This window comes from Ambystoma mexicanum, chromosome 13 (assembly GCF_040938575.1).
Source record: "Ambystoma mexicanum isolate Mex_15411 chromosome 13, UKY_AmexF1_1, whole genome shotgun sequence".
Taxonomy (NCBI): domain Eukaryota; kingdom Metazoa; phylum Chordata; class Amphibia; order Caudata; family Ambystomatidae; genus Ambystoma; species Ambystoma mexicanum.
This window is the reverse complement of record NC_090938.1, coordinates 236207814-236496171: the sequence shown is the minus strand read 5'-3', so window position 1 is coordinate 236496171 and position 288358 is coordinate 236207814. Positions and strand designations below refer to the sequence as shown.

General features: G+C 46.4%; 1 protein-coding gene across 1 annotated transcript; it reads left to right on the top strand.

Annotated features, from left to right (window-relative positions):
* Nucleotides 1–141313: 141313 nt before the first annotated feature.
* On the top strand, nucleotides 141314–282662 carry LOC138521129 (fish-egg lectin-like). The gene is made up of 4 exons (XM_069633698.1): nucleotides 141314–141417; nucleotides 167525–167761; nucleotides 217390–217729; nucleotides 282034–282662. Exons 1-4 carry the CDS (start codon nucleotides 141366–141368, stop codon nucleotides 282176–282178), a joined length of 774 nt encoding a protein of 257 aa, XP_069489799.1. The 5' UTR covers nucleotides 141314–141365; the 3' UTR covers nucleotides 282179–282662.
* Nucleotides 282663–288358: the final 5696 nt, after the last annotated feature.

Genomic DNA, 288358 nt, shown 5'->3' with positions numbered 1-288358 from the left:
ATGATGAATGAGATGGATCCATGGATTAAGTTAACAACACAAATCAGTGATACAGTGATTAACCTCGTAGACGTGGAGTTCTACCATATAAGCGACTGCCTATGCGCGAGAATTTTCACCAAACCCACTGATAGGAACAGTCTGTTTGTTGGCCATAAGCTTCCCTTCGCAGCGCACCATTCATAGCGTTCCCCTGAGCCAATTCCTGAGGTATAGACAGAACATCTCAGACACAGAGGGATAGAGGAGACAAGCAGTGACATTGGAAACTAAGTTTCTCGAGGGGGGGTACAACCCCTCTTCCATTATCAGCATAGCTAAAAAGGTAGGCACCATCAATCAGGACACCCTGTTGACACCGAAATCACTGAAGCAAGGTGAACCGCTGGTGTACGTGACAACATATTCAACACAGAGTGGCAGGCTCATGAAAATCCTCAAACGGAATTGGTCCATGCTCCAAATGGCTCCTCAGCTACAGAACTTGTGCCCACAACTACATACGTTTGCATATAGGAACAGCAGAGCACAATGCAATAGCCTTGTGAAAGCTGAGCTCCCTATCAATCCAACACGCAGAGTAGCCCACAAAGGTACACAACCATGTCATAGCATCCAACATTGCAGTAACATCATTGCAGTCAGAAGTATTACACACCCTCACTCTGGAAAGGCTACTGATCTTAACCACTCCTGTACATGTGACTCATCAAATGTGCTGTACATACTCAAGTGTCCATGTGGCTTATAGTATGTGGGCATGACAATGCGTAAATCCGAAATTAGGTGGACGGAACACAGGTCCAATATCTGCACAAGAAATCTCAAATCCCCTGTTGCCATCCACCTCCTAGAAGCTTGGCATACAGTAGCCCAATTGAAATGTTTTATTCTTGAATAGGTAATAGAGGGGGGAACCTGCACAAAAGACTTTTACTTGAGGAGAACCATCTCCGGTTCCGGAAGCACCTCATAACCTTCCTCTTTGCTTCTGCTTTCTCTGTCCCTCTCCCCTGCTAAATTCTACACTGAAATTCCACTGAATCTGCAACTGGGCCACTCTCACCGCCCTCGGTCCTGGGCCCAGCCACTCTCCAATTGCACTGCCTCCCTGGCATCCCCTGCACTGCGGGACTGTCTCTGTATCCCTACAGCCCCCCCCCCCTTCCCAGCACTTGTCTGCACTTACCTTGCACTTGGCACCAGCTGGCCCTATTTATTTATTTATTTTTATTCTACTTACTTGTACTGCACTTCCCCCTCCCCTTCCCCTTGCACTTTTCCCTTCCCCTACCCCTGCACTTGCGCGATCTGAATGATACCTGGCCTAGTAGGATTGTTGTCTGTCTTCCCCTTGTTCCCCCCTCCCTGCCTCGTCGCGCCTTGAAACACTTGTGTATAGGCGCGTTACAAATGCCATATCATATCATATCAGAGGGAAATGGTGTGGATTGACATGTTTGACTCATTGAGTCCACAGGGAATGAACTGTGAATTCAATTTGATGTGCTTTATCTAGGATATCGATGGTGTCAACTACGGCTCTCCGAGTGAGGGCTGACTCTAGAATGTGAGTGGTGTTCGTAAATCCGAGAGAGATGGTTACTAATGCCTTTATGTTCTTTGTATAGGGGTGGAAGAGTGACACATGGTTTTAAACTTGGGCATTGCATTGTTACTAATGTGTCATAGATATGGAGTTTTGTTAAATTGTGAGCTTGTGCCAATGGCCAGACAGCCGTCTCAACATAGGCTCATACCCTTACCAAAGATTGTTCGTTGGTGTTCACGCCAAATAGGGAGGTCATACTTTGCAGACTTTTTTGGTTCCTAAACTACAGAAAGAAAAAACCTTAGGGCTCTCAACTAATGCTCTGGTTTAGTTACCAGAGCGCGCTACAAATAAGCGGGTAGGGCACCAGGCACGATTGCTTCGGCCAGATGCCCTGCGTCCCACTCCCCCTATCCCACATCCTTAAAATACGGGCCATCTTCCAACTGATCTATGCTTTGATGATGGGGCACGCTGACCCCTTGGATCAGGCACTTTGATTTCTTTTATATCACAGATCGACTCAGTGATTCACTTAAAGTATGGAATAGATCCACCTGCTATGAGTTCGTTGTTATTAGTATTTGCAGTTCTTTGCATATATATATATATACATAAAGTAAAAAAAACTTTGTTAAAGGGACGTTATGGATAAGTTGCGCTACTAAAACCATATGAAATTCAGTGAAAAAAACATTGTTAAAGTAACATTATGGTTCCACGTAAAACCGGAAAACCCCTGAAATTCGCCAGTTATGGTAAGCTAAAAAACCATAACTCGTGCCACCACTGTGCACTTCTGAGACTAACACCCAGGATATCAAAGATGACATCACAAATGCCATTGAAGTCTGTTCAAGGGATTCTTAATGTAATGTTAATAAAAAAAAGTGCCAAGGATCATTGGAATAAATATCATGAGGTACGTAGTGCATTAAGCAATGCATTAATCCAAATAACATTCTATTATGAAGTGTGCAGCAGACATGATGGAGGTGCAATATTAATAATCTTACCCTGTTAAATACTAAATACTAAAATTATAAATGCTTTTTTATTCCAGTTCTGCATACTGCTTTTTTATTCCAGTTCTGCATACTGTAAACATTTAATAAGTATCTAATAAAACCCACTTACTACATAATTAAATTTTTGCAAACAAAACACAAACAGATAACAACACATACAAATATGAGCATATACACGGAAAAATGAAGTAAACAAAAAAACAGCAGTATTACCAGACAATCTTCAAAACCTAACTGATTATCTTCATGCACAGAAATGATTGCTTTGCTTCAAAGCTATTACTTCCCTATGCATAACTATTACATAATGTGACTGGACCCTAAGGAAAGTAGTGCGAGTACAATGTATACAAATATGAGTATATCCAGGGAAACTACAAAAATAAAAAACAGCAGAACTATATAAGAAAGTTTTGATAACCTTACTGATCATCTTCATACATAGAAAGGTATTGCTGTCTTCCAAGTCTGTGTTTTCCCCTATGTATATGTTTCATATGCTGTGAGTGAACCCCAAGTGAATTACTGTAAAAACATATTTGAAGTATAAGTCTACAAATATAGTAGTTTTGAATGTTTCGTTCCTGACTGTTACTGGCCTAGATACGTCAGTAAAGGAAAAAAGAGGGAGCCAGACCTGTGATGTCATTAGTGATGTCATCAATGACATTTGTGATGTCATCTTTGATGTCCTGGGTGTTAGTCTTAGCAGTGCACAGTGGTGGCACGAGTTATGGTTGCTTAGCTTACCATCACTGACGAATTTCAGGGGGTTTTCGGTTTTTACGTGAAACCATAATGTCCCTTTAAAATTGTTTTTTTCACTGAATTTCATAGGTTTTTAGTAGCGCAACTTAACCATAATGTCCCTTTAACAAAGTTTTTTCGCTGAATATAGATATAGATAATATAAATTGGATAAATGCTTACTAGGATTCCCTTAGTTTATATACATATAACATAGAGCATACTGAACCTCCTACCTGTGCTAGTGGTTCTGATGTCCGCGGAACATGCGCATGTTCGCGGATGGACTGGGTCAACATCAACACTATCCAAAAACTCAGGGGTATCTTACATTGTTGTATTATGCAATAAAAACACTCAACATGGTCAAAAAGCAGCACATAAATACATTACATTCAATAATAAATAAGAAGTGGAAACTGTATATGCAAGACACCAACAGTCCAATTACATAGCATATGCAATATAATGGAATATACCAAAACAAAATAAATATGCCTCCAACACAATTACCTCAAAGAAACTGCACAGCAAAAATCAACAGCACACCTACGCAGCAGTAACAGCAAAACGTAGCAAGAAACTAGTGAGTACACTACATTTATTTTATACATTTATAAACTTTCTGTAGTAGGTACACTAAAAGTTTTATTTTTTTGTTGCCAGAAATTTCTAGTACTTTGGAATGGCTGGAAGAAAATTTTCCTCGGGATGAAATGAGTAAAAACAGTGATACTAATGGTAGACTCTACACTTCTCTATATAAATCAATTAATAACCATTACTTTAGGTGTACTTAATACATTTTATTTTTTAACAGACCATACAAACATTAAAAATAAGACAGAAACTGAGACCTTAGAAAATCATCTGCAGCGAAGGGAGCAAAAAATGGATCAATTAAAGGAATAGTGCGCTCAGAAATATTATTGTGCTGAGGGTTCGGGCATGTGTTTTTAAACTCATCGATCGTACAAACATTTCCTATGCACCTTACCGTAGTTTTCCTCTTTTTTTACACATGCAAAATCAGGCAGCAGGGCGCAGCCATCTTGTGATAATCTTATCCGTTGCCACATCGCACAAGGTGGACTGCCCTGGCGGCTCTAATTCATATGCCCCACCCCTGAGGCTGACATCACCAAACCTAGTGATATTCTCCACCTATCTCCAGGACGTTACTGGGCAGCATAGCCAAATGCACCCAGTCATCACCTACGTATTAACGTTAGTTGATGCAGAACCCGGAATATCAACACACATCATCTCACAACACAGTGCGTCCCAATTTTGAATATAGTTTTATATTGGCTGTGAAAGCTGTGAAAGGAAATAGCAAAAGTGTACAATTTGTAAAGTACTTTTATTTCACAATAAATGCTCCGGGAACATCCAGCAATTGCCATATTCAAGCAAATGGGTAATTATTTTCTTTGTTCTCGATCCACAAATGTTTATGGTGAGTCATGCGGTGTTCCTTTTGGGTATAAGAAGCGCATTGGATGCACCGTGAATCGCAAGGCTTTGGCATCAGCTTAGCGCTAGGCCACCGTAAAAGATGTCAGGTTGTTCCTTATCGTTGTTACCGCGTAAGGGTATACCGGCCCGTGGCGATCGCCCCAAAAAAGCGTCATTTCGATTCAGCCATTCAAGTGTATCTGCAGCTGCCGGTTAAAAAACCTGTCAGTTGGTATCTGGAATCGATGACAATCGCAGAAAGGCAGGATGTAGCTGTTTGAAAACCATAACAGAAATGTGTCTCAGTAGCCAATCTTTATTACAATGTATTATTTTACCCATAAATTCAGGCCCGTGTTAAAACTAATGATGAACACAGACGTGAAACAATGGGAACACAGAGAAAACAACGTGAAAGTAGTCTACAATTTGCTTGAGAGGTTAGCGCTATGAAGTATGTTCAGCTCGAAATGGGATGCGGAGGCTAACGCTACAATCAGGGAGCAAGCTAAGTGCAAGAAGAAAAAATGGACAGAATTTTTATTAAATATTAGTGTTGAATTAGGCATTTGTGGAATCTGGGGGAGCCCAGTGGTGCACTACATGCATCTCAATATACCAAAACAAAATAAATATGCCTCCAACACAATTACCTCAAAGAAACTGCACAGCAAAAATCAACAGCACACCTACGCAGCAGTAACAGCAAAACGTAGCAAGAAACTAGTGAGTACACTACATTTATTTTATATATTTATAAACTTTCTGTAGTAGGTACACTAAAAGTTTTATTTTTTTGTTGCCGGAAATGTCTAGTACTTTGGAATGGCTGGAAGAAAATTTTCATCAGGATGAAATGAGTGAAAACAGTGATACTAATGGTAGACACTACACTTCTCTATATAAATCAATTAATAACCATTACTTTAGGTGTACTTAACACATTGGGCCTCATTCCGAGCATGGCGGTAAGGGATAGCGGCCACCGCTAACGAGAGCGGTAATCCCTTACCGCCATACTCCGAGTTCCCTTTGCGCCATGGTGGTTTTAACACCTGCTTTTAGCAGGTGTTAAAAACCATGGCGCTAAGGGACCTTGATGTTAATTACGCCACCGTAATTTACGGTGGCGTAATTGACGCCTTCCCCACTCCCATTATGCCCTATGGGGCAAGAATGGGAATGGGGAAGGGTAAATGGGGATTGGGGAATTACCGCCCCGCCAACCTTGGAATGGGGCGGTAATTCCGCCATCCACCAAGGCGCTGCCGGTCCGGGTACGGCGTCAACCAAGGCGTTAATAGCGCCATTGGTTAGCGCCGTACTCGGAATGAGGCCCATTTTATTTTTTAACAGACCATACAAACATTAAAAATAAGACAGAAACAGAGACCTTAGAAAATCATCTGCAGCGAAGGGAGCAAAAAATGGATCTATTAAAGGTATAGTGCGCTCAGAAATATTATTGTGCCGAGGGTTCGGGCATGTGTTTTTAAACTCATCGATCGTACAAACATTTCCTATGCACCTTACCATAGTTTTCCTCTTTTTTACACATGCAAAATCAGGCAGCAGGGCGCAGCCATCTTGTGATAATCTTATCCGTTGCCACATCGCACAAGATGGACTGCCCTGGCGGCTCTAATTCATATGCCCCACCCCTGAGGCTGACATCACCAAACCTAGTGATATTCTCCGCCTATCTCCAGGACGTTACTGGGCAGCATAGCCAAACGCACCCAGTCATCACCTATGTGTTAACGTTAATTGATGCAGAACCCGGAATATCAACACACATCATCTCACAACACAGTGCGTCCCAATTTTGAATATAGTTTTATATTGGCTGTGAAATACTTTGAAAGGAAATAGCAAAAGTGTACAATTTGTAAAGTACTTTTATTTCACAATAAATGCTCCGGGAACATCCAGCAATTGCCATATTCAAGCAAATGGGTAATTATTTTCTTTGTTCTCGATCCACAAATGTTTATGGTGAGTCATGCGGTGTTCCTTTTGGGTATAAGAAGCGCATTGGATGCACCATGAATCGCAAGGCTTTGGCATCAGTTTGGCGCTAGGCCACCGTAAACGATGTCAGGTTGTTCCTTAGCGCTGTAACCGCGTAAGGGTATACCAGCCCGTGGCGATCGTCCCAAAAAAGCATCATTGTGATCCAGCCATTCAAGTGTATCTGCAGCTGCCGGCTAAAAAACCTGTCAGTTGGTATCTGGAATCGATGACAATCGCAGAAAGGCAGGATGTAGCTGTTTGAAACCCATAACAGAAATGAGTCTCAGTAGCCAATCTTTATTACAATGTATTATTTTACCCATAAATTCAGGCCCGTGTTAAAACTAATGATGAACACAGACGTGAAACAATGGGAACACAGAGAAAACAACGTGAAAGTAGTCTACAATTTGCTTGAGAGGTTAGCGCTATGAAGTATGTTCAGCTCGAAATGGGATGCGGAGGCTAACGCTACAATCAGGGAGCAAGCTAAGTGCAAGAAAAAAAAATGGACATAATTTTTATTAAATATTAGTGTTTAATTAGGCATTTGTGGAATCTGGGGGAGCCCAGTGGTGGACTACATGCATCTGAATGCTGGACTGCCCATGTGCCGGGGACAAAGACAAGTACACACACAGGTTGCAATATGTGCAATATGCCACAAACAACAACCGAGTACAATGTAAGCCAGCAATAACGGTCGGCGAATGATAAGTTGACTCGTTGATCTATATAATTGTTGAAAGTAAAACTTACATAATATTGGGCATTTCCATTCTCTCTCGGCGTAATGCAGAGACTCCGTTCACTTCAACAAATTTTCATAAAATGAAATTACATGTTGCTTTGTCCAGTTTTGGAATGGTGAACCTTATCCTATTTGACAGTATTACACCCCTCCCTTCATTCATTCCTTTCAGAATCCTCCCTCCACACCACCTGTCAGCTCAGCCCATCTCCTATTCACAAATTGTACACTTTTGCTATTTCCTTTCAAAGTATTTCACAGCCAATATAAAACTATATTCAAAATTGGGACGCACTGTGTTGTGAGATGATGTGTGTTGATATTCCGGGTTCTGCATCAACTAACGTTAACACATAGTCTGACAAATCACATAAACATTTTCGCAAGGGGCAAGTCTCGAGCCTGACAAAATGTGCTTGTACGAGAATCTCCAAGCAAGCCCTGCTGCAACCCCTCCTGCGAGGCCGCAGTCCCCTGAACCCATGACCGCAGTTATATATTAGAGGCCTATTCGTTGCACACGTGTGTTTGTACTATCCCACTTTGGATCACTAGCGAGGTGAAGGGTGTGGGGGTCTTGCCACCTTACAAATACAGACACATAGTAAATATGTGATAGTAATGCTTTTACGTTATAATGCAGATGGTACCAAAAACAACTGCAAACTAACTGGATTCACACATGGTCAAGTATCACTTGGTAAGAAAATATTCAAAACAATAGGTATAATCTACCACACAGGAACCACAACCAATGCCGGTCACTACACTGTTAATATAAAAAAGAATTGTGGATGGTTTGAATGTAATGATACTAACATTACTCTAATGCAGAGATTACCAGCAAATCTTGTAAACGCTTACTTAATATCCTTAAAACCAAAATTTTATAACTAATCTCTGCATGAACATAAACAAAACTTGAACTTCAAAACTATGACAAGTTAGAATATGCCAAAAGGTATCTAACTGCAACAAGCAAACAGATAAATGAATACTATTAAAAGGAAACAAGAAATAAACAGTTACAATACACCAACAGGTATCTAACTGCCCCAAAAATCTGCAACAAGCCAACAGATAGATGAATACCACTAAAATGGAAAAAGAAATAAACAAATACAATACACAAACTGCTATCTAATTGCAACAGTACCACCACCACTTGCAAATCAAAAACCATACATATATTCAATTCCTCCTACTGAACTCAATGAAAGAAATATATTGTACCACAACGTAGAAAGTTTTTTTTAATCCAGCATGGACAAACACAGGAACTGATCAAATTGCACAGTACACTGGGTTGAACTATAGTACTTCTAAAGTACTGACTATTAGGGTCGACAAAATACAGAAATGTCTACTATGCAATGCAATACTCATTATAAACTACCTACACTAACATGTGATTTTTTCTTTTTTCACAGTGATTGAAAAAATGTCCAACTACCCATGTCATGAAAAAACTGCATACAACCACAAAAAGTCAAACAGTAAGTATATAATGATTGGACTCACAAATACCACCGCATAACACACCCATTCAACCAAACACCTGACCATAAACTGACCATAAACCGCAATCCAAAATGTCTGCTTCAATGGGTATCTTCTGCTGCAGCGCTTGTTGCCAAACACTACAATCTTGACTGCATGGTCTGGCCAAAACTCTTCATACAGCCTCACCAAAAGAAACAGTAAGTGTATAATAATTAAACTCCCAAACACTGCAACATAACACAGCCATGCAAACGAACACCTTGCCAATAAATACAACATAAAATACCTAGAGTCTTCAATACCAACATTCTGAACACAATCCAACAAACAAACTAACACACATCATCTCACTATCCTATAAACACTATTACACTATTACCAATCAGTACACACATTTTTGAAAACATATCCCCTACGCAGCCCACATACCACAGTCAAAATGTTTGGTAACATGAGTGTGTTTGCTGTGGTGGTTGTGGCCAGGGCCTAGAGTCTTGGGTGCATGGCCGAAGGCTCTAGGCCCTGGACACAACCACCGCAGCATAACACAACCATAGAAACAAACACCTACCAAATGACCACAACCTAAAAACATAATACATCCACCTCAAAACCTATCCACTTCAATTAACATTCTAAAAAATAATTACAACCAACGTACAAACTCTTCAAAACATACCCTCTTCACCCAATGCTCTTCTAACCACCCAAAACCAACATCATACTAAACTAACATAGCCAGTAGTGCGCCCAGTGTTTAGTATGTCCGCAGACACTGCAAACACATCACAGCCTTCTCCCAACTAAACAAATACAGCATTTGACCCATTTCTTACTCTCCCACCCTCTCCAAGTACTCATACACACCAACACACTCCCCAAAATTGGATTTATGCTCACTTCCATGCCGCGCTGTCCACGGATGTCCGGGGATCCAATATGGCGGGCGCATCGAAACAATGTGACGCACCTCACGCCTCATCCCAGCCAATCAGAGAACAAGTTGCGTGTCCGCAGACATGACGCAAGCCAATTTTCCAATCAGGGTCCTGTCAGCAGAGCGAACAGAGAAGTGTGTCCGCGAGCGGACATAGATATCACTAATTTTTTTAGACCTACTTTTTGGTCATTTTAAAAAAAAATACTCTACAGATTTTCACCAAATTTACAAAAGCACGCTTTCGAGATCAAGCCGCCGCTCCTGCTGCAAATTTGGTGAAAATCCATCCAGCGGTTCAGTCTATGGGAAAAAAAAGAAATTTTGCGACCACCCCCTATAACTTTTCCCCCCATGGACCAAACCTTACCAAACTTTGAGAGTGGGCCATATACTTTTTTTTTGCAAAGTTTGGTGAGGGAGCGAAGTTATAAGCCTCCCAAAAAGTGCTCTTCCCATGGGATTAGCAACTTAACCATAACTACATGGCCGCTACCACAGGCCATGTAATAGATCGATCACTCACGACATGGTTGATGCTGAAGCCGGTGAACTGGGACGCATGCGCCATGTGTCATTGCAACCACTCAAACACATAGATTACGGACCGCACACTCTACATTTCCTAATGCTGCAGCTCGGCTTTGAGAGCGGTGGCATTTGCCCCCTGCTGAACCCGATACACTACTCAGGTTGACCAACACAAAACCCTCTCTGATTAATAAGTACTGCTCTTGACACAAGGGTAGGTCCCACACCAATATGGCAGACTCTGGGCCTGGACACCGGCATGTACGGATTTGGGTGTCATAGCAACCACATAAACACATTGAACCCAGGCCGCGCGTTGTACTGACGGTCAGCTTCGGACCTGTACACACATGGAATAGGTAAGGACAGATAGAGAGCTCCCGTTAATGAATTGAATATGCGGGTAACGGATCCAGGGGGTGGGGAGTCTCTCTGCTTCCCTTAAACATAAATGCGGGTGAATGAATTTCAGCATCCCGCTCCATTAATGCAACGTTCTGTGCCGGAATGGCGGCACACCATGGGAGGCCAGGTTTTCTATTGTGGTAATAGTGTATCCCTTAGACCACATAGTGATGCAGACCCATAAGTAATTCCCTGCTTTGATTTGCTGTTGTTTCGAGACGAACGTTTGTATCTGTCCTTGTTACTTTACCCACACAGGCTCAACACCCAAGAGTGATCCACTGCTTCTTTTTTCTGCAGTGGTGCATCCAAGTGTACCAAGTTATAGCGTCGTTGGCACTCTGATGGTTGCCCCTGCTTGGCCGGATTGACATGCTGATCCGGGTGAGTAGGGAAAATGATTGTGATCTGTAACAGAAATGACACATCCAGAACGAACTGTGATTACTTCCCTTATGTCATCATTGTACAGGGTGGACACCTTACTGAATAATACAGCAAGAGATTGCAGGTCATTGTACTTTTAGTACTCAGTACTAAGCATACTGTATGTTTATGGCTAATTACCACACTAATCCAGTGTACCTGTTGCTTTTTTAGGAGTACAGCAGGCTTTATGTTTGTTCTGACAATAAAAAGATTGGAACATTAAGCTCAAAAGCCCTGAGTATGGATTTGTAATCCGAAACGCGTTGGCAATTGTTCTTTTATATTGGAGCTTTTTGGTTAATTGGCCTTATGTGAATTTGTCTTTTGTAAATTTGGCCTGTGCTGAAGCACAGTATGTATGATTTGTTATATGCAAGCTGACTTTATTAATACAACACATAATACTTTTGTGGTGATTATACAGTGAGGTGATTTGATTGATATCACCTTTGGATTTGTTTCAACCTTTGTTGTGAATGTGAGTTATTGCTATAAACTATGTTGTCCTAATTATATCTCTAATTTTAACTTCATCTTGTAATGTTTATGGATGGTGTGCGTTACACCTAGACAACATTACATTTTGAAACTCTAACATGAGAGAATTAGTTTAACTATATTACTGTTTTCTCAGTTACGTGTACAAATTTAACGGTGTGGTGAGGGAAGCTCATGCACATGGCACTACCCACCTGCACCGAGAAACTACATTTGGACTTTGGTCCTTTCAGAATGCACACAGGGTTACCTGTTGGCAACAACAGGCTTTGTTTGATTGTAGGCCTAAGAAGCGGCCCTCTACTCCCACCTCAGACTCACCTAATTCCACTCCTCCTCCCCCACCACCAGCCCTCACTGCCACACATGCCACAAAATCCTGAACACCCCCTTGATCAGGGCACCATCACAAACACCCACGAACATCCCCCTGTACAGCACCACACACATGCACCCAATAAATGTATATACTGCACTCAACAAAGCACTTGTTTACAACCAACTTGTCTGTCGTGACTTGCATGACATAGAGACGATGTGGGCTGGACATGTGTGGAGGGAAGTCAGGACTGTGTGAGTGGAGACCAGGACAGAAAGACACTGTGCACACGTTCACACATCCACGCATGTCCACTGCAAATATGACATCACCACATAGGCAAATGACCCCTGAGTGTCACCAGCAGTTTGGATGTGTCCATCCAACACATCCTCGCAATCGTCCAATGATATTGTAAGCTGAGCGGCATTGCAGTCACATCCAACATTTGCCACACATACCTGTACCAGGACCATGACGCGTGTGCCGACATAGGGATGCGGGTCATGCCCTGTATGATACATAAACATGCAAAATACATAGCAGTAAAATTCACACATGTATGTGTCATGCATGCACAGACAGAGCCAGAAGCTGTGTAGATTGGCCACTCAGATATCCAGCAGGCCAGGCCTCAGCAAACCGCTGGCACCCAGTGGAGGTGTGAGCTACATCTGGCAGACAGGCATGCCAACGTGTGGCTGTGTGCCCTTGTGCATGTGTGTGTATCCATGAAACATCCTTGTGTTGGTGAATCGAGGCTCCCTGCATGCACCACTCCCAGTACAACAGTGAAGGGCGCTAATGCACAAAGTCAGAAGCTGATTTCCAGCCAACACATGTCACATCCGGCTCCACCTGGCACCATGGCAGCAGTGAGCATGCCTAGCAACCATGGCCCTACCGTGTCACATAAGGGGTGACTGTGTCAGTACATGTTGGCGACACCTGCCATGGAAGGGAGCAGGAAATGCAGTGGAGGCAGGGATACAACAGACCCACTGGAGGGATACTTCGGTCTGTACGGGAGAGTCATGAGGAGCAGGGGCCGGCAGCCCAATGTAGTGGACAGAGGCGTCTCAACCAGCAAAGGTGCCGAGAATGTGGCGCACCATGGGCCAGCAGCACACAGCCAGGCCCACCGGTGCACCCTGCCGAACACAGCATCCACACTGCCCCTATCGGAGACATCATGGTTACTCCCACACATGACCACCCACAAGTCCTGAAGAGGGGGAGATGGGGACATTCTTCCATATGGGACCTGTGGAGGATCGCAGTGAGCAGTGGGCCCCTGTCGCACCACCAGCCATGACTGCTGCCACCAGGCTGTCAACGCCACTTGCCCCAACCTCCACCACCCTGCAGGATGACTCCTCACCATCCAGGGATGATACCTCTTATCCAGCTTCTTTGCATCGAAACCGAAACTTCAGCCAACAGGAGGTGGAGTTCTGGTGGCAGAGGTGCTCAGTGGGTATAGGCACCTCATCAGTCTCAGCTCACTGCACACCAAGGTGGCAGCACGGACTAAGTCCTGGACAAAGATTGCAAAGAGCTGAATTACTTGCATTCTAAGGGGAATTGAGGGCAATCAAGGATGCTGTCCGTGTCATCCAACATCATCCCTCACAGACAAAGACATCCCCTTCGCCTCACAGGTCCCATACACTCTCGACCACCATGACTCCAGTGGCCAGCGGTGGCCAGCGGGTACACACAGCAAGCCCCTCTTTATCATTTTCCTCCATCTCGCCAGGCCAGTGGCCCTGCATGGTGAGGTGAAGGAAGAGTAGGTGGAGATGTTAGTCATGGGGGACAGTGATTCAGTGGGGTCATAGTGAGCCCTATGAGGGTATTTGACGGCCTAATGTGTGCCTTGTATATTGGTTGTTTTACTCCACATTTCTGTTGAGCACTTGTTTCACTGAGTCCCTCCATGTACTACACCTTCACTGTCATTGTTCCAGTTACCTGCACTCCTCTTTCATCAATTCCTCCACGGCCCATGTATGTGCGCACCTTACCCCCCATTGTTTTGCACACCATGCTGTTGCTCCCAATACACATAGATCTTTGCGCAATCCATAACTCATGTCCAGTTTGTAATGTGTGTGTGTGTGTGCCATGTGGCCATATAGGTTGTAGTGTGTGGCACATTGTAGTGCCTGACCCTGCACATGGTAATGGCAGGTGTGCCCATTGGCATGGTGTCACTAATCATTTACATGGGTGGCATGTGTGTTCATTTCCCGACAAGTACAACTTCGATTGGATCGTCTGTGCGACTGCGTCATGGTGCACATGTGAATCCACGTGTATCAGGTGAGCCGTCATGTGCCGGAGGTAGTGTGTTCACTCCATCGATGTGCACGTTAGGACATGCAGTTGCTTGGAGTGTGATTTGTATTCATGGAGGTGTTCTATCCATGAATGGGTCTATACGTAAGGTCCACATCATCTTGCATCGCGTGAACATCATGCGTTTCCACATGGATCTGTTTGATCACTGTGAAATAAGAATGCTGAATACGAAAATGTCGAATTTATTTTTTCTTTCACAGCAAGTATATGCAGCGGGAGATCCCCCTAACCCTCCATATTCCCCATACCTTATGTATTACCCTAACCCGCCCACCCACATATACTAGCAGAGAAATGCACAGCAAAAGATTCAACATTTTCATATTCAGTATTTTTGGGTTCGCAGTAAACAGATGATACCGTTCCGCATCAGGATACATTCGGAATACAAGTGGGTACGTTGTGAGTACCTGTGTGTCCCACGGTGATGAGCTCTGTGCATTGTGAGCCCTTGCATGTGCATATGGCGGTATGTGTTAAAGGGCCTGCAGTGGACACATGCAGAGGGAGGGATGTCACAAGTCCATCATCGGGACCTCTGCATCTGATGTAAGCACGCTCCTTTACTGGCACAGCTTCATGCATGTGTGTTGATATTGGCTGTGAGAGGGATGGGATCTGACATCCCATGTAGGGTTCTAACTATGCCTCCCCCTCATTATCCTCAGATACGCCTGTCACCATTGCACAATATTTGCCCCCCTAGATGGATTTTTCAGGGAAGTGACGGCCTGCCATTTGTCAGATTCCTGTTGATCGTGTACAGTGACATTAACAGGTTGATTTGCCTGCATGTTGTGCTATGCATGGTGACCAACACACTTGGCCTACCCCTGTGATGCAATTTGCGTGATTTGCAATAAAGTGTTTGGTTGCCCTTGGTGCAATGGAGTTGTCTGCGTGTGGTACATGGGGTTTGTTACTCATGCCTCTGCTCTTGTGCACACATGGCTACTTGCTGCTTCACTTATGTGCATGCCGGGTGGCTATTCAGGGGTGGTGGGTGCATGCAGGTGTGTGGGGAGAAGTGTCATTCCATGGGATCCCTTCAGTACTCCTGTAGCTATCTAGTGGTTGATGTGTCATGGAGCGTTACAACAGATCATCTGGGCCGGTGTCCTACGACTGTTCAGTTGGGTGCACTGATGTTCACACTTCTGATATTTTTGTCATGGGCTGGCAAGTTGGGTGGAGCGATGTTGAAGGTGCACTCTTATGGAGAAGTGTCAGTTGCAGTGGGTGTGTGGGTGGCTGATGTGCGGTACAATCGCATGTGGGTGAGGTGGAGTCGTTGCCATGGGATGGCTGGACCTTCTGTTGTGTCAAGGTTGTTGCAGGTGGCCCTCCCTCCCCATGGTCTCTTATGCCGGGCAGTACAGGTATGCGCTCTACATCAGCATTTGCAGTTCTCTGCCATACCTCTTTGATAGTGCCCTCGAGGGCAGCACTGTGGTGTAATCATGAGTTGTGTGTACTCTGTGTTTTTATGAGTTGATACTTACTGTCATTCAGCTTCTTGTGGCCTGCAGTAACCGGGCCTCATGTCATCTGTGCATCCCATGGTTGCTCCTTGGTGAACCGCTTCTGGGTTCCAGACTTATCTCACCCATGAGCTCCCTCCCCCAACACCCTTTTGGGACTGATGTGTCTGCCTCCCGACTCTGTACTTGGTGGGGCTAGTGCATCTCTTTGTGTGCTCGGTCTCACCTCACCCAGCCGTGTTGCATCACGTCTGCATCCCAAGGTGGAGGCACATAGTGTTCCAGCATCCGTTGTGCACTTTTGGATGGCGAATCAGGTCAGCCAATGTGTTCATGTTGGTCCTCCAGTGCGACATATTGGTTTTGGCACTGGGGAGTGTTTTAATTCTGTGCAACTGTACTGTAGTTGTGGCACACTGTGTAATGAGCAATTGTCCATTGTTGTTGGTGTGGCATGCAGGTGACTTGTGTCATGCGCAATTAGCCATTGTTGTGGGTGTGGCATGCAGGCGACTGGTCATGTGTGTCATGTCCTGTTGGGCATAGTGGTGTGGGTGCATGCATGGACGCTGATGCAACATCTGGTGCAACATCTGGTGATGCTGAGGGGCACATTGTGGTTTCAGTGCAGCTATTTGCAATTGAGTTGTTGTTGATCCCTGCTTGCTCGATGTTCCTCCCTTGTGGGATTTTGAGGATGTGCGGTATAGGCATGGCGGATTGGATGTATGTATCTGCCCTTTGCTTTTTCATGCAGTGTGGGGCTATGTGTGTGGAGGCGTGCATGTTTCCTGTGTGTTGGTATGGCTGATGTCTGTTTCTTTGGGTGTCTCAGGCAGGTGAGTGTGTGCCGGTCGTTGCTGTCACTTGTCATCCTTTCATCATGGACACCGTCTCATGTATGGTCAGTGTTCCTTTCTGGCAGCATTCATGCTCATGTGAAAAAGCTCTTGACCAGCTGCCCCCTCACCCGTGTTGCTACTGCACTGGCCTCCCCCGGGCCTGAATTGTGGCTCTGGCCTTAAGTCAGATACTAGGTCTGCATGTACACCTTTGCGCACTGCAATGTTATACAGGATGCAACCGGCATGTATGATGTCGCACATGACATGTGGCTTGTAAAGGAGAACACCCCCTCAAGGAGTCCAGGCATCTGAATTGTGACTTCAGGAGACCTATGGACTGCTCGTTGATGCCCCTGGCAGCTCTGTGTGGTGTATTGTACCTTTCCTATTGTGTGGTGGCAGCTCGCCTATGTGGTGTCAGGAGGTAGGGCTGCAATGGGTAACTGGCATCACCTACGTGAGGAAGGGCATGAATTGTCTTAGTGCGCATTGGGTGTTCCTTTGTGTGTGGTGTTCGATACATGCTAGTGTGCTTTGTGTGGACCCAGTGATGGCATGCACGCAAAGCAATGGTCATGTGTGTGTGTGTGTGTGTGTGTGTGTGTGTGTGTGTGTGCGTGTGCGTGTGCGTGTGCGTGTGCGTGTGTGTGTGTGTGTGTGTGTGTGTGTGTGCGCGCGCGCGCTAGCCTGAGGATGGGCATTGGGCAGGACATTTTTTTGACCTGGACATGGCCTGTTTTACAGGCATTTTTGCGCAAAGCCAATTTAAGTTGGCTTGTTGTGTTATGTGAAAGAGGATTTGGGGTGGGGGAGGGTACTACAATATGATTGGCTGGGTACTACTGTGGCATGGAATTTTTGTACTCGCATTAAGGGAAAAGTCAACATGATGAGTGTTCTTACATGGGGAGGAGATGGCATATTTCCTTACAGTGGCATGGCATTGTTTTACTGGTGTTAAGGTCAAAGGCAATGTGATAAGTGTTTTTAAATGGGGTGCATTGGTGCAGCCTGCAAGGCAATGTTTTCTTACTGTAGCATGACGTTTGTTTTACTGGCGTTGGGGCAAATACAACATGACTGTTCATGACTGTTCATATATGGCGAGGGAGAGATTTGTTTAGCCGGCAAGGGCATGTTTTTTTACTATGGCATAGCTTTATTTTTTTAAGGCAAAGCCAACAGGAGTATGTTCTTACGTGACGAGTGACAATACTGACATATATTGGAAGAGCCAGCATGAACATGTTTTTTTTAGTATCATTACTGACATTATGACAAAGCAAACATGAGTATTGTCTTATGTGGGAAAAAGGTTTCTCAGGGGTTAACCACCGAACTCCCATTGATTGGTTTGCGCTCCCTCACTACACTCTGTCGATCCTGCACATTCGCCCAGGGGCAGAACAAGCCCCCTTCCCTCTGCAGGCTCCCCTTATTGTGGGCCTTACTATAATAGCTCCAGGCCCCAGTTGTTAAACAATCCTGGCTACGCCTCTGAAGCCACACCTGCTTACATTGCCTTCTTGTGTTTTGCAAGACATCCTCCCATCTCTCGATAGAGTACAGATAATGCAGGAGTATGGAGAAAGGAGGACAGGGCATACAAGTACTTACACTTAATTTGGAAAAAGCTCTCAGTAATGCAGCATTATTCAAATATTCAACCGCTTTACTTATTATTTGAAATACCCCCAAATAGCTAACACTCGCTAGTGACATAACATATCAGCATACTAAAATAACACAAATGCATGTGCCCACAAGTCTCACAAATGTACTAAGTCCTTTGTTCCCTAATCTGTCACACAATGTTCTATTAGGCTCTTTTAATGTATGGCACAATATTCTGGTTTCCTAGTTACGTACAGTAAAGACCTGTTAGGTAGCCCATTCATTCCTACCTGCAAGTACTTTGTAAACCCAGACAACACCATACTGAGGATCTGGTTTTTGCCACACTTTTCACAATACATACACATCCTACGTACACACACCTAAAACTTCAATGCAGCCTCCTTAATAGGTAGCTTGTCATTTTATGATACTGAAATCCCGAATAGGATACTGTCCAGTCATTTGGTCGACAGACAATTGGTCGACAGACAAATGGTCGACACAATTTGGTCGAAAGACAAATGGTCGAATTTTTTTTTTATTTATATATATATTTTTCAGGTTTTCGTTTAGGAAAAAAAAGGTTTTTAAGCAAAAAAAGGGGGTTGGGGGTGGACCCCCCCCCCAAAACAAAAAAAACAAAAATGTGAAAATACAACAAAAAAAAATTCGACCATTTGTCTTTCGACCAAATTGTGTCGACCATTTGTCCTGTCGACCTTTTTTTTTGACCAAATGACCTGTAACGAAAGTGATCAACATAGTAATTAACATGTTATAATGTTCTTGCTCTATGTATCTCTCACAGTCACATATATCAATACATTGGTATATATTCTTTTCACATGTATTCTCCCTCTCATTCTTAAATCGTCAATATATTAAACTGAATTTTGAAGCTGCACTTGAAGCAGAAACACTTTACTTAATATTGCTCTTGAGTAATTCTACTTTTACATGTTAATTATATTTCGTAATGGCTCTTAATTCTGTATTATGCTCATTTTGTCTCGGCATAGACTGCTATCTTGCAGGTTAAAGACTAGCTCAAAAAGGGACCATGCTACTGAGCGAAACCATAATAACGGAAGGGACATGTGCAGCTGAAGTACTGTTTATGTGATTCTTTACTTGCCATCACTCTTCGTTAATTGCAAATGTTCTCTGTATTCATTTCAACCTTCTTAACTTGTACTAATAACTTGAATACCTGACTGATTTGTTAAAGTCTCTGCTATCTCCCTTCGATAGCCATTGATAACTTCGGTGCTATTCGGGAAAAGAACTGCTTTCTCTGTTAAAAATAGTAAACCCCAAAGAGTTATTTTTGAAAGTGCACCATATTTTTTTTAATGTAGCACAAATTAGCTTTTCATATATGGTCTCTGCTTACTAAAATTATCATGACTATAACAATCTATTTAATGCACATACAGTGATCTGTCCAGGATTTGTAAATGTTCCGGGTATATAAAGGAGATAATCTAATTTTGCAGAGAGATTGACAGATTCCGGAAAATGGGCTGATAATTGGCAGGCTTCTCTGTGCCTTAATACGGTTCCTACATAGATCACTGCAGAAATGTATTGAGTACGTTCAACGTTCAAGAACAAGGCATAGGCACAGCAAATTAGAAACTATTGCTGCTCCCCCCAGATCATAAAACTCAGTGTTCTTTCAAGGGATAATGAGTATACACCCAAGATTCTGAGTAAGGACAACCTGCACTTTTCAGGGCTTGCAGAAGGGGGTTATTTCTTTGTTGCAGGTTGGTAATTTACACACAAGCTGGGAAGGAAGGACCTCCAAGACTCCTAAATCTCAAGGTCAGGCATCACTGGATCTGCCTGGGTGATTACACACTGCCCCCCATTAAAGAAATGCGTGAAGTGAAATCAATCTGCTTCACATCTCTGCTTGATCTAGTAAGCTGAAATGTAATGGCAGCAAGCAGAGAGATGCTTATTTAATATGTACAGGAAGGATGTCATACCATCTACCCCGGATCCCATTCAATATTACTCTCCCTAGAGGTCTAATTAAACTTAGACAAAGTGGACTGTTCATGTGTATGTTAATGCACACCTTAATGGTGTTTAACTAAACGTACTATTTGGCGAATACAAAATCTTGCATGATGCATTGCAAAATCGTGCATTTTACTTAATGAAAAAAGATTTACCTTGCGAACAAAAACACCACGTGATATGTTGTTATGTGGGATGATTAACAGTGGAACAAGCCCACCTAGATATAGGTACATCTTTCTCTCTCAAGAAGGCAATTAAAAAAATAAATTACAAAGGCAAGACACAATGGGGGTAATTCATAGAATTCAGCGCACAAGTGGCGCACACGGCTGGCGCACAGTGTGCGCGTGCAAATCCCTGCGCCAGCCGCGTGCGCTAAAATACATTTCCGCGCACAGCGTATTCATGGATTCCAGCCACCAAAACCAGCCGTGGCGCACAGTGGCGCAGCGACCCTGCAGCAGCGCCAGTTACGCCCACAAGAACGCCCGTTGCGCAGGGAAAAGCCATCAAAATCCCCAATCCAGCGCAAAGGGCTGCGCTAACCCTGTACCAGCACGGCAAGCGGGGTACGTGTATCACTGGGGTGCGCGGGAAGTTTCACACGCGATTTCAGCTGCGTACGTGTATTACTGGGGTGCGCGGGAAGTTTCACACGCGATTGTCCCTGTGCGAGCGGGGTACGTGTATTACTGGGGAGCGCAGGAAGTTTCACACGTAATTGGCCCTGTGCGAGTGGGGTACGTGCATTACTGGGGTGCGCGGGAAGTTTCACACGCGATTTCAGCTGGGTACGTGTATTACTGGGGTGCGCGGGAAGTTTCACACGCGATTTCAGCTGGGTACGTGTATTACTGGGGTGCGTGGGAAGTTTCACACGCGATTTCAGCTGGGTACCTGTATTACTGGGGTGCGCGGGAAGTTTCACACGCGATTTCAGCTGGGTACGTGTATTACTGGGGTGCGTGGGAAGTTTCACACGCGATTTCAGCTGGGTACGTGTATTACTGGGGTGCGCGGGAAGTTTCACAAGCGATTTCAGCTGGGTACGTGTATGACTGGGGTGCGCGGGAAGTTTCACACGCAATTTCAGCTGGGTACGTGTATTACTGGGGTGTGCGGGAAGTTTCACACGCGATTGGCCCTGTGCGAGCGCGGTACGTGTATTACTGGGGTGCGTGTGAAGTTCCACACGCGATTGGCCCTGCGCGAGCGGGGTACGTGTATTACTGGGGTGCGTGAGAAGTTTCACACGCGATTTCAGCTGGGTACGTGTATTACTGGGGTGCGCGGGAAGTTTCACACGCGATTTCAGCTGGGTACGTGTATTACTGGGGTGCGCGGGAAGTTTCACACGTGATTTCAGCTGGGTACCTGTATTACTGGGGTGCGCGGGAAGTTTCACACGCGATTTCAGCTGGGTACGTGTATTACTGGGGTGCGTGGGAAGTTTCACACGCGATTTCAGCTGGGACGTGTATTACTGGGGTGCGCGGGAAGTTTCACACGCAATTTCAGCTGGGTACGTGTATGACTGGGGTGCGCGGGAAGTTTCACACGCGATTGGCCCTGTGCGAGCGGGGTACGTGTATTACTGGGATGCGCGGGAATTTATCTCACGTGCGAGTGGGGTACGTGTATTACTGGGGTGCGCGTGAAGTTCCACACGCGATTGGCCCTGTGCGAGCATGGTACGTGTATTACTGGGATGCGCGGGAAGTTTCACACGCGATTGGCCCTGTGCGAGCGGGGTACGTGTATTACTGGGGTGCGCGGGAAGTTTCACACGCGATTTCAGCTGGGTACGTGTATTACTGGGGTGCGCAGGAAGTTTCACAGGCGATTTCAGCTGGGTACCTGTATTACTGGGGTGCGCGGGAAGTTTCACACGCGATTTCAGCTGGGTACGTGTATTACTGGGGTGCGCGGGAAGTTTCACATGCAATTTCAGCCGGGTACGTGTATTACTGGGGTGCGCGGGAAGTTTCACACGCGATTTCAGCTGGGTACGTGTATTACTGGGGTGCGCAGGAAGTTTCACAGGCGATTTCAGCTGGGTACCTGTATTACTGGGGTGCGCGGGAAGTTTCACACGCGATTTCAGCTGGGTACGTGTATTACTGGGGTGCGCGGGAAGTTTCACATGCAATTTCAGCTGGGTACGTGTATTACTGGGGTGCGCGGGAAGTTTCACACGCGATTTCAGCTGGGTACGTGTATTACTGGGGTGCGCAGGAAGTTTCACACGCGATTGGCCCTGTGCGAGTGGGGTACGTGTATTACTGGGGGGCGCGTGAAGTTCCACACGCGATTGGCCCTGTGCCAGCAGGGTACGTCTATTACTGGGGTGCGCAGGAAGTTTCACACGCGATTTCAGCTGGGTACGTGTATTACTGGGGTGCGCGGGAAGTTTCACACGCGATTTCAGCTGGGTACGTGTATTACTGGGGTGCCGGGGAGTCCCACACGCGATTGGCCCTGTGCGAGAGGGGTACATGTATTACTGGGGTGCGCGGGAAGTTCCACACGCGATTGGCCCTGTGCGAGCGGGGTACGTGTATTACTGGGGTGCGCGGGAAGTTTCACACGCGATTTCAGCTGGGTACGTGTATTACTGGGGTGCACGGGAAGTTTCACACGCGATTTCAGCTGGGTACGTGTATTACTGGGGTGCCGGGGAGTCCCACACGTGATTTGACAGTGTGGGTCCTCCCAGGTGTTCCCTGTACACCCTCCACGGCCACTGCAGGCAGCCCACACCACAGGGGACTACCCTGCATCCCTGGTCATGTCCCGCAGGCAGCCCACCCAACACGGCCATGCCCCCCAGCAAAGGCACAGGTCTGCTTGCACTACTGAACACCAACTCATGTCCCCTTGCACCCCCACCCCCCAGCATTGCGAGGCACCTGCCAGCAGGCCCCCACTCATGTCCCAATGATGTCCCCCTGCACCCCCACCCCCCAGCATTGCGAGGCACCTGCCAGCAGGCCCCCACTCATTTCCCACTCATGTCCCCCTGCACCCCCACCCCCCAGCATTGCGAGGCACCTGCCAGCAGGCCCCCACTCATGTCCCACTCATGTCCCCCTGCACCCCCACCCCCCAGCATTGCGAGGCACCTGCCAGCAGGCCCCCACTCATATCCCACTCATGTCCCCCTGCACCCCCACCCCCCAGCATTGCGAGGCACCTGCCAGCAGGCCCCCACTCATGTCCCACTCATGTCCCCCTGCACCCCCACCCCCCAGCATTGCGAGGCACCTGCCAGCAGGCCCTGACACATGCCCCCCAGCAAACACGTCATCACAATCTAGATCCCTGGCCCTTATGGGCAGCCTCCACATGCCAAACACCCACCCAAGTATTGCATCCACCCACTCAGAATTGACAATTACATGATACAACCCCAATGGCAAGTATGTAAATGAACACATGTCCCTCACATACACACAATGGGTGTAAGGGAATGTCAAAACCCATATCATGACATGCATGAAACCAATGATATGATACTACACATTGAAGTTTAATAGTTTGATTAAAAAAAAAACGACAATGGGAATTAAAAACAAAAAAGCAGCATGTCCGTAAAATAATGAAAAACCACAAATCATAATCCAAAGGAAAGGTGTCCAAAGTTACAGTTCAAAAAAGTACATCCAAGGGAAAAACAAAACCAAAATCCATTGCTCCATGGGTAAATCAAAAAAGAAAAACATAATCCAGCAGTCAACTATATACAGATAAACAATCCAGGGTCCATGAACCCAACTGAAGAAATGAAACCTATCTAGAAATACTACGTAATAAAAAAACTATATACAAAAATGTTGGCCATTGTCCAAAAGGTCCAAAATCAAGATAAAAGCAAAGGAAACCTAACACTAACCACATAACTATTTACAAGGGCAGCAGGCTAGTCCAACGGCTCACTGGATGTTGTCATGGGCCAGGGCATCATCAAACTCCTGTTCAATGGCTTGGAGGCGGGCATGTTCCCTGGCCCTGAGGTCTCGCAGGGATAAAGCAGTGTCCAGCTCCAACTCCCTGCGAAGACCCTCGAGGCACTCAGCCCGCCTCAGCGCCCTCCGCATGGAGTTCTCTGCCCTGACCATTGTGAGCCGTTCCTCCTCTGCCCGCTGCCGCTCCACACCTATCTGCTGGCCCAGCCGCTCCCACACAGAAGCCACTCCCATTCCAGGGTTCTCCTGCCCTCCGGCCGATGCCTGCACCCCTGATGTTGATGGCCCTGAGCCATGATGCCTCCCACGTCGAGCCTGCCGCTGCCTCCGACGCAACTGCCTGTGCCAGCACGACGGCATCCAGGCTGATGGAATCCACCGACGCCGTCGTGCACATGCCCTGCCCGATGATGCCGTCACATCCTCCATCTGCTGGGGTCCAGTTGCTGGTGTGTCCACCCCTGCTGGACCTCTGACTCCCGACTGTGGCTGCATTGGTCGGGGCAGGTCCACAGGGGGCCCTGGTGGCATCTGGGCCGGAAGACGGTATGGAGAACGACTGGCGCATAGCCTCCACAGAGGAGGAGAGGGTCGCCAAAGTGCCCGACACATGTACGAGACCCCCGACCACGACCGCTCCCAACTGGGCCACGTTGGCACGGTGCTCTTCGCGATGACGTGCGTGCTCCCCCCGGGAAGCACGCACCTCATCACGAATGACACCCGTGCGCAACGCGACACCAATCAGGACCTTCTCCATACGGCCAGGGTCCCCTCGTCCGCAGGTGGAGGGGAGTCAGATGACATGGATATCCCCCCTACCTGCGGACAAGCCTGGGATGGGGCATCCCTGCTGGTGCATGGTGGTGCAGTCACAGTGTCAGGGACAGTGACATGCACAGGCACCTCCACGGCAACCTGTGCTGCCTCCTGCCCCTGCCCCTGGACTGCACCACTTGCACCAGCAGGGATGCCCCCACCAGGCCCCATGTGCGGCTCAGTAGCGGCCTCGTCCTCCTCTGTGGAAACCACCAACCTGGATGGCTCCACATCGTCTTCTGCCATTGCAAGCCCCTGTGGGGGCTCACCCACCCCTTCCGCTGCAGCCGTGGGGGCATCCCCGCCACTTTGCTCCACAACGCCGTCTCCGCCCTCTTCTTCACTTTGCGCTGTGTAGAGGGAGACATAGAACACAAGCATCAGGGTACTGTACAATGGTCCCCTAGACAGGAAGCAATAGCAGATGAGTGGCACTGTCAAGGATCACTTCTATCATGTCCCTCCACAACACATGGGTCAGTGCAGGCAAAACACATGCAGTAACAGGCATGGCGCATGCTATGGACATAAACAAACATGTCGAAGGGACTCTTGAAACATACAATGTTGTTTTTGAACTCACATGCATCATGGGTCATGCCTATCACATTCACACATTTCACCGTACTTTCATCCATCTGGACTCGTACACCCCAGACACAGTGGATGCAAGGATAGCTAGGCTGCATCAGTGGATCTGAACATTGACACAGACATGTGTCATGCATCCATGGCATTCACAAGTCACAGACACGCAGGTCAGACACACAGACATGGAAACCATACATGTACATGGCATCATCACCCATCCCTCACCCCCACCCATGTCCAGGAACAGAGACTGGCATGCTCTCATGTGTCCATTCCACATAGGGCTCCCCATGTAGCATTTAAACACATACACCAACCGTGTGCTTCACACATTACTGGTCTCACATGCATGACCATGATGTCCCTGCACACACACACGCGAACATGGCCTATGTCACACATACAGGCAAGTATCAGACAACCAGCACACTGCAACATGCCCTGTCTCACACAGCAATGCCTGGCCACTTACCGCTCAACTCCAGACGGGTCTGCCTCTCAAGGACCTGGACGTGGAGCACTGGGGATATGCGTTCCAGGACCCTCATCTGATCTTCCGACAAGTGGCCCCGGCGCCCCTTAGCATCCGCTGCCTTCAAGAGGCGCCTGGCCTTGTTGAGGGTCCTGGACCTGAAGTCCTCCCAGCGCTTCTTGACATGATGTAATAGTCGGACTGCCACCCCCTCCGCGTTGATGGCAGTCACGATGTCCGTCCAGATCCTGTACCGTCCATCCTTGTTGGCGCATGATGATCCGAAGAGGGCATCATAATGCCCCAGGACATGCTCCACCAGGACACCAACTTCCTTCTGACTGAAGCTGGTGGCCCTCTGCCCCTCTGGCTGGGGGTCGCCAGTGGTCTCGGATGGTGTTTGCCCCGATATGGCGACCCCCGAGGCAGGCGTGGGTGGGCAACTGGGTCCTGGGGCTGGGCTGTGGAGCGATGGTATCCCAGTCGGGAGTCTTCTGTTCCAGCAGGGGTGGACACAGCAACTGGACCCCTGCAGATGGCTGATGTGCAGGCACCAAATGGCAGGGCACGGTGGCAGCAGGCAGGCAGGCAGTAGCAGATGGCACGTGGGAGGCTGCTCGGGGCTCTGGGGGGCAGTAATTCGGTCTTTTGGGCAGGAGCGTGGTCTTCCGTGTGCTTACGCGTGGCCAGCTTGATACGGAGTGATTTGGCACGTGAAAATTCTGCACGTCAGCGTGTAATTCGAGGAAAGGCCCTTAGCGCGTAAGCGCGTCTGCACGCATACGCGATTTCATTGGACAGAAGGCCCTTCAAGCGCAAGCGCCTCTGTGACGTGCCGCACGCAGGCGTGCATGGGCGTTTCAGGGCATGTGAAAAACTGCACGTCCGCATGGGAATGCGTGTAATCCGAGGAAAGGGCCCATAAGTAAGTGATGTGACGCGCGCGGGCGTTTCCCTCAGCACGGGTTAAAGGTGAGCGGGGGCAGCAGTTCACTGTACGTGCCTTTCGTGGAGACCGACGTGTGTTGCTGCTTCCTGTTGTTTCGCGCGCCATCACAATTTCACAGCTATCAAGGACGTATCTCTTCTTTTGGCGGGGGTATTCGCTACGCGTGTTTTTCTGCATCGCGCTAGTCAGACGGTGAGTCGCACACGCTATTTTTCCCACTGCGGGTGCCCCTGTGTATCGCATCCATTTTCGAGGTCATAGTACCCTGCGTGTCCCACGCGTACGCGTTATTCATGTTACTGGGTGCCACCGCGTACTGCGGGAGGTTGATTCCACGCACGTAGGCTGCAGGGTTGCGTGCACGGTTTTACTGCAGTTTTGGGGTGCCTGAGCGTTGCGTGACCCGTCACTACATCACCGGGGTCACATACAGCCTTGCAGGTGCAGGGGGGCTGTTAACATCTTGCTTCCCACCCCCTTCACCCCAATTGCCCAGGTCAATTGTGTACACCTCCCATTGGCACTACTCCATCATTGCTGGCACTACTACATCTGTGCCATGGTTGGGAGGACACCAAAGGTGAGAGGCGCCTCAGCTGGGCGTACTCCTCGTGGCGGGCGTGGTCGGGGACGTGGCCGTGGTGACCAGGGAGTAGGGGGACTCCAGGGTATCCAGGGCGGCCACAGAGGGGGAAGAGGCAGGGGTGCGCCACTTGAGCACAATGTTGTGCCATGTGTCGGTGCAGTCATGCCACCACCCCCTGTGGTTCCGGGGGATTCAACTTCTGCATCTGGCACTGCCGCCCGTGTGACCCGGCAGTCCATTCCATCGACTGCCACGGGCCCAAGGGTAGTGGTAGCTGCAGGTGCAGCTGTGGTCACCGCCACCCAGGCTCAGGGTCTGCCAGCGCAGGCTGCGTTGGCACTTGAGGAGCCCTTGGTAGATTTCCAACAGGCCAGCAGGGAAACCATAGGGGCAGGCAGGGCTGCTCAGACCAAGACACGGGTCCCTGGGGCAGTTATGTCATCTGCTGCCCCGAACAGCCGGGTGTTGGCAAGTGCAGGGGCATATGCACCCAACAACACCCCGGTTGTGAGTCTGCCAACCAGGACCGTTGCGGTCAATGACCCAGCCACAGCGGATGTTGCTGCGCAGGGTCCATTAGAGGGCACCCAGATGCCACTGACACAAGTCAGGCCTTTGGTCGTCCCTCCACCTGCCACTCCCTTGGCTCAATCCACCGAACCCACTGGCCATACTGGTCAGGGCGCATTAGCCAGCCAGGGTCTGCGCCACAGTCCAAGAGGAGGAAGGTTGCACCTGCAGCACAGGCTGGGACCCCACACACAGCCACGACCTCCTGCACATCGAGGAAGAAGCCTTTCTGCAAGCAGGAACTGGACTTCCTCGTGGACTACGTGTGGGGCCACAGCCGTGACATGCTAGTGGGTGCCAATAGTCAGACTACGGCTGCCCACTGTGACACCCACTGGAAGCATGTTGCGGAACATATCAGTTCATTCAGCCATGAGGTGCGCACGGCGCAAGAGTGCAAAAAGCGTTGGAATGACCTCAAACGCAGCACTAAGGCTAAGCGTGCCTCTAAATACAACTTGACTCTGGTGACTGGCGGTGGGCCTGCACCAGAGGAGGAAGAGCTCACTCCGCATGAGGCACTCGTTGCGGAGTTCATACCACCTGAATTGGTCGAAGGAGTGGGAGAGATGCTGGACTTTGATGCCCAGTCCAGTGAGTGTTGATGCGTGTTTGTTGAGGATGTGTGTGTTTCACTTGTGGGATGTGTTGTGCATGATTGCCACTACATTTGACGTGTACATGGTTCTGATGTGTAAGTAATGCAATGCTTCCGTGATGCATGTCTGCTCTGCTGGATGGTGGACATGTGGAGCAGACGGGGACTGTCCGCATCACCACTATTGCACCCTACTGACATGCTGGTTACAAGTATGCCCCTCCGGTCCATGTTCCAGCTCACTGGCCCTTCTGCATGTGGCATGGGGTGACCTTCCTCTCAGCCCAGGCACAATGTCATTGCATGACTGACGTGCATGTCTCATCTGCCTGCATGCGGGGACTCCATGTAGGCATGCTCCCTTGCCCCTCCTCCGCCACTCTGCACCCCAGTTCCACCTTTGCACTGGTCTGCTTCAATCTTGCCAATGTGTACTTTCCTGTTCATGCGTCCTGTGTAGATGCTAACTTCCAGCGTACAATCTGCCAGACATATGCCGTGTGGTACAGCCTTAGTACTTGATCCAGGATATCTCACTTGTACTGTGCATAGGTCAGATGTCCCGCAGGGACATGAGTGCCCATTCATGCTCCATGTGCATTGCACGCATGCCCCTATGTGTCCTTGACTGGATGATCACTGTAATACAAGTCCTGGGTGACATACAGGCTTGCCAGGAGGTGCAGCGGTTGTCCAGCCAGGCCTTGCAGGAGGAACTCTGTGTTACACTTGCTACCTTGCAAGAGGAAGCACGTGTATCACGTGAGGTTCTGCATGCAGACCTACGTCACATCGCCACACAGAACCAGGCTCACCCGTCCGGCAGATTTGCTGCTGACGAGGGGCACGCTGCGGCTAGGCATGGCCAGGCTACTGTGCCACGTCCTCCTTTCCAGGATGAGCCAGACTCGGACGACCATCTATCTCCCACATAGGTCGGGCTGTGCAGGCGTTGAGCCCATGGAGGTTTTTTTTTGGCTCAGCATCATCGCATATGGGTGTTGAGCAGCACCCTGTACCTCCCCCCTCCTGGGTGCCTCCCCTCCCCCCTGGGTCGTATGTGGCCATTTTTGACTTTTCTTTTAGTTTAGTTAGTTAAGTTTCTGTTTGATAGTTAGTTTAATTATGTAATGTAGGTTTTCCATAGTTAGTGTAATTAGTTAATATAGTTTAAAATTGCTTGTCTATTGTGCTTTCATGTGACAGTGCGGTGCTTTGTGGCTTTTGAAGGCATCCACTGTCTGTTCCAGCTGGGCCCTTCAGGCTTGTCTTGTGTATGTGTTTGCTGCTTGGGGTCCTTGACTCACAAATGCCACTCCTGCCTCCCTTATCCATGGGCTCGCAAGGATGGTTCGGTGTGGCAGCCTATTACACAAGGGCTTTGGACTGTCATATCTGTGGCATGTCTGGTGCTGTGTAACTTGTGTTGACACCCCTAGTGGGGATGATTGCAGTGTTATTGTCCACTGTTCAGCTTTTGCTAGATGGGGTGTTTCATGATTAATGTGTACATTCATTGCTAAGCATTGTGTAGTATGTTTCTTATCTTTACTGTACACGTGCTTGTTGCAATTCATGCCGTAGATAGTGTGTTCCACACTTTGGATGTGAAAGACGGACTGATGGTGTGATTTCTGATGTAAGTCTCTGACATTGTCCAGTAATGAGATGCCTGAAGAGACACACACAGATGACTTTAAAGCATTAATCATGTGTTTCATGCCCTTTCTGCAGGGGGATGAGCCTCCAGACCACCTTTGCCAGCAGACATGGCCCATTGGACGTCTGAATTCTGGACACGTTTGTTGGTGCCCACATGCACATGTGTGCACAAGCAGAGGCACAGGGATTGCAGACCTACATCCTAGAACTGCTGACGTGTTCCAAGGAACTCCAGGCAAGGTGAGCAGCACAGGGGGGCCACAACACAGCAAAGCTTGCACCAGGCGAGTTGCACATGCAGGCATAGTAACAGCACTGAGGGTGAGCTTGGACGAATATTGGTGTTGAAGCACACAATACAGCTCAGATGTGTTGGTGGACTGATGGCTGTTGATTGTAAGGTTGTCTGGGGCACCTGCAGGGGCAGTGGCACATACCCTCCGGTACACCAAGGTCCATTGAGGCACTTGTATCAACCATGTAGCCTTCCCAGACATGGAAAGGGGCAGCTCACAGGGACATACAGCAAGGGACATACTTGGGTGCAGTGCATTTCATTTCCATGTACATTTTGAAACATGCACTGCCTACTTTGTTTTGGTCATGGTGGAACACGACTTGTTCTGAAGTCATGCCTTGCTATATGGGTCTGTCTGCTTACCCAGGGAACATTGCATGTTGTGTGAATTGTGACACATTGGTGTTCCATTTGCCACGCACCCACCGGTGGCTGACTTACTGCACTGACTGTGTATGACCCATCACAGGGGTAATGTTACATATGGGTACGAAGCATCTACACCAGATTGTATGTTTGTAGAGTAGTTTGTTGCTATGGGGCATATTTGGTGGTGTGTTTTTGTGTTATGGGCACGGACAGATTATTAACTGTGGCTCTCTTTGCAGCATTGAAGTGCTCCTGTAACCGGACCTGAGAGTGCGCAGGCAGGAGGCCAGCACTCAAAACCAGAGCTAAGTGTCTTGTTGTTTTTCTTTCAAACTGCTCTGCATAGGCTTGCTGGGGGGTGCACTAATGCATGGAGGAATGTGTAATTCAATTTGGTATGTTTGTTTTCCCCTAATCACCCGGAGTCCTATCCAATTTTAAACCCTGTACCCTCTACCCGGTGTTCCTGCTTCCCGTACCTATCCAAGCAACGTTCCCTAACCCTCTTTCTCCGCTGGGGTTGCGGATGCCTGTGTAAGCCCCAAACTTGCAGGCACCAAAACCCTAGAGGGGGTGGTTGGTTTGTGCCACTCCTAAGCCTGGACTACAGAAGGCCATGACAATGATGTCCAAGTTTGTTCGGATTGTGTATGTGTTCATGCAGGTAGTACATTTTCGTGCATTCCCTACTTTCATGTGTCATTCCTCCTCCCCTCTCCTGCCACTCATTCCAGTTATCCAGTGTGCCAACACCTGTCCCAACTGCATATCCCTGACCCTCCTTCCCCACCAGGGTCTCAGAGGCCTGTGTGAGTTTGACCTTGCAGGCACCCGGGCCATGGTGGGGGTGGTTGTTTCGTGCCACTCCTGCGCCTGTACACGGGACCTGTGACAGTACAAATCCGTTCATGGTGCATCATTCTATGTTATGTACCACACATGGTTCACATCCTGTTATGACATTGTTTTACTGTGCTACCTTGGTTGTTACATCATTGTGGTAGTACTTGGCCTTTGTGAGGTACTGCTATGTCAAGTCATCTACTGGAGGGTGTTCTGGTTCGTTTTTCTGGCTTGGATTTTGTGATTTTGCAAATGAGGGTGGACTCTGAGGGTGCAGGCACCTTTTTACACACAAGGTGGGAGATGGTGACGAAGGGGAAGGGTGATCCTGTGGCCCGGTGAAATTGAGGGTTGAAGGCTCCATGACCCAGGTGCAGTTGTTCAGTGGGGGGGGGAGTTTTGTTGTTGATAGTTGCCTTGCCCTGCAGTGTGATGAGAACCCTGACATTGTAATTGTGGTATCCTATGTACATGTTGTGTTCTGCTGATCAATGCCTGTTCATGTGTTGTGTTTACCTTTCAGGTGTGAGGGGATAGTTGTGGTTTGACATGCTGGGGTGCACACATGGTGAATGTTCACATGTGATGTGTAGAGGACACTGATGGTCACTTGATTGCACATGCATATGTTGAGTGCATGTCCTTACTGACACACACACTTGCACTATGATGCACTACTTGTACAACCACCCTTGGATATCCACGTGTACACTCTGTTTGCCTTCTGGTGCCCACTGTGTCCCTGCAGCACATGTTCTGTGACCAATTATGGATCCTGTACATGCCTAATGTACTTTTTGATGTGGTTTGTCGCTTAGATGTGATGCTCAGGGTGTGCATCACACACAATAGCTGTTCACTGTGCTGTGCGCTGAGCAGTGTGTTGCAGGAGTTGGACACAGCACACAGAAGCTGCGGTGTTGATTTTGCAATGCACAATGTGCATGTAGACAGGCATTCATTGTTGTTACGTCTACAACTTTTGTAATGCATTTGGGAATTACTTATTTTGGGTGGGAGGTTGTTGGTCAGTCATTTCATCTGATTCCATGTCAGGCATCATTGTCTGATGCCACTGTACATTTTTGACATGGCAATGTGTACCTTACTGGTACTGTGTTGGTGTATGGCTATTGCTTGCCATGTCATGTTGTGGTTTGGGAGGGTTTGAGTGACACAACAGTGATGGTCATGGCCTGTTTTGCAGGTGTGTGTGATTCACACCTTGCATGTCAGGGTCATCCGCTTCTCAAAGCAACTAGCTGGGGGTAGATCTCTCTCCGTGGCAGGGGCCTCCCTCTGGAACAGCCTTCCTGCCTCACTGGAACTTGAGGAGAACCATCTCCGGTTCCGGAAGCACCTCAAGACCTTCCTCTTTGCTTCTGCTTTCTCTCTCCCTTGCTAAATTCTTCACTGGAACTGCACTGGATCTGCAACTGGGCCACTCTCACCGACCTCGGTCCCTGGCCCAGCCACTCTCCATTTGCACTGCCTCCCTGGCAACCCCTGCACTGCGGGACTGTCTCTCTATCCCTACAGCCCCCCCTTCCCAGCACTTGTCTGCACTTACCTTTGCAGTTGCCACCAGCTGGCCTATTTATTTGTTTTTTATTCTACTTACCCTGTACTGCACTCCCCCCCTCCCCTTCCCCTTGCACTTTTCCCTTCCCCCTACCCCTGCACTTGCGCAATCTAAATGACACCTGGCCTAGTAGTATCGTTGTCTGTCTTCCCTTGTTCCCCCCTCCCTGCCTCGTCGCACCTTGAAACACTTGTGTATAGGCACGTTACAAATGCCATATCATGTCATGTCATATGTGTGCCTTTTGGTCACACAGGATAGCTTGTGTTTAAGTAGCTTGGGATGCAGACAATGTGGCACTTCCATGGCAACTATCTCAGGGTGGTAGGGTTGTGACAGTTGACTGTCTCTTTGTCATCATCGATTGTCACCTGGTATGTACCAGGCCTGTGTGCACTCCGCAGGGGTGGGACTTTAGGTAAAAAATGTGGCCACAAGCTGGGTCCGGGCTTCCTCGCCACATGCCCTGTCCCCTCCCATGGGCAGCGCCTGTGCCTGTGGTTGGGGATGTGGGGGCACCACCATGTCCACCGGTACGCCCTGCCATGTTTCAACATTGTGCAGGACACATGCTGCCACAATGATCCTGCACACTACTGGGGGTGCATAGAGTAGCTGCCCGCCAGAGCGGTCAAAGGAGCGGAAACGTGACTTGAGCACTCCGAATGTGCGCTCCACTATGGCCCCGGTTGCAATATGGGCAGCGTTGTATCTTACCTGTGGTGGTGTGGTGGGGTTCTGCATTGGCGTCATCATGTGGTTGCTCAGAGGGTAGGCACTGTCCCCTGGGGAGATGTAAATGGTTGTGATTATTGGGGTTTGTGTATTTGTGTGTGTGTGTGTGTGTGTGTGTGTGTGCGTGTGACATGCATGCATGTGCAAGGGCATTTGTACTCACCTAATAGCCAGGTGTCGCCATGCTGCCCAGCTTCCAGGGCCCGGCTCAGGGCGGACATTCTGTATATGAAACTGTCATGGGTGGATCCAGGGTAGTTTGCATAGACAGAGGTGATGATTCCCTTTGCATCGCATACCACCTGTATATTGATGGAATGCCAGTGCTTGCGGTTTCGGTAGATGTGCTCAGTGGCCCTAGGTGGACGTAGGGCCACATGGGTGCAATCTATGGCACCGAGCACTTTGGGGAAGTGTGCCACCCTGTAAAAATCCAGAACAACGGCCTGCCTTTCTGCGGGTGTTCTGGGCATGTATATGTGCCTGCGGACTGAGGGGCGCGCTGTCATGATTGCCAGTACCTGGTGTAGGCAGCGTGACTGCGTGGCCTGTGAGACCCCCCCCACTATGACAGTAGTCCGCTGAAATGACCCAGTGGCCAAGAAATGCAGGACATTGAGCACCTTCTTCAAGGGGCTCAATGCTTGGGAGCAAAGGGTGGGGGATGTAAGGTCATCTTCCCACTCCCTGACCAGGTCTAGGATGATATGGGGTGGAAACCTATACCTGGTGGTCAGGCATCCCAAAAAGGCTTGTCCGTGGTGCGAAATAGCGTGCCCTGGCTATTCTCCTCCTCCTGCGGTGTCCCACGATCAGTGCTGCGACAAATGGGGCATTCATCGTAGCTGTATATACGTGTTTGTTGTTTGCGCGCACTTTTATACTGTGCGCGGGGACGCTTCCGCCTGCCTTCGTGTGGCGGACGCGTTGACGCCTGTGTGTGTCTTTTGCCGTGCGCGGGTTTCCCGTATTAGAATCCATGAATACGGGTTGTTCGCGTGCGTGTGGGCATTCCGTGTAGTTCCCTGCAGTACTTCCCTAGTTACGCCTTCTTTTTCACGCGTTATTCTCCATTCTGCGTGTTACGCCCACTGTTCCACCCACTTTGGTTGTGTGCGGCGCGCTATGTGCGCTTTTGCTGTGCGCGTAGCGCACGCCGTGTGTGCCCCCGTGCACCATGGCAGGTTTTGGCGCACGGACAGCGGGAAACACGCGCAGCGTCTTCCTTGAATCGCACGCGTGCGCGTGCCCTGGGTTTCTCATGCTTGCGCCACCTTGCGCCTGCTTGCGCTGGGATTTTCGGCGCAAGTTTGCTCCATGAATCGACCCCAATAACTATTATTTGAAGTGGAATCAGACTTTGCAATTTCCCTCATTTTGGAAGACAGGCTAGCTCATTCCTATCCTTGCCACTTTCAACACTTCCGTTTAAATATTTCATGTTAATAATTTGAATTATATCTGAGAGTTAAATAATGTACAGCATTCACCATCAGAGTTCACTCAACACACCCAAAGCCATGATTCTGCATCAACTGATCATACAGAAGGATACATGATAATTATGTACTGATAGCATTAGTGTGTAGTGCAGTGTTCGAGACCGGTGGCGTAACTTCCCTCTTGGAAAAATGGTCCTCATTCTCAGTTTGGGATCGTAACCTCTAGCAAGCATTTACACTGTCATTTTGCAGCCCCTCCAGCAACTAATATTTAGTTGGATCCCACCAAAACTGTTACATAACTTCATTTAAACGATGTGAATTCATCAAAGTTTGCCTTAGCACCCATACACTGCACCCCAACCACCCTCACTGCACTTGAGAAATAATCCAAGAGAGTTGCTCTCTTTGGACATACCCAGTCTCGACCGACCGGGTGCACCTTTACCTACCCCCTCCTTGTGACTGTCTGTGCACTTGCATGATCCGAATACACTGTGCCTGAAGCTCGTCTATCTGTTCTCCCTTGTCCTCACCCCCTAATTGCACTGGTAAAAGTACAGAATCGCTGTTAGACCCATTTGCTGTGTCTCGACTGTTAAATATATTATACGCACTTACTCTGCCTGTGCAGACTATAATCATCTCCGAATTTCGAGAGCTCTGAGCGACTGTTGTTTTTTCCCCCATGTTTGTGTATGAACAAAGGTTGTTTCCCTCAGGGCATGCGTACAAAAATTCAATGTCAAACTTAGAGCAATACCCATGATTGATATTTTGTTATAGGAAAATATTAACTCCCTCAATTTAAAATATATATACATCAGATGGCTAAGGACCAAGCAATCATTGGGATACGGAGACTGCATTTACCAACCCTGAGTGAGGTATAGAATGGTGAATTTACTTTCTCACTCTAAACCACCATATTCTCTCTAAAATGAACATATTGAGTAGGTTTTGCAAAAATCATAGGAGGTTACCGTCTAAATGCATTACAGTTGAAGTCTATAAAGAGATCAATATATATTTGCATACATAAAATGGTCCTTATTTGCCACTCAAAGCTATTTTTAGTGGTTGTAAGTTTCTTGTTAAAGCCAACATACTGAAAGATCATGGATGTGCGGATAAAATATATCAATGTGTTACTGTGACCAGGTAACCATAACATTTGTAATTAGACTATTAGCTGTTATAATTGTGCAGTGCATAACATCAGGCCCTAATATGTCCAAGTGACAAATGCTTGCTTACCAATAATGTCCGGTGAGCATGCTCATTGACTGCACCCAGTAACACACAATACCTTTAAAGGATCAACTTTAAGGCAAAGTGACGTAAATCACGAATTTGATGAAACGTTTATGAATAAAAATGTAGTTAATCGTTTAAAAATGTTAGTTAAATTATTATCCCAAATGGAGAGGTTGCAAAGACAGAGCACTTGAAAATTACAATATGTCAATATGGTTTTCAGAAACAATGGCCTTGTATTGAGCCCGGTTTGCACAAATCCACTTCAGGGTCCATATGGAGGGAAGCATCAGACAGCATGTAAGGGCACAAGGTAAGCAAGAAACTAAGCAATGGAGAAGGATTTGAAAAGGCTTGAAATAGGTCTCAGGTTTCCACCTACAGGGCTTACAAAGACAAATATTAGATGTAATAAAAAGTCAAACACTGGGATGAACGAGAATGATTAAACTGATATACAACTCTTTAGATAGCTTCCAATCAAACATTAAGCATGTTTTTGGGTTGTTTTGTGAGTCAATAAACAGAGAACACATTGGTAGACATGCCAGTTTATGTACTGCCACAATGTTTCCTGCCTGGTCCCATGGGCATATGTGGGGTGACTCAGGAGCTGTACCCTACCACCCTCTACATTCTGTGGGGCATGAGAGAGTTATAGGGGATGATGCCCTCATCCCCACCCCACAAGTCTAGTCGGAAGGCATAGGCTTATTATGTGGTGCTAAGGTCAAAATGCTTTAGGTCAAAAGTAGTGGCTCCACTAACCCAGGCAACGGAACAATTGTTCACGGAAAGCCACTGGGAGCTGTGACAATAGGTGAGGCCTTACCCGTGGGTAGGACAAATAGCCAGAGCCCACCATTGGGGGGAAGTGTAGGTGTAGAGAGAGAAGCAGCTGTGGGAAGAGTTGGAGGTGCAGGAGGTGGTATAGAGAGCTGTAGGGGAAGGAGAGAGTGAAAGGGAGAAGGGAGTAGAGAATCAGCTAGAGGACATTGAAGAGAGAAAGTACAGAAGTGGTTGGAGAAGAACATCATGGAGAAGGAGGGATTGCTGAAGTGGCCGTAGGAGGAGTACACCAAGGATGAGGGTAGCCTATAGAAGAAGCTAGAGGAGCAGAAAGAGGAAGAAAGAGTGCAGAATAGGTTGAAAGAGGAGAACATGAAGGAGGAGGGGAGGGGACAGACTAAGATGAAGAGTTGGCAAAGGGGAATGGTTATTGTTGGTGAGAAAAAAAGAGTTAGAAGTAAGGTCAGTGGAAAGAGGCAGGTCCTCAGCAGCAGAGGGTTAGCAGCAGTCTGAGTTGGACAGCGGAGTCCAGGGAGACATTGGAGGAGGAAAATCCTTAAGTAAAGAGCAGTGAAGAGGTCAGTTGGCAGATGACAGAGTCTTAGAGACAGACCCCTGAATCACAAGTGAGCATTCATGCAGAGAGAAGGAAAATAAGATTATATTTAATAGGAGCAGGTGCCTGAGACTGGAATGCACCGTGCGGCCTGAAAAGGTGCTTGGCCTACCTCACCTATGGCAGATGTTATAGACCTTATTACAGGAAAGCTCAGAATTATAACAGGAGTACTTGTTGGACCTTAAAGACGCTACACAACCCTTGTACACAGCGAGAAAACCACTGCAGACATATACATCACCCCATTATTGAAATTTTCCCTAAAGATACTGAGAGACACCGCAGAGAGAGATGACCAGACTTTTCTGAAAACCTTTCAGAATTAATTTCACTTCTTTGGTTTACCTTTCTGACCCCTATGTTTATGTTATCCAACCTGAGGACCCGATGCTGAATGAAATCCTTTGAATTTCAACCACGAGTTGCTTTCTCTGTGAAGTCCACTATATCTTCTTGAGAACAACTAACAAAGGTTTTGAGTTGGCTTGATTGGGGATTTGCCATTGAACCTTTCACAAATTAAATCAAATGTTTAACCTTTGTCATGGATGGTGGAAGCACTTTCCAAATTGTGTGCACGGCAAAGCTGTCAATCAGGCAGGCTTTATGGGCTGATCTGGTTTTGCGTTTTGTGACTTGGGAGAACAGGTAAGCGTTAATCACCTGCAAGAGTAATGTTAGATTATGTGCCAAATAACCACGTGCATCACAATGAGTTGTCCATACAATTTTCTTTAAAATTCTAAAACAATAAAATTATAGACTGTATACTAAAAGTCTATTAGCACGGTAGTCACTTATTTATTTGCCACTTCAGCCATCTACCATGGATTCCTATCCTGATCACATCATCTTAATTTATAAATGCTCCATTGCTGTAAAAAAGCAAACCCACATACAGGATAAAACCTGCAAAACAAAACTTTTGTTCTTTAAAAGTAATGTTTCAAAGAAACCTACATAAAAAGAGTTTTAGGTAACACTAAGGACTTTTTTTTAAATAAGTCAAATGTAAAATATTTAATACTGAATGGAGTAACTTAAGATGTTTAGGACAACTAGCTCTGTTGCTCTGAAGGCTTAGTGTTGCTATATATTAGACAGTTGTAAATATAAAATGCTTTCTTGGCTGACTTTCCAGCTCCTGGCCAGGTTTGAGACATTGAAGGTCTGTGTCCCAAATTCTGTATGCTCCAATTTTCAAAAACAATGTGTCCCGTTAAATCAGACCATTCATCATTGATGCCTGTGAACTGATTAACATTATTTCAGTTAATACCTAGTTGTTTTCCCAATACAAATAACATTATTACAAAAACTTACATTAATTTGGAAATGTGTCTGTTGGTTTTAAAATGTAAAGTTCCACTGACTTTGTGGGTGTCCCTTTAGATCATTCTGACTGTGGTTTACTGCTTGAGACCTGTGTTACACTCTGTTGCTCTCTGCAAGTTCTGCTGAGACTCTTGTCACTGAGTTGGATGGGTAGGTGTCACTATAGGTTTGGTTCCGGCTGGCATGAGCTTGAAATGGCACAATGACAGTACTTGATGACACATTTGGTTTGTCATCACAGGCTTTAGAATGTGGTACATTTTCTCCCTTCATTTTTTGATTTTTGTATATGTGCTCTGTTAATTATTTACATTTCAGTTAGTGATCTAAATTCACTTTCTTGAATTTCTTTTCCATTTTCATCTTGCAGATCAACTGACTTTCCAGTTACTTTAAGTACTGTAAATGGGCTAAGAAGACTTGGGTTTAACTTTCCCCCTTTCCTTTGTTCTGAACGTACATTTCACCTCAAAACTTTATCCCCAATCATAATTGGTGACAAGTATTTTCGGATTGGTGGTTTCTTTTTTTGCCTTTATTATTTCTACTCTTTTTTATGTTGTCCCTACCGAGATCAAATACTTTGTCATGGGATTCTAGGCACTTTGCAATAGCTTCATCAGCTAGTAGGTTTTCTACATGCACTTGGGTTACCCTTGAATTGGAACTGGAATGTGAACAGGCATTATTACCTTTGATAGCAAAGGTGAATATTTGTAAACCAATAGTTGCATTAGAAAACACTATCATAAAACCGAATTAAAAGTAGAAAAAAAATATGAACTATTCCATAAAATAAATTTTAAAGCTTTTTTAAAACATTTGCTTACAGACAAAGGAGCAGGTTATTAAAGATGCACGCACAAGCACACCAATGGACCACCATTCGTATTGTAGAATTTCCCATTTTTTATTATAAAAATTCTCAAGGATTATGCCCATTTTCAAAAAATGCTACAATACTGTAAGAAGTGGAAAGAGATAACGGTGAAGGAAGAAGACACAAATGTGGTAACTACAAAACCGTCCTCTAAAAAACAATGTTCCAATCAGAGCCGGTCAGGCTTGCTAGGCCTGTGGCTCAATGGACTAATCCTTCCACTATAAGAGGCTGTGGTTGACCTCACTGTCAAAGGTTTGAATCGCGCCTGCTCCACTCAGGCCTTCATAATTCTGAGTAAGATAAAAAATGGGTACCATTGAGCACTTGCAGAGGTGAACGTGCTCTCCACACAAACCACTTTTATGTTATGAAAGTCACACTTCTTCACAAAATCTGGGCAGTTACTGAGCAAGAACAACCACAGAACAAGGCTACACGCAATATACCTAAGCCCAATCCTTCCCCAACACTCTCCAGAAAAGAAGAGGCAGCTTGAACATCTGTGAAAACATAATTCTTTCCTTTGCAAGCAACTTTAAACCCTTCCAGGTATGTCACTATGGCGCCCTCCACCTTCTTTTTAACATCGCCATCTTCATTCTTTTGACCCCTGAGAAAGATCAGGAAAAACTGGGAGCATCTTTTCATTAAGATAGAGTTACTCCCTTTTAGCCACCAATCAGAGTAGTGTCTTCCTCATCTTTGAATCTTAGTGAATCAACATTATTATGCAATCCGAGTGCTGGCCACCACTGGAATCCACCTGGGTTAGTCTGTAACCTTGGTCAATCACCACTGTATGAGGAACAGGGTCGCATAGGATGTTGTTGCATAGAACATCAATTATGAAAACTCAGAGCTTTCCCATTCTGTCCTAAGGCAACTACACCAGCACAGCGTTGTTTGCTTCTCATTGCCCAGTTTTCCTATGGAAACAAATTGAAGATTGGCCTCCACAACATTTTTGACAGTGCAATACTGACATTTGTGAGGTGCACTCTCGAAGTTCCTTCATCTCCAACGAGGTTCCACTACACTTTGAATCATCACCCTAACTTTCGCTAGGGAGATTTCTGTTCACATCATTGACTTGGCAAGGTTGTTAAGGCTTGTTCCCATCGTGGAGAGTTAAGCCTCTCACCAATCCACTTTTTTGTGCAGCTTAGTGATGGATCCAATAATTGGGCTCTCCCCTGCGAACATTCCACATCCTTCACAGGATAGTCTGGTCACTGTCTGGGAAAACTATGACCTATTGAGATTGTGTGGGATTGAAGATGTCCATTCCAGAGCCAGTGGGCCCTTTTTTGCAGTTTCTACTGTAGCTTGGCACAGACCCCCTACTAGGATTATCCCTGGGACTCAGAGGACTCCACTCCCCTGTAGTTCTGCGCTTGACTGTCTGGTCTCTGGGATCACAAAGAGTGTGTGTGGAAGGCGCATGCCCCCCAAAACAGCCAGCCCTCCTCTAACAACCTAGTCAGACATCACCGGCTGGAACTGCAGTGCAAGACCTATTGTTCCTACCTAGCCTCAGCATTGTTTCCCTAATGCACTCAGAAATGTTCTCCTAATGCGCCAAATGATGCCACACTGTCTGCGCCTCCAGATTGTTACACGGGTCCCAAGTTCACCCCACAACCTCCAGAATTCTGCATGCTGGGTCACTGCATGCCACCATAATGGACTCTCTAGTATGGTACAGGAAGGATAGAGGTTGCCTGTTATTATTTTACTAAAATCTCCCACCATGTCTCCATCCAGTGGATGGCACAATGACCAAAGAAATATGACAGTTATAATAACCATACTGTTTGTGGAATGTACTAACTTTAATTACGTTTACGCTGGTGTGTATTGTTGAAACTAACCTTTATTCCCCTTAATAGGCTTCATTGAAGGTTTGAGACTGCCAATTTGGGCAAATTTGAGTTATCCCAAAGTAATATCTTTTTGAATGTTAAAGACTTCATGAATAACACAAAGCATCTGGCGAATGATGCATTTCAGCATCATTATAACATTTGTAAGGGAGGAAGAGTCTCCCAGGCCCATCTTCATTCCTAACAATGCACCTGATATTCTCATTCCGCGGTCGACAGCACACCTCTGGCCAAGGTGTGAGGTTACCATTGAATGACCCATAACTGTGCATGGCATATGAGCCAAGAGACTCCATTTTGTGTTAGCTACCAACTCCATTTTCTAGTAGACCGCATGTAAACGCTGAATGCAGGCCTGCACCTCTCCCCTTTATTCTCCGCGCACAGCCAGCATGCCAACCCCCCACGTCTTCCCCTCTGCCGTCTCTGCAGCTGTCCTGTTCTCATGGAAGCTTGGGCCTGAAGTGTAACTAGCTAAACACTGTATCTCTCTTCTTCCTTTTACATCATTGCCCTGTGTGTGACTGGGCCGAAGCCTGATCCTGGAAAAAACCATTAATCTCCACAAATCTGCCTCTGCACACTTAGACCCCTACTGAAGAAATATAGACCACAAGCCCCCTAACTTCACACCCCTTTGATGTAACAGTTGCATGCCCCTCGCCCCGTGTGCCACTCCAGCTCACCCCCTATCACTAATCCCATGTGACCATATATTCTTCTCGTACCAACAAACAGTAAAACACCTGCAATAGATCCAAAGAGATACTTGATCAATGTGTTTCTGAAATACTGTGTTAGATGAGACACCTGGACCCATGTAAACTTACTTTATTATTGTTCAGGTCAAAAGTCTAATGATATATATATTGCATGTTGTGATTTATGAATAATGCAAAGATATGTGTGGCCAAAAGGGCAAATGTTATCTAGAATGAATTACAGTGAAATGGACATCGCCTGACCCGCACTCCTCCCAGATGAGCCCAGCTGACCCGGTTGCTCCACGAAGTTACAATCTAAAGCCAACCAATCCTGAAGCATCATCCCTATACGAAACATACTGACCAGTCCCCTTGGTCCAATGAACGTACTAATTGTACCCCCTATGGCACACATCATAGATGACGTATTTTTGTAATATAGTGTGTATTTCTCGTTGTTTGGGTAGAGCGCTCTCGGAGTAGCAGAGTCCTCTGCATGCCACATTTTAACTTTATATAAAGTCTTATCTTTTACCTCACTTGCACGTGGTCCTGGTCTCATTCCATACTGGGGTGTGTCCATTAGTGTTTCTTATTTGGTTATTTCACTGTAATTGTGGGGAATGCCAGCTTTCATTTGGTGACCCCCACGCAATAGCGTTCTTTCGTTCCTTTTGGTACGAGACGTCCCCCGGCCACAGCGGCGAGATCAGGGGCACCCCTATCAAGGCTGCCCACCTATGGCAACTGGTACCCTTAGAAGTGTGCACATTAGGACAGAAGGTTCCACGGGTCCCGGCTTTGCAAATAGCCAGCTCTACCGCTCGCCGGAGCCGGGTATGGCCGTTGAGTGTGGGGCGGCACCTTGACAGACCGGGTTCAGAGGCTCTCCGATCAAAACGGACATGAGAGTATCAAGTGTGAGAGACCATAAAAGAAGGTGGGGGGGAACGGGAATGGAGTCAGATAGAGGTGTGTTGAGAATATATGGTGGGGATAGAAACAGTGTACTTCTCTTTGAAGCAGGGAACTTTTCTTTACTGCCCTTTTACTTTTGCATATGGCCATTAGGAGTTTATAAGAAGTTAAGAGGTGAACAGAGGTACGGGAACCTAGCTCCACGAGGGGGTAGAAGGTGGCGCCACATAGTACTATCTTGACTAGTACATGGATTAAATGGTGACAAAGTGAACAAAGTTGGAGTCTTGTGTAAAGAGAAGACTCAGAGTCGTTTTAAGAAACGCTTTTATTTTTCCTTCTTCCTTTCGTGGTTCTCAGAGGGTGGTGCCGGAAAGGGGTGAGATCCTGGGTGTATTAAGGGTAAGGGGGAAATGGGGGACAGCAGGCAGTCAGGGTCCATGTTTTAATGTTCATCTATCACGGTCTGTTCAATGCTGCATGATCTATGTTGTGTATGTCAAACTGTGCGTTACATGTCAAGTGGCCAATGCCCTGTTCAATTTCTGAAATGTATCAAGTGTGGTATTTGAAGGTCTAAGAAAAAGTATTTAGTGAAGAGTATTGCCATATATTTGTTGAAAAGCTTTTGGGTTTTAAAAGATTGAGTGAAATTGGTCTTAGCTTGTCGATACTCACACACACACTCTGAAGGTTATAATTAAGGTATGATGGGGGCAGAAACGCCACTTATGCATATATGTCAGAGTTTACATGGGTATAGTGAAGAAATTAAAAAATACCACGAACAATGGCGTACAGAAATGAAAGGGGAAGGTATGCCCCACGTATGGCCTGAAGGTGGATCATTTGAAAAATCAATACTATACATGGTAGCAACATACTTGACCATTAAGTATAAGGGCAAACAGCTCCAGAACAGAAGAGAAGTGTTGTATTTGTGGAGACTATTCGAAGAGATACCCCCAAGTAAGAATAAGGGCCAAGGCACTTCACCCCAGGCCATGAACAGCAGTGAGGGAGGAGAGGAGAGCAAGGAAAAGATAACAGAGCCTACAAGAATATACCCAATGCTAGCAAAACCTGCAGAGGGATATAGTGACCCCGTGTAAGTACCAAAGCCAAGCACACCCCCGTGTCACCAGCAACAGCCCACCCCTGTACGATCCAAAAGGGTAATTCGGACAGATGTGCACCCCTCCGTTAAACATAGAACAGCCAACACAGGACCTAAAAACATGTTTAACAATGACACAAGCTGAACTAACACGGCTCAGAGGGATATGTGAGCAAAGTACACCCTTACAGAGAGGCGAGCAGACGCTGTCGCCCCAGATGCCCGGGACCCCAGTTAACATAGTGGGAGATGACTGGAAAAAGGGGGAGATTCTATTTTGCATTAACGACACCCCCACCAGAATAATACAATTAGTCAAGGGAGAGGAGCAGGTGAGTACGGGGCAAGAAAGTGTGTAATCAGAAAGGGAAGAAGAATACTGGAGCGATCTAGAGGAAGACGGGGAGGGGAACGGAATAGGTGAAGCGTCAGATGGGGTGTCCCTTCTTATAGGATCAGTGCCCGGCGAACAGGGGGAAGAGGAAGGGTGAGGGTGACACCAAGGGAGACTAAGAAATAGAACAGGAAGAGTGGCGGTAGCACAAAAAAAGAGCAAAGGTAAGTGCGGGAAAAGGAAAGAGCAAGTTACAGATGCCATTGATACATAAGGGAACAGGGAGGCTACATTATGTCCCGTGGGCACAGATGGACAAAGCAAACCTATCGAAAACATTACCTCCACTTTCAGGGGGAGCGAGTAAATGGACATACGCATTTGAGAAAAACACAGCCAGGGTTCCCCTAGCAATTGGTGATGTTAAACGTTTGTTGGTTTCTGCAGTGGGCGGTCAGGCCAACAGGGCTCGGGCAAAGGTGGGGCCCCCCTGGGTAACATTGGACTGTGACCACCATGATGGAGCATCATTTAACACTGTGAGGGCGGGGTATGGGATGAACTGAGGAGCACATTCCTAGACACTCCTGATTTGCAGTCAGTAATGCAGTTCACCATTGGGGAGGACGAAGATGCTGCGACTTACATTCTTTGGGTGCAGAATATGTGAAGGGCAGAGTCAGGCACGGCTTGGGATCAGTCCACCTCCCTTTTTTACTTCATATTTAAGAGGGGCCTCCCAAAGTAAGTACAGAAGGCACTAGATATAATTGCAGGGATAGACGCCAAAGGCTGGCCAGAAATACAGAGGATCATAGTACACCACTGTAGGAGGATCAAAGAGAGGGAAAAGGAGATGCTGAAAAGGTTGTCAGATGAGGCAAAGGGCCAATAGCAATACAGGCATGAATGGCAGCAAACTAGGCGGCAAATGGACAAGAACAATGGGCTGGTGAGGAGCAGTATGGAGGGCCACAATGACAAGGAAGAGCTGGAAGAGGAGGACGAGGTGGGTACAGAGGATCAAGGGGAGGGGGTATGGAAGTCAGGGGCCCAGAGGAGGAGGGCAAGGAGTGTGTTGGAACTGTGGTAGATGGGGCAATTTTTTCAAGAGAATGCTGCAGCCGTCCCATGACACCTTACCAAAATGAACAACAGTATGACCACACCCACCCAGGTAGCCCCTATGGCTTGCCTATGGGCAAAAATACACACGAACAACAAGCAGATCCCCGGAATGCACATGAACACAGAGCACCCTGGCAAGGCACACAGCAATACCCACAATCCCAGAGTCACATGACACCTACACGCGGCAACCCATTCACCACAACAGCAAATGGCGCACCAGCACCATTCAGAAGGACAGCAGTGGTGGGAGACAATGTTTTCCACAATCATGAAACAACAAGACACCCAGCATAGGACTGCCCACAGAAAGCACTTGTGTGTCCAGTACCATCGACGACTCTCCGCTCAGACGAGGAACCACCGGTGGGGCCGGAGATAGGAAATAAACAATTCATCTTTATCGTGGACTCGGGAGCGGAAAAATCGTCTCCAAAAGAAGGCCAGTTTCCGCTTTCGAATTGAAAGCTGGAGACGCAGGGATTTTCTGGGGCCGTGGTCGAGGTTCCATACACTGAAGATTTGGATGTAACAGTGAGGGAAAAACAATGCGGGCGCCTCTGTTGTGTTATTAAGATTCGGCCATAAATTTGTTGGGAAGGGACCTCCTCAGCAAGCTTAATATGACCTCTTTTACAGAGAGAGGAATAATGTGTTCACCACCAGGAATATGTGCCATGGAAGCCATGTTGTTAATACACACACAAGCCAATGAACTAACAGTATACGGAATACCAATTGACCCAGACATGTTTGTGCAAGGGATACGGGTGTTGGTGAGAATAGTGTCGGAGATAATGCGCCAAGAGTGGTGACTACTATTGGCATTGGTGTTCCGCCCCGTGGCATCCCCACAAGTGGTGCTTGGGTCGATAGTGTCCATAGATCTGCATGCAGTGCAAGTATCTGCGCAACGAGTTGCGGTAATTGGAATGGACATACATGGGTGTGAGTGGCAGACAGTGCTGTGCATAGACCCCAATGTAGCACTTCATGACCTATCAGATGAGGAGCTGTTGCCTGACAATGACACTGTTGGAGAAATAATAATGGTGATCTCCATTCCATGCGAGATAATGATCCAACACAGACAAGTGATGACACCCCTCATGCCCATTGTCAGTGCACCGCTGGCATTTTTTGTTGATGAAGACATGCAATAAGTACCTTGCATACTGTGGACCACAGGGCCCCATGATATGGGACTCCTGCAGGAAGTAACCCCGTTAGAATCAAGCTCAAATCAGGTGCAATACTACCCCATGTGAAATAATACCCACTATCACGAGATGCAGAAGAGAGGATAAAAGAAATGATACATGCCCTATTAGAGCAAGGGATAATCGTGCCATCAAATTCACCCTGTAACACTTGCATTTATCCGATTTAAAAAAGCAAAGGGCGTGGCTTGGAGGATGATACAGGACTTAAGGCCTCTTAATGACATCATACAAAAGGAATTTCCACTTGTCCCAAACCCTGAATCCATTCTGTGCAGCATCCCAAAGTCAGCGCCATGTTTTACAGTGGTAGACTTGAAAAAGGCGTTTTTCTCGGTACTACTGGACCCAGAGTCACAATACCTAATGGCATTTACATTGGGGGAAAATGATATGAGCATTGCCGGTTGCCCCAGGGATACTGCGAAAGTCCAAGTATATATAACAGAATACTACATGAAGATCTCGGAAACATTGACACACAAAGCACTATTATTCAATACGTCAATGACCTGCTAATTTTCTGAGAGACTAAAGAGCAGTGTAGGAATGATTCAATAATATTTCTCACCTTGCTAGCCCACAAAGGGTACAAGGTAGATAAACAAAAATTGCAATACAGTCTAAATAAAGTATTGTACTTGAGTCAACTCATATCAAAAGATGGCAAGAGAATAACACCAGACACAGTGGCAGCAGTGCGCGCAGTGAGCAAACCAAGCACAGTAAAGGAAATGCAAACATTTCTGTGCATGTGCAATTACTGCCTAGCCTGGATACTGGACTATGCAGCATACACGAAACCCCTATTGCATGCACTAAAAGAAGCACAAAAAGAAAACACAACACTCACATGGACCCCAGAAATGAGCACAGCCTTTGACACACTCAAAGATTTGATTTCAACAGCACCCCTTCTAGCAACCCCTGATTATGACCGTGAGTTCTACCTGTTCTCACACTGTGATGGAATGCTGATGACAGCAGTACTGATACAAAAAACGTCACTAGGGCACAAACCTCTAGCATACTACAGCGGAACACTCAATGCAGTAATGCAGGGACACTTCGCATGCGAACAGGCTCTTGCAGCTGCCGCCTTTGCAATTGAGAAAAGCACCACAATTGTAATGGGATGTTCAGTAACATTGTTCGTTGAACATTCATTGTTTGCCATCCTTGGAAGATCAAAATCCACACTGACAACACAGAGAGCCACAGCACATGAGATTATCCTTTCCAGTCCAAACATACACATATTGTGGTGCAAAACAGTAAACCCAGCCACGTTCCTCATAGAGGCATGAACCATAGAAAATATGCAAAACCATGACTGTGCCACATACAAGGGGGAAGATGATGACATGCCTAAAGCAAACAAGAATGCCCTGGAGGAAGGAGAAGTGTATTTTGTAGACGGATCAACGTCAAAACATTCAGAGACTGTAGAAAAACACATTGGGGCAGCAGTAATGAGACTGGAAGAAGGGGAGCATGAGATAATAGTGCAGAAGCGGTTGCCAGCACACTTTTCAGCACAAGCAGCAGAATTGGTAGCGCTGATTGAAACCTTACACACAGCAAAAGGGTGTGCAGTAACTATTTAGACAGATTCAGATTACATGACCACAACAGTACACGGGGGATCATCACAATGGGGGAGAAGAGGCTTTAGGAGGGCAGATGGGTCTGAGGTACAATATGCCAAGCTTCTAAAAGAGCAGATAGAAGCCTTAACAGAACCAACGATGGTGGCCCTGGTTAAATTCCAGGCCCACACAAACAATAATGACGTCATCTCCTTGGGAAACGTGGCAGCGGACGCTGCCGCCAAAGAGGCAGCATATTTAGAAAGAGAGGTACAAGGCGAATTCATAATAAAAGTTAGTGTGGAAGGAGAGTAAGATGACAGTTATAACTCAATGCCAATTTCACAAATAATCGAGTTCCAAAAATGGGCCCCACCTGAAGAACAGGAACTCTGGAACCCAGTCATCCACCAACCTCCTCTGGCGGCAAAATTGTACAGGAAAAGTAGCAATGCCTGTGGAGTTATTAGAAACAGCATTCCAGCAACTGTACTTCCCCGCACACACTGAAAAACAACACATAGCAGCAGACATCCAGGAAAATTGGTTCATGCCAGGATTACAGGAACACGTGGCAAAACTGGCAATAGAATGTACAACTTGTCAGACATACAACTAAGGAATGACTTTGAGAACATTGAGAGGAACACTGCCCGCCCCATCGGACCATTCCGTGAACTGCATATTGATTATGCAGACATGAGAGAAAGGTGTAATGGAGCACGATATCTGATTGTGGTGGTCTGCCCCTTCTCACTGGGGGGAAGCAGGGCCCTGCGCCCCCCCAGATGTGAAATGCGCTGCAAAATTCTTATTGAGGGAAGTGTTTCCCCGATGGGGGATCTGTGACGTCATACGATCCTCAATGGAACGCATTTCGTCAATGACTTATTCAAAGCAGTGACTACACTGCTGGGGATCAAACACAAATTGTGTTCAATTTATCACCTGCAAGCTAACGGAATGTGGAAAAAATCAACGGCCTCCTCAAAAGCAGATTGTCAAAACTATGCCACACCCTAAAGAAAAACTGGGTGTACTGCTTGCCATTGGCTCTATTTGAGTTGAGAAACCAGCCTAGCAAGAACCACCACTTGTCACCCAATGGGATAGTGACAGGGTGGTGCATGCACACTCCAATATCACCCCTAAGGAGAATATCAGATGCACATAAAACAGCCACGTACCTGGTGAAGAATTCGAGGTTGACTAGAGCAGCAAGGATGATAGCAAAGCAAATAGCCCCGCCCTTTACTCTGGAAAGTGAAAGTGACACAGTAACCCCGGCAGGAGATAGCCCAAATTTACAACTAATGCCTGGGGAGACGGTATATGTCTGTAGCTTTGTACGACGATGGAATGCTCCAAGATGTCATGGCCCTTATGAAGTAGTATACTGTACGCACACTGCGGTGAAGGTAAAAGGGCTGAAATACTGGATCCATCTATCAGACGTGTGAAAAGCACATGCTAGCGTTGTAGTGGAAGGAGAAGGGGATGTTGAGGAAAGAACAAAGCAAACGTAGCTTAATGATGATGCAGAGAAATTATACAGAGCCAAATGAAAAGGAGAATTATAATAAAAATTGAACTGCCATAAATGGAAGAAAAAGGTGTACATAGAACAAAGAAACAGATGTATATAAAATTGAGTGGTACTCGCGAAATCTAAAAATGCATGTGTCTGCAATTACAGGAATTAAATACTTTCCTGTTTCTCTCTCTCTCTTTTTCTTCCTTTCTCCCTCCACTCTCTCAGTTTCTTTCTCTCTTTCTCTCTAATAATATGGTAAACATGAGTGCAATAAAATGAAGGTGATTACGTAAAAAGTATTTCTATGAAAATAAATGCAACGTGAAGTTAAAATGTGCAGTGTGTGCTTAAGGGGGGGTATGGGAATCTCTCTACCAGCACGTTATTGGGTGAATAACCCCTGGGAGAGACTCTACCAAGTCTTTAGCTCACTGTCCCTTTCACAGAGAAGAAATTTCCCCGCATGTCAGCCTTTGTCCTGCCCTGGGGCAGTCCAGCGCCAAAATGCTAGGCACTTCTCCTATGAACAAGAGTACCAACAGCAACCCCATACACGTGTTTCAGCCGTGTTGGGCATCATCAGTGAGGTGAAGCTGTACCTCTCTAAGAACAGTGAGCAAGGGGTCCACATCTGGATCGCCCTGGTAACACAGGGTGAGACCCAAAGTTAATTTATGCAAAACAAAGGGGAGTCTGGGAATCTGTCTACCAGCAAGAACACAGCCCAATGACCTGTTCTCGGGTGAGTAACCCCTGGAAGAGACTCTACCAAGTCTTTAGTTCACTGTCCCTTTCACAGAGAAGACATTTCCCCGTATATCAGTCTTTGTACTGCCCAGGGGCAGTCCAGCACCGAAATTCTAGGCAATTCTCCTCTGAACAAGAGTACCAACAGCAACCCCATACACGTGTTTCAGCCGTGTTGGGCATCATCAGTGAGCTGAAGCTGTGCCTCTCTAAGAACAGTGAACAAGGGGTCCACGTCTAGATCGCCCTGGTAACTTAGGGTGAGACCCAAAGTTAATATATGCAAAACAAAGTGGGGTCTGGGAATCTCTCTACCAGCACGAACACAGCCCAATGACCTGTTCTTGGATGAATAACCCCTGGGAGAGACTCTACCAAGCCTTTAGCTCACTGTCCCTTTCAAAGAGAAGAAGTTTTAGAGGAGAATTGCCTAGTATTTCGGTGCTGGACTGCCCCTGGGCAGGACAAAGACTGATATGCAGGGGAATTTCTTCTCTGTGAAAGGGACAGTGAGCTAAAGACTTGGTAGAGTCTCTCCTGGGGGTTATTCACCCAAGAACAGGTCATTTGGCTGTGTTGGTGCAGGTAGTAATGCAAGGGGAACAAAGGTAATACCTGGAATATTCCCAATCCGCTACCAGAAAGTAGTAAAACTCCAAAGGGGTCCAGGGGGAGAGCAGGAGGCTGAAAAGGGGGCGGGCGGAAAAGGTATGATGAATATCATGGTCTTGGTTTAGTTACAGTAGAAGACCCACGACACCCAGATCAGTCCATCAAATGGTATGCAGACATGAGCACAATTGCGAAGCAAGCTACCAATGAAAGCTGCTATGTGTGCTCCTTTATTCTCCATGCCTCGGGAACCCCTAAAGTTTTGTTACCACAGGAGGCGCCTATTGCGGAGGCTCAGTGTCTAATCCACCTTGCACTGTATGAAATTAAAAGCATCTATCAAGCACAAACCGTTTCACTACAAATGCTGCAGAACGAAAAAACCTGCTACAGCAAGCCACAAGGAGGGACCTGCATTAAGGAACCTTTTGTCGTGATCCAAGGGACAATGTTTTTTGCCAACAAGTGGCAGGAAGAACAAGAAACATGTAAGGCAGAGGCTTGGCGAGGACTGTCGGATGAGAAGCTACAATGGATTAGAAGCACATGCACTCCAATCTGGTCTCAGCACATCGCCAAACTAACGTGGGCAACAGCTCTCGAGAAACCAATCAAGGTACAACTTGAAATATCATATGAACTGTGTTTCCACTGAGAAGGGAAAGTGCCCTTAGGAACAAACGAGAACTGTACCAAGACTCTCATCATTCCAGACATGAAAAAAGGAACAGCAGCTTTAGTGGACACTTACTGGGGATGCAGCAAACAGGCATATTTGCACCTTCCGCAGTCATGGCGGGGCACCTGCGCTCTGGCAATGCTGCACTCAGCCCTGATAGTGATACCAGAAAGCCACATCCGAGGGGAGAGGATGCCATCAAAGACGTCCCAGTCACTCTCATCAATGACCAAAGAACTCACTGCATATGACGTCTTATCCGAAGAGCAGCTACAAAGCACAGTATCCAGAAAACGGAGATCATCAAACTATATCTCCGCAGAATCCTCTGAACTTTTGGCGCAAATCCCTGACAAGTTCAAGTTATTTACTTCAGCATAAAAAAAATGTTGCGTCCCTCATTCCAAGCATCCAAGCTCGAGCAAATGCGAAATTGATCCAGGTAACACGCTTGGAACTCATCCAGCTGGTCAACGACACAGAAGAAGGATTCAATGTCATCAAGGTGGAATTGAGAGCTCTGCGGCTGATGACCATGCAGAACCGCTACGTCCGGGACCTTCTAACTGCAATGGACTGTGGTGTTTGCCAAAAATTTGGGAGTTCATGTTGTACGTTCGTACCCTCTGCCGATGCGGATAATGGAACACTATCACATGTCATAGCAGCAGTGCATAACCTCAGCGAAAGGATGAAGGAAGAAGGAGTGCAGTCCAGCACATGGTTCAACAACCTGTTTGAGTGGGTCCCGTCGTGGATTGGAATGGCTGTGAAGCTACTGATACCCATCATCGTCTTTTTCTTGCTCATTTTTTGTGTGTGCCAGTTGGGACTCCGGTGCTGTGCTAAGTCTATTCCTAACAGTGCAATGATGATGGTGACAATGGGCAATGCAGCAGGAGTAGTACAGGTAACACATGAAGCCCAGGTCCAAACTGGAGAAGATTCAGAATCAAAATATAGAATGACTGCTAAATATAACACTTGGTACATTGTAGATCCGTTCTGGCACACCACAATTAAGGAGCCCCGGGAATTAGAATGGTATGATGAAGTATGGGTAGACCTGGAGGGGGACGGGGGCTGTATCTACATGACTTGTACCACAGATGAATATGCATGGGCAGGGGTGAGCCTTAGGGCGGTATGTCAGGCCTGGATGCCAAGAAAGGGAACCCCTGCTTGGGACGAAGCAGTGGCTGAGGAAGCCAAACGGAAATATTTGGGAGAATTGCAGTATTTGTTACTTAAGTAACGAAAGGGGGAAATGTAAGGGAGGAAGGGTCTCCCAGGCCCCCCTTCATTCCTAACAATGCACCTGATATGCTCATTCCCCGGTTGACAGCACACCTCTGGCCAAGGTGTGAGGTTACCATTGAATGACGCATAACTGTGCATGGCATGTGAGCCGCGAGACTCCATTTTGTGTTAGCTACCAACTCCTTTTTCTAGTAGGCTGCATGTAAATGCTGAATGCAGGCCTGCACCTCTCCCCTTCATTCTCTGCGCACAGCCAGCATGCCAACCCCCTAATTCCTCCCGTCTGCCGTCTCAGTGGCTGTCCTGTTCTCACGGAAGCTTGGCCGCGAAGTGTCACAAGCTTAACACTGTATCTCTCTTCTTCCTTTTACATCATTGCCCTGTGTGTGACCGGGCCAAAGCCTGGTCCTGGAAAAAAACTATTCATCTCCACAAATCTGCCTCTGCACTAACAGACCCCTACTGAAGAAATATAGACCACAAGCCCCCTAACCTCACACCCCTTTGATGTAACAGTTGAATGCCCATCACTCTGTGTGCCACTCCAGCTCACCCTCTATCACTAATCCCATGTGGCCATATATTCTTCTCGTACTAACAAACAGTAAAACACCCGCAATAGATCCAAAGAAATACTTGATCAATGTGTTTCTGGAGCGGGCGTGGCCAACTGCCGAACGATGAGCACGTAGATCCTCTGAGCTCCTGTGCCACTCTGTGAATCCTGATAAAATCCTGCACGATAACCCCCATGGGTCACGGTAATTTGGATCGCAATTGAAGCTGAAGTGCCTGGGATCCGAATGGTTCATCCTGGGAAGAAAATGTGACAGGGAAGCAGCTTTAAGCTCTACCGAAAAGTTTTGGCGGACCGCGGGAAGAAGCATGCCCAAGATGGCCCCCGTAACGTACTGACACTCAGGCAGGCGGACTGTTTAACGCTCGGACGAGGGGAGGCAGTATAGTATGCTGATGATGTGAGAGAGAGAGGGGGACCCCCTGGTCTGGTGCCGGTATGGTGGTGGAGCCTAGGAGCACTGGAGCTGGTGCGGCGATAAGGAGAGCAGAAGCGCCCTGCCCGGCGGGATATTGCGCATCCAGGCTGGAGGAGAGGGGCTGTGGTGAGGAGCGGCTGCCGGGAGTGGAGAGGCAGACCAGGGTCCCCGAGAGACGGGGGAGCGCTGCAGGTGAGCCGGAGACAGAGCGGGGAGTGGAGCCGGGCAGCGTGGCGTGCACTACACAGCCTCCGTGTGGAGATGGGATAAAGGCGCTCCTGGAGGGCGGCGCACGCGGGAGGCGCTGCTGTGGAGACCTGGAGACGAGTGTACATTGAAGTGGACGGATAGGGGTGTTGTCCCTGAGTACCCCCCACGGAGATATTAGGCTGCAGTCCAGGGCCTGGTGATTGGCAGGTGGAGCTGCTCCTGTGGTGGCCAGATAACAAGGAGTCCCGGTGTGAGGAGGTGGGGAGAGTGGATGTCGGGCCCGGACACTGAGCGGAGATACCGACTGAGGGCCGGGGGGAGACGCTCCCCCCTGAGTGCACAGGAGGCGAGTAGGGGCAAACAATGAAGAGGCAGGGGGTCTGGTGCTGCTGACGCCCTAGAGACTGCAGTGGCTTGGAAGGTAGGAGAGGAAGAAAGGAGGTCGGGAGGTGCCTCCAGTGTGGTTGCGGGAGCCTGTTGAGCCGTATTGAGGAATGGCCCGGTGGCCGGTGGCCCGGCACCGAGGGATGGGCAGAATCCTCTGCGGGGACCTTAAGCAGCGCCCCTGGCTCCTGGGGGGGTGTTACGCTCACCTGACTCCCACGGAGGCGCAGGTCTGGTTTGGAGTGTTGTTGCTTCTTCTATGGTGAAGCGCAGGACCCGGAAGATGGACTGGACCGGACCTTCGAATCTGGCTTGTCTGGCTCGCAGGAATATCTTTCTTAGGGTTTGAAAGGTTGAGCTCTCCATCCTGCTTCTCATGCAGGGGCGCGTTGTATCCAGTTACTTCACTGGGATTTTGATTGTAGAGGGTTCAAGTTTTGTTTTCCCGGTATAGTACCGTAAGGATTCTGTTAATGAGTATGATTCCGCAATAATAATTGTTCGTTGTCTCTTTTTCAGGTGCGGAAACTATTCCGAGAAGAGCTGTGGAACCGAAGAATGAGACTCTGGTGAGCTTGATGAGAGTTCTCTCAGTGTCCTTGTATCAATACGCTCACTAACGCTGATGTCTTTTTTCCCCTTAGGGGCCGGAGTCTGGAAATGCCAGGATGCGGCACCGACCCGAAATGAAGTTGGAATAACCCAACAGGTACGCTTTGTAATGGAAATTAAGGTTTCCTTGTTTTCTTTCCCCTCTCACCTTTATTCTTGTCTTTTTCTCCCTAGGCGCGGTGATGTGGCTGCGAGTCCAGATGTCGCCGTAGAACGTGGTGGTACCTTGTACAGGTGAGTGAGATGCGGCGCTGCAGCGATCGATGCGATGTGCTTTTAAATGGATGTCTTCCTTTTCAGGACCGTCGGCGAGATGTCTCCGGAATGCGGATTTAGCAGGTAAGGACTCTTCTTTACCCTTTTCTCTTCTCTTCTTTCTTTGCAGGTGTTCCAGGATGCTGGCAGGAGTGGCAGAAGACAGAATGCAGGAGCAAACACGGTGAGCGTCCAGCTGCTAGATGCAGAACAACGCGAAGCGTGAGTTGCTGCTTGGCCGTGGCTTAAATAGCCTTCAAAGTAGTTCCAGGTATGTATCCTTCCTCTCAGGTATGTATTCCTCCCCTGACCACACCTGTGTGGTTAAGTAGTTCCAAAGATAAAGTAGTCCCATTCAGGCCTCAGAAGGCCTGGATGTTGCAGCATGGTCTGCATCAGGTAAGTTAACACTAAGCACCTTTAACACAAAGTCCCCTTTTATGAGTCTGGCGCCTATGGCACCAGGACTGTGGCCCGATATGAGCCTGGCGCCAAAGGCGCCAGGACTGAGTCCAAAGAGCCCCTACTTGAGGCTGTTGTGACTTCCCTTGAAGACATGATGTCTGCCTCTGGGGTAGCTGGGTCTTGTCTGGCACCTTGGAGGTAGGCATCATGACAGTACCCCCTCCCAAGGCCCCTCCCAAGGTCGTCCTTTCTGGGGGTTTCGGCTTCCTTGGGAATTTTCGGTGGAATCTTTGCACTAATCGCGGGGCGTGTACATGGTCACTTGTTTCCCAAGATCTTTCCTGAGGTCCGTACCCCTTCCAATCAACTAGATAGAAGAGTTTTGATTTTAACATTTTGGAATCCAATATGTCCTTAACTTCAAATTCTAATTCCCCATCGATTTGAATTGGTTCAGGTGGTTTGCTTAGCCTGGTTCCAGGCTGCACCGGTTTTAACAGTGATGCATGAAAAACGGGATGAATTCGCATGTTGGCTGGTAGATCGAGTTTAAAGGCCACGGGGTTAATTAGATCTTTGATGGGATAGGGTCCAATGTATCTGGGATTAAAAGTCTGCAGTCCTTTGAGAGGCAAATGCTTGGTTGCCAGCCACACCTGGTCTCCAATCTGGTACGAAGGTGCTTCACTCCGATGTAGATCAGCATTTTCTTTGTATTTTTTCTTGGCTTGTTGCAAATGAGTTGTAGCTTCCTTGAAGGCTCGGGTTATAGTAGAATGCAAATGATCAACTGCAGGCATTTCCAGGTTTTGAGGAGGGTCTAGGTCTGAGGTTCTAGGATGATGACCATACAAGGTGTAAAAAGGGGTTTGTCCTGTTCCAGAATGTACAGAATTGTTATATGCATACTCTGCGATCCATAGAATATCTTTCCAGCTGTTTTCAGATTGATGCAACATGCACCGAAGATATTGTTCAAGGGTTTGGTTAATCTTCTCGGTTTGACCATCGGTCTGGGGGTGGTGATTAGTGGATAAGCGTACATCAATTTATGCCAGTTGGCAACATTTCCTCCAAAAATGGGAAATAAATTGGCTGTCATGATCTCTGCTTCCAAAAGGTCAGGGTTTTCCAACTCCCTTGGAAGCAGATCCATAACCCAGGTTCCGAGTGCCAACCAGTCCCAATTGGGACCTTTTGGACCCAGTCCTGGTGCCCGTGGCACCAGGCTCATAAATATGCCCAGTCCCAGCGCTGGAAGCGCCGGGCTCATAATGCTTGGGTGGACTTACCTGCAGCAGACCATGCTGCTTACTTGCCTGCCAGTTGAGCCTCTGATCCTCTTCCGTTTGGAACTACTTTTCCTGTTGGGTGGGGCAGGAGCCACTCCCTAGATTCAGAACACTGGAACTCTTCTGGAAAGCAGGAACTCTTTTCTTACCTAGGCGTGGCTGTGGAAGGAGACACCTAAGCACTACAGGAGGCTATTTAAACCACACCCGATGGATGAATCTTGCTTTGCGTTATTCTGCATCCTCTGCAGCAGAACGCTCATCGTGTCTTCTGCATCTGATCCTGGGCTTAAGGAAAAAGGCTTACCATCCGGAATCCAGTCTTCAGCAACACCTATAAAGACAAGAAAGAACAGGTTAGCATTCAGTGACAGCTCTTCACTTACCTGGTCCATCGGCTGTCACCAACGCCTCGCGCTGCATTCCGGCATCTGAAAGACAAAGGCTTACCTACTCTTCGTGCGCTCCGGAGGTCTTCACACTGCATTCCGGCATCTGAAAGACAAAAGCCTACCAACTCTTCGCACGCTCCGGAGGCCTTCGGCGCTGCATCCCGCATCTGAAAGACAAAACAAGGTGCGTTTAAAGACATTGGGGAACTTTAATACTCACGTGCCATTACTCCTTTCCACATCTAACCCAGTGGGTATTCCGGCACCCTGCAGCCGCTCCGAACTTGTACCTGCAAAATAAAAAGACAGTTAGAGCGCATCGTGAAGCAGGCAACAAGCACTTACTTACGTGCTTCCAGGCGCTTCTATTCATCACACGGGCTCCATCTTCAACTCACTTCAGCCCGTCATCCGCCATCGCCGGAACCCTGCAAAACGAGAAACATCATTACTAAAGACTTTAAAGACATTAGAATTACTCGAAACTTACCGTTCGTGCAGTAAACGACGGACAGCAGTCCTCTGAAGTCAAGAGGCCTGCTCCCCTTATCCAGTGAAGAAACTGGTTACAGCACCCTGCCCCGAGGCAGATGGAGAGCACGGCGTTCACTTACCTAAGACATCTTACCCTTCGAGTCAGACATACAGTGCACAGAGGTCCAGCCCAAAGAGTCAGCCGAGTGTTACACATCACCTTTGAAGATACGGTATACGCCCAGTCAAGACCGGCGCCTCTACGGGAATCAGGTGAGCGTTACAGAACGCAAAGCCTACCACAAAACTCCCGTCCAGGCGCTATGGAAACCTCGGATACCGACCAGCTAGCCCAGTTACTTGGGGAACTAAGGGCAGAAGTGCATGCAGCCCGTCAGAAAACGAACGCTCTAAGAAGGGAACTGATTATTTCCAAGGAGCGAACAGATGATCTCGCTAGACAATTGCTACAAGCCGGACAGACCCCGTTACCCGCATCTGGGGGAAATCTTCCTTCTACATCCTCTATGAATCCAGTGCAGATCAACCTACCTGGGAATGTACCTCTGGCTCCGCCCGAACGATTTTCTGGTGACCCAAAGAGGTTTGCAGTATTTATTAATCAGTGCCGGTTGCATTTCTTATGCCGGCCAGCAGCCTTTCCAACTGATCAAGCTAAAGTAGCTTTCGTGCTTTCGTACCTTAGTGGCAACGCGGCAGACTGGTCGATCCCTCTAGTAAATCAAGATGATCCGGTCCTCCATGATTTTCAAGCTTTTCAGCTCAGTATGGAAAAACTGTTCGCAAGACATTCACAGGGGCATGCCTTGGACAATGAGCTTCTTTCGTTGCGACAAGGTAATCAAGACCTTTTGGCTTATATTGCGTCTTTCAACAGACTGATAGTGGAAACTCAATGGCCTGAGGACAAAAGGATTACGCTGTTTTATAGAGGTCTACGTAGAGAGCTCAAAGATGTGTTAGCCCAAGTAGTGAATCCCCCACAAGATTGTTCGGACTATATAGACTTAGTCGTTCAAATAGATCACAGACTGCAGAACAGGAAGGCCGATCGTTCCAAGTTTGATGCTCGAGTATTTTCCAAACCGCCAACTCCTTCCAAAGGAGTAGACTCCGGGGAACCCATGCAATTAGGGGGTCTGAAAGGTCCTCTAACACAAAAGGAGCGGGAAAGGAGAAAACAGTTGCAATTATGCCTCTATTGCGGAAACTCAGGGCACTTTCTTCGAGACTGTCCGGTGAAACCTGCCAAGAAGGCAGTAGGAGCTGCAGTTACCAAAGTTACAAACTCTGAGCAGGGAAACGACCTCGCCCGACAAGAATAGAGGTCCTCTTGCCGAGCGTGAAAACCAGTTCCGTGACCTCGCATTTCGTGATACCTATGGTCCTCATTAGCCCTGATAATCCGGATCGATTACATGCAATTGAAGCTTACGTCGACAGCGGTGCCATCGGCAATTATGTGGATCATGAAATGGTTTTGAGGATGAATCTAACTCTTTGTCCCAAGGCTGTAAAGGACGTCATTACTACGGTGGATGGTACGGAGATAGCCTCCGGGCCAGTAACGCATACCACTCAAGAGGTGACGCTAGTAAGTCAAGATGGACACCATGAGAAGATCGTGTTCGATGTGATCAAGGCCCCTCAGTTTCAGATTATTCTAGGAATACCTTGGTTAGAGAAACACAATCCTCTGATCGATTGGCGAGCAAGAACGGTCCAGTTTCCAGAATGTATCTCTACTTGTCACCCTCCACCTGGTGTTGCACTGGCAGCAATTTCTTCAGAGACTCCCCAGTTACCTCCCGAATACCTAGAATACCAAGATGTTTTCCGGAAGGATCAGGCTAACTCTCTACCTCCTCATAGGTCTTATGACTGCCAGATAGACCTGATACCTGGATCTACTCCTCCTTGTAGTAGAATTTATGCCCTCACCGAGCCTGAGAACCTTCACCTTCGACAATACCTGGATCAATACCTGGCAAATGGGTTTATTCGTCCTTCCAAGTCCCCTGCTTCTTCAGCTTTGTTCTTCGTTCCAAAAAAGGAAGGAGACCTTAGAACTTGTATAGATTATCGCTCCCTGAACCAGATCACCGTTAAGAATAGATATCCGTTACCTTTGATCCCTGAACTCCTGGACCAAGTCAGAAAAGCATGCATATATACAAAGCTGGATCTTAGAGGAGCTTACCACTTGGTACGAGTAAAAGAGGGCGATGAATGGAAGACGGCCTTCCGCACCAAGTATTGGCTATTTGAATATCAGGTCATGCCCTTCGGACTTTGCAATGCCCCGGCCGCCTTTAATATTTTATGAACGATGTCCTCAGAGAGCTCATAGATGTGTGTGTTGTTGTTTACATTGACGACATCCTCGTTTATTCTTCATCGGAATCTGAACATCGGAAACACGTGAAAATGGTCCTCGAAAGATTGCGTCAACACAAACTTTTCGCTAAGTTGGAAAAATGTGTTTTCAACGTGACTGAAGTTGAATTCTTGGGATTCATATTATCACCTGGCGGAGTGCGTATGGATTCAAAGAAGGTCGATGCAGTTCTCAAATGGCTATCACCATCCTCCGTAAAAGGTGTGCAAAGCATGTTAGGCTTCGCTAACTTTTACCGCAGGTTTATCCCCGAATTCTCTCGAATAGTCCAGCCCATCACTGCCTTGTTAAAGAAAAACAAACGTTTTGAATGGTCTACCGAGGCGGAACAAGCTTTCCAGGATTTGAAGACTAAATTTATCTCTGCACCAATCTTAAAACACCCTCGCCCCGAACTCCCCTACATCGTGGAAACTGATGCTTCAAGCCTTGCCATGGGGGCAGTTCTATCACAAAAGGACCCGGTAACCAATCAGTTGCATCCCGTGGCATTTTGGTCCCGCAAATTCTCGCCTCCTGAAATCAATTACACGATTACTGACAAGGAACTTCTGGCTATCAAGTCTGCCTTTAAGGCTTGGCGGCATTATCTGCTGGGGGCCCGACACACCGTTACTGTGATTACGGATCACCGAAACCTGCAATATTTGAAAACCGCAAAAGCCCAATCCTCTAGACAACTCCGTTGGGCATTATTCTTTGCCGAGTTTGACTTCATAATTACCTATCGACCTGGTACAAAGAACGGTAAAGCTGATGCCCTTTCTCAGATGGGAGTGGAAGAACACTTGATCAACCCTAAACCTGTACCAATCATTCCCGAACAAAGAATTCTGGGTGTAATCGCCACAGAATCCATAGAGGAAGTTAAGGATAAAGCCAGGCAACTTGTAACTCCAGCAGACATACAGAATTGGCATCTGCAGGGAAAGGACTTTGCAGTAAAGGACAACTTATTGTATTTCCAAGAACGATTATACCTACCCAGCACAGATTTACAGAAAAAAGTAATCTCTTGTTATCACGATTCTTTAATGGAAGGACATCCCGGTATGGCCAAGACCTCAGAAAAGATCAAGCGCTACTTCTGGTGGCCGTCTTGGAAAAAAGATATCAGAGACTTTATAATGTCCTGTGGAGTATGCGCCCAAAACAAGAGTCAAAAGGAAAGACCAGCAGGCCTCTTACGCCCTATTGACATCCCACCTCGCCCTTGGCATACGCTTTCTATGGACTTCATCACCGATCTACCTCCATGCTCCGGATACAATACGATTCTAGTAATCGTGGACTTATTCTCCAAGATGGCGCATTTCATTCCGCTCAAAGGCTTGCCAACAGCAGCAACTCTGGCCCGAGAATTTCTCGAAAACATCGTCCGACTGCACGGTTTTCCTTCGGTTCTAATTTCGGATCGAGGTAGTCAATTTATTTCTCATTTTTGGCGAAGTTGCTGTCGGTCGGCTCAAATTGATGTGAAACTATCGACCAGTCACCACCCTCAGACCGACGGACAAACCGAGAGGACCAATCAAACTCTGGAACAGTATTTACGCTGCACTCTGCAACAAACTGAAAAAACTTGGAAAGACATCCTTTGGATAGCCGAATATGCCTACAATAACTCTGTCCATTCGGGAACTGGGAAAACCCCGTTTTTTCTTTTGTACGGCAGTCACCCTCGAACCTCGGAGTTGGATCCCCTCCAAGATCTTGAAACACCAGCAGTAGACTACCTGCATTCTACAATCACCCAAGCCTTTAAGGAAGCTGTTTCTCACCTTCAAAGGGCTAAAGAACAATACAAGAAAGGAGCAGATCAACATCGGAAGGAAGCCCCTCAATATCAAGTAGGGGATCAAGTCTGGTTATCCACCAAATATCTACCTCTAAAAGGGCCACGCACATTCAACCCAAGATACCTTGGTCCCTATTCCATCACTACTATAGTAAACCCAGTAGCGGTCAAGTTGGACTTGCCCCCGCACATGAAGATACATCCGGTCTTCCACGTCTCTCTATTAAAACCCGTGCAACCTCAAACCCGACTAACTAAATCTCCAAAACCTATCCTAGTTGATGGAGAACTCGAGTTTGAAGTCAAAAGCATTCTGGACTCCAAGATCTCCAAATCTAAACTATTTTACCTAATTGACTGGAAAGGCTACGGCCCCCAAGAGAGATCCTGGGAACCTGCTGAATATGTCCACGCTCCTCGCCTAATCAAAAGATTTCACCGAACATTTCCTGACAAGCCAAAACCCCCGGAGAAGCCCGGTTTGGGAGGGGCCTTGAGGGGGGGTACTGTCATGATCTCTGCTTCCAAAAGGTCAGGGTTTTCCCAACTCCCTTGGAAGCAGATCCATAACCCAGGTTCCGAGTGCCAACCAGTCCAAATTGGGACCTTTTGGACCCAGTCCTGGCGCCAGTGGCACCAGGCTCATAAATATGCCCGGTCCCAGCGCTGGAAGCGCCGGGCTCATAATGCTTGGGTGGACTTACCTGCAGCAGACCATGCTGCTTACTTGCCTGCCAGTTGAGCCTCTGATCCTCTTCTGTGTGGAACTACTTTTCCTGTTGGGTGGGGCAGGAGCCACTCCCTAGATTCAGAACACTGGAACTCTTCTGGAAAGCAGGAACTCTTTTCTTACCTAGGCGTGGCTGGGGAAGGAGACACCTAAGCACTACAGGAGGCTATTTAAACCACACCCGATGGATGAATCTTGCTTTGCGTTATTCTGCATCCTCTGCAGCAGAACGCTCATCGTGTCTTCTGCATCTGATCCTGGGCTTAAGGAAAAAGGCTTACCATCCGGAATCCAGTCTTCAGCAACACCTATAAAGACAAGAAAGAACAGGTTAGCATTACGGTCTTCAGTGACAGCTCTTCACTTACCTGGTCCATCGGCTGTCACCAACGCCTCGCGCTGCATTCCGGCATCTGAAAGACAAAGGCTTACCTACTCTTCGTGCGCTCCGGAGGTCTTCACACTGCATTCCGGCATCTGAAAGACAAAAGCTTACCAATTCTTCGCACGCTCCGGAGGCCTTCGGCGCTGCATCCCGCATCTGAAAGACAAAACAAGGTGCGTTTAAAGACATTGGGGAACTTTAATACTCACGTGCCATTACTCCTTTCCACATCTAACCCAGTGGGTATTCCGGCACCCTGCAGCCGCTCCGAACTTGTACCTGCAAAATAAAAAGACAGTTAGAGCGCATCGTGAAGCAGGCAACAAGCGCTTACTTACGTGCTTCCAGGCGCTTCTATTCATCACACGGGCTCCATCTTCAACTCACTTCAGCCCGTCATCCGCCATCGCCGGAACCCTGCAAAACAAGAAACATCATTACTAAAGACTTTAAAGACATTAGAATTACTCGAAACTTACCGTTCGTGCAGTAAACGACGGACAGCAGTCCTCTGAAGTCAAGAGGCCTGCTCCCCTTATCCAGTGAAGAAACTGGTTACAGCACCCTGCCCCGAGGCAGATGGAGAGCACAGCGTTCACTTACCTAAGACATCTTACCCTTCGAGTCAGACATACAGTGCACAGAGGTCCAGCCCAAAGAGCCAGCCGAGTGTTACACATCACCTTTGAAGATACGGTATACGCCCAGTCAAGACCGGCGCCTCTACGGGAATCAGGTGAGCGTTACATTGGCTTCCTCGGTCTGAGATTAATATGGATGGAAAACCATGCATACGAACTATGTTTTCCAGAAATTCCTTGGCCAAGATGGAGGCTGAAGGTACCCCTTTTAAAGGGATAAAGTGGGCCATCTTGGAGAACAGATCCAAGATTACCAAGATAGTGTTATATCCATAGCAAGGAGGAAGGTCGGTAATAAAGTCCATTGACAAGGTGTGCCATGGGGCCGGTGGAATATCCAAGGGTTGTAGGAGACCGGCTGGTCTCTTCTTTTGACCTTTATTTTGGGCGCAAACTCCGCAAGACATCACAAAAGATTTTATATCTTTTCTCCAGGATGGCCACCAGAATTGTCGTTTGATCTTTTCCTCAGTTTTTGCGATACCAGGATGTCCTTCCATTAATGTATCATGATAGTGAGCAATGACCAATTCTTGCAGTTCTTTGTTGGGCAGAAATAACCGCCCCTGGAAGTACGGTAAATCGTTATTAACAGAAAAGTGTGACCCCTTTTGAGTCCATTCTTGCAAGGCTGTGGAATTTAAAAGTTGTTTAACTCGAGTTTGAACGTCCTCTATAGTTTGTAAAGAGGTCAAGCCTAAAATTCTTTGTTCGGGTATAATTGGTACAGGTTCTAAGTTTGAATTTGTTTCATCCATTCCAATCCGGGATAAAGCGTCTGCTTTGCCATTCTTGCAACCAGGGCGGTAGGTGATTATGAAATCAAATTCTTCAAAGAATAAAGCCCATCTGAGTTGGCGGGATGATTGGGCTTTGGCCGTTTTTAGATATTGCAAATTCCTGTGATCTGTAATCACCGTAATGGTGTGTCTTGCGCCGAGGAGGTAATGACGCCAAGCCTTGAAGGCGGACTTAATAGCTAGTAAATCTTTGTCGGTGATTGCGTAATTGATTTCAGGAGCCGTGAATTTCCTGGACCAAAAGGCTACTGGGTGCATCTGGTTCGTTTCTGGATCCCTTTGAGACAACAAAGCACCCATGGCCAAACTGGAAGCGTCGGTTTCAACAATGTAAGGGAGATCTGGGCGCGGATGCTTCAATACAGGGGCGGAGGTGAATTTGGTCTTTAGGTCTTGAAAGGCCTGTTCTGCATCAGGGGTCCATTCGAAACGTTTATTCTTCCGTAAGAGGGCTGTTATGGGTTGAACCACTCGAGAAAATTCCGGGATGAATCTTCGATAGAAATTGGCAAAGCCAAGCATACTCTGAACCCCCTTAACAGAGTCAGGAGATGGCCATTTGAGGATGGCGTCCACCTTTCGCGAGTCCATTCGGACTCCTTTAGGTGTCAGGATGAATCCGAGAAACTCGACCTCTGTGGTATGAAAAACGCATTTTTCGAGTTTCGCAAACAGGTTGTGCTGGCGCAATTTCTCAAGAACTGCCCTGACATGTTTTCTGTGTTCGGATTCCGAGGAGGTGTATACCAGGATGTCATCGATATATACGATGACACAAACATCGATAAGTTCCCGAAGAACATCATTCATAAAGTATAGAAAGGCGGCAGGTGCGTTGCATAATCCGAAGGGCATCACCTGATATTCAAAGAGCCCATATTTGGTGCGGAATGCAGTCTTCCATTCGTCGCCTTCTTTTATACGTACCAGGTGATAAGGTCCTCGGAGATCTAACTTGGTGTATATACAAGCATCTTTTACCTGGTCAAGAAGTTCAGGCATCAGAGGCAGAGGATAACGATTCTTAATCGTTATTTGATTTAGGGCGCGGTAGTCAATACATGTTCTAAGGTCGCCTTCTTTTTTCGGCACGAAGAACAGAGCTGAGGAAACAGGAGACTTTGACGGGCGAATAAAACCGTTGGCAAGATACTGATACAAATACTGACGCAAATGAACGTTCTCAGGTTCAGTAAGAGCATACATCCTACTACAGGGCAGTTGAGCATTGGGTACCAGGTCGATTTGACAATCGTACGACCGGTGGGGAGGTAACGTGTTCGCCTGTTCTTTTTGAAAAACGTCTTGGAACTCTTGGTATTCAGCCGGTAGTTGTATCGTGGTGGAAGTTACTGTGGCCAGACCCATATCTGGATTTCTTGGATAACAAGTCAGTTCACAATCAGGAAAGGTTATTCTCTTTGCTTGCCAGTCAATTCGAGGATTATGTGTTTCTAACCAAGGGATTCCTAGAATTACTTGAAATTGTGGGGCCTTGATTACATCGAACACAATTGCTTCCCGATGTCCATCCTGTCCCACTAGTGTCATTTCTGTAGTGGAATGTGTTACCGGCCCTGAGGCTATTTCGGTTCCATCTACTGTAGTAATGACATCCTTGTTAACTTTCGGACGGAGAGGAAGATTAATCCTGAAGGCCAATTCACGATCTATGTAGTTTCCAATAGCTCCACTGTCGATGTATGCTTTTATAGCATGCAACCGCTGAGGCTGCTTTGGGTCCACGAGCACCATTGGTATGACAAAATGCGAGGTCAAAGAGTCTGTTTTCAAGCTCGCCAAGCGGACCTCTACGCTTGTCGGGCTTGACCGTTTCCCGAATCAGGTTCTATTAAATTGTTGTCCGTGGCTCCAACCACCTTCTTAGGTGGCTTTACCGGGCAGTCTCGTAGAAAGTGACCAGAAGCCCCGCAATAGAGACATAGTTGCTTTTGCCGTCTTCTCTCTCGTTCCTTCTGCGTCAATGATCCTTTAACACCCCCGATCTTTATAGGTTCTGAAACGTCGGTACTCTTAGGGTTAGCGTGAGTTTTGATCAGCACTCGAGTTTCGAACTTGGACCGATCTGCTTTTCTAGTTTGCAGTCTGTGGTCAAGTTGGACCACTAAGTCTATTTATTCTGCGCAGGCTTGAGGTGGATTTACTATTTGAGCTAGAACATCCTTAAGTTCTCCGCGCAGGCCTCGATGAAATAGTGTGATCCTTTTATTTTCGGGCCACCCCATTTCTACAACCAGCCTATTAAAGGTGGCAATATAAGATAAGAGATCTTGGTTACCTTGTCGTAAGGATAGTAGTTCGTTGTCAAGGGCCTGTCCCTAAGAGTGTCGAGCGAATAATCTTTCCATGCTCGCCTGGAAGCTTTGAAAATCCTGGAGAATTGGGTCATCCTGACTTACCAACGGAACAGACCAATCGGCAGCACAGCCACTGAGATAAGATAATACAAAGGCTACCTTGGTTTGATCATTAGGGAAGGCCCCAGGTCTGCATAGAAAGTGTAGGCGACATTGGTTCATAAAAACGGCATATTTCTTGGGGTCCCCCGCAAAACGTTCAGGCGGGGCCAAAGGCATGTTTCCAGGTAGATTGATTTGTACCGGGTTATTCGAAACCATTGACAAAGCATTACCCCCAGAACTAGGTAAAGGAGTTTGTCCTGCTTGACCCTGCAACAATCATTTGGCCAGGTCATCAGTTCTTTCCTTGGATAAGATTAATTCTCTTTTGAGAGCATTAGTTTCCTGGCGGGCGAAGTGTACTTCTGCCCTTAATTCCCCCAAAAGCTGAGCCAGCTGGTCTGTCGCAGAAGTTTCCATAGCGCCCGGGTGGGAAATTGTAGGTAGGCTTTGCGTTCTGTTACGCTCACCTGACTCCCACGGAGGCACAGGTCTGGTTTGGAGTGTTGTTGCTTCTTCTATGGTGAAGCGCAGGACCCGAAAGATGGACTTGACCGGACCTTCGAATCTGGCTTGTCTGGCTCGCAGGAATATCTTTCTTAGGGTTTGAAAGGTTGAGCTCTCCATCCTGCTTCTCATGCAGGGGCGCGTTGTATCCAGTTACTTCACTGGGATTTTGATTGTAGAGGGTTCAAGTTTTGTTTTCCCGGTATAGTACCGTAAGGATTCTGTTAATGAGTATGATTCCGCAATAATAATTGTTCGTTGTCCCTTTTTCAGGTGCGGAAACTATTCTGAGAAGAGCTGTGGAACCGAAGAATGAGACTCTGGTGAGCTTGATGAGAGTTCTCTCAGTGTCCTTGTATCAATGCGCTCACTTACGCTGATGTCTTTTTTCCCCATAGGGGCCGGGGTCCGGAAATGCCTGGATGCGGCACTGACCCGAAACGAAGATCAATCCAGAAGAAATCAGGTAAGTCTTTAATGGGCTTTGGGTAATGTCTTTTCATGCGCCCACTAACGCTGATGTCTTTTTTCCCCATAGGGGCCGGGGTCCGGAAATGCCTGGATGCGGCACCGACCCGAAACAAAGATCAATCCAGAAGAAATCAGGTAAGTCTTTAATGGGCGTTGGGTAACATCTTTTCATGCGCCCACTAACGCTGATGTCTCTTTTTCCCCTTAGGGGCCGGGGTCCGGAAATGCCAGGATGCGGCACCGACCCGAAATGAAGTTGGAATAACCCAACAGGTAAGCTTTGTAATGGAAATTAAGGTTTCCTTGTTTTCTTTCCCCTCTCACCTTTATTCTTGTCTTTTTCTCCCTAGGCGCGGTGATGTGGCTGCGAGTCCAGATGTCGCCGTAGGACGTGGTGGTACCTTGTACAGGTGAGTGAGATGCGGCGCTGCAGCGATCGATGCAATGTGCTTTTAAATGGATGTCTTCCTTTTCAGGACCGTCGGCGAGATGTCTCCGGAATGCGGATTTAGCAGGTAAGGACTCTTCTTTACCCTTTTCTCTTCTCTTCTCTCTTTGCAGGTGTTCCAGGATGCTGGCAGGAGTGGCAGAAGACAGAATGCAGGAGCAAACACGGTGAAGGTCCAGCTGCTAGATGCAGAACAACGCGAAGCGTGAGTTGCTGCTTGGGCGTGGCTGAAATAGCCTTCAAAGTAGTTCCAGGTATGTATCCTTCCTCTCAGGTATGTATTACTCCTCTGACCACACCCGTGTGGTTAAGTAGTTCCAAAGATAAAGTAGTCCCATTCAGGCCTCTGAAGGCCTGGATGTTGCAGCATGGTCTGCATCAGGTAAGTTAACACTAAGCACCTTTAACACAAAGTCCCCTTTTATGAGCCTGGCGCCAAAGGCGCCAGGACTGAGCCCAAAGAGCCCCTACTTGAGGCTGTTGTGACTTCCCTTGTAGACATGATGTCTGCCTCTGGGGTAGCTGGGTCTTGTCTGGCACCTTGGAGGTAGGCATCATGACAGGGGTTGGGGCCCCCCTCTAGAACTAGTGGACCTGTAGTGGAATACAAGCAGGAAATGGCCAGCCTCGGGGTAGCCGCTTGCTAGTGGACACAGGGCGAGGCAGGCAGCGTGCGAGATTGGACTTGGGGAAGCTAATTGCATGAACACTTGGAGCACAGGGAATTGGGGAACTTGAACCCGGGGTGTAGATCCTACAAGCCCTGTCCAACATGGGCAAAAGTCAGCAGCGGATGGACAAGTACACTGAAGCGAAGAATAGGGTGCAATGACAGGGTGGTATGGACCGGCAGGCGGGGGAGAGACCCTCGGGTTGAGAAGAGAGCACAGTGACTTTGTGACTTTGGACTCACTTATGGAGGCGATACAAGCATCTAGAACCTCCCTCCAGGAATGCATCAAGGTGGTGGAGGTTGATGTCTCCCTGTTGAGGGCTGACCTCCACAAAGTGTGTGAGAGGGTTACGGAAGTGGAGCAAAGGGTCAGTATTGTGGAAGATGACATCCAGAAGCTTAAAAATCAAGTGGCGGGCCTGGTGGGGGCGGCCCGAGTGTTGGAAACCATGGCAGAGGATGCAGAGGGCTGCTCCAGACTCTGTAACATACATGTGGTCGGAATATCGGAGAGAGAGGAGGGCCCTAGCGCAGAGCTATTTGTGGAGAACCTGATCCTAAAGGTATTTGGGATCAAAGGATTGTCCAACCTTTTCACGGTGGAGAGGGCACATAGGGCCCCCGGATGGCCAGGGGCCCCACCGAGTGTGATGATGGCCAGAATTATGAATTTCCGGGATCGGGATGCCATCTTACAGGACGCCCGCAGAGTGGGGCTCTACGAGATTGGATGCGCGAAGTTGCGGATTTTCCCAGACTTTACGCTGGAGGTGCAACGTCAAAGGAGGTTGTTTGATGCAGTGAGGAGCCGTCTGCGGGAACTCAACTTTAAATATATGATGTTCTTCCCGGCAAAGCTGAAGGTGCTGTCCGGAGGGAAGGCATGGTTGTTTACATCCCCAAGGGAGGTATGGGACTGGTTGGACACGAGGTCGCAAAAGACAGATCCCCAGCTTGAGGGGTCCAAGGAGGCGGTGCGCCCAGACACTGTGGAACGTGGATACGGTGAAATGGGGGATGACCATAAGCTGGTATTACAGAAGCGATCTATCTGGGAGTGAAGGGGGTGTGGAAAGGGGGGCATGGTACTGATGGGGTGGCATGGGAAAGGTGGTCGAACCCCCCGCTTAAACAACGCTATTGGCTACTAACCCCGGGGGAGGGGAACATGAGGGGTTTGGTAAGCCAATGTGTCTACAGCTAAGGAGAGGGAAGGAGCGGAGGATTGGAGTCCAGGAGGGTTGGTTTATTTACGGTAGTTGGGGGAATTGGGGGAGGGAGGGGAGAGTTGGGGGGCCATTGGATGGGGAAGGAGGTGGAGTAGGGGAGGTATGGGGGTGGGGGGAGGAGGGATTGGGGGAATTGGGGGTTGGGCACCAGGGTGGGGACAGGCACGAGAGGGGGGCATGAGGAGGGGAAGGAAGGTATGGCACAGCAGCAATACGGTATGGAGTAAGGATGGGGACAGAATTGGGTATAGGTATTAGAGGTGCTGGAAGAGAGGAAGGGATAACTTGAGTGAAGACATCAATGTCCTGGATGGGTAGGCTGGGAAGTTTGAAAATTGGGACGTGGAATGTCCGGGGCTGGGGAGCTACCAGAAGAGGCAGAGAGTGGGTGAGTTCCTGAAGAGGCAGAGGATACAAGTGGCGCTGATACAGGAGACGCATGCGGGCGCAGAAGTGCTGGGGAAGCTGGGGAAAATGTGGGGAGGGCAAGTAATTGGTACGACATATTCAACCCAAGCCAGGGGTGTGCTCATTTGGGTGGCGAAGGGGACACCATTGAGGGTGGAGGCGGTATTAAAGGATGAGGTTGGCAGAATGGTACTAGTGCAGGGCTTATGGGAAGGAAGGATAATTTGTTTGGTCAATTCATACGTGCCAAATGTGGATGATAAGGAATACTTTACCTCAGTGCTTCGCATGATGGGAGCGTATAGGGGGGAAATGATAATATGGGGCGGAGATTTTAATTGTCATCTGGATGAACGGTTGGATGGGTCCGGGGTAGAGGGGTGCCTAAGAAGCATATGACGGGGTCACTTCATAGGATAATGCAGGAGTTGGATCTGGTGGAGGTGTGGAGGGAGAAGCATGGAGAGGAAAGGGGTTATTCCTATTATTCGGGTGTACATGGCTCATATTTGCGCCTGGACTACATTGTAACGGCAAGGGACTATTGCCAGCATTTTGGGTAGGTGATGTACCTGGTCCGCACCCTGTCAGATCACTCTCCCTTGGTGGCTACGTTATTTGGGACTAATGAGAAGCCTCTACGGTGGTTGTGGCATCTACACAGGGAGGCACTGCGGGATGGGGAATTTGTTTGCGAGCTTAGAGAAGGGATTAGAGCGTACTTCGAATTGAACGAAGGCTCAGTGGAATCCAGGGGAGTGCTTTGGGAGGCCTTTAAGGCGACTATGCGAGGGAAATGCTTATCCATGACAGTGAGGATTCGTAAGCGGCTCCTAAATATGCTGCAATGAATGGAGGCCCAGGTGGCTGAACTGGACAGGGAGGCGGCAGGGGGTACGGAGGTGGGGGAAGCATTGGCGTGGAAGTTGGAGCTCTATCAGGGAACCCTGGCCGAGTGGTCGCGCTTTGATAGTAGTAGGCGGGATGTTAGACTGCACCAGGAAGGGGATAAGGCGGGTAAGCTGTTGGCTTGGTTGATCGGTAGGGAACACCCGAATCGGGTCATAACTCAGTTTAAGACGAGTACGGGGGAGGTAGTTGGAACCCAGAAAGAGATTAATTAAACTTTTGTGACATTCTACAAGGAGCGAACACGAGCGAGGGGGGGGGGAGGGGTACGTAGAGGTTGATGTAGAGGACCTCATGGAATCGTTGAGGCTTCCAAAACTGGGGGAGGACCTGCGGGAGGAATTGGAGGTTCCAATTGAGGAGGGGGACATTAGATGGGCGATTCGTACAATGAAGAGAGGCACAGCGCCAGGTAGTGACGGGTTCCCGGTAGAGTTTCATTCAGTGTTTGCTGACCTCCTGGTGCCACAACTCCAGAAGGTGTATGAGGAGGCATTCCAGAATGGTTGTCTTCCGGAATCGATGAGGGAAGCAGTCATCATAGTGATCTTGAAAGAGGGAAAGGACCCGAGGGATTGTACAGCGTATCGTCCCATTTCCCTGCTAAATGTTGATGGGAAAATCTTGGGGAAGATCCTAGCTGCTAGACTGGCAGGGGTGGTGCAGAGCTTGGTCCATCCGGACCAGTGTGGGTTCATCGGGGGAAGGAATACATCCGGTAATATCTCTCATTTACACCACATTATGGACCTAGTGGAATCAGAGAGGCGCGACATGGCAATAGCCTCGTTTGATGCTATGAAGGCCTTCGACTCCTTGGAGTGGAGATGGCTGTTTCGGTGTTGCGGTAGTTCGGGTTTGGGGAGAACATCTGTAGGTGGTTGCCGTTCCTATATAAGAAACCGCTGGCGATGGTGAGGACAAATGACTGGGTGTCTGTAACATGGGAGCTGGGGAGGAGGATGTGGTAAGCGTGTGCAGCTCCCCAATATTATTTGCCCTGGCCCTAGAGCCCCTGGCTGCGTTTCTGCGGCAGGAAATGACAGAGGCCGTAATTGAAGTGGAAGGTCAAAGCACGTAAGGCCTCATTATGACTTTGGAGGTAGCCATGCCCATTATAAGGGCATGGCTGCCTCCAAAACCGTGTCCGGGTTCCCTGAATGGGGAATTACCCGGCCATTCTGAGTTTGGAGGGCCCGGTAATTTCTCCCTCAGGGAACCCGGGCCCGGACCTTCCTCATTCCCATTTGAGCCCCCATAGGGCTTAATGGGAATGGGTGCGGGAGCTAACAACGTAACAACGTAAAACCAGACGTCCACATCGGGTCCCGCAAGGGAACCTCGTAATATTGCTGAATGAGTTTAACGGGTCCGCCACCATTAGCGGCACCCGTTAACTCATCCCGCAATTCTTATAATGAGGCCCATAGTGTCCCTTTATGCGGACAACTTGTTGTTATATGTGGTAGATCCCAAGGTGTACCTTCTAGAGCTGTTAGAGGTATTGCAAAACGTCTGATTCATGTTGGGCTTCTGTATTAATCCAGAAAAATTGGTGCTGTTTCCGTTAGGGGGGGTTACAGGACCGCCCTCTGGGGGAGCTACCGGAATTGGGGATAAAGTGGGAGTCAGAGTCATTTCACTATCTGGGGATATGGGTACACAATATAGGGAGGGCATTGTCTAAGATAGGAGACTGTCCAGTTTTGGAAGGTTTTACCCCTTTTTGTTATGGGCACGGTGGCACTATGCAAAATGGTGATTCTACCACGGTTGTTCTATTTTTTTACTAATATACCATATGTGTCCAAAAGAGTTTTCTTTAAAATGCTGGGCGTTAAGATTAGGGAGCTACTGTGGGATACGGGGAGGCAGTGGGTGTCCTTAGAGATTTTGCGGAGCACTAGAGAGGCAGGAGGGCTGGGCCTCCTGAACTATGAAAAATACTTTGTGGCGGCACAATTGCAGTTGGTGCAGGTATGGGACCAACTGGGGGGGGGAGACCCTCAAGGGATTGATAGGTGATCTGCCACCGAATTGCAGGCCGGTTGAACTACTTTTGCACCCACTACGTGATAAGGGATAAGTAGTGTTTGAGGCGGTGAGGGAGACGTGGAAGAAATATGTTGGTGGAAGGGGGATTGGAGGGCGATATAATGGTGGTCTTCCATGGGGTGTTGATCAGAAGCTTCGTCAGGCCATTGGGAGAGTTGGAATACAGAAGGTCCGGGAGAAGGGATGTGAAACGGTGGGGGACTTCTTTGAAGATGGGAAGCTGCTCACCTGTAAGGAATGGTGCCAGAAGTTTGGAAACCACAGGGACTTTTCCTAGCGTATGGGGCAGTGGTTCACAGGTTAGCGGAAATATGGGCGGGAATTCCAGAAGAGCCAGATTTGTGTCCAGTGCTTCGAGTATTGTTAGGCCGGGAGGGGGATAAGGCGCGTATTTCACGGATCTATAAGGTCCTGCGGGTGGGAAATTCAGGGGGGGGGTTTAAGGTTAAGGAGAAATGGGAGATGGACATGGGACGCCAAATACCGGGGGAAGAATGGGCACAGGTCTGGGAATTGGTCCGGAAGACATCGAGGAATGCTCGTTTTCAGCTGGTCCAATTTAATATTTTACATAGGTTGTATGTGACTCCGGTGGTACTCCGACCAATGAACAAGGTGCTATCGGATGAATGTCCTAGGTGTGGCACGGCGCAGGCAGGGTTTTGGCATATTAGGATACGAAGAGGCAGCCCAAGATCAGGGAGGACTGGAGGGCTCTGAAGACTGTGACTAGGGGGTTGTCCTTCCCTCTATGCCTCCAAAGTCATGTCCGAGTCTGGGTTCTTTGAATGGGGACTTACCGGGTCATTCCAACCTTGGAGGACCCGCTAAGTCCCCATTCAAAATACCCTTCCCGATTCCCATTCGAGCCTCCATAGGGCTCAATGGGAATGGGGAGGGAGCTAATAATGGGCCCGTAAATAACGGGCCCGTTATTAGCTCCCTGGTCCCTTAGGGGCTCCTGCTAAGGACGGCTGGTTTTACCAGCCAGCCTTAGTGGGACCCGCTAAGGGACCTCGGAATGCGGCAGTAAGGGGTTAACGGCACCAGCATCCTTACCGGCACCGTTAACCCCTTACCGCCGTACTCGTAATGACCCCCAAAGTCTCAGAAGGGATGAGGGCGACTGAAGGACCTCAATGAGCACACAGAGCAAGGACACTTACAAATTACTCCAGACAGGTGTTATATCAAAAATATAGACACATTTATTACAAGGCCTTTGTAACATAGACCATAGCAAAAGAATCACAGTAACACTAAGTAAACTAATACATCACATTCAATACAATATATATACAAGACCATGAGGGTTTAGAGGGTTAAATGCACAGAATATGTCGACAACCTAGATGGGAAGGAAACAGGCAGTGCAGTTAATCTTTAGGCCCAATTCAATATCAATAATTCACCTAACTAAGAGGCAGTCCAAGCCCTACGAAGAGAGGAGCCTTGTTCTCAATAGTACATGCACGCGCTTGTGCCAATGGCAGAATAGGGTCTCTTCAAGGGTCCCCAGCAGCTCAGGAAGGTGGATGAGGCAATGCAGAACAGGTTCCCACTATTCAAGAAGGACCGCCACTTGAAGGCAGAGGCAGTTTGAGAGTGCGGGATGGAGGCGTTATTCCGCAATAGCTGTGGAAAGGAGAAGGGCCCCAGGGGCCACTTCTGCGTAAAAATTGGCTCTTGCGCTAGGGGCCACCAGTTGTGGTAAGGCGTACTCACCGGTCCCCGACGCAAGCAGACCCAAACTTCGCCAGATCAGTCCACTTCGCTAGCAGGTTCGAATGTGGCAAAAGGACGTCTTGGCACCTTTCAGTTCCTCAGATACAGCGATGATTCCCAAATGGGACAGTGGTGATTTCTCCGCTCCGGGTGGAGGAACCGACCCAGTTTTACTGCAGCAGGCTTCAGGGGCAAGAGGGTCATAAATGCAGTGAACTTGCACAAGTCGTTGCCACAGCAGGGCAACACAGTAACCGCGTTTACTCCGGTCCTTGCGCACTCGTCTCACTTCAGACCTGGAAATGCCAAGTGTACGAAATTCGGTGTGAGGGTGCCGGGGACACAGAGCTAGCAGTATACCAAGTTTCGAGGGCCTCCTCAAAACGGCAGCGGTGACAGAGCAAAGCAACTGCTTAAGCTGGTCAGTCCACTGATTGGCCCAGGGACACTTCCGAGAAAGCTTACTTGCAGGGTTTGATGAAGGTGCCGAGAATAGTTGGTCCCACTATTCCAATGGGTCGAAGCGTCTTCGCAGACCTTCTAGGACGTGCAGATGGGTCCCACGGGATGACAGAGGGCTCAGGGTGCCAAGCGGGTCACCAGCGGTTCCTCGACTCAGCTTCGTAGTTGCAGGACACTTGGATGCTATCCTTTGTCCAGTGAGAACTCAGGAGATCTACCTGGTAGTGGTGTTTTCAGCCTCCTCTTATCCAAAGTTCCCTTCACGCCAAAATGGAGAGGACCCAATGGGAGATCTGCTCACAAACACACACTGCATATGTGGACCAATCACGGACCACGGAGGTTCCAGGCATTCATGGCACTCCAGACTCTCTGGCACCCAGGATGTGTATTGGAATAAGACATTCCAGCCCACATCCTGGAGGCACACACACAAGGCATGCAGAAGCCTGTGAAAACATTGGGATTCGTGGGAAAGTGCATGACCAAATAAGGACTGGCCCGGGTCGACTAGACCTGGGCAAGGTGAAGGGGCAAGAAGGCCAAAGAACAGGACAAAGAACCTCGTGGCATGGCCATTTTGGAGCCAGGCCACCTATTTGTGCCAAACGCGGTTAACACAGTTAACATGGCAGGAAAGGGTTAAAAAGAATACGAAAAGATATCTGCCACCAGTCCTGTCCATGACACATCTGCTCAGTTCATAAAAAGTCCAGCGAGAGTATCTAGGGCTTTTGGAAATTACTATAGACCGAAGTGTGCTGTATGACAAAAGTTGCAACAGGAGGAAAAGACTAAGGGAAGCAAAGTCTCCCAGTAGTGACTGTCTTAAGGGCATATCAGTTTCCCCATAAAAAGAGAGCGAAAGCCCAGAGGAGTGCAGCTGAAGGCTGTGCTTCTCTGGCAAAGTCAGTCAATGGTGTCTGAACAGCAGCAAAATGAGTGGAGGTTGTCACATGGAGGGAAAATTACATACAATTATGAAATCATTCCTAACAATAACCAAGTAAGAAACACTAATGGACACACCCCAGTAGGGAATGAGACCAGGACCAAGTGCAAGTGGGGTAAAAGATAAGACTTTATATGAAGTTAAAATGGGGCACGCAGAGGACTCTGCTACTCCGAGAGCGCTCTGCCCAAACAACGAGAAATACACATTATATTACAAAAAACGTCATCTATGACGTGTGCTATAGGGGGTACAATTAGTAAGTTAATTGGACAAAGGGGACTGGTCAGTATGTTTTCCTATAGGGATGATGCTTCGGGATTGGTCGGCTTCAGATTGTAACTTTGTGGAGCACGCGGGTCAGCTGGGCTCATATGGGAGGGGTGTCGGGTCCGGCAATGTCCACATTGCTGTAATTCATTCTAGCTAACATTTGCCCTTTTGGCCACACATATCCTTGCAATTTTCATAAATCACAACATGCAATATATATATATCATTAGATTTTTGACCTGAACAATAATAAAGTGAGGGTACATGGTTCCAGGTGATTTATCTAACACAGTATTTCAGAAACACATTTTTTTAAAACAACCCAAAAAGAACCCACAACACCTTCCTCCTACCCCCCATCCTCCACCCTCTCTAACCCCCCAATACCCTTCCTCCCCACTCTCTTAACACTTTACTTCCAACAGTGACAGCAAATTCTTACCCCCACCCCCTCCCTCTATCTCCCCTTCCAGGGTCCGGGATCGCCTACCAGGCTTCCTTTCATTCCGTTGGTCACAGCATGCAATCCTACTTCATCTATGATTTCCTTGTAGATTAGGCCGGCCTACCGCCAGTTCCCAGGTTCATGTCTTCCCCATTCATCTCTACCCCCCCAACCCTCCGCCCCTACCCGCACCTCTTCACGGCAGTCGTAAATCATTGGGGGTCATTATGACCTGGGTGCAAAGGGATACCGGGCACCGGTAATGACACCGGTGCCGGTAATCCCTTTGCGCCCTATTCCGAAGTCCCTTTGCGGGTCCTCCCTCAATGCCTGGTTTCACCAGGTGTTATGGACAGGACCAGCAAAGGGATCCCGGGGTCAATAACGGTACCGCAATTTGCGGTACTGTTATTGCCGCCTTCTCCCTTCCCATTGAGCCCTATAGGGGCTCAAATGGGAATGGGGAATGGCTCTGGTGAATGGGGAATTACCGGTCCCGCCGACCTCGGACTGGACCGGCAATTACTCCCTTCACCAGACCGGAGTGGGACCGATTTTGGAGGCAGCCATGGCGCTAACAAAACCATGGCTACCTCCAAACTCGGAATGAGGGCCATTATCCTTTGACAGGTCGTTTAACAATTGGGTCCAATGGATCGTTACATCCTCCCTTTCCGTCTCAGGTTCCATATTCTGCAGAACCGTTAGCTCCGTCAAACCCCACCTCCGCACATCCTTCCGCCATAGATTAATCGCCGGACCTTGTGGGGCCTTCCATGCTATCGCCATTCGGCGTTTAGCCAGTATAAGCAAGAACCGGCCCATTCCATTCTGTACTTTGTGCCTTTTCCCCCCTGGAAGCTTACCCCACAAACAAGTTTCCGGGCACCATTCCAGTCTAGTTCCCAACAGCCCATTCACTCCTTTAAGAACCTCATCCCAGTATTCCACTATTGTCCCGCACTCCCATGCCATATGCCAAAACCCTGTGACTAGGGGGTTGTCCTTCCCTCTTTACCTCCAAACTCGTAATGACCCCCTTAGTCTTGACCGCCTGCCATAGCTACCCTGATTGGTCTGGCTTATCCAGAGGTTACCCTGTTCCAAGAAACTAGGTTGGCCTTCTGAACCTCTGCCCCTCCAGGTCAGAGTTCAGAAATCCTTCTTAACAGTTATTTCACTGTATTTTTGGGAAATGCCTGCTTTCACATTTTACGAAAAGTAATAAATGTACTTGGAATCCATACATCAAAGGTTTCAGGCACTTCCAATGGGTATCTTGCCTCGTGTCCAAACAGAAAGTATGGACTGTATTTTGTGGTCATCTTTTTTTTTGTTGTTCTTAGTCCAAAAAGAACAGCTTCTAAACAAATATCCCAGGTTTCTGGTTCCTTCTTTACCAATTTACTCAGTGCTCCGGAAACATGAAAATGGTGGTGAATGTTTTGGAATCTTTAATATAATAGGAAGCAAATCACAGCATGCATAAAAAATCCATCTCGTTTGCTCTTTTATTTGGTTGAGTCATTCCAGGATTTGGTAATAAAGAATTGAATGATGTGTAAACCATGTCTTTCAAATTGTTTAATGGTAAAGGTTTTCAGGCAAAAACTACTTTTCCCCATGTTTGCAACATGTGACATACGATTCTTGTCTGATCGGAAGACCGACCTACTGAACCAAGAATATTGATGGCCATTAAGGAGGGTTAAAGTCACATAAGAGGGAGTACTTCCCAAGCACTCGTGGGGAATATAGGTAAGAGCAGCAAGATACAAGGCCATGTGCTAAATTGAGCAACGCAAAGGTAAACAACTCTGAAACAAGCAATATTACTAAAAGTTGGCAACCATATGAATAAATGATGTATAAATGATGGGACTCCACTTTGTATTTGTATTTATTTTCAACATGGTGTTTCGACGAGAGACATGTACATGTTTATATACAGTAGTCAGGGCATCACAATAGAATGTGTGTAATGAATAGTGAATAAGATGATGTTAGAGGTACAGTACAATGTGAGTATATATTACAAGGCCGGTGGCAGCGGTCCTGTAGTTATGGTTAAGTTGCTCATCTCATAGGAAGACCACTTTTTGTCCGGCTTATAACTTTGCTCCCCCTGGATGAATTTGCATCAAACTTTGGGAAAAAAGTATATTTTTGGGAAGTTGGATGAGGTTTAATGGAGGGGGGGGGCAAAGTTATATGGAGGTCCCAAATATTTTTTTTTCCCATAGACTGAATGGAGAAAAACTTTTCGCAGGCCTACAGGGCAAACGGCTGGACGGATTTTCACCAAATTTGCAGCAGGAGCGGTGGCGTGGTCCAAAAAGCGTGCTTTTGTGAAAATCCAGGCAGTACTTTCTTTAAAAACAGCTAATGTATGCCTCTAGAAAATGTGTGGTGGGTTGTCGGGGAACATTGAACGCGCCCGCTGGTTGGCTGGAGGGAAACGTGCTGTGCATCACAATTTTGGGTTACGCTGCCATGTTCTATCCATGGACAGTGCAGCGCCAAAAGGGCCTGGCAAACATACTTTATGCCATGTGGTGGTGGGAAGAAGGGATGGAAAGGGTGGGGGAGTGAGAAGTGGTTCATCTGATATATCTCTTTAGGTGGATGAAGACGATGGTGTGCCTGCAGTATCCATGTGTACTGCGCCAATTTGTGGGTAACTCCAGGGGCAAGTACCTTGTGCGGAGAATGCAGGCAGCCTTTCGTTACGGCACGATAGCTCGTGTAGCGACCTCTTTCTGTGGTGACTGGTGGCAGGTCAATTGCAGAAGGGGAGTGCATTGCACATGGCATTCATATTTTAACATAGTGTTTACTGTGGTGTGTTGCATGTGGTAAGCCCGTAGCCCCTTAGATGCATGGCTGGAGGCCTTGCACCGACAACTTTGTGCCCTGGTTGCAAGTAGGTTTCACATTGTTATCTTGTGTGTGTGGTTTGTCAACATTACATACATTGTTGCTTCCATGGGTGTGGTGATTGTTAGCACATCCTACAGTGTTTATTCCATGGCTTGAGCTCAGGGAGTGAACACTCCTGCAGTGTGTCAACTGGATGCATTGTTTAAATGCTGTGTGCATAGAAGTGGATAGGGTTCAACTGCATATGTTATCGGCTTGGGTAGTGTCCATTGCGCGGAGTGCTGACTACTGTACTGCACTATGAATTATTGGTTTTGTGCACTTAATAGAGTGCTGGGAGCAGGGCCACTGTTATGAAGATTGGGTGGTTCTGTTGGCAGTAACGGGAATGAAAGTGGGTAGAGGTGCCAGAGACTGTGATATCTTTGTAGATTCTGCTAACTGTTGCATATTTCCATGCATAGCTGTATTATGGTGCAGAGGTTGGGTAGGAGAGCTGTTGTCTGTGGTTCTTTGTGGATTGTGGTACTTGGTCACATGTTTGCATGCCTGGCTGCATTACGTTGCGTTGGGTGTGGCCAAGGCCTAGACTCTTGGGTGCATAGCCAAAGGCTGTAGGCCGTAGGCCATGCACCCAAGAGCCTAGGCCTGGACCACACCCATCGCAGCCATGCAGTTTTCACTCTGCATCTCTAAGAGGGTGGTGACCTTTAAAGAATGGTTATAGAGCACATTTTAGACTTGGTAGCGCACAAGAAGTGAGTTCCAGGGGTGAGGTGATTGTTAGAACATCCTACAGTTTTCGGTGAATGGCTGGAGATGCTGCAGTGGCAAGTCCTGCAGTGTGCCCACTGGGTGCAGTGTTGGAATACTGTCAGTATAGAAGAGGGTAGGGTTGAACTGGATCTTCTATGTGCTTGGGTACTCTCCTTTGTGCAGATTGCTAGGAGAATGACCAATGTTGTGAGGATTTTGTGGTTTGGTTGGCAGTGACACAATACTTTGTGAATGGAAGTGGGTAGGGTTGCCGGAGGCTGTGGTATGTTTGGGGAGTCTGCTAACTGTTACATGATTCCATGCATCGCTGTGTTAGGGTGTGTGGGTTGGGGGGAAGTGCTGCTGGCTATGTTGCATTTGTGGATTGTGGTACCTGGCCACATGTTCGCATGCCTGGCTCCATTATGTTGTGCTGGGTGTGGGCAAGGCCTAGACTCATGGGTGCATGGCCAAAACCATGATGGGTGCCGGTCTGGATGGTTTTGGATGCTGAAATCATTGATTCTTTTGCAGAACTTTCTACTGGAGGTGCTTGGGAAGCACACGTGATGTTTACTCGCAGTGTTTACGGTACATACGGAGTGCTCTAAAGAAATAATAGAGTTGGATGCAGAGGTCTTGGATGTGATTGGTGCATGCGTATATGAATATTTCACAGTACCCAATGAGGTAGTGCTGCAAAAAGAACAGTGGAAAGGGAAGAACGACTGTCCCTGCTTTACTGGGGCGCGGCCCTCGCTGTAGCTGGGAAAGCGCATGTGCCACATCATGCCTTTCTGAGCATGGTGGGCATGGAAATGGAAATATGGGGATTATCCAATCAGGTGTTCAGGGTGTGGTTCACAGGAAGGGGGCGGTACTATTTTTCCCACTACTCTGTGTAGTGAGGTTGGCAGAGATGGAGAGATGCACAGTGCTGATTGTGGGTGATACCTGTGTGCAAGATCTGCATAGGTATGCCGTGCAAAGAGGCATTGCTGCTAATTTCGGGTTGGAAGGAGTGGAGGCTTTGTGGGCCAGTCTCTATGAATGCAGTTTCGACAGTATGGTTCACCTTTGCAGATATGTGGCCTCTGTTGCTACTGTTGAGGTTGTTGTGGTGCATTACATAGGTCTACATTTTGGTTACATGTTATGTGGACATTTGCTCCGTCACCTCAAGAAGTTGATGAATGCAGTGATGCTGATTTTTCCCACTGCCAAGCTGATTTTCTCATGCATACCACCAAGAGGAGTATGGGACCATGCTGGTGTCATTTGTCCCCAGCCAGAGCTCAGAAGGTGTCTTATAAACAGAAGCATGTGTGAATTTATGTGTATTGATGGGATGTTCTCCACCCACTATGAGATCATGAATTCGCAAAATATGCACTGTTTCCATGAAAATTGCATTTCTTTGACCGCCATTGGCAATGCTATTTTCTTTTACACTGTGCAAGAAGCGTTAACCAGAATTTAGTAAAAATGTAAGGCAGAGAAGAAAACAGCAACTCATACAAAGCGAAAAATCCAAAATGGTTCTTTGCAAGCACGTACAAAAACAAGAAAAAACAAGAAAAAAAACTCTTTTCAGAGCCACCACTAAAGACCAAATCCCCTACCCTGTTTCAAATGTCTTCCCCCGCTTCCGTTCCTAGCACGATAACTCTGCGGACTCTGTGGTAGTTTCAGGATTACACGTGTCACATCCGGGCCTTCTCGGGATGGCAGCCATGGCAATGGGACTGTGGAGGCTAAGGCATTGCTCAATAACGTTTCGGGCTCTGGTGTGTATGCCAAAACTGTGGCAGAAGGTCTATTTGTACAGAGAAATGCAGAAGCCTACGGTTGAAGTGTGCAAGGTAAGGGGCAGGCATCCTGTTTTATGCATGCAATGTGTGTACTTGGTTTACGTTCCTAAGATACATTCAGTGCTGCTTTTGTGTGATATGATATTTTTACGATTTATGTAGGAGATGGGTTAGTTTAGTTTAGTTTAGTTTAGTTTATTCATTTATAATGTGCACCAGACCGGGGGTATCAGGGCGCAGCAATTACAGATAATGCGAAGCTTGATTAACAGGTTACATAATTGGCAATACAGTATAGGTTACATAATTGGTAATACAGTATAGGCATGGTAATGCAGAAGTGGAACACAGGAGAAAGCACACAGTGGAATATACATATACAAATAATTACAGTTTAGCCAAAATACAGAGGCAAAGTATATACAAATAAAATACATAGGTACTGGCAAATATACAGGAAGAGTGCAGTGGTGCAGGAGTATAATCCAGACTGAGATATACGTAAATGTGGACAATTAGATGTTGTTCGATTTAAGCCAGTTGATGTAGCTTAGTCTAAACTTTGGATAGGATTGATATTCTCTAATGTGGTGTGGTAAGGAGTTCCATAATTGGTCAGCTTTGACGTGGAAGCTGTTTCCACCTACCTTAGAGAGCTTGAATCTAGGGATGGTGATGCAGTTGGTATTGATGAGTCTTGAAGGTCTAGTGGAAGTTCTTCTTTGAAATCTGTTAATGAGATAGATGGGGGCAGCATTATTCAATGCCTTGTGTGTCAGAGAGGCTGTTTTTAATTGAATCTCGTTAAGGGTAGTGAGCCAATTGTTTGGCACCTTATCGTCGAGATATGTGATCTTTTAGGCACGCCAAGAGCCGCTCTTAAGGCATTATTTTGAAAAATTTGGATCTTTTGGATGATAGATTTGTTGGCACCAATGTATAGTACATTGCAATAGTCGAGCCTAGATAGGATCAGGGCACTTGCCAGGGTGATGCAGTTGTCATCCGAGAGAAAGGGTTTGCCAGTTCTAATCAGGTTACATGTGTAGTCTGTGGAAAAGGCTATGGCGTTTACTTGTTTAGCTAGGGAAAGGGTGGAGTCGAGGTAGAAGCCGAGGGTTTTTATCTCCTTAATAAGATTGCCATCAATGATGAAAGATAAGTAATCCTGTCCTAGTTTTTTTCAGGATAGTGTGGGTACCCAGAATGATAAGCTTCCGTTTTGTCATCATTCAGGCATAGACCATGAGTAGCCATCCATGCCTGGATGATGAGATACACCCTATTCACAAAGGCCAAATCCTCTTCGTAATCCCCGGAAAGTGGGAGGAGAATCTGGGTATCATCTGCATAATTAGTGTAGGTGATACCAAGAAGGTTCAGATCATCGAAGAGGGGCTTGGTAAATATGTTGTATAGAGTGTGGGCGACACAGGACCCTTCAGGGGGGCACCCCAAGTGATAGGAATGCGGTCTGCTGCTGCTGAGGTAGAAAAAACCCTCATAGTTCTGTCGCTTAAGAAGGACTCAATCCATTTTATAGCATCTTTCGAAATGTTGGCAGCTGAATCCAGGTATCTGCATAGGACCTTGTGATCCTCAAGGTCGAATGCAGCTGAGAGGTCGAGAAGTAGGAGGAGGGCTGTTTTCTCCTTGTCTCTCAGCTCGTCGACCTGTGCCTTCACATCACTAAGGGCCGTCTCAGTTCTATGTTGGGGGCGGAAGCCTGATTGACGAACTCCTAGGAGTTTATGATGTTCCAGATATTTTTGAATTTGGAGATATGCAACTTTATCTAGGATCTTGAGCAGGAAAGTTACAGTTGTAATGGGGCGGTAGTTGGTGGGTATGAGTGGATCTAACTTTTGTTTTTTTAGTAAGGGGAGCAGCCATGATTGTTTGAGATTAGACGGGATGGTGCCAGAAGCAAATGAAGCATTAATAAGTTTGGCTATGAAGGGGGCAAGATCTCTTGCGGTGTCTTTTATGAGCTGAGCAGGACAAAGTTCTCCCTGGCAGTTAGAGGGCATGAGTGAAAGAATTACTTTCTCTGCCTCGATAATTTTTGGTGAAATTGAATCGGGGGGTCAGGTTAGCCAGTATTTCCTTTGAGGGGACTATAGGAACTATATGGTTAGGTGGGCGGTTAAAGGATTCCTTTTTTTGTGATATTTTATTTTGAAAGGTGGTCACTTTATTAGAGAGGGCCTGTTGTATGTCAGAGCACCAAGTTTTATCCTTGGTACAGGTTTCAGGGGTGGTGATAGGGGATTCAAGTTCCTTAAGTATGGAGAGCAATTCTTTAGTGCTAGAGTTAGCACTAGAGATGCTTTTGTTGTAGGAATTACATTTGGCTAAGAAGATTTCCTTTTTGTAATGGGATGAGACTTTGGTAAGTTTATTTTTGTTGGCTGTGGATGGGAGAAGTCTCCATGTAGTTTCACAACTCCTTTTTAGGTGTCTGAGGTCTTTGAGTTGAGGCGTGAACCATTTGTTCAGATGTGCTTCAGGCTTGCTAGGTCTGAGTTTGAGGGGTGCAATGGTATCAAGTGTGGTTAGCATAATTTAGTTATATCCTCGACCAGTGTGCCTGGGTCAAGATTGTCTTCAAGCAAAATGGGGGTAGGGAGGATAGCTGGGATCACTTTATCCCTTGTTATATTTGTTTTGTTTCTTGTTGGTCAGGGAGGAGCAATAGGTATGGTTGACGTGAGCGGTCTGGTGGTAAGAAGTGAGAAAGACAAAAGAAAATGTGGGTAAATGAAATGTTGAAAGCATATACCATTGAAGTGGCACTTGATGGTAGGTGATGGAAGAAAAAACAGTATGTTTTTTAAGTATGTTATGGATGTTCGGTGGCAGGTACCGTTCTCAGAGGCACTTATAAAGGAGTTGTAAACATGCTGTGCAAAAAGTATTCATACCTCTAGTTTGTGGTGATGGGTGCCCATGTGGATGAATGTGAATGCAGAAATCTTATATAGTTTTATAGGAAGGAATGGAGGTGATATTGGCCATACAGTTTTGTTCCGCCACCTAGTCGAGGGTTCTCCCTTTGGTGTGGGTGGGTTCGGTTATTTTTTGGGATAGGCCTAATTCGGATAGAGTATTTGCAATGGCAGTGGCATGCTTGTCTAATGGGTCATTGAAGCCCAGGTTGAAGTCTCCCAAGACTAATAGTTTAGATGTCGTTTTGAGGTTGTTGGACAGAGGAGTGTGAATGTCCTCCTCAAATGTTCCTATGGAGCCAGGGGGCCGATAGATAAGGTGAACGGTTAATGTCTGGGAGTTAATTAGAGGGAGTTTTGCTGTGAGGGTTTCACAGGAGAGTGTATTTTGGGCAGGAGCTAGTCTCATAGAGATTCTAGATTTAGAGATGATGGCAATTCCTCCACCTCATGCATTGTCTCTATCTTGTCTGATTATAGTATAACCATCTGGGACAGTTAGGGAGAGCAAGGGCCCTGCTGCTTCATGCAACCAGGACTCAGTAATGGCTAAGAAATCAAGGTTTTTAGCCAGTATTAGGTCAGCAATGTCTGTGTCATGTGCCACTAGGGACCTTGCATTTATTAATGCTGGTTTAAAAGTTTTATTCCAACATTACAGAATACAAACAACATAAGTGAACAACAAGTTTCTTATGCAAATACAAATAATGAATAATAAATACAAAATCAATTCAGCAAAAGTAGACTAACTAGGTGAAAACAAAATCAGCAAATGAGAAAAGTAGACTAACCAAGTGAAAAGAAAAAAAAAGTAAAGAAAGGAAGCCAGAAACCCAGAAAGGACAGAAAAACCAGGAAACAATCAGTAAGCAAATGAACCCAGCAATGCAGAATTTAAAAAAAAGGGTACAAGCATTAATGAACACAGCAAAAGCATTTTCCAGTTACAGAGATTTAAAGTCAACCGTAGACCTCCAGGAACCCGTTCCAAATATCCCAAAATTTCTCAACATCATCTGCATTCTTGTAAATTGCCTTCTCATATGATGAAACAGTCAATAGTTCATCTACCCATTCATCGATGTTAAGGGATTTACATAGTCTCAATATCATATTTTTGGCGATCATGCTGGCGCAGAGTATTCAAGTTGCCTGTCCAAAGGAGATATCATCAACCTTTGCAATATCCCTAAGAATCAATAAGGAAGCGGAGAGGGGAACCGTACAACTCAAAACCAGGCCCAACCTCTCGCATTAAGTGGGAGGGCGGATATATTAGTGATGGAGGGTGAGGGCGATTGGTCTAGTTTTTTTTAGTTGTTCGAGATGCGTAGATTGGATGTGGCCTGATAGGAATAGTTGCTATTGTTAGGTGTATCATTTTAAGTCTTGTGGATGGGTCTGATGTTAGCCGCCGGTAGGGATCTAGCAAGTGGTTCGTAGAGTTTACTGAGACGTGATCGGAGTCTAATGTTTCTAGCCTCTAAAGTGCAAGGAATGCTGGGGAAAGGGCTGAGTTTGCGGTCGCTTGGATGTACAGTGTGATGAGACTCATTACTTGTCATATAAGACATGGTCAATGGGATGTATGCCCCTAGTAGGTTAAGCAAGAATAGAGAACTAGTAGGGCTTATAATAATGGTGAGTGTGTGCATGTTGAACAAGGACCCACTGGGTATAAGTATATGTAGGATGGAGGCAAATTCGGCATACCCTAGAATAGTGGGTCAAGATGCGGGCTAGCATCTATGTATCTGATAGAAGTATGGTAGTACTGTAGCAACGTTAACTAGGTTATGCTTAGATAACAATAGTTAGGACTCTTTTATGGGGGTTGGCTACTGTGAGTTGGCGTGTTAGCTACAGGCTAATATGGTAGATAGTCATGCTAGTAGGCTAATGCTGGCATTGATGATAGCATAGTTCATTACAGGCAGTAAGTACCACAATAGTCTTAGAGCAGTGATAGTGTATGTTACTTGTACAGTTTCCTAGGTGCACGGTCAGCATGTAGGATACGTACTAAAATGAAGACATGATCAGAGTGTCAGGTAGGCTAGTTCAATTATGATGTGAGTCAATACGAGTGGCTATGCAGAAAGGAACATGGTAGTACAGTGCAACATGATGAAGAGTAGTGAGTCAGGCAGTTAATAGCAGTTGGTTAATTGTATGTTCTAGTTTAAATAGTTGCCTGCAACAATTAGATACATTGTGAGGGTACTCACTGAGTCGGCATACCTCTCATGCAAATGACAAATCCGGACATCATGGGGGACAGTATCTTACTGTTGATAGTCCGCAATTGTCTCCGGCGATGGCTGCAATTGGGGCGGGATCTGGACTTTGCCGAAAGGGCGTCGTTTAGATGCTGTTATGGTGGCTGTGGATTGAAGAGGTTGGAACTAAGGGATTGGGCAACCCAATGCTTCCTTTAGCGAACAGGTGCAGAACAGGCCTTGTTGCTGCGAGCTTTAGCGACGTAGGGCCGGCTTCCGCCTGCCGGTGGGGGGTTGTGGGCCAAGAGTACTGGCATTGCTTAGCAAAGAGGAGCCAGCTTCATTTTCACGCCGTGGATGGTGCCCATTTTAGAAGTATGCATGGCGAGGACAGGGTTCCTCTGCTGATTCAAAATGCCGGTATTCCTCGTGTTGTGGATATAGGTGAGAGGGGTACACGCTCACCTTAATGCATATCGGATGAAAGAAATACGCAAGGATCGAACTGACACATTTGATGTAGTGCGGTGGTTGATTCTGCTCAGAGCACGTCGGCTGTGATGGATCATCTGTGATGGCGCTGGGGCTGGTCCCTGTCTCTGTCTCCATCGTCGCGCATCTGTGCTTCTGTAGAGGTCATGTGGCTGTGTCAGGGAGGGGGTTCCTTCCCACTCCAGGTCCAGATGCAAAGTTAGGCTGCTGGGCGCAGAAAGGCCTTGTCGCTGCGGGCCTTAGCGACGTAGGGCTGGCTTCCGTGAAGTGCAGGAAAAAAATCGTAGCATTGTCGGAAGGAAAGAAGAGAGTTCCTATTTGGATACTACAATGGCTGATATGGGTAACTATTCATGTTGTCGTCGTACAGTACGGTGGCATGCATTTGGGTTACGTGGCTTGTTAATGTTTGTTCCATCAACTGAAGAGGTTGATGAATGCAGTGAAGAGGCTTTTTCCCACTGCACAGGTGGTTTTCTCAGCCATACCATTCAAGAAGAGATGGAAGGTGTCTCATCAACAAAAGCATGTGTGATTTTTTTGTCTGCTTGTGGGATGTTCCTCTGCAACAATGACATCATTAATTCTTGAAATGCAGAGTTTTTCCATGCAAATGGCCTTTCTTTGTCCAGCATTGGTGATGCTCTTTCGTTTGCCCATCTACAGGATGCGTTGAAGAGTTTACTGTAAGAATGTGAGGAGGAGAAGAAAACACAAAACACTATAAAAACCGAAAAAGAGGTGTTTCTCTAGATGCGCCTAAACATTTTTTTGTTAAAGGCTCTTTTCAGAGCCACCACTAAAGACGAAATCCCATACCCTGGTTGCAATTTATTCCCCCACACCTGTACACAGAATGAAAGCCACACAAGGCTTTTGAGGATGGCGGGCATGGAAATGGGACTGTGGAGGCTAAGGGATTGCGCACTAACGTTTCTGGGTGTGGTGTCTACGCAGAGGACTGTTGTACAGAACTGATAGTGTAACATGGAGAGCTCTTTATTGTGATTGGTGGATGCTTGTGTGACTATTTAACAGTACCCAAAGAGGGTGTGCTGGAAAGAAGATAGTAGGAAGAGAAGAAGGACTGTTGCTGCTTTACTGGGCCGCGGCTCTCACTGTACTTGGGGAAGCACATGTGCCACATACTACCATTTTCAGTATGCTACCCATGGGAATGGGACAGTGAGGATTATCGATACTGAGGGTGTGGTTCACAGGAAGGGGCGTTAATACTTTTCTCCATTAATGTGTGTAGTGAGCTGGGCTGACATGGCTGCCATTACTTGCAAAGGTAATGTAGCATAGCAGAATTGCTCCAAAATCAATTATGACTCAAAGCTATGTGGCCCACTACTGTGTTCTGAAAAGCTACAAACAGAATGCACAGCAGCTCTGGGTTGTGGCCCTTTGTAGGGCTTCTGTGGAGACCTTGCACCTGGAAAAAAAAGGCCTATATCGCAGCATTGGCACATTGTGGGATGTTTGTAAGCGTGTACTTTCCCAATAACACTCTGTAGATTGCAGAACACTGTCCTTTCCCGCTTTCTGATGGTCCAGATCGTGTCTGCGAAATAAGGGCCCACGCGAAGCGAAGGGCATGGTGACGTCGCAAATGTTCTCGATTGGGACGGCATGCCCGCAGGATGCGTTTTGGGCAGAATACTCTGTGCACATGTCCATAGGTGTCCTATGCACACCGTTCGGATCTCTGGACTGATTAATAGTGTGACGCACGTGCGCCAACCATATTGGGACAAGCTGGGTGTTTGTAGGGTATAGAAGGTGGGATGTTTATGTGTACAGCTACCTGTAGGACGTGGGTGGGCACCTCGAACTACTTAAAGTTCATCACAAGTTTCTTCGCATATCCTGGACAGGGACGGTGTTACCAGGAGACAGAGGAAGAGATACGCATGCGTGTACTTGTGCAAAAGACAAACGTCCGCTCCAACAACTAATTATAGGTGGTTCACAAGATGCGGACATGCGGTTTGTACTGGCATCGTACAGATGCCTCCATTGTGATTGTGGATAGGCTGGGCAGATGTGGTGTCCGTGGGACACTTCCTTTTTACTTTATTGTGGTCATTCCCACCAGTACTGTGCACCGCTGAGTCATAACAGGATTTTAAAAACAAAGGAAAAGCCACATATACACTCAGCAACAATTTACATATCCACCCTTATTTACACACATTCATAGATACTATGGGGAAAGTGAAGGGGTAGCAGAAGTGGATAAATATTGTGGCGAATTGGGGATTTGTACAAGTTGGTCATAAGGGGAGGAAGGGATTAAGGTATCATCGGAACGTCTCTGAGCACACAGATTTTCAGGGGATCGTGGGCTGTGAAATGGGGAAGGGGTACACGTGCAGGTCGGTCAGTGGTATTTTATTTTGTCCATAATATGTCTATGTATGTAATCTTTTAAGGCGGCAAAATTGTTCACCAATTCCTCCATTTTGGCTTCCAGGCTGTCCACTTTGCCATTTACAGAGTTTCTTTCCTTTCCTGTGCCCATATGCTTTTGTGGAATGGGTGTCGCTTGTGCTGCATTGCTTTCCTTTCCAATATGTTCTCTTAAAGAAAAAAAAATCTGTTAGGTGTACATGAAGCAATAGGTATTAAATATTTTACTTTTCAGACTGCGGTGCGTACCAATGGGGTTACTATCGTAAGTCATTTCGTCATGAAGGAAATTCTCTTCCAGGCACTCTAAGGTGCTTGCCTTTGCTGCATAAAAAAAAAAAACGTTATGGTTATCTACTATTGTATACTGCACCACCTGTGCAATTACCAGACACATTTTAGTGTACTTACTACGTTGCAGTGACGTTCTGGTCTTAGTACTTTCCAGTCCTTACTCTGGCCGTTATTTGTTCATATGTAAAGCAGCAGTGCAGTAAGATTGTTGAAGGCAGGCGTCACTTCTCTTGGTGCTGCATTCTGTTATGGCGCACTCCCTATGCCTTTGTTCTGTTTGCTTCATAAGTACACAGTTTGCAGACCTACTCTATTTTCCCTTGCAATTCACGTACATGGTGCTGTTTGTATATGTTCCTTGTGTTTGCTGAATGGTACCACTATGTAAGAGAACCCCTGCCTATCTGAGCAGGTTGGATTCCACTTGATGTCTGCGACCAGACGCATACGCTGTGACTGCTGTGCGCATTAAAGGGATGGTCTAGTAAAAATTTGTATTTAAAAAATAGATAGGCCACATAAAAAAAAAAATACTAGCATCCTCCGTTTTAAAACTTCCTATGTAAAATTTTGAGCTATTCAAGCTCCAAATTCGAAAAAGCAAGCACAGGGGCGCAGCCATTTTGTGAAATGGAGGCCCTCCTGTGCTGGCTTTTGCTTTTGCGGCACTAATGAAGGAAAAGCCAGCCAGCTGTAGTAAACAAAGTCTACTCCGGCTCGGAGGAGCCTGAGAAACTCGGAAAGAAAAACTGCAGCGTTTTCCAACACAACCGCGTTGTGTCTGCCTGAATCTGCTTTACCATTTGGGGCTCTCGGGCTGAAGCCCGAGAGCCCCAAATGGAAAAGCAGATTCAGGCAGACACAACGCGGCATTGCGGAAAACAACCGCGTTGTGTCTGCCTGAATCTGCTTTTCCATTTGGGGCTCTCGGGCTCCCGGGGAGCCCGAGAGCCCCAAATGGAAAAGCAGATTCAGGCAGACACAACGCGGCATTGCGGAAAACAACCGCGTTGTGTCTGCCTGAATCTGCTTTCCCATTTGGCCGGAGGAGCCTGAGCCGGAGGAGCCTGAGAAACTTGGAAAGAAAAACTGCAGCGTTTTCCGACACAATAACGTTGTATTTATGTTTGCGGTCGCTTCAAAAGCGACCGCAAACATAAATACAACGTTTTTAAAGCTGCGGTTTTATTTCTAAGTTTTCCGGGCTTCTCCAGCCCGGAAAACTTAGAAAAAAAACCGCAGCTAGTGCTTATTTTTTGTAAAAAAAATAAATAGCACTTACCGAGATTCAGCTGCAGCTTTCCTGCTCTGGTCTCCGATCCGCGTCCTCCGAGTCCCAGCACTAATGAAGGGAAAGCCACCCAGCGGTAGACTTTGTTTACTACAGCTGGCTGGCTTTTCCTTCATTAGTGCCGCAAAAGCAAAAGCCAGCACAGGAGGGCCTCCATTTCACAAAATGGCTGCGCCCCTGTGCTTGCTTTTTCGAATTTTGAGCTTGAATAGCTCAAAATTGTACATAGGAAGTTTTAAAACGGAGGATGCTAGTATTTTTTTTTTTATGTGGCCTATCTATTTTTTAAATAAAAATTTTTACTAGACCATCCCTTTAACATGATGCCAGCGGGTTCAGTATGTTGTACCATACATTTTTACAAACTAAGGGTATCCTGGTAAAAACCTATGAAATTCAGTGAAAAAACGTTCTTAAAGGGAAGTGATGGTTAAGTTGCGCTACAAAAGACCTATCAAATTCTGTGAAAAAGATGTTGTTAAAAGGGACGTTATGGTTTAGTTGCCCTACTAAAAAGCTATCAACTTCAATGCAAAATCTTTTTCAACCTGACATTATACTTACTTTGCACTAATAACAACGTATTCATATTGTGGTTACTAGTAAAACGGAAAAACCCAGAAATTCGCCACTTATGTAAGCTAAGCAACCATAACTTGCGCCACCACCGTGCACTGCAAGGACTAACACCCATGACATCAAAGATGACATCACAAAAGACTGTAGGGCAACTGAACCATAACGTCCCTTTAACAACGTTTTTTCACTGAATTTGATACGTCTTTAGTAGCGCAACTTAACCATAACGTCTGCTGCAAATAACTGGTGGGAGTTGCATTTCAAAACATTTGGAGAGCCAAAGGTTACAGACCTCTGCTCTAGACAAAACGTAAGGACCTTGAACAAGGGAGTGGAAAAATAGTTTGTAGCCCTGATCAATGGAGATGTGGAAGTAAGCATCCTCCCATCCCGAAGTAATGTGTGGCATAAAAGTCACCCTGGTTGAGAAATGGAAGGGCCATTTGAAGGGTAGACAGGAAGAAGGATGGCTTCCTTATTGATTAGTTGGGCGTGCATATGTCGAGGATCTGCCTCCAAATGAGGTTCTTCTTCTGGACCAGGAAGTGCCAGGGCTTGATTCCCCTTACTCACTACTCCTGAGGGACTATTTATAAGGCCCCTTTCTAGAGCAGAGCCTCAACTTCTTGTGGCATGTGAAGAGGCCTTCTTCCTCTCTGGCTTAGATGGCACAGCTGCAGTGATTTTTACAAACTCCAATCTACAAATAATAATGGATAACTCTGTAAAAACCGTGTAAATGAGGGAACAACACAAAGTTTGGTTTTCCAGGTGTTTCCAACAACTTGGGATGCTGATTTCAATAAACATAAAAGTCTTAAACCTAATCTTAATGAGTCGTTCTCTTTCCAGGGATGTCCCATTCCAGGATTCTGCAACCTGCAGCTCTCCCAATGTTCTCCACTATGACTTTCAGACAACCTTAAAAACTCATCCAAATTTCTGCTCTTAGGGGACTTTAACTTAGGTCTCAATGACTCAAAAGACCCACAATCCAAAAACCTCAACAAATCACTGCGCAACCTGGGGTTCGTGCAAGCCATCTCCAGCCCCACCCATATCAAAGGACGCACCCTAGACTGGGTTGCCCACCATAACTGCTCGCTAAGCCACCCGGTGATCATCCCACAACCCTGGTCTGATCACCACTGTATTCTATTCAACATCCTCACCTCCAGCGGTCCTCCACCGCCCACCCTCACTCTTCCTGCATCCATCGCCCGTAGCTCCAAACTGCTCACCCACGACAACCTATCTAAGCACCTCAGGGTACCCGCTCTACTACATCCCTTCACTGACGACCCTGATTGCCTTGCCGATGATTTCAAGACCGTTATCACCCAGGCTGTTGACCTTGTGGCACCCCTCACCCTTAAAAAAGCTAAGTCGTCCAAACATTCCAACGCCTGGTACACTCAGAATCTCCTAAAACTACGTGGGGAAAAAAGGACTGCTCTTAAAATATGGATTAATAACCCCACTGAAGCCACCAAAATCGCCTTTAAATCCATCTCTAAAGAATACAAAATTGCTATCACGAATGCTAAAGCCTCTTCCAATACTAGGATAGCCAATGCCAAATCCGGAAGTAGAGAAATATTTGCTATTTTCAGAGAACTCGAGACCCCCACCCCTCCCCCATCTCCAATAATGAAGGATGAAGCCTGGTGTAACGCCATTCAGTCTGCCATACTAAGCAAACTGGAAACTTTGCAAGCCAAAATACTTGCACACCAACGAGAGCTCACTAAACTGATCTCTAGTACTCAAACTAATCCAACACAAGGAGACAAACCCACCTGTTCCCCCATGTTCGATTTCAGAGATATGAATGAGAAGAAGGTCTCCTCACTTCTCCAATCCATCAAACCATCAAATTGTAAAGGCGACGCCTGCCCCGCACAAGTCATCAAGGACTGTGCCCCCTCCCTAGTCCCTATAATCACAGCATTCATCAATGCCTCTTTCCGTTCTGGCTACGTCCCTGTGGGACTCAAGGAAGCGTAGGTTCGTCCGCTCCTAAAAAAGCCCTCCTTCGACCCCTCCAACCCAGGGAATTACAGGCCTATCACCACCGTCCCTTTCCTGCTGAAAATTCTGGATAAAGCAGCCTACCTGCAAATTCAGAAATTCCTAGAAGACAACCTCCTCCTAGGTCTCAGGCAATCGGGATTCAGACCGCGCCATGGGACTGAGACAGCTCTCCTTGACCTCAAAAACCAAATCGATGATCTCAGAGATGCAGGCAAACCTGCACTTCTCTTGCTGCTGGACCTCTCAGCAGCTTTCGATCTGGTCGACCACAAAACCCTCTGCCAGCACCTCTCGTCAGTAGCCAATTTCTCTGATAGAGCCTGCAAATGGATTGACTCATTCCTTAAGGACCGAGTAATGAAGGTCTTCTCTGACTCCTCCAGCGCCAACCCCAGCACCATCAAATGTGGGGTCCCACAAGGCTCCTGCACAGCTCCCACCCTCTACAACCTCTTCACGAGGCCTCTGTTCATAATCCTGGATTCCCTGGGCATCTCATACACAAACTATGCTGATGACACCCAGGTACTCATCCCCCTCTCAGGGGATTACCAGGCTGACCAGAACACCCTCAACTCCATCTACACAACAATCCAAAATTGGATGGCAGAAAACTGCCTATGTCTCAATAGTGAGAAAACCGAACTACTGCTAGTTGGTTTACCCTCCACCCTGAGCAAATTGGATAACAAATACTCCACCTTCTCCATTGACAACATCCCCATCACCGTATCACCTTCCATCAAAACACTAGGCGTTTACCTCGAACCAGACCTAACCATGGAGAGGCAGGTCAATGCCATATGCTCCTCATCTGCCTATCATTCTAAACTCATTAACGCAGTCAGACCATTCCTGTCTCAACAGAATTGTCTATCCATCGCCAGGGCCATAACTGGCTCCAGGCTTGACTACTGCAATGCACTACTCATCGGCACCTCTGCCAAGAATGTCACCAAGCTCCAAATTGTTCAAAACAACGCGCTTAGAGCCGCCACCGGCCTCACGCGTAAAGAACACATTTCGGTACTTAGAAGACAGGTCCACTGGCTCCCAGTCAAGGAGAGGATCACATTCAAAGCCCTGTCTCTGACTCACAAGTGCCTTCACGACCTTACCCCCCCTACTTGTCATGCAGAATCACCAAACCCGCCTCTCTCAGATCTTCCAGATCACTTTACTCCAACCTCCTAGGTGTCCCTAGAACCCGCAAGGCCCGAGCAGGCGGCTCCAGCTTCCCTGCAGTAGCCCCCCGACTCTGGAACTCCCTACCGCCCCACATCAGATCCATTGAATCCCACTCTGCCTTTCGCAAAGCCATCAAAACTAACCTCTTTGTCTGACTTTAACCTGGACTTTAGGACTATCTGCACCTGCATGTACTCTGTGTTGCGTTGTAAACACTCTGAACACATCTCTGAACTTTTCTGTAACAAGTAAAACTGGGCAGCTTCTTTGTAACCCTTAATCAAGCCTTCTTAAACTCTGACATAGCGCCTCGATGCCTGTGGGCTGCCGTGCGCACTACAAATCTAAATAAATAAATAAATGATCCTTCACCGTTTACTATGCTGCCATGGGCTGATGGGCATTTTAGTCAAACTCATCTGGCAAGTCAAAGGTTGAAGACCACTGCCCTATTCTATCAAATAAAGTCCAAAGGTGATGGCCAACAGAAAAGTCCAACCTACTCTGAACTAGTACTTTAGCCTCCTGACTAACCCTATGCTTATAGAAGAAATGTTCCTAAATTCTGGCCAACAAAAGCTTTCAGGTATCTAGTCTCTCAATATCTGGCCCTAGTCTGAAACTCAACATAAAAGATGGTCCCTGGGAAGTCTCCTCTAAGAATATCTAAGTATACGATCCATACTAACTTAAAAAGCATGAATATGTGATTGGTTACTTATCATCAGGTGAGGCAACTAAGCCCTCCCTCTAAAATTATCACTTACGAACATCACTAAATACACAACGTCCCATTGGCTACACAAACCATAGGACCCTTAATTATGCGGTCCCCTACAATTGGTTGCCACTCTAACCTTTGTCAGTACTTTTCCACCTACGTCTAGCAGCACGCATACTGACCTTTCAGGTGCTGGTGAGCTCGTCTTAACCATAGCTTCCCACCAATTAGTATATCAATCCATCATCACCTCAGTGGTCTGCTTAGTCAATTAGGCTTTGAATCTCAGCCTTGAGTTTATTCTGTACTGTGGAGAATTCAGGGGAGTGAAGGCACGCTCTCCCCTCAAGCGTAGGTTTGAGCATCTTGCTCATCCAACTTTATCCTTCCACTTGACTGAAGACCATGATTTCGAGCTTTCAATGTCTTTAAAATATTATTTTTTAATAGACCTCTGATGTCTTCTTTGTTTGTTCATGTCTTTTGAACAGGAGTTGTGTTCTTTCCCATGATTTGATTCCAATGTTAGTTAATTTAAGCCTGATAAGACCATGGCTTCTTGGCTTGGCTTCATGGCTCATCCAACCTCGCCTTTTCGAGATTCACTTGGTAATTTCAACTTTTGTTAGCTGCGACACACTCGAAATGAGACCTTTCTTTCTAGAGTGCAGCACTGCTATGATACGTAGTGGAAACATCCATCCTTCATTTGTTCATATACACATATATACGTTGGCGCGTGCCACATTTTATTCGCTACAAAGCTAGCATCAGGATTACTTTGTCTGCTTGCATCTCTTTTGCATCTGTACACGTGTAAAATGACTTGATATCTCTATCAATTTTATAGCATAAGCTTCTTCACCTTGATCCCAAGATGTCACTTATCTTTGATACTTTCTCTGCATCTTTTCTGTGCACGTCCACTCAGCTCTGTATGACATCACCATTCATCTTTGCCATTCATTTGCTCTGCTTCTTCCGGGATTTCATTCAAATGGCCATCATATTTTCTTGTATGCAGGTACGGTTTTCTCAATGAGAACCTTGCCTCTAGGATTCTCCAAGGTATCGGTATTCACACTGGTACTGCACGGTTTTTGCATTCGTGCTCCCAACATATAGGCAATATGGGTGAGGTGGTTGAGGTGGGGGTACTTCGCTCCTCATCTACACTCCCCCCTCTGGGCGATTTATTGACCACTCTCTCATCATTCTTCACATCCAGACATCTTGGTCTGAAGAAGAGCTTCTTTGGGATCCAAATTTGTATGACTCCCTTCAGGCATCCTGCTGATTTCACATGCTCATCTTTGTTCCCTGCACTGTCCTCTTGGACTGCAATAGATCGATCTTCCCACATACTTCTTATGATTCTTTGGATACAGGACCTTCGTCCCTTCAGGTGTATGGATACTGGCCTTCACAAAGTCTCTAATCTATTCATCTGTCAAGTCTTTGGCCTTCCATCCTGGTTCAACATCGATCATAATCTTCATCCCTATGGCTTTTTTGGCTGTTTTCTTGCATTAGGAGATTATTATCTTGATCACACAGAATCCAAGCAATATAATTAGTATCAGAGCTCCAAGGAACTTAACAATGTCTTCCATCCATTGTGGAACCCAAGAGAACAGTGATCCAAACCAGCTGTCATCAATAATGTCTTCTACTTCGTTGATCATCTGGCTGTGGAGCTTTGTCAGCATACCTATGGCCTCCTTCAAGGTTCCATTCTCGTCATCATGAGAAGGTTTGAATGTGCAACATGATTCTCCGAGTTTTGCACAAACACCTCCATTCATTGCTGTGATCATGTCCAAGACATATCTGTTCTGGAGTGTCATCAGTCGTATGGCTCTAATTTCTTCTCTAATTGCATTGAATCCCTTTATTGTCTTGTTGATTGTAGCAATTTCCATCTTGTAATCTGCAATAATTTGGTTTCTGCTCCAACCTGTACACTCGGCATGAAGATCAACGAAAACTCTGAAGCTGTCTGGCTGAATAGTCTGTGCTCATAGGGAACAGCATCTATAGATTTTGCAGAGAAATAGTTCTCTCTCTTCATTTTTCTTATCATCTCCACAGAGCTCTTCTTTCTCAGGTGAGCATCTGCTTTCGGAAAACTGTCAAGGTTTAAGTCACTTTTCGGAATCACCAATGTTGGAACATGAACATTCACTAATGAGCATCGTCTTCCTCAATCCTTGGGTAGCCTCATATATGCTCTGGATCTACAAGCCCAATAGTGATCCATGATTACTGCTGTTGCAAGTAGCATTCCTGGTACATCAAAGATTACACCACAGTTCTGATTTTCTCCAACTTTTCTTGTGCCATTATTTCTGATGCACAGCTTTGCACTCTCCAAAGGCACTATCTCCAAGGGTCCTCCCCTGTCTTCATCCCAGGTCAGTAGCTTAGCAAGTCTTGGCCATAGAGGTTTGCAGCCATTCTGCACTATGTCAATGGCTGGTTTATAGCAGCCAATGACCACCCAGGCTCTGGAGATCACCACTCCTTCTTCCTATCCATCTGGTGATAGTACTGATCCCCAGATCTGCATTTGGCCTCTGTTCTTCCATCTACACATTTCTTATGAAGATTTTCTTGGACACTCCAGTCTTTTGTTTACCTCCCATCTGATTCCCGCTCCTTTTACTCCAGGCTTCTCGTAAATGATCACATGATTCTTTGTGTGCTCTCTGTTTCTTGTCTTAGAGTCCTGCACGTAATAATCTTCATCTGGATCTGTCCATTCAGTTGCCCATTTGAGATAGGCATATTGGCCCATTAACTGGCTCCTTGTTCAGCAAAGTGCTATATGGGAAAGACAATGTGCTGTCTGGATGTCTATTTCAATAGCTATGAAGATCTTTGACTTCCCCAAACTATAAGACAGGAGTGCACATACAAAGCGTTCCTCCTTTGAGGTTCTTCTTCCTACTTCCCTCATATGTTGATACCATATGTTGTTTCCCAAATGTGTTGTAATATCCAGGTAATCATTTAGCTCAAAGACATCCTCCCTGGTATCTCTCTTAGGTCTAATTTTTCTCTTGTGACCTTATACCAGCATTTCATGAAGTATATCAGCATAGTTTCCTCTAACTGGACCAATCACAGGAACACTTGTCAGAGGACTAGGTGTATTTGCATGCATTAACTGTGTAGATTCACCTTTCAACACCCATTTCCGTTGTCACACTTGTAAAGCCTGTCTCTGGGGTCCAGAAATAATCTCTAAAACACTTTTCGCACGTGACTGACTGTCAGTAACATTTACCTCAGACTTAGGTGATTCTTCACCATTCTTTAGAACAGGGATAACTACATAGGATCTTGTTTGCCTAGTAGTTGGCACGTTTATACCATCCTTCTGCTTAGGAAGATTCTCACAAGTCTTTGCTCCATGTACTTCTATGTAATAGGATGTACGCACAGTGAGTGGAAGCAGTATTATTATGAACAGAATGCAAGCATAAATAACGCAAAGGTATGAGAATGTGTAGCATCGCTTCTTTACACAACGTGGACCTCTCTCTGGATCTGGCAGTATGATATTGCTACTCATTCTGCCTATTTTTATTGTCTAAGGAGGAAAAAATAAATCTTTAACATGACAACATTATGCACTGTTTCTAGAAACCCACTGATCTCACTCGATAAACTTCTTTGATCAGCTGACTGCTCACTTCCCTCTCATCCCTTGGCTGGCTTCCCTTTCACTCCCAACTTAAATTCAATTTCCTCTGTTTAGTCTTTAAATCTCTCCATGGTCATGCTCTCCCTTATCTCTCCTCCCTCCTCTCTTTCTACATTCCCTCCCGCTCCCTTCGTTCAGCTGACCACTTCCTTCTTACTGTTCCTTCCTCCCCGTGTGCCCACTCCCGTTTCCGCTCCTTTCAGCTCCTAGCCCCCCTGCACTGGAACTCCTTATCTCTCTCAATCCGCTCTATACTTACCTTCTCCTCCTTCCGAACTTCCCTAAAATCTCTCCTTCTCCATCCCCCGCCATGAAACCCTCCCCGTTTCTTGCTCTCCCTCCTTCCTTTGTGCCTTCCCCATGATCCTCTCCCTCCCCTTCCCACCACCCACCCCATTCTCGCCCTCATACCCCCTTCTGTTTTCCCTCCTCTGTCCCCTCCTCACCCCTCCCTCTTCCCTCTGTTTAATTGCTCTACTCTCCCTCTTCCCTCTCAGTTTAATTGCTCTACTTACTGTTTTGTTGGTTTGATTCATAATTGTAAATTGCTTCTACTGTTATAATGTTATATGTATCCAGTTGTAAAAATGTACAGCATTTTGGAGTAAAGCACCATATAACCAAAATAAATACAATACAATACAATACACAAATTCCCAGTGGATCCCACAAATTGGCCTTTCACCAGACGACATGATGATTTTCTTTCAGCATGAGAACACAAGTTCTTTTTAACCAGTAATCCCTCGATCTGTCCTTGGAATAAAACTCTCACTCTGATCTCAGAGTTCTCTCGGAATAAGTATTTACTTGTACTATAATGTCTCTCAAAATCTCATTCAATGCTGCATTATTTCTTGGGTCCCTTAGGAAGGTGTGGACATCTGTGTATCTATTAACAAGCTGTGGACATTCTTCTTCAATCAAATAGTAAAAAAGTAGACCGACCAGTCTGTGCGCGTTATAGGCTGATAGGAGCATTTGCACTCTCCCAACTGTACTCAGGAAGCTGCAGAACTTCTTCAATAATCGCTGTGAGCAATCTCCTTACGAACGGCCCACTTCTCCCAAGAAGCCATCGGCTGGATCGAGTCCTTCCTCAGCAATAGATCCATGCGGGTCTTCTCTACCACAGCGGCCGCAGACCCCGTCCCCATTACATGCGGAGTACCCCAGGGTTCCTGCGTCTCACCTACACTGTACAACGTGTTCACGAAGCCCTTGTTTGATGATCTAGATGGTCTGGGTATCACCTACACTAACTATGCCGATGATACCCAGATTCTCATCCCGTTGACGGGAGATTACAACCATGATTTGGCCTTGTTGAACAGGGTGTACCTCATCATCCAGGAATGGATGGCATCACACAGTCTATGCCTGAATGATGACAAGACTGAACTCATCATACTTGGATCCACTGCAAACCTAGCCAAACTAGACCACAATTACACCAGCTTCAGAATAGACGGAAACCTAATTAAAGTAGCCAAGGAAGTAAAAACCCTGGGAATATACATTGACTCCTCCCTCTCTTTCCATAAACAGATCAGCTCCTTGGCCTCCTCCACGGCTTACACATGTAAGCTCATAAGAGCAGCCAAACATTTCCTATCCACCCAGAGCTGCATTGCATTAGCCAGAGCCCTCATACTATCAAAACTGGACTACTGTAATGCCCTCTACGTAGGAGCTAGCAAACAGATCATCAACAAAATACAGACGCTGCAAAATAACGCTCTCAGAGCAGCGCTCAGCATCCCCAAGAAAGAACACATCTCCAACACTAGGAGAGCCCATAACTGGCTCAAAACTACAGACAAAATCATGCTCGAAGTAGCCTCACTTACACACAAGTGCCTCAACAACGCCGCCCCCAGCTACTTAGTCGACAGAATAAGCAAACACTCGTCCAACAGACCTAGCAGAACCTCCAACGCCAATCTACTCACTGTCCCCAGATTCAAACGCACCAAAATGGGGGGCAACAGCTTCCAAGTGAAAGCAGCCCAGCACTGGAACTCCCTACCACCCCCACTAAGGACACCCCAAACCTACTCACACTTTAGGCGCAACTACATACACTGGATAAAGAACAATGACTGCTAATCCCATCCTACCCAGACCCGGTACACACCTTGTTAATAAGTTTACTCGTAAACCTGCATACCCACCTTGTAAATATATATACTCTTGTAACCTGCATACTTCCTTGTCTTTATCATGATTGCTGTAACTGTTTTCTACCCGATGGTAATTTACTGTAAATACTGCAATGCAATGCTATGTGAAGTGTAACTAAGCTTTGAATAACCTTGCTGCTCCTGCGCCCTCCTACCCTCGGGTTTGGTGCGCATTACAAATCAATAAATTACAAATTACCATTCTTAGGATCTTGCAGGAAAACATGAATGCTAGTAGTTCTCCCCACAATTGCAGGATATGTGCGTAACACAAAAAGAAAAACTTAAAATATGATCTGTGAAACGGTGTCATTGGGTACCACCATGAGCAAAATCAAACTCAGTGAGAAATGAATCAGATACTGTACCCTCTTCCAGTTGTCGAAAACGAAATCAAGATCTGGCATAGTTTTCTTCTTATCAAGGCTTAAGCGTGCCTCAGTCCAATGTCACAAACTCTGGTGCTCAAGTATAGATATCTTCCCTTGTCTCTTTCCCAAATGACTGAAAAGAGTGTTTGAAATAAGCCACAGTCCAATAAACTCTTTGTCTTTACTCAACAGCTTCTGTGTCCTTCCTCGTCATAGACCTAGTCTGCACGTGCTGAGGTTCTTCACCGATGCTTGCTTCCGAAGGTTCGTGGGTGAAGGGGTCTCTCCAGCATAGATTTTTTACGTCTTCCAGAAAAGTCCAAGTCCAAGCACATCTGTCCTGAACTTTGACTGCAGACGGTGTGACATCCTCCATGATAAAAGGACCTTTGAAGCGGGGTTCGTCCCACTTATTTCTTGTAAAGTTGCGGATTAGGACCGCAACTATGCGGAACACTTTAGGAATACAAAGTTCTTGAAATCCACTTGTTGAAGCATCTCCTTCTGTGTTCTGTACTGCCCCACACCCTTTTCGCCGTAGCTCATCTGTTAAGACAGAGATACTTGAAGTCATACAAGTAAGGTAGTCACGTAACTCCATTCCTAACAGTTCTGACATTGGCTGGGCATCACTTCTAACTCTGGATGGATATGTGAGGGGTATCCTCTTTCACCTCCCTGTCACTCTTTCATGGGGGGGTAAGATGGTGGTGCAAACCTGGTTGGTTCCTCAATGCATATAATGCCAGTGATAGGCCATGCAACCACCCTTTCTTCAAGGTAAGCTTCATCTTGGCTATTCTTTCTTTAAGCAAGCTGTTGAGCCTCTCAAAGATCTCATTTCCTTGTGGATGATAAGCCGAAGAAAACTTGTGCTTTATACAAAGCAACAAGCTTATCTGTTCAAAGATTTGATTCACAACATGAGGACCATTATCTGATCTTAATACTTCACATATTCCCCATCTAGGAAATACTTATCACACTAAGAATTTTGCTGCAAAGGTGGAATCTGGGTGTGTACATGGACCAGCTTCAATCCATTGTGAAAAGGGACAGGCTACTACAATCATTTATCTATATCCATTACATACTTGCAGCATATCGACATGGTTGATATGCAAATACTGAAAGGGGCCATTAGGTCCTGGGATAACTCCTCTAACTGTGTGCAGTGTGTGCCCAGCAGTGAATTTTTGACAAACAATGCAATTCACTACATAGAATGCAACGTATTCCAACAAATTTGGTACAAATCACTCCTCTGCAATAGTTGCAGTGACTTTTTCTATAGTTGTGTGTGGAGGGTAGTGTAGTTGTTCCAGCACCACCCTTAATAAGGCTACAGGCATTACTGGTTTACCAGTGCTGTCTTGTCACCACAATGCTTCAGAGTGGTTTAAAGAAAACCTCTTTGCGTCCATAGATCCTTCTCATGTTGAGGTGCTTCTCCATGGACCTCTATTAATTGTGTCTTCGAAAGATTACTATAGGATTCAGACACACTCATCATTACCACAATTTTTTCATTTACATTAGGCGTATCAAATGACATGATAATTTCTGAACAAGCCGCGTGTTTGGCTTCATCATCTGCTGCTTGATTTCCATGTGAGATAAAGTCTGTCTTTTTAATGTGAGCTGCGCATTTAACGACTGCGATGGCTACTGGGAGTTGTAGTGCCTTAATAAGCCTGGCCAATGAAGCAGCATGCTGCACTGAAGTGCCATCCGCTCATAAGTAGCCCCTCCTTTTCTAACATGCCAATCCTGGATGTACCGTCGACATCACTTAGGCGGAGTCAGTGTACACTGTTACTTCCTGGTCTGCATGAATCTCAAGCGCGACTAACAGCACCACTCACTCTGCAGCCTGTGCTGAATAGTGAGACGGTAGTCGTGCACTTACCAATGTTTGAAACTCCCCATTGGCCGTCTGCTTAACCACAACAGCACCTCTATATCTCTGTCCATCATTTTGATTGATCATTAAGAACCGTCAATAAAAACAAGTTCTCCCCTGCCAAAGCATTTTCTTTTATCCTAGGGATTTCATCATAGAACTCTTCATAGTTCAAACACTCATGTGCATGCTCACCCTCTGCCAGTGGTTCAGCTACAAACATGGCAGGATTCACTAGTTTCCATCAAACTATTTTAATCACCAGATTTGATATTACTACCTTGTAAGCAGAAGCCCTTTGAGAAGTCAATGTGCCTTTCGGTTTCTCCAAGATGGCAAATAATGCATGCTCAACAAACAATGTCATAGAGCATCCCATCACTTTACTTGTAGCTTTCTCAATGGCGAATGCAGCGGCTGTCAAAGATTGTTAGCACGGAAAATGACCCCTCATTACGGGATCTAAAATCCTGCTGTAATATGCAAGGGGCTTGTACCCCAATGTCGTTCTCTGTGTGAGGACTGCTGTCATAACGGTACCATCCGTATGTGAGTATAAAAAGAATTCCTCTGCATAATTAGGAATCCCTAAAACTGGAGCTGTAAAATTGCCTTTTTCAATTCATCAAACCCTTCTTCCATCTCCTCAGTCCAAATAATGTTCTCTTGCGTTGCCTGTGCTTTCTTTAGAGCTTGTAATAAAGGCCTTATATATGAGCTGTAGTCAAAGACTCATGCTCTGACATAGTTACATAGTCCCAGAAATCTTTGCTTGTGCTTTATCGTGTGTGGTTTTCAAAATAGCCTCAGTTCTTTCAGGAGTAACTTTTTTTTCCTTCATGTGAAATCAACTGACCTATATACAACACTTCTTGTTGACAATGCTGTAACTTCTCCTTGTCAACTTTATATCCTTTATCAGCAAGCGTAATCATCAACTGAATAGAATCACGTCTGCACCCTTCCTCTGAAGTGCTGCAAACTAAAATGTCATCTATGTATTGTAACACAACACTTTTCAGATTAATATTTCTCAAATTCATCTGGAGAACTCTATTGAAAATCAATGGAGACTCACAAGTAGGTAATCTCGTGCTTTTTAACTTTGTCTGTCTGAATGTAAATGACGTCAGATCCTGCAAGTCTTTGCGTAAGGGGTTTCAGAAAAACTAATTTTTCAAATCAATCATGGTAAAATATCGTGCTTCAACAGGTATGTTACTTAAGATTGTAGCAACATTAGGAACTAGAGGGAAATCGGCATCTACAATCTGGTTAATTGGGCGAAGGTCTTGAATTAGCCTCCAGGACCTCCCTTAGATTTCTTGATAGTGTACACTGATGTATTACACGGTGACTCTGACGTCACCAAGATGCCTTGATCCATCATCGTGGAAATTGTCTTAAAAATACCTTCCCCTGCCTCTCAAGACATAGGATACTGTTGTGCTTAAGGTAAAATTGCTCCTGGCTTCAATTTAATCTTTACTTCTCCACCTCCTTCATTTGGCTTACGTCATAAGGGCCTGTAGCCCATAATGAGACTGGCACCTTTGCCATGTCTTCACCAAAATATTCAGGACGCCTTTGTGCTATCATCATTTTTGGAGAAAATCTCTCTTTTGATGGCTCCTACCCAATAAATAATGCTCATTTCAAACACTACTTCGTCATCAGATGGGTGATCTCCAAACAGGTCTTCATCAGTGACGTCAGTTAATCTGTATCCCTCCACGATGGCGATTACTGTGCACCATCATCATCCTTCATAATCATTTCCATCAAGCAAAGCGATTTCTTCTCGCACAATGGATGCTTGTAGTTCAAATGGAAAGATTTTCCCTTCCTCTTCATCCATAGGTATCTTTGGCCTGAATAGAAACTCATCAGGTTTTCTCATAGTTCTGCTTACTGGGCCTTGTAGTCATGTCAACAAAATGCATACTCCATAATGAAAAACTTCAGTTTTCCAACGGAACTGCTCGTATTGTCACTTGTCGTGTAAATGCCATTATAAATTCATTCACGTTTAAATAATGCATTCCTGGTGTTGAACACACTATACTTTCATCAGTAAACAAAATTGTCATATTCAACTAGATCTCAACCTAATATATTGACAGGTGTCTGCCTTGAATACAGCAATGGCACCGACATGTCACTTTCTCCTATAGAGACTGGTAATTCTTCAGTAAAAGGAACTCTGCTTGTAGCTCTTGTGAAACCTTGAGTATTCATGGCATAGCCAGACTTTAAAAATGTTCCCTCTTATATACATGAGCGTGTTGCACCCGTGTCTACTAAAAACAAAAAACGTTTGCCTCCTATACTGACGTCTACCCTCGGTTCCTCGTGAGGATTCGGCGTCATGGATAGTATTGAACACATAAAGTCTCCCAGTGAGCTGTCCTATTGTGGATACAGCCTCATTCCCTCCCTCTACAGTGATACCCCCTATCCTAGGAGTCATTAACTGCCCCATGCTTGTGCTTTGCTGTATCTGCATAAGTGAATGCTGTGACTGCCCTTGTGGCGGATTCACTGCCTCTTGCTGCCTTTGCAAAACTTGCTGCAGTCTCGGCGCTTGTGCCTGTTGCACTGTTTGACTCTGAGCAAACCCATCTCCACTCTGCTGTGAATACGCAGGCGGGTTTTAAGTCCCCCCCTCTTGAAAATTGACAATTCTGTACAAACACTTGACTTCTCCACGTACGAGCAAAATGCCCTGTCATTCCGCATGCCCAACATATAGGAGGCAGGAATCTCCTATTCTGCCCATCTTGCATATCTTGCTTGTCATTCTGCATATTTTGAAACCTTCCTTGATTGCTCTGAAAGTGTCCCTGATTGTTCTGACAATTCCCTTCATTATATTGAAAATGTATACCTCAAAATCCTCCTCTTCCTCGTGGAGCAAATCCATTATTGCCCTGATCAAACTGCCTTTGATAATTCACCTGCGGCATGTTTGTTACCTGCAGTAAATTCAATCCGTCTCCACTAGTAATCGTCCCTTCAATAGCATACTTAGATAACTATTCTGCACTAACTCTGCCTCTTAACCTTCCCTGATATCATCTTTTTTGCGATTCTTTTCTTGCAAGAGTCTGCAATAATGTGCACTGGTCAGCTGAATTTCTGACCACGGCTTTGCCTCCATACCCACTAACTTCTTGAGCTGCTTCTGTACCGGGTCTGGCAGCCCTTGGCATAGTATATGATAGAATACAGGTATAGATTTCCCCCAAGCCTCGCGTGTCTCCAAGGCCCATTGCTCTTGGAAATCCTGAATGTAAACAAGCTGGTCTTCCCCTTCCTGCAACTTTTTCCTAATTATAGCTTCCACATCGGACATGTCTCTATACAGTACTCTAAGAGCTTTCCAGACTGCAGCTCTGCAGTGATTGAATGGTGCTCTGTCATGAGCCGTGTTAACCATAGTAACACCAGCATACCCTGCTCTGGACCAAATGTCATCAGCTCTCTCTCCAAGGATGGCAATCAGGAGACCCTTAATCTCCCTTATAGCCAATGAATTTCCTCCTGTCGTCTTTTCTAATTCATGTATCCATTTTCTAGCGCCAGAAGTTTACATCTTAAATTATCCTTGTCCATCTGGGGCCAAGGTATATACTTTGGTCTAGCTCCCCCTTTCTCTAGCAAGGGAAAGTGTGAAACCCCAAACTCACTCTCATCTCCCATTGTGTGTCTATTCAAGGCAGGGACAATATTTCTGCACCGCCTTCTTCCTGGCAGCGACCTTAATCTGCTCACATAAGGTGGCGACTCCCCCCTGTCACCATGGGGTTGCCCTTTAGGTTCATCTGACTGCATCAATGTTTTTGAAGCCCGAGGTATAGGTACGTCAAAATCTGACCATCTCACTTCCTTATTCATTGTAAAACATCCCTCAGGACCACATACGTCACCTCTCTCTTCTCCACGGTAGATGTCTCTGTCTTCTTCTGACATTTCCTGTGCCCAACTCCTATAACTTCTCTCATCTTCATCTCTGTGTAGAGTCAGTCTATCTAAAGACAACTCCTTGGGACTCATGCTACAGGAGGCTCCCTCTGTATCGTACAACTGTGTGCTATCGAGCCAATATTTTTTTCCCTTCCCTTTTAATTCTTTCTGGGCTCTCATGTCATGATAAACTTTATCAATCGCTTCCCCAATGCTTCTAGAGTCAAACTGGTCCTCTAGATTTACTTTACATGGGTCTGGTAATGACTCATATTCTGGGAAGAATTCCTCTGTGTGCTCCCATGCTACTTCCGGATCAGGATTCCTGATCTCCTTCTCCAGGTGATCGAGATTGTGTGCTCTTTGCCTTCTTTTTCATTCTATGTCATCATTAAACTCTCTACGCTTTCTTGCTTCCTCCCTCACCCTATCTTCCTCTTTTTTCTTCATGTCCCTTCTTTTGTTTGCCCTTCGTATCTCCTCATCCTTTCAAACATTTCCCACTCATTGATTGCCCTTTGTTATCTCGTTTTCTTTGTTCCTATGCTTTTTCCTGCTTCTTCAATTGTTCATCTTGATATAACTGCTCCCATCTTTGTCTATCTTTCCTTTTTCGTCTCTTCTTCTTTCGATCGTTCCTCCCTTTCTCTACCCATTTTATCTTGCCCATCTTGATCTTCTCTCTCTCTTACATCCTCGATGTCTTTACCATTGAGTTTGAGCAAAATCTGTCCACCCATCCATTCGTTCTGTAGAAGTGCTAACTCATCAGCTTTATCTCGTTCTCCCTTCCATCTCTTTATTTCTCGTCCTATATCTAAAGATGTGCTTGCTCGATTACTTCTCTCCTTGTTGCGTCTCTCCTTGTCCCTCAGAACCTTAGGGATTACATCTTTCTCAGTATTTTTCTCTGAGCCCTCATCACTGCTTTGCGCAGGTGACTCATATGCTGGGTTACTATACCCTGTTGATGCCTTAAGCTCCCTCAATGGGTACAACCCATCGTCTTTTTTGTTTTTGCCGTCTATTTCAGGTGGGGTTGGGGGAGCAGACGGCTCCTCACCCCCCTCTTTGCATATATTAAGGATCTAATCTATGTGAGGCAGCTCTTCTCTTTCCTCCTGGTACATTTTCCAAAGCTCTAGCCTCGCTAGTTTCTTGTCTAGCTTTTTTCCCGTATATGCAGCATGCAAATATGTCGTCATATGCTGCAGGACTGCCTTTGATAGTGACCCTCCTTGCGGCCACTGCATAAACATTTTGTCTGCGGTTCCCGTAACCCATTCCGCACTGTACTGTCTAAGTTTAGGTGGAGTGGAGTAACATCCTCCATTTTTGACTTGTCACTCTTGGCCATCAACAGTCGTTTGCTTTTGTCACAGATTTGGAAAAAATAAGTTTCAGAAAAACAATATAATATGAGTGCGCACCAATCGTTGCAGGCTCCAATCCCTTTAAATCATGTTTTTTACTTCAATCTTGCTAAAAAACAGCATCAACTTAAATTTGAACAAATACATTTTCCAACCGTGTGTTTCTCCTTTTTCATCAGTCGCTTTTGACTATTACACCATCGCCAACACATAAATACATAAAACAAACAGACAAACAGACACACTCGACCAGTCACATATATCTCTTATCTCTTGCGATCTTTTCTCTAAGACTCGTCTTGCCCTCTAAATCAATACTCCTAAATCAACATCTTTCAGTTACGTCTTTAACCAAACTCGTTTTCTACATCATCTGCTATGGGATTTCAGGTTCAGATTTCTTCTGTGACGTTCTTTAAAACGCAGGCACAGGGCGTACTCTATTATCATGCTCTCTCCTCACAATACCCCTTAATTGCTTGACCTCACAAAAGCAATTTCTCAATATTTAACACTCTTATTCTTAAGTTACGTTCACCCCACCTCCCTCCATTACTCGTCTTTCCCTTATCGCTTCTTGTCACACATTGCCCATACACAGTTTTGCCACCTTGCTCAATTTCTACTCACCATTTGCACGTTCATCTTCCGACTCTCCGGATCGTACGCCTCTTTTACCGCCTCATCAACTTCCCTTCGTTCAGCTTTACGTAGACAGTGGGAAGGGATTCCGTCTGAAACCGGAGGGACCCATCACACCCTACTTGCAAGATTTTAGCAATTTAAACTAAACCACTATCTACAGGGAGCTTCACGTCCTGTTAGACGAATGGCAGAGGTCGGACGATATTGCCGGGACATCAAAGTTTACTTAAGTCGATGGATTTTTTTAAACCATCCTCTCCGCTACCAAGTGAACTGAATAACCTCAGCCCTTTAAGATGAATAGCAATTACCCTGGAGATGGATGGGGATGCAGATTTCATTCATACATCAATAATCGAAACGACTCAGGTAGTTGGCAAAAAAGGATTACTGTTTTATTATCAATTATCTAAAACCGGGAGTACAACGAACATCAACGAATTTGCTCGATCCTCTTACTCAACTAGTTTTATAAAAAACTGAGCTCATATATTAAAAACTCATCATTGATGTTGACCTACGTTACAACCAACGTCATCCTATGTGGCAAACTACAAAAATCTACAAGTAACTCTGGTAGGCTCTTAGTGAATATCTAAGTATACGATCCATACTAACCTAAAAAGTATGAATATGTGATTGGTTACCTATCATCAGGTGAGGCAACTGAGCCCTACCTCTAAAATTATCACTTATGAATGTCACTAAAAACACAACGTCCCATTGGCTACACAAACTATAGGACCCTTAATTACGTAGTCCCCTACAATTGGTTGGCACTCTAATATTCGTCAGTACTTTTCCACCTACGTCTAGCAACACGCAGGCTGGCCTTTCTGGTGCTGGTAAGCTCGTCTTGACCATAGTTTCCCACCAATTAGCATATCAATCCATCATCACCTCAGTGCTCTGCCTTTAAAGCTCAGTCTTGAGTTTGTTCTGTACTGTGGAGATTTCAGGGGAGTGAAGGCATGCTCTGCCCTCATGCGTAGGTGTGAGCATCTTGCTCGTCCAACTTCATCCTTCCACGTGACTGAAGACCATGATTTTGAGCTTTCACTGTCTTTAAAATAATATTTTTTAATAGACCTCTGACGTCTTCCTTGTTTGTTCGTCTTTTGAACAGGAGTTTTGTTCTTTCCCACGATTTGTATCCAATGTTAGTTAACTTAAGCCTGATAAGACCTTGGCTTGGCTTCATGGCTCATGCAACCTCACCTTTTCGAGATTCACTTTGTTATTTCAACTTTTGTTAGCTGCGACACACTAGAAATTAGGCCTTTGTTTCTAGAGTCAAGCACTGCTACAATACGTAGTGGAAACATCCATCCCTCATTTGTTCATGTACACATATATACATTGGCGCTTGCCGCAATTTATTCACTACAAAGCTAGCCTCAGGATTACTTCATCTGCTTGTGTTTCTTTTGCATCTGTACACGTGTAAAATTACTTGATATCTCTATCAGTTCTATAGCATAAGCTTCTTCACCTTGATCCCAAGGTGTCACTTATCTTTGATACTTTCTTGATGCCTTATAGAATATCTGCATTCTCTAGTCTCTGCATCTTTTCTATGCATGTCAGGCCATTCTATAGATATTGTAATGTGTGGCTTCTCATACCCTCTTCCTGACCACATCTTAACTACCGACCTCTTCAATGCCTTCATCTCAACCATATCGAACACAGAGGAATATCCAATACAGAGGAATCTTACAATTCTTACAATTGTCTCCAAAAGTGCAAGCAGCGACTCACAAACAAAAGCTGGTTCACTGGCTTTTTTTTGCCCTTTAAAACAAACATGCTGCAAACTTGAATCTCCATAGCACAACTCCAGTAATACATTGATCAAAGCCAAACTCAAACCAGCTCTCAACTCTACTGCAACGTCATCTTCGCAGTAAAAAAGCAGTACTATTCCATCCAGATTCTTGACTCCCTTATTCACCCGAGACCTTTTAAAACTGCTCACCCCTTCATCTTCCCAAATTTTTCTGCAACCATCATCCCAGGCACAACAATTCTGCAATGAATCAACAAAATCCCTAACCTCTACAAATAAATCAACTTCATCCCTCTCCTCCTTAATCTGACCAAGTCTTTTCCTCCACTAAAGAACCTTCCTGCCCACCTCCTCCTCCTATATTGCACTTAACAGCGACTATACATCCATAATCATACAAATATATAAGTTCCTTAAAACTTTTAAAGATGCCCATTTCAGATTGCTGCTACTTACACCAACACTTTTGCCAACCGTTCACATTAAAAACTCTGTCTTCTCTCTTCCCTTCTGAAAAAGCACAACCTTGATCCCAGATAATAAATCAACAATCAACAGGTAGTTGATTCCTTCAACCTCCCAGGGGCCAGCATTTTAGAAAAAAAGAGTTAGTGAAGAACTTCAGCTCCACATCGAAAATCAGTAAATCCTTAATTTCTGCCAGTCATGATTCAGACCCCTTCATTGTACAGAAACTGGTCTGCTGAATCTTTGAGGCAACCTGCTCAAAATTGCTCATGACTACTCACTTTCCATGCTCATCCTTTATTTACACATCCATTGTCTTTGACAAGATGGCCCATTACATTTTGCGCCATCACTCACAATCTGTGGCAGGCATTTCTGACCATGCAGTGAAATGGCTCTTCTGCTTTCCGACCAAATACTTACAAATGAGCAGACCATGTGGTTTAATCTCACCTCCAAGAATGACAGCCTGTGCTGTTCTTCAAGGCTTCCCTATTTCCCAGCTCTAATTTGACATCTACATGAAACCTTTGATTGAATAGCTTGGATCCCACAATCTACTTTTCACTCATATGCTGATGATGCACGCATTTACCAGAGAATTAAAAGAAGAATGACAACATCATGACAATGCCTGAAGACCAAAAAACAACTGAAGACTGGAGATGCAACAACTTCAGCTTAATTGGTCCCAGACCAGAATTGTCATCCTTAGTTGTAAAAACCTTCTGAAAAACATCAATACATTTGCCCTTTTCTGACATTCTTTGGGGACACTGTACAAAGCAAAAAGCAATTAAAAAAGCGTGGAATTTATGTGGGACCATGATATTATATGGTCTCAGTGCTCAAATCTAGACAGGAATAAAATTAGATTTTTGTTCACCTTAATCTTCTGCCCAAGATCCTACCATTCATCCCTAGTGAAAAAACACACTTAGTGATGAGTCATTTGATCAATGCACGCTTGGCCTATGGAAATGCCCTATAACACAAAATGTAAACAAAGTGCAAAATGCCACCATCCATCTAATTTCCGCACAATAAAAGCTTCATCATGTATTCCTGCTTTGTAAAATCCTTCACTGGCTACCAATGGATCCTCCTTGAAATGATCTATCTCAATAATACAAATCTCAATTGGAATGGAAAATGTCCTGTTACATCGCAGACCTCCCGATGATATCTAAGGACTCCAACCTTCTTGTGTTCCAGCCCTTGAACTGCAAATATAAGACAACAGACACACTTTCGACTGTGGGCCTGTTCTGCAATTTTTGAGATACTTGACCACTCTATCGGTATTCAAAACCAAATTGAAAACTCACTTGTTCATTCTTCTCCATTGTTCTTCTATTGCTCCTCCTGTATCTGACTCCTCGCCACTTACATGGCATCTGTCTGTCTTGGAATTGTAGCAGATAGAGGAAATATTGTTTTCAGTGTGCACTTTACAAATCAATAAACATAAGTATGGAGGAGAGTAGACAGGAAATATGGGTAACACCCATCCTAACATTGTGTCTCTTCCCTGCTCCCTGAAAGTGGTTGGGGCAGCTGAAAACACTTTCAGGGATAGGGATATGGGCACAAGTTGATGCCTTAAAGCAAGCTTTTCAGCTCCAAGACCACCTAGAAAAAAACTCCCAGCTCAAGGATTTTCAATCAGGCAGAAGCACTGAAACTGTGGTGATATCTGTTAAAGATCAACTTCTTAGTTTTATGGACCAGTGTTCTAAAGCGTTGGATTTGTCAGCAGCGTTTGATACCCTGGACCATACCATTTTACTGACTAGTTTAAAGGAGACAGCCAATATCTCTGACAACGCTTCTAAATGGGTTCATACTTTTTCACGTTGTTAAGTGTAACGATAAACCAGTTTGAGTCCAAGGAACATCGTTTAGACTGCCGGGTCCTTCAGGGGGCCTGTTTGTCCCCTGTGTTATTCAACTTGTAGTTAAAACCCCTACACAACTCAAGGGGATCTACTGGTCGGTGACAGAACTATTATCCAACGTTTCATAGAATATTATAAGGGGCTATATGTGGCCCCTCCCAGTAGGGACATGAGACAAGTACACACCTTCTTACAATCCGTTCAGCTTCTAGCTGTGACACCTGACGATCTGGAAACACTGAATGCTCTGATATTCAAAGAGGAAGTGATGAGAGCCTAAGTAGGACAAGCCGCTGGTAAAGCGCAAGGCTCCCATGGGTTGCCAATAGATCTGTTCAAAATAATGTCAGAATCACTTGCCTTTAGGCCAGAGAAGACATTTTCAGAAGCTAAGGAAGCAGGGCACCTCCCATCCTCTATGCTCACTGCTAATATTGTGGTGTTCCACAAGAAAGGGCGGGACCCGATGGAATGCAGCTCCTACCGACTGATATCATAAATAAACTTAGACGCTAAAATATTGGCAAAGCCTTGGCTTAGCAGTTGGAGAAACTCCTACCAGGGATCATGAACCAAGACCAAACTGGTTTTATTATTGTCCGGCACTCCTCTGATAATCTGAGACACCTGCTACATGTCATTGAGGGGGGTCAGCGGACCCCGGGTATATGGTCCTATCCCTAGATGCTGAAAAAGCCTTTGATAAAGTGCGATGGCACTACATGTTCGTGATCTTAAACCAATTTGGGCTCAGAGGGCAAGTTTTACCAATGGTGCAATTATTGTATGACAATCCATGTACCACCATTGTTACAAATGGTCACACGCCTGAATCATTCCCATTACACACTAGTACATGTCAGGGATGCCCTTTATCCCCCCTTTCTATATGCAATGGCGATGGAACCCCTGGCTGAAACACTACAGAAAGATGTTAGTGGGACAGGTATCAAGAAGGGCAGAATGGAGCATAGGGTCTACTTATACTCGGATGGCCTCTTGCTCTATAACAGCCAATGCTCACTCTCACTCTTACACATGTATACCATATTACAGGACTTCGGCCCCATCGCCGGTTACAGTGTGAATTGGGAAAAGTCAGAAGTCATGCCCATGCAACCCGACATCCCTTGGGATCTGGGCGGGTGACACCATTTAGGCTCTAATGCCACTCTATTAGATATCTAGGAATATACATTAACTCAAAGCTGGGTGACCTGGTCAACTTAAATAATCCCCCATACTCTACAAAATACAACACAAGTGGGCTGAATGGAATACATTACCCCTCTCGCTCACAGGTAGGATTAATGCGTTCAAAATAAACTCACTGCAAAAACAAATATACCTACCATACATGATCCCAATGAGCCTGGCAGCAACAGTGTTTGATGATCAGTTTAGTTTCATCCCAAGGAGACAGGGCTCGGACAATATTCCACAAACCATAGATTTGATGCACTTGGTACACACTCAGGGAAGTGAGGCCTACTTGATCACGGTGGACTCGGAAAAAGTCATTGACTCGTTGGAGTGGGGAGGATGTGCTTGGGTCAGGTTTCTTTTAGGTGGGTGGAGGCTCTGTATATACAGCGCACGGCACAAGTACAGGTCAATAACACCCTGTCGGAACCTTTCTGCCTGACATGTGGCACAAGGCAGGGCTGTCCTTTGTCGCCAATATTGTACGTCCTCACAATGGAGCCACTCGATATTGTAATCGGGGCAAACCATGGGATCAAAGACATCCGTAGTGGTGAGCTGGAGTTCAAGCTAGCTATCTTCGCTGATGACATCCTGGGGTATCTGATGGAGGTGGACACCTCTCTCCCCATACTCCTGGAACAAACTGAGAGCGACGGGCACCTGTCGGGCCTGAAAATAAATGTAGACAAATCAAGCATTATGTCCAAAAGCTTCCACCATTATCGTACAGGCCTGATGCCTAGGGCTGAGGGTTGAATGGACGCAGACAAAGGGGTGAATTTGCAGAGAAAACTTGCGGGGTTGGCCAAGGCCAACTTTGACCCAATTCTGGCAAAGATCAAAGAGGACATTAGAGATGGCCCCTCACTCTGTCCTGGTATGGATGCATGATGTCGGATAAAATTAATATCCCCCCCTGGCTACTCTGTTTTCCGCCCCCACAATGAGGCTGCCAGTGTCTTTCTTCAGGGATTTGAAGGGCATGCTATCAAAATTAGTTTGGCAGAACAAGAGGCCGAGAGTGAAATGGGCCACCCTTATGCTCCCGCGTAACGAGGGAGGCTTTGGCTTCCCAGACCCCTACTTACATTATGAAGCCACCCAGTTAAGGGTGTTGTTGGAACGCTTGAGGGAAGACTTAAGAACATATTGGACCTACCTGGAAGACCTAGTAGTACACCCGCTAAAGGTTAGGGACTACTTGTGGGCACCCGTTGAGAGAATTTCGATCGCAGAAAGGGAACACCCTATGTTGGGGACGCTGTGGAGCCTCTGGAGAGATGAAGGAGCTAATAGAGCGTTCTCGTCCTGGCCCTCACCCATGGCATCGGTCTGGGGTTCCTCCATTTGATCTGGCGAGGCAAGGCATGAAGTGTGCTAAACAATGGTCGGATGGGGGTCTGGAAAAGGGTAGGCCCACTGTTTGAGAAAGGTCGTTTTAGGAGCTTTGCTGAAGTGCGGCAGGGCCTAGGGCAGGACAGGATCATATTTTTTTGAGTTCTTGAGGTTAAATGGGATTTTCACAGATCCGAAGTGGCACGCCCAGGTTTCCCGGGAGCTCACCCTGTTTGAGAGATGGTAGGATGGCGCGACTGTATGCAAGGGGTCCCTCTCAAGCATATATAAGTTCTTTGTCTCTACCCACGAGGTAGGGAGATATACATTTAAGAGGTATTGGGTGGAACTAGCAGGGCAGGAGATTTCCGAGGAGGTCTGGGCTAAGATTTTCCAGATCACTTTCCACGGCAATCTCTTTACCTCCACGGTGGAACACAACTATAAAATCCTACAAGGGTGGCACAGGAACCCATTTAAGATCTTCCAGATGTTTCCAGGGGCCTCTACTCTGTGTCCTAGAGGCTGTGGCTGGGTGGGTTTCCTCGTCCACATGTGGTGGCATTGGCCAAAGATACACATTTTCTGGCAGGAACTCCTTAGCTGGATTAAGGAATACTCAGAGGTGCAGTGGAGCTTAGGCCCCCTACAGATGCTGCTGGGGATCCCGCCCGTGTACTGGGAGGAATATAGATTGTCCAGGGCATGCGAGGCAATGGTGAGGGGGTGGGGAGATTGGCGATAGCGCAAAGGTGGACGGCAGGGGAAGCCCCCACAAGGAGGGAGTGGGAACAGAAGCTGTGTAACATCATGGTGATGGAGAAGTTGACTACCTTTGTTAATGATTACCTGGGGTCCTACATGGACGAATGGGACTCCCTCATGGCTAAGATGGAGGCGGTTAAAGCCGAGCCAGTGGGGGGAAAAAAGGCTCGGTCCATCGGAGCAACTTGCCCGGATAAGGGAGCCAATCCAAAACTAACGCTATGTAAAGTCTGACGATCGTTCATGGGTATTATTTACTTATGTTTCACCACCTCCGAGACTGTTGTTTATCATGAGTTAAGGCTTTCCGAATACGCTGATAAGGGGAGTATAGGGAGGTGGGAGGCAAGGGAATTGTTCAGACACGAGGCGTTCAAAGGTTGGTATGCTTGAAACTGTCTGTTTAAATGCCAATAAAAATCAAAGTTAAAAAAAATAATAAACAATCGCTCCTAATCCATATTTTATATACATTTCATAAGCAGGGGATCCATCAGGTGCAGCAGCCTGACGATATTCTAACCCACTGGGTCGTCTCCTACAGCAACAAAGTCCTGCCCAACAAGTGCACAATTTACTAAAAACAGGCATTTCTAACCCCAAAAAAACGGTATCTCACCAGCTCAAAACAGACTCACCTGATTCCAACAAAGACATTGGCCCCTCATTACAAGTTTGCCGGTCTGGAAACATGGGTGCTGCTAATCTCACCGGCACCCTTGTTTTTGTACCGCCAAACTACGAGTTTGCCTGCCGGGGCAGCTTCGCCCAATTGGTCTGACCCTGCCGGGCCCAGCAGCCACGGTAGGCAAACCCTTCACGGAAGCGCCAGCACCGTTAGCAATGGTGCAGATGCTTCCGAGTCCCCATTCCCATAGAGTCCTAGAGGGAAGGGAATTGTTCAGACATGAGGCGTTAACAAGTTGGTATTGTTGAAACTGTCTTTTTAAATGCCAATAAAAATCAAAGTACAAAAAAATTACACAATCGCTCCTAATCCATATTTTATATACATTTCATAAGCGGGAGCACCATCAGGTGGGGCACGCTGACCATATTCTAACCCACTGGGTCGTCACCTACAGTAACATCGGGCCAATGACAGCACTTGCAGGCATAAACCGGCCCATCTACTCAAAGGCCTAGCTCTCAAAGGCCCCTGTCTGTGCCTATTCCTGTAATTGACTCCGTACACTGCGACATGAGAAGGCAGGAGCCCTGTCTCCTGTGGCGCACTGCAGGAGCAGCGTGTGATTCCATCTCCCAACGGTAAACCTACGGGCCTGCTGGGCCATTTATTGCAATTTGTTGTACTTTTGAAATCATCGTCTGAAATTGCAGTTGTGTCCCGCATTATTGCCCTGGTGCTAATTCACGCAAACCGCTACTCATTTGAAGCCCCAGCCCAAGAATAAAGTGTAGATCTGCTCATTTATTCTACCTACCTGGCAATATCAGAATCCTATGTATCACCAGCAACCCCACTCCAAAATGGCGGACTGGCTTAATTCAGAATAGAAGGCCTTCGGCCTTACCTGCCTGCTCGATGCTACATGCTGATTGGCCCATCCACTGTATTTTGGGCCAATCACAGCACCGGCAGGGATAAGCTGGCCCATCTACTAGATTCTTTTGTGAGAAGGAACGCCTGCCAGGGTAACCTCACTGTACCCTACAAGCCCTTGCAGGAGCCATGAAATCATGTAACCCCTTTGCATACTTTTTCACACAAGTGGAACACTCGAGCATTTGCAAGCTCATCCACGGAAAATTACAGTGAGTTCAATATGAGTTTAACTTAACGGAACTGTTAAACAATGCCTAAATTTGACCACAGGGTCTACCTTGTTTTATCTTGTACGCACTGTGGGCAATAATCATCCTTTGTCCCGCGCACTAATGGTAAACCTGCGGCGTGACAAGGATGCAGTGTTTGGCGCCGCTGGTGCCTGGAGGGACCTCTTCATTTCTGGCCTGGAGGCCACGCCCCTGGACTTAAAACGCTGCCACAAGCCCCGCAGCGGTGAAGCCCGCGGCGGGGCAAGGGCGCGGTGTTTGGCGCCGCTGGTGCCTGGAGGGACCTCTTCATTTCCGGCCTGGAGGCCACGCCCCCTGGACTTAAAACGCTGCCACAAGCCCCGCAGCGGTGAAGCCCGCGGCGGGGCAAGGGCGCGGTGTTTGGCACCGCTGGTGCCTGGAGGGACCTCTTCATTTCCGGCCTGGAGGCCACGCCCCCTGGACTTAAAACGCTGCCACAAGCCCTGCAGCGGTGAAGCCCGCGGCGGGGCAAGGGCGCGGTGTTTGGCGCCGCTGGTGTTCGGCGACTGTGGAGGGAGTCACCTCCAGTATTGGCCATCAGACGGGGGCGACAAGGAAAAGTAAGTGCAGACAAGTGCTTCACTTGTGGGACTCTTTGTGACTATTTGCCTAATAGTGTGGAGCCTGTGAAGCCTGGTGGGGCCCAAAACTTGGCATCTGAGCTCAGTTCTCCTGGTCGGCTCCGGGGGGTCCGTTATGTCCCTACTAAAGTCCCTGAGGTCCTTTAGGGGCCATGCCGGGCCAAGGAAACTGACCAGGAAACCGGATGGCACTTTGCCATCTTCCACGCCATCTACCCCGCCCACATCCTGTGCCGAGTCCCTCTCTAAGGCCCCTGAGCATACCCTAGCACGAAAATGCCTGGTCGTCAAGAGAAGAAGTCAACGGGATGTAACAGCGAAAACTAAGTCTAATGTAAAGTCCTCAGCCTCCTCTTGCTCCGACACTGACCCTGGACACCGAAAGCCTATCTCCATCGTGGAGGGGGTGAAAGCACCCTCCCCAGGAACTGAATGCGGGGGGGGGGGACCTCTCAGTAATCTGGTTAACCTCCCTTTGCAGAGCTGTAAAGAAAGTCTTCCAAGCCGGAAATTCGAAGACACTGCCCGGCAAGAAGCTTTGTCCACCGCTACTGGGAAACCAGAAGCCTGGCCTATGGCTAATGCCCCTGGCACAGGCATAGTGGGTGTCTGTGATGTGTCAGTTCTTGCTCTTGCATCCCTGCAATGTGATTCTTCTGTCACCCCCAATCCAGCTCCCCCCCTGTAAACCCATATCTGCTCCCTGTTCTTTCATCTACATCGGGCCCTACTTTTGACTGTCTACATCCAGTCACTGTTGCTACCACTCTGGATCTAATGGATACTGAATCTATTGGAGTTACCGAAGATAACCTCCCGCCCAGATCCATTTGTAGCTCATGGAGCGAGAATTTACTAGCAACGATCTCAGGGTCCAGCTCCTTCCTTCATCCCCTCAGGGCCCTCAAGTCCACCACCCATGGCAGCCATTCCCCCTCCGCTCCACCACACAAGGAGGTGCATTCTGTTGGTTGTTGCTCCTGCGCTCAAGTGCTCTCTGAAATTGCAGTCATTAAAAAACTGCTCCTGGTACTGATTGATGCTCAGGGAAGGAGTGGGGAGGGGAAGGGCGGAGTGGACCCGTTGGGGGAGCCCTCAAGCATGCCTCCTGTCGTTGTTAAAGGTCCCAGCCCCCCACAGCAACCTCCAAATTCTGCACCCTGTGAAAGGATGGCCAACGCATTAATGAGACTTACTCGGGATGACCGGCTGCAGCACCCCAACGCTGAGAGGGGCCACCACACTGGGTGCACCAAACCAAATGGGTTAGGGGAGAGTCCCCCAAGCTTCCTGACAACCAACTCTCCAAGGGAGGGAGGGATTGGAGTACGTGGCTTCTGTTCAAGGGTGCGCAGATCCAAGAGTCCTACAAATGGAGGGCAAAGAACTGCTACTCTTTTCCTGTATGGGGTACCTAGGCTGCCTCTGGGCAGGAGAGAACCAAGGGATGCCCTCTCTAACAAGTGCCTCCACTGGCTTCGTACTGTTGGGAACTGTCCCTTTGTGGCCAGGGAAGCCATGGTGGGGTGCATTAGATTAGCTGGCGAGGGTATAAACCCCTCTGACTCTGTTAAAATGGTCTTCAGGAATGGTCAAATGGTCAGGGAAGTCCTGATAAGTTCTGAGGGTTTTGTACGGGCCCCGCATAGTGGGATTTTAATTAGCTTGTGCTGCTATATGGGAGCCGTTGCTCCACCTAGAACTGTCACTCATAGCAATGTTCTGTCAGGAGCGAACTGTACTCCTTTGGGAAAAAGGCCTGCGGTGGGCTGTGCCTGAGTGCCAAGGGTGGGCAACAAGTTTTGTGACCATTTGGTCTAGATAAGGGACAATGCGAAAATGTAATGGGGGCCTTGGGGTTGACTTTTTTATCCTTCCCAATATTTTTGGATCTATGGTATTTGGTTACGGTGCAAAGATTTTATTTCCTCTTATGTGTTGTGATTTTGTTTTTCTTGTGTTTGATGGATTCTTGAAATCCGAATAAACATGTTTTGACTTGACTTGTAAACCTTTATGTTATTGTGCCTTAGGCTGTTAACTTGACTATCCGGGTTAAGATAGTTGCTCAGCCTGTTTGCTGTTTAATCATTGCCGTACCACATTACCATTGTGCCATTAGCTATTGTGTCAGCATTGTCAGCAACATGCGTCATTGCGCGAGCACAACTTGTAACGCCAGCGCTGATGCTATGGATAGCATGGTGCACAATACTAGCCTTACACCTGCATTACTGCCTGCTCATCACAGGGCTTCGATACATTAGCAGAGTTTACAATTGTGTCATCATTTCTAGCAAATCTCTGCCTTCGTGTAGCATTTTGATACAATGTTAGTTGTGATATTATGCAATGTTAGTTGCGATAATATGTTACCTGTGCATCTACACTTCTGCCTGATTACAGCCCTGCCTGGGTACCTATAGCGCCCTAATTACACTGCCAATATTGCCTGTAATGCTACTAACCACGCTGTTAGAAATGCCAGCCTGGGGTCTTGTATAGATACTGGCCATTATTACTGTATCGCTATTGTTGCGCCACTTTCCTTAAACACTTGACACTATCACACTAGCCACTGACCAGATGATAATTCTTTTGAACCAGAGACAGGTAGACTACATGAGGAGATGGAAATCCCAAGCCTCAAACCTAATGCTACTACTTGCCGCTACCACTACACTTTAAATATTCACTGTGTAAACCTAACTAGGTCTACCTCACTACCACAAATACACTCCATATTGCCCACAAAATTCTTCCCTGCACTACAGTATGCCAATACCATAGCCAACATAAAACAAGGCACTATACGGAATACCTATTGCCCACTCACTCATTACCAATGAATCTTGCAATATGCCACTCGGCCCACACCTAATCAACCCTGTCCAGTTATTATTAGGAACACTAGACTAGGATCCTGACTCATGAAAAACCAGCAGCTGCGGACCTATCGTATAAAAAGGTCCAGTATAAAGGACACTTCCACTATGACCAAAATGTACAATCACAAGGTTTACAACGTTTGCAGTAACGCCATACAGAATAATAGTCCCAAGGACTCTCCCTCCAATCCAAAAGATTTCTGCAGGCCCACGATCACTGAGGACAGTCCCTTAACTAACCTATCCAATGACACTACGTGTACCGCATCTAATGCCCAACTCCCTCTTCCCACACAAGACACTACTCACAACAAGGCTCACCACTATCTCAACCCAACACACACACACTTACTCCTACAAGCAATCATCTACCTACAGACACACCCAACTCTGATGCCTCATTAATCAAGGGTGCACTCATTAACGCAAGATCGCTCCCTGCACATGTGCTAGATATTGCAGACCTTATTGTGACTAACAACCTGGTCTTTTTAGCAATCTCTGAAATCTGGCTTAATTCAGCAGCAGGTCCAGCTCTCTCTCTGGCCATTCCCGAAAATTACACTATTTTCAGAAAGGACAGAGAAGCCTCCAGGGGCGGAGGAGTAGCCTTCATTGCAAAAAGTCAGCTTGACTTAAGAGAACTCCCTAACCAAGGGTGCCCCTCAGGAGAACTCCTTTCCATTAAACTACCTCTCACTGCCTCCCATACCTTGACTATCCACCTCATCTACAGATCTCCAGGTCCGACATCCTCATTTGAGGAAGATATCACACAACTGCTCACGTAGAATACTAAACCAGGCTCCCAAATTATGTTGCTTGGAGATTTAAAGATAGGCCTCAACAACGCCAACGATGACAACGCCTCAGCCTTACCTAATACTATCACTGAATTGGGCTTTTTGCACCGCATTACCAACCCTACTCACAGTAAAGGTAGAACCTTGGACTGGCTAGCAGACCTAAACTGTGACACGAATATTCTTTCTAATACACCTTGCGCCTGGTCTGACCATCACGTTATCTCCTTCACCATCCAGGATAACCTTCACCATCCAGGACAACCCTCTACTAGACTCTTGCTCTATCCAAGCACCATCAGCACTCACTAGAAATAAACGTAACATTACAGCAGAGATATTACTGCCCTTATTACACCCTATCACTAACCACCCCAACCCACCCTATCACTAATCACCCCAACCCACCCTATCACTAATCACCCCATCCATGCTAGCGTGGACCCATCGTCATTGGTAGAGTTCAACAATCAAACCCTTTTTCAGGCTGTAGCTAAATTAACACCTTTAAAAAATGTGCAATGCCAAGCTGCTCGCACACCTAATCACTTGGTACACTACCAACCTTAAAACTATGTGTAGCACCAAAAGAACAGCAGAAGAGAATTGAAAAAGAAAATCAACAGTCCTGAACAAAGAGAAGTTCACTACCGCCTCTAACCACTACAAAGCTGCCATCCTCCAAATTATAAGTGCCACTTGCAACAAAAGAATTACGAATGCCAATTCTGGTACCAAAGAATTATTTACCATCCTTCAAGAACTAGAATCTTCTGTGCCACCACAAGAATCTTGCAATAAAGACTTGACCTGGTGCACAAATATTCAAAAAGCGTAGCTGGACAAAATTGCACTTCTACAAATGAAAATTGAAGAAAAGAAACTTAGCTTGCCTCTTGATACTCAATTCTTAGAGCCAATGGATTCCCCCACAAAACCTCTACTTTTTACTGAGTAAAAAAAGTAATTTCTAGTCTCAAACCGTCCAGATGTCAAGGTGACATCTGCCCAGCTATAGTCATCAAAGATGAGGTGGAAGAGCTCGCTCCATTCATCACGTCCATAATAAATGCCTGCTTCAAAATGAGCACTGTCCCAGCCAACCAGAAAGATGCCTGGGTCCTCCCGCTACTCAAATAACCCACGCTAGACCCTAACATGCCCACTAATTATCGGCCTATAACAACTGTACCGTTCTTACTCAAAATTTTGTTGGACAGGGTGGCTGACCTGCAAATTCAAAACCATTAAGAATCCAATAATCTCCTGGGCCTTCGCCAGTCAGGATTTAGACCAGGTCACAGGACACTGAATCTGCTCTTGTAGATTTCAAAATCCAAACGGATGAGCCAAAAGACAAAGGTAATCTAGTGCTCCTTCTCCTACTAGACCCAGTGGTCGAAGTGTATAGTGGAACTATGTTCCCTGCTGGCCTGCCCCCAATCCAAACAAACCCCTTCACCACACCCCCTCCCACATGCAATCCAAACCTCCAAACAAGGGAGTGTTCATTGCAGTGCACTGAAGTGCAGGTTTCTACTTCTTCCTACACTTTTATTTTAAACTGAACCATTCCGGAACAGTTTCTTTTTTTTAATAAGTATTGGATCAGTAAACAATTTTTTAAAAGTAGAGGAGCACTGCTCCCAACCGCTCCCACCCACTTCGACCACTGACTAGACCTATCAGCGGCCTTCGACCTCGTCAACCATAAAGTCCTCTGCAAACATATGACCTTGGCGGCCCACTTCTCCACTAAAGCCTCTCTATGGATACTCCAACCTCTCCAAAAGAATAAGGAGGGTATTCACCACGACAGCATCTGCTGAGCCTGCCCCTGTCTCTTGTGGAGTAGCGCAGAGCCCTTGTGTTTCCCCCACATTGTATAACATTTTTACTAAGCCACTCTTTGACCACTGGGATAACTTGGGTTCCCCTACACGAACTATGCTGATGACATCCAAATCCTCATTCCTATCAACGGCTCCTACAACAGTGACTCCAATCTACTCAATGAAATATACCAAACTATACAGGCTTGGATGGCTATCCACGGCCTTTGTCTTAACGACAATAAAACAGAGTTACTCCTTATCGGATCGCATAACCGACTAAATAAACTAGACAACCAATTTAAATCCTTTACCATCGGCAGCATCAATATTAAAGTCTCTAAAGAAGTATAAACTTTAGGCATCTACCTTGACTCGGCCCTTACGATAACAAGACAAGTTAATGCAACGGCCTCCGCGTCGGCCTACACATCAAAACGTATTAATGCCTGTAGACCTTTCCTTTCATCAGACAGCTGCATTACTCTAGCCAAAACCCTCATATTATCTAGACTAGACTATTGTAATGCCCTGTATGTCGGCACGAACAGCCGTAATGGTAAAGAACTACAGGTGCTACAAAATAATGCTTTAAGGGTGGCACTCAATATCCTGAGAGCCAACCACATTACCTCAGCAAGACGAAAAGTCCACTGGCTCCCAGGCCAGGATAGAATTGCCTACAAAACCCTTTCACTAATACATAAGAACCTCTCAAATTCAGCCCCAAAATATCTAGAGAACAAATTCACAAAAAATCAATCTCACAGACCTACCCAGTCTATACATGCACACCTGCTAAAGATTCCTAGATTTAAACTACAAAAAGCAGGGGGTAACAGCTTCCCGGTACTAGCTGCTAAACTTTGGAACTCCATGTCCCTAGCTCTAAGAGCAGAACCGTCCTTTTGGATCTTTAGAAAAAATTTGAAAACCTGGATCTTTGCACATGATCGGTAATGTCGTTCCTTTGCTTACAATTGTATCTGTACTGTCATGAAATTTCTCTTTCACAATGTTTCCCTTTGTATCACTACTGTAATGAAATGTCTTTCCCTATTGTAACAATCCTGTAATCTTCAAGGAGTGCGCTCAGATACCTTTGGCTTAGGTGCGCTTTACAAATTAATAATTAAATAAAGAAAGTCCTACCCAACAAGTGCGCCTTTTACTAAAACCAGGCATTTCTAACCCCCAAAAAACGTTATCTCACCTGACAAAATATTTGCAGATATGTTTCACAACCAGCTCGAAACAAACTCACCTGATTCCATTGTATGGTTTCCTGTCATGAGATTCTGAGAAACATACATTTGTCTGCAGTTATTTGCTTGAACACCTGGACCTTACAAGATAACAAGCGATTCCCACTCATCCTATCTTTGTTTGCGCGACCGAAGGCTACCCTGCAGCTGGAGCTATAGTTTTGTTTAAGATAAGGCTTTCCTGTTAATGCATGTTTGACTATCCACCGGACGTACACCATGATCAAAGTTCAGTTGCATGCATAGTTTCAAAAAAATGGGGTCCTTTGGAAAGACACAAATTTGAATGGTTACTTTTTCACAGGAGCAACAATGTCAATGCCCACCCTCTCAAAAGGAACTCCCACAACTCGGCGAGCCACTAAGGGTGCCACATTCTTGGCTCCACTCTTACCAGACAACTGGCAAGTGGGACAACTCCTACAGTGTTTCTCAATTTCTGCACCCATCTTGGGTCAGTAAAAGTACAATGATACCCTCTCCTTGGTCCTTTTAAGACATAAGTGATCTGCCAGGGGGACTTCGTGTGCCAACTGTAGGAATGTGGGTCTCAATTCTTGGTGTACCCAGAGGCATAGCCAGGATTGTCTAACAAGTGGGGCCTGAAGCTAATGTAGTTTGGCCCACCGCAGTGACATTAACATCTGTAAATGCCCACAAAGCGCTGCGGAGTGGGCATTTACACATTTTAGGTGGGCCTTGCCCGTTCAGGCCCTACCCTGTCTACGCCTCTGGGGGTACCACCAGTCTCCTGAGGTCCCCTGGAATAGACTCCATAGGCTCACTGTACAAGAGTCCATCCTCCCAGTATATTTATTTTAAAATTTGTTTATTGGCATTTTGTTATATTCACAAACACTGCACCTCTTTCTGGTGCCAGCTTCAGTATCTATAAACAAGTCTGCATACTTATACAGCAACATATTAAACAATAAGTACAAACAACAATGAACAGTAACGGTCTCCGATGTCAAGCCAAGTCCAGTTTCACTGATGACCGATATGGCGGATGCCCCTGTCGTGGGAAGGGGGGGACATGAACCAGGCCAGGGGGTCATTGTGTCTCACGATGGATCTATTGAAGCTGGTGTCTTTTTTCCGCAGTGGTCGGGTGTGCTTCCTGTGGGTTATTCAAGGAGGTTTATCATCAGGGGAGTGGAACAGTTTTGTCATGGTATCTTTCCATGCAACCAGCGCCATACTCGAGTCTTCAGTAGACCTGGTTACGCTCTCTTCCCAAGCCTTTGTTTCGGCGTTCGCCCATTTCTCAAGTTCTTTACGCCACACTGTGAAAATCGGACCTGCGGGTTTTTTCCATGACATAGCCATAGTCCTTTTCGCCATTATGCATGCCAAATCCATTAGTTTGACTGAATGTTTGAGTTTAGCTAACCTAGGATAGGTGCCCAGGAGATACTCATGTGGGGTCCATTCGTACCTGGTGTGACCAGCCTCCTTGCACATTTGTTTTATTTTGGACCAGAAAGTCTGGGTCTTGGGGCAGGTCCATAGCATGTGGATTAAGTCCGCGTTATCAGCTCCGCACCAAGTGCAGTTTGGCGACACATTGTTGTTGAATTTGGCCAATCTACTCGGGGTCAGATAGGTGCGGTAGAACACGTTGATCTGGATCAGTCGGAATCGGTGATTTCTAGAGACCTCTCCAGAGAATGACAGTGCCCTGTCCCATTCGCTATCTGTTAGTTCCCGCCCTATATCAGTTTCCCATGTGGTCCGTAGTTCTGCGCTTCGGGGATTAGGTGTATCACTTAGATGGCCATATATTTGGGACGCCACTCTTCCACCCTCTCCCAAACTATAAAGCAGCGTTGTAAAGGGGTTCATGTCTGGTTCCTCTGGCCAATTTTCCCAGTTCGTTCGGGCAAACAGTCTAATCTTCCGATACCATAGGTATTGACTGGAGGGAATATCATACTCCGCCTGTAACTCGGAGAACTCCCGACAGGTCCCCCCTTCATTCAGGTCTCCCCACGTGTAGATTCCTTTTCCCTCCCAGAGCCTGACACTATTTAGATTGGTATCGGTCTTATTCAACCCCAAGACCAGTGGCATTTCCGGAGAATATGTTTGCTTTAGTTTCATAATCACTGAGGTTCTGTATCATATTTTCCTACCCAGGGTCACCAGGAAGGGAGGGTTGCTTATCAGGGTCTGAGGGCCCCAGATCAATTCCTTTAAGCGTAACGGGGAGATCATGGACTGCAACAGAGGGGTCTCTGAAGTGACCTCCTCTGCTAACCATTTTGATACAAAGCCCAACTGGGCGGCCAGGTAGTATTTCTCTAAATTAGGCAGTTGGATCCCACCCGATTTGTATGGTAAGACTAATGTGGACAGGGCCACCCGGTGCCTGCACCTCCCCCATAGGAAATCCCGGATTATTGTATCCAGCAAACGGAAGAAAGGTTTAGTGATATAGAAGTGGACATTTTGGAACACATACAGGAACCTGGGGAGGACAATCATTTTGACTATGGAGGCCCTGCCCATCATGGATAAAGGCAGCTTAGACCGGAACCCCATGGACTTACGTAGCGCTGGGATCTTCGCTCTAGTGTTATGATCGTGCATTAGTTCTGGGGTGTCTGAATCCCAAGGTATCGGAGCAAAGTGGTCTGCCAGGTTATGCCCACCAGAGGAAGTTCCGTAATGGCCTTTACCTTCAGTCCCGCGAGCGGGAACAAGCAGGACTTAGCTCTGCTGAATTTTATGCCCGAGACCTTGGCGTAATTGTTCAAAACGTCCAGCATTGTTGGTACATTGAGAAGGGGATTATTGACATATATCAGCACATCATCGGCATATAAGGAGATGATGTGGTCTACCCCTCCAACCTGAATGCCTGCATCGAAGAATTGCTGCCTAAAAAAGAGAGCGATGGGCTCCAGACCCAGTATATACAGCATGGGTAAGAGTGGGCACCCCTGCCTGGTACCTCTGTGGATGTCCCACGACTCTGATACATATCTCCCAGATTTTACTCGCTCCCTCGGTCCATTGAACAGTATTTTGATCCATCTAATGAACCCCTGACCGAAACCAAACCGCTCCAGGACCACCACTAGCCACTCCCAATATATTGAATCACATGCTTTAATAGCATCTAAGGACAGTAGTGCATAGCATTCTTTGCTTGTGTCGGTATGGGTTATTATATGTTGGAGCCTACGCAGGTTCATGGTCGTATTACGACCGGGTACAAAACCGTTTTGGTCCTCATGCACTAAATCTCCAATTACTCTGGCTAGTCGGTTGGCTAGGATTGTCGTAAGTATTTTAACATCGTAATTTATCATCGCAATCGGGCGGTAAGAGTCGCACCTATCTGTGGGTTTGTCGGGTTTAAGTATGGGGACCACCAAAGTTTCTCTCATGCTAACGGGGAGGGTCCCACATTCAATGGATTCTCGGAAGACTTCAAGCAATAGTGGCGTCAAGGAGGGTTCAAATGCCTTGTAAAATTCCGGGGGCAACCCATCGCTGCCCGGGGTCTTACACGCCGCCAGGGATCTAATTGCCTCCGTAATGTCATCGGGTGTGATGCCCCCATCTAAAGCCTCAGAACGTGCAGGGGTTAATTTGGGTAAGCATATCTCATCTAAAGTGTCCTGTATTTGATCTCGGGGGATCTGGTCCGCATGGGAATATAATTGTTCGTAGAAATTCTTAAAGGTGTCATTGACACCCTGTTGAGTGGTGTGAGTTTCATCGAGTTCGTCTTTCAATACAGTGGTTATATGTCTGGCGTGTTCTTTTTTGCAAAGCCAAGCTAACAGTCGGCCGGGTTTGTCTGCCTCAGCGTGTGTCCTGTTGGTTCTAGTAATAAAATTGAATTTTGACAGCCTGTTCCATGCTTCGCTGCAGTTCTCCCTCAAAGTTCTAAGATCTTCTTCTCTCTTTGGGGTGTCTATCGGGGTTGCCTCCAGTGCCGTGAATTTCAATTCTCCCTCGTCTAGCTCTCTGCGCAGAAGTCTCCTAATACCGCCCACTTTAGCAATGACTTCCCCCCGCACCACTACCTTCAGGGCGTCCCATAGCGTGCTGACGTGTTCTACACTCCCAGTGTTTTTGGTTATGAAATTGTCTATAGACTCGTGTAGCTCATCCTTAAACGCCTGGTCCCCCAAGGCCTCCGCAGGCATCCTCCACATGGGGATGGGTGGTCTAGGGCCGGTCTGATTCCATTCAATTAACAGTGGCGAATGATCTGAAATAGTTCTTCCCAGATATTGCGCACTCCCCATCTGGGGTAAATGTTCCCTGCCCACAAAGAGGTAATCTAGCCGGGTATGGAGGGCATGTGGAGACAAGTAAAATAAGTAACCTCTCTCACCTGGATGCAGCTCCCGCCAGACGTCCGCCAGGTCCAATTCATTAGTCGTGGTTTTCAGGGATGTGGTGGCCGTTGAAGGGCCCTTCGGTGTGGGACTGGACCTGTCTAGCATTGGATCATGGACGCATTTAAAGTCCCCTCCCCATAAAAAGAAGGCATCTCTGTACTGTAGCATTTTGGAGCTCAGATCTTTCAGGTGTAGTGGGAAATTGTTGTTGGGGAAGTATGAGTTCACTATACACACTTCCCTTTGTTCAAGTGTCCCCCATAGTACCACATATCTGCCTTCAGGATCCTTATCCATTTTAGTGAGTTGAAAAGGTACGTGGGGGCCGATCCAGGTATAGACCCCTCTTGCAAATCTGGAATAGGAGGCCCCAAAACCCTGTCCCACCCAGTGTTCGTTGAGCTTAGCCTCCAACTCGGCAGAGCAATGTGTCTCTTGTAGTAGAGCAATGTCCACCTTCTTCCGCTGCAGGTAGGACTTGATCCTGTTTCTGCGGAGATATGTGCCCAGGCCCCACACATTCCACGTCATTATCTTAATTTGTACAACCATGGTGGTCTCTTAGGGGGTCTGGGAGCAATCCCACTAAACTCTGAAGATATTGGACCTAAGCCTATTACAAACGGGGAGTGATGCGGCTGTGTCCCCATCACTCCCCGTTTGTAATAGGCTTAGGTCCAATATCTTCAGAGTTTCCGTCCTCCCGTCCCTCGTCGTAGGCTTAACCATCGCAGACTTACCAACCTTCACATCCTCCAACGTGGAGGATGCATTAACCGAAAAACAAAACAAGTAACTGCCCCCAGCAGTCGTTTTGAACTCGCGACGCTCAGGGGCTCCCGAGCCTCGAGGGCCTCTTCAGGCCTTTCGGTACTGGTGGTGTGTAGGCATTTGGCCTGCACTGTTCTAGGCGGGGTGGGTCGTTGACGGTCTCGCGCTTGGGCCTTCGTGCTCCTGCCCAATCAAGACTTCAGCTTGTTGCAGCGTTAAGTGATGTTTCACTGACCCTATCTCCAGCTTGTTGGTGCGGTCCCTTCCATAGATTCAGTCATTCCTTAGTCATATGGACCCCTTCTCAGGTTCTTCGGTGTCATCGGCCAGGTTATTATGCTCAAGCCACATATTAGCGGCAGCTGGGGTTTCTAGGAAGACTGCCTTCCCTTTATATAGTATCTTAAGTCTCGCCGGATACAACAACATGTATTTCAGGTTGAGTTTCCGTAACCTGGCCTTTATAGGTATGAAGGAATTCTGCAATCGTTGCACCGTGGGGGTGTAGTCTTGGTATATAACTATTACGGAGCCATTCCTCTTTATCACCCCTCCTTCTCTTGAGAACCGCAATATCACTTCCCTGTCACGGAAATTCAGAATTTTTGCAATTATCGGGTGTGGGTACGAGCCCGGCGGCGGTCTTTTCTGGAGGGATCTGTGGGCCCGCTCCACTGAGAACCCCTGGGTAAGTGAGCCTGCCCCAATTTCTTGAAGCAGCAGCGTTTCGATGAATTCGGTGGGGTTTGGGCCATCCTCCCAGTATAGCTTATGCTTCCGAGGGTCTTACCCTTCACTCTGGGAAGCTGCCTGCTGACGCAGACCTCTCTCTCTCCCCTACTGAAGTCTTTCCTTGAGGGTCCACCTTCTGCAAGCAATGTCTGCAGCTCAGGATGGTCCCTTGGATCCAAATCTTCCAGACATGGTTGAATCTCCTCCTCCTCTGACTCATCAGAAGAGGGTTCTTCAGGGGATTCTTCTGGCACCAGCTTAGTCTCAACTGGTGGTGGGTTCACAGGTGTGCCCTGCAGGTTTCCTACAGGAACCTTTTTTCTTGTGGAAATGTTAGGCTTGAGGGCCTTCTTTCTTTTGGAGACCCTAGGTTTCCCCTTGGTCTCAGATGGAAGATCTCTTAAAGGTGCCTATCTGGCTTTCCTTGTCAACTCCCTTCTCTTCTTAGAGGGAGGCATGGGTGTGCTGGAGACTACAGCTAAGGCCTACAAATCATTACCCAACAGTACCCTTCCTGGCACTTCTGACTGAACACTTCTAGGTATTTTAATAGACATCTCATTACATTTAATGATAGCTGCCAGTACTGGACACATTTAGAAAGCATTTTGGGAGCCTTAGCAACTTCGTCAGGTTGAACGAAACTTTCATCTACCACAGTAATACTGACCCCAGTGTCTCTAATGGCAGGGGTGTCCTGACCATTTACTAGCGCACTGGGCCTCATTACAAGTCCGGCGGTAACCTGCCGGTGCTACCGGCCGGGTGCCCGCTGGACTCGTAATATTTTACTGGCACCTGACTTCCCGGTGCCACCGGGAGATTGCAACTCTAGTAGTTACTTAAAGATATAGAAAAATAATCTCAAAGGAGGACCCTAAGGGTCCCCAGCAACACTGCCCATAAGGAGCTTTGTGCTGCAATAGTAAAATACACATGCCTTTAAGAGCTATGGAGTAGACAGACTCCATAGTACAGCTAGAATACAAAGAATAGAGTTCTAAAAGACAGAGCCCACAAGAATGAATGAGTAGAAAAGGCTCCACTCACATTCAGGATGCAAAGAAAAAGGTCCAGAAGTCCAGCAAAAAGTGCTGGGGATCTCACTAGGAGAGGCGATGAAGCATAAAAAGATAAATCTCCCTTGCAGCTACCGACCCCAATTCTGTGCCCCATAACCTCTCAAATCACTTCCAACATATATAAGTCTCCTACCGGCTGTAAGGACACAGACATCACTGAAGCACATGCAGCAAACGAAACAGGTGGTTCAATAGATATGTTATTTTCAACTGCCATCAGTGAAACAATTGGTCCAAATTGTCCTCTAAGAGTGAGGTTGCTAACACTGCTGCGACCTGTGTGCCCAAAAAAGTATCGGGCAAAGCCATCATCTCAGACGTGGCTTGACTCCTCACAGAATATGAATTCCACGTGTACTTACAAAGAGGTTCAAATGCTTCACTTGGCGTACAGTGTCCTGTCAGTCTTTCTGCAGACTCCCACAGGACTCCACACTCAGTGATACACTCCACCAGGGGCTCCGTGCTGGGGGTGAAGTTTTGTAGATACTCGTGTTGCAAAGATTAGGGTCCTCCCATGTAACACCATAGCCAGTTGAAAGTTTCAACAACTCCAAAAGCAGTATAGCACTACTGAAGACTACACGCTCAGTGATTCACTCTGCCATCATTTCTGCCTTTAGTTAATGGCACAGTCCTTTCTAGGGGAGAGAAAGTGTCGCACTTGCCTTCTGATGATTCAGTAGCCCCTTTCAGGTGTTGGCGAGGGCTACGGGCAGGGGGCTAAGGGCTAATCTCCTGTCTTTATGTGACACACTACGACCTAGCAGGTAGGCTGGAGGAGCAAGTTGGTTTTGTGGGGCTTAAATAAGAAAAAAGGAAGATCTTCCTGGAATCATTCTGGAGTCATACAATGACTCCATCCTAGAGTCATCCATAGATAGTTCAGGAAGATCATCCAAAGCCTTCCTAAAGGATGTGTATAGGCCGAAATATTTAAATGGGATGACTATAGAGTTATCACAGAAAACTACTCCGGGATGAGTTCTGATTACTTCCAGTGATAATCTTGTAGGATGACTTTGCGACAACTTCGGGATGGGTTGGGATTACTCAAGGATGACTCCGCGACAACTTCAGGATGGGTTGGGATTACTCCGGGATGTCTCCACGGCAACTTCAGGATGGGTGGGGATTACTCCAGGATGACCCCTGACAACTTTCAGGTGGGTGGGTGGGTTTGGAATTGTGAATTTATATTTCAGACAATTCTAGGATGAGTTTAAAATAATTTCAAGATGCTTCCAAAAGATTTAGGAAAAGGGTTTTGATTACCCGAGGATGTATCCTTTGTGAGTAAGACGGGTGGTATTACTTTAGGGCGAGTCTAGTTATACTGATGAATAGTGTACTGGGAAACCACAACAGAATTTGCAGTCGTCCCTTTCCATCTTTTCCTTCTATGCTAGAGCACCCAAATGTTGCTAACTAAGTTCGCTGATGTTGTGTACCAAACTACAAATCAACCCCACAATGTCACAAACCAACCTGTAAACTCCCTCATTTCAGTTCTCACCTCTAGCTAACTGGGCATCACACCCAATAAACTCCCACAATTACAAATGACTGCACTAAAATGCACACTTTCAGTGACCTAAACAGAATCTGTTAAAGGTCTACCTCCATGACAGACTACCGACAGTCACTTCAACCAATGTCAGAGTGAGCAGTTAACAATTATTTCCACCATACCCAACAAAACACTTGCTGGCCCCATTAGAAACCATAGACCATACCCAATAGCACAAAAACATGTCCCATTTACAAGTTGGCACCAACCTACAAATTCACCAGATCAACTATATAGTTCTACACACAAGTGCATTTGAATCTTCAGTTTCACACAGCAGCATGTGAGCTCCACACACATGCACACTTAATCTATACATGTATGGTTTCACGACAGTATTCAGTAACTTTGGGGCAATCTAGTAAAGATGAACATTGTTGTACATTACGTGGTCGATTAGTAATGTAGCTTGCGTTAGGGTATATCTAGTTTACATTATGATAGGAAAATACTACAGGTACAAATTGCTATGGCTATAAGATGTCTTGAATCAAACAGGCTCAGAATGTGTTCAACATTTTTTATTTACCAAATGCAGTTCAAGAGGCATAGCTGTATACTATAAGAATTTTACAGTTTTCAAAATACAAATAAAAATCAACCATTCTGTGTTTTCGAAAGGTGGAATCTTCTTTAGGACTCTTCTGGCATTGCAGATTTTGGTGGCAGGCTTCCTTCACATCACTCTGCAGTCCATAGTAGGCAACTGTTGGTCTTGCACACAGATCTCAAAAATTCTACAACAAAAAAATTATTACATGAATATAAATAGACATCTGAATAGGCACTCAAACCTCACCCACAGAGCCACACTGATATACACACTCCTCCCCCACACACTCAGCCCCTCCCACAGCATCCCGCTCCCCCAACCAACACACACACACACACACACAGCACCCAGGCACTACAACTGCCCCCACCCTCATCCCCAATGGCCTCTCACTAATTTTCCCCCCAAGTGCCCCCACCACTCTTCTCTCTCAACTGCTCCTCCACCCCTCTTCTCCCTCCCGCACGCACAATTTCCCAGCTCATGGACACACTCAGGCCCCACACACACAGCCACCCCCCACGACATACACAGCCCTCTCCCTTCCCTAACTAACCCTTTCTGCCCCGCCCTCCCCTCCAACTGCCCCACCCGTTTGTTCCCCAGACACAATATCTCCCACGCATGGGCACACACAAAAACTCAGCCCCGGCCCCCAAACACACACAGTACCCAAGCCCCCATACACACACCCCAGTATCCAAACTCAGAGTCACCCCCCAGCAGACAGCACCCAGCCCCCACAGCTGTCCCCGTTCTCCGATTGTCCCCTTCTGCCCAGCGGCCCCCAACCCTTCTCTCCAGCTGCCCCACCTCAACTGCTTTGCCCTTCTCCTCAATCACCTGCCCCTCTTATTCCCACACACTTTTCCCCAGCTGCCCCAACCACTCTATCTCAACTGCCCTTCTTCTCCAATGGCCCCTTCTCCCACACACCTCTTCATCCCCAACTATCCTATCCCTTCTCTCTCTCACGCACACATGCAAAGAGGTGCACATGCACAAACACACAGGCAGCTCTGCCCCTCAGCGCTCCATCTTACTAATGCTTTTGAAGCCGAGTGCCCACATTTAATATTCACAAAGAATTGCTGCTCTGTCTTAATGGCTCTTGAAAAGTTCCCCTCCTTAGTATTCCGGAGGCGCGCATGCACTACCGGGTGGTACAGGAATATATCTATATATATATCCAGAGCCGGACCGAGGCATGGGCAGTCTGTGGGGTGGCTCGGGGCCCCGCTGTCAGAGGGGCCTGCAAGGCACCAGTGTCTGCCTCAACTGCTGTGCAGCTGCCATGTAGGAAGCTGGTGTGAGGCGACGGTGTCGCCTCCCAACCTCCTGTGACTCTCTAGAGAGAGACACCCGTGCCCAGTGGCCCATCAGATGCTGGAGGCCCTTTAGTGAATGCTTATCACTTTCTTCTAGCAGTGCATTAAAGAGAGGGTGATTTACAAATGATGGCCCATTTAAGAGATCAATATTTTGGAGGAGATGTTCATAACGTTTCTGTGTTAAGAAATGCAAATAGGTATTTGCATTCTGAACGCACACACAAAGCACCAGTTATCTGCCTAAATCTACTCTCTCCTCCAAGGTCAATTACAATATATCAAACAAACAGTTTTAATTTAGCTTCATCATTTGCAGATGTTCATATTTAACGCACCAAAGGTATATTTTTGGTAGAATCTGATGAAAATATCACATCATATACGAACCCTGCATTTTTCAAACACTTAAACACAAACAGGTAACCTTTTCACACATTACATGTTATAATTTGACATTTTCAAAACTCAAAGGCCATTTTTTTGCATTTTGCTGAATTGCATTCTGGTATTTGTAGTCTCCCAGTCAAGAGGGGGGTGTTCGATCTCAACTGGAGCTCCCTGTGGTGTGCAGGTGCTCCGGTGCGCCATGTATAGGCCTGAGGGCCATGGTGCATGAAAATGAGACATGTCCACTCCATATCAGTGTTAGTGCCGAACTGTCTTTGCCTTCCAGCTCTTTATTTAACGTGCGTCACGTACCACGTGCACGGTGACGTTAGGCATACACAACAGGGGGAATAATACCACATTGTACACTTCTTGCTTAATATATTGCCGTATTGATTTATATAATTGAATGGGTACCTTACTTTGGCCCCTGAAGCCAGAAACCTTGGTCTCTAAAGTCATCCTTTTAGATCAGGGAAGGCCAGCCTGCGGCTCTATGAAATCAGCTGTCATTTCCCCTGGCACTGTGTGTGGTGTCACCGTCTTGCAGTGTGTTGTCTTTGGCAAAGGATTCGGAGTTTAGCAATATATTTTGGGAAGTAATTACTTTCTTGGCATACCTCTGGTGCAATAGCCAGTCAAACACTCTTATCACTTTTTTGGGCCCACCGCCAGGGCTGGCCACCCATATATAAACCTTAGCCTTGCGGATCCTCACAGTTCAGAGGTTCCTCTAGTGCAGAGAGAGCAAGCAGAAGACAAACCAGGAACCAGGCACCAGGATGGGCCTCTCGGCTGCACTGCTGCTCCTGTCCCTGGTGGGATCCATTTCAGGTAAGGGCTGAGGGGTCAGTAATGCTGAGTGCCACACCGGCTACCGGAAGTGTCGCGCGCCGAGGCCCAGTTGTGCAAGGGGATGCAGTGCCACACTCAGCTTGGTGTACACCATCGCTCAGCTTTAATCAGGCCTACTGCTTTTCTGATCGGAGGCAATTCCTGCATGTGTTTTTTTTTTTTTTTAATGAGCGACTGACCTTCACAACCACGCGCAGTGGTTTGCCCAACTAAAACACGATTTAAGCATTAAAAGAGCTTCCTTCTCACAGGGGCAGTTGGGTACTGCTCGCCCCCCCTCCCCCCCACCAGCTGTCAATGCTGATCAGGGGTGTTGCTAGGTCTGTAAACGATCGGGGGCTACTCTAAAGTCAGTACTATCAGGACATGGGGCTAACTAGCTTTTTTGGTTGTAGCCTCTGAGCTTCTACCCAGGGCTATAGCCCCAAAGCCCCTCCCCCCCCCCCAGCTACGCCTCTGATGCTGATCCTGCTGCAGAGGGAGTGGACGTGCAAAGAGGCCAGTCCCCCTCCACAGGTACCATATATAGGGGCCACGTTATATGGTCCCACTTCCCTTTCCTGCCTGTGCCTCACGGGTGAGGCAGAGGCGGGACGGGGGAGGGGGTCTCTGCCCCTGCGCCCTGCTATGCCTTGTTGCACCGAGCCCCTTTGGGGCAGCGCCATGTGCTTTCCTCAGCACCGCTAAGCGTCCTTCTGATTATTTCCAGCGGGCGTCTTTTTATCCTTCTATTTTTGTCTACACACCCTGCTCCATCACAGTGCCCCCCTTGCCCCTTCGTATAATTAACATCAGAAGCTTCCTTTTCCCTTATTCGTTTGTGTACTTTCTTTTCTATTGTGACCAGATTTTCAAGACAAAACCCAGGACGGACAATGACATAAAAGAAGGACCACCCCACTCTCCCCCTCTCCCTTAACACGACCTCCCTCAGGACTGTCCCCCTCCCTTTACCCAAAACCACGCCAGGGTTTTTAAAATTAATCTCTTGGGACAGAGGGCTCAATTCCAGGACGTCTGGTCACCATGAATCTACCCATTATGCACCAACATTCCTGCCCCAGTTCCTAGGGTTCCATGTAATAATGTCCATGCAAAAATGCCGCCTGGCACAAAGTCCCAAAAAAATGGCAGTTTTTTGCAAGGACATTATTACATTTGACATGCAGGAGACACCCCATCAATCCCTAACCCCTTTTTTTTCCAAGGGGAGCGGGGGCCATCCCCGCAATCCCTGCCCCCCTTGTCCCCATATATATGGTCACTGCATATTATATCACCACGACCTTTTCCAGGCCACATTATCTATGGCGACCATATGTATGGGGACAATATTACCTCATAGCGTTCCTGGTGGGTCCCTCTTTGCTCTATGGCATTTACACTGTCGGTTCTTCCATTATTACAACCATTTCCGATATCCTGCCACATCCCAAGTATCAGCACTCCTCTGTGCCACCCACTTAAATCCTAATGCGCAACACGGGTTGTATTTGCAGGGCGTTAATGCCCGGTGCAGCATACTCATTAAACATCCTGTAAAGCATGCCTCTGGCACTTCTTGGATATTATGCTCTGCGAGTGCTACCAATAGCGGTTTCGGACTATCAAGTGATGCACTAATTGCTGGCACCTGCGGCACTTCGTACGCCTGTGCACAATACTTTACGCACGACTGTCCGGATAACAGCATGTGTGATACAAACTCCATGCAAAATACTAATGATACTTAGTAGGGGTGTACCGAACTTCCGCCGACATGAACCATTTTATACATTTCTATGTGAGCTGCAAAGAAGTTCGGAAACTAGAACGCGTGGACTTTGCCACTGGACAGAGAAGGCAGTGCTTTTGCATTGGTGAAGCCTCCTGCTTTAACTGGCACTGAACATGCAACCATCTTCTGTACATTTGGTCCCTTCATTTTGGTTAACTCTACTTTATTTCAGGCTTTTATACTTTAAATAAAGATGCTACATTAATTACAACAAAGAGACATACAAAGTATAGAATGCATTTAAAATGGTGCTTTGTTTTTTTTTTTTTAATAAGTGTGTTTTTGTAGTTTGGAACATGGTTTATTAAATAAAGCAACTATTCGGCTTCATATTCGGCCGAATACTAAATATGCTATTCGGTACAGCCCTAATACTTAGTGGCCATTAAGGGCCTGATTCACAGAGCGTTTTTCTATGGGATTGCACCATTGTAAAACGCTACTGTTAATGAAGCACACTGCTCGTCGTACACCATTCCTAAAACTATTCCACCCTTTCTTGATAGCTTACTCCATGCATAACATGGATACCCCCTCCTGTATTTCCCATACACAATACTAATGCCAGCTCAAGGAAATAGCACCTATGTATGACAATAATAGCTCTTCTAGTAATGCTGCAGTCTAGAGAGCTGGGCATAGCTGCACAGAGTTTAAGCGCTACATATAAAATATCATATCATATCAAGCAAACCTTTGCCAGAACACATATGGCTTCATTGTGCTGCACAGGGACACACTTACCTTAATCATGATGATAGTTGTAACGAGATCATCAGGTGCTTTATCCCAGTACTCCCATTTCTAAGCGCTATGCACCCTCCCTTAAGAGGCGGCTATTATACACACATGACTCAGGAATGCAAGTGACTGTGTTGCTGACTCTGATTTATCAGTGCAGAGTGTGTGGCAAGCCCCCCGTTCCTGCAAGTGTTTTCCTTGCACTGGTCTGGATTTTCTTCACCTCCCCTGCTACATACTGCTCATGTATTTCCTTAGATACCCTCTCCTTCTCTTGCTCCCCACCCACTCATTCCCCTGGTCCCTCTTTTTTGTTGCAGAAGCCTTTCCTCCTTCACCTGGCTCTCGACCTCTTTTCCTTGAGTTGACTTCCTCTTGTAATTCGAGACTATAACAGAACCTCATGTTTTTTCGCCAACCATCTTTGTATATTTTCCGCTCAGAGGTCCCCAGCCTTGTATTTTTTCCCAATCCTCAGCATCGCGCTCTAGCCGAGCATCTGTGTTTTGTGTCCATCAGAATAAGTCTCCGTTTCTGCCGAAAGCCCTATGCATCCATAGGAATACCAAATATTTGTTGCAGAAAATCTAGAGGTCGAGGGTGGGAGACTCTGGAAAACAGGAGTGTAGTGGGAACCAAAAGAGACTCTGGATTGTTTCTTCAAAGTGGCCCCATATTTCACCGGGCAAGGGAAAAGAGCATCTTAATTGTATATCCTCCATACAGCAATATAACATTTGTTGAGTTCTCTCAGAAAAGAGGCCCATGGTGCAGAGGCCCACTGGCAAATCGCCAGACTTTCCTGTAGGCCAGTCCACCACTGGGAATTAAAATGATAAATTATAATTGATTATTTATAATGCGCTTAATACCAAAAAGGTTTCTAAGCACGGACCGGGATTCGAACCTGTGTTGCTCTGCAGCATGTTTCCACTGAGCTATACGACCCATGCCATACCTTATGTTATTAGGACTTGTACCACACACCGCTGCCGCCATTTTACATGGTCTCCAGGCGCTCTACTCCTTAGGAATCTTAGTTCCTTAAAACATATCTATTCAGTTGCTAAGAATCATTGCAGGTGTGGATACATCGCTAAGCTTTACAGGTTTCAAGAGCCTCGGCCCTCTTATGGGCGAGTAGTTCGCGGTTTGCAGATATGCTACTTAACATAACTGACATCTGTGGACCCCAGCTCCCTTCAGTCTTTGTTTGTTTGAAAGCCTAAAAAGATGACTTGAGACGGGACAGCATGTGGATAACCCGACAGAAGACCGAGGCTTTCACCATCTTGAATTGTAACCAATCAGATGTGTGTGTCCTGGAGAGATCGAGATCCCGGCTCCCAAAGTATAGCTCTTCATATGGAGCTGCTTTGTCCTTCTGTTGATATGAACTTGAAAGGGGAGACGCTCAAGAAGCTTCATGGATGAAGAGGGGAGATGCCTTGAAGATCTGTGGGAGGTGTGAAGCTGGATAGCTAGGAAGGAATGTGTGGAGGGGAACAAGTACTTTAGCATTTCTCCAACACAGAGCAAGTTAAGCCTTTTTACCACCAGACCAATATAATATCTGCATCCAAAACGATTCTAGAGGCAGAGGTTTGTAAAGTCTTGAAGCTGATTTATCAGAGAGGAATCGGTGCGCTCTTAAAAGAGTTTCCTTATTCTTGCTTGTGGGAGATTAGGGCTTTGTGGATCGTAGCACTTGAGGTTTCACAGATCCTCGAGACTTTCTTCACTAAATCCATTGTTTGACATACTGTATTAGACCTTTCTGTGTGATGTTTTGTTATTGGGTTTTATCCTGTGATCCACTGCCATTTGCATGGGCTGTTGCCACTCTATTGGATCTGAAAGAGGCTTTGGTTAGCGAGGGAAGGGAGGAAATGCAAGGTAGCTTTGCCCTTGTGTTCATGCATGCAATTCAGAAGCACCCAGGTACTGGGTGTGGGCTTGTTTCTAGTGATTGGAGAGCAGTTAAGGTAACTATGTACAGAGGGGAGCCTTGTGCACCTGTAGTACAACAGTGCTTTGGTTGGGACTGTAATATATGAGTTGGTTGGAGAGGTTTAGCATTCTGATGTTTGATGTTCGTTGAGGGGGTTGTTAAATTGCCATTGGTGGGGGTGGGGGCTAGTTCAGGTGTATTATGTGCTGGAACATTGAATTTGAGGGTGCTAGTGCAGGGAGCAGTCCGTGGACACCTCAATGATGGGCATTTGGGCATCCATCTGTTGAGCCTGTGCCACTGTCCTTTTAGTGGTGCTCCTCTGGTAGGGTCACCACTACCAGAAGTCCTGATGCACCTTGGAATGGAAGGTATAACAACGCTTTATAAGTCATAGCAAAGCATGAACAAGCCTAACAAGACTAAACAACCTGTTCTCGTTCCTGAACTCATACAACTGGCCCCTTTAACCAGCTCCTGTTTCATTAGTTTATCTCTCTGATGCATAATTCATTGTGGGCAACTAGGATCAGAGAATTGGCAGAAGAGGGGTGGGGGAAAATGGGCGCTGCAATCACCCTTAAGGCTGCCTGAGATATGAAAAGCTGAGGCACTCATTTCACCTATCTCAGTCAGCCTCATTACGACGTTGCCTGTCCGTAATAACAGTACCGGTATGCTTGCCGGTACCGTTGTTACCGGACCGGCAAACTCCGAGTTGTGCCGTGGGTGCTGTTCATTCCGCCAGGTCTGCCCAGGCGGAATGAAAGGCACCCGCGAGCACAGCATGCCTGTAGCACCGGAAACAGTCAAGAACGGTGCCGGTGCTACAGGCATCCCCATTCCCATTGAGCCCTATGGTGCTGGAATGGGGATTACCGTCACCGGCACCCGCGAAAGGGCAATTACTAGGTCCGGCGGGGTCAGAATACCACGGTAATTGCCCATTCACGGGTGCCGGACTTTCATGCCGGTATGGAGGTAGCCTTGCCGCTCTTACCGGCAAGGCTACCTCCAACATCATAATGAGGCCCAGTATGTCGGCTTGCGGGCTAAGAGGTGTCTCAAACCTCGCACTAACTTGCCTTGCTTTTGTCAAGCAATCTGGCACTATATCCTTCCCATGCCCTACAGTGTGGGGAATCGTGGCGTAGCTCACTATTATGCATGCCTCATTTCCTGTATGTTTATCTCCCATAGGCCCTTGTGTATATTAATCACTCTTAACTATCCTGTGACTCTCTTGTTCCTATCCCTCTAAAACCTTTGTGTCTCTCTTCTATTGTGAAGCAGACAAATGAGTATGCGTTTGGCCGAGCCCTGCCCTCTAGGTATATCCCTTAAACTCAGATATCTATCTTACCTAAGGCTTTTTGCCAGTCTGTATCGCCAAACCCTTATCAGCTCTCTTTCCTATAAGCATCTGTATCTAGTTAGACCTCCATTGGTAGATATCCATAAAACCCAAAGGTAACATGCCTATCTCCTCTGAGCCCTCCCAACTCCCGGTGTTCCCTATTCCCCATGTGTCCTTTTTTCACCAAAGCCCTATTGTGTTTGTATTTCCACACAACTCTTTTGTGTCTGTCTCCTGTGTGGGATCTCGCCCAAGCCTCAATATTCTCATATCATATGAGCCGTGCCATGTGTTAATATTCCTTAAGAGAATCTTTGCCTTTACCCTGAACCCTCGCCTTCGTCTATCTACACAGGATCCTCTGGTTTGTCTACCTCCACTTTCCCACCTGTGTATTTATCTTATTTAGATCACCACTAAGAATGTGTTCCTTACTATCAACATCCCCAATGTAAGCCTCGCTCCATTTCGATCTATGCCGCCCAGTAGGTTTCATGTGTTTTTACCCCTCCATTTTTTACTACTGATTTTATTCACAGCGGATTTTTGTAACTTTAAAAAACAATTTGCAGCTGAACAATTCAGGGGTACAACCCCCATACCGTCATTAACTCGGCATCCACCTAATCTCTGGAAACTCACTATACCCTTTCCCAAATGAACAATATGTTTATTTTTTAAAAATGATTATATATTCAGTGAATTTCCTTGCAATGAACATTCAACAAATGAACATTTGTTATTGATATGTCCGGAACTTATGCAACACAGAATTGAATATTTTTCAGCTTTTGTAAATGATATTGCAAATGTGAAAAGAGCTGATCTGTGGTATGAGATGCTTCATGGTAATTCCACGATTTTAAAAATCCGTATTAACCAATTTTTGAGAGTCATATGTGATTAGTATGAATAAGTCTATGTTATGTATAAGTTCTTATGCAACAGGCAACATTTTAAATACTTTGGTAGTGATATTTTAGCTCGATAATATTTTCAAGATTTGTTAAGATGTTTTTACTGATGGCATTTTACTGTGAAAGAAGGACTGCTTTGATTTTACCCGAACATTGCTTTAAAGCCAACCTTCCTCACACGGCACTGCGAGCGCAGCTCTTGCCGTGAGGCCCCTTGCTTCCTGGAGGAGGCAGGATCAGTCCAGCCCACGTGACTCATCACGTGACTTCTCGAGTCCATTTAACGAGACTCGAGCCGCCCGAGCGGTGCATTTTACTGTGAAAGAAGGACTGCTTTGATTTTACCCGAACATTGCTTTAAAGCCAACCTTCCTCACACGGCACTGCGAGCGCAGCTCTTGCCGTGAGGCCCCTTGCTTCCTGGAGGAGGCAGGATCAGTCCAGCCCACGTGACTCATCACGTGACTTCTCGAGTCCATTTAACGAGACTCGAGCCGCCCGAGCGGTGCATTTTACTGTGAAAGAAGGACTGCTTTGATTTTACCCGAACATTGCTTTAAAGCCAACCTTCCTCACACGTCACTGCGAGCGCAGCTCTTGCCGTGAGGCCCCTTGCTTCCTGGAGGAGGCAGGATCAGTCCAGCCCACGTGACTCATCACGTGACTTCTCGAGTCCATTTAACGAGACTCGAGCCGCCCGAGCGGTGCATTTTACTGTGAAAGAAGGACTGCTTTGATTTTACCCGAACATTGCTTTAAAGCCAACCTTCCTCACACGGCACTGCGAGCGCAGCTCTTGCCGTGAGGCCCCTCGCTTCCTGGAGGAGGCAGGATCAGTCCAGCCCACGTGACTCATCACGTGACTTCTCGAGTCCATTTAACGAGACTCGAGCCTCCCTTGCGGCGTTAAGCCCGACAGGGGTGAAGGGCGTTGACTGTTTTGCGACTGTGCGGCGCTACTCACGGATTGGAACTTGTAAAGGTGAGCCATCCTGAATTTTGAACCCATAAAACAGTGTCTCAGTGTATTTTTGCTCATACATATTGAGGAACCTGACACAACTGAAGTGCGACAGTAAATATATACGATTGTACCTATTTTCCCCGCCAATACCTCTTATTAGGAGAAGGGTGACCAAAACCATCAAAACCCATGGCCAAATCCAGGCAGAACAAAACTCGCTACAACCTGCGTAAGGGCCAAGAGGGACCTAAGGACCTTCCTTCTCAGAAAGCTAATAAGAATAGTAATCCTACAGAGGTGGAGGGCAGACCAATCAAAGGAACTATCCCAGCTATGTTCGGGAAAATTCAAACCAAGCCAACTATCGCTGGGGATAAATCAGGAATGGAAGCCAGTAATTCTCAACCACCAGCCCTACATAACAATAGTAGCTCTTTGGACAATACTAACTTTAATGACATTGATAATAACTCTCTCTTAGATCTATGCCTATCAATACAAAAATCAATGGCCCCATCAAACAATCTTCCTACAGTGCCCAATGATTGCCCACTTGTGATTGAGGCACAGGTTCTAAATACAGCTCAGGGGGGGCAGCAAAAGCCTGGGAGACCTATTAGTCCAAGACAACCAGGTAATTCAACATCAAATTTATCGGGCTCTTTCCCCATGCGCCCCTCCTCTATCTCCTCAGTGGTTCTGTCCGAGGAACGGCTATCTACTTCCCCAAATCTCTATATAAGCTCTGATGATCCGGAACATATGGATAAAGGAGACAGTGGAAACTCTGAAGTCAGTAGCAATCCAGCCATTATAGATCTGCAAGCCTCAGTGGCCTCTCTTCAATTTGCTATGAAAATCCTGCTAAAATTATGCGGGAGGATCCATGCAAACTCACTAATACAGCTGGGGCTACCCAACCCTCTCATTCCTATGGGGCAAGATCTATCCAACCAGCACCCCCCTAAGGGAGATGAGGAGCAGGATTCACATATGATACCCGGCAATCTAGATAAATCTATAGTGAATGCTATGGAAATACCTCTGACAAAAAAACAGCGACGCCAACAAAGACGCCTAGCTTCGAGAAATTTGGTGGCGGAAATAGCCTCCCCTTTACCTGCCACTAACGTTCCAACAATACGTACAAAAAAATCTAAACGTAAGAAGCGAAAATCCAAGAAAAATGCTAAAAAAGGGATGGGGACCCTAACAAGTTGGATTATCCCAGATATAACACAAGAAATTACCAGCACGATTATAGAAGACCCCAACCCTGACCTCTCAACTAGCTCAGCTGATGTGGACACTACATACCCGCACCAAGACGAACAACATAAAGTGGATAACAAGGGACCTCCTAAACCACTGGAAACAATAGAAATTGATACCCCTAATACAAGTAAAATATGCATCATCAAAAACTTAAATCAAAAGCAGAGGGATAAGTGGCTGACAAGAACGGAGGTTCTAAATAAACTGCATCTGATCCCACAATTGCGGGTAATCCGCTCGGAGGATTTCTCTTTTGTAGAACCGCTCACTGTATGCAATCCCAATGTGACAGCCCTCCACTGTTGTGTTTTGGCATCTGCTCAATTGATTCGCTCTCATAAACAATGCTTATTACAGGTGGGGGTGGAAGTAGATGCTTGCAAAGAGATGGAAGATCCTTTACTTCCAAGTGTTGAGCCATCGGCAGCCCCAAATAAGAATGGTATACCCACCCAAAAAATGGGAAAGAATGTGCAGATGGCAGACATCCAAAACACTTTGAAATGGCTGGCAGATTCGCTGCCTTTAGTCCTACAACAATCATGAGATCAAACCTTGCTAAGCTGGAACACACATGGCCATCAGCATTTTCTTACTAACAAGGGCTCTCTATCAATGATAAGTAACTTCCCCATCTTTCTATTACAAGAAACTTGGCTGCTCCAGCAGACAGCCTTGGATGGGTATACTATTTATCACACCCTTGCGAAGAAAGGCATACGGGGAAGACCATATGGGGGTCTAGCGATAGGGATTTCCAATAAGCTGAAAAGTAGAATGATCCCAGTGGATAGTGACTATCTGTGTGCCGCTGCTCTGACCCTTAGGATTAAAGCAAGATGGGAAGAAATATTATTAATTAACATATATAATCCCCCGGGTGCAAAACACAGAGAAAGTATACAGGACACCCTGCATAATCTCTTAAGTGAATGGAATGTAACCAATGGTAGAGATTTTATTATTCTGGCTGGGGACCTAAACTGTAGAATCAATAGCGGCGGTGGGACAAGTAACAATCAGCTTCTAACAAGTAACAGTATATGGAACCAGGCTTTTACGGATATTGAAGGGATGTGCTGGAGGGGTTTCTTTGACTGCTGGGACCTTGAAATAATTAATGGTCGTACCAGAAATGATAGCCCGGGTAAATTTACATGGAAGAATGGGAGTAGTAGGAGCACCTTGGACTATATCTATACTAGTGTAGAAATCGCATTAATTGTCAAAGATATGATGGTGAGCGAATACAAATGGAGTGACCACGACCCGCTGATACTATCACTGGGACTCAGCCACCCGGATGCTGCATTGGCAAATCTGGGAGATCTTGTAATCAACCACTCCCTAAATCGCATTTCCTGGTCAACGAATAATATCCTAAAGGCCACAAGGGCGTCCGAAGAGTGGGGTATTAAACAATCAAATATGTTTACGCAAATGTCACCGGAGGAAATCGAAAGGTGGATAAGTAATTTCTCTGCGCTACACGGTTCTCGTAAAATGGGCCTGATGGTGGGCAAGGCCTCTAACGAATTTGACCGTGCGATCAGAGATAGGAAACGCAAGCTTAGAGGAGATATGAGGTATATAAGAAATGGCCCTGACCCCAAGAAGGTGATTGCTCTTAAAATAAGAAAGCTGAAGAGCACTTACCGAATATGGTTAAAACTGCACAAAAATACAAGGAAGTTAGAAAGGTGGCAACACACAGTTAGAACATTATGTGGTAAGAACACTCGCAAAATTTGGTCCATATTGGGGAAGGTGAAGGGGAAAACTTTACCCAGCATGGTTAATCCTATAGGAGATGATAAATGGATCTCATTTCTGGAAACGAGAAATATGGGAAGCACCTCTGAGACCTACACCCCCAGGGCTAGCAAACCCCTGACTCCCCCATTCTCTATTTCTATAGAGGACTTACAGATAAGAATTAAGGCTTTAAACACCTCACGTGCTCCGGGACCGAATGGCCTCTCTAACATGGTGCTGAGGAGTAACCCCCCCTTTTGGGCAAACCTCCTGAAAATATTGTTTGATAAAATATTACATGAAGGTAGTATACCGACATCTTGGCAGGCAGCCATCATCATACCTGTCTTTAAGAAAGGTAGCAGGGCCGACCCTACGAACTATCGGCTCTTATCTATGCTGGACTGCTCTGGGAAACTGTTTGCAGCACTTATTCTGAAAGAATTACTAGTATGGGTAGAGAAGGCTGGGATCCTTGATCAATTCCAAAGTGGCTTTAGAGCAGGCTTTTCTACCTCTAACAACATATTTAGTATGGATTCTTTGAGAAATAAGGCGCTAACTCGTTCTAACCCCCCTCTATATGCACTATATATAGATTTTAAGGCGGCCTTTGACTCGGTTAATCGCTCCCTTCTATGGAATAAATTGAGGAATCTAGGCTGTCCAGAGCCTCTATTGTATTATCTAGAGCTATTACACTCAAATAATACTGTTCAAGTTAGGCTGGATAATTTGGGTTCGGTGACCAAACCCATTCCCCAGAAGCGAGGAGTAAAGCAAGGATGCGTTACCGCTCCAACATTGTATAACTTGTTTATCTCAGATATACCTAAATGTCTCCAAGGGATTAACAACTGTCCCCCTAGGATAGGATCCTACCACTGCCCGCTTCTAGCTTATGCAGACGATTTGGTGATCTTGGATCACACTTTTAGTGGTATCCTAAGATCAACCAAACAGCTTTGGCATTATGCAGAAATTAATGAATTAGTCATTAACAATAGTAAGACCAAGCTGTTATTATACACTGTCGGTAGAGTGGCTAGACCAAGAATGATGATGGGTTTGAATGAAATTGAATACACGCACATGTATAGATATCTGGGGATAGAATTCGATAACAAAGGAAACTATTTCACTTGCATCCAGGAGCGCAAAACAAAAGCTGCTCAACTGACAGCTTTAGTTTATAAATTCACACGAGAGCAATGTGGATTTTCAATTTGGGCAGCACGTCAGCTATATATTCAATGTCTGGCTCCTATGGTGACGTATGGCTTAGACCCACTGATAAATATGAACTTAGGATGGTTACAACTGATAGAGGGTAAGTTTTGGAGGAAAATCCTCGGCCTTCCTCAGTGTATTCCCATGGCAATTATTAGGCTTGAGATGGGAATATTCTCCCTTAGATCCATGGTATTAAGAAAGAGGATGGAATTCCATATTAAGCTCAATAATAAACCTACAAATAAACTATTACTGACGATCAGGGAAGATTGTGCGGCTGGTAGACAGGCCAAATTTGAAAATCAGACTCGATCCCTGACTGAAGAAATTAGCTGGGCACCTGAATGGGGCCGGGATAACGAAGTCCTGATTACCAGCATGCGCAATCGCCTTAATCTGTGGGATTGGCAGAACAATTTTAAACATCTTAATAGCCTGAAAAGCTATAGTTTTATTTTATTTAGACTATACACTTATGGAAAGGCGCAACTTTATCTAAATCAGTGCCCATCGGAACATTTGAGGCGGTTTATTTTATTAATGCGCCTTAATCACTTACCGATTCTATCTACTCACGGCCCTGCACTGGGGCTGAACCTAGCAGAAAGATACTGCAGGATCTGTGATCTTCCTACCGAACCTGAGACGGCTCAACACGTGTTGACGAGCTGTGGCAGGATGAGAATAGAATACAATAAGTATTTGGGCGATTTTGTCCACAATGCAGACTATATGGGCCAAGCAGACTTTTGGAAGCAATGTGTTAACACATATAATCCTAAATTACATTTAGCACTTTATCAGGTTTGGAGAGTGGCAGCTGCTCTCATGAAATTAAACTTAAGGGGGTCTCTCCCCGTTAGGTAAATGATATTTTGTTTCGTTGTGCAAGTATGAAATATTTTAGTATGAATCAGAATAGGATGTTTTCTCATCTCTTTTAGATCTCGATCCAAATCCATATGTATTAATTTCCCAGAAATTGTATTAAGGATTTTATCAAGATTTGGAATCATATTGTATTTTACTGTGTTGTATTTTGTATATTTTTTAGATATTTGATGTTAAATTATGTGTAAAGTTTTTTACATTTGTTTAAAACTGTATCACATTAATAAATAATAATAATAATAGTTAAGATGTTTTATCTTTCTATGGCAATCTAGGTTTTATTTATTATCTAGAAATAAGTGTATTAATGTGTAATTGTATATGCTTGTCTGTTAACGTTTTTAGACAATACGTTTTGTATTTTTGTAATCTTCTATTGTATTCTTGTTTGTAAAGGTTTATATAATTCAAAAACAATAAAGATAATAATAGCAATGAACATTCTACTCTGAAATATATTGTGATAAGTGGGAAATATTTTACAGTGAAAACACTACATACCACCCAGCATGTCCTCAACGCTGCTGCCTCCACTTTCATCCACGCCACCACTTTGTGTGTCCTCGCCTGGCAACTCCTTGTACATACCTTGTACAACTGCAAGTAGCGCATGCGCACCAATGTCTGTTTTCACATCCCTATGAGGATCTTGCTTTCCACCTCCTGAGGTTCAGCTGTGTGCTTTTCAGTCCCTACCCAATCTTCTTTTCTTTTATTGTATTTGTTTTCATTTAACTTCATTGTGCGTCTACCTTCCCCAAGCTGAGTTCTTGTCTCTACTGCATTTAAAGCCCCCACCCCATCTCTCCTCATACCACTTGTATATGTGAATGCCCTTATTTCCTATACGATCCTCTCTGCCAGTGACCATGGTATTTGTGTGTCTGCCTAACCCCACTGTGCATTAAAATTACCCTCAACCAGTGGTGTTGACCTTTCACAGCCTCCCATGTGTGACGAGTCTAAGCTGACTGTTTTTCTCTCCTTTAGGCTAAACTGTGGCCCTGACAAGTGGCTCTTGTGATTTTTGCATGTTCCTTGACTGGTTACTCGACTTTTCCACCATTGGTTTTAATATGAGTTTTCCTCTGGACACAAATGCTCTTGATGTGCCCTTGAGACCTCTCAGGGTCAGGATACCCAGGTACCCTGTGATTGTCCTGTGTAGAACTCTCATACAACTGGCTGGTGACGCTTGCCAATGTGTAATGTGGACGCCAGTTGTACCCGCAGGATAGCTTAACATTGCAACCTGTTCAAATTCAATATGTGGTGTTGCGACCAGGCCTGGTTGCCTACGTGTTGGCAAACGTGATATCAACATTGAGAGTACTATTTTCACCGGATCTGGTTGTTGGCAAGGAAACTGCCCAGCACAAATAAAATGGAGAACACTGATGGGAATTTCCTGGCACAGTTCATGATCTGCTTGCATGAGATTGGTATCAATAGGTTTCTGCAGTTTTGAAAGGGAGTTCACATCGCAGCCAAAAGCCTGGGAACAGAACACCATTGGGTCCCTGCCAAAAGTTCAAGTGAATAGATCCGTACTCCTGGAGTCTTTGTTTCCCACTCAGCTCCTTATCTCCTATATATAGGGTGTGCATCATGACTTTGTTCAATACTGGAATGCGAAAACTAATATCCCACTCCACAAGAGACAATCACGTTTCAGACTGAGAAGACGCACTTGGACTAGGCATCACAGTGGAATTTCTGCTGCCCTGTGATGGAAACCAGCCTGTGATTATGATCCTCTGCAACCTCACTGCAGCGTACAACTCTGTTGAACCCCAAAGGTTGCTGTTTCGCCTCGAACGACTCCTGAGATTCCATGGAACAGTGGTCAACTGGCTCCCCTTCTGCCTCAGAGAGAATACTTGCCAGGTTGCTGGGTCAGTTCATGTAAAAACCGAAACCTCAACCTTGTAGAATCCCGAAAGGAACCACACAGTTTCCCTGACTATTGATATGCTATGATATGCCATTTATAACGCACCTATACACGCGCCTATTCATTCCTATCTCCTCCCGCTGACACCTAAGCTAGAATCCTTCAACCAGGATATCTACTTATACGCAGACGACTCCCAGCTTTTCTTCTGCCTCAACAAGAATAGTTCATCACACCTAAACCTGAGGAAGGCCTGGGACCATCCATCGCTGGATGCGTTCATGCCTCCAGTGCCTGAATGGGTCCAAAATGGTGCTCTTGGTGTGAGGTTCACTCTCCAGTCATCATTGCTATTCAGGTTGGACCAATTCCTTAGGCCTGCCGCAAACTCCAACAAATAAAGTAAATAAACTGGGTAATATATTCGATAGTGAGCTATTCTTCAAATCTCAAGTGAAAAACCTGACAAACAGCTGCAAACTCCAAATCCATAGTGTAGAGTAACCCCTAAACATTACACCAGAAAAATGCAACCCACTAGGGAAAAAAGCCCAGCACACCTCTTGCAAGGCGAACAAGGTTTTATCTAAAAAAGATACAAGTATGTGCCAGCAAAGATCTCTGCTGCCACAGAGTGCTCTGACAAAAAACAGCAAGAGCAATAGCTTCTAAAAGGTACACAGCGTGACGTACATCACATAGGTTACAAATCCAGGTAGCTGGTTGGTGTAAACCTATACACTTATAGACTGCTCCATACGGGGTGGAAAGGGATTGGTCCCAGCATCTTCTGTCCATCTTCTTCCACGTGGGTACTTCTTCTGCTGTCATCAAGTGCAAAGACACTCATTTGCAATGATTTACACAGGCCATAGTTTCACAGCTCTACAGTGCACCTGGTATCAAGGACATGAACGAGGCAGCTACTTTTGCGGTCGTGATCATTTCTCAGAACTACATGTACCCCTGCTCCTTTCGCAGACATGTTGGCGCCTCTACATCTTTCCCACCTGCAGCATACATTTGTTACCTTATCCCCTGGCACCTCGCAGCACAGATCGCATGGACTAATAGTGGGGGGCAGCCGGCCCCAACTTTATCATCTTCCTGATAGATTGATCATTCTACAGTTTTATGGCCAGGGGTCTTGGGCTTGTCAGTCTGCTCAAATGTTTGTGTCCTGGGTTTTGGTGGTCTCGGGCCGCCATAATTGATAGATCTGGACAGTGAAGGCCTAAAGCCCTCACCCCCCTTTCTGGTGGGATAACTCTTCAAAGACCCATTCCAGCCCCATCTTGGCCTTGCTGGGCACATTCTTTGTGTGTTGCATGCACTACTGATAAGACACAATGGAGAACTGTCCACAATGTTACTCAAGCCCTAGTTCTCTCTAGACTTGACCACCGTAACAGCCTCCTCCTGAAACTTCCCTCTTCAACTCTGTGACCCCTCCAGCTTATCCAGAATAGGGCAGCCTTTGCCTTAAGACCAGGGACCGCATCTCTCCTGCACTAAAAAGTCTTCACTGGCTCCCGGTTGCTGCACGGATAAAATTCAAATCCCTCTGCATCATCCACAAGGCTGTCTGGGTCCAGGGACCACACTATCTTCAATTTTATCTCACTAAATACTCTTCCTCTAGACCACTTCGTTCCTCTGGCAATAAATCTCTGTGTGTAAAGCGTTTTGCCAAACAGTGGGCAGGGGGTCGCTCACTTTCCTCTGTGGGCTCCCTTCTCTGGAATAGCCTCCCCGTCCTCCTGCGTCTTGAGCAGGGTCTCCTCACAATCCAGAAGCTCCTTAAGCTTTTCCTCCTCTTTCCATCCTTCTCTCCTCTGCTAATCCCACAGTTTCTGAATCAGTGTACTTGGCAATTATGCATCCTCAGGGCCTTGACCTCCGACACCAATTCTTCCCAGCTCCTGTCTATCCACAGCACTTAGCATCTGCACACCCTCCGCTAGGGAGGCTCGCAATTACACCTCCCATGGCCCAGGCCGTGTAGCATTGAACATTCCTAGCACTTTGTCTATGGCTCGCCCTCAAACCCGGACCCCCCAGCACTTACCACCTCTTCCTTTCTGCACTTGCACGTTCTGAATACTCACATAGAAGGTTCGTCCCTCCCCGCCTGTTCTTAAATATTGTGTTGTAATGTATTTCCCTCCCTGCCCTGTGGGTGCTTGAAATAATATTTTCTTATTTTATAAGCGCCTAAAAAGCAAACAATAAATGAATACATGAACTGTGTGTGTATATGTGTTCAAGAAATGAACCTTCTACGAAACTGCCAGGGCTGCGAGCAAAGAACATATGCACACCCTTCTAACCTTGGTCCTTAATGTAAATGAACTAGCATAGCCGTGGCCCTAGGCCTCAATTTCAAGATGGTGTTTAACTTCTTAAATTGAGTTTCATCACAATGTGATTCTAATATTAGCATTCACTATGTTTCCATTACAATCCGGGTTCAATGAGTGGGCCTCCTCCATTCTCCCAGCTCCCCTACAGCATCTCCTTCTACAACCGCCTCGTACTAAATCGCCTGGGGGCCTGGGACTTTTGCCCCTGCTTCCCAAGAATAGCCTGAAACAAATTTGCCCACTATTGGACCTCAAGCAAAAGACCCAAATGGCTCAAGCCCTTGTGTCTTCCACATTAGACTACTGCATCAGTATGTACAGCAGAATCCCCAAGAAGGGCATTCTGATGCTCCCACCCCTGAAATACAGGGTGGGCAACATATTAAGCTATACACATTGGATCATAGATCAGAGGCATTGGAGACTTTCCACTGGCTTTCAGTGCAAAAGAGAATAAACATCAAGACACTTTGCCTCACCCGTAAAGCCTCCTGGAGGCAGGGACCATGTACTTGATTAACAGACTTAGACTACAAACCAGTGAAGAACCTCCAGCGAAGTCTGCCGCTAAACCCATCTGTCAACTGAACAGGAGAAATGATGTTCTCCTTCAATGGTCCAGATCTATGAAATAACCTTTGCTTTGCCCAGCTGTAACCAAGCCACCTCAAATTCAGATCGTATTTGAAGATTCACCTTCTCTGCAGAGCCTTCCACTGAGCTATGACCACCTGAGTCTATATTTTATCATCAAGACATAACCTAAAATCGTATGCTAGGTTCATTATCTGCAATCATCTTGAATCTTTTATTAGCCTCCTTTCACTCCCTACCAGGAAGGGCTGTGCGGAAGCTCTCCCTGATATGCAGCCCATCTAAGACCATCCTGACAGTGAAACTATACCAGTATTTGTAGACACCAGATCCTCTGAGGCAGGCAAGGGCCCTGCTTTGGAGCCTTGATCCCATGGCATGATGGGGCCAACTGTCGTACCCGCTCTACTGCTTTGCTGCCCTCCAAGAGCCTGCTCTGTGCTACAGTGTGCAGAACCAAGACACATAGGTGAGGATATTGAGACAAGAAAGCACTGGGAACCAGACACTCAACTGGTCTGAGGTTACTTTGCTTTTGATTACAAACTTGTTACAAGTTGTGCTCCAAAGAATGTCAGTACCTAAGAAGTTGCTTCTGCATAACTCCCCCATCAGCTGGACTTTCGTTTCACTGTCCTGCCAGCAGAACCATGCGTTTACCCTCGACCAAATGAGTTCTAGTGTTCTTTAAGCACCAGCAGATTTCTTTTTTAAAATGTTCTTTCATTTGGCCAGTTTGTCCAATTTTATTGGTTGAGCAATAGCCATTACTAACAGTTCACGTTAACATATACAACCATTCCTACTAATGGCATTAATAAGTACAACATTCAAATTTCGTATAGCTATATTCTCTTTTTTATTTATATAACTATGTATTGGCTTATAGACAATATTTCAGTGTACATTAATCAACACTTATGTAATTTCAACAATACCAATCTTTTTATAAAACACCACAATAGCAATTATTATTGGAATTTGTTTCCTCTAAATTAGATATCACCAAAAGTAGATGTCTTCCAAACATATTCAAATAAATCGTCCTGAGATAATTTCTTTCAGTGCATTTAATCAATAAATGTTTACATTTTTAGTGGGTCGTTATACACAAGACAGGTATGTAGATCTTGTGATATCTGTGTTGGGGAATGTTTGGAATTGAAAATTGTATGTATTGCCCTTGCACAATACCGCATTATAATATTGAGGAGATACTGCAATCTGCCATGTGTAAACAACTGTTTATTGCTTGTGCGAGGTGAGGCTTTAGACTTTAGACTTTACTGCACATGACTTTGCGATCAAGGTTCTTCACTTAGTGCGTAGCCATGCTCGCCTTCACACCTCTCGCTTCTAACGTGTTTCCCCTTTGGCATATGTAAGTGTGTTTTAGGCTCCCTCTGTTTTAGGAAAAGCAGCGATAGCAGGCAGAAGTTATCATAATGTGTCTCGCCAGCCTCATAACGTGTGTGAATCTTTCACTAATTGTATCACATTATGCTGTCTGCCTGATAACACTGTCTAACATGTAGGAACGTAGCTTTTATCAAAGACTTGTATAGTGGGGCTTTGTTCCCTGCTTGTAACATTGTTTCAGTATGATTCTGTGCCCTGTCCATTGAAATCCTTGTGTTCCTTTGGGTATAAGAGAACGGTCCATGGGAGGGAGGGGGTTCTCACTTGCACCGTAGTCTCGTACTGTCATTGTTTTTTTTGTCCTGGTGTTGGCTTTCTACTAATAAATTGTTCACCTATTCACTGAAATAGTCGGTGCTTATTTTTCCACGATTTCTTTAACCATGCACCTGCTAAGCTATCCCTCTAGTAAGCAATACATTTAGTCTGAATTTTAAACACATTTTCCCCACATATCTATATGTACAGTTAAGCATATACGTTTGAGTAATTCAATACTTAAGGAAATAGACACTATATTAAACCAATGATTTTAATTATTTAATATATTAATAACTGTTCCCCCATTCCCATAATAAAAATGTGGTAGTCATCACCTTCTCACAACTTGGGTTATTTTAGTCAATAGTTTCCAAATCCCTTTCTTCTTAAACCCCTCACATTTTTATGCAAATGATACCAAGCTTTTTATTCAGCTTCAAAGCTGTCGCTTATTGAAGGTGTCATTAAGTGTGTTTCCCACTGCATACTTCATTTTAGCGTGCAATCAGAGTTTACTCATCTGGGCTCTAGAGTATAATGATTTAGGTTTAAGTCCTTTGCAATAACCTCAACTGTAAATCCTTGCGGAAAGCCAAAAAGACGCCTTGGAATACGCCACCTCCGTTGCAGCAGCCACTCTGCCTCTGGGGTTCACTAGATTACAATCCCACATAAAATACTAGGCACGCTCTTCATTTTATAAGCCAAAATAGGAGGTTGCTTTGAAAACTTATATATAGACATTTTTTGGGGTCTAATCAGAGCTGGTCTCATTCTCCTAAAAATACATTCACTAAAATTTACATCGACTGTTTTTGTGTCAAATATAAGAATGCATATGTATACATTTTGCACCCTGTGTATACCTCCAAGCTCGTCCGTTTTCGGTTTTTCCACATGAGAAACTTTATTTTACACCTTTTTTGGTGACCATATCTAATTTGTGTTTGTTTTGTGAAAAGAAAAGTATTCTTCGCTTATTAACTTCTCCCCATCTCCAGGCAACCCAGCGAGCGTTTGATCTGATAAAACAATGCTGTTAGCATACATGCAAAGGCCTGGCAGCACTGCGGTGAGAACATATGACATTAGCATATGCAAGCCATGGAATCGCGTTCATTCTTTTCTATACGTTATATTGACACTAACTTATAAATATGATTCTAAAAAAATATATAAACTAATGATGGATGAAGAGGGACGCTGACCAAATAACTCCTCTGTCTGTCCACCAACTTAAAACAAAACCCTGCATTTCAGAAAGAAGACTTCGCACAGCCTCTCTGCTTTCCAGATAAAGATTGCCTCAACGAAATCTAAGACCTTGCCGGCTGTCTAACAGGCCCAGACACAAGCCTTCTGTAAATGCCTAGTGCGAGCAGAGGCCATAGCAAGGACATTCTCATGTGAGAGGAGTGCTTGCACAAAAACTCAAAGTGTGCCACAGATAGCTGGCCCCCACCACAGGCGCATAGGCAGTGGTGCACCTCGAAGTTTTAAGGACGAAACATGAAGTAAAGAGACTGCATCTCTGGAAGCCACCCTTTGCCCAGGTTTTGTTGCTGCCCATCATGGCATGCCAAAGTATAAACCCACCCTGACATTAAATCCAGTGGACTTGGGTTGGTCTACCCACTCTGATAGTCCACTTTATCATTGGGCTTGGGGGCCCCCATAGATAAATAAGGTGTTTGGTAATCAATAAACCCTGGCAGAGATGTGGTGCCCCTCAACGCCAATACCTCATGGAGATGCCACTTCTGCCGTCCACAGCCTGGTCCAGAAAATGACGGGCCTTAAGGTGGACATGGCACCTGCCTTAGTGCCACCTTCTCCTGCAGCTCAGTATATGATGCTGGCTGCAAGCCTTTGGGGATGAGTTTTCAGCCGTCAGCTGGTTGGGCCCCATAGTTCACTTGCATACAATGCGCTTGCCTGGGCCCCAGGAGCATTATAAACTCAACCCGGGACCACAGCCGAAGGACCCCAGAACCTGCGATTTAAGCAGAGCATTCCAGCTCCTACACACTTTAGGCTGAGTTCACTTTTGGCCAACTGCGGTTTCCATGACCCTAAAGAGCTACCTCTAAAGCCGAGACAGTCATATCACGCCGCCCACAACTACCCTGTGCCTGCGACTTATATATCATGATCTTTGTCTTGGACCGGTTTATTGCAAGGCCTTTAAAACCACGATAGGACTTGAGAATGGACCGCAGTCTGATTAGACCATCCTCAGTCGGAGACAGCCACACTGCATCAGCAGGGAAATGCAAGATGGAATCTTTCATCATGTTCATACTGGGGGAATACGCTGCCACCCCTTGGAGCCAGGTATTGAAGTCATTATCATACAGGCTCACTAGACCAAGAGGCAAGAACATGTGCTTTCCCCATCTTTCCTTGTGACCCTGGACTGAAATATCTTTTACATGAAAAGGTAACAGTTAAAAGTTCAGACACAACACTAATTTCCCTTGTCACCTTTAACAGTCTAAAATAGCCCTATGAATTAACTAACACATACATCGCTCCTGGCCCTGACTACATCCGCTTGCTTTTCACTTATCATTCCACCCTCATCAATGTTAGTATCGGAATAATGAAACTCATAATCACGCAATTTGTGTAGACTGGCCACATGAGATGCGAGAACTTAACTTGGGAGCAATAAACTAAACCTCCATTTGTAACTCCTGCACTCAGGAATACACCCACACCCCCAACTAGGGTCCTGATACCCCCTCACCCTGTTACATCCTGATACATTTAAGCAAGATTCACCCAGGCGTACAGTGTTAAAAGTGTTTTCCATGACGGGGAGGTGCACTCCATCTTGCCGAAACTCTGTGAAAGTCCCATCCTTAATCCCACATGTGCCTGCAACTGAGTATTCCACTACTCACAAAATGTTCCTATTTGCTTAGTCATTTTCTTCCTTGAAGCATCGCATTGCAATCTCTCTCCCCAGAGCCTGCGAGACAGGAAGGCTGTGCAAATAATTCACTTCTTTGGCATTGCAGTCTCTCCCCAGAGCCTGCGAGACAGGAAGGCTGTGCAAATAATTCTCTTCTTTGGCATTGCAGTCTCTCCCCAGAGCCTGCGAGACAGGAAGGCTGTGCAAATAATTCTCTTCTTTGACATGGCAGTCTCTCCCCAGACCCTCCGAGACAGGAAGGCTGTGCAAATAATTCACTTCTTTGGCATGGCAGTCTCTCACCAGACCCTCCGAGACAGGAAAGCTGTGCAAATAATTCTCTTCTTTGGCAATGCAGTCTCTCTCCAGACCCTGCTGCGAGACAGGACGCTGTGAAAATAATTCTCTTCTTTGGCATGGCAGTCTCTCCCCAGAACCTGCGAGACATTGGCTTGGCAGTCTCTCCCCAGACCCTCCGAGACAGGAAGGCTGTGCAAATAATTCTCTTCTTTGGCAATGCAGTCTCTCTCCAGACCCTGCTGCGAGACAGGACGCTGTGAAAATAATTCTCTTCTTTGGCAAGGCAGTCTCTCTCCCCAGACCCTGTGAGACAGGAAGGCTGTGCAAATAATTCTCTTCTTTGGAAATGCTGTCTCTCCCCGGACCCTGCGAGACAGGAAGGCTGTGCAAACAATTCACTTCTTTGGCATCGCAGTCTCTCCCCAGACCCTGCGAGACAGGAAGGCTGTGCAAATAATTCTCTTCTTTGGAAATGCAGTCTCTCCCCAGACCCTGCGAGACAGGAAGGCTGTGCAAATAATTCTCTTCTTTGAAATGCAGTATCTCCACAGACCCTGCGAGACAGGAAGGCTGTGAAAATAATTCTCTTCTTTGGCATGGCAGTCTCTCTCCCCAGACCCTGGAAGGGTCTCTTTGGCATCGCAGTCTCTCCCCAGACCCTGCGAGACAGGAAGGCTGTGAAAATAATTCTCTTCTTTGGAAATGCAGTCTCTCCCCAGACCCTGCGAGACAGGAAGGCTGTGCAAATAATTCTCTTCTTTGGAAATGCTGTCTCTCCCCGGACCCTGCGAGACAGGAAGGCTGTGCAAACAATTCACTTCTTTGGCATCGCAGTCTCTCCCCAGACCCTGCGAGACAGGAAGGCTGTGCAAATAATTCTCTTCTTTGGAAATGCAGTCTCTCCCCAGACCCTGCGAGACAGGAAGGCTGTGCAAATAATTCTCTTCTTTGAAATGCAGTATCTCCACAGACCCTGCGAGACAGGAAGGCTGTGAAAATAATTCTCTTCTTTGGCATGGCAGTCTCTCTCCCCAGACCCTGGAAGGGTCTCTTTGGCATCGCAGTCTCTCCCCAGACCCTGCGAGACAGGAAGGCTGTGAAAATAATTCTCTTCTTTGGCAATGCAGTCTCTCTCCAGACCCTGCGAGACAGGAAGGCTGTGTAAATGATTCTCTTCTTTGGCATGGCAGTCTCTCCCCAGACCCTGCGATACAGGAAGGCTGTGCAAATAATTCACTTCTTTGGCATGGCAGTCTCACCCGAGGCCATGTGAGACAGGAAGGCTGTGCAAATTATTCTCTTCTTTGGTGTAACAGGCTCTCCCCACACCCTGGAAGGTTCTCTTCTTTGGCATGGAAGTCTCTCCCCAGACCCTGCAAGACAGTCTCTCCCCAGATCTGTGAGACAAGAAGGCTATGCAAATAATTCTCTTCTTTGGCATTGCAGTCTGATAAACATGAAGCCCCATGTAATCCCCTTGAGCACAGTCCTACTAGTACCCCACACCTCATCATTCTCCCCCTGCACACTACTCAGGTTGATGAGGTCCAAACCACCGGGGTTAGCAGGAAAAAGGAGGGATTAGAGGGAGGAATCAGGCAGAGACTGGCAGAAGGCGGAGGGGGAATTAACAGACTACATACGGATGCAGTCCAGTTAGTCTGAGCTGTTAATGAGGCAGTAAGTGCCTGTGGTTAGGGGCGTGGCTCATCTGCATAGGTGTCCCAGTGGGAACCCGCCCTTGGAAATTGGCAGTGGTATAATTTCTGCCTCGCACCTTCTATTAACTAAAGTTGTGGTCCTGGTGATGTCCTCAGGTCTCAGTACTGAGCAGTGGAGTCCTGAGGGAGTCAAAAGGTCTAGGAGAATGAGGTGCTCCTGAGTAGGAGCACACGAGATAGGGGAAGAGGCAGGGCACCCTGTTGTTCCCCTACATCGTCCTTTATAGAGCCCCTGAAAGTAGAGTGGCCTTGACAAGCTATGCCGAAGAGCAAGGTCTGAGCACCATGGAGATCAGCACTTCTACATAATCCAACCTGTGCTCCAGTGGCAATGCCGAGATACCAGCAGCCCTTGTACCAATGGTGTACCTATCAATTGACTCAGAGACAAGCACTTGTACCGACGCGCCATAAAACCACTTTTCTGAGTCTCACCACCCGCAGTGGCTTGAAGAATAACGCTACCCAGCTGTCATCCTGAGAACTCTAATTTCCAAATAGTGTGATCACTGAGACACACCAGGGACTGAATATTATTACAGCATAGTGCTTCCAGTTAGGCATTGTTTTTACTGGAAGTGCACTCTAGTATAGCACTTCTAGTAGGTGCTGAGGACCACTGGCGGGCACATTAAATTGTTGCTCTAATTCCCAATGGCAGCTTTATAATCCAGAGCTCGTATGGGGCGCACAGAAGCCACGCTTGGGTAGGGCTCAGGTAAAAGACCACACTGGTGTTATGGGAGCACTTGCAGGACACACATGATGTGGGTGCTATGTAGCGCTTAGAAGTAGCGCTTAGAAGTAGAAGCCCCCTACAGCATAAACGTTTGCTGCCTACACCAGACGGTACAAGCGCGCCAGGCTCCCAACCTGACTGGTTCACTCCATGCACCAACGGTTACACAAGTAGATTCTTCTGCGTCTTAAATACAGGTAACCTCAGGATGCAAACGATTTGAGGTTAATAATGGCTTTGCAAGAACCCCTCACCTAATCCTTCTAAACCCTACACCCTAAACTTTATTTCTTCAAGTCATGTGTACGCAATAAAGTCAAGTTGTGTCAGCACAATGATAACTGGTACCAAAGCATGCTAGAGGTTCTACCTAGACTATCTCAATCATTTTCTTGTTTGAAAAATGTTCCTGTCTGTAAGGAAGCAATACAACACAGCGAACAAAAGTCTGTAATTATTCATGTTGGAGCCCCCTGCTGCCTGAGGGAGGAAAAACACATAGTCCTGCATGCTACAACATATCAATGCTCTCCTTAACAGAATCCTCTGGGCCCCTCAGGATCCTGTCTTCAACTATCATCAGAGAATTCCTTTCATTCAGAACCGCCAACCTATACAGAGGCCTGTCATTAAAACTCCCCTACAATTGGCTTGAATAGATGTCCGTCTCAAAACGGCCCTCCCCCTATTACATCACAGGTACTAGAAACTTTGGCCCAAGTATGAAGAATAGGCCACTGTAGTAAAAATAGCTAGCCAATAAGAGGACACTCGGGTGGAGGATTAACAGGAAAGGAGGGGAATTTAGCCCCCTGCTTGCCAATAGAAGCAATCTCCCAAGGAAAAACATCTGACGCAATCAAATGCTAACTAATAATCCCAAATGAAGCATCCGGTTAGCTATATATTGCCAACCCAAAAAACGTATTTTTTGTCTTTAGAGTGTACATGTATACCCAATTAGCTTAAGATCCTCATGTGTTACTTTTAAATCCTATCCTCTTGCATCCATTCTAGGTCAGGTGTCACTGGACTGTGATCAGGTGTACGGATCATTGAAGCAGATTGATGCTGGCAATGGACAGGTGTTTGGAGTCAATGAAGGCCACAACATTTACACCCTGCAGGCGGGCAGCTGGACGCAGATACCCGGTGAGCTTGCCCATGTGACAGTTGGTGCTGGTGGAGTCTGGGGCGTGAACCGAAACAACCAAATCTACAAACTGGTGGGTGGAGCTTGGGTGCAGATCAACGGTAAGTATAAATTGCTTTTATTGAAAGTGAATGAATGGAGGACACCTGTATAGCACAGCTCCTCTGAATGCATCATCTGTAGGATTTTCCTTGATTTGATGTAACATTCCGAGAAGATGTGTTTTCCTAATTTGTCAGAAAAATAATATTTTTAGTTTAGAGTGAGTTGTTTCCAACTGCATCAGTCCTGTGCATTGATATTAAAAATAGCTTCCATGGTTAAAGTTAGGTCATTGTTTAATATGTGTAACTACCAGATCCCTTTACAGGGAAACTTAGCTTCAAAATCAGCAGTAGGAGCTTAGAACAATTAAGTGAGTTGCCTAATGGTGCTAATTTCTGAAACCAGCTCAAGCCCTGCTACTTATAGGAAAATGAACTAATATGGCAGACTATGTCAAATTTATATTTTTACTAGTAGGCCTTTGATAACTTGGCAAACACCCAGAGGTAGCTCTGGGCCTTGGAAATTAACCATAAAACACATACATTGAGGAAAACCGCTTTCCTCAGTCCCATGCTCCACGTTCACTTGCTCTTCTACACCTGCATGTATGGGCTAAAAAAAAAATCATTGTCATTGTTATTGAATATATATTTCAATATTCTTGTAAAAAAAAGATGGTAAGATGCTGTCACAATCTCATCCCCACCGAGGGCTTAGAGGGCCCTAAGGACCTTATTCGGCTCTCCTCGGATTCCTTGGAGCCAGTCCTGGCGCTGTTGGCATCGGAGACACATGCAGGGACGGGGTTTCAATGGGCAAGTATGGCCACCCCCATGTGGAATACTGGGGAACTGCATTCAGCGGTCTAGCATCCAGGGCGGGACCCGCCCCAAAGGCACCTGGGATACCACCCCCAAAGGCACCTGGGATTCCACCTGGCTATTTAAACCACGCCCGATCAGGAGCACGTGCTTCGCGTTATTCTGCTTTTGCAGCGCGACGTTCCCCGGGTCCTGCTCTGCATCCTGACCTCATGTGCCATCTCCGTCCTTACCTGCTCTGCAGCATCTCTGGCACTCGAAGTCGCCCAAGGCAAGAACCATCACCATCCTTACCTGCTCGGCAGCATCCTCTGGGACTCGAAGTTGTCCAAGGCAAGAACCATCGCCACCCTTACCTGCTCGGCAGCATTCTCTGGGAATCGAAGTTGTCCAAGGCAAGAACCGTCACCCTCCTTACCTGCTCTGCAGTGTCCTTCGGCGATTGAGTCGCCCAACGCTCATCGTCCTCTTCCATCATCTTCAAGACTTTTTTGTCTCCAAGGATTCCTGGGAACCATTTCTCTTCGTACCTTCTCGACCTGTAGGACAAACAACAGCAGAGGTTAGCCGTTTGCAAGGACGCTATCAGCGCCGCTTGGCGTACCATCTTACCTTCTCGTACTCAGCTCTGGCCTCCATCGCATCTCTTAGCACCTGCAAGAAGAAGCGAGAAGGTTTCTAGTGCAAAGCCAAACTAAGACATTGTTTTCACCAATTAAGAATTACCTGAAAAGTAGGAGTCGCAGCTGGACTGGACTCCGGCCCTCGCCAGTGAAGGAACTTGGCGGTACGGAGCCATCAACGACACACCCCTGCCCAGCGCGGCAGGACGGAGAGCGCACCCTTATAGAACGCAAGGTGAGAAACGTCCCCTGGGGAAACTGCAAGTAAAACTTCACCTCCTATCTTCCAGAGCCAATCCTCGACAGCCCGAACTCCAAGAAGGGTGGAGAGGTCCCAAAGAGCCCAACAGCTTGTTATGAGGAGTCCCCGTGGAAGCAAGGTGAGCGTTACAGATGCTAAGATCCCAGAGATTGAGCATAGTTATTTAGAGCAGAATTTCCTATTTGGCAAGGTGAGTAAAATGCATATTGACCTAAGAAATAGAAATGCATGAATTACTAGATGCGGCAAGTGGTATATTCTGCCAGACTAATGGCTCTGATTTTGTCTTCTTTCCAACATAAATCACATGCCAGTCTGTGTCATCAGATCATTACAGAAAAGTATGTAGTTAGAATTTTTTTTCCATCTTATCACAATATATACAAATATATTCTGGCATTTGGCATTCTAATATCATAACTTTGTTTGTTTAATGCATATATCTTAACGATCCATGTGAAAATGGGGTGGTTTTTCCTTTCGCTTATATAGGCATTGATGATGGGTCTTCTACAGTTTTTTGTATGTGAAAACAAGAAATAGATAGCAAATTATTAGGCGCTATGCACTTTATATTTGCATAGCTATTTTAATGTACATACACTATGTAGGTTAGTCTCTGATAATGTATTGTGTATTTGTGAGTCCACTGACAACCTAAGCAGTTGACACATTTCTAAAGATGCCGTTTTTCCTTATACAATTGTACGCAAAGAACATGTGTTCATGTGTTCAACTGTTTGTTGCATACATTATGGAACGAATAGAAAATGGCAATAAAAAAGATGGAGTTTGATATTGCATGAAAAAACCATAGTGTTGGGACAAATACCGGGTAGAATGTCAAAGTGATTGTTTGTGATCAAGCAACTTGTACGTTGTGGAATGTGTTGTACACTGTTATGGGGGCCAGTGGTCTCAGGGCCAGATGGTAAAGGCTGTGGGGTGGAGGCCCATGGCATGGTGCACAGAAATAACATGCACACAGCCGGAATTAGTGCAGTGACTGACTGCCGATCGGGAAGTCACTCGGCCCTTTATTGAGCCGATGACAGTCTCCCACCTGCCGTTTAACACATGGCTTCTGCACGCTCCCCAAAGGGGCGTCAGTTACAACAGCTCCCATGCCAGGGGTATAAGATAAAACAGGGACAAAATAACACAGTGCAAACTAACATTAATTCGTGGGGTTTCACCATGCATTTATACATGTTGATTAACTTGGGGATCCTTGGCCATTACACTAGTGAAGGACAGGTACAACTTTATTAGTTTATGAGAGAGGGGTCAGCAGGAAAAGCTGCACCCGGATATGCCGGGGGCCACATCTGCCACAGGATGTCCAGTTGGGGTAATGGGGCAGATACATAATCAGGCAAACCTAATTAGTCCAGGAAGGTGGTGCAGCCATTGATGGCCTCTTTTACTCAGTCCAAATTAAGCTTGAGAGTAGTTCCCCGTATCACAGCTTCAGGGAGCCCCTTCACTATGTCCACTTTAAGAGTGACACCCCCAAGCGGGCACACAGCTTTCCAGAGTACATCATTGCCCTCCGGAGGGAGCCCCCTTGGGCGATAGCTCCTGCTCACTGCTAATGGCAAGCTGTGACTGGGCTGCACTTACTGAGGAAAAAGCTCTGGGCAGCGTGTCCAGACCGCGCCACGTTTACCCTCTCTTTACAGATGCGGCACGTGAAAATATGGAGAGTCACAAAAGGATGCCTCCGGTGGTAAATCAGGTAAGTCTATGGTGGTAAGAATTATATTTGTTGGTTCCCTCGGCTCACCTTGTGGTTTTCTTTTGTCTCCTAGGTGCCGAAGTTCGGCGAAGAAATGAGGGAGGCAGCGCCGACCCGAAGGATGCTGTGAAGACTGGTGAGTATGGCGCGGCGCTGCAGCTGGAGGTGCGGCGCGTGCAGAAATGATGTTCTTTACAGGTCCGGAGACGAGATGGATCCAGAATCAGGTGTGGAATAGAAATAAGTTTGTTTTCTAACCTTGTCGCTTTCTTTCCTCTGTTTTAGGAGCTCCGGATTCGAGGCGGGCGTGGTAGAAGATTGGATGCAGGCTGCAGGCACGGTGAGCGTTACGCTGCTGGATGCAGAATAATGCGAAGCGTGTGTTGCTGGTCGGGCGTGGTTTAAATAGCCTCAGAAGTAGTCCCAGGTAAGAAGTCCCTAGAACCACACCCTAGTAAAAAATACTCCCTGTAGAAAAATAGTCCCTTTCAAGCTTCATGTTGGATTGGAGTCATTTGCAGCATGGTCTGCCTGAGGTAAGTAAGGACTATGAGCCTGGCGCCTTAGGCGCCAGGACTGATTTCTACTATGAGCCTGGCACCTAAGGCGCCAGGACTGAACCCAGATAGCCCCTAGCCGGGGCTGCTGAGGTTTTACTAAATGTCTAGATGCCTGCTCCCGGGGCTGATGGGCTTGGTCTGGATGCCTGGGGGTAGGCATCATGACACTATACTGTGGTCTGGCCCCTCAATTTTCTAGTAACGGAAACTGCAAAATCCGAAACTCACATTTGCCCCGAATAGCCTATCTATTCATGGTAGGGACAATAGTTCCACTCTGCCTTCTCCCTGGCAATGACATTAACCTGTTCACATAAGGTGGTAAGTCCCCCCTCTCATCACAGGATCGTCCTTTGGGTGGATCTAGCCGCATCAGAGATTCCGACGTCTGTGATTTTGGCATTTCTAAATCAGACCATCTTACTTCTCTCTCAGAGAGCATCCCTCGGAACTACACACATTATCCCCCTCCTCCCCTCAGACGGTTTCCCTGTCCTTGTCTGACATATCCTGTCGCCAACTGGTGTGACTTCTCTCTTCTTCGTCTCTATTCAGAGTCAGTCTATCTAAAGAAACTCTGTAGGCTCCACACTGCGTGAGCCTGCCTCTCTATCCTAGAGTTGTGTGCTTTCAAGACGATCATTCTTACCCTTTCCTGCCATTTCTTTTCTGGTCTTCATATCATGATAGACTTTATCGATCGCTTCCCCAATGCTTCTAGAGTCAAACTCATTCTCTAGATTTACTCCAGAAAGACCTGCTATAGGCTTTTCTCCTGGGAAGAATTCCTCTATATCTTCCCATGACACTACTGGATTTGGATCCATTAATTCCCTTTCCATATGTTCAAGATCGCGTGCTCTCTGCCTTCTCTTTCGTTCTATGCCATCATCAAGCTCTCTTCGTTTCCTTGCTTCTTCTCTCGCCCTGTCGTCTTCTCTTCTTTTCCTCTCCCTCCTTTCATTTGTCCTTCGTATTTCCTTGTCTTTTCATCTCTGTATTCTTTTATCACTTAATTTCTGTTCCTCCTCTTCCTCTCTTTTTCTTTCTATTCTCTCTGATTCTTCAATTGCCCTTTGTCTATTGTCTTATTTTCTTTGTTCTTCTGCTCTTTCCTGCTTTCTCAGTTGTTCATCTTGGTACAACTGTTCACGTATTTGTCTGTCCTTTCTTTTCACCCCATCTTCTTTCAATTGCTCCACTCTTTCTTTATCCATTTTGTCCTGTGTGTCTCGATCTTCGCTTTGCCTTACGTCATCGATGCTTTTACCATTGAGCTTAAGCAAAATCTGTCCACCCATCCATTCATTCTTTATAAGCGCTAACTCATCAGTCTTATCTCTTTCTCCTTTGCATCTCTTTATTTCTCGTCCTATGTCTAAGGATGTGCTCACTCGATCGCTTCTTTCCTTCTCATGTCTCTCCTTGTCCCTCGGGACTTTAGAGATAGGTCTTTCTCAGGAACTTTCTCTGTGGTTTCATCGCTGCTTTACGCAGGCGACTCATCTGCCGGATTACTGTACCCTGTTGCTGCCTTAAGCTCTCTTAATGGATGAAGCTGCTTCAAGCGCGGCGGGGGGAGCAGAAGGCTCCTCACCCCCCTCTTTGCATATATTAAGTTTCCAGTCATTAGGAGGTGGCTCTTCTCTTTCCTCCTGGTACATCTTCCAGAGCTCTAAGCTCGCTAACCTTTTCTGTAACTTTTTTCCTGTGTATGCTTTGTGTAAATATGTCATCATGTGCTGCAAATCTGCTTTTGATAGTGATCCCCTTGTGGCCACGGCATGAGCATCTTGTCTGTGGTATCTTTAACCCATTCCGCACTGTACTGTTCAAGATTAGGTGCGTGCTTTGGCAACTGTTTACAGAGGTGTATAAGTGGAGTAATACCCTCCCATTTTGACTCGTCAAACTTGACTGTCAATACTCACCTTTACACTTTGCACTTTTTTCAATTATACAGTTCAAGGAAAATAATACAATATGTGCATGCACCAACCGTCGCAGGCTCCAAACCCTCTATATCACGTTTTCACTTTAAACTACTGTATTTGTTACAGAACACTATTAATTCAATGTCATTAAATAAATAAATAATTCTCAGACCTCACATTTTCCCCTTTTTTAATTTTTTCATCTCTTTATTTCTCTATTAGCTTTTTCTCCACAGGTTGAGCTTTACAATCACATAAAACAGACAAACAAACTGACATACTCGGCCGGCCACATACATCCAAGTCTACGATCCTCGAGACTTAACATGCCCCTATTTTAATATCCTGATTGGGATTTAAGCCGCTCTCTTTGGATTGTCTTTAAACAAATCTGTAGTCTACGTCTCCCATAAATGGGCTTTAGATGCGGCTTCTTCTGTTACGTTCTTTAAAACGCAGGAAACTGGGCTTACTCTATCGTGGCTCCTCTCCTCACGATTTACTCAATTGCTTGGCTCCTCCCCTCGAGTCAGTTTCTTAACAACTCGACGTTCATCATCTCGAGTTGCTTTTTACCCCAAGCATCCCTCCGTTACTTGTTTTCCTTTATCACTTTTCCCCACAAACTCTGCCCATTCACAATTTTGCCATCTCACTCAGTTTTACACACCATTCAGTTTTTCAACTTCCGACTCTTGGGATCAATGCCTCGTTATCGACCTCTTCAACCTTTCGTCCATTCAGCTTCCTGTAGAAGTCCGGAGGTGTTTCTGCCTGAAAACAAGGGACCAGTCTAACCTGCGCTTCTAAGACTTATGTCTTTAAACGCTCCCTCTCCCTCTGAACAAAAGCCGTGACACCAGGAAAAGACATCAGCAATCTGATTCACCAGACACCGATACCCACGCAAACCCGAGGAGCAAGCCTTTGGAAACCAAATACTCCCCTCCAGTTCCCCTGCTCAGATCTCCCCATAAACATAACCTATCTCCGGGCGGCTGCTCGGCCCAAGCCTTTGATGGCGCAGCGTGTTCCAGCGGCAACGATCTGCGCTCGGATCATAGCGGCCCTCTGGCAACAGTCGGAGGGCACCTGGAGGCTTGGAAGATTGATGAGGGGGGTGGCCACTGAGGCGGAAACGGCAGAATGTAAACGCTTGTCCGCCACAAACCAGCAGCGCGAGTCAGTAAACGAACATCCTGACTTCGATCCTACACGCGATCCTGCAGGCAAGATAACTCTGAGTGAGGAGAAGGTAGAGGATAAGGGACAGCAGCAAGTGGATTTCTCCACCTCTCCATCCCTTTCCAACAGAAAAAAACACTGTCAGGACTTCTTATAACCTGATTGCTAACATGCTGAAGGCTAACAGTGAGACACAGCACAATTGCCCCCAAAACTCCAGGGCAACACAAAATGACAATGAAATCCAGCCACAATCAACAAGTCCTAGACCAATTGAAGAGACCGAGGTCCATCCTGTTACTGCAAGAGGTGAACTACCGAGCCCACACCTGGACCTAACCAATCTTAAAGAAAACCACTTCCTCAACACAACCATAAATATCTCGGGTGATCCTGACATAGATCTAAATATGTAAAGAGAACATAATGGGGCCAACAAATTGATTGACCTCGTTAACGACAATCTGGAAGGTGAGATTATGTTGGGAGGGCCGGACAATATAATCCCCGCCCCATTCGCCCGGCCAAAATCAGAAAGAGATACCCAGGAGATGAGCAACCAAAAACCTCTTGAAGAATCAAGACTACAACAACACAGATTGACTAAAACTAACTCAACTTGAGCAATAATGCCACAACAGCCGGTTGCTACAAAAACTCAAAACAAAAAAGAACGGCCACTAGAAAAAACTGAGAAAACTGGACAACCCAGGAAAACGTCTCCATTTACGCCTTATACAAACAATCCCATTGGCAAATTCTTCAACAAACTGGACAAAACCCTTTTCACTAACCCATGCAAACTATCCGATGCTGAAATACTCGAGGGGATAGCACTATCACCTCGCGGGAATGCTTCTGGTCAGATTGACAAGAGATCCACACCCACATGTGGGCTCACTTCGACGCCAGTACAATGGCATTTTGGGCAAGGCAGAACACCAACTATTAACACCTTGAATCCCCACTTACCAGTTTCAACTGCTCCCTTAGGACAGAAGGGGGGTACGCAGGAAAAAAAACTAACAGGCCCCAACTTTAATCTTGCAACCAAGGAAAACAAAACTCGGATTGAAAGTCCCGTACCCCGGAAACAGGACAACACCACCGTGGCCAAAGCTGTGCAGACGCCAGGCCTTGAAGATGATCAACTGGCCTAAGCCACCCAAATTAACAAAGAAGCCAACATCACCAAACCCATGGAGGCGAAACACTGACTTAAATTGACCATTACAACACTACAGAGACGACTCCTCAGTGAATATATCACGTTCTACATTGCCCACTCCCACAAAGGGGAAAACAGAAAGAGATACCTCAAAGACAACGGAAATAAATTTGCCTAACAACAAACTGGACATCTTTGCCATAATGTCGGCAGTGACCATAGCCCTGGCACCTTTTGGGAAACTATATGAATCGCTGAACGAAACATTAAAAGAGCACACATTCATGACAGCCTCTATGAGCTCCAAGCTAACACACTTGGAAGGCTATATCATGGCTGCAGACTCTTGGAAGGGGAACAAAAGAGATCAGGAAACAATGACCTTACAAGCATTAGCCAACTCAATCGACCAATCCAAAAAAGTGGTATTTCAGTTTAAGAAACCGTCCGTAACCACTGGAACACAAACGCATCAAGTTCAAAACTCAGAAAGACCTAAAGAAAAAGCCCAGGAGAGCGAGGTCATTGACCTCAACTTGATGGATAGTCAGGAGAAATTGCAACATAACAACAAAGGACTACTAGACGTGACAAAAAGCGGCAAAAAAGGTGGAGACTACTATGAGGAAAACTAAGTATACACAAAGCACAATAGAAGAAGAGCGACCAGAACGTTGTTACTCAAAGGTACGGCAAGGAAAGTCGATCAACCTCAACCAAAAATCAGATGGAAAGCCAGGCTTTAGCAAACTTGGACCCGAGCTGAACCAACATAAACCCGAGCTCCACTCAAAACATCCCAGCAAGCAATTGTGCAAACCTTCAGGTGAAACCGAGAAAGAAGTGAAACCAACTACACTGATGAATAATAATAACTCCGTTCCAGCACCAGCATTCAAAAACTCCAAATCAACACACAGTAAGCATCAAAGGGAGAACACTACCACGTTGAACGAGACCCTAACAAGATGGGTTACAATCCGCAACAAAAAGTCTCCAAAACAAGTAAACTCACCAAATTAAACACACACCTTAAACGAGTCACATGAAGAACTCGGAAACAACACGATCAATCTTCTCAACATTAGCGTCTACACTATATAAAATTCAGAATCAGAAATCCCTCCTCCCACAGGAAAAAAAAAGAAAGGTTTCATTTGCCGAAGAGCAACCTCCCCTGCACGATTTAAGGAGGCATAGATCAGAGGACACCACAGCACCATCAAAAGTGTCGCACAAAAATGGTAATGACAAAATCTGGGAGAGAAATTGGACCAGCCCAGGAAGGAGAAGAACTCGCCGATTATCCATTTCAAAGTCAAACAATATCATGCCCATTGGGGACAGAAAGTATCGTGAAAACCACCCCTCTAATCATAGAAACAAAGAGAAATACATTCACTCCCATGAGCAGGGGAACACAATTTACACAAACGACGTCCACAGTTACCGGACAAAACCTTTTTAAAAAACAAGCAGTCATAATCAAAGAAACCTAAAACTCAACTCATTTTCAATTTCTGACCAAATAAGAACATAAGCCCTTTTCACACATAAGAGCCGATATACAAGGACCTTAATGTTAGAAAAACGATCAAACACAGGTGAAACAATAATTTTAAACATAAGAGCTACCCTGAGGTTGTTTGACAGAATTTTGAAGGAAGACCAAATTCAAAGTGAAGACATAAAGGTCATAGGATTTGCAAACAAAAGGCAGACCGACAGCATTTTCCTACGCATTACATCCCAAACCATAAAGAAATTATTGCTCCTCACAGCTGGCAAACTTCATAAGATGGGATACCACCTTCGGGAAACGACCATGTAAGAGAGAGGACAAGACTCACACTCCACAAAGCGAGAGGTAAGAAATCGGCCAGACGAAACCAATGGTCTTAACAGGAAAAAAACCAACACCGCAGTTTCAATCGTGAAAGATCAACCATGACAAAAAACACCAAGTAACCTAAGAACCAGAGACTGTGACCTTAATGGAGACGGATCACCAATCAAAAGAAAGTATAATGACTCGATCTGGGAGTGAAACAAAACAACGTCCTCCCGTCTGTCCTCTCAGACAAATTTTCCTAGTACAGAGAGGGATCAAACTCGAAAACCAGCAGGCCCGAGAGCTACAATTGACGGAAACAACGTTAGCCGGAAGAACACAAACTCAGCCCCTGCAAAAACAGCACAAGGGAAGAACATTGACAAAGACTCTAATAGATGGGCATGGATGCCTGCCGCCTTGGCACGATACACCAGGAAATAGCAACCATTCACAACTACTAATCGCCACAAAATGGACGCTGTCAACGGAAACACTCCACAACAAAGACTAACAATTGGATCATGTATTACCAGAGGCCATACACACCTCATAAAGTCCGGAGATATAAACATAGGCCACTTTGACCTTCTAAGCCTTCAAGAAACGTGGCTCCTCCTCTCTCGTAGCAGAGATGGTTACGAGACCTTACTATCTTCAGCACTTAAAGGAACTAAAGGTCGCCTGACATCGGGTCTTCTAATTGCGCTCCGCATAGGAGGGGGCCTGCGACTAGTACGTAGTTTGGTCTCGTCTACCTTCATCCAAGCGCTTCTTCTGGAATGGAACCAAAGTCTGAGGTCGTCAAAGAATATAAAGGTGGATCTCATCTTGTTGATTAACATCTACTGGAACCCCACAGCACAAACAACAAAAAACTTCCTAGCCTCCGTCGACTCAATCTTAACGAAAGCGACAACGGTTTATAACGTGGCTCACACACTCATATGCGGGGACTTGAACGCCACTTGTCCAGATTCAGGAAGAGAAAACGCATCACCACAGAGTCAAAACCACCATAGAACACAATCAACCATAAGAGGCCGTGCATGTGCCAACCTCATGGACTCTTGGGACTTGGTACAAATTAAATCAACTAGACAAATCCTTACCGCCAGAGCCAACTTGGGAAAGTGAAGGGCACAAGAGCACCATTGACCACATTTACGTTTCCAAAGAACTTTACTCAGTCATCGACTCATTCAAAGTAATCGAAACAATCCGTAGCGACCACAACCTCCCAACAGCATCATGGCCAGAAATCAAAGAAACACACCAGACTATGAACCATGAGGTCGAAGTTAACCCTCAAGGGACCAGCCTAAAGTTGACAAAAGAAGCAATAACCCGGATTACGACAAGCTACAAGGGTCAGCTTGTCCTCGACACTGACGTATAGGGATCATCAAATCTGGACTACTGCCCGCTCCTCAACCCTTACCTACTCAAAAGGCCAACAAAAACCGGCATTGAAAAACCACATCTGCATAGATATAACGAGGATCTTAGGGCGAGGAAGGCAAGCACGCAAAAAGTCACAAGGCGTGCGCAAATCCATCCAGCACAACAAAACGTAGCGCTGGCGGCCGAACTAAGAAGAAGCTACAAAACTTGGTTATTGACTTCCTGGAGCAAACTATACCAACACGACTGAGGTAACGCTACGTGCAATCTGCAGTAGAAACTCCAAAGACTTTTGGTCCATAGTTAAAGATACAACAACAACTACAGACACAGCAATACTAAACAGTGTCAGTAAAGAAGCATGGTTGACGCACTATACCAACTTGTTCAAACATCCAACAGCTGGTCCACCAAATTCTGTAAAACATGTCCCTTGCGTATGGGCTATTGCACATGACAAACCAACTATCTTGAAAAAGATAAAGATGTTGAATAACTCAAGTGCTCCGGGCCCTGACGGAATCTCCAACATGCATCTAAAAAAGGACCCGGAGGAATTGCAACACTGATCCATGAGATCTTTAACAGATGTTGTGCCACAAGAAACATACCAGGATCCTGGAAAACGGCCAACATAGGCCTGATCTACAAGAAGGGACCAAAGAACGACCCTAAAAACTACAGGCCAATAGCCTTTCTCAATGTTATAGGCAAGCTATTCGGGTCCCTCATCCTGGACGAATTCCACAACTGGCAGAAAGAATCAAAAACAGCAGACCCCTACCAATCAGGGTTTGTAAAAAGCCTTGGTACATCGATTAACATCATGCTGATCAGTATTCTGAAGGCTAACGTGAAGGAAGGTCATCCAAAAATATTCATAGCCTCTATAGATCTGGTCCAGGCATTTGACCGCGTGAATAGAGAAAAACTGTGGCTAAAATTAAAGAAAGCCATCTCCTATCCTGGAGCCAATTACAGCCCTACACCTCGACACCTCAATGAGAGTGCGCCTCAACGCAGCAGGCCAGTTAGCCGACCCCATAATGACATTGAGAGGGGTCAAACAAGGACGCCTCCTGGCCCCAGCACTATATAACGCTTACATGGCCGACATCATTGACACAGAAAACAACACTCATTCCTTTCCTCCTACAATAGGAGAGTCCAAGGTCACAAGGCTCCTCTACGTGGATGACATAATTCTCCTGGACTAAACAGCCATTGATTAAAGCGCCAGCTAAACAGCCTTTCGGCATACTTAAAGAAAAACGACCTTGACCTTAATGTAAACAAAACAAAGGTGATGATAATCAGAAATACAACAAAAAACACAAGAAAACCACAATGGTCTATGAATTCAGAGAAACTGGAAATTGTGAGATACCTCACCTACCTGGGAGGCAAACTATCCTGCAGCAGTATAGAAAAGACTATGCCGGAGCATCTCTACGCAAAGACAACACTGGCAGCCCAAGCATCGATCTTGGAAAGAAAGTTTTATAAGTTCTCACTAATACCAGTGATAAACTTCTACAAAGCAAAAGCCACCCCGGCTATTACATACGCTGCTGAGGCAATGCCACAACTACCATCCACACTCTGGATCAAACTTGAAGGCCTATTCTGGCGCAATGTTTTAAAGCTACCAACCTCGACTCCCATGGCTGTAATCATAAAGGAACTCTGCCTGTCAGCATTGAAATTCGTGGTAGAGAGGAACAGTCTGCTATTCCTGGAAAAAATCTTAAGAAAGCCCAGACCGAAAATACTCGGGAAATTCAAAGAAATGACCAATGGAAAAAAACGGACGATGGCAGTCTTGTTACAAAGTCACTTGGATCTGGTGGAAACAATCGGAAGCTCCCAATGGGACCTTGAACGCATCCCGGACAAAGTCAAAGAAAAACTCAAAATCTGGGACTGGATGGAGACACTGGACAAATCAAAGGAGTATAAATCAACCGCCCACTTGACATTGAACACTCAAAAAGTGGACGAGGTTCGAAACTACTTAAAACAGTTTCCCCACAAGGCACTTCGCACAATTTACCTAAGAGCCCACCTGAATTTCTTGAAAACGAACTAAGTCCTATTTTTTCAGAAACAATTAGTGAGCAACACGTGCCGTTACTGTAAGAACATAGACCACGTTGAGACAGTGCGGCATCTTTTATCGTGCCTAGGGACCACAAACCTAAGGACCACGTAGCTACAACCACACAGGCACAAACAGCTCACACTGGATGAAGAATCTTGGTGGAACTGGATGATAAGCAGAGACAATACATCTCTAACCATCGCCACAGCAAAATTCTTACAGAGCCTGGCATTTGAAGAAAAATCCCAAACTCTGATTCCACATGGAGACAAAAACTCAAAAGACTGAGTGAAAAAGCACAAGCATGACGAACACTACCGTCTAATTTGTAAAAATTGTCAGTCACAATTAAACACAAATAAAAAATACATTTTTTTAAAAAACAATATCTACAGGGAGCCTCATGTCTTTTCAGCTAAATGGCAGGAGACACTTGATATTGCCGGGAACCCAAAGCTTACAATCTCGATGGACTTTTAGCCATCTTCACTCTGCTACCATGTGAACTGAAGGATTCACTTCAGTCCTTTAAAACAAGGTAGCAATAAAGTGAGATGAATGGGGATGCAGAATTTACTCCACATCAATGATCGAAACAACTCAGGTAGTTGGCCAAAAGGTTAACTGTTTTAATATCAATTATTTAAAATGGAGTTACAAGGGACATCATCCGCCGTCACACAGCAACCTCTCAATTTACTTTAGCAAAAAAACATTTTATAGCAAAAACGGATGACGAAACCTGCGTATTTACTAACATCATCCTACGTGGCAAACGTCTAAACTTTAATGGCAAATGTGATAGACTTAAGGGGAACATCTACATATACTGTCTATGGGCTACAGGGATGTGATTGGATCTCTAAGGTCAGATGGGCCACTAAGCCTCTCCCCAGAACTGGTCAATATGACCGTCACTAAATACACGTCTCATTGGATATATAACTATAGGGTTCTCAATTATGCGGCCCCCTACAATTGGTTGCCATTATTACATTTGTCAGTACTTTTCCACCCACATTTAGCAGCACGCAGGCTAGGCTGGTCATAACCATAGCTTCCCACCAATTTAGCATATCATCTATCATCACCTCAGTGGTCTGCTGTCAATTAAGGCTTTGAACTCAGCCTTGGAAATGTGGAACGCTCACCTGATTCCCGCAGAGGCGCCGGTCTTGACTGGGTGAATGCCGTATCTTCAAAGGTGATGTGTAACACACGGTTGGCTCTTTGGGCTGGACCTCTGTGCACTGTATGTCTGACTCGAAGAGTAAGATGTCTGCAGATAGAAAATATGGGATTAATGAACTGGGGTTATTGGGTTCCTCTCTCCTCTTCCCTTTCTCTTCTCCTGTAGAACCCCAAAGGTTAAACACCCTCACCTTAGGTAAGTGAACGCCGAGCTCTCCATCTGCCTCGGGGCAGGGTGCCGTAACCAGTTTCTTCACTGGATAAGGGTGCAGGCCTCTTGACCTCAGAGGACTGCTGTCCGTCGTTAACTGCACGAACGGTAAGTTCTGGGCACTTCAAATGTCTTAAGTCTTTTGTAATGATATCTCTTGTTTTGCAGGGTTCCGGCGATGGCGGGCTGATGAGAGTTGAGGATCGAACCCGCGTGAGGAATAGAAGCGCCTGGAAGCACGTAAGTAAGCGCTTGTAGCCTGCTTCACGATGCGCACTAACTGTCCCTTTTATCTTGCAGGTACATGTTCGGAGCTTTAGAGAAGCTGAAGGGTGCTGGAATACCCACTGGATTCGGCGTGGGAAGGAGTAATGGCACGTGAGTAATAAAGTTGCCCAATGTCTTTAAACGCACCTTCTTTTGTCTTTCAGATGTGGGATGCAGCGCCGAAGGCCTCCGGAGCGTGCGAAGAGCTGGTAAGCTTTTGTCTTTCAGATGCCGGAATGCAGTGCGAAGACCTCCGGAGCATGCGAAGAGTAGGTAAGCCTTTGTCTTTCAGATGCCGGAATGCAGCGCGAGGCGTTGGTGACAGCCGATGGACCAGGTAAGAGATGCGCTGCCACTGAAGACCGTAGTGCTAACCTGTTCTTTCTTTGTCTTTACAGGTGCTGCTGAAGACTGGATTCCAGGATGGTAAGCCTTTGTTCCCTTAGGCCCAGGATCAGAAGCAGAAGACACGATGAGCGTTCTGCTGCAGAGAATGCAGAATAACGCAAAGCAAGATTCATCCATCGGGTGTGGTTTAAATAGCCTCCTGTAGTGCTTAGGTGTCTCCTTCCACAGCCACGCCTAGGTAAGAAAAGAGTTCCTGCTTTCCAGAAGAGTTCCAGTGTTCTGAACCTAGGGAGTGGCTCCTGCCCCACCCAACAGGAAAAGTAGTCCCAAACAGAAGAGGATCAGGGGTTCAACTGGCAGGTAAGTAAGCAGCATGGTCTGCTGCAGGTAAGTCCACCCAAGCATTATGAGCCCGGCGCTTCCAGCGCTGGGACTGGGCATCTTTATGAGCCTGGTGCCACTGGCGCCAGGACAGGGTCCAAAGGTCCCAATTGGGACTGGCTGGCACTCAGAACCAGGGTTATGGGTCTGCTTCCAAGGGAGTCGGGCAAGTCCTGATCTTTTGGAAGCAGAGATCATGACAGCACCCCCCCCCTCAAGGCCCCTCCCAAACCGGGCTTCTCCGGGGGTTTGGGCTTGTTAGGAAATGTTCGATGAAATCTTTTGATTAGACGAGGCGCGTGGACATATTCTGCAGGTTCCCAGGATCTTTCTTGGGGACCGTAGCCTTTCCAGTCAATCAGGTAAAATAGTTTAGATTTGGAGATCTTGGAATCCAGGATGCTTTTGACTTCAAACTCGAGTTCTCCATCAACTAGAATAGGTTTTGGAGATGTAGTTAGTCGGGTTTGAGGTTGCACGGGTTTTAATAGAGACGTGGAAGACCGGATGTATCTTCATGTGAGGGGGCAAGTCCAACTTGACCGCTACTGGATTTACTATGGTAGTGATGGAATAGGGACCAAGGTATCTTGGGTTGAATGTGCGTGGTCCTTTTAGAGGTAGATATTTGGTGGATAACCAGACTTGATCTCCTACTTGATATTGGGGGGCTTCCCTCCGATGTTGGTCTGCTCCTTTCTTGTATTGTTCTTTAGCCCTTTGAAGGTGAGAAACGGCTTCCTTAAAGGCTTGGGTGATTGTAGAATGCAGGTGGTCTACTGCTGGTGTTCCAAGATCTTGGAGTGGATCCAACTCCGAGGTTCGAGGGTGACTACCGTATAAAAGAAAAAACGGGGTCTTCCCAGTTCCCAAGTGGACAGAGTTATTGTAGGCATATTTGGCTTTCCAAAGGATATCTTTCCAAGTTTTTTCAGTTTGTTGTAGCATGCAGCGCAAATACTGTTCCAGAGTTTGATTGGTCCTCTCGGTTTGTCCGTCGGTTTGAGGGTGGTGGCTGGTCGAAAGTCTCACATCAATTTGAGCCGACCGACAGCAACTTCGCCAAAAATGAGAAATAAATTGACTACCTCGATCCGAAATTAGAACTGAAGGAAAACCGTGCAGTCGGACGATGTTTTCGAGAAATTCTCAGGCCAGAGTTGCTGCTGTTGGTAAGCCTTTGAGTGGAATGAAATGCGCCATCTTGGAGAATAGGTCCACGATTACTAGGATCGTATTGTATCCGGAACATGGAGGTAGATCGGTGATGAAGTCCATAGAAAGCGTATGCCAAGGGCGAGGCGGGATGTCAATAGGGCGTAAGAGGCCGGCTGGTTTTTCCTTTTGACTCTTGTTTTGGGCGCATACTCCACAGGACATTATAAAGTCTCTGATATCTTTTTTCCAAGACGGCCACCAGAAGTAGCGCTTGATCTTTTCCGGGGTCTTGGTCATACCGGGATGTCCTTCCATTAAAGAATCGTGATAACAAGAGATTACCTTTTTCTGTAAATCTGTGCTGGGCAGGTATAACCGTTCTTGGAAATATAATAGGTTGTCCTTCACCGTAAAGTCCTTTCCCTGCAGATGCCAATTCTGTATGTCTGCTGGAGTTACCAGTAGCCTGGCTTTATCCTTAACTTCCTCTATGGATTGTGTGGCGATTACACCTAGAATTCTTTGTTCGGGAATGATAGGTACAGGTTTAGGATTGATCAAATGTTCTTCCACTCCCATCCGAGAAAGGGCATCAGCTTTACCGTTTTTTGTACCAGGTCGATAGGTAATTATGAAGTCAAACTCGGCAAAGAATAGTGCCCAACGGAGTTGCCTAGAGGATTGAGCTTTTGCGGTTTTCAAATATTGCAGGTTCCGGTGATGGGTAATCACAGTAACGGTGTGTCGGGCCCCCAGAAGATAATGCCGCCAAGCCTTAAAGGCGGACTTGATAGGTAGAAGTTCCTTATCAGTAATAGTGTAATTGATTTCAGGAGGCGAGAATTTGCGGGACCAAAATGCCACGGGATGCAACTGATTGGTTACTGGGTCCTTTTGTGATAGAACTGCCCCCATGGCAAGGCTCGAAGCATCAGTTTCAACGATGTAGGGGAGTTCTGGGCGAGGATGTTTTAAGATCGATGCAGAGATAAATCTAGTCTTCAAATTCTGGAAAGCTTGTTCCGCCTCGGTAGACCATTCAAAACGTTTGTTTTTCTTTAACAAGGCGTTGATGGGCTGGACTATTCGAGAGAATTCGGGGATAAACCTGCGGTAAAAGTTAGCGAAGCCTAACATGCTTTGAACACCTTTTACGGAGGATGGCGATGGCCATTTGAGAATAGCATTGACCTTCTTTGAATCCATACGCACTCCGCTAGGTGATAATATGAATCCCAAGAATTCAACTTCAGTCACGTTGAAAACACATTTTTCCAATTTAGCGAAAAGTTTGTGTTGACGCAATCTCTCGAGGACCATTTTCACGTGTTTCCGATGTTCAGTTTCCGATGAAGAATAAACGAGGATGTCGTCAATGTAGACAACAACACACACATCTATGAGCTCTCTGAGGACATCGTTCATAAAATATTGAAAGGCGGCCGGGGCATTGCAAAGTCCGAAGGGCATGACCTTATATTCAAATAGCCCATACTTGGTGCGGAAGGCCGTCTTCCATTCATCGCCCTCTTTTACTCGTACCAAGTGGTAGGCTCCTCTAAGATCCAGCTTTGTATATATGCATGCTTTTCTGACTTGGTCCAGGAGTTCAGGGATCAAAGGTAACGGATATCTATTCTTAACGGTGATCTGGTTCAGGGCGCGATAATCTATACAAGTTCTAAGGTCCCCTTCTTTTTTTGGAACGAAGAACAAAGCTGAGGAAGCAGGGGACTTGGAAGGACGAATAAACCCATTCGCTAGGTATTGATCCAGGTATTGTCGGAGGTGAAGATTCTCAGGCTCGGTGAGGGCATAAATTCTACTACAAGGAGGAGTAGATCCAGGTATCAGGTCTATCTGGCAGTCATAAGACCTATGAGGAGGTAGAGAGTTAGCCTGATCCTTCCGGAAAACATCTTGGAATTCTAGGTATTCAGGAGGTAACTGGGGAGCCTCCGAGGAAATTGCTGCCAGTGCAACACCAGGTCGAGGGTGACAAGTAGAGACATTCTGGAAACTGAACCGTTGTGCTTCTCTAACCAAGGAATTCCTAGAATAATCTGGAACTGAGGGGCCTTGATCACATCGAACACGATCTTCTCATGGTGTCCATCTTGACTTACTAGCGTCACTTCTTGGGTGGTATTCGTTACTGGTCCGGAGGCTATCTCCGTACCATCCACCGTAGTAATGACGTCCTTTACAGCCTTTGGACAAAGAGTCAGATTCATCCTCAAAACCATTTCATGATCCACATAATTGCCGATGGCACCGCTGTCGACGTAAGCTTCAATCGCATGTAATCGACCCGGATGTTCAGGGCTAACGAGGACCATAGGTATCACAAAATGCGAGGTCACGGAACTGATTTTAACACTCAGCAAGAGGACCTCTATTCTTGTCGGGCGAGGTCGTTTCCCTGCTCAGAGTTTGTGACCCTGGTAACTGCAGCTCCTACTGCCTTCTTGGCTGGTTTCACCGGACAGTCTCGAAGAAAGTGCCCAGAGTTTCCGCAATAGAGGCATAATTGCAGCTGTTTTCTCCTTTCCCGCTCCTTTTGTGTTAGTGGTCCTTTCAGGCCCCCTATTTGCATGGGTTCCCCGGAGTCTACTCCTTTGGTAGGAGTTGGTGGTTTGGAAAATACTCGAGCATCAAACTTGGAACGATCGGCCTTCCTGTTCTGCAGTCTGTGGTCAATTTGAACGACTAAGTCAATATAGTCCGAACAGTCTTGCAGGGGATTCACTACTTGGGCTAACACATCTTTGAGCTCTCCACGTAGACCTCTATAAAACAGCGTAATCCTTTTGTCCTCAGGCCATCGAGTTTCCACCATCAGTCTGTTGAAAGACGCAATATAAGCCAAAATGTCTTGATTACCCTGTCGCAATTAAAGGAGCTCATTGTCCAAGGCCTGCCCCTGTGAATGTCTTGCAAACAGTTTTTCCATACTGAGCTGAAAAGCTTGAAAATCATGGAGAACCGGATCATCTTGATTAACTAGAGGGATCGACCAGTCTGACGCATTGCCACTAAGGTACGAAAGCATGAAAGCTACCTTAACTTGATCAGTTGGAAAGGCTGCTGGCCGGCATAAGAAGTGCAACCGACACGGATTAATAAATACTGCAAACCTCTTTGGGTCACCAGAAAATCGTTCGGGCGGAGCCAGAGGTACATTCCCAGGTAGGTTGATCTGCACTGGGTTCGTAGAGGATGTTGAAGGAAGATTTGCCCCTGATGCGGGTAACGAGTTTGTCCGGCTTGTGACTGTAGCAATTATCTAGCGAGATCGTCTGTTCGCTCCTTGGAAATAATCAGTTCCCTTCTTAGAGCATTTGTTTCCTGACGGGCTGCATGCACTTCTGCTCTTAGTTCCCCAAGTAACTGGGCTAGCTGGTCGGTATCCGAGGTTTCCATAGCGCCTGGGTGGGAGTTTTGCGATAGGCTTTGCGTTCTGTAACGCTCACCTGATTCCCGCAGAGGCGCCGGTCTTGACTGGGTGAATGCCGTATCTTCAAAGGTGATGTGTAACACACGGTTGGCTCTTTGGGCTGGACCTCTGTGCACTGTATGTCTGACTCGAAGAGTAAGATGTCTGCAGATAGAAAATATGGGATTAATGAACTGGGGTTATTGGGTGCCTCTCTCCTCTTCCCTTTCTCTTCTCCTGTAGAACCCCAAAGGTTAACACCCTCACCTTAGGTAAGTGAACGCCGAGCTCTCCATCTGCCTCGGGGCAGGGTGCCGTAACCAGTTTCTTCACTGGATAAGGGTGCAGGCCTCTTGACCTCAGAGGACTGCTGTCCGTCGTTAACTGCACGAACGGTAAATTCTGGGCACTTCAAATGTCTTAAAAGTCTTTTGTAATGATATCTCTTGTTTTGCAGGGTTCCGGCGATGGCGGATGGCGGGCTGATGAGAGTTGAGGATCGAACCCGCGTGAGGAATAGAAGCACCTGGAAGCACGTAAGTAAGCGCTTGTAGCCTGCTTCACGATGCGCACTAACTGTCCCTTTTGTCTTGCAGGTACAAGTTTGGAGCCTTAGAGAAGCTGAAGCGTGCTGGAATACCCACTGGATTTGGCGTGGGAAGGAGTAATGGCACGTGAGTAATAAAGTTGCCCAATGTCTTTAAACGCACCTTCTTTTGTCTTTCAGATGCGGGATGCAGCGCCGAAGGCCTCCGGAGCGTGCGAAGAGCTGGTAAGCTTTTGTCTTTCAGATGCCGGAATGCAGTGCGAAGACCTCCGGAGCATGCGAAGAGTAGGTAAGCCTTTGTCTTTCAGATGCCGGAATGCAGCGCGAGGCGTTGGTGACAGCCGATGGACCAGGTAAGAGATGCGCTGCCACTGAAGACCGTAGTGCTAACCTGTTCTTTCTTTGTCTTTACAGGTGCTGCTGAAGACTGGATTCCAGGATGGTAAGCCTTTGTTCCCTTAGGCCCAGGATCAGAAGCAGAAGACACGATGAGCGTTCTGCTGCAGAGAATGCAGAATAACGCAAAGCAAGATTCATCCATCGGGTGTGGTTTAAATAGCCTCCTCTAGTGCTTAGGTGTCTCCTTCCACAGCCACGCCTAGGTAAGAAAAGAGTTCCTGCTTTCCAGAAGAGTTCCAGTGTTCTGAACCTAGGGAGTGGCTCCTGCCCCACCCAACAGGAAAAGTAGTCCCAAACAGAAGAGGATCAGGGGTTCAACTGGCAGGTAAGTAAGCAGCATGGTCTGCTGCAGGTAAGTCCACCCAAGCATTATGAGCCCGGCGCTTCCAGCGCTGGGACTGGGCATCTTTATGAGCCTGTGCCACTGGCGCCAGGACAGGGTCCAAAAGGTCCCAATTGGGACTGGCTGGCACTCAGAACCGGGGTTATGGTTCTGCTTCCAAGGGAGTCGGGCAAGTCCTGATCTTTTGGAAGCAGAGATCATGACAAAATGTTTGTTGCTCTGGAGAATACAAGGGAGTGAAGGCATGCTCTGCCCTCATGCGTAGGTGTGACCATAGTGCTCATCCAACTTCATCCATCCACGTGACTGAAGACCACAAAATCGAGCTCTAGTGCATTTAAAATAACATATTTTAATAGACCTCTGACGTCTTCCTTGTTTTGTCCATGCCCTCTGAATAGGAGTTTTGTTCTTTCACACCCTTTGTAACTACTTTCTGCTCATCCACGTCTGATAAGACCTCGGCTTCTTGGTCTTCATCCAAACTCACCTTGCTGAGATCTGCTTCTGTTAATTCAATTGCTTTTCAGCTGCGACACACTGGAAAAAGAGGCCTTGGCTCTTTTAAGTCCAGCTCTGCTATAACACGTCGTGCAAAACATCCATACTTCACTTGATTCCTATATGTATACATTGGCGCTTGACACAATCTATTCACTATGTAGCCAGCCTTAAAAATACTTTGTCTGCTTGCGTTTCATTTCCGTATTTACACATATAAAATGGCTTAATGTCTTCATTGTTTCTGTAGCACAAGTTTCTGCATCTTGAGGCCAAGATGTCACTTATCTTTGATACGTTCTTGATGACTTATAGAATGCTTTCATTCTCTTGTCGCTGCATCTCTTCCATATATGTCAGTTCAGCTCCATTTGTGTTGTGACCAATCTGCTCTTTCACTCATTGGTTCTGCTTCCTCCGGGATTTCATTCAAATGGCCATCATACTGTCTTGTATGCAGGTATGGTTTTCTTAATGAGAACCGTGCTTCAAAGATTCTCCTTGGTATTGTTATTTTCACTGGAATTGCACGTGTTTCGCATTCTGTTACCCAACATATAGGTAATGTGAGTGAGATGGTTGCGTTGGGGGTACTTGGCGCCTCCTCTACACTTATTTGTAATAACTTCTGTATAACATGATAAATAAAAAAAATGAAGAAAAGAAAAGTCAAGTGGATGGATCCTGGTGGACAATTTCATGGGGGTTACATTTGTAAAGTTCCTACTTTCTTTGTATTTCCATGGCTGTGTGTCAAGTCTCGTTGGTGGTACTGGTGGGTGAACTATAGAGTTCACCATAAAATGATCAGACCAGGGGCAAGGAAGAGCCACAACCTCTTTGATATGCAGGTGATGCATCAGGACACAATCCAACGCGTGTCCCCCGTCATGAGTGGGTCCTTTGGCCTGTTGCATGTAACCAATAGCCTCAAGTGCGGCACGTAGATAGTTGAGGTCACCTAGTACGATCATGGGTGTTTTGGCTCTGGTAGCATTGTTAAGGTGATCTAGTAATTGTTCCTCAAACTGTGGCATGTCCCTGGGTGGTCTATAGATGACCAAGACACTTAAGGGTAATGTTAGCATTTATTTTGATTGTGACAATAACACTTTCGCAAGCCATCTGGACATATGTTCTTGATACTATGGCAGTCAAGGTGATTTTTAGTCAGTAGGGCTACCCTTCCCCCTCTCTGGCCTGGGCGATCAGTTCTAAAAATGTCCAGGAAAGAGATACCACCCCAATCCCCTGGGCCTCATAGCGCCTAATACATGCGCACAATCAAAGTAATTATGTGTGTAAGCAAGGTGCTGGGGGTGCCAGGGGGAAAGCATGGTATTTTTTTTACTGGACATCTATGATAGATGTTCTCTAATAACAAAATACCATCCCTGTACCCCATGCTACACACTGCCTCAGAAGGTGAGCTGATTTTGGCATGTGGGTAAGGGGTTGTGCAACAAAGGCCTTTTTAAATCAATTTCTTGTACAACCCCCCAAACCTCAGAGGAAAAAACAGCTACACTGACCATCACAAACACACATACTCACAAAGCATTCACACAGCAAGCACTCTGTCATTCACACAAGCACCCATCACCATACACTCACTCATAACACAAGCATGCACGCATCCATACACATATTTAAATTAAAAATAAATTTACATAAACGTAATTCTGCCCCCGTCGTGAAGTGTCCTCCCCTGCGTTCCAGCTCCTGCATCATGAACAGGTATCGGGAAGCAAGAGCTATGCATGCACATGAATGCAGGGGCATGCGGACAGTGTGTGCTGGAACACCCCTCTCCAGCCTGCTCTGGTACATAATAAGAACAGGCAGCGGAAATACCTGGATATGGTTTAAATATGTGGAAAACACCCTAGAATCTCTAGGTTTTGCCCACCTGCTTCTTATATCCCTTCAGACCAGTACATTTCTGCAGTTAAAGATGCCCTAGAAGTAAGTCATCTTTGTCTGCTGATGGACATAAGTAGCTCGCTAACATATCTGGCACTGAAAGATTCTTTTAACACAAACATTTGAGTCACATTGAGTCCGCTTATGGAAGCACAGTCCCTTTGGCAGAGCCACATTTAGGTTGGAAATTGTGAACTACCTGAAAATGATGTTAATTTTGCTTGATGGAAATTGAATCTGTAATTCATTTTGTGGTTAAGTGGCCACTGTGTTATGCACCAAGAAGAAAGTGTTGTTTCCAATCTTGAGCAATGCAAGTATGGAAACTATGAGTCGAGCACTTTATGGATGTATGCGAGCAGTACTACCGTCTGATATCTATGCTCTTTCGAACTTTCTTTGTGCATGGAAACTCAGATGTAGGGTTTTTAGTACAGATAACTGGACTTTTGCTACAATTTTTGCTTCTTTTATGAAATTGGGTTGGTTTTTAAGGATATACATTTGAACTGTTTCTTATTGGCGGGTGACTGCTTTAACTTTTTACTATTGTGTTTCTATCTCGCTTTTGCTAATCAACTTCCAGGGTTACATATTTAGCTCTGTTTTATGTCTTACATTTTTAGTCTAAAGAATGAAATTTGTATGATTTTTTTTTAAAATTATTATTACACATCACCTGGTTTTTATTAAACCTTAGATGCAACCATTGACCGATACATACATAAAATTATTTACAAAGAATTATTTACGAAGAATTGTTTGCGAAGAATTGTTTGCGAAGAAAGGAGAAGAGAGAAAGAAAAAGAAAAAAAGAAAAGAGAAAAGCAAACACTTTTTCTCCTCAAAGGCCCAGTCTATGAATTTGTTTTCGTCCAACATTCGTGTTTTCAATAGCTTCCATAGTGGTGAAGATTAACCTCACAAACTGAAGTACAGCTAACGACAAGGAAAGCCGAGCCCCCCCCATCTGATGCAAGCCCACCATTCGTCCTGCGTTTCCGTTGTCGATTCCTCAAGGAATCTCCCCAAGTATTTAGCTCTTGTAGAGTTTAAGGGCTCACACACTAGCACAAGATGTTTCAGGGTCTCGAAACTTTTGTTGCACATCCGACAGGTTAGTACTCTCTTCCTGGGCCTTTGTTCTCCTTTCTGTGACCACCCGTGTTGGATAGAGGTCTAGACGAAATCTAAATAGTTTTGCCGCTCAGATGGTGAAGGAAATCTGTCAAGGTAAGATATTACCGAACCTCTACTGTAGTTCATCCACATACAGTTTGTAACCTTTCACTTTTGCTCTGTCCGAATCCAGTCAAGGTCCAGTAGTTTGTGCTTCACCCTGATTGGGTTTTCAGTTAGTGTTTTGCCCGAAAGGGCTAGAGTCAACAATATAGAAGAGCAGGACTCATGCCAAGTTTTTAGAACTTCTACCTGATTCCCTTCCATGGCCTCCTTAACTATAGAAAACCCGCTGACACCTGGTGGATGAAGACATTTCCTCAGGAAGGATAAGGATTTCCAATTTGTATTATGGTTTTGATTGACTTTCGCAACATTATCCATTCAGTGTCTTTTTGAATGCATTATGTGTTGGTTTGATGACCTCGAGTCAAAACAAAGTTTCTTCTGACTCTGAAAACATTAACAAATGATTTAAAGTTTCTGCATGTTCCATCCCTTTACAGAATTGGTAAAGCCTTTTCTCCAGTTTTGTTCTCGCCCCCAAAGCCCCTTGCAGTACCCAAGAAATGTATGCAGAACATCAGGAACAACCTTCCTTGATCTGTTCGTCTTCATATGTAGCACAGCAGATGGTTGATCCCATTGTTAGGGAACAGCTTGAGAATTATTTTGCAAGGGTTTTCGTTTTTAAACATTCCACATTATTAAACCAATCCTATATTTGCTTCACGCTTACATTCTCCCATTTAATCAGGCATATGTACCAGGCTGTTTGCCAATACATTTCCCTAAAGAAGTGTTTGTTGTATCGTACCAGTTGAACCACTTCTTCACCAGCACTGGTCTCAAGAGGTTCTCCAACTATACTCAATATGTTTAAACCTTGTGCCTTTCTTAATTGCAAGTAAAGTGTGCCTGTTCTAATGTTGGCTGTGGTGGCAAAGGATGTTAATTCAGAGTCCTATTTGAATGTATTGTAACAGAGTACCTTTGGGAAGAGTGAGCATGGGACGCCACAGCCTACCGTGTAAGATACATAACAAATCTACCCTCTCCTGTGAACAGTTGCAGGATTACAACAATTGCATCAGACATATGGCGAGAGGTCGCCCTTCACAGAAGGCCTTTTCATTCTATTTTCGATCTTTTCTCATGTCTGCTGCGTTTAGCCTCCTATGAGCTGTATATTTTAAAGGGAATAATATCTAAAGGATTCAAAAGTCGATCTCTCGGATATTACTTTATTAGAACATGCCCAAATGCTTCTAGAGTGCATTCTATTAACCGTGGAGAAAAGACGCAGATTATGGTATTTAATAAGGCCTTTTTGAAAGATCCTTCTGTCACAGCTAAGATTTGGGCCCTAATTACATTAGTCACAACAAAAACGAGAATACATTTAACGCAGTTGTGAGTGGAAAAAGCAGTGACATCCTTCACTGTTACCATATGAACTATATGTTAGTTTTTTTTTCTTTATTAACTACTTTGTAAGCTCTGTACTGGGACACATGGTGCCTCTCTATGAGTATGCCGGTCCGGTAACAACGGTGCCAGTAAGCTACCGGCACTGTTGTTATCGGACCGGCATACTCCGAGTTCTGCGTGGAAAGGCACCCGCTCGCAGACTTTGACGGATGCACCGGCACTGTTGCACACAGTGCCCGTGCTTCTGTTCTCCCCATTCCCATTGAGTCCCATGGGACTCGAATGGGAATGGGGAGTTACCTTTTCTGGCGCTTGGCTTGAGGGACCGCAGGGGTGTAATGCTTCGGTGATTCCTCATTGCCAGGCGCTGGGAAAAAAGCATAACTTCGGCTGCCGTTTTTACCGGCACGGCTACCACCGGAGTTATTATGAGGCCCTTGTTCTTTAAAATACATTATTTGCACCCATCCTTCCATATTCCTTTGAGTGGAGAATCCCCCAAAACTTGAGTTTGGCTTGGATGCAACCTTCACTATCGTTATGTCATCCGTAACTGCTTTGAAAAACATTTCCAGGGCCAAATGCTTTTCATAGCGCACCCCTGTGACCAAGGGTTTTTCTGCTGCTTTAATAGTTATCCTCATTGTCTTTGTTTTACTCGGAGTCTATTATGTGCAATTACTAACCTCAATTATAAAGAGCAAGAACCTTTGGAAGAACCAACACGTCCTCATTCACATTTTGAGAGACTTAGTTAACTATAGAATCACATAAGAGTATGTGCAATCTCAGATGACGCCTGTTACCCACCACTCATGCTTTTCCTGTGTCTGAACATCCTCATCTTCATTTGCTCAATACAATTTTACCCTCACTGTCTGAACATGAGTTTCTGGCAACAACTTGGCACAACCAGGATTCTCACCCCACTAACCCTACCTTCAAATCTCTGCATACCTAACGCCCCCGAAAATTCACACAACCAACTCTCGCCCAGCAAACCACACGCACTTTACCACACAGCTTCAAAAACAAACCAACAACACATAAACAGCACCCACAGCACACGTGGTCTTGCCCTGGTCCAATACTTACACCAAAGCTCAGCGCACAGTGTATACCGAACTGATGCCGCCAACAGCACACCACTTCTCCCACTTCTCTCACTCTCCTACTCCCTCTTCTCTGGACTAAACCAACCCACCATCTTCTTGCTTTACAGATCCGCCAGAGCGCCTGGGGACCAACTCCGTTGGTGACGGTGCGCACTATAAATACCTTTAACATTTAACAGGTGTTGAAATGGATATCCAGAATCAAAGCGGGGGATGGAATTTGGGAGGCCAACCTATACTGGTGAACACAAAGACACAGATGTAGCCAAACCCAATCAATGTTGGGTATCAGTGCAGAAAAGCTTAAACTCAGGAAGGCTGTGAGAGTGGTATAGGGCTACGATGAGTCCACACAAAGAAAAACCAATAATTCAAGTTAGACAGCAAAGTACAAAAATATACAATGATTTAAAGGGCCTTTAAAAAAACACACCAATCAAGTAAAACCTCTAAGCAAATATTGTCACACACTAACTATAAAACATATATATACATTCATCCTTAGGAGAAGAAACAAAGCATATGATTCAATAACCAGTGGAAAACAGGAAAGTAGTCAGATGCATGAAATTGAGTAAATGACTCTTTTCATTTACTTTTATTATATTTACAAGTGTTAGGGAAAGTGCAGTTTCCCTAACACTTGGTGGGTCCAGTCTTGAGATGGTTTGGGGGCCTTGTGCCCTAAAGTCAGTGGTTATGATAAAAAGTTCAAACATTTAAGTAACCCTCAGGTAAGTAAACTCACTCAAACCCACACTCAAGGATAGGTCTAGGAAGGGATCCTTGACCAGGACCCCAAAAACCAAAGTCAGGAAAGAGTGATTTAGGGACAGGACTTTCTGCCTATGGAGAACGGGGGTAAGGGAGCTAAGCCCTGACTTTGATTTCTCCAGACACCTCTGCTGATGGTCCAGGATCTGTTGGGACATAATCATCTATGTATTTGTCTTGTCGAGGAAGGCCTAAAAGTTGCAGTTCTGAAGTCACTTTTGGACACAGTATTTACCTTGCGTCTGTCGCAGGGCTTGAATCTCAGTTCCAGTCACCTTCCACCTGAACACCCAAACAAAGAAAAGATGAAGACTTCTGCTGAGCAGGCTACCTCAGGACATCTCTACGAAGCGAAGAAGACAGATTACAACCAGAGTCACCCATGGTCCGTCAGCGATCTTCAATGGATGAACAAAGGAACAGGACCAGCACAGCTTCTTTTGATGCAAGAAGGGTGATAATTCAGGAGCAGGTACCTTGTAATACAAGCTGAAGATCCTTCAAGTTCCAAGGATGCACTGGGAACGGGGACAGCTTCAGTGAAGGGGACGAGGAGAGAGCTTGTCAGTCCACTGGTTGGGGCATGGACACTTCCAAAGGCACAGAAGGCACAGATCCTGGAGATGGGGTTGTGAATGGTTGTTCCCACAGGTCCAGAGCTCAAAGCACTGATATAGGTCTTCTTGAGATCAGGTAGAGGAGCAGGGCTTCACCAGGACTACATTGGATTGGTGCTAGTCAGCTGCAGGAGTTGTCCTCGGGTGGTCGTTAACAGCTGCTCTACTTCGTAGGGGTCTTGCCTCAGAGGATAATCTGATGAATGGCTGCAGGAGTCCACCTTTTATCCAATATTTGGACTGCAAGTTCACCCATGTCCACCAAGGGTAAGGAATTGCACCATTCAAACTGGCCGCAATATCTGCCCAGCAACAGACATTCAGGCGCTTGGATGTGTACTGCGACCAGACAGTCCCAGTCCCCACATCTGGGCCCACACACAAAACGTGACTGACACAGAAAGCACAAGCAGGCACGAAAGGGCATGCCACATATGGCTATTCCGGATCTGAGAGGACAGGAAGAAGTCCAAAGGACAATGTGGCCAAAGGATATGCAAAAACATAGTGGCAGGGCCATCTTAGGGTGCTAACCAACCTAGGCAGCCATTTTCGGTAAATGCAAAAGTGCAGGAGTAATATAAAACATGGTTGGAAAATATCCGCTGCCACCGGCTCATCCCAGGAATATCGTAAATGTAACCAAAAAGCTACTACAGAACAAAGTATCCTGACCTTACTTCGCTTTAAAGTGATATGTGCAATTGTAACAATACAAGAACCTCACTGAGAGACATTCTGATAGTCTTGTGGACGGATCAGTTTCCCCATAAGAATGAGCAAAAAAGACGATAGAAGTAAAGCAGAAAGACTTGCCTACCTCCAAAATGTCAGGTCAGGAGTCAAAACAAAACTAAATGGTGTCCCATAGAAGTCCACAGGAGGAAAGGAGCAAAAAGAAAATCTTTCCTAACAAAAGGGGAGCATGAATGTTACCATTATGAACCTATTGTTCCCAATACACAAATACTGGGGCATCACTATAGACAGATAGTTCATTAATACTGCATTACAAACACTTTAACCGCCGTCAATCCTCCCTCTTCAGTCTTCTCTCCTCAGCCACACTGTCACCTTTAAGTATATTCATCAAGGCTTCCAAATCTGTGCTGAAATGTGCGTTATAAAGTGCACCTTTACACCCATGCACACAAATACATGCTATTTTTTTTACTTCAATCTTTTTTTTCCCTTTTGTTCTAAATGTTTCCGCCGGAGCTATTAGCCCTACCGCCAACCCCCCCTGTCGCTATTAGCACCGGATCACGGGTTTGGCAGAACGGTAAGTCCCATTTCCCATTGGGCCCATTCGGGAATTTCCCATTCCCCATTGCGCCCAGTGGGGAATGTTTGCGCTATTACCACTGGCGGTATTACGGCTGGCGGTAATAGCGCAGAAAATCATAAATATCCCGGCAGATTTGCCCCCAGCTCAGAGCTGGGGGAAAATCCGCCAAGCCTGTGATTTGGCGGAATCTGAAATGCGGCGGTAATAGCGGTACCGCCGCATTTAAGGGTTACCGCCAAACTCATAATGAGGCCCACAGTCTTAAAATGCCTGTCTTCATCCCTACCTGCAACCACAACCAGAAACTCCTTTTCTCTAGGGGAACTGAGGTCCCCTTCATTCATCACCATCTCTGTTTTGCTTGACCCCAAATCACTCGCGGCTTCCCTTCACATTTCCTTCAGTCCCAGCGCTACACTCCCATCCGCGGGCATGACGTCTCGTGCTCCCATACAGGATATCTGGAGAGCTCTGCATTCCGAGGACTGTGATCCATACCCCTATCCTCAGGAGACCAACTCCTATCGCCTTTCAATTTGTTTCTCTACTTTTTGAGCTGGACAGCCTTCCACTCAGAGGCACTGGATATAGAACCTGAGGTGTCTTATCCCATTCTAGACACCCCGCCCTCATTAGATCCTCAGGCCGCAGGAAAAAACAATCAGCGTCCCCCAGGGCTGTGGTCTGAAACCACCATCTTTCTCCAGTCACTGGCACACACCCTCACAAGTAGAAGCTTCCAACCAGTCTAGTGATGCTTACTTTCACAAGTTGGCAACTGTCCTCCCCATTACCTTTCACCACAGTACCCTCTTTTTTGTATCAGGCAATGGTGACCACCTTACAGCTTCACTCAAGCCTAAGGGAGTTTGGTGTGTCTTCCTGTATAGCTGGTATGGAGATTAGTTGCTGAGTATGCCCTGGGGGTGGCTTACAGTTTTTATGTGGAACTTGGGGTTGGTTACAAACTCCCCATGGATAGTTCAACCTCTAGCTGCCACACTATGGCCCTGCTTTTGGGGCTGACTTCCTTAGCTCAACAGGCCTTAGCTGTATGTGTATGCCAACCTTGTAAGATGATTGGTTAACTTCTTGAGCTTTTTCTCTAAGTCCAAGTCCTCTTCAGTTTCGCTGTGTGAGCGGATAAGGGATTAAAAGGTCATGACCTCCATTTTGGATGGGATTTCAGCAACTCCGTGAGCAAAGCTGAGCGTGGAGAAAATACAAGCTATGTCGGGCCACCCCGCAAATTTGATTCCCTTAAAGAGACTACAGTTTCTAAGGCAGCAACCTAATGAGCCGCTGCCCATATCAAGTGTGTCATGGTGCAGATAGTCAGGGGATCCTCCTCAGGCTGTCCATGGGCACGGTAGCACTTGGTGCGCCCACTGCCGACCAGTATTTAAGACAGGGAACTTCAACACATATCAAAAACAAGGTCTCAAACTCCCAACCTATATCAATGTTTGAGTTTCTTAGAACCATAGGAGTAAGTGTTTGATATTGTACAGATTTTTCAGTTTAGTAACCTGGACTCTAGGGCCTTTAACAATAAGTGGTGTTGTCAATGATTAGCTGACTGTTTAATTAGTTACATAACAAATGTGTACATGGACACCCTTATTGGATTGTCTTCTCAGAATAGCATGAGTAGGTGGGAGGCTAGCAAATATGCTTAAAAAGGAGGTGGCTAAAGCATTTCTAGATGATTTATGTTTCATATGTACTCCATCCCTTTGCAGTGCCCGATTCACTTGTATACTAAAGTCATTTAAATCATCATTCATAAGCATCTCTTGCTTCTGAGAAAGGATCGCCTCTGCAATAGTTTAGTTTAGGCACATAGAAAATGCTGTCAAAGTGCACCTGTGCAGGAACTCACCACTGTACTTGTGATTTGGTGTCATACGTGCAACCATGTCCAACACCTGCTGCTGTGCAGGGGTCATAATTATACTAGTGTAGCAAAGATTAATGTCACATCATATTCAAATCCTGCTACAGTGTATCTATCACTGCTGTACTCATTCAGTAGAGCCATGTGAAGCTCTTGCTGAAGTACAGGAAGCGCCACTCTACTACTGTAGCGGCACCCGCCTGACAATCAAGGCAATCTCCTGTTGCATTGCAGGAATCAACCCTGTTGTACTGTAGATTTGGCATAAGGACCATCATGTTAAACTCTAGCTGCAGTGCAGGGGTCAACGCTTGGTGGAGTAGAAACATCCCATCCTGTAACCAAAGTTCACCTCACTAACCTACTAATCCTCCATCTATTTACCTTACACTGCATTCACGCCTCTGAGCATTCATTGAGCACATGCTACACCTCGTACACTTACCAATCGCACTACATCCCACCACAATATATCCCATCGTGGGCACCTCCTAGCCCATCAGTGTTCTCATGAAAAACCCATAGTAGGCAACCAAGTAGAATTTCACAACATGTAGTTGACAACCATACAGTCTCCATGTACTGTAACCTATGCGAGAAACCTGAGGGTATTATCACTCCTACTCCCCCTGGACCGTCTTCTTAGGTGGTCAGGGAAGGGCCATCACCTTTGGATCCTTACTGTGGGGTTGAAGAAGAGGAAGCATCACCTGGGAGGAGGGTCCTTGGGGATTGGGAGTGGGGAGCCTACAGGTGAGACATGGTATCCCCATTTCCCTATTTATGACCAACCTACCCCTCCCCAAGCCTTTATAGGCTATTGTAAATCAGCTTCACTCATTTCCCCATATTTGGGCCTGAAAGTACTGAGACGAGGAAGAGACGACTAAGAGCAGTAAACCCTTAAACTCCATTTCACCACTTTGGTACTGGAAGAAAGAAGATGCCTGCAGAGAGCTGTGAGGGCCAGGCATGTACCTTTAACTATGGTCAGGCAAATCTAATTAGGAATCCACACCTGCAACCTGTCAAGTGGTTGCAGGTGTATAGATGGAGAACCAGAGAACAGCAGAGGGAACACAGAGAACTGTGGGGGAGAAACCAGCAAGAGACTTGTGACGCCAAGAGGCTGATAAAGAGAAGTCAAGTGAAGGTGAATCTGTACACATGAGTAAAACAGAAGAACCTCTGTGGGCAAAAGACAGAGCCAGACAGTGCTGTGGCTAAGAGGAGATCCACTGCAGAAGCCCATGGAACCAAAGACATAAGTGCACAGCTGCACGCCTACAAATGCCTGCCAGAGCATCCATACAACGATCCATACAACGATCAAAGCTAAATGAGAAGATGCATGATCGGAAAGGTATCCGATAGCTCAGAAATTCTCAGGCAATCCTGGTGCAAAGTTGATCTCCAATTTGGGAAATGGCACCTTTTCACCCCCTTGCTACTGTTTGTTGTTTTTTCTGTGAACTCGTTATTCAAATGGAGGCTATTTCTTCAGCAGTACCTATAGAAACACTAAATCACAGCCATGTGGCCAGCATCCCTGAAGCAACCTGCAGTGATTTTTCATGTTTGCGGAACAGTCAACATTCTGCTATCACCTGGGACCCACTTCTCTTGATCCCAGGAAGAGACTAGATGAAATTGAACAAGTTGCATTTAGTACAAGTACAGGTCAGAGTAACTAATTAAGCACATAAGGCCATGAAGCCAAAAACGTAATGCAAATACCAAACCTTGCTGAAAGGCTCCAAACAGAAGTACCCTAAGCCATATTCTATAAGGATGCGACTCATGAGATTATCTAGTTCCAGGGGAAGTTCTGGTTAGAGTGGGTGGAGGTAAGGAGAAGAAAACATCTAGGAATGAAAAGAGAGAGTCTGAAGAACATAAGCACTCAAACAGAATACAAGGCAGCTGGGTTGTTAACTTTCATGCCACAAAGAGCAACCACACCACATACATGCTGGAGTGGTATGTGCCAGGATCTGAACCTGACCATATGAGGTCTTCCTGGGTGCGGGAGGGAGGGTCCATTCTATTAATTGGAATCATAAAATGGGAAATGGGAGAAATTGATGGCGAAAAACAATTAATTTCTGCCCTCTGATGGAGTGATTGGCACTACAGCAGCAATTTCAAATTGGGAAAACACAAGCCAGAGCCTGAACCCTTCTATCTTCCTTCTTGGCCATTACACTTTGTAGTACGTCACAGGTAAAGAGGTGGGCTTGCAGATAGCAGAATCGCCTATGGAAACTAAGATGTGTAGTGGATGGGGGCCTGGCTATGCACACTGTGGGATGGAAGCAATAGAAGGAAGCTCTAGAATTGCCCATCCCTAAAAAAGATGAAAAGAACATCTTCATGCTATACCCACCTATAAGAACTGGGGCACTGAATAGAGAGCTTGAGTACTCATCAGCTTGATAATACATTTTTGAGCTGATATTCTGAGCTAAGGATCTGCCAACGCAAAATAGAAGTCACAGATCAGATCCCACTCAGAGCCTGCTCTTTCTCATGGTCTGACATTGTGTGGGTGCACCATGCTGTAGGGGGCACAGCAGATCTGTTGTCAGTGGCGTGGAAGGCCCCTGGGACTTTCAATGCATGGCAGCCCAAGCTTGGCCACTGACCTTCCTGCCGGGGTGGCACTAAGGGCAGATGGAGCTCAATGTTGGTAGGCAGCTCAGGTCCAGACCCTTCCAGCTTGTCTGCCATCCGACTCTTAGGGATGTGCCTCGTTGGGTAGGCTCTGCACAATGCCGATGGATCTTTAAGAGTCAGACCAGCTGGAGGGAGAGAGGTGACAGGAGGACAACACTTCTCCATTACATATAGCTGCGGTAGAGGATGCAGGGCCTTTCCCTGGCTGTTTGGTAGGCCCACTTCTAAACTGTATTGTCTCTGGTTCTAGCGATGTAGCGGAAAAAAAGGGCTTGATATTTGCCTTGTTGCCATTTAATACTCTTTACTCCTGGTACAGGCTCCCTTTACCTTAAGAGGCGGCGCGATAGGTGCTGGATCCAGCCGAACCTTGCTATACCAACTAAGGCCCTCAGGTCGGGACCCACATAATGCAGCAGCTTGTGTACCCTGCCCTCTGCAACCAGCCCCTCTGAATGAATCCATTACTGTGCTACAGTCCGAGTCATATCTAGCACAAGGAAGTGGCCTCTTGTCTCTTTTCTTCCCTGCGATCGGTGTGTGCACTGTTGCCCATAGTGGCAATTCGTTTGCCTGCAGCTTTGATGGTTGTTGACCCCTTTCGAGGCTGTCTTTGTCCGGGAGGTGGGGGCGTTAGGGGTTGTCCTTGGCTGCTCTGATCCCCTTGCATAGTAAACCGCTGACTGTATTCAATTAGAGACCTGGTGATATGTGCCTCTTTGCTACAACTGTACAATACCGGACCTGGAGCTGGCATTGCCCATAACACATCATCTAGGATTTCTCTTCTTGAGATCCCAAAAGTGCAAATATCCAAGATGTATTCCATGGGCAGGATCGGGAAGAAGGAACAGGTCAGGAAAAGCCTAATTCCCTGTCATCTGGCAGACCACCTCAGTCATGTATCTCAGAATAGAACTTATTAAATCTTTTCACTAACCTTTTAAAGTATAACTTCACATTTTGTATGCGATTTTTATAGTAACCTGGCTAGGTGAAACAAACTATAGCTTGATAGAATGGCTAGCATTAACATGAATTTCCTCGGGACCATCTCGGGATTTTAAACAGAAATTCAGACAAAGTTATTTATTTTTAAAACCCAGTATTTCACGGATGGTTTTCATGAGGATCAAATCACAGCAGTAGGCTTTGTCTGCAAGAACTCAGCCCCCACAGAGAGACTGGCTCAATGTACCATGCATAAGACCTTAAATTTCACTTGTGTTCTTACGGGCAACCAGTGAAGATGCTCGAGGAGATCATGAGAATGGGAACATCTAGGGGCACTAAGAGCAAGCCTGGCTGCTGCATTCTGTAGGATCTGAAGGCGTTGGAGTAGTGCTTCTGGCTGGCCAAGATAAATGCTGCTACAATAATCAATTGCACCCATGATGGCGACGGTGACAATTTTGCTCCTAGTCTCAGTCAGAAGAAACAGAAGCACCTTCTTCAAAACCCTCAGTTTTGCAAAACCGCTCTGGCAGACTGCTGAGATTTGCGCTTCTCTAGAGCCCGAGGACAATCTTAATCCCGAGGCTCTTCACTACAGTACAAGGTTTTGGGCAAGGTCCCAGACAAGCAGGCCAAAACTCAGAGGTCCAACTTCTGAGGGCCTAGCCAATCACCAGTACCTCAGTCTTTTCCCCCATTCAATTTAGGCGCTCAGAAGGGTTTTCCCTAGGGACATTCAAACGAAAAAATACCTGAGAGTCGTCCGCATGCATAAAGAAATGCACACCAAAGCTAGCAATGAGCTTGGCAAGTACCACCATATATAAGTTAAAAAGCAAAGGAGAAAGTGCTGAACCCTGAGGGACTTCGCAGTCAAACACCATGGGAGGAGAAGTGAAAGGGGGGAGGGACACCACCTGAGTGCGATCTGATAAAAACAATGCAAACCATTTTAGATCTATTCCTGAAACTCCAGCATCCAAGTAGAAGCCTCTGGTGATTGATAGTATCAAAGGCCGTGGAGAGATCAAGTAAAATAAGGTCACTCGTCTCTCCACGGTCCTGAGCGAGCGATGTCATCATGGAGTGCGATCATTACTGATTGCGTATCCATCCCAGCATTCTTTGAAATACTCTTCCATTTTCGATCCATTCCACTGAAGATCATCTTATGTTCGAACATCAACTCAAAACATCCCTTTTCTAGTTTCTTGTCATAACTCACACTTGCTTTCTATGTTTTATCCTCCCGCTAGCGCCATGATGCCTCCGGCCGTCCGATGCCTTATTTAAAGATGATAACATGGCATAACATACTTGTGGTCCAACTTCGGGGGATATTTGAGCGGTATATCTAAGTCAATTGTGAGAGACTGGAGGATGAGGGCTGTGAGACCTTGAATGCTGGGAGCACCACACTCTCATTGATCCTATTTCTTGGGCTGGTGCACCAGGAATTCCAAAGGGCCTCCATCCAATTCCCAGCCTTGCGTGTTATGTATCCCATAGCACCCCTAGACAACCGCATGGCGCAGAAAAGAAGACTTCAAAAGGGCCTCATTACACGGTACGCAGTAAAAAACAGAATTTACCGGCATGGTGCTATTAACGTGTACGCCCTCACAAGAGGGCAGCAATAGCATACCATTACGAGTTCGCGGACACGAGCATAGCGCCATGCCGGTAAACCCCCTACCGCCATGGCGTTAAAGACCCAATAAAGTCACATACCGCCCTCGACCAATGTGCTGATTGCACCTCCGCCCTCCTGCTGCATGGAAATATCGGTCACCGCTATTAGCGGTGACCGTTATTTTGCGGAACCGGAAATAGCGTCATCGCACAGGAACAGGAAATAGCACGGCGGCCATCTTCAAAAACACAATCCACGAGTTGTTCAGTGTTGGAAACCATCCTGTACACCTGCATCATGCCCAAGGCCTTAAAAAAAAGCGCTGACAGGCAGCGCAAGGAGAAATGCACTCCTGAGGAATTGAATATGCTTACACTGACCCTGGCTGAGAATGCTGATGTCGTTTTTGCTAATGACATGCGGCGGCCCACACTACTGAAGAAGAAAGCCATCTGGGAACAAGTGGCAGTAAAAGTCAGTGCAGTCGGCACCAGCACCCGCACAGTGCGTGATTGCCGGAAAAGGTGGGACGACCTCAGGCTGCGGGTGAGGGGCATCCTTGCGGAGAACCACCGGATTGACAGTGAAGGAGGAGTTGGTTCACCCATCCGACTCAAAGAATGGGAGGAGACCTGTGGGAACCTCATTGCAGTTGAATCCATTGAGGGAGTAGGCAGCATGGAGGTCGGCATGGGTACCACTTCGGATGCAGGTGAGTGTACACATGACAGAATGCGATGTGAATGTACTGTTTGAACCATATGTCAGCACAGACTCCTCTCATGCATGGACACACATCCACACATGCATCCATCCCTCCCCATGTCAGTGTCAGACCCAAACACACACACATGCGCACATCACCAGTCACAAGTTCCAAACACAACCATGAATGGATGAGGCACTGAACTGGCACATCACCTGCATCCACAACTACTAAGTCCCAATGGCCACAACTGCATCATTGATGTTAACTGCATGAAGTATATTGAAAACCAACCAATGCCTTCCCCCTTCTTGTCCCTGACAGGCTCACACACAGATGGCGAGGATGCCGTTAATGCATCCCTGGCACCAGCGACTAGTAAGAGACCAAGGGCCCAGGAATCGGAGGACACCCCCACAACTTCCAGGGGCAAGGGGGGAAGGTCACACCTGATGAACATGAAACACTGACGAAGTGCCACTGTCAGGGCAGCAGTAGCTGTACCACAAACTGCAGCCATACCACTGGAGGAGATCCCACAGGCACCAATAGCAGCCACCGAGGGTCCACCATCAGCTGCGGCAAGCTCCGCTGGTGAGGCAGCTGCCACTGCCCCCGTCTGATCCTGAGGACACCATAGTTGACCCAATGGGGATGCACACCCCAAGCCCCCCTAGTACTCCAGAGCCTGCACCATTCCAGACCCCACGGTCTGATGTGACTGTTGAAGAGAACAATCCTGCCATTATGTCCCCCATGGTGGCTTCACCAGCTGCAGTGGATGCTTCTGAGGGCACTGCATCCAGTGCACAATCACCCAGCACTGCCCTCCAACTGACCACCATCCTGGAGCGTCAACGAGAATTGACTGTGCTGGTTAGGCAGCATGTTGAGGAGGTTGCCCATCTCAGGGAAAACATTGCGGGGACGGCGAGGCACTCCACTGACAGGATGGACGCAAACACTGACAGGCTGTGTACTGAGATTTCAAGGCTCAGGGAGGTCCTATCTCGCATGGCTGATGCCATGGATCGCCACTTCTTGCAACAAGGACAGTCTGCCCCATCATCATCTTCAGGATCAAGACAGACAAGCCCCCTCCGGCGCTCAACACGCACCACCAGGCGCTCGTGTGCCCATTCTCAAAATGCTGCCACAGACAATGACAAATAGGGGGTTGATGGAAATTCCACTGCGTGCATGGCCAAATGCATACATGGCAGACACATGAGGAACTGTTGTGGGAGGTGGGGGGAAGGGTGTTATGGGTGTGTCGTGGGGGGAAGGGTGTTATGGGTGTGTCATGGGGGTGGGGGGAAGGGTGTTATGGGTGTGTTGTGGGGGCTGGGGGGAAGAGTGTTGGGATGTTCGGGGACTTGCACTTTTTCACCTTTTCATTACTCAATACACTGGTTTATGTTCAAAACACAGGCCTGGACATCCTCATTGTGTCTGTGTACTTTATTGGCAACAGGGTCCATTGCGTGCTCACAAACATACACCAGTACATTACTAACAATATCCATGTGACAGTACAAAAACATACTCCTCAGAATATTTGGTTGATCAGATGCTGTCTCACAGCACGTCCCTCCCGCCCATCCCCTCTTGCAAGACCTGCATCCCCTTCACCTCCGTCCTCATCACCATCATCATCCTCATCAGGTGCTTCTATTTCAACGTCAGGGGGCAGTGGCACATTCCGTCTGATAAACATATTGTGCAACATGACACATGCCATGGTGATCTTGGACACCTTCTCATGTCCATACAGGAGAGCGCCACCAGATCTGCTAATGCACCTAAAACGTGACTTCAAAAGGCCAAAGGTCTGCTCGATCACGATGCGGGTCCGGGTATGTGCACGGTTGTATTCCTCCTCGTGCCTGTTCTGTGGGTTCCGTACAGGTGTGAGGAGCCAGCTCTTCAGGGGATAGCCCGCATCACCTGTATGGGGGAGGGAACGCGGTCCTGTCACTGTTCACCTCAAGAGCGGCCTGTTCAAATGACACAAATTGACGTTGCATTGTGATTCACGTACACAATTGACAGCATACATGCAGATGGTCTGTGTGACAGCAATGTGCAAGGGGGAGCTACACCCTGCAAGTGGACATGCCCCATCAATGCCTCCAGCAGTAATTGACATGTCCTGGGTGAGGAGAGGTCACTGGTGTCCCTGGGGCCAGGCAGATGTAGTTCTGCACTGCTGTTGTACTGCCATACCAACATTGATGTTGCCATGCCAAGAGGCATCGCTTCAGTGGTGGTATAGGTGCGTGGTGAAATGCTATGGCTAGGGGTGATCCATTTGCATGCATTATGGGGCACATTGCATATTTGACGTTGGGGTTGACTAATTCAGGATGGCTCTCTTGATGGGATGTGTAAAATGTAATATTTTGTGGTGTGGAACGTTGTGCAATGTGTATGTGGATGGATGTTTAATGTTTCTAGACCTGGATTGTTATCTATGTTGTGTAGTTTATACCTGCATGTCTGTTCATCTCAAGTACGTTGCGGCCTTCCCAGATGGACATTGGCGTACATCTGTATGTGCATTTGTCCGGCGGATGACAAGCTACACCCATTTTGAGTATGTATCTCTCCCCCCAAAACACACCCAGTTGGAGTATGTATCTCTCCCCCCTCAAAACGCACCCAGTTGGAGTATGTATCTCTCCCCCCCCCAAACACACCCAGTTGGAGTATGTATCTCTCACCCCCAAAACACACCCAGATGGAGTATGTATCTCTCCCCCCCAAAACACACCCAGTTGGAGTATGTATCTCTCCCCCCCAAAAAACACCCAGTTGGAGTATGTATCCCCCCCCCAAAACACACCCAGTTGGAGTATGTATCTCTCCCCCCCCCTAAACACACCCAGTTGGAGTATGTATCCCCCCCAAAACACACCCAGTTGGAGTATGTATTTCTCCCCCCCCCAAAACACACCCAGTTGGAGTATGTACCCCCCCCCCAAAACACAACCAGTTGGAGTATGTATCTCTCCCCCCCCAAAACACACCCAGTTGGAGTATGTATCTCTCCCCCCCCAATCACACTGCCATGTGCTTGCCCTGCTACTCACCAAGTAGCCACGTACGTTGTGCGGTTTGTTGCTCCATATAGCGTGGGATAGTTGAGTTCCGCAGGACCATGGCATCATGGGTTGATCCGGGAAATCGGGCACAGCAATGTGTGATTATCTTGTTGGCGTCACATACCATTTGGACATTGATGGAGTGGAATTGCTTCCTGTTTCGGTAGACTACTTCATTGTGATGTGGGACCACCAATTTCACATGGGTACAGTCGATGGCCCCGATGCAACTTGGTATGCCTGCCAGTGAATAGAATCCAACTTTTGTGTTTGCAATCTCCTGTGCAGTCCGTGGCATGGTTATGTGTTCAGGTGCATGCTTCAGGAGGGCATCGAGTACCTGGTTCAGCGTGCGGGAGAATACTGGTTGTGAGATACCATGCATCTGTCCCACTGTATGCTGGTAGGTGCCTGTGGCCAGGAAGTGGAGCACACTCACCACCTTCAGTTGCGGGGGGATGGCAGTTCTGATGTCTATGAGGCTCACAATGTCATCATGTATCATGTCCACAATGCTGGTGATGGTATCCCGGTCCAGACGGTACAGGGTGTGTATCTGCTCAGGGGTTAGGTTAAATGGACTGGCTCTGATCCTGGGGATTGGTGGGTTCCTCTGTGGTATGATTAAGTACCGTGGTGGTGCTTGCTGTGCCTGTCTTGCCCTCCTCCTCCTCCTCCTGCGTCTCCTTTGTGCTGCCTGTTGTTGTAGCAGCTGCACTGCAATCAGGTCCTCCAGGCCATGTAATGCTGCCAGTATTGGAACCATCTTGGTGTGGGAAGGGGTGTTGTGTGATCCTTTTGAGCTGCCTCAGTCTCCATTGCCTCCACCTGTGCTGATTGTGTCCACCTGTGGCAGGTGGGAACACTGCTCAGTTCACTTAACGGGTGGTTCGCGATGCCGGTATTAGCACCATGGCGGTAAGGGGTTTGGGGGGCTTTACCATGCCGCTATTGGCATGTCCACCAGCCTTGTGATGCTGTGCTAATAGCGGCATGGTGTAATTTACGGGATGGAGGATCGCGCGCACGCGGCCTGCCCGCTATTAGTGGCACCGTACTTAACGGTGCCGCTAATGGCGGTGAGCCGGGTCGTAATCCGCATGGGGATTTAACGTTACCGGTATTGGTTACCGGTAACGTTAAATCAATACCGCCTTCCGTGTAATGAGGCCCTTAGTCAAAGAGAGAAAACCTGTAGATCATAGGAAGTGATGCTCACTAGCCTAGGGTCACAAGGCTACACGAGCTGCATTTGAACAGTAACAAACCTGTGGCTATGCAAATTAGCCCAAAAGCAATATATCATATAAATATGCAATATATATTTTGTATGAGAGAGAAGATGCAGATATGAAAAATCAAGAGATAGAAGATGGGGAGGGAAACACTTAAATGGAGAGGGGGAGGAGGAACATGAAAGAGAAAAGGGAACGGAATGAGCAGGGAGAGGCACAAAAGAGGAGGTTGATAGGAAACCAGTGGAAGGAAAAGACTAGAAGGTGAGAAGGGGGATATGTTCTCTGAGGAAGGAGTAGAGCTATTTAAGATCTGGGTCAGAAAGGTGCTTTTAATTTGGTGGAGAGGTGCCACAACAAAGGCCACAGCTAACATTGAGACAGAAGTCTAGGGGAGGTGACTTCTAGGCAAGCCCCAAGCTGAAAGGTTTCTCTGTAGACATCAGACAGGATGGGTAAGGTTGAAGCACCCTGGGTTATCGCTGTTTGTGATTCTGATGCCTGATCCCTGACTGACAACTCTCCTCAGGGTGGTGGAACCTGGTAGCACAGTGCAGGAGGACAACACAGGACTGACACCCCCATAAAGAGCCAAGGAAGCAATGTTTGAGATGCTATAAAACCCCAGAAACTGTGAGTTACTATTTAACTTGCCCAACAATAAGGTCTCTCATTAAAGGAGAGAAGGAAGCACTAAGGACCACAGTTATAAAAGACGTAAAGGATGGGTCTGAAACGTGTGGCTCACCTGATGTTTTGTACTACAACTCCCATGATCTCTCATCAACTGTGCTGGCTATGGATGATTGGAGCTTTAGTCCAAACAAAGGTTGCAGAACCCAGAGATAAAGGATCAGGTAGGATATCAGACTGTTTGAACCAATAGAGAAGGTGTTAGAAACTGAACAGTCAGCCATAATCTATTCGGTAACAATAAAGGTTACTTGCAAACTTACATTGGTTTTGACCCTTTGGCAGTCACATGGTTTACATGGACCACAGGATATGAAACAGTGAGTCCCAATGGAGGAATGTCTTGACAAAATGATATTGAATTACCTTAATAGCCTTCAGACTTTATCTCACTCATTTATTTTAAAATTGAATAATTTAATTTGCACACGTTGCTTAATACTGTTTGCTCCATTTTTACTTGGTAAAGGCTCTCTAGCCTCTAATTTGTCTGCTCCCGAGTCACGAGCAGAATACGCTTTACTTAGAAACTACAACTCCCTTTGAGTTTGTAGTTTAACAGCGTATTTAGAGACACGTCAGGTGTGTCAGCGCCGGCGCGTCTGGGACAGATTGTGGCAGTTCGTGGTGGTGAGTACTCATACCCCATTATTAGTCTACGTCATCCTTGCTCCTTTTCTGTCCAAATCATGGCCTCTCGCTTGTTTCCGCTATTTTAAAGAATCGCAGAATCAGATTGCAGACCGTGTCGTATGATAATGGGACTGAGAATACTGCAATTCTCCACAATTCCGTGCCAGATCTCTTAACTCGGGAAATCTCTACTTACTATACCAGATCATAATATTCCCTTAAACTCAACCCGTCGGCCTATTTTGGCACCTGTACATGTATCAAGCAGTGTGACACCCAATAAGCACACATTGAATTGCTGGTTACTAAATACACGGTCACTCGTTAAACATTGCCATGAAGTGGCAGACCTTATTATTCAGACTCAACCGGATATTTGCGCTCTGGCTGAGACCTGGGCTCATGATGCTGCCAATCATTCTCTCCAACTGGCAACCCCTAACGGCTACTCCTTTGTTCACTTGAATAGGCTTGATATGAGAGGTGGTGAAGTAGCAGTGATTCATAAATCGATCTTTAAACTACATGCGGCAAGCCATCCCATTCTAGATCACTGTGAGGCCCTCTTTTTAAAACGTAATCTTAATCCTGTATCATCTTTAAATATCCTACTTCTCTACAAACCACGAATGCACACCCCCTTATTTGAAGAACAGTTATAAGCATTTCTTAGTGACTCATGAAGCTTCACTCACCCACCATTATTTTGGGAGATTTTAATCTCTGGGCCAATGATTCCACGGATGGTGTGGCTACATCTCTAACTGAATCCTTGCACTCTGTAGATCTCTATCAGCATGTCAAGGTTCCTACCCATACTGGTGGTAACACTCTAGATTGGGTCTTGTCAAAAAATCTCTTAATTACCAATATCAATGTGGAGTATTGTATATAGTCGGATCACCATCTTGTCTCTTTTGAGACTACTCTTAAAACCACAGTCTTCGATAACCAGCAGCCTTTGATACCCTGCTTATCTAGAAATATGCTATGGTTCTCCCATTATTAGCTTCTCTTGAAGAGACAATGCCTCTTGAAGATTTTATATCTGGCATCAGATTAGCTGTGGATCAAGCATTTGAGACACTGGCTCCTCTTAAAACCTCATACAAAAAAAGTATGTTGACTCCTAATACACCGTTTACGTCTGAGGTTGTTGAGGTTCGTACTCAAAAGCGCCAATTAGAACGCTTATGGCACAAACATCCTTCAGAATCAAATCTCCCATCTTATAAACATGTGGTCAAGCAGTTTAAAACTCGGATCCATAAGACTACATAAGCACATCTTAATTCTCGGATGTCAAAAGCCAAATCTCGGCCCAAGGAGCTCTTCTCGATCTAACAAAAACTGAAAGGATGTGCCTCCACTTCCTCTACACCTGCAGATAATTCTTGGTGTCAAAATATCCATGATAGCTTCACTAATAAAACACTTAGGCATTAAGAGAACATTAACGCTCAAGTAAAGGCATTGCCTACCCATGTGACTCCCACTATTATTGTAGTAGAACCGATTACTGATTCTCTCTTTTTACTTTCAAGACAGTCTCTGTAGATGAGGTTATTGAAGTGGTTTGTAAGCTCAAGCCTACCTCCTGTAATGGTGATATTTCTCCTGCATCCCTTTTCCAAGAATTTATTTAGACTCTCTCACCATGGATAGCTAGATTTATAAATCGGTCCTTTCATGAGTCTTATGTTCCGGAAAATATTAAGGAGGCGTGGGTAACACCTCTGCTGAAAAAAAGACAACCTTGACCCAGCAGAAGCTTGTAATTATCGACCGATAACCAATGCCCCCTACATTCTAGAAATATTGGACAAAATTGTCTGTTTACAGTATCAGGCATTTGTGGAGAACAATGACATATTAGCTGCTCAGCAATCTGGATTCTGCTCAAATCACCGGACTGAGTCTGTGTTGCTTGATTTAAAATCACATATTGCAGGTATTATAGATGAGGGCAACACAGCACTATTTTGCTGTTACATCACCTTCAATCTTGTTGATCATCAAATCATGGCGGACAGATAGACCTCAGTCGGTAGATGCTCTACAGAGGCAACTGCTTGGTTCAAAACTTTCTTGGGCCCAAGAAGTATGAATGTTACTAAGGACAAGGCTTTTTTATAACAGTTCATTTCTCACATGCGGTATGCCCCAGGGGTCTTGTTTATCACCACCGCTTTTTAATATATATTCAAGACTTCTTTGTGACCTTCTCTCGGCCATGGGCACATATTTTGCTAATTATGACGATGATATGCAGATTGTCATTAGGTTGTCAGCTATTTATATCGATGATTTGGAGCTTATGAATCATATTTTCACTCAAATTCAGAATTGGATGGCTTTGAATTTATTGGCCCTCAACAATGCCAAAACAGAGCTGCTTATCCTGGGCACTCAGCAACGACTTAAGAAGCCTGATACAAGCTATGAGTAATTTATGTTTGGCCAACATAATATCCAAGTTTCTAAGACGGTCAAGACTTTGGGAGTCTTTTTTGACCCTGAATTATCATTCAATCGGCAGACTAGCTACTTCAAATCTTCTTGCTGCTATTTTATACAAATACTCTGGCAGATTCGGCCTTTGCTTTCCAAAGAAAATCTTGCCATGACTGCAGCAGCCATTGTAAACTGCAAATTGAATTATTGTAACAGTAATTGGCACTTCTCAGGCAAATATCAAGACTCTACATGTCATTGGGAATGGTGCTGTGCGTGCAATGAGTGGACTTAAACGCAACATGCATGTTTCTGACGCTAGACAGAGTCTAAATTGGCTCCCTGTTCAACACAGATTACAACACAAGGGTTTAACTATTGTGTTTAAATGGCTTCACAATGAAGCTCCATCTTATCTCATCTCCAGGCTCAAAAAGAGACCAATTGGACGCTCGTTGCGATCCAATGATACCATCTGCTTGGTCCAACTTCTCTCCTCATTGAAGAAAATTGGCGGTACCAGTTTTAACCTCTGGGCCCCCTCTTTATGGAATTCAATGCCTAAACATTTTGCCAAAAGTGGCACAATGGCTTTTTTTTAAGAAACAGTTACAAACTTGCATGTTTGATGTAGGGCATGGTTAATTTATACTGATGTCTCTGGCGTCCAATCTCTATATATGCCTTCTGTTAATAATACCTACTGATTTCTTTGGCTTATTTGAGGGTGGTCTCGGAATTCCCCCCTGTTTACTTCTGGCTTGTCTTATTTGTCTTTATGTCTTTTCTTTTGTGAGAACCCTGAGGCCTTCAGGTTTGTGGCGCAATATAAAAGCACAGATAGATAGGGATATCACATCATGTTCTACCCCTTACTTACAAAAGGCCTTGAAGAATATGACCCCAAGGTCATATTACCACAGCTGCTGAAATGGCAGAAGGAACTGCACAAGAGGATGTTCTCTAACAATATGATTCCCATTTGGAGCAGTACGAAAAGGTCCTTGGAATAGGATACACCATGGGTAAAATGAGTTAAAATTCTGCTGGTACCTGGCACTGGAGAGATTTAGGAGGAGGAAAGTCATTGCTGGCAGGGGTGCAAGAGCAGGGGAACAATTGCACATATTTGGGGTGGATTGCCTGAAAATCCAAAGGCTCTGAGAAGGAATCGTGTATCTTATAAAAGAAAATACAGGTATCACCCTAGATGGTACAATGTTATTACATCAACAGTCGTTTTTTTTTTACTGAATGTGTTACCTCTCGAAAAAAACTAATCGCTAAATATATGGGGTAGTGTTTATGGGTCTATAAGGGGTAAGGGGAAGGGAATAATGTTAAATTAATAGGGGTGGAGAGAGCAAATATGGTAAACTGAACTGCCCCCCACATTTTTTGGGAGCAATCAAGGCTCTCTACACAAACACAAGAGTCCAGATAAGACTGAACGCAGATGGATTGCTATCAAGAGAAATACCCACCCAGAGAGGACTAAAACAAGGATGCCCACTAGCTCAAACGCTTTTTAACCTTTTTGAGTAGGAATTGGTAATGAAAACATATGGATCAACTCTGTATCAGTGGGGGGAGGCTGGCCAAGAGTAACCTGGAGTGATCTAGTTTCGCCGATTGAAAAAACACCAGTGGTAGCAAAGCAGGCCTAAAAGTAGGGCTGGCTTGGATTATAGGTTGGGTCATGGGTGTGCTAGAAGGGTGTTTTGCTTTGTCTGCTCCGTGCAGGGACCTCAGACTCACGCACCCTATTACACGGGTCCAGCAAATTTCTTGGACTCAGAGGCAAGGAATCACACGTGTACCAATAGTTGAAGATAAAAATGGCTCTTTATAGGCCTTTATTCACACACTATATACATACACACACACAACTGGAACATAACATAAAATAGACAATACATAAACATAGAAAAAGAGCATCACTGTTAGTATGGTTGCAGAAGACACCTTCACCTTGGCCACAACACTGCTTAGTCCCAGAGTAGGTAGGCAGAGAGATCACTCATGCTAACAGGGTCTGGAGCAGAGCGTCCTCCCTGTCAGTGAGACTGCATCACCCGGGGTCCAATTCTCTGACTTTTTCATGAGGAATTCCTCTTCTCTTTATAGGGAAATCCCAGTCCCTTCACGGTTACCAAACTGCCCTCGGCCGAAAGGGGAGCAGACAGCAAGCATTGGGAGCAAAGAGTGGAAAAATCCAGCTAGAAGTGGAAAATCCCATCTTCTGTCCCTCGGCTTCATTCCCAGCACCCCTTATCACTGCACCTGCAAAGCTCTGACTAGCTTTTTGGCTCGTCCTTCAGCAGACAATACAACTACTATCCTCCAAAGTTAGCTCATCTGACATTATGTGACCTTGCAACCGTTGCAGAATTCACGTTTGCTTACTGAGCCCACAAAAACGTAGATATTCATTGCAGTAATGGAAGTGAATGTCCAAAATTGCCGCGCACCGGCCCAATGTTATTTAGCTACTTTTCACACACGCACTACAAAGGGGTACCGGCACATAGGCTTTTTCTAGCCATATACACTATGTTGCAAGCCTCCTCCCAGGGTGTGTGTACTTATGCATCCATCATGCAGGAAATATGGGCAATTGGGGGGCAGCAGAGGCAGACCTGCCAAATTGAGAAATTGGGAGAGTTGTGAACGACAGGGAAGATGACAGATTTGCTGACAGGCCAGCACCGCTGTAGGGCTGTCCATGCTGCACAAAGCCCGTTGGGAATACTAAGAAGGTCTATGTAGGGCAGGGTGTCTCTTTTGGGGAACTATGGCATTGCACTTTTCAAGGTAAGTGTCCGCTATTGATTAACATACGATACTGCTTATGTTAAACTTAATTCCATTGCACACATTGAATGTTGGTTTGAAGAAAGTAGTTCAGACGCCTCGCGTTTAGTTTATTCGCACTTCTTTTCTGTGTGTTTTCATTTCAGGACTTCTAAAGCAGATTGATGCAGGTGGAGTCCAGTTTGTCTCTGGTGCCAACATGAATGATGATATTTTCTGTCTGGGCGACAGTGCAACAGTGTCGGCAAAAGATGGCTCTCCCCAACCCTGGGTCCACATAGAAGGGAAGCTGAAGTACTACTGCTGTGGCCCTCTGGGCTGCTGGGGAGTAAACTCAGCGGATGACATCTACTTCCGCTTTTCTGTAACCCCAGGCTCCTGTGGTGGTTCCAGGTGGCAGAAGGTGGAGGGCAAGCTATCCATGATAGAAGTGGGCAGCAACGGCTCTGTATATGGCGTGAACAGTGCAGGGGATGCATATCGCAGGTATGGCAATGGTTTTCAGTTAAGAAAATTATAACCATTACGGTAGTGTTTTATATATCATGCTGTATCATAATCATTTGACTTATCCCTGTGCACCGATTACAGATGTTACAATTACCCGGGTTCAATGTTATTTCATGGAGCATTAATTGCAGTGATTACATATGCTGGTCATACTACATCTGAACCAATGCCACTTGTTTTTCCAAATGATGGGGCTGGGGATGCACAAGCATTGCTACATTTGTCCAAAGGGACTCCACAGATATGCAAAAACATCACATACAGATACACATTCTGGACAGTCATGACACATCTAATATGGAGCCATCATGATTGTGCTGAGCACTTGTCTGGGAAAGAGAGCAACTGTGAAGGAGAGGACTTAAGAGAATGCTTGTATTGGGCTGTGCGAGAAATTCATTGATTGGAACACATAAGCACTGGGCCAAGGTGTGCTGAAAAAGCCAGACCTCATTCTCATGGGGCAGTCTGGGATGCACCAGATCACACAATTCTCAAAGCAGAAAGGATAAGCAAAACAACAGGTCCATTCAGGTTATTCATAAAAACCAAAACACCTTATTACCAAACTAGCAAGAACCTTACGTGCTAGCCATAAGGCTAAAAAGATGTACACAAGCAGTAGGTCCCTAGGACGTTTGGTTCCAAGGTAATAAGCAGGTTAACATTAGTCCACAAAAATAGCGCTAGACACAGCAATATAGATGATTTTAGCCCTTATTCGACATAATTGTGAGTGCAGAACTCACATTGTGGCGTAGTGTCCTGCAGCTGCAACAAGCAGAGCTGAGCCCTGCGAACTCTGTGACTAAACCCCAACATCCCCCAAAATTATCTGGTAGAAAGGAACCAATATTAGATTTTGATAGATATTCTGACACTGAAATGGCCCTTCGCTGGTGGTAGAGATATCGGCCTAAAGTGAGATCCCTGGATAAGGAAAACCTGTCCGAAGAGCAGAGCCCAAGGCTCCAAAATGCGAGTGGCTCCCAAGAGGTCTGCTGCTTTTGCCAGAGATTCAATTGACAGTGAGGAGGGGGAATTTCCGGCCAGAGGAGACCTCCAAACTCCTCACAACTCTCTGTTGACTTCCAAGCCTGGCGCACTGAAATCTGTTTGGGGGCAAAGGAGCTTGTGTCTAGCAAGAAAAGAAGCGAGTAGACTGAGGGGAGTTTGCGACCATCCTGAAAAGCACCCAGAACTTGGTGAAAAAATGTGGGCCCCCGAGCGGGCAGAACCATGACGTGGAGACTGAGGCTAGTGTGATCGTGTGGCTGGGGTAGGGCGTTCCAGGCCAAGGTTTGGGACAGCTTGATTAACAAGAGAGGGGGTGAAATAAACATTAGGGCAACAGGGCCGGAGAACAGGGACACCCTTTACTCTTTCCCAAGGGGTAGCGAAAGTGACATCACACGACCCTTGACCTCTGATGACATCACCTGAAGTGATGCCATTTGACCCCAACCTGAAGTGACATCACGGGAAGCGATGGGGAAGTGGTATCACATAGCATTGTTTCTAAGTACACTACAAAAAATATGGTTACAATATCACTGTAAAGTGATATACATTTCATACAAGAATGGATCACAATATGGTGTGCGTATAGGCCCATATTACCAAATTACTGCACATGCAAGCAGACGTCCAAGGCCAAACGATAATGATGTGTTATTATATAGCACTTACGCGGAAGCCCATGAGCCTCAATTTAAAAAAAAGAAAACGTTTTCCTTCTTTTTTTTTTAGGGATAACAAGGGAGACCTCAGGGGTCGCAGGTGCGACCCCTAAATGACGTTCATATGGTGAGCCTGCTATGCAACATTCCCCCTAGTAGTGGCAGTAAAGCAGGACCTCACAGGGAGAGACTGCCCTCTTTGGGACAAGGACTCCCGTTCCATGAAGGAACTCCCTGACCTATGAGCCCCTCAGAATATGAGTAGGTCCGAAAACCCAGCCTGTGCAGAACACTGTTTGCTACAGTAACACCACTTCCAATACTCATATCTACTGAGAAGTGGAAGAGTGAAGACAGCATGAAGAGTGCAAAAAGGTTAGAGCCCAACCATACTGGAAAGACGAAGAACGGAGGAGTGATGCTGATCACTCCTCCAGGCAAGGTAGCTAATACTGTGAAGCGTATGAACAACGGAGTAATGAAGAATACTTTAAGGAGAGTGACGAAGTACTATGATGCTTTGCTCGGGAGGGCCCAGCTAAACCACATAAAAAATAAATGAAGGACTTGTCTTAGTGAGTCATCACAGAGCAGGGGAAGCCCGACTCCACAGGAAGAATCAGTGATGACAACTGACAAAGTAGAGGTAATGAGATCGGGAGACCCGGGAGAAGAGCAGGGCAGGAAAAATACAGTAAAGCAAATAAAGATTACTATGGGACTCCTCACACTCGTCCCAGTACCTGTGTAACCAGTAAAGCAAGTAAATAATACAACAGGACTCATTGCACTCGGATTTGCGGCCCCAGCTAATATAGTAATGAATATCAAGAGACTTGTCGTACTTGTACCAGTAGTTGGGAGCACCACAAAGCAAGTATAGAGGGTCAAAAGTCTTTGTCTACCCATCCCAACAACTGGAAGTGCTAAGAAGAAAGAGGTGGGAAAAGGGACCCGAGATACTGGTCCCAGTGGAACGAAAGATTATGAACACAGTAAGGAACACCTTCATGCTAAGGAATGGTTGAAAGTCACTAAACAAAAGAGTGTACCCTTACTAATTCTGTTCAAAACCACAGAGATTTAAGGTGGACAGATATTTTGGTCTCTGGAGCTGTCCACTAGTATATTTACAATGAAGTTAAGTTTCTTTATTCTTGAAATCCTACGGATGAATCAGCCGCTAAATGCAGATTACCACCCACTTAGTGAATGTACAAGATGATTCTAAAACATATATCTGTTGTTGTAATTACTTGAAAATAAGTAAAAAAATAAATGTCAAAGTAGCAAAAAACTATAAATCAAAAGATAATTGTGAAAAAGTATAATCTTATATTTTCAACAGTTAGCATGACAAAAAATAAGCATAATGCATATAATTGGGTACAATTTACAATAGTGTGCAAACATACAAAAGAACCTATTAGAAAACACATATATAACAAAAGCAAAGAAGCAATGCTTGTTAGTTAAATCACTATCAAAGCAGTATTCTTAAGGAGGGACTCGAATGCATGTAAAAAGTTAAATTGGTCCATTGCATCCTTGATCCCAAAGTAGGGAAGTTTTAGTTATCCGTGATATAACAGAGTAATTTTCAGAAAGCAATGTATGCTGCAGGGTCATTGAGTACAAGATATCTTATCCTTGCCAACGTGACAATTGTTAGTTAGACAAAAGAATCCAATAACAGGGGTACAGATGTTCAAGTCCCTGTGCTCTTCACGTTACAGCGGTGATATGCTGTGGTAAGTCCACCTTCATCAGGGTTCCAAATCGGGGACCCTGTAGGGGGATCATAGCTATCTAGTGAGTGGGGTTGTGCTGCGGGTGCCTGTATTACTGGGGCACTATATTTGTGTGGATCTATTCTCTCAGCGCCGGTCAGGACGCTTACCTGCCGATGCTTCAGATCCCAAGTGCTCGGATTCAACCCACGCAGGACTAGTGCCAGACACCAGGACCAGTCATGTAGATAACAGAAAATTGCGAAGATTCACAGTCAGGTTCACGTGAGGGTGTTTCTACGGAAATTCAAAAGAATGAGGCTACATGAGATGAGTGCCAGTATCTCATGTGATAGTGTGCAGAGATGAACATACCTTTATGCAAAAAGATTCAACCATAGGCACATAGTTGGAAAAAAACAAACAGCAAGGTGTGTGGTACCTGCATAGGTCTGGATGCAATTTCATCAGGCCATGGGCATCAAGTATTGGCTGTTAGCCAATTTCAATATAGGTCCTTGGAGTTGACTCCTAGACAGGGGGCAAAAACAAGGTAGTACTATCCCGCATTAAAACAGCTGTGTGGGTTACATTGGTTATTTGAAAAAAGCGGGAAAGAAAAGGGTAAGGAAACCTGTGTCATAGGATTATTGAGGTGTATTTAACGAGTTTAGTTAAATTGCAAAACTGGGTGTCGAAAAAGGTGAAATGCAGACACTAAGCTCTCACTGAGCACACAGTGCTGAGGTGCACGATTACAGCATTTAGAGCAGAGGTAGCCGTGGCGTATGTTGATTGATTCGTGAAGACGCCAGGGCTAACCTCTTGCTCAGCACTTTAAGGCATGTATCTAGTGCCGAAAAAAATATATATAATAGAGCTTACCTGTTGCTCAGCGTTTATTCAGCCGCATGAGTCAGCTGAAAAACTTGCAGGCGAGAAGGGGAAAGTGCGTTGTCTTGTCCGTGCAGCCCGGACCAGAGGTGTGCGTGGGCGGCTTCCTCAGGGAATTTAGCCTGTTGTCATGGCGATCACGCGTGCGCAGTGGTCGCATTCTTTTGTTTATTCATGTTGTCATGGCGATCGCGCGTACTAATGGGAATTGCGCTAGCTCGTCCAAATGGACTCAAGTAACAAGGGGAGCAGAAACACAGAATATGTAAGTGCCATTAAGGCAGAGGTATTGTTGATGAGTGAGAGTCAAGTAGGACTACCATTTCCCATGAAGTGGGCAGTCATGATGTTATTCATTGTGTGTGGGCGCCAGTTAGTCAAAGGATAAGGGCACTGAGATGTATTAGGCGTAAGGGGTATCAGGAGTGTGTGGCTGGATGAGTGTAGCAAATTAACAAGGCGGGTTTCTGGGAGTCCCTCTGCCAGGCATTAGTCCTGGTTACGAGAGACTTACCCAGACTCTCAACCTAAGTTACTAGGGGCATCCAGACGTGAACCCCTTGCTCACTATTCTTAGAGAGGTACAGCTCTTCCCTACTGATGAGGTTCAACCAGACTGAAACACGTGTCTGGGGATGCTGTTGGTACTCTTGTTCAGAGGAGAATTGCCTAGCATTTTGGTGCTGGACTGCCCCAGGGCAGGACAAAGACTGATATGTTTGGGATATTTCTTCTCTGTGAAAGATAATGAGCTAAAGACTCTGGGTAAGTCCCTCGTAACCAGGACTCCCAGGACCACCCTTGGCAATTTGGATGAGTGTAGCGCCATCTAGTGAGTGGCGGATTCCGTGGCTAAAAAAACCTGTTGAGTGCCGATGAGAGGCAGGATGCAACAGGCAATTGGTAATGCATTGGGACCTGGTAGAATGAGTGTCAGAAGGTGTAGCTAAATCATTCGATGCTGCACTCAACGAGGGGCCTCAAACATGAGTGTTGAGAGAATGCTCAAGGTGGTAACTGTGTATGGGTGTTCAGGTCTACAGGACAGGTTGGAAAATCTCATTTAGGCCATGATAGTAAGTGTAAAGCCTGTGTATCCATCTTGTTTTATTTTCTCAACTACCCACCAAAAGATGTTGTTGGGGGTATGATTGGCCGTCATAAAGTGTTTCACTAGGGGTGCTGTTAAATGTTTACATCTGATGTTCGACCTGTGTTCAGAAATTCTGGTGTTAACTGGTCGTGTGGTTTGGCCAATGTAATGGAGGCCGCAAGGGCATTCAATGCAGTTGATTACATTCTGGCTCTTACAATTTGTGAGATCCCCGAGTGTCCATTTTCGTCTTCCAATTTGGAAAGTACTCATCTTTTTTGTGAATTGGCAAGCAACACAGTTGCTGCAGGGATGGTGGCCTTGTAGAGGTTGTAAAGTACGAGTGGCATTTTTGGTCGGTTGGAATAGAGAGTGTACCAAGTGTTCTCTGATATTCTTGGCCCGTTTGTAAGAAAATATTGGGCTTGGTTCATTCGGTAAGTTTAGGCGTGCTATGTGCCAAAGCTTGTTAATAATTTTCTTTGATTTGCGAGGTGTGGGTCCCAAAAGTTACAATGCAGGTCATGCGATCTTCTTTAGTGTCAGGATCCTCTCGTTGCAATTGGAGAAGGATGTCTCTGTTGCTGTTGCAAGCTCTTTTTTTGGCCTGTTCTAACTGTTTTTTGGGGTATCCTCTTGCTGGTAGTCGTGTGGATAAACTCTCAGAGTGTCGCTTGTAGTCCTCAGGGGAGGTACAGTTTCGGCGTATTCGAAGATATTGTCCGTAGGTTAAATTATCTTTGGTATGAGCCAGGTGATTGCTGGCGTAATGTAGTAAAGGGTTTCTGGCCGTTGGTTTTCGGTACAGATCACATACTAGTTTACCATTAGTGGGTCGTATGGACAAATCCAAGAATTTGATTTCAGAGTTGCTTTGGTCAATGGTGAACTGGATATCAGGATTGCAGGTAATCAGCCAGGTCCAAAATGCTGTGAGTTGAAGTAGAGTGCTAGTCCAGATAAAGATGACGTCGTCAGTATAACGATACCAGTTGCTTATCTGAGATTGCCAAGTGTTCAGATTAGAAAGTACAAAATCCCTTTCGAATTTGGCCATAAAGCGAATTGCCAAACTTGGGGCAAAGGCTGAGGCCATGGCGGTGCCTGTGATCTGCAGGTATATTGAGTTGTCAAAAGTAAAAACGTTTCTGCGAAGTGCTATTGTCATTAGCTCCAAGATGAAGTTTTTAGGGGTCCTGTTTGTTGAGGGATCTGCAGTTAACCATTCCCCTGCAGATTCGATAGCTTCTTCCTGGGGGATACTAGTATAGAGAAACTTGTTGTCCATACTGACCAGGAGTTGCTCTGTCGGGTTGAATTCCAGGCCCTCAAATATAGTGATGGTGTGTGTCGTGTCCCGGGGGTAAGTGGATGTATTTGTACTGATTGGTGGTAAGAAGAAATCGACAAATTTACAGAGTGGTTCAAGGATTGACCCACATCCCGAAACTATCGGGCGGCCTGGTGGATTGACAGGGTCCTTGTGTATCTTGGGCAGTGCATAGAAACAAGGGGTTCTTCCAGGTGGTCTTTTCAAGAACTCTGCCTCTTTTTTGGAAATCCAGTCACGCTGTAATGCAAAGTTGACGGTTTCTGATATTTCTTGGCATATTTCTCGGGTGGGGTCTTTCCGGAGGACATTGTAGCTGTTTTGGTCGTTGAGTAGCGCCAGCACCATATGCTTGTATTGATTAATGGTCATAATCACAAGTCTACCACCTTTGTCAGAGGGTTTGATAATTATATTCTTGTTGCTTTGGAGCGATGTCAAGGCTTGTTTTTCAGCTAAAGCCAAATTGTGTTTCGTTTTGATGGTTCTCCCCAGAAAGTCAAACCATGCTGAAAGTGAGCGAGAGAGACGTTTCAAGAATACCAGAGGAGTAGGGTCAAGGACGCTAACTTAGTGAAACAAGGAACTTCAAATAAAGACAAGATATGTCCAAGAGAAGGTGGAGAAGGCCCCTTTAGGAATTAAAGGAACTGATTAATAATGCCACGAGGAACTATCTGAAGATAGACTATTAAGGCCGAAGGGAGTCATTCTCCTGGACGCCTTTTTTGGTTTGGTAAACACTTTTGATTAGTGGTAGGGTCAGCGTAGGTTCGTTTTTGGATGGAGGACAGACTATTGATTTGGAATACATCACTAACGACGAGCACCATAGTTAGATTTGTTAGGTAGGGCAAACCCTCTTTGATTAGGGATGTATAGGCCTTTTTTCTTTTATTTAAATAAATTAATTGGTAAAAATGCCAGCACTTTTTCCGCCTCCTTCTTCTGACCTACCACAGTGCCTAGCAGGAGAGAAAGTTTCAGACTTGCAAGCAGTGATCCATGAGACTCAGGCTGAAATAAAAAAAAGCAAAAGCTGCTGAGGTGGTCTGGAGACACACCTCTACCTCAATCATCATCTTCAGGTGGTCTGGATCAAGTTGGAGAGGGACAGGGAGGCCATTCCAGAGGGAGGCACCTGCAGAGTAAAGAGATGTAGCCCCGCTCTCTGCCTGGTGAAGTGTCTGACCCTCATAGAGTTGAAGGTGGCTGAGTGAAGGGCTCAAGACGGAAGGTGTTTAGGAATAGAGAGTTGAATGTGGTGCGGGCCCCGGCCCCAGGAAGCCTTGTGGACAATGCAGAGGGTCTAGAACTTAATCCATGCAGCCGCCGGGAGCCAGAGGAGAGATTTCAGGGCTGGAGGGATATGGTCCCTGGGCTTGACGCCACAGACAAGTCTTGCAGTCCTGTTCTGGATAGTTGCTGAGGGTGGAGAGTAGAGTAAGGCAGATTGAGAAAGTAGTCCAGCCTAGAGAGAACCAGGGCTCTGAAGACAGTGAGCTTCTGGGGCAACGTGAGGAAAGGAAGAGTACCTCTGAGGAGGTGCAGCTGGAAGTGGGCCTTCTTGGCAAGGTCTGTGATGTGAGGGGAGAAGGAGAGAGTGGCTAGAGAGGTGGGAACAGGAAAAGACTGGATGGAACCACATACATCAAGCAGAAACGGTCGGGAGCGGTGTTCCCTTACTTTTATTTTTTACTGCTAACAGCTCCACTACTTTTTGCAACCATTTTCACCATTGGTGAAGGGGGGATAGCTGAGGGACAACATGTTTGTTTTGGAAACAAGACAACACAGTGCAACACAGGTTTGAATCCCGATCCCGCTCTTAGAAACCAATCTCTGGTATTAAGCGTGTTATAAAAGAAAAATTATAATAATCATTTAAATTGAAGAATTGTTCTTTATGAGGTTGAAGCACACTTCTCCACTTTACCACCGGATATCAGTTACAGCTAAACTGAAATCTATTTCAACTCAATTGGCTCTCAACCAGCATGACTGCAACCCTTGTGTGTTACTGATGAGTCATCGAAATGTTGAACCAACCATTGCCACTCAGCCTCTTAGCAACTACAGACATATCAGGTGGACTTCCTGAAGAAACAAACATTGTGCACAATGGATAAAGTGAATCTCTGGAGTAGTTTACAAACTATGGGCCATGGCTGATTACTTTGCAGCCATATGAAAGGACAAACGGGGACCAACATGTGAGGAACACAGAATGGACAATATCCCCGGCGTAGCTGTGGGGTATTTCATGTTCTGTAATACATCATTTGGCTCAAATTGTGTTATATTTACCCACCAAACAGGATAAATACTGAGCCTACTTTAATTGCCAGGCATAGTTCAAATGGGGAACGCTAACAATGAAAATGATTGGTAGAGGCCTACGGTGTGGCGGTGGGAACCTTCCATCTCGCAGCATATAGCCGATAGGCAAGAACAGCAGACGGAATGTAGTTTTCATTGAGTCCAGAGAAATATTTTACCACTTGGACATCGTTTTATTTGATAATGAAGGGGTTGGCTGCAACATTCCCTTGTACTTGTGCATAATGGTTACAAAGACTGTTGTTTATGTTTCACGTTAGAGAATTGGGATGCAGGTGCTTCTTTGTTTAGTCTGTTCGAAGACGATGGAGTTTGAGTTGAGCATCCCTTTATGCATATTTGGTATATGGGAGTGATATTGGGTGTATCAAAACTATGACAGGTTTGATGTTAGGTATTTCATGAACTTGGAATGTAAATAGACTGCACAGTTAGATAAAGCGGGGAGTAGTCTTACAATATGTTAAATGATATACATAAGTTGATGCCCTACTTCAGGAAACCCACTTATGAGTAACAAGTGTCGGATCTTAGGGAGAACACCCTAAAATAGTTTTGCACTCTGGCTTCGATGGTCTAGACCAGTGGCAATATTGCAAAAAAATAAATTGCTACCCTTCGGTACAATGGGGGTTAAGATGGATTCAAGTGGAAGGTTTGTGATCCTATAAGGGGTTAGGGGAGAGGAAAAGTACACCTTTACCAACTTTCTTATGTGTGCACCCCTAGCATAGTGGTTAAGATATTGGTCGTAGATTAATTAAATATATACATAGTCGAATAATGTCCTTTTTATTTTTACTCTCAATACAAAATAAGTGACTTTTTAATTACATTATGATTAAAAAGGCACCTTGTTCGGATTGAGACAACAGAAATGACATTATTCTACTCTGCATATATTTAATGAACATCTGATCTTACCCACTAGACTCGGGGGGAACACATCCTTATGTCCTTAAATTCTAATTTACATACATAGTTCAAAAGGGCCTAAGGATTATATGACATAGCCTTCTAGTTGTATAGCAGCCCCATTCTTGAATGATAATCCTAAATAGTATACACTTCTCACACTTAAGGTAAGGTTGGTGGCCCAGGGATCCAAACTGGTAAACCACCTGTCTTGCAAATACACTGTTACTAGTTGACAAACACAATGGGAGACATACAAGATGGTGCTCAGAGGTAGTCCATGATCGGAGGGAAAGTGAACTAAAGTAGACCGGATTTAGTGTAAAAACAACATTGGGCTGGCAGGCTGCGGCCAAACTTGCGATTTTTCCCGGAAACTGCGAATGGGCATTTTACTGAGTAATTACGGCCCAGCCGGACCCGGTAATTGCCCATTTGCGGGCGCTGGAAAAAATTGCTACCCATTCCCATTTGAGCCCAATTGGACTCAATGGGAATGGGGAGGTCGGATGCTCCGGCACCATTCGTGAATGGTGCTGGTGCATCCAACATGCTCTGCTTGCGGGTGCCGGTAGGGCCGCCAGGTCAGACCTGGTGGAAGGGAAGGCACTCGCGAGCAGAACTCGTAGTTTGCCAGTCCGGTAACACTGGTACAGGCAAGCTTACAGTACCGTTGTTACCGGACCGGCAAACTTATAATGCGGCCCACGGTCTAGCACACTAAACACAGATTCATACCCTACCTTTTCCATGACGGTACCTTCATCCCAAACAAATGCATCCATAAATATCTTAAATCTGTGAGTACTTTATAGCCGATTCACCCCAGAGCATGTTTTCTTGCGCTAAAACAGCAGAGTCCATAGACAGCACACAGTGAATGGGTGCTCCAACTTGTACCAACCAACACAACAGCCTTTTTGTACCTTTTCCTACTGCTCAACTAACCCAAGCCCCTCCCCTCAGCCTTTTTCTTTATAGAGCCACGCACAGCAAGGGCAACATTAGGTGAAGTACACCATACAAGATCACCTCACCATACATTTTTCCTCACAGACACTTGTGAGGATTTGCCATTTGGCAACGGTGTAGAAGCCCTGGCCTTTTTGAATTTTATTATTTAATAAAATGATGTTGGTAATTCCGTCTCATAATGAGAAATCTGCGGATCATATTCCCTTTTCATAAGCTCCATGCCAAAAGCATATTGTGTATTTGTGCACTGCTGCATCAGTATCCCGATTCGCAATGCCTGCTCTACCAGTGGCACAGAGCAGATTCAGAAGTCACAAACACCCTCTTGATAACTCCAATGACAGCCAGGTTTCTGCCATAGTGGCACAGCTAACTGTAAATAAAAACCAACCCCGAGTTCGGGTTTGGTGGCCAGCATCTCACTTATCCCAGCCACATTCAATTGATATCACACATGTCACCCCATGAGGCCCAGTTCAAATGTGGAAGGGTTATGTGTATTCATTCCAGAAAAGGCTACCCGTGCCCACTGGAAGGATTGTAGCCTTGCAGGCGATTGCCTCTCTTTGTTCCTTTGTAAGGGCAAGCAACCCCCTTTCCCCAGAGACTTTCAGTCCACAGGAAGCTGGCCTGGGAACTGGAATCAAAGGTCACACCATTCACAAAGGGCTAGGCCTCACACCATGGTGCTACATTTATAAAGGCTTTTGATTATATTAAGAAGAGGTGGAGGGCTGCAGTGTGAGGGGGAGGGTTGATTTAGTGTAGCCAGGGAGATATCTGTACAATTTTGGGAAGATTCCGCCATTTTGTGTCTCTGCCTCTCTCTCTCTCTCCTTCCTGTCCCCGCCACTTCCTCTGGAGCAAAGCACTTTGGGTGTGATGGCAGAAGGGTAATGTCCACTCCTTTCAAGAGCAGGGATTAAACCCCTAAAGCAGGCTAGATTGAAAGAAGATTTTGATAGCGGGAGAGCAGTCCTTTCCAGAGTCCTTCAGTTGAGAAGCGAGCTCTGTCCCCCAACCATGCACAGGTTCCATCAGAGAGGACGTCTGATGCTAGACCAAAACCGCTTCTCTGCCAGTCACCCTGTTTCCTGGGACCTCACTGTGTTGTTGGACTCCCCAGAAGGTGTGTTCCAGCCTCCCTCAAGGTTGGGAGCTCGAAAAAGGACTAACCTTGGCCATTGAGGCCCTGGAGTGGGACTTGCAGCACGTGGGAGCCAGAACAGCTGAGATCCCTGTTTTCGATGTCGACCTGCTGCGTGCTGTAAGCATGATCAACACTGAGCGTACTGTCAGGAACCTTCGACACTGCCTTTTGGCGTTCATTGTTTTTTTAACCACAGTTTGCCTGTTCAACACTGTTGGCCGCTGCGTCTGCTGTAGCGCATCATTGCTGCGGCTCGAACGAAAAAAGTACTGCTGCCTTGCATTTCTCAAGCCACTGTTCTAAGCACCTGCGTCTTGATCACCACTCCTGTAAGTCAATCAATCCAACCCTCGTGTCCTGAGGACAGCAGCCTCCGGGCCTTTGCATCGACTTACCTGCGTATCATGGTATCAGCTCATCGTTGTTGAATCTCAACCGCCTACCGAACCTGGTGACCAACCAATCCGCACAACTTAAGTAGGCTCTTTGAGACCGCAGCCACCTTGCCCTCAACCCCAGTTTGCTGTTGGACCACCATGACTGCAGCATCTTCAAACTGAAGAGAATCCATGATCGACATTGAGATGTCTGGTTCGACGCCGTCAGACCACCAAGACCTTTGCAAAGGTATGATTGACTAGTATCTGCCCCCTACTCTATCTTTGGGCCCTAGATACTGGATAGATCATTGTAATCCCTTCCATTGTAAAATGTTGTCTACCATTTCCTGAGAAGCATTCTCAAATCTCAGCTTCCCACCACAAATAAAGGTGAAGTACTATCAAAATTCTTAACCCAGCCATCACCAGCATACTCAGCATATTAGCCCCAATCAATGTAATAAATGCAAACCTACATACAAGCTGCCAATATGTGGTACAGTACCGATCTGGTCCAATGTGAAATGTCTGTGGAAAAGAACCAGGAATGACAAAGAAAAAGGCCACACCCAAGACACTTAAAATCCTATATACTAAGATTTCACAAGCCATGGGGGAAAAATATCACTGTACATCCCTAATTTCACAAGCAATTCACCAAACAAGGATAATGTCTAAATCTCTTGCGATACATTAAGTAGCGAGTAAAGTTACCTTCAAATCCCATTGCGCCCCCAACTTTGCATCTATGTTATAAGGCTACTAAATATCTCAGCATCCAAGCAACCTTGTCAACACTGTCTAGGCTCAGCCCCATCCAAGAACTGCATGCGGTTCAAAAAATAAAGCTTCCAACTTCACGATTGAGACGTGCACAGCTTTCCCCACCACAGAACATGTTACCACCCTTGGATCAGACAAATAGGGTGATGGTCCATTTGTCGTTTCGACAAGCATCTGCTCTCTGGGATCTAAGGCGTGCCATAACGATGCCACTGACTGCACACCTGCAGAAAAAGGTTCTATGCCAGTTTTGAAGCTATGTGGGAGCTAGAAAACTTCAGGCCTTACAGTACAATTCCAGACCACACCCAGTTATCAAAACCACCCAGGACATACCACACACAAAACCCACCTTAATATACTTGCAGTACACAGTAGAAAATTACGTTGTGCTCCTTTTAAAACGCTCCAGTATAACACACATGGTGCTACTGATAATTTGATATTTCAGCTAAGACCAAACAGGATCAGCACCACCATATCACAGATTGAAAACATCTCATTTGGTTGCCTCGGAGGGGCCTCGCTATCGCAGCTACTCTTAGATATGTATATTCAACCCATGACGTGCCTCATTTCTGGCTTGGTGACAATGTAGGACACCAACACAAGATTACAAAGTGCCCAAGGAACATTACCTAGTGGATGAAGGCGAATAATAGGTGCCTGAACGACATGGCAACTTAGATTCTAGTGGCCAGAGCATATTGAAGTAGATACTTTAAATCCTGTAATCCCAGAAACTGTTTTAAACCCCATGCAAAAAGTGCAAAATCATCAGTTGAGTGGACCTATATATTTATATGTACACACAACACCAAGAAAGTTATGGCAGGTTTAAAAAGGTTTGACAAAAAACCTTTCACCTCAAATGTAAAAGTAGGAAAGTTCATTTGAACCAGGTCACACATTCCACAATGCCACCTAGTAGACATTTCTGGAAGTTCACCTCCAGTACTGAGCCACAACAGCAAGGCATTGTGGGTATTAACATCAAATCAAATGCAAACCCTTTTCTCCCGAAAAAATGGTCATTGAATATGAGGGCAGTGCTATTTTATACATAGATTTATCAACCCAAGACATACACTTTGAAAGGCTGTTGTGAGAAACCTGAAGGATTCTCACCCGCTAGTCCCCGGGGATCTGTCATCCAGGTGGCCAGGACACAGCCATCGCTTTTGCATCCAGTTCCTGGGAGTGGACCAGTGCGGGAGGATTACCTGGATGAGGGGTCTTCTGGGAGTGGAAGTGGGATACCGGATAGTGAGATGTATCATCCCCTTCCCTGTAACACCCGATCTGTATACCTGACATGTCCCAATACAATGGTCAGGCAGGGTCAGGCAATTACTGATCATTAAACACACCGGACTTCCATCACACTTCCCCCACATGGATAAAAGGCGGAGCACGAAAGTACACTCTGAGCAAGGCAAGGCACACAAGGAAGCATCAGTTCCAAGATGGCAGTTTAATACAAGGCGAAAGACGGCAAGACCAAAGAGGATTGTAAAGAGGGAAGTGCCCTTGACCTTTACAACGAAAGACCGTTACTTTCATGAACCTTCGAGAATAGGAAACGTAAGACCAGGAATCAAGGCTGAAGAATCCTGCATTGTGGGTCGTAGATACCGAGGGCTCTACTGCGTCGATAGTCAAGGTGGGGAGAATCATTTGCCGCCATGGTATTGTCCTTGGTGCCTACAACAAAGTAGCACCAGTGAAGTCAGCACTGCCGGTGAATTGCAGAGACTGATACCAGACCGGTCTGCGTTGAAGCCAAGGTTGCAAGCGACAACATTCTATAGTGAAAACTGAAGAGAACAGTGAATGAAGCGCATGTGGCAAGCTAAGTCAACATAATTAAACAGCAGATGAGTGATTAAACTTTGAAGCCAAGATACGATACTGTAGACAGAGTGGTCCGGTACCACGTGGGTGCTCATTCGAAAGTCTCTGTTAGGTATCCAGCTGAAAGGTGGCAAATGTGAAAAGTGATCAAGATTTGTGAAATCGAAGTGGTCCTGCAACGGGTCAAGCAAAACCGCATGCATATTGGAAAGTCTTCGATAATTGATGAAAAAGTATATGAAATTGATCTGAGCCAAACTGAGGGGGGATCCAAGATCTGAGCCCGGCTGAGTGGGATCCGAGATCTGAGCCCGGCTGAGGGATTGCCAGGGTGAACAGAGACACCCACGATTGAAAGCATTGTGATAAGAGAAGCATCTGAGCCCGGATGAGGGGATTCAAGGTGAAGATCATTGTGTTGAGAGGATCTGAGCCCAGCTGAGGGCTATCCGAGGTGAATAGTGAATCGCCTCAGAAATTGAGTACTTGTGAAAATCTGAAAGAGGAAAAGAACTTATCGTTTATTTGTTGCATCAGGCCCTCTGAATGAGGAGACTTTGAAAGGCAAAGAGACTTGGGCACAGAAGTCCCTGATGCTAATGATTGAACTGTATCCTCATGCTAGAGAAGCCAGAGACTGTAATAAACTCGAGTGTACCGCCTAATCCCGTGCTGAAATGTGGGGAAGGGAGGCCAATGGATTGAACATCCTGACATGTCATTTTTCGTAACATTGTTTCCCACGCTATTTATATTTAGAGGTAAGGATTGGCAATAGGTTTATTAGTAAAGGCCCTTTTATTTTGACAAGATACCACTAGGGCTGCGTTATTATTATTTGATGGGCTTAGCTTGCTCCCATCTGTAGATTTAAGATTAGGTAGGTGTTTTTCAAACCCTTTTTAAGTTCAATAAACACCCTTGAACTGTGGCCACTTGTGTCTGTCTTACTGTTGATTCCATGCCTTCCTTACACTGTCAGAACAACGAGATACCTCGTTTCACCCTTATCAGGGATCATCAGTGCAGTATAGTCCTGACAGCCTTGTAGTTTGAGCATTTGGCCATGTTTTCAAAACACCAAGAAAGTTATGGTGGGTTTAAAAAGGTTTGTAAAGAAATTGAATATTTTACAACACTAATAGGCTAACAACTATAGATTTTGGCCTTAACCCGTGGATACAGCTTTCAACCATGTCCACTGCATATTACTGTAACGCTCACCTGGTATCCACGGGGACGTCACTCAGCCTGTTCTGACCTCTTACGACCTTGAACCCTTCCCTGGAGTCTACTTGACTGGAGACTGGGCCTGAAACACAGGATTGGTAGAGTTTAACTCCCTATTGTCTCTGTGTGCTTGAACCTCTTCTTCCCCGGGGTCCAACCCTTCCCTTTGATCCACAGCTCACCTTGTTTTCTTGGAAAGTGTGCTCTCCGTCCTGATTTCAGCGCAGAGGCGCTTTGATTGATGTGGGCTCATTGCTGCTTAGTTACTTCACTGGCAAGAGTCCGACAGGTAAGTATAATGAGTCTTTTGAACAGTTCTCTAACTTCGTTCCTTTCCTTCCTTAGATGATGGCCGGCGTCCGGGGATGGCGACGTGCTGCTGAGATGAGTAGCGCTGAAGGTGAGTGAGAGCGCGATGCATGATGAAACCCTTTCATATTTGTATTGAACTGAGTTCTTTTTCTGTGAGCCTCATTACACGGAAGGTGGTAAAGGTTAACGGTCACCGGTAAGGGTACCAACTCCTATCGCCTTACTACGAGGTCCCTTTGCGGGACCCGACCTTAACGCCTGGTGTAGACCAGCCGTTAAAGTTGGGACCCGCAAAGGGACCTTGGTGCTAATTACGGTACCGCAATTTGCGGTACCGTAATTACCGCCTTTCCCATTCCCATTATGCCCTATGGGGCAAAAATGGGAATGGGGAAGGGCCATGGAGAAAGGGGGAATTACCGCCCCGCCAACCTTGGAATGGGGTAGTAATTCCCCTTTTCTCCATGGTGGTACCGGTATGGTACCGGCGGCAACCATGGTGCTAATAGCACCATGGTTTACCGCCTTCTGTGTAATGAGGCCCTGTGTCTTTTAGGTGCCGCAACGTTTTCAGCGTGGATGCCGGTTATGAAGAAGAAATGCAGTAAGCGCGGTATGCAGCGCCTCTAGATGTTTCCACTCTAACCTGGAGTGTCTTTTCCCTCTTGCAGATGGATGAGAAGTTCCGGAGACAGAGTTCCCCCAGAGCGGCTGGGATTCAGGTAAGTGTTTGAAGCTCGTACAGTCTTAAAAAATAAGCGAAGATTTGCTGAATACTTACTAATGCCTTTTTTCTGTTCTTTTCCCTTTTCCTTAGGAAGCGGCGTGCCGGGATGGGAATGACACTACCAAAGATGCCAGCAGAACAGAAGGAGCGATGAATGATGGGCAGAAGCGCCGCAAGGTAAGGCTGTTCCTAATGGTGTTCTTGTTCTTGCAGGAGCTGAGCGCAGAAGAAAGATGCAGGCCTACCGGAGACCGATCCGAACACGGTGAGTGTCAAGCTGCAGGTGCAGAAAACACAAAGCATGTTTCTCAGCCTGGGTGTGGCTTAAATAGTCTCTGGGTATCCCAGATGTTTCTGGGCTAAACCACACCCAAAAGACTAGACTGCACATGCAGTTCTGGAAACCGAAATATGTGGGGGCATCCATCTTGTCCCCATCAATGCACTACAAGTCCAATCCCCAATGTTATCCTATGGGAGTGAGTGAGTCTGGTGCCACAAGCGCCAAGTCTGACTCCAAGTGGGTCTTTGGAGGGATGGAGAGGCCCTTGAGGGCCATGTAGGTGATTGTGGCCTGGCTCCAGCCTGACATCTTGGAGGGCTGGGGACATGAGGGGCAGGAATCATGACAATTACATACACTGATCAGGCACTAGCCATGGACTTTAGCACAATACTGGCCAGTGGCCACATTCTTTGTCTGTGCCCTCTATTTATTCTAACATATAAATGGGCCACTAGCCATGGCCTTTGACCTTGAGCAGAACATGCCCACTGTATATTTTAAAATAATAAAATAATAAAATAAGCGATGGACTTTGGCCATGCCCAGTGCATATTATATATACTAACGAGCCACTAGCCATGTTCTTCAACACAATACTAGCCAGTCGCCACAGCCTTTGGCTGTGCCGATTGTTAGGGAGAATTCACAGAAATTTGCTAATTCCCTCCACCTTAGAGACCCCCAGCAACTTTGCACGATTTTAAGGACTTGATTATTTAACCTGGAGATAGTGAGACCCTTTTTTCCCCCTCTCTCATGTATTTTAATGTGCTTTTTTAACTCTGTTTCTTTTGGTTATGAAGTCTGACAAACTCCATAGGCATCATCGTTTACATTGTGTCACACAGCACCTTCAGTGCAGTGACACAGGGAAGTCTTTCAGATTTCCGAAAGGTTGAAATACCTTCTCTGGGATAAGCTACTGTTTCCCAGAACAGTAAAGTAAAATTGACTTTACTTACATTTGTAAATTTCTAGACCCAGCACACACTATCTTACAAAAGGGTGCTAGAAGGGTTACTTTGTATCCCCTTTGTCTAGCTTCTCATGTAACATTTTTATGTTACCCTTTCCTCGATGAATGGCTGGTGGCAGTGGTTTACTTTTAACTACCGTGGTGTGCATTTACCGCGGGCTGCGTTCGCAGCTGCAGTAAAGCACCAATGTGTGCCATTTTTCTCAAAATGGCCCCCGGTCGTCTTTTTTCACCATTTCTTTGTGTAAAGGTCCTTCTTGAGATTTACTCTGCGCGCCAAACCAGGTTTGGTCCCTTTGTTCATTTTGCCTTTGGTGGGTTTCTCGAGTGAAGCCTGCCTCTGGCTCCAGGGTGTCTGGGGTAGGTAGGAAGTGAGAGAGGTACCCAAAACTCTCTGTGCTTAGTCTCCTAGGAGACGGTAATGCACTCTTAGGTGATTGGCCGGCTGACTGTCCAGCAAGGACAGCCACCCTCCTGGGTGACTGACAGCTAGTCTGGAATGAATGGGAGAAACCTGCATAAAAGGCAAGGCATTTTGGCTTGGAAGGCAGTGTCGACCACTGGACGAAGGAACCGAAGAACTTGAAGAGGACGCCTGCTGCAACTCCTGGACCGTTGGTTTACCTGGTGAAGCCCTGCTGCTGTGCTGAAACTCCAAATTGGTATCGACAGAGAAGGCCCTGCAAGGACGACTTCTCCCTTTGAGTTCGTGGGACCAATCAACTCCAAAGTAAGCCAGCTGTGTTACGCTCACGTGGTTCCCACGGGGGCGTCGACCGGAACTGGGCCGCTGTTATTTCCACCAGCGTGACTTGTAGCGCCGAGATGACTGACTGGACTGGCCCGCTCAGCCTAGTTTGTCTGGCTCGCAAGAATATTCTTCTGCAAAGGAGAAGAGGATTTAACCACCCGTGGAATTTAGTGTCAACCCACCTTCCCCACTCCCGTTGTCTTCCCACTGATCACTCTTGATGTCCCCTCCTTCGTCTCACCTGATGGTTTGGAAGGATGAGCTCTCCATCCTGCGTCGACCGCAGGGGCGCGTTGATGATCAGTTACTTCACTGGCGTAGAGGAATTGGCGAGTTCCAGTATTGACTCTAAAGTCCAATTGTTCATAAGAGTTCAAATGTCTGCTCTTCACTCTGTCCGATTCCTTGCAGTTTGCCAATTATCCACTCAAGGATTTTCAAATGGCACTCAGAAAGATTCAGGTAAGTCTATTGTGTTTTTTCCCCTTAGGGGCCGGGGTACGGCGATGAAGCAGAGTTGACTGTGCCGACCCGAGATGAGGTGAGACCCCCGTGGTAAATCAGGTAAGTTTTGTGGGGGGTAACTGGTATTGTCCTTGCTTTCTCCCCTTAGGGGCCGATGAAGCAGAGTTGACTGCGCCGACCCGAAATGAGGTGAGTACCTCCCGTGGTAAATCAGGTAAGTCCTAGGGGGTAGCTTGTATGGCCTTAGAGAGTCCCCTTGCTCACCTTGCTGTCTTTGTCTCCTTAGGTGTCGGAGGGCGGCTGCGGGATGGCGAGAGCGTGATGGAATGCTGAAGTACCGCCAAGCAGGTGAGTTCAGCGCGGCGCCGTAGGAATGCGAAGCAATGCTTCAAAGACTTCTGTCTTTCAGTTCCGTGGCGAAATGGATCAGGATTCAGGTAAGGATTAAAGTTAAAACTCCTGTTCTAACCTTTATCCTTTTTGTCTTCTTGTTTCAGGAGTCCCAGGACTGAGGTGGGCATGGCTGAAGACTGGAGCTGCTGAAAACACTGAGCGTTACGCTGCAGCAAGCAGAATAACGCGAAGCACGTGTGGCTGTCCGGGCGGGGTTTAAATAGCCTTGGAAGAAGATCCAGGTAAGTATTCTTCCACAGCCCGACCCAAGTAACAAAATAGTCCCTTCAGTAAAATAGTCCCTCCTAAGCCTCATTTGGCTTGAGTCTTCATGCAGCATGGTCTGCCTCAGGTGAGGATGCAGCATGGTCTGCTTCAGGTAAGTTATCAATAATGAGCCTGGCGCCCATGGCGCCAGGACTGACTTTATGTTTATGAGCCTGGCGCCATAGGCGCCAGGACTGTACCCAAACAGCCCCTAACTGGGGCTTTTGGGCATGCTCCAAGTGCCATGATGCCTGCTTCCGGGGCTGCTGGGCCTGGTCTGGTCTTCCGGGGGCAGGCATCATGACAGCACTCCCTCTCAAGGCCACTCCTAAAGTCGTTCTCCCCCTTGGCCGTGGTTTGTCTGGAAATTCCAGATGGAACCTCTTCACTAAACGAGGTGCATGCACCTGGTCACTAGGTTCCCAAGACCTTTCCTGTGGACCATAACCTTTCCAGTCCAAAATATTCTTGACTTCGAACTCGGGCTCCCCGTCTATGAGGATAGGTTCAGGTGGAGTGGTTAGCCTTGTTCCTGGTTGCACTGGCTTCAAAAGAGACACGTGGAAAACGGGATGGATTCGCATATGAGCAGGTAGGTCCAACTTGACGGCCACTGGGTTAATAATTGCCTTGACAGCAAAAGGTCCCAAATACCTGGGGTTAAAGGTCCGAGTCCCCTTGAGTGGTAAGTGCTTAGTGGCTAACCATACTTGGTCCCCTAGTTGGTATTGAGGGGCTTCACTTCTGTGCTGATCCGCATCCTTTTTATATTTTTCCTTAGCCTTTTGCAAATGGATGGTTGTTTCTTTAAAGGCTTGTGTAATAACAGCGTGGAGATGATCCACTGCGGGCCTCTCTAAATGCTGGGGTGAGTCCAAATCCGAGGTTCGAGGAAGGTGCCCATAATTGGTAAAAAAAGGACTTTGTTCAGTTCCTGAGTGTACAGAATTATTGTACGCATACTCTGCGATCCACAGAATGTCTTTCCAATTCCCCTCAGACTGATGTAGCATACAACGGAGGTACTGTTCAAGAGTCTGGTTGGTCCTCTCCGTTTGACCGTCGGTCTGAGGGTGGTGACTGGTCGAAAGCCTAACATCAATTTGTGCCAGTTGGCAGCATTTCCTCCAAAAATGTGAAAAGAATTGACTGCCCCGATCTGAAATTAACACTGAAGGAAAGCCATGCAGGCGGACAACATTTTCAAGGAATTCCTTGGCCAGGATTGAAGCTGAAGGTATCCCTTTTAAAGGAATGAAGTGGCCCATTTTAGAAAAAAGATCTACAATAACTAGAATGGTATTGTAACCTTGGTACGGGGGTAAATCCGTGATGAAGTCTAATGACAGGGTATGCCAAGGGGAAGGTGGTATGTCTAATGGTTGCAATAATCCAGCAGGTTTTTTCTTTTGCCCTTTATTTTGTGCGCAAATGCCACAAGACATGACAAATGACTTGACATCCTTTCGCCAGGTAGGCCACCAAAATTGCTTCCTAATTTTAGCTTCGGTTTTTGCAATACCCGGATGCCCTTCTATTAAGGTGTCATGGTAATGGGAAATGACAAGTTCCTGTAGTTCCTTTTGCGGTAAAAATAGCCGGCCTTGGTAATAAGGTAAGTCATCGATGACAGAGTACTCTGGACCTTTCTGTCATGATCTCTGCTTCCAAAAGGTCAGGACTTACCCAACTCCCTTGGAAGCAGACCCATAACCCAGGTTCCGAGTGCCAACCAGTCCCAATTGGGACTTTTTGGACCCTGTCCTGGCGCCAGTGGTACCAGGCTCATAAATATGCCCAGTCCCAGCGCTGGAAGCGCCGGGCTCATAATGCTTGGGTGGACTTACCTGCAGCAGACCATGCTGCTTACTTACCTGCCAGTTGAACCTCTAATCCTCTTCTGTTTGGGACTACTTTCCCTGTTGGGTGGGGCAGGGGCCACTCCCTAGGTTCAGAACACTGGAACTCTTCTGGAAAGCAGGAACTCTTTTCTTACCTAGGCGTGGCTGTGGAAGGAGACACCTAAGCACCACAGGAGGCTATTTAAACCACAGCCGATGGATGAATCTTGCTTTGTGTTATTCTGCATCCTCTGCAGCAGAACGCTCATCGTGTCTTCTGCATCTGATCCTGGGTCTAAGGGAAAAAGGCTTACCATCCTGAATCCAGTCTTCAGCAACACCTATAAAGACAAGAAAGAACAGGTTAGCATTACGGTCTTCAGTGACAGCGCTTCTCTTACCTGGTCCATCGGCTGTCACCAACGCCTCGCGCTGCATTCCGGCATCTGAAAGACAAAGGCTTACCAACTCTTCACACGCTCCGGAGGCCTTCGGCGCTGCATCCCGCATCTGAAGACAAAAGAAGGTGCGTTTAAAGACATTGGGTAACTTTATTACTCACGTGCCATTACTCCTTCCCACGCCGAACCCAGTGGGTATTCCGGCACCCTTCAGCAGCTCCGAACTTGTACCTGCAAGATAAAAGGACAGTTAGTGCGCATCGTGAAGCAGGCAACAAGCGCTTACTTACGTGCTTCCAGGCGCTTCTACTCCTCACACGGGTTCCATCCTCAACTCACTTCAGCCCGTCATCCGCCATCGCCGGAACCCTGCAAAACAAGAGACATCATTACAAAAGACTTTTAAAGACATTTGAAATACTCGGAACTTACCGTTCGTGCAGTAAACGACGGACAGCAGTCCTCTGAGGTCAAGAAGCCTGCACCCTTATCCAGTGAAGAAACTGGTTACGGCACCCTGCCCCGAGGCAGATGGAGAGCTCGGCGTTCACTTACCTAAGGTGAGAGCGTTAACCTTTGGGGTTCTACAGGAGAAGAGAAGGGGAAGAAGAGAGAGACACCCAATAACCCCAGTTCATTAATCCCATATTTTCTATCTGCAGACATCTTACGCTTCGAGTCAGACATACAGTGCACAGAGGTCCAGCCCAAAGAGCCAATCGTGTGTTACACATCACCTTTGAAGATACGGTATTCGCCCAGTCAAGACCGGCGCCTCTGCGGGAATCAGGTGAGCGTTACACTTTCTTTGCCCAGTCCTGTAGGGCAACGGAATCAAAGAGTTGGTGGATCTTGTTTTGAATGTTCTCCAGTGTCTGTATGGAAGTCAGGCCAAGGATTCTCTGTTCCGGAATTATGGGTACGGGTTCTAAAGTTATTTCTGCTTCTCCCATTCCAATCCGGGACAAGGCGTCTGCTTTACCATTCTTACAACCTGGTCGATAGGTTATTACAAAATCAAACTCGGCGAAGAACAATGCCCAACGGAGTTGGCGCGAAGATTGGGCTTTGGCTGTCTTTAGGTATTGTAAGTTGCAGTGATCGGTGATGACCGTGATGGTATATCTGGCACCCAGTAGATAGTGCCGCCAAGCCTTGAAGGCGGACTTGATGGCCAGCAGCTCCTTGTCGGTTATGGCATAGTTTAATTTGGGGGCTGAACATTTTCTTGACCAAAACGCCACTAGGTGAAGCTGGTTAGTTTCGGGATCCTTTCGGGAAAGGACTGCTACCATGGCTGAACTGGATGCATCTGTTTCCACTATGTAGGGAAGCTCGGGGCGCGGGTGTCTTAATATGGGAGCAGATGTGAATTTAGCTTTTAACTCTTGGAAGGCGTTCTCGGCTTCCTCTGTCCACACAAAGCATTTGTTTTTTCGCAATAGTGTTGTGATGGGATGTACAATGTGTGAGAAGTCCGGGATAAACCTGCGGTAGAAATTGGCAAAGCCAGGCATGCTTTGATCTCCTTTGATTGAACTTGGCCAAGGCCAATTAAGAATGGCATCCACTTTTCGTGTATCCATCCGGATTCCTCTCGGGTTCAGAATAAATCCAAGGAATTCCACAAGATGCATTTTTCCAGTTTAGCATATAATTTATGCTGGCGTAACTTCTCTAGGACTGCTCGGACGTGTTTTACATGCTCAGATTCTGATAAAGAGTATACTAAGATGTCGTCGATGTAAACGACCAAACAAACGTCGATAAGCTCTCGGAGGACATCGTTCATGAAGAACTGGAAGGCTGCTGGTGCATTGCATAGTCCGAAGGGCATCACCTGGTACTCAAATAGTCCGTACTTGGTGCGAAAAGCAGTCTTCCATTCGTCACCCTCTTTGACACGTACCAGATGATTTGCCCCCCGAAGGTCTAGTTTCGTGTATATACAAGCGTCCTTCACCTGGTCTAGTAGTTCTGGGATCAAAGGCAGTGGGTATTGATTCTTGATGGTTATCTGATTCAGTGCGCGGTAGTCTATACATGTTCTAAGGTCGCCTTCCTTTTTCGGTACAAAGAACAATGCTGAAGATGCAGGGGATTTGGACGGGCGACTGAAGCCATTAGCAAGGTACTGGTCTAAGTACTGGCGCAAATGAAGATTTTCGGGTTCCGTAAGGGTATAGATTCTGCTGCAAGGTGGTTGTGCTCCAGGTACAAGATCTATTTGACAATCATACGATCTGTGAGGTGGTAAGGTGTTTGCCTGTTCCTTTTGGAAGACATCCTGAAAGTCTTGGTATTCAACAGGTAATTGCATGGCTACTGGAATTACTGGGGCCAGGACTGAGTTTTGAGTTTTCCTTGGGTAGCAGGTGTGAGCACATTCTGGGAAGGTTAGTCTCTTCTCTCGCCAATCAATACAGGGATTATGTTTTTCTAACCAAGGTATCCCCAGTATCAGCTGAAACTGTGGGGTCTTGATTAAGTCAAACATCATAGCCTCTCGATGCCCATCTTGACTCAGCAATGTCATCTCTGCAGTGGAATGAGTTACGGGTCCAGAGGCGATTTCCGTTCCATCTACAGTGGTGACAACATCGGCCGTGGTCTTGTGGGTGAGAGATAGATTCATCCTGGTAGCCAATTCCCAGTCCAAGTAATTTCCTATGGCTCCACTGTCTACGTACGCCTTTACCGCGTGCATGCGTGATGGCTGCTCTGGATCTACAAGGACCATGGGTATGGTAAAACCTGGAGCTTACGTGGGTTTTAACCAACACCCTGTTCTCAAACTTGGTTCGGTCAGCCTTCCTGGTTTGAAGTCTGATCGAGCTGGACCACTAGATCTATATATTCAGCACAGTCTTGAGGCGGGTTCACGATTTGGGCCAAAACATCTTTGAGTTCTCCTCGAAGTCCTCGATGGAATAATGTGATTTGCTTGGCTTCAGGCCATTCGGTTTCCACTACTAATCTATTGAAAGGTGCAATGTAAGATAAAAGATCCTGGTTACCTTGACGTAGGGATAAAAGTTTGTTGTCCAAAGCCTGTCCTCGGGAGTGTCGGGCAAATAGTCTTTCCATGCTTGTTCGAAAACCCTGGAAATCTCGAAGAATCGGGTCATCCTGGTTAACTAGTGGAATGGACCAATCCGCCGCACTGCCGCTGAGATATGACAGTACAAAGGCTACCTTGGCCTGATCATTTGGGAAAGCTCCAGGTCTACATAAAAAGTGCAAGCGGCATTGATTCATGAATGTTGCAAACCCTTTTGGGTCCCCGGCAAAGCATTCAGGCGGAGCCAAAGGAACGGCTCCAGGTAAATTTATCTGCACCGGGTTACTCGATGGTACAGGAGCTGGACTTGCCCAAAGTCCTGGTAGAGGTGTTTGTCCAGCCTGGCTCTGTAATAGTTGTCTGGCCAACTCATCAGTTCGTTCTTTTGACACTATCAGTTCCCTCCTGAGGGCATTGGTTTCTTGGCGGGCGGAATGCACTTCGGCCCTTAATTCCCCTAATAATTGGGCCAACTGATCAGTTTCCGAGGTCTCCATGACGCCCAGGTGGGTATTTGTGGGTAGGCTTCGCGTTCTGTTACGCTCACCTGGTTCCCACGGGGGCGTCGACCAGAACTGGGCCGCTGTTATTTCCACCAGCGTGACTTGGAGTGCCGAGATGACTGACTGGACTGGCCGGCTCAGCCTAGTTTGTCTGGCTCGCAAGAATATTCTTCTGCAAAGGAGAAGAGGAATTAACCACCTTCCCCACTCCCGTTGTCTTCCCACTGATCACTCTTGATGTCTCCTCCTTAGTCTCACCTGATGGTTTGGAAGGATGAGCTCTCCAACCTGCATCGACCGCAGGGGCGCATTGATGACCAGTTACTTCACTGGCGTAGAGGAATTGGTGAGTTCCAGTATTGACTCTAAAGTCCAATTGTTCATAAGAGTTCAAATGTCTGCTCTTCACTCTGTCCGATTCCTTGCAGTTTGCCGATTATCCACTCGAAGATTTCCAAATGGCACTCGGAAAGATTCAGGTAAGTCTATTGTGTTTTTTCCCCTTAGGGGCCGGGGTACGGCGATGAAGCAGAGTTGACTGTGCCGACCCGAGATGAGGTGAGTACCTCCCGTGGTAAATCAGGTAAGTCCTAGGGGGTAGCTTGTATGGCCTTAGAGAGTCCCCTTGCTCACCTTGCTGTCTTTGTCGCCTTAGGTGTCGGAGGGCGGCCGCGGGATGGAGAGAGCGTGATGGAATGCTGAAGTACCGCCAAGCAGGTGAGTTCAGCGCGGCGCCGTAGGAATGCGAAGTGATGCTTCAAAGACTTCTGTCTTTCAGTTCCGTGGCAAAATGGATCAGGATTCAGGTAAGGATTAAAGTTAAAACTCCTGTTCTAACCTTTATCCTTTTTGTCTTCTTGTTTCAGGAGTCCCAGGACTGAAGCGGGCGTGGCTGAAGACTGGAGCTGCTGAAAACACGGTGAGCGTTACGCTGCAGCAAGCAGAATAACGCGAAGCACGTGTGGCTGTCCGGGCGGGGTTTAAATAGCCTTGGAAGATGATCCAGGTAAGTATTTTTCCACAGCCCCACCCAAGTAACAAAACAGTCCCTTCAGTAAAATAGTCCCTCCTAAATCTCATTTGGCTTGAGTCTTCATGCAGCATGGTCTGCCTCAGGTGAGTATGCAGCATGGTCTGCTTCAGATAAGTTATCAATAAGGAGCCTGGCGCCCAAACAGCCCCTAACTGGGGCTTTTGGGCATGCTCCAAGTGGCATGATGCCTGCTTCCGGGGCTGCTGGGCCTGGTCTGGTCTTCCGGGGGCAGGCATCATGACAAGCTGGACAATCTCTCGGAGCTGGTTGCATTTCCAGTGTTGCTGCTGGAAACCAAAACGCCAGGGAGACGAACACCAGATTGTGTGCGTTGCTTTTAAGTTGGCTAAGAGCTCCAGGAAGATCCTCCGGACTCCCGGGAAGCAGGACTGACCGAGCCTGAGCCCCCTCAACAGAGTGTCGGACCCCAGAAGCAAGGAAAGTCCATATCGACAGCCAGAAACCGCTGTGTTGCTATTTGCAGTAGTCCCGAGGAGCTGAAACACTGAAGTGCCACTTGTTAGAAAGATTGCCAGTTGCGAGCGGTGGCTGTCCAATTGCAGTGCAGGAGTCCCTAGAAGTCCTCCCTCTTGTCCTCACGACTGATGCCCAGGAACAGTGAGATCTGCAGAGCTGCACGGGAACAGGAGTCATCTGCTGCACTTTTTCTTCAATACAAAGGTACTGCAAAGTCTGAGAGAACTTACCTCTCTAGAGTTGCTTGCATCTTCTACTACTCAGAAGCCTAAACAGCTTGTGGCCCTACAATTGATTCTTCTTTTCTTCAAAGACTTCTAAAGCATTGTGCAAAGACTTTTCTACTTACCTACCAGAAGTGCTTCAGCCTTTATAAGACTTTTGCCCATTGACTTAACCTGTTATGCCGAATGACTCTGATTTGGGAATCCAAAAGTATTTGCCTGCTTAAGAATATTTGTGGTCTCTTGTTTACTCTAATAACCTTTTCCTTTAACCAATTTCTAAGAAAGAGTATTTTAAATGTATTTTAAATGCAACAGTAAGAGATTGATGTCCCCAGCACCCTAACTATTGAATTCACCTGAGGGTGTAGGTTGCGACTGTGGGCCATCCCAAAAGTGTCTTTACTGATTTAGAAACTAAGAGTGTGTAGTTTTGAAGTGTATTTGTGTGTTACTGTTATATTGCTCCCTTCTGAAGAAGGCTTATTCTAACTGACTGATAAATACATGAATAATTGTTTATTCAAGAAACCTTGTGCGTAAGTATTTATTTGAATACTTGCCACAGTGAATCTCTGTGTACCTCCCCTACAGCTCACATCGACCCCTCTTGAGATAAGCCTGGCTGCTCAATACGCTACCAACCTGTGAAGTACAAGCTTATACCAAAGGTTGGGTTCCTATTGCCTGGAGGTCAGGGTTGTTGTAATGCACCCAATGGGTACTGCATACAATTTTTGCCTAACACCGACTGTATATTTTAACATATTAATAGGCACTAGCAATGTCCTTTAGCCTTGGCCACTGTCTACAGCTTTCAACGTGGCCCACTGTATATTTTAAAACAGTGATGGGCTACTAGGCATGGCTTTTAAACATGCACATTGGTATTTTTGAACAACACTAACCGACCACTAGCTATGAACCCAGCCTTTGTCATGTCCAAGTCCTGCATTTTTAATACGGTAATCAATGTTTTCATGAGCCAACTTTTAAATGATTTTATGTCTAATTCCATTATTGATGTAATCAGTTATATGCAATGTAATTAGTGTCGTCACCAGTGATGGCATCATGGATGTGATTTGTAATGTCATCAGTGTTCTCATACAAATGCAATTAGTGATGTCATCAGTGATCTGATCTGTGATGTCATCAGTGAGGTCATAGAGTGCGCAGCAACAGTAAAAAAACGACCCGCTGCAAGCATAACATATGCCCAGGTACTTTCTGCACTCATAGCGAAAATCAAAAGCTGGCACCCATGAATATACGTACACTAAGTGAACATATATCTTAGTGAAATATACAAATGTAGTTCATTTGACCTTCCCTTTAGAAGAAAGTATGCAAGACAAAATGGCATTGGACTTTCCAAAAAAGTAATGAACACCAGAAACATAACTGGAGAGAGGAAATGTTGCAATAAATATGCTGACAAAGTATAAAGGATGCTCACCTTTCGGGACTGTGTCCCATCCATGCAGTAACCAGGACCAACCCTGCTTAGTTTCAAAGCAAGGAAGGATCCAGCCCCCTTATTATGTATTTGCTCATGGCCTTTGCGACAGGAAGGCGCCGAGATAAGCTGGTCATGACTCCCCACATCCGCTGAATTTCAAGTTTTTGTTGCATTACAGCTGCTCAACCTAACTGAACCTGAACTAAAGTTTTTCTCAGTGAATGTCAAGGGTTTTGTTATACCATAGTTTTTATGGGCCACTGACCATTACCTTCGGCCGTGTCCACTGTACATGTTCCCCCAAAATGTTTCTGTTGGGACTATGTGGCCAGAGATTTTACATGTCTTTCGGCCCACTAGCTAAGGCTTTTGGCCCTGGCCAGTGAGCACTTCCTTCATTTTTCATAGACATATATTTATTATTCTCTCTCTGCCTGTCTCTCTCATCGAGGCAGTACTCTCAGCACTGTCTGCAGAAGCAGGCAGCGCAGCAGGCACTGTGAGGTTCGGGTCAGGTGTCGGCATGGTGCTGTGCCGTGTACAAGGCCTGAGGCCACACCTGCGCATTACCACCGCACATGCCCTCGTGATTGAGGCTTGTGTAAATGTTTTTTTTCTCTTCTGGACCGTCCATGGCCCACCCTGCACACTAGCTGCAGCCTGTCACCATGGGTGGGGGCCTGCCTGCTGAGAGAGACACAGACATATACACAGCACAGGCGAGGTACCCTATTGTTGAAAATGTTCTGCCACGCGGTCTCAGGTGGCAATAGCCGAACTGGGATAGAGTTGATATATGGCAGGGAGAATGAATGTATACATGTATGTGTGTGTGACTGTGGCCATGAGCCGTAAATTAACTGGGGGTCCTCTAGTCTATTTGCCAGGTCAGCATGGAGAGGGGCAGGGCCAGGGCTGATATTAGAACTGTGTGCATATATCTGCCAATACTGCTTTTCTATCCTATTTCAATAACAGCCAATAGGGAAGCAGAAACTGAGTGACACGGACACTGTGATTGTAACAATTCCATTTATTTTCCTATCGACATACGCTCATTGCCCCCATAGGCTCCTTGTCTATAATTTTTCCTGCACTTCGAAACCTTTATTCTGTGGTTCTGGGTGCTATGTAAAAGCATAATGCTTGCGTTTTTGGCACTGTCTGTCCTTCAGGAAACGGCTTTGCCGTTTGCCACCAGCTTTGACTTTGACCACAGCACAGGTTCTGACAGCCAGTCTGCTGCACTGTGCCATCCAAGGCTAAGCATGGAAGGCAGACACATAGCTCAAGTTAACGTGGGACGGTTATGTGCAGCCCATAAAGCTACCGCTCGCATATGCTTTCCTTTACTCCTACGTTTATTGCAGTTTACCAAATGTTTGAGATGGCACTGCATTTGAAACCATACATCAAAAAGCATGGCTGTACTGTACACAGATGTCTTTTAATTATTTACTGTACCTGGGGAGTGCGAAACGATGCTTTCAGTGGGGTTTTTGCCCCACCACCATCTTTCCTAGTGCTTAGGGCCTCATCACGTGTTGGGCGGAGCAGCAAAAATGCAGCGGTAACGCTATTACCGCTGTGCCCAATCCCGATTTTCAGGGCGGGTCAGGGCACTCACCTCTGTCTTTTAGCTGGAGGTAATTGCGCCGACTTTCGGCCCATTTTTGGTGCTATTACCGCCGGCGGTAATATTGGCAAAAAGCCCCATAGAGTCCTATGGACTCTTAACAAAATGGGGAATTACGGCCCCACCGCAACTCGGGATACGGCGCACATTGTGCCGGACCGAGTTGCAGTAACGCTAATAGCGTTGGCCGGTATCCCGGCGCATTTACTGACAGGATACCACCCAGCTTGTGATGAGGCCCCTAGTTCTTAGTTTTGTAGTCTTTTCTCGATTGTCCTGTTCTAGGGCCTTTCTGTCTTTCATCATGGAGACCTAATAAATTGAATAACACAGAGAAATTAAAGATAGGGGCGGGCAACTCACGCTCGGATTAATACTTATGAGTTATAGACAATATATAATGTGACACAATTCTGTAATGTATGTAGTGTGGTTTACGTGTTTCGACCTCCTGGTCGTTTTCAAGGCCCATTCCGAAAATTCCCAAAATGTAGGTCTTGGTGGGATAGCTAGCTTCTATGAGAGCAATCTATGAGAGATAGCGTGCTTTATAGTTTTAAGCTTGTAATCCAGGCTTGAATGCCAGTCACCTGATGGTTGTGATCATGCAGAGAAAATGGCAACAGCAAAGTCTAATGGAGGTAAGCTGTTGTCGACATACACGTTTCAAAGTCCATGTGCATCGATGCCATAGCCAGTCAAGGTGCTATGTTAAAATGTCCTCATGAGCAGTCCTGGGTTAAATCCCATGTACAAGTCAAAGGGCCACCTCCATTTAATTACATTTCTTTACAAGGAGTTGCTATGTGGTTTGTTGCTCTGCCCAAAACTAGAATTTAAAGGCACAGAGACTGGGCTTAGGTGTGACTACTGTACATCACACTGTGGAAATTAAACTATGAGCCTGGTCTTGCCAGGCTGTATTCATCATCAAATAAGTTTATTTGGATAAAATCCATTAAACATTTCAACAATAAAAGCAGCAAGAAATTGACAGTAAAATAACATTTAAATTAAGATCATGACCATGGGGGTGCTGTTGCTCGGCAACCAAGAAGGCAACTCTCACCTAGAGCTCCCACACCCAGCGCTGTCTAAGGACAGAAATATACTTCTCCAGCAGATTATGAGACATCCGAGGACAACCAGTCGATCCCTGGCGATCCCAGCTACACAGCGATCCCCCTCCCGGCACCGCTTAGTGATTCGAAAAGTGAGGGACGAGCGGCTGAATTTGCTATGCCTGAGTGGGTCGGGAAGCGAGGGACGACCTGCACTGCCCATCATCCTGCAAGGCCCGGCTGCTGCTGCAAATTGCAATAGGGGCCGGGGGCACATCCCACCCGGTCCCTGATGTCTAGCGGATCCTCGATTCCCGCACGGCGCTCCCACTGCGGTGGTTTAGTGGGGACGCACTGAGCAACCAACCTGCTGGTGACGGGACACCCGCATCGCTACACTACTGGAGCTGGCAGTTTGAGGAGGAGGTGAGCCCTTGGTGAAGTGAGTCCCGTCATCATACGAATACTGGGGTAACATTGGTGGAACCACAGCGCCTCAGCCTTTCTTTAGAGACACCCACAGCAGAAGGCTTCCTGAGCAGTTCCCCGCAAGCCTGTACATCCGCTTCTGTCCATATATCAACCCTCCGGCGTGCGAGGCACTGACGACCCTTCATCCGCTGTAGTATTGTTGGAGCATTGGTTGGATGTATTGTCGCTCCTGCATGCAGGAACTGGTAGCCAACATTATGTGCTCCCCTACCTCCCAACTGGGAACAAATCCGGTATCCCTGCTTGAGTGAGACCTGACGGCCATCTTGAGGAAGCGTAGAAATTATCCACTACTGCCAGACCACTGGGACTAGCTACGGAGCAAACACACCCGACGCATAACAGACTGCATGTGCTGCTGGTGATTAAATTCTATGGGTGCTGCCTCGCTCACTGCCTGGCGGGGACCACGTGCAGACCTGGACAAATCTCCTAGGTGGTGTCCCTGCTGTAGCCTGTTGGGATTACCCAGAATTGACCTACCACTTCGAATCTTGGTACTACTTTCACCCAACTGCCCTTCTACCAAGTATGGGACATACTGCCCTGGTAAGGGCTTTACACAGTGGACTGGTTGGTTGGGACACCCGACACCCTAAGGGTGCCTTCCTCTTCTACCGGCAACCCTGACTTTTTACACAAGATGACAAAAGGAGGTGCTAAGAACCAACGCTCCATGAGCCAATACACCAAATCTACTCCTAGAACTTCGACCACTGGCGGGGCACCGCTGACATGGAATCCGAATCGGTCCCGATGGAACTTACTGAAACTCAGCGCATGACGGCATGCATGCAGGAGGGATTCACTGAAGTGCATAGCAAGCTTGACGACATGACCAGCACCTTTGACTCCATTAAGACACATATCGATAAGACAGACCAATGTCTATTGGAGGCCGAGACAAGAGTGGGCATTGTGGAAAACGATATGTCCACCATGAGGCTTGAACTGGCTAAACTCTCCAGGCGAGTACGCCATGTGGAAAAGAAGGACGACTTCGAATCAAGATCCTGCCGCAATAATATTCGCATTATAGGAGTCCCAGGTGCAACACTGAATCCTGCCTGGAACAATGGATAGAGTCTAACTTGTTACCACTTCCAGGGAACCCAACATTATCGCTGCAGTTTGCTATTGTACGAGCCCACAGGTCCCTCGGTCCTAGACCTAAACCCGGAGCAGCTCCGCAGACTATCATTGCCTGCATACTCAATTACTGCGATCGTGATGCTATCCTTTGGGCGTCCCGTTAGCAGGCAGACCTACTACTGGGTTCAAACCTTGATATACATCTATCCTGACTTCTCAGAGGCTGTCCAGCAAGAGAGGAAATCCTTCCTGGTGGTTAAAACAGCTGCGGAACAACAACCTGTAATATGAAATGTTTTACCCCGCAAAACTACGAGTTGAATGGACAACAAAACATTCTTCACGATACCAGGCGAAGCCATGAAGTTCTTGGACGAAACCTTACTGACACCCTGAGCCCCTATTACTAAACCCAATTGCTGTACTTGTGCAGGTGGACTACTCTTTTCAGCCCTTGCACATTCAGTGGATCTCTTAATGCTGACCATTTTGCCCGCCACGGCTGCGCTTTGTTATTGACCAGGATCGATGAGGGCCGCCTTCTCCACAACACTGCAGTAGGCGGCGAACATGTTGCCCCCTGGGGTACAATTATATAAGAAGTATGTTGATACTCATCCTTTTTTTTCTCTATCTAAGTCCGGTGATGGCCCAGGTGAGCCTGTGCATCAGCTTCCCCATGCAATGTTGCGTTCATGGTTGGGGGTGTTTTCTATGGGGTAACATCACCCCATTTTTGTGGGAGATTCGGGAGGCGGGAGGTGGGGCGTTGTTGGTGTTGTTAAAAAAGCACTTGGAGCACACCATATGTATGGTTAAGATTGGAAAAGGCGCTGATGGACACTCTGAGGTATTGGGATGGTTGAATCAAAATGTTGGAAGTGATAATACTGAACAATGTGTATCAGGATGGGTGACAAAACCTGCCTTAGTTGGAATATATGTGGCCTAGATAATCCAATCAAACGTCGCAAGGTACACCTATATATATTCACGAAGAACTGGGGTGGGAACCGCTTCTATACTTCATACTTCTCGCAATACAGGGGAGTCATGACCTTGGTGCAGAAGTCCCTTCCATTCTAGTGAAAAAATGCGAAAGTAGACCCTATAGGCAGAGATGTCCTGGTGCACATATCTCTTACCGGGACGGAAGTGTTACTGATGAATATATATGGCCCTAAAATTGAGGACCCCCAGTTTTGCACTGACGTGATGGGGGAACTTGCCCGTTACCCACTGATCCCTATACTGTGGGGAGGGGATTTCAATACTATTCTAGACCTGAAGCTAGACAGATCCACCCATGCTCAGAGAGCTCTCACACGAGCAGCCTCCACTATAAATGAGGGCATGCTCTCGCTGGGGCTGGTAAATGTTTGGAGAACACTGCATGCTGGTGACCGCTCCTACTCCTTTTATTCATCGGTTCACAATTCCTTTTCCTGCATAGACATGAAGCTCATTTCCGATACACTACTTGGAGGGGTTAAAGAGACGCACATGCTCCCTCGCACCTATTCCGATCAACCTCCAGTTAGTATCTCCTTGATATTACCAACACTTTCCAGGCCACGTAACAACTGGCAATTTAAACCATTAACATTACAAGATGATGTGTTCGCATCCACTATTGATGACACGTACAATTGTTTTTTTTTAAAAATGTGGTTTCTTTACACTCACCCGGCACACTCTGGGAAACCTTCAAGGTCTACATTAGAGGGATCGCAATGTCTGCGGAGTTCAGTGCCCTCAAAGCAATCCGACACAGTATAGTGTAATGTGAGGGCAAACTGAAGGAACTGGAATGACGGCTAGCTACTGATCCCCCTATGGCCACGTTGACACAGATCAAGGAGGCCTTCGACACCTGCATGCTGAGCAAGAGGTTACATTTTTTTAACACCTCATTGTCAGCTAGGAAGTACGGGGAAGGCGACATGTCTGGTAAACTGCTTGCCCGTATGGCGTATCATGAAAACGGCAGCAGTGCATTCAATTTGTAACTGACACTCATGGTAGCTTAGAACACACACCCACGGCCATCAATGAGGTGTTCACAAGTTTCTATATTGACCTCTATACCAACAAAGACACACGCACGTTAGAAGAAATGAATACGTTTCTTGACACTATGCCGCTCAGTGAGCTTTCACAAGATACCAGAGCCCTGCTGGAACTCCCGGTCACTCTTTCCAACATTATCCAGGCAATTGACCATCTACCTTCCGGGAAAGCCCCAGGCACTGACGCCCTCACAGCTGAATTATATAAGCGCTACAAGGAGGTCCTCGCCCTCTACCTTCTGCAGGTGTGGCAGGAATCCCTTGTATCTCAGTCGCTCCCTGGCAGCATGGGTGAGGCAGTTATCATGGTTCTATTGAAACCACAGGAAGCTGCGGCCCAGTGGGGCTCCTATCACCCCCTCTCCCTAATCAATACAGACGTGAAGGTGTTCGCGAAAATACTGGCCACTCGACTGATGCTGGTCATTCACCCGGATCAGTCAGGGTTCATCCCAGGAATGTCCACAGCATTGAATCTGTGGCGCCTCTTTAACATACTGGCACAGATAGACCCCAAGGTCCAGGCGGTGGCTGCTACACTAGACATTCAAAAGCCGTTTGATTCTGTGTCTTGGCAATTCATGTATACTGTGTTGTCAAAATGCGGGTTTGGCCAAGGGTTTCTTGAAGCTTTATGCCTCCTTTATACATCACCAGTGGCCAGGGTCAATACAAATGGGTTGCTCTCCTCGCAGTTCGTGATAGGCAGAGGCCCTCATTAGGGATGCCCCTTGCCTCCCCTAATATTTGCTATTGTTATTGAAACATTGGTAGATGTAATACGACTCAGACAGACACAGAGGGATCAGAATGGCGGGAGAACCGCAGATAATTTCCCTTTATGCAGACGATGCATTGTTGTATATTCAGAACTCCCGAGAACACTTAATGGCCATTATGCAAGATATTTTGGACTTTGGAGAGGTTCGGGCTTCTGGGTACATTCTAGCAAGTCAGAGCTCTTCCCCCTCACAGACGCAACCACCCCACCTCAAGATCTACAGGGTTTCAAGTGGGCCCCAGAGACCATACGTTCTTGGGGGTGACAGTCACACGGCACAGCCCTACTCTACACAACCGCAACTACACTTTGTATATGACTCAACTGCGAGCTAAACTCACAAGCTGGACCCACCTACCAATCACAATCGCTGGTAAAATAGCACTTCTGAAAATGATAGTACTCCCCAAGCTTCTGTATCTTTTCCTCAATGTATAGTTGTGGCCTGGGAGATTATTCTTTCAGCAATTGGAAAGTGAAATTTGCAAATTCGTCTGGCACTCTGGGGCAGTACGGTTGAAAGGGGATACATTAACAGCCATATGATGGGGAGGGTTTGCAGCCCCTAATTTCCGGCTATACTGGATGGCTGCACAGGCACAATTTGCAACCTCCAAGTTTGATGACACCTCATCCACTCTCACGTACAGCTTGAGAGACACTCAGTGGGCGACAGGGATCTGCGATCGCTGATTCTCCCTGCCAGATTTGTGGATGATTGTGGATTCGACCCTGTTAGTGTCACGGCACTGGCCTGGTGGAAAATATGGAGGGGGATTAAGCGTTCCGGCTCCATACCATGAAAACCTCCCCCTTTGGAATTGCGTTCCCTCCCTACCACAGGTAGATACCGGCTTCTGTGGGGTTTGGATGTGACACGGATTCCACACATTAGGATCGCTGAACTTGGGCGTAACTTCATCCAGACCACCGACATACCTGGGCTGCTGTGTAGCATGACCTTGCAGTGGTTGCAGTATGCTGGCGCATGTAAGGCATGTAAGAAACTGTGGAGTTGTTTCTAGGTTGAGCCCGAGAACGATGCTCTGCTTGGGTTTGCTCTGACTGCATGTGACAATCGTAGCGTGTGGCGTCCTTATACCACCTGATTCAAGCCCACTTTGACATACCACATCAAATGCACAGGCTAAATGGGCTGAGGACCTCCAACTAGATGTCAATGACCATCTCTGGTCTGATATGTGTGCACAAACATGCAAGGTATCGTATAATTCTCGATTCAGACTGGTACAACTAAAAGTTTTACACCAGTATCACTATACCCCAGGTCGGCTACATTTGTTCTCTAATGAGGGGGCTGGGGCATGCCCACGCTTTATGTTTCCTAATACTAAGCACTTTCAAATTATATGGGACTGCCCCCAGCGTACGCCCTAATGGACTGATGTATGTGCAACATTGTCTGAAATGACTTGTAAGACTGTTGATCCCGTACCACTACTGTGCTTGTTCCATATCTCTGGTCCATCCTTGAGTAGCATGAGTACATTTGTACAACTGTGCCTTGGCCAAACACTATATTCTAATGGCCTGGACGAGTGTGCACGCCCCCAACAAGGACCATTGTCTGAAGGATGTGGTGTGGGCTAACGATATGGAAGAACAATGGGCACATATGCAACCACCTGAATCTCGTCCAAGCGATATATGGACCCCAATTAAGGCATACCTTCTGCACACAATGTCAACATCTAATGAGATCTCAACCACACAGTCCATGTGAAGTATACCCCCCTGTTATTGGAGCCCCTGGTCATGGGCTATGAGATCCACCTTACTGTTCACTTCCGATTCCTCCTTTTGTGTCTGATATTACCCAAACAGGCCCCACTGACCCAACCTCTCTACTAGTATCAATATCTTTTTGTATTGTGACATGTGTTACCAAGTGTGCTAATAAAGAAAGTGTTTTAAAAAAATGAAAACAAATCGTGACCATGCAGTGAATTACAAATAGATCATGGGCCTATAAATTACACACTGACTAAAACATTCCTCTTTGCATGATCAATTGAGACAATATTCTCCAGGCAGACTCTCATTACGAGGTTGGTGGAATGGGTTTGCCGGCAGCGGTAATGGTGCTGGTAAACCCATTCTGCCCTATTACGAGGTCTCCCCGCCGGACCAGCAATAGGCGCCTGAAAACCAGGCATCCTTAAAGGGTCCCGCGAGGAGACCAGGGAGCTAACAACGGGCCTGTTATAAACAGGCCCGTTGTTAGCTCCTTCCTCATTCCCATTGAGCCCTATGGGGGCTCGAATGGGAATGGACCGGGTCCGGGTTCCTCCAGGTTGGCATGGCCCAGTAAGTCCTCATTTGAGGAACCCGGGCCCGGTATGCGGTAAGGAGGCAACCATGCCGCTAAATGAGGCATGGTTACCTCCAACCTCGTAATGAGAGCCGAATGTCTCCTGCCTTCCAGGCCCTTCCAGCCCTCCTTAGATAGCTTAGGAATGCCCAAGAACAAAAAGTGGCTTTCCCTGTAATAAACAGGTTAGTGCTGGTCGACATTGGGTACATTTCTCTCGTTTCAGTATCGGGAGGATTATTTGCCTTCTTACTTCCCTGTAATGTAGACAAAACAAAACAAAATGCATAAGACTTTCAGCTGCTGAATTGCAGCACAGACATTCTGATTCCTGAGGACAACCCTGCCAATTTGCTGTATTTGCTCGAAGCAGCAAAAGATCAAACCTAGCTCTATTTACGACCCAATGATGTATTGGATTGTTACTATGGATCAGGGTAAGGTTGCATGGTGTCTACTTTGGTCACTGTTGCATGTTTCCTGTTTGAAGCCAATAAGAGCCCCAACGATTCACATCTCTCCTTGCTTAATGTAACAAAGTTCCTTTTATGAACATTCTTCTCTCCCTTGCTCAACAGATTTGTTTGTTGAAAAAGGCTTATGGCATTTAACTGGGTCGTGCAAAGAGAAATAAACGTGAGCCAGTGTATCTTTCTCCAAACATCACTACATCTTAATGCTCGAATGAGGTCTTGTGTTACAGATGCTCTGGGGTTCGAACAGATACTAAGCCAGTGAAAAAAAGGAGCCTGATGCCATTCGTCTGCCACATGTATTGCTCCAAGCTCAGCATGCACCGCAAAGGTCGGGCCGAGAATGGGAAACCCAAAATGTTCTTACATTTTTTTTTATGGTCTGTAATAAAGAAACATTTTCGTGCCCCCAGAGCAGAGCCACATAGTTCGTCGTTGTTCTTGTTTGTGCATTGTACACTTTCATAATCAGATCCAGCAGTTTCCCCTGGCACATTTGCATAAAATGATATGCCCCCCGGCCCCAGTGCCCGACTCATCTTGTTTCTTTGTTTGTGTATATATGCTGTACCCTTCCAATTTTCTGAGAGCCTAATTCCCAAATAGTCGATCGAACTCTTTCACCCTCGGAATGATAGAGCCATTGCTATACATCTTCTGCATTTCTATTTTCTTTTTCCGCCCAACAGCCAGCCATGACAGCAGACCTCGTTGTATTGATTTTTAAGTCCAAAGCGATCATGAAGTCTGTGTAAACATCAATCATTCTCTGAAGGGCGTTTGGTGTCCGAGCAATGATTACTGTGTCATCAGCGTTGGCTAACAAAGGGAAAGTTTTACTTCCAACACGGGGGTAGTCTGCAGTTGAGGCAACTAGGGCCCTATAAAAATCGTTTAGATGTAGGTTAAACAGGACCGGTGCCAGGATACAACCTTGACAAACTCCTGTGTTAACTTCAAAGTATCCAGTGCACTGTCCCTGCTCCCCCAAAACGGACACACGCCTTGGTGTCTTTGTGCATCAACTGCAAGACCCTCAGTAGCCCAACTAGGCAACCCATGCACCCAAGCACCGACCAAAGCTTGTCTCGGTTAACCTTGTCAAAGGCGGTGCTTGGGTCCATGAAAGCCAAATAAATTAGTGTATTCAACTAAGGGGTGAGAGGGCGTGAAAGGAGGCAGAGGTGCAGAGGAGTATTCTGCCTTAAACTCCAAGTTATCATGTCTGCAGAAACAATTCCTTTCTATGTCGCTACTCAAGTGCTTGACGACGTGCATTTTATTACATAATATAAAGCCCTTTTTCAAGCTTTGTGGCAGAATTGATCAAATGAGCGTAAGTAACTTCTTCCTTCTAAATCAGTGTGTCACTGTTACATGTTGCTGTATTTACAGACTGTCCTTCTGTTGTCAGTGTCTATAACTGAGCCTAAATACTCACTTTTTATGTGTGTCTGTTCACAACAACACTATAACTGGGGCCAGGCACAGGTAGCATGTTGTTAGGCACTTGACAAGACAGGCGACAGTCACCCGCTTAACCAGCATTGTATGAATATGTCGTTTTTCAACTGAGATGAGATGGAGTGCAGTTTTGCAACTCAGTCTATAGTATGCCAGCTTTATGCATTAAAGTCCTGGAGCCGCAAAACATTATGCCCTTTAAGAATACATTTGTAAGATGAGACTTTCTCTCTGTACCACGTATGTCCCCTCTGTGTACATTTTCTCAGAGCCAACAAGACAAGTGGCTCTGCCTGAGCAGTGTGCACAGTCATCCCCATAGATCTGCAGCATGGTCTGTCAATGGGGGGCACAGTAATGAGGTGTCAAATCTTTGTGCTATTATATTGGGTGAATTTCCTTATCATTGCTGTGATAAGTGTTAAGTGTGGGAGTGACTTTATCTTTAGATTGACTTATTTATTAGGCACACATTTCCATGGGCACTATGGCTCAAAGCAAAACTTATATGTGCCCTTTGTGTCTTCAATATTATAAAGGCTGTGTTAATTATATTATAAGGCAAGCGAGAGATGTTACATTTGTGTGCTTTCTTTCAGCATAGACATATCTTGTTAAGTCGAAACACGCCTTGAAACACTTGTGTATAGGCGCGCTATAAATGCCATATCATATCAAGTCACCTAATATTCCATGACTGCAAAGCAAATTCTTTAGTCACCGTTACCTATAATTATTGTCCTATAATACGTAGGCTTACTAAGCTCTCGTAAAGCCTTTCAGACTGCTTGCCAATTCTTTCACTAACAAACATCAAATTAATTTAAAAAAACAGATATGTTCACCTATCACAAGCATTTGATAGTTCTTTCTAACTAAATAGCCAGCTGAGCAAGCAGAAATATGCACCCATGATCAGAAATAATAGTATTACTTACCTTTCATACCCTAATATTCTTTAGGTTATTATAATTATTTTTCCAATATGGCCACTGACAGAGAAATTACCAGCCTAACCTGTTGCACGGGGGCCTGGTGAAAGGTCTTTACTCGCTGATGGTTGAATGTGCGCTGTTTAAAGTATGTGGGCTGTATCAGCAGCAGTCCATGGTGCCCAGATCTACCAGGACACAAAGGTCCTCCTCGCACCCTTATTGCCAATCTCAGCAGAGTGGCTTGTGCCAGAATACAACCAATGTTGGAAAGTTTGAGTGGTTCCTCATTTTTCTGTGCCATGTGGTCAACACTGAGATTTCTTTTTCCAGGGCATCTTAGTCCAGCAACTGTCATCTGTTTCTCAATACCTTCCACCCGTAGAGGAGTGGGCATCAACGTCACAATGCCTGGGGGTAGCATGTTGCAGGTACTCTGAGCCTTTGTCAGTATGGTGGAGCGGTTAGTCACATGTCTGAGAAGGATGCTTCAGGTAGACCCAGCATCACTAGGGCAAGTTGCTAGACTGGCTTGAAGCAGCCAGCCTGGACATGCTCTCTTACAGTGACATGGCATTTTTTAATCCAACAGGAGTATGTTCTTATATGCGAATACTGGCGTCTGCCTGCACATAGGCTGAATGTACATGTATGGGCACAGCCAGCATGAAAATGTTTTGTATACTGACATATATTGTGGGCATAGGCGTAGACAGGGTAGGCCTGAGGGGCAAGGCCCACTCAAAATCTGTAAATTCCCACTCAGCAGCGCTGTGTAGGCATTTACAGATATATTTGTCAGCGCAGGTGGCCCAACTACATTAGCTTCAGGCCCCATTTGCTAGACAATCCTGGGTACTTCTCTGGGCAAAGGCATCTTGAAAATGTGTTGGAAGAAGATCCTGTGCCTGTTGGTGACTTGCACCTATTGAATTTCCCCATGTGCACTATACAAAACTGATTGCAAATTGGCTTTTTAACCAATTGTTCAAAGAATGTCTGCTGTAAACCATTATTATTATTTTTTTTTATTTAAAATGTTTTTTTACAAAAAGAATCTTACATCCTTCATGAACATGTCTGTACTTGTATGTCCCGAGGATCCCAATGAAGATGAAGAGAGCGTAGTGGATGAAGTTGAAAAGGAACTAACAGACATACTGACAATCCCGTCTATGCCTTTGTTAGGTCAATGTTCTGCAAAAATTGGGTCACCGCGATGGTCTTGTGTCTTCTCTCTCCCTCCATTAAACGGTTCCACCATAACTCTTCGTTATATTCAGATATACCCTCGAAAAGGCGTAACATGTGGATTGTTCTTTCCTTTTCCAAACCTAAACAGTCCAGGAGCAGGTGTCTGATGGTTTCCTTTGTTTCATTCTTGTTGCAAAACCGGCATTCACTAGAAGTAGAGATCCCTCTGATAGCTCTAATTTCGTTTGTCGGGATGATGTTTAGCCGTGCTCTCATAAATGTTTGACGCGATTGTCGGTTAGGAAATGCCCTCAAATAAGGACTTGTATCATTCGGTTTCCTACTAGTCAAAAGAAGATGTGAGACTGATTTATATTTTAGGGCTGAGTCCTGCGTTTTTATCCAGTCCCCTGTTTCAAGTTTAAAAAATACCTTTGTGGGGTTGTTTATAAAGTCGTTTTCTGTTGATCCTAAGTCTTGCAGGATATCTCTTGCTCTTTGGGCCCATGGTTTCAGTAGACTTGAGTTTGAATTGTAGAGCTCGTTATGGATAATGTCAAACAATTTTGGGCGTGAGGAGATGATCAATTTTCTGAAGAGGCTCAAATAGTTTCTATCGTGAATTGAAGACAATGATGAGATACAGAGTTCTCTTCGAATGAGGACCGTTGGAGTTGATGGAGGCAAATTCAACACGGTCCTCCAAAAATAGCTTTGCCAAAGATTTCCCGGGAGTGACAAGAAGGCCTCTGTTCCATATAGGATCGCTGGCACAGCTTTTGTTCTGTAAAACACCAAGATTGGTTGCAGTGAGAATTTGCACAATTTTTTTTCGATCGTTTTTGCCTGGACTGTTAAACGTTTCGTCTTCTCCCATAGTTTCGATTGCATGTTTTTATCAGTAGCACTGTTGCTTAAGGTGACCCCAGGTATTTGAATTCCTCCACCATTCGAATTCTTACACCCTCCAAGTGCCATGAAAAATTGGCCTTTGATTTTGCCGATTTTTGAAATGTCAGTATCTGTGTTTTGGAGGTGTTGATTTCCAAATTATTTATAAACCATTATATCTATTTTGTTCAAAGTTTTCTTTGGGGGGGGGGTGGGGACCCAGAACTCCCCTTCAAAAGGTTCATGCTCCCTCGCTATGCTTGGTCGCTGCAGTATATTCGAGGCAACAATTTATGCCCCTCCAAATAAAAATTCACCAGCCGCCACTGGACATAGTGGAGTTGTTTAAATCATAGTATGCTTTTCTTAGGCTGGTTGGATTGTCTCTTTAAATTCCAGGGCTGGAGCCTGGCAGCTGAAGGTCTCCCGCCGGGTTTAAATATACGTCACTCTCAAATGAACTTTTCAGTCTTGATCTAATCGACACTCGGTGTGCACCGTCCGTGTGCCAACTGTATGGGAAATGCTACCTGGGGAGGGGCCGAGGCGGTTCAGTTACCACGCCCCACACACCCATGGTGTGCACTGCACATCCTCTCTGCAAAGCCCTCGGCAGAAATGAAATCTTGCTGGCACGCCCGCCAGGCATGTGAGCAATCCTCCCTGACCTTGATGTGGATCACACCCAAAACTCAGTTAAGAAAGCAGCCCAGTAAGAACGAGGGTGGCAAGGCTGCAGTGTTGTCAAGTCTGCTTATTATAAGCGACTTTGGGCTAGTTTTTGCAACTCCCCAAAGTATCTTGTATTATTTGGAGATCGCTTGTTGCAGTTTTTTCTGCTAGTTTAACCATATGTGCACGCGTAATTGGGCCCGTTTACATGGAAGATGGTGGAGGTAATGGCTTGCAGCAATCAGTAATAAAATGGGGACGGTTTGTTGAGATGGGATCAGGACCCAGAGTGAGGGGCTGCCAAACGGACAGTTTGCCTAGTGTTGTAGAATTCCTGGCACCACCGTCAATGAGTGGTAGGCCCCAGATCTTTGACTCACATGGACCAATCCCTACTCTGCCAAACAGTGCCCCCAACCCCTTCCTCTGAAGATCTCAACTCGACGCTCCCGCTGTCCTTAGGGGTGTGATGTCTTCTTCCGCTCTGACCTTCAGGTAAACCTGGGCATCGTCCACATATTGAAGGGTCTTTTAAATAAACTGCTAGTAGAAGTATCCTGTATGGAAACATTCTTGAAATGCTATTTGTTAATGCCACTATCTTCTTTCTCTCATTGATTATGAAAATAGTCTCCACAAAGTTTAACGGTACATCCTGGTTTCACAAGCTGCAAGTGAAATTAACTATAATGTGTTTCTGGTGGCTTGTGGCCTGCTCACCTTGCTGAGGTTAAAGTGGAAACCCCTAACCCCATACGATGTTGTAGACAGCAGCTTAGGGAAAAGATTATACATAACAAAGGCAAATGCACATTTTTGTTTGTTTATTGTACACAAATAAGAGATAAGCAATCAATCAAACATCATCAATGTCATCACAGTAGATAAAATACAAAATTATTTACATCGCTTAAAAAATCCAATCAAATTCATACAACATTTAAAAGAGCTAAGATAGTCCATTGATTTGATTGCACAAATCAATCAGGTCTCCTCATGGCTTCTTTGCAGATTGCAAAAGACGCAGCAGTTAAGACTATGAATTCAGACCCAAATATCAATGAGCAAAATTGGTCATAGAGAATATTTTGAATTTTTGACACGCATCCTAAATAGCCATTCACATAAAAAGTAGCCAACTCAGGACAAGCCTTTAATATATGCCGGCTAGTCACCAATTCTTTGTGGCAAAGTCGGCATGAACCATCGACTAGCGAAGTAGTTTGCCACGTGCCCAAAATGTCTTTAGTGGGGAGTAAATTCAAACGCTGATACAATATAAAACGTTTTAACTCAATTGAACAGAATTTGGACAAGTAGCCAGAATGTGTGAAATAAGGAAAATGTTGGTGTGAGTATTCCCCATCTCTTTTCCTAGTATGCAGCTTGTCTATATTTTGAACTCTGTCCCACAACTTCGTTTTATTCTTTATTATATTTTCGAGGTTGGGCTTGGAGTCAAAAATGTCAAGATCTATATACAATGCTGCTAGATGTGCCATTGCTATTGGTTTTAGGTCCATTACAAGACCATTCTTAACATCGTTATCTAGTTATTTGCCCAAGAGTTGTAACAAGCAGTTGGAATTTTGAGGTGTTTTCAAGAGTTTAGCGTATAGCAGAGCACTCGGCACACACCACACAGACATTAATGCAGGCAAACCGAATTCCAGACTTAGAACCTCAACCAGAACCGAATTGGGTAAGTTTATAACCGTGCAGAGAAGTTTGTCTTCAAGTCTGTCCAACCAAAGTACGGGTGTGCTGGGTAATGCTACAAGTGCATATAGGATTATGGGTACAATGCTAATGCAATAAATCTCTAAAAGACCCTCAATTTTGTATCCTCTACAATGCACTTCTTCAAAGTAGGCCATTTTGTCCTGATTTTTGCTTTGGTCATTTCTGCATAGTACATTCGTGGGGATTTTATTATCACTGGAAAACCTAAGTAAATAGATACCCTTGTTCTTTCGAGGGCAGCATTTAGCAGTTTCCATACAAAAGGTCTTTTCTCTAGGATACTTTTACTCAAGGACATGGTTTTAGTCTTTGATGTATTGATAATCATATAGTTCTTTATGGTGTATTCGGCTAAGGCATCTATCGTACGCTGCAGTCTGATTGGGGTCTGATCGAACAGTATTATATCATCCGTGTACAATAGATACAATACTTGTTCTCCATTTATCTTAGGTGGAAAGTTGTGAACTTGTAATAGTTCGTGTTCTAAGTCGGCAGTGTAAAGGTTATATAATATGGGACCCAAAACACAGCCTTGCTTTAATCCGCGATTAGTTTGATAATAATTAGTAGAATAACATGCTAGTGTCAGTTCGATTGTAACTGAGGTGTACATATATAATAATAATTTCGCATTTATATAGAGCTACAAACCCTCAGGCATCTGAGCGCTGATTATTATCACCCACAGTGTGTGTGGTGCTCATTTATGGACCTTGGAATGATGAAAGGCTAAGTTTGGCCCTGCCGGGGTTCTAACCTGCTTCAGCAGGCTCTGCACAGATATCGAAGCAAGTGCTCTACTCGCTGTGCTATTGGACCGGTATGTAATAGTTGTTGCATATAATGCAACTATGTTGGATCTACACCCCAGGTGTTATGTTTTTCCCAGAGTAGTGGTCACAAAATTAAATCAAATGCTTTACTAAAATCAACGTAGCAGCAATACAAATTATTGCCATTCCTATAACTATATTCCGCTATTAGATATTGAAGTGTACAGATGTTGGTTATAGTACCATAACCTTTTCTAAATCCTGTTTGATATCTGCTAGGTATATTAGTCTTTTCAGCTCAGGTACCTAGTTCTCTTAGCAAGATATTGGAAAATATCTTCTGGTTGGGGTCCATCATAGCCAAAAGGCGATAGTTGGAAGGTTCCAATCTATCACCTTTTTTGTAAATTGGGAAAAGCACAGATTTACGCCAGCTATCGGGAATAGAGCCAGTCAATTCGATGTGGAAATATAGTAATTTCAATATTTATGCCCAAAGTTCTGGTTGACCTTTGAAAACTACGTTTGGGATACCATCTGGACCGGGGACGCGGAAGCTCTTAGGTTTTATAATAGTGCTGACTAGTGTGTCTTCTTGTATATCCAATTTAGTTGGGTATAGTTTTTTGTTTTCAAATTCCTCTTTTGAATTAATAATTCATAAAGCACCACAATGTGAAGATTTCCGAGCGGCTGTTGCTCAGCTGGACGCCGGAACGTCCCACGAGGCGTTGTGAGCAGACCCGTTGCTGCATTCAGTGGGAAAAACGGGTTTGGGGAACAAAAAACCCATGTGCAGCGATGGCCCCTCCCCCACCGAAGAAATTCCTGCCGGCCGCGGCGACTACGGGTGGCGCTTGGAGAGGAGGTGAACGGCGGTCAGGGGCCAGGTGGCGCTTAAAGGCACTTCTGCACCCTGGCGGGCGTATAAAAATAGACTTACAAGCTCCGGAGGCTGCGGACCCATGATCGCCGGCTGGAGGCTGTGTCCCGGGACCTGGGCGGTGTGGAGGCGTGCGCCTGCTCTCTCCCGCTGACAGGGAGCGTGGGGCCTGTGCACGGGCCGCCGGAGAGGAGCAGGGGACAGCGGGAAGGTCGCTGGCCCCTCCCACGGGGCACACACATCTAGGGGATGCCGCCGGGGGCAGATTTGCCCCCCCCCGGATTCCTGGGTGGCAGTAACAGCCGCGTGCAGGCGGGGCCGAAAGGAGGATCATCGAGCTGGAGCAGAGGCAGCAGAGTCAGGGAGGACTGGAGACAGAGGTGAGTGCGCAGGCATAAGCATTCCACCTCTCCCCATCGTGCGTGGGCCTTGGAAGGCAGACCGGCCCTCAAGCACCGCTCCAGCACCAGAAACGGACCAACACCCTTCACTTCGCTCATTGCCATTGGGGAGGCGCTTGGCAAGGGGGAGGCAGAGGCATCGGGGGGGGGAATAAGTCTTCCCTGGAACATGGCCTTCCCGGGGTAGACACAGGGGGGGCCGCACTGAGACTCTGCATAGAGGCAGCACTAAACACGGTGCCCCGGAGGCCCGACTCTCTGGTGGGAGGACACGGAGTAGGTGGTAGTCACTTCCCACCAAAAGACAATTCGATAGCTCCCACTTCCAGCACCTGGAGGACTGTACAGGCCCCTGCCCACGAATCGGCAAAGATGTCAAGGGCAAAGGAGAAGGGGGGCATCACAGACTGCATCGCAACCCCTCAGACAGGATCCTAACCCGTTACAAATGTTGTCCTCAGAAGCACCAATGACCTCAAAGGACCGATCAGGTGAAGAACCCGCACCACACATCACCTCCCCTGGCCGGACTTCTGTGCAGCCGACAAAGGACGAAATGCGGGCCTGGTTTGTGGAGCTCCAAGACAAGTTCATGTCAACGGTGCAGGAACAGTTTACCTCAATGAGGAGTGACATGAAGCAGGCGGTCCAAGAGCTAAGGTTAGATATGGCCAAACTGGAGGAGTGGACGGACACCCTAGAAAGAGTTGTACAGAATGCGGAAGAGGAAGCGAAAGAGCAGTGAAACTCAGGAACACCTGGTCAGGCTGACCCACAACCTGTAAATGCAATGTGAGGATCTCGAAAACCGCTCCCGCAGATCCAATATCCGCATAAAATTCATGCCGGAATTGGTGCTGGACAAGGACCTTAAGAGTGCAGTGCAGGAAGTCTTCAGGGACATAATAGAGGAGCGAGATGCGGAGAGAATTGGCATCGACAGGGTACACAGGGTGGGTCCAAAAAGAACGGGGGCCCCAGGAGAGAGGCCAAGGGACGTGCTGGCTGCCCTATCATCGTATCCACAAAAATAACTGATCTTAAGGAAGGCAAGGCAGCTGGACAGCATTAGGATGAATGGGGTGGAAATCCAACTATATCAAGACCTGGCCTAGGCGACGCTTTTGAAAAGGAGGAACATGGCCCCATTAGGGAAAGAACTGGTGGCGAAAGGAATCAGATACAAGTGGACGTTCCCATTTGGCCTTTTGTTTGAGTGGGAGGGCAAACAGAGAAGAGTGACCACTTGTGAGGAGGGGCTCCATACACTAGGCCTGCAGGCGGAGGAGGGCACGGCGGGAGGGGACAGGGCTAGGGGAGACTCGCACAAGAGGCCTAGGGGCTGGGAGGTGGTAAGGCACATGAAAAACAAAACGGTGGGGGGAAAGCAAGACACCCGGCGGGTGAGAAATAGAAATCTCTGAAGGAAAATAGAGCGGTAGAATGAATCACGGAATAACATTTACGTGGTGGCCAGGCAGAGGTTTCGGTGGGGCCACTATCTGGGTCAGCGGGAGATGTGGGGTTTAGGATTCCCTGCACAATTAGTCCTGAGTCATGAGAGGGCAAGGAGCGATAGGCGTAACGCCCTACCAACCTTAGGTGCCTGGGCCCTCCTCAGGATCAAAGTTGAGTTTCAGTTAATGGTTGGGGGCAAGTTGAACAGTTTGCTGGGGGGGAGAGAATTGGGGGGAGAGGTGGGATCACAAATAGCGGGAAGGCGGATACTAGCAACTGAATAGACGAGATGGTGAAGTTTAGAATCTTCTCACTTAATGTAAGGGGGCTGAATTCGCCAGTGAAGAGGAAAAAAATGGGGGGACAAGCGAGAAGGGAGAAGGCAGATTTTTTGCTCCTACAGGAGACTCATTTTAAAGCACAAGATAAAAAGAAAATATTTCTGAAAGGGTACACTATATGGGCACAGGTGAATGCGGGGGAAAAAAGAGCAGGGGTGATGATTGCAGTGAGGGGAGTATGGGGGCGATCCTGGTAGATACACAAGTGGACAAGGGGCGGAGGTTTGCATTTGCAATCCTCACGGTAGCTGGCTCATGGCTAACCCTAGCGACTATCTATGCGCCAAATACGGGGCAGGGTGGCTTTCTGAGAGACACCCTAGGGAAACTAGAGGGATTTGCGAAGGGGGAGATAATCTTGGGAGGGAGACCTCAACCTAGCCTGGCAACCTAAGCTGGATAGGAGCACAGGGGGAAGCCATGTTCAGGGAACCCCATCCAAACATCTTAAACAAAAGATGGAAGATATGGCGCTACGTGATGTCTGGAGGGAAAAGAAGGGTCAAGCTAGCGGGTTCACGTTTTACTCATACGTGCATAACACAATGTCGAGGATAGATTATTTTTGGGTGTCGGTGGGCCTGCTGGGGAAAATCCAGGATATAGATCTGGGCGCTATTACGGTTTCAGATCATGCTTCATTATGCCTGAATTTACAGATCCCAGGCAGAGAAAGGGCCCTCTGGAGATGGAGATTGCCTCCTGACATTTTGGTAGAGTGCTGGGAGGGACAGTGGGGGAGAAAATAGGGAATACTTTGACCTAAACGACAATGGAGAGGTACCGCTGGCGTCAGTTTGGGAGGCCTTTAAGGCAGTAATACGAGGGCACATAATAGCCTTAAAAGCCGCCAAGGACAAACAGGCCTATGAGTGGGAGCGGACATTGGAAAAGAAAATTGCGGACATTCATGAGGAAATGATAGCTCATCCCACTAGAAGCCTCAAGAAGTCGTTGAGGCACGTGCCGGGACAATTAGATATGCTCCGCAACCAAAAAGTTGAGAAATCCCTACTTTACTTAAAGCAACGCTACTATATCAAGGCCAATAAGGCGGACAGATACCTAGCACGTCAACTCAAAGGGAAACAGAACGCATTGGCAATACTGAAAGTGAAGGATGCTCAAGGAGAGATGCAAACCTGCAACAGGGGTACAGGGTAGGCCTTTAAAGCCTTCTACCAAGATCTCTATGCGACGGAGCATCCGAACGAACAGGAACAAGAAAGGTTCTTACACTCCCTCCCTATTCATTCAATATCGGAAGAGGACAAAAAGCTCCTGGACTCCAGGATCACGGAAGAAGTCCATAGGGCAATAAAAGGCCTCCCGAACAATAAGGTACCAGGTCCAGATGGATTCACGGCCCCCTTCTACAAGAAATATGCAGACCTTCTTGTCCCGATATTGACAAGGCTGCTCAATACGTTCAGGGATAGCGGCAATGTAACCCCATCCATGAACGAGGCGAAAGTGTTAGTGTTCCACAAAGCAGGCAAAGACCCCACCCTGCCAGGCTCGTATCGCCCTATTACCCCGATTAATTTAGATGCGAAAATATACACTAAAATACTAGCCGCCAGGCTGTCACCCCTCCTCCCGTCCCTAATCGACACTGATCAATCAGATTTTATTCCCGGTAGACAAACTCATGATAACTTAAGAAGGATCATCCACCTGGTGGATAAAATTGGCTTCACCCACACTCCGTCAGTATTGCTTTCCTTAGATGCTGAAAAGGCTTTTGACCGGGTGGAGTGGTCCTTCCTCTTTAGAACGCTGAAACACATGGGGTTCGGGGACCAATATATTAATATGGTAAAGGCCAACTGCAACTCCCCATCGATAAGAATAGCAATAAACGGGGAGGTAACGGACAAGGTCGAGATATCAAGAGGCACGAAACAGGGTTGTTCCCTCTCCCCTCTCCTCTATGCTATATTCTTAGAGCCTCTCCTAATTAAAGTCAGGGAAACGGTAGGGGTAAGGGGGATAGAGATGGCGGGCAGACATCATAAAGTTATTGCATACGAAGATGATATGTTGTTGGCTCTGGAGGACCCCGAGAACTCCCTAGTACAGACCCTACAAGAACTGGAAGACTTCGGGGGGATATCTGGGCTAAAAATAAACAGGAAAAAATCAGAAATGTTGCTCTTAGCGGGAGATAGGGGGTCTCTGGGCAAAGTGGCGGGACAGCTAGAACTAAAGATAACCGAAGAGGGCATTAAGTACCTAGGGGTGATGCTTACGAGCACGGTGGACTTGACATACAAATGCAATTATCCTAAACTGCTGGATAGTGTGAAGAAGGACTTAGACAGATGATCCCCTCTTAGGGTCTCATGGTGGGGCAGAATACAGTCAGTCAAAATGAACATTCTCCCCAGGGTGCTTTATTACTTTCATGTCCTCCCTGTGACCGTTCCAAATTCCTTTTTCAAAGCACTGTCCAAAGCTATTTCGTTATTTGTGTGGAACAGAAAACCACCCAGGGTCGCCAGGGCCATTCTTACTGCACCGATCAAGGCAGGGGGCCTAGCACTTCCGCACTTTAAGAATTACTACCAAGTTGCACAACTCTGGATTCTGAGGGAATGGCTGGCAGAGGACCGTTGCACAACCTGGGCAATGCAAGATAGGGCAGTGGCTAGGACCTCCTTGCAGGACCTATTGTGGAAACACAAGCAGCATAGACACCCGAACCTCCGACTTAGTGAGGTCATGAAAACCACCATTGGGGCATGGGTCGCTTAAACCAGGAAGGGAATATTGACCACCCCATTGGCCCCCTTTACACCTATTTGCCGTAACACGCAGTTCCAGCCAGGATGCGAATTAGGGGTTTTTGAAAAATGGGAGGAGGCAGGGTGCCGGAAAATTGGAGAAATGACCCAGGACAATGAACTAAGGTCATTTGCGGACTGCAAAAAAATGTGGAAACTGACAGATGCAGACAGATACAAATATGAGCAGATAACGCATTGGCTCACCACTCCAGAGATATTCCAGGCAGCCACAAGAGATTTGACACCATTTGAAAGATATATAATATCCAATCCGGGCGACAGAAAACTGGTGTCAACACTATACCACTTCATAAACACACCGGCAGAAGAAATAAAATGGACATACATGAAAAGATGGGAGGGTACGCTGGGGGAGGACATTTCTAGATCGCAGTGGGAGGAACTGTGGGTTGATATCCCAAAACAGGAAAATGTGGGTCAAAATGATCACACAGTGGCACTATACTCCAGAAAGGATCAATTCAATGTTTCCAGAAATGCCAGATAGCTGCTGGAGAGGGTGCACGGAAAAGGGCACTTGGGAGGCATATATGGTGGGATTGCCAGGGTGTGAAGGGTTTCTTGAGGGAAGTCCAAGCAGAAATGGCAAAAATATTCCCTGATGCAACACAAATGGGGGAACGGGTTTGGTTGTGCGCAATGAAGGACCTACACGCCAAAAGTCTCCACAAAGCATAATGGAGAAGCTTCATGGGCTTAGTTATTGCAGCCTGGGCCACAATCACCCAAAACTGGAAAAAAAACAGGACCAGCCATTGGTGTTTACTTGGCTACAAAAAGTTTGGTCACAAATGACAATGGAAAATATTATACACCACCTCCAGGTTCAGAAGCACTCCTTTACGAAGGAGTGGGGGGGCGGTATTGGAGTATTTAAAGTCGGACTATATGGAACAATGGTGCCTGCATAACATCAAAATCTCAGAAATGTTTGTACATAAGCTTTTCTAGACAGTACGCATGGCATGTGATCCTACTCTTCCCGGGGGTGGCGAGTGGGGGATGAGTTGGTGGAATTGATGTTTTGATGTTATCATTTATGAAAACAATAAAAATATGTTATGAAAAAATAAATCACCTTCTGCAACCACTCATTCGCCACTGGAGCCTTCTCTTCCCCCGTGAAGCATTCTCTTGTGCACCCTCTTCTCAAGAAACCCTCAGCCGACGCCTCCTGCCCAACTATCGCCCGATCTCCATCACTCCTTTCCTGGGCAAACTCCTGGAAAAGCTGGCCATCGCCCATCTTAATGTTCACACTGAATCTGTAGGTTGTCTCCATGACCATCAGTCTAGCTTCAGAGCAACCAGAAGCATGGAAACTGCTCTACTGAACATCTGTGAAGACCTGCTCTCTAACCTTGATTCTAATCTCCCCACTGTCCTCATCTTACTCCATCTCTCTTCTGCCTTTGACACTGTCAATCGTCTCTGTGATAACCTGGGTATCACTGATCAGGCCCTGGCATGGCTGACTTCGTTCCTCTCTGATCGCCCCTCCCAGCTCCAACTTGGGTCCTTCCTTTCCTCTATCTGACTCTTTACCTGTGGTGTTCCCAAGGGGTTCAACCTCTCTCCCTGGTTGTTCAAGCAATACCTGGCACCTCTCCCCCACTGTATTTCCGCTCTCTGCTCCAACTTTCAGTGCTATGCGGATGACACACAGTTCATGTTCAGGCTCCCCTCTGCCACCTCTTCTCCTTCTCTCATCTCAGACTGTGTCTGCTACCCAGGAGTGGTGTGCCGCCAACGATCTCTGCCTTAATGTCAGTAAGACAGAGATTCTCCTCATCGGCACACCTGCACCTTCCATTTCTGTCACTCTCTGGCTGGCCTCCCTTGGCCCTCTTCCTACTCCCACCTGTGGGGCTAAGAACCTCTGGGTCATCTTCGACCCCACACTCTCCTTTTCTCCTCACATCTCCGACGTCTCTAAGAAGTCAAACTACCAACTGCACCTCCTCATGGGTATTCTTCCTTTCCTCTCCTTCCCCCAGAAGCTAACTGTCTCTAGAGCTCTGGTTCTCTCTAGGCTGGACTAATGCAACAGCATCTTTCTAAATCTGCCTGCTTCTACTCTCCACTCTCTGCAACTCATCCAGAATAGGACTTGTCCTTGGCCTCAAGCCCATTGATCGTATCTCTCCAGGACTGAAATCTCTGCATTGGCTCCCAGTGCATGCAAGGGTTATATTCAAGACCCTCTGCATTGTCCACAAGGCCTTCTGGGGCCTGGGTCTTCAATACCTCCAACTCCCTCTTTGTAAATACCTTCCTACTCAAGCTCTTTGCTCCTCCACCTCCAACTCCATCAGGGTCAGTCGCTTCTCCAAGCAACGAGTTGGTGGTAGATCTCTTTCTTTTGCTGGGCCCTCCCTCTGGAACAGTCTCCCAGCCTCTCTGAAACTTGAGGAGAACCATCTCCGGTTCCGTAACCACCTCAAGACCTTCCTCTTTGCTTGTGCCTTCTCTCTTCCTTTTCTTCCTCTCCCCTGCTGATTTCCTGTCTGATGCTGCACTGGTCACCTGGCTATCCTCTGATTTCAGGCCTAGGTCCCTGCCTGCCCAGTTGCACACCCGCACTGCTTCCCGGCAACCCTTGCACTTGGGTCTGTATCTGTAACCCTACAGTCCCCCTACCTGCACTTTTGGACACCTGCTGTCTGCACTTACCCTTGCACCTGCCACCTGCTGGCCACACTTCTTGTTACTGTTTTGATCCCATGTACAGCACTGCCCCCGTCCCCTTCCCCCTGGCCATTTTCCCCTCCCCTCTCCTGCATTTGCACAATCTAAATGGCACTTGGCCTAGTAAGATCGATGTCTCTGTCCTCTATCTGTTCCCCCTTCCTTGCTTAGTTGTGCCTTGAAACACTTGTGGGCGCGTTACAAATGCCATATCATATTTTACCATACTGCTATCTCGATAGATCCCATAGGAAATTTCTCATACAACTGTGACAAAATATCAACAATTATGCAATATGTATATTTGGTATAAAATCCTCCTGGGTCGGTCATATATGTTCACAAACAAAATACAAGATATTATGTTCGCTGTCGACTGCAAAATTGCTGATAAAACCTAGAGAGAAAGAATGTCTTTTGGGAATTGTGTCAGGGTTAGATTAGTCTTTGCCCCAATCACGAGACTGCTGCAGAAGCATCCTCTTTTGGAAGAAACTGTGTAATTAAATATGATCTGGTAACCATCTATGTTGAACGTGTTAGTGCACCACGTATCCTGTAAAATGAATACATCGCTTGACTCAATAATCTCTACTCCAACAGGGTGGACGCGAAATGAGCGATATCCATGTGTGTTCCAGCATACCTAGTTTTGTCTATTTTTATTAGTCAAAATTCAATTTGCTCCATTTGTGATGCGTTCTGATTTCCAATATTCGATTTCTTGGACATTGGTCATTGCCGAATCACTGTTCTCTTGGAGAGCACACAGAGTTGCTCATTCTGATTCTTGTGCATCTTTTAAGTAGGAGCTGTTTTTTATTGCTTGTGGAACAGCTCATGAACGTCTTAATTTTTTTGCCTTGCGGCATATAATAAGAGATAGGCCCAGTTGGGTAAACAATGCTGCATGAGTTTTTAACAAGGCCACATCAGTGATGAGGAAAATTCCACAAGAGCCCAATTTGCAGAACTGCCAAACCCTGGAAGTTCAATTCTAATGATGTCCGAGGAGGTTGTTAAATCAAAGTAAGGTAACTGCTTGAATATAGATAATAGGCGAGACCCATTCAAAAAAGGGCTTTGGTTGGTGGGATTAATTTCCTCCAAGATGATTCATTTCCCCAGGTCTTTCATTGCACTGCTTGTAATAATAGGTTTGTCAGTTATCGTAGTGTTAAACCTTATGTCAGCTGGTGGCGTAATCTCAAATTGGGCAGTGGTAGTTGATACTCCGGGACCGTTTACAATCGGAAAACTTTGTTGCAATGATTAGACGGTTTTAAATAATGATACGCAGCTTCAATTTCCCCATCAAGGTTTCCAGTCTTCTGTGCTTGTGTATCCAGTATGTCAGTAGAGTGATGGTCAAATAGGCCGTAGAGCTGGACTTGGCGAACCGTACCATCTGATAAAGTGTTTGTTACTGTTACTTTATTCTTTGGTTTTTGCACCTTAAGGAACTTTTGTTTCAGATGTTTTTATTTTTCCGTTCCTTTCATCAGACTTAGGTGGCAAGTGATTCTTACAGCTACTTTGAAATTTGGCAATTTTTGTTATTTTTTCCAACATCATATTTTTTAATGGCATTTTTTTAGCTCTGAGACCGGCGGATATGTATTTTCTCATAGTCCCAGTTTTCTATTGGCCGAAGTGCCACTATTGGGGACCTAAGTGTTCCCTCTGCTGGTGCCAACGGAGTACTAGATGATTTTGTTTTCATGTGGCTTTCTCTTTTTCAAAAATTCGGATCAGGCAATACTTTTTTGCAATTGCTGTTATTACATCAATCACCTTTGTTAATGTAGATTTGACGTCCGACTGATCCTTTATTATAGTGGTTAATAAAATTGAAAGAGCATCCACTTTCGATATAATAGTGTTTATACCATTTGGAACAGACGTGGCATTTCTCCACACATCCTCGTTTGTTGATGCATTAGTTTCCTGGCTTTCACAACTTGTTTCAAAAAGGTCTGATGATCCTGAAGATGATGCGAAGGCAGCCAGATCAGGTGAGTTGGACAGATCCACATCAATGATGTCATGATCATTATTTTGGTTAGGTAGCTCTTTTCCACCTCCAAGAGATGCACGCTGTAAGCCGACAACCATCTTCAAAAGGGAGTTGTTGTCTATTGCATGAGAGAGCATATTATCTAACATTTCTGTCGATGATCCAGAGGAATGTTTGTTTTTATTGGCAATCTTCACTTTAAAAAAAACTGTGATAGCTGATTGAGAGTCATGATTGCTTTGTCATTTACTTCTCGCTTACAACGCACTTTGATTTTAAAGGTACGCCTTGTTTTTTAGTGGCACATGAAGAGCAAACAGTAGCGCTATGCAGCGTGGATTTGTGGGAAGAAAGATGTTTCATATTTCCATTTAAGATTTCTTCGTGAAGGTTCTTACCTGGTGTGCTGGCTGGTCAGGCTCAGGCGACACAAGACACTCAGCCGCACTCCAGCTCACACAACACGCATGCTGATGTGCACATCTGATATTCTTGTGGACGTGCCTTCAGGCAAAGTCAGAGCTCAGAGTGTCCATCAGCTGCAGACACGAGCAGTTCGATCTCCGCTTCACAGATCCAATAAGTTCCGGCTTTCCGAAAAATCCAATATTAGGAAGCGTCCAAATGCCCCAGTAACACAGGACTCTCTGCCACACTCCAGCTCACATGATGCGTGCACTGATGCGCACGCCTGATGTTCTTATGGACGTGCCTTCAGGCAAAGTCAGAGCTCCAAATGTCGAGTGTCGATCAGCTGCAGACACGAGCAGTCAAGCTCAGCTTCACAGATCCAATAAATTCTGACTCTCAGAAAAATCCGATATTAGGAAGCGTCCAAATGCCCCAGTAACACAGGACACTCAGCCACACACCAGCTCACAAGACGCACAAATGAAAAACGGAGTACTAGATGATTTTGTTTTCATGTGGCTTAGATAGCTTGGGACACGTTCCCCTCACATGAACAGACCATGTCAGGGGCACGCAGCAAACTGATGGGCAGTGTGGCAAGCTTAAGAGACGGGAACGTTCAAAGAATTGGGGTTGCATGGACACAAAATATGAGGAGCTCGAGGCACATGGTTAGGCATTAGGAGCCTTGAGGCCAACAGGGAGATTGGGGCACATGTGCAGACCAAATATGGGAACTTCGGGCATATGGATATGAACAACCCAGCCACCCCACCCACCCCCCCTGATTAGTCCCTGGGCCCTGGTGTGTTGGGGGTAGTGTGTCGCTGCTCACCGCGCTTTCCATTTCAAACTTGGCTGAGCGGGTGAGAGCAGCGTGATACAGTTGAAATATTTACAGGCCTCCTGGGCCCTGGAAGAGGTACTGTTCCTTGTTGTTCCTGCTTAACGTGTCTTATTGTAAATTTTGCCCAACCGTGTCTCCTGCTTCCCGGCCTCCCTTCTCATAGCTCCCAACCTTTTTTGTCACCAAGGCGGGTGAAAACACCCGATTTTCTTTTTGGCGGGTGAGAGACCCATAGAAGTGAATGGGCGTAGGAGGGGCTTGGCGGGTGATTCATCAGCTTTCAAGGCGGGTGACACCCGCCAAAAGCGGGTGAGTTGAGAGCTATGCCTTCTGCCTTTTGTCCCTTCTTCCTGCCCGCCTCCCAAATACCACCCACCACTCCTGATTGGTCCACAGGCCCTAGTGTGTTGGGGGTATTGTGTTGCCGCACACCGTGCTTGCCATTTCAAACTTGGCTGAGCGGGTGAGAGCAGCATGATAAAGTTGAAATATTTACTGGCCTCCTGGGCACTGGAAGAGGTACTGTTCCTTGTTCCGGCTTAACGTGTCTTAATTGTAAACTTTGCCTGCCCGTGTCTCCTGCTTCCCGGCCTCCCTTCAAACTTTTGTACCTCCTTCCCGCCTGCCTCTCAAATCCACCCACCCGCCCGATTGGTCCCCCTCCCTTATCTCTGACCCACCCTGGGCAGCCGCTGCCCGGCAGCCCCACGGCTAAGGGCCCCTAGGGAAAGGGCGTCTCCTTCTTAGGCGGCTCCCTTTAAGTGTCTGCAGGTGTCCGCAGGGGACGCCAGCTGCCAGTCACCTTCCCTCTGACTGCCCTGCCTCCTTCCTCCTACAGGCGGTTTCCCCTCCTGTTTTAAATCTGACTGTACCAGTACCTATATTTAAATTGCATAGTGATGCCTTGGCCTTTCTCCCTCTATTCAGGATTCCCAAACTTAGGTGTGTCTTCTCTCCTGTCTTGAAATGTGCTTTTTGTGAGCTCTTTAATCCTGATAGTTGAGGATTGGTCCTATTGCTCTACATGCTTGCCTCTCGCTGTCTTGTCTGCCTACTCTAGTGTCCTTCTCTAGTGTCTCCCCCTATCCCCTCTACCTCCCTCCTCTCCCACCTTCTCTATGGTGCTCTCTATCTCTCCTATCTTTTCTAACTGCTTCTCTACAGACTATCCTGCTCTCCTCACTAAATATGGTAGGAAGAAGTTTAAAAAGGTCATCCTGGTCTCCAAACCAGCCTCCCTATCACTGACACCTACACCAGTGCCTCCTCCAAGGAAACTCTCACTGACATCCTCTTTGTCGTTCCTTCACCAGACCTATGGACCCTTCATATGGTCTCTGTCCTCTCTCCTTTTCTCCTATTAATGGTGGCACCGTTGGGATGTCCTCCTGGCCTCCTTCCACTCCTCTAAGGTCATCATTAATGTTTACTCTAATGGGACCGTCTTCGTCCAAGGTCCTCAGGCCAACCTGCACCTCTTTGATAGATGCTTCCTGCGCCTCATCAACTTCCTTTCTTCTCCTGCTATCCCCTCTCCTTGACTACCTCGCTTCCCCCTTCTGCATCCTCCTTGGCTACTTTGCCTTCCCCTTCCCTCTCTGCCCCCTCTCAGGCTCCTTCTACACCCGTGAAGGGCGTACCTCAGATCTCTACCCCTCCCCGGAAGTCCTTCAAGTATGGTAACCTTCTCCATATTGCCACACTAAATTCTCGCTCTGCTGTCAAAACACTCCTCTGATGTCTGTCACCTCCAGGAAGAACTTGACCTCGATGTCCTCGGTCTCACCGAGACATGGTTCACGGCCAGTTCTGTCACCAACTTTGACACACTCCTACCTGACGGCTACAAGATCCTCTCCGCCCCCAGGCCCAACCGCTCTGGTGCGGGTGTAGCCCTGATCTTCCCTGAGTGGATTCCTACCTCTATCACCCCTACGCAGGCCTACTCCTCTTTTGAATGCCTTGTCAGCAGGCTCTCTCTCTCCCCTAGCCATTCCCTTACTGTGGCTACTATCTATCAGCCACCTGGTCAGATCTCCTCCTTCCTCTCTGAGTGGGCGGACCTCTCCTCCTCACTCCTGGCCTCAACCACTCAACTCCTCCTTCTTGGAGACTTCAACATCCACCTGGATGCCTCCTGTCCTCCCTCTGGACACTTTCATGACCTCTGCGACTCACTCTCACTCACTATTCTCCCCTCTGACCCGACTTACTCTGTAGGGCACACTCTGGATGTTCTGATCTCCTCAGACCTCCCCCTCTCTGTCCCACTCTCCACTCCTCTCCACTGTAGTGATCACTTTCTCCTCTCCTCCCACCTCACCCTCCCTACCCCTCAGGCCAAGCCACTTCCATCACTGCCACCCACCTTCTCGGTCATCCGACTATAAGCGCATGTCAGTTGAGGCTTTCGTCGCCACCTTCTCACCCTGCACCTCCCCCTTTGGCTGACTCTCACCCTGACACAGCCCTCTCCACGCTCCACTCTGCTATATCTGATACTCTTGATATCCTTGCCCCTGACATGAGAATCCGCCTGAAGCCCAAGGCCAAGTGCAACTCCTGGTACGGCTCAGACCCCATCACCCTTAAACACAAGTGTAGGGTGGGCGAGAAGAAATGGCATGCTTCATGTACATCCTCTGACAAACTGGCCTGCCGCCTGCTGCAAAGGCAATACCGGCTCTCTGTCCTTACCAAGAAAAGAGCTCATATCCAAGCCTGTGCCTCTGCGGCATCTAACAACTCGGCTGAACTCTTTAAACTATGCAAGGAACTGGCCAATCCTGCAGCAGCCTCTACCTCTCCTGTCCCTTCCCTGGCCCTCTGCGCAGCACTGGCTTCACACTTCATCTATAAAATTCAGGACATCCTGTCCTCACTCTCCTATCACCTCCCTTCCCCTTCTCCCTGCTCTCCCTCTGGCCCTTCTGCAGCCACCTCTCCTCCCCCCTTCTGTTCTTTTCCCCTGTTCTCCCAATTTGCAGCACTCCCTTCCTGGGCAAGCTCCTGGAGAAACTGGCCATCTCTCAGCTTAATCTCCACTCTGAATATGTTGGTTGTCTTCATGACCATCAGTCTGGCTTCAGAGCTGCCAGAAGCACGGAAACTGCTCTCCTGAACATCCGTGAAGACCTGCTCTCCAACCTTGACTCTAACACCCCCTGTGTCCTCATCTTGCTTGATCTCTCTTCTGCCTTTGACAATGTCAACCATGCCATCCTGCTCAACCGTCTCCGTGATAACCTGGGTATCACTGGTCAGGCTCTGGCGTGGCTGACTTCTATCCTCTCTGACCGACCCTCCCAGGTCCAACTTGGGTCCTTCCTCTCTGTTATCCTTTTCTCTACCTGTGGTGTCCCCCAGGGGTCTAAGCTCCCTCCCTGGCTGTTCAACCAATGCCTGGCACTCCTTGCTCACTGCATTGCCGCTCTGTGCCCCAACTTTCAGTGCTATGCGGATGACACCCAGCTCATTCACAGGCTACCCTTAGCCTCCTCCTCTCCTTCCTTCATCTCTGATTGTCTGTCGGCTATCCAGGAGTGGTGTGCCGCCAATGACCTCTGCCTTAATGTCAGTAAGACTGAGATTCTCCTCATCGGCACACCCGCTCCCTCCTTTCCTGTAGCTCACTGGCCGGCCTCTCTCAGCCCTCTTCCTGCTCCCACCTGTAAGGCTAAAAATCTTGGGGTCATCTTCGACTCCACACTCTCCTTCTCTCCTCACATCTCTGATGTCTCTAAGAAGTCACACTACCAGCTGCACCTCCTCAGAGGTATTCTTCCTTTACTCTCCTTCCCCCAGGTTCTGCCTAGGCTGGACTACTGAAACAGCCTCTTTCTAAATCTGCCTGCCTTTACTCTCTGCCCTCTGCAACTCATCCACAACAGGACTGCAAGACTTATCCTTGGCCTCAAGCCCAGGGATCGTATCTCTCCAGGACTGAAATCTCTGCACTGGCTCCCAGTGACTGCGAGGATTAATTTCAAAACCCTCTGTATCGTTCACAAGGCCTTCTGGGGTCTGGGGCCTCAATACCTCCAACTCTCTCTTCCTAAATATTTTCCTTCTTGAGCTCTTCACTCATCCGCCTCCAACTCCCTCAGGGTCAGTCGCTTCTCCAAGAAACGAGTTGGTGGTCGATCTCTTTCTTCGGCTGGGGCCTCCCTCTGGAACAGCTTCCCTGCCTCCCTGAAACTTGAGGAGAATCATCTCAGGTTCCGGAAGCACCTCAAAATCTTTCTCTTTGCTTCTGCTTTTTCTCCTCCTCTCCCTGCTGACTTTCTGACCGAAACTGAAACTGCACTAGTAACCTAGCCACACTCTGATCTCAGGCGCAGGTCCCCTCCCCTGCCAGTTGCACACCTGCACTGCCTTCCCAGCAACCCCTGAACTTGGGGACTGTTTCTGTATCCCTGCAGTCCCACTACCAGCACTTGACACCTTTTATCTGCACTTACCCCCACACTTACCACCTGCTGGCCGTACATTTACTTACTGTTATTTTTTCTATTATGTACTGCATTGTCCCCCCGCACTTTCCCACTTCCCCAACCCATGCGATTGCGCCATCTGAATGACACCTGGCCTATTAGGATCGTTGTCGGTCTTCCCTCGATTCCCTCTCCCTTGCCTCGTTGCGCCTTGAAACACTTGTGTATAGCCGCGTTATAAATGCCATATCATATCATGGGCAGACAATATGGGGTATTCGGGGCATATAGAAGGCACCAGACACATAAAGACTACTTGGCGCCCATTAATAGACAGCACATGGAGCTTGGGGTACATGGTCAGGCAGCAAGTGGTACTTGAAGCGAAAAGACAGCCAGGGGAGCATAAAATATATGGACTGACAAAGAAAGGTGCTTCGAACACAAACAGGAAATCGCAATTGGCTTGCAGTGATGTTCAGACTTTAGCAATTAGTAACACTCCCCCTTCCGCTGTCACAGGAACTAAGGGCCAAGTGAAAAGAGGCGGTTCAACTCGTGCTCTTTATGGGAAAATATACTTTGTTACTTGTGTATGAAACAAATATGGTGTTACATGTTGTGCATTAGTTGCCATTATTAGAAACATCAGTGAATATCCAACAAGCATTTTCCTATCGACCTACTCCGTCTGCCACACCTCTCGCACTGTAACCTTTGGCAATCTGCCAAGATCAGTATAGTTATCGAGTATGTGAACTGCACAGCCATAGAGTGCATTGGTCTCTGTGTAAAGTTAAAAACCGTGTCTGCTTGAATCCAAAATAAATGTTCTCTGATCTTCCTTTTAGGGATGGGATAACTGGAAGCAACCCAGTTGGGACGTCCTGGTCCCAGGTGCAGTACAACTTTTTCAAGTTCAGACACGTGTCACAGGACCTCGGTCTGCTGTGGTTCATCACGGTTGACCAGAAGATCCTCAGATGTTCGCTCTGAGGCGTCAGATAGAAGATGGATTCTGTCATCTCAGTCACACTGTCAGGTCTCATAGGTCCTGTGGTATCTCTCTTTCACCAGTGTGTTAGTTAAGAGGGGCCAAAGCAGTGAACTTACTCAGATGTCCTGCTCTTTGTGCTCCACTGTTCTCCCTTTTGCTATTACTTTCTCTTTTTTCAAATATATGCTTGATTTTACATTCTCCCATACCCTCTTTCCCCATTAGTCTGAATAATCCTTCAATTACCATTAACACGTGATAGCCCTTCACATGTTCTTGCTAAACTCTAATGCCACTTTATTGCCCGTTACATTTGTCGCCTACCTGGTGTGGATCTTCGATGTGTATCTTGCCTCTGCACTCCGAAACAAAAGAATGCCACCCGCGTGTGCTACAAAAACGAAATAAATATATTTTGTTTTAAAAGTCTGCAGTACATTTAAATATGTTACTTAATAAAAGCATTGTCTGCATTTGAACGTCTGTCAAATTTCAATTGCAATCTTTAATTCCAAAGCACATGTGCCTGTGTAGAGACGCTTGTCAATGATAGAACACATTTGTGTCCACTTCCCCTCTGGACTAATTGTACAAATGGTCTCACCCTTGGGCACTTCTCACAGTTGGCGTCCATCTCAGATTGCCTGTGGTTGAAGCTTCCTCTAAGAAGACGACGTGTTGAAACCTTATCCCTGACGTTTGCAACCTGCAGCTGTCCAGATGTTTTTCACTTCGACTCAAATGACCCCTCACCATTAACCAAGCTAGCTAGGGCTGATGAGAGTTGCAGTCCAAAACATCTGGAGTCATCGGAGACCAGGGGTTTCAAGCCTTTCAGATTAATAAAAATAAGAGGTCAAAATTCTGCATCAAATACCACGTTTTTTCCTCTCTATTGGGCAAGTATATTTCTACATGAAAAATAAGGATTTGAATGGTAGTAGGTTTATAAAAGAATTTGGTTTTATTAGACTTGATAACGCTGTTCTCCTTTAGCAATACTGAAATTGGCATAGATTGGATTAGTCAATTTCTTGATGTGGTTATCTTCTTCCTTCTGTGCTTGTCCTCTTTGTCATGTGATATCCTCTCAAGCATTTCATTGACATTACTAGAGATTTTCAGATAACACACATTCTCCAAAGTTGTGACTGGTTAACCTTCATTTTCAACATCACAAGTTGATTAGGACCCATCATTGTTCCATTTGACCCTAGAAGCGGCCCTCTCTGAAAGGCTTCTGCCAACCCTTATTGACTCCTGAGCCACTGATGTTACACCCTGACCTTCACTAACCAACTCCGTCCTCTTTCTTGCAGAGCCACGTGAGCGCCTGGAGACTGCCCTTGGGTGGTAGTACATCAACATAGCATAACCAAGTGGAAACTTGTATATTGCTTGGGATAAGTAGTACCTTGTGTTCTCATGGTCCATAAAAGAGAGGTTTGCTTAAAGATCAATCCTGGGAGGGAAGACCAGCTCGTGAGCAATTAGCTAAACATCTTGTATGCAATGATTAAAGTCAAAATAACACCCTGGTGATATTATATGCAACTCTGGTAAACCTCAGAGTGCAGTTCAGCTATTAGGAAACCCTTGGAAGAGTGGACAGTGTCAGTGATTTTTAACCTACAAGAGGCCTGGGCATTTAGTAACCACTGAACGACTTTAACACACTCTAGTTATCACAACTGATCTATACATAACCCTGTCAAACTCCACACGAGCCACTGCTAATGCTTGTAGCTCTCTCTTAGTGCCGACAGGTAAGTGCAAGCAGGACACCCTTTTCAGACGTCAGTCTTGAAGGAAAAACTGGGGGACCCCAAAAACAGCCCATTTCAGCCTTGCCTAAACTCCATCGACATGCGTTTAGGCTCGTAAAGTATGACCAATGTGTGATGCTTGAGCTTTTTTTGTTGTTGCATGCAACAGAGTGGCAGATCCCACCTCACCCATCCGCTCCGTGCATGAAATGCACATGCATCTCCCAGTTCCATTCATTGTATTTTAGTGTAGATGGGGAGGTTTGTTGTAAGTCTCTGCTCACGTAGTACTGTGAGCCCCTACCCCGCTAACAAAGGCACACGGACAAACTTGTTGCTGGGTCAGGCTCCCTGATCGCTCTGCTGCGGCTGGGAACACCCACTTTATTTACAGTGCATGCAGCGGAGTGCCACATCATTCCGCCGCGTGCGTGTGCCCTTAAAGGGGCAGCACCACACGCCTCCTTTTTCATAACAAAGCAAAGAACAAAGGATGGCTACCTACAAAACATCAAAACACACTGCACACCAAATAATGGACCCCTTTAATCACAGCCACCCCCTTCTCGCATGTAGATTCCAGTCCACGGGGTGTTCCTGCAAGTTCAGGGGTCCAAAACATAGTCACTCAGGTGGGCAGGTTTCCCCCTCTCAACCCTCTGGGGATACCTCCTGCCCGCCTCCCAGATCAGGCCCTCCTCACCTGAGCTCCCCCAGGCAGGGGAGCTTCGCGGATGGACCAGGCCACCGCCCTCGTCCGGTACCTCAGTCATGTCCCTTCTCTGCGCTGCTTCTGGCCTGGATTCTCCCAGTTTCTTGAAGAAACTAGCGTTGCAAGTTACAGAAGCAGTTCCATCCGACACTGTTACCATTGAGTCGTGCACTGCTACCACATCCAAGGGACCAGCCTCATACGTCAACAACAGCTTTCCTTGCGGACGATTCCTGACCAGCACCTCATCGCCCGGGAGGAATGGCTGGGGGCGAAGTCCCCTTCAGATGTTCTCCTGCTCAGTCCTTACTTTCCTCTTCCTTTCCACCTGCCCATCATTGATGACTGCTGGCTCACGCTCACCCACTTCCGTGATGAGGGCCCTCGGGCACCGCCTGAACATTGCTTCAGCCGGTGCAACACTTGTGGAGGTGTGTGGCACAGTATTCTCGTAGGAATTTGTAAAGGGCCATCTGCAGACTTTGACCCTGGGCAATGCAAAAGACCTTGTTCCGCCTTATCATTCGCGCTGGGCCACAACGGCATGATCTTTCGGTGGTGGATCCCGTATGCATCCATCGTGTGGGCAAAACTCTCCCCCTGGAAGGGCGGACCATTGTCCAAGCATAGTACCACAGGTAGCCCGTGCGTGGCAAAGATCTTCTCTACTGCGACAGCAACGTTCTCAAAAGCCACCGACTCCACAAACTCTACCTCTGGGTATCTGGACCACTCTTCCACGATCACAAGAAAATGGGTGTCCCGGCCTGTGTATCCGAAGTCAGCGTGGACAACCTCCCATGGCTTGGTGTCTCGCTGCATGGTCTCTATGATGGGTTCCCTCTGAGCTGGGGATGCCGCCTGGCACCACACACAGGCCACCACAAACTCCTCGACCCGCATCTCCAGATCTGGGAACCGCACCTTTTGGCGCAGGCGGGCCTTAGTCTTGGTGGTGCCCTTTTGTCCTTGCTGTGCCAGCTCAATCACCTGCAAGATCTTTACTTGCGGGATCACAATCCGGTCACCCCTGAGCAGTAGTCCGACCTCGAAGAATGCCAGCTCATCCCTGACCCTCCATAGCGGTACCAACGTCGCCTTTGCTTCCTGCGTCCTCAGCGCCAACTTGTCCACGACAGACCTCCACAAGCCCTGTTGCAGGACCGCTTTTAGGATGATGAAACACTCATCCTCCGCTGCCGCTTGCTCCAGTTAACCGATCGGCTCTGAGTTGGGAGTGTCCGCCTCCACCACCAGCCGGACATGCTCATCGGCCTCCTCCGTACACTAATGTTCAGTACTCTGTCAGATCAACCAGGGCACCGCGGATGATATTGTGGAAGACCTCAGCCACCAATGACACTCCAAAACTCAGACGTTCATAGCGGTAGAGACCACAGTGAGTGGTAAACATTGTAATGTACCGTGACTCGGGGTGCAGCACCACCTGATGGTATCCGGCCCTCAAGACCAGCTTTGAGAAGAACCTGGCTCCCTGCAATTCAGCGTATGTCATCTATGGTAGGGGTCAGATGGCGTTCCCTTTTAATGGCTTTGTTTGGAAGCCGCATGTCCACACATATCCGCACTGAGTCTGGCTGCTTCGGCTTCCGGGCGTTGACAACAGCAGAGAGCCAGGGTATCCGGCCTTCCACCTTCTCGATGATGTCCAATGTGACAAGATTGTCCAACTCTTTGTCAACCAAGTCCTGCAGATGAAACGGCACTCGCCAATGCTTCAGCGCAATCGGTTGAATGGACTTGTCGATGTGGAGCCTCACCAAGTCACCTGCCATGCATCCAATGCCCTCAAACAGACAGCTGTACTTCGCCAACAGCTCCTGTACATCCTCCATGCACACAGAGTATGCGAAACTGACAATGCCAAGCGTTTCCGCCACCGCACAGCTCAGCAAAGTGTTACTGCTGACAGTCGTCACGTAGAAACGGGCTCTGATCGATGCCTCATCATGTCCCACACTGGCTACAAATGCACCATCCAACGGGATGGGTTGTGCCCCACCGAATGTAAAGATGAAAGATTTGGGAGTCAATAGCTTCGGCTGGCATTCCATGGTGTCATAGTCCTCCTGCACCATGACATTCACTGAGGCCCCTGTGTTGACCAGCACATGAACTGATGACCCATTCACCTTCACCAGGCACTGTGGCTGCCTCCTGGTCTTGGACCGCAGAACGCCCACACTTGACACGAATAACACATTCTCCTCCTCCTCCCCCTCATCATCGTCCTCCAGAGGGGCACCTTCCTTCCCCTGATCAACTTGGGCAACGTTGGGCGGGTCTGGTTGCCGGAAGAATCCCGCCCTGATGGGCCCCCTTGGGACCACGAGGGGCAGTGGAGCCCTGGACAGTCGGACGTAATGGTCTGACGCCTCACAGCAGCCATATGACTTCCCCTGCGCAGGGAACTCTGCGGGGTGTGGGAGGTCATATCCACACTTCATGCATGAGTCCATTGTTCTGGTGGCCCGGTCATGTTGGTTCACACCAGGACGTCTAGCGCCTCTGCCGCCCTGGGCACGGCCCACTGCACTGACATCTTCTGACTTCCCTGGGCGCACCCCCGCCTCCATTCTGGACGCTCTCACCTCTGACACTTCCTGACACTGTCCTAGCTCCAAAATGCTAGGCAGCGAAATACCTGGCTCACGCAGCACCTGCCTGCGTAACTTGCCTGACGTGCACCCCTGGATAAGTTGGTTACGGATCATCGTGTCTTGATTGTCTCACACACACGGTAGAACCAGCTGGCGCAACCTGCTGTAGAAAGTGTCTAAATCATCATCCTTCTGGCAAGTGGAGCCCATGACAAAGTGTTCATAGTCAGTGTTCACCAGTGGCAAGAAATATTCCTGCAGAGCGGCCTTCGCTGCATCATAAGAGGCATTGCGAGGTTGCAGAGACTGAAACACTTCATGCACCGCAGGCCCAGCAGAATACAGCAGTGTTGCCACCTTTCTGTCATCATCGGTCTCCTTTGTGGCTCTAAAGTACATATCCAGCTTGTCAATCCACATCTTCCAGCGTGGCCCCAGACTGGATGGAGCACCATAGATGTCGAATTCAGGCATTGGTTGGAGTGCCCCTTGCTGTCTCATACCAAGCGGTGCCAGGGGCACCGGAGCCTAGGGCACCAGAGGTATCCCCACTGCTTGAGCATCCTGCATGATGGCGATTGCACAGGCACCCCACCCAAATCAGATGGGGCCTCAACTCACCACCCTGCACACAGAGGATGAGTGTGACAATGTCCGTCAGGCAGTGATGGTGTAGCACACACAGAATGAGTGTGACAATGTTAATGAGCCCCTGCTCCTGAGATCCCTTGATGACTCCTTCAACCGCCATGCAACCAACAGGCCTGTACTTCCTTCTATGCACCCCAGACAACATCCAAAATGATAAAAATTGGGGCACCAGGCATGCACCTCATCCCCCAGTGCACAGATTGGGCAGATGTTGCTGCCAAGGGACCACCTACCCACTCTTGTGGCTCCAAAAATTGAGCAGGGTGGGCCTAGGGGAACAGACAAAGGAAACTGCAGGCCTCCCCCAGCTCCTCACCTCATACTCAACGTTCAAATGAAGAAAAATGACTTCAAAAGCACAGCATGTACTTTATCAGCTGTTCAGTTGATAAAGTGTGCAAAAATTCTGGCCGCACAGGCACTCTAATA

What these genes read in the sequence shown, in the direction of transcription:
- LOC138521129 (XM_069633698.1), top strand. Translation starts at nt 141,366, where the DNA reads ATGGGCCTCTCGGCTGCACTGCTGCTCCTGTCCCTGGTGGGATCCATT. An exon ending in AGCTTGGGTGCAGATCAACG is followed by an intron (nt 167,762 to 217,389) that starts GTAAGTATAAAT and finishes TTTTCATTTCAG; the next exon opens with GACTTCTAAAGCAGATTGAT. An exon ending in GCAGGGGATGCATATCGCAG is followed by an intron (nt 217,730 to 282,033) that starts GTATGGCAATGG and finishes TCTTCCTTTTAG; the next exon opens with GGATGGGATAACTGGAAGCA.